Source organism: Somniosus microcephalus, chromosome 4, assembly GCF_052327205.1.
Source record: "Somniosus microcephalus isolate GS21.2 chromosome 4, FLI_Smic_1.0, whole genome shotgun sequence".
Taxonomy (NCBI): Eukaryota; Metazoa; Chordata; class Chondrichthyes; order Squaliformes; family Somniosidae; genus Somniosus; species Somniosus microcephalus.
Window position 1 is genome coordinate 29,359,832 of NC_140990.1, and position 211,430 is coordinate 29,571,261.

The 211,430-nt window shown below is 50.9% G+C and overlaps 4 protein-coding genes and 2 pseudogenes across 4 annotated transcripts; 2 read left to right on the forward strand and 4 right to left on the reverse strand.

The window, feature by feature from the left end:
• The first annotated feature begins 201 nt into the window (after positions 1 to 201).
• LOC147118502 (uncharacterized) lies at positions 202 to 70,688 on the forward strand (annotated as a pseudogene).
• LOC147118503 (uncharacterized) lies at positions 57,922 to 62,768 on the reverse strand. The gene is made up of 2 exons (XM_085984435.1): positions 62,666 to 62,768; positions 57,922 to 59,264 (listed from the first exon to the last, which is right to left on the reverse strand). The coding sequence occupies exon 2, from the start codon at positions 59,154 to 59,156 to the stop codon at positions 58,119 to 58,121; it is 1,038 nt and encodes a 345-aa protein (XP_085840561.1). The 5' UTR covers positions 59,157 to 59,264; positions 62,666 to 62,768; the 3' UTR covers positions 57,922 to 58,118.
• A 7,857-nt stretch (positions 70,689 to 78,545) lies between the features above and the next one.
• LOC147118504 (uncharacterized) lies at positions 78,546 to 123,029 on the reverse strand. Its single transcript, XM_085983924.1, has 3 exons — positions 122,996 to 123,029; positions 92,725 to 93,266; positions 78,546 to 78,611 (listed from the first exon to the last, which is right to left on the reverse strand). Exons 1-3 carry the CDS (start codon positions 123,027 to 123,029, stop codon positions 78,546 to 78,548), a joined length of 642 nt encoding a protein of 213 aa, XP_085840050.1.
• Positions 123,030 to 127,966: 4,937 nt separating this feature from the next.
• LOC147118505 (uncharacterized) lies at positions 127,967 to 128,589 on the reverse strand. Its single transcript, XM_085983925.1, has one exon. It carries the CDS (start codon positions 128,587 to 128,589, stop codon positions 127,969 to 127,971), a length of 621 nt encoding a protein of 206 aa, XP_085840051.1. The 3' UTR covers positions 127,967 to 127,968.
• A 17,408-nt stretch (positions 128,590 to 145,997) lies between these two features.
• LOC147118506 (uncharacterized) lies at positions 145,998 to 146,948 on the forward strand. The gene has a single exon (XM_085984437.1). It carries the CDS (start codon positions 146,028 to 146,030, stop codon positions 146,784 to 146,786), a length of 759 nt encoding a protein of 252 aa, XP_085840563.1. The 5' UTR covers positions 145,998 to 146,027; the 3' UTR covers positions 146,787 to 146,948.
• A 13,640-nt stretch (positions 146,949 to 160,588) lies between these two features.
• LOC147118507 (uncharacterized) lies at positions 160,589 to 163,507 on the reverse strand (annotated as a pseudogene).
• Positions 163,508 to 211,430: the final 47,923 nt, after the last annotated feature.

Genomic DNA, 211,430 nt, shown 5'->3' on the forward strand with positions numbered 1-211,430 from the left:
GGGGAAAGATTTCAAACATCAGTGTGACTGGAAAAGCACCGAGACACACACACCCGAGTGAGAGTGTTCCAGTGCACTGCCTGTGGAAAAAGCTTTAACCAGTTACACAGCCCGAAAAAACATCGCACCATTCACAGCGGGGAGAAACCGTACACGTGTTCTGTGTGTGGACAAGGCTTCAACCGATTTTCCAACCTGGAGAGACACAAGGACACCCGTACTATGGAGAAACCGTGGCAATGTGGAGATTGTGGGAAAGGATTCAGTTATCCATCACAGCTGGAAAATCATCGATGCCCTCACACCGGGGAGAGATTGTTCACCTACTCCGAGTGTGGGAAGGGATTCACTCGTTCATCCAATCTTCTGATGCACCAACACATTCACACCAGGGAGAGGCCGTTCACCTGCTCCGTGTGTGGAAAAGGATTCACTAAGTCATCCGAGCTTCTGACACACCAGCGAGTTCACACTGGGGAGAGGCCATTCTCCTGCTCTGTGTGTGGGAAGGGCTTCACTCGGACATCCATCCAGCTGAGACACCAGCGAGTTCACACTGGGGACAGGCCGTTCACTTGTTCCGTGTGTGGGAAGGGATTCACTCAGTTATCCACCCTGCTGAGACACCAGCGAGTTCACACTGGGGCGAGGCCATTCACCTGCTCCATGTATGGGAAGGGATTCACTCGGTCATCCCACCTGCTGAGACACCAGCGAGTTCACAAGTGACTGCAGCGGTTGGATTATGCTGTTATTGCGGCTATTAATCATATCTAGGACTGAACCGTGTTCATTCTGACAGTTGAGGTATGTTTCTGCTGATGTTAAACTCCAGCCCAGTTATATGGGTTATTAATATTCTTGATATATAGCTGATTGACTTGTTGGGACTGCAGTGTCCCTTTAAGAACCGCTATCTGATTTTGCCCCTTAATTCAGGGACTCGCATCAGAAATTTGTTTGCAATAAAATTATGAACTTTTACTTCAATGCTAAATTGATCTTTGGTACAATTCTTACTGACTTGCATGTTACACACAGTGGCACCTCCAGTATCCACCAGAAAGAAGGGGAATGGGAATTGGTGGAGAATCGAGAGTCCCCAAATGTTGCCGCTCCCGTCTGGTACAGCAATCCCCTCGACATGGGAATGGAAACATGTCCAATCATCAGCGAAGATTCACCAGGCTGATACCTGGGATGGCAGGAATGACGTATGAGGAGAGATTGGGTCGATTGGGCTTATATTCGCCAGAGTTTAGAAGAATGAGAGGGGATCTCACAGAAACTTATAAAATTCTAACAGGACTAGACAGACTAGATGCAGGAAGGATGTTCCCGATGGTCAGGGAGTCCAGAACCAGGGGTCACAGTATAAGGATAAGGGGTAAGCCATTTAGGGCAGAGATGAGGAGGAATTTCTTCACCCAGAGAGTGGTGACCCTGTGGAATTCTCTGCCACACAGGGCAGTTGAGGCCAATTCATTAAATATATTCAAGAAGGAGTTAGTTATATTTCTTAAGGCTAAAGGGATCAAGGGATATGGGGAGAAAGCAGGGACTGGGCACTGAATTTGGATGATCAGCCATGATCTCATTAAGTGGCAGAACAGGCTCAAGGGGCCGAATGGCCTACTCCTGCTCTGATCTTCTATTTTTCTAAGTAACAGCTGGGATTAATCTTTCTGGGCCAGTGGGATTGGTTTATATCAGACAGGAGGTGATTGGTGTCAGTGACTGTGGGGATGGTTTATATCAGACAGGAGGAGATTGGTGTCAGTGTCTGTGGGGTTGGTTTATATCAGACAGGCGGAGATTGGTGTCAGTGACTGTGGGGTTGGTTAATATCAGACAGGAGGAGATTGGTGTCAGTGACTGGGGTTGGTTTATATCAGACAGGAGGAGATTGGTGTCAGTGACTGTGGGGTTGGTTTATATCAGACAGGAGGTGATTGGTGTCAGTGACTGTGGGGTTGGTTTATATCAGACAGGAGGAGATTGGTGTCAGTGACTGGGGTTGGTTTATATCAGACAGGAGGAGATTGGTGTCAGTGACTGTGGGGTTGGTTAATATCAGACAGGAGGAGATTGGTGTCAGTGACTGTGGGGTTGGTTTATATCAGACAGGAGGAGATTGGTGTCAGTGACTGTGGGGTTGGTTTATATCAGACAGGCAAAAATTGGTGCCCTTGAGAAGGTGGTGGTGAGCCGCCTCCTTGAACCACTGCAGTCCGTGTGGTGATGGTCCTCCCACAGAGCTGTTAGGGAGGGAGTTCCAGGATTGTGACCCAGTGACGATGAAAGATGGGCGATATAATTCCATGTCGGTATGGTGTGTGACTTGGAGGGGTGCTTGGAGGTGGTGTTGATCCCCTGCACCTGCTGCCCTCGTCCCTCTAGATGGTGGAGGTGGCGGGTTTGGGAGGTGCTGCCGAAGAAGCCTTGGCGAGTTGCTGCAGCGCCTCTTGTCGATCAGAGGTTCTCACCCGGGGTCCGTGAGAAGGTTTCAAGGGGTGGGCCCAGAAACTCTCTCCCTCTTTCATTCTTTCTCCCACAAGCTCTTTCAAAGAGCCGGCACAGACATGATGGGCCGAATCACCTCCTTCTGTGCTGTTAGATTCTATGATCAGTGTGAAGTCGCTGGTGTCCCTTAAGGTTCTTAGAGCTTTTAAAGCTCTTCCCACAGTCAGAACATTTAAAGGGTCTCTCGTCAGTGTGAACTCGCTGATGTGCCAGCAGGTGGGATGACTCAGTGAATCCCTTCCCACACACAAAGCAGGAGAACGGCCTCTCATCAGTGAGAACTCGCTGGTGTCCCTTCAGATTCTGGGGGCTTTTAAAGCTCTTGCCACAGTCAGAACACTGAAATGGTCTCTCCCCAGTGTGAACTCGCTGGTGTGTTTGCAGGTGGGATGAACAAACAAATCCCTTTCCACACACGGAGCAGGTGAACGGACTGTCCCTGGTGTGACTGCGCCGTTGAGCTTCCAATGCAAATGGGGAACTGAATCCCTTCCCGCCGTCCGCACCTTTACCCGGTTTCTCCCTGGTGTGACGGTGCACGTGTCTCACCAGGTCAGGCAATCGGCTGAATCCGCGTCCACACACTGAACACGTGTGCGGTTTGTCATCGCTGCGATCGCTGCTTTCTCCTTCCATGTGCAAAGACCGATGATATTCAGGTCCTGATGAATCGAGCGACTCTGTCAGATCGTGATGTGATGTTTGGTCTGAGCTTCCCGCCTGTAACTGCTCTTCTATAACCCTGTAAATTGAGTTCAGAAAAGGATCAGAGGCAAACTGTTGTTTAATTTTCCCCTTTCCGAACCTAGGGGCAGTGAAGCTGATTTTCAGGCCCTAGCTGCTGCACAGGTTGGTTGAAAGGATCAATGGTAATGGCGGCTGTAATACCCACAAGCCCCAGCACTGCAGAAAGCGCTCTGTTGACGCTGAGTCCCGCGCATGTGCTCATGGCACCCGCGCTCTCCCTCCTGCTCCACAATCACCCATCCCGATCGGTCCACAACGCGCATGCTCAGCACACAAAACCCCGTGGTTGGAACATCGGGAGCGCATGTGGAGCCGCAACATCTGGTACATGTGCGCGGCTCTGGTGGGGGGCGAGTCGGTGTTTTGCCTCAGCCGCCAGGGAGGTGCGCATGCGCAGGACGACCCAACATTCTTTCGTGGATGATACAAAAATTGGTAGGGTGGTAAATAGCGAGGAGGGTAGCCTCAGTCTGCAGGACGATATAGATGGGTTGGTCAGATGGGCGGAACAGTGGCAAATGGAATTTAACCCGGAAAAGTGCGAGGTGATGCACTTTGGGGGGACTAACAAGGCAAAGGAATACACAATGAATGGAAAGACCCTAGGCAAGACGGAGGGTCAGAGGGATCTGGGTGTGCAAGTACACAGATCCCTGAAGGCGGCGGAACAGGTGGATAAGGTGGTAAAAAAGGCATATGGGATACTTGCCTTCATTAGCCGAGGCATTGAATATAAGAGCAAGGAGGTTATGATGGAGCTGTATAAAACACTGGTTAGGCCACAGCTGGAATATTGTGTGCAGTTCTGGTCGCCACACTACAGGAAGGATGTGATCGCGTTAGAGAGGGTGCAGAGGAGGTTCACCAGGATGTTACCAGGGCTGGAGCGCTTCAGCTATGAAGAGAGACTGGGCAGGTTGGGTTTGTTTTCCTTGGAGCTGAGGAGGCTGAGGGGGGACATGATTGAGGTGTACAAAATTATGAGGGGCATAGATAGGATGGATGCTGAGGAGCTTTTTCCCTTAGTAAAGGGGTCAATAACTAGGGGGCATAGATTCAAGGTAAAGGGCGGGAGGTTTAGAGGGGATTTGAGAAAGAACTTTTTCACCCAGAGGGTGGTTGGAGTCTGGAACTCACTGCCTGAAAGGGTTGTGGAGGCAGAAACCCTCACAACATTTAAGAAACATTTGGATGTGCACTTGAAATGCCATAGCATACAAGGCTACGGGCCAAATGCTGGAATATGGGATTAGATTAGACAGGGCTTGATGGCCGGCGCGGACACGATGGGCCGAAGGGCCTCTATCCGTGCTGTATTACTCTATGACTCTATGACTCTTCCTGTCAGCAATCACTCCCTTGTTTCTTTAATAAAAACAGAAACTGCTGGAAATACTCAGCAGGTCAGGCAGCATGTCTGGAGACAGAAACAGAGTTAACGTTTCAGGTCGATGACCTTTCGTCAGAACTGCTTGTTCTTTAGTGTCAGCCAGTGGTTCAGTGGGTAGCAGTCTCGCCTCTGAGTCAGAAAGTTGTGGGTTCAAGTTCCACTCCAGAGACTTGAGCACAAAAATCTAGGCTGGCACTCCAGTGCAGTGATGAGGGAGTGCGACACTGTCGGAGGTGCCGTCTTTCCCATGAGGCGTTAAACTGAGACCCCGTCTGCTCTCTCGGGTGGATATAAAAGATCCCATGGCATTATTTCAAGAAAGACTTGCATTTATATAGTGCTTTCGTGACCATCAGATTGTCTTGAAGTGCTTTACAGCCAATGAAGTACTACAATGAAGTAGTCACTGTTGTAATGTGGGAAAGAGCAGGGCAGTTATCCCCAGTCTCCGAGCCAATGTTTATCTCTCAATCAACATAAAAAGATAGATTATCTGGTCATCATCACATTGCTGTTTGTGGGAGCTTGCTGTGCACCAATTGACTGCCGCGTTTCTTACATTACAACAGTGACTACACTTCAAATGTAAAACACTTTGGGACGTCCGGTAGTGGTGAAAGGCGCTATATAAATGCAAGTCTTTCTTTCTTCACTGGTCTCACCAGTGACCTCTTCTAGCTGATGGTTGATTGACATTACAAGAGGATTTTGAGTACAGGAGTAAAGAAGTCTTATTCCAATTATACAGGGCCTTGGTGAGACCACACCTGGACTATTGTGTACAATTTTGGTCTCCTTACCTAAGGAAGGATATACTTGCCATAGAGGGAGTGCAACAAAGGTTCACGAGATTGATTCCTGGGATGGCGGGACTGTCGTATGAGAAGAGATCGAGTAAACTAGGCCTGTATTCTCTTGAATTCAGAAGAATGAGAGGGGATCTCATTGAAGCATACAGAATTATTACAGGGCTTGATAGGATGGATGCTGGGAGAATGTTTCCCTTGGCTGGGGAGTCTAGAACCAGGGGCCACAGCTTCAGGATAAAGGGTCGGCCATTCAGGACTGAGATGAGAAGAAATTTCTTCACACAGAGGGTGGTGAATCTTAGGAATTCTCTACCCCAGAGGGCTGTGGAGGCTCAGTCATTGGGTATATTCACAACAGAAGTTGATAGATTTCTGACCAGTAAGGGCATCAAGGGATATGGGGATAGGGCCGGTGAATGGAGTTGAGGTGATGATCAGCCATGATCTCATTGAATGGTGGAGCAGTCTCGAAGGGCTGAATGGCCACTCCTGCTCCTACTGGGGACAGCGAGAGTCCGTGCATGCGCACACGGGACTGCGATTTGGGCCGAGTCCGGCACAGCGACCCCTCCCGGTCACCAAGGGTAACAACCGCACATGCCCAGAGGAGACCAACCCCCTCCCCCACACAGAGCTGCGCCTGCGCACTCGGATCCTGTCGGACGGAGTCGGCGCGGGGCATTCCGGGAAAGGTCTTGGTGTCGGTTATAGAGTTGCGATCGGTGATGCAAAGTGAGTTTTCTCCGCTCCAATTGGGTGGAGAATCGCGCGGGGTGGGGGAAGGGGTGGATCGGGAGAGAATAAGGAGAAATAGAAAAATCTGAGAGTCCGTGAGGCCCCGAACGAGCGCACTCAGTTGGACGGCGCACGTGATCTCATCGGGGACACGTGATCCAGCCCCACGGCCTGATCGACGGGAGCTTCCGACCAATAGGGAGCGAGCGGGGCGGGGCTGGAGGAGCGAGGCGGCGGCGGGTCCTCCAATCAATCGGGGAGCCCGAGGGGCGGGACTAGCGCCGGCTGATTGTCTGATCTGCAGGGCAGCGAGTTTCTCCAGTCCCTTGTTCAGGGCCCGGGGCCAGGGGAGGCTGTGGGCCTTTATTCCCCTTGGACACAAGGCTCTTTGTCTCACAACACACTGGCTCAGGTTTTAATAGAGACTTTTTAAATTCATCAATATAAGCAGATAAAACCCGTGCTTCTGGAGAAAAAACTTTTAAATATTTTATAGAATCATAGAATGGTTACAGCACAGAAGGAGGCCATTTGGCCCGTCGAGCCCGTGCCGGCTCTCTGCAAGATCACTTCAGCGAGTCCCACTCCCCGCCCTTTCCCCGTAACCCTGCACATTTCTTTACTTCAGGTACTTATCCAATTCCCTTTTGAAAGCCGTGATTGAATCTGCCTCCACCACCCTTTCAGGCCGTGCATTCCAGATCCTAACCACTCGCTGCATAAAAAAGTTTTTCCTCATGTCGCCTTTGGTTCTTCTGCCAATCCCCTTAAATCTGTGTCCTCTGGTTCTCGACCCTTCCACCAATGGGAACAGTTTCTCTCTATCTACTCTGTCCAGAACCCTCATGATTTTGAACACCTCTATCAAATCTCCTCTCAACCTTCTCTGCTCTAAGGAGAACAACCCCAGCTTCTCGAGTCTATCCACATAACTGAAGTCCCTCATCCCTTATCCCTGGAACCATTCTTGTAAATCTTTTCTGCACCATCTCTAAGACCTTCACATCCTACGTAAAGTGCGGTGCCCAGAATTGGACACAATACTCCAGTTGAGGCCGAACCAGTGTTTTATAAAGGTTCATCATAACTTCCTTGCTTTTTGACTCTGTGCCTCTATTTATAAAGCCCAGGATCCCGGATGCTTTTTTAACCGCTTTCTTAACCTGCCCTGCCACCTTCAACGATTTGTGCACACATACCCCCAGGTCTCTCTGTTCATGCACATAGAAACATAGAAGATAGGAGCAGGAGTAGGCCATTCGGCCCCTCGAGCCTGCTCCACCATTTAATGAGATCATGGCTGATCATCCAAATTCAGTACCCTGTCCCTGCTTTCTCCCCATATCCCTTGATTCCTTTAGCTTTAAGAAATATATCTAACTCCTTCTTGAATATATTTAATTAATTGGCCTCCACTGCCTTCTGTGGTAGAGAATTCCATAGGTTCACCACTCTCTGGGTGAAGAAATTCCTCCTCATCTCAGTCCTACATGGCTTACCCCTTATTCTTAGACTGTGACCCCTGGTTCTGGACTCCCCCGCCATCGGGAACATCCTTCCTGCATCTAGTCTGGCTAGTCCTGTTAGAATTTTATACGTTTCAATGAGATCCCCTCTCATTCTTCTGAATGCCAGCGAATATAAGCCCAATCGACCCAATCTCTCCTCATATGTCATTCCTGCCATCCCAGGTATCAGTCTGGTGAATCGTTCCTGCACTCCCTCCATGGCAAGAACATCCTTCCTCAGATAAGGCGACCAAAACTGCACACAGTACTCAAGTTGTGGTCTCACCAAGACCCTGTACAACTGCAGCAAGACATCCTCTCGCTATGAAGGCCAACACACCATTTGCCTTCTTAACTGCCTGCTGCACCTGCATGCTTACCTTCAGCGACTGGTGCACAAGGACACCCAAGTCTCATTGCACTTCCCCTTCTCCCAATCTATTGCCAGTCAGATAATATGCTGCCTTCCTGTTTTTGCCACCAAAGTGGATAACCTCACTTTTATCCACATTATACCGCATCTGCCCAATCACCCAACCTGTCCAAATCATACTGGAGTTTATCTGCATCCTCCTCACAGCACAGACGCCCACCCAGCTTTGTGTTGTCTGCAAACTTAGAGATATTACATCTAGTTCCCTCGTCTAGATCATTAATATATATTGTGTATAGCTGTGGTCCTAGCACCGATCTCTGCGGTACCCCACTAGTCACTGCCTGCCACTCGGAAAAAGACCCGTTTGTTCCAACTCTTTGCTTCCTGTCTGCCAACTAGTTATCTATCCAAGTCAGTACCTTACCCCCAATCCCATGTGCTTTAACTTTGCACGCCAATCTCTTATGTGGGACCTTATCGAAAGCCTTCTGAAAGTCCAAATACACCACATCAAGTGGTTCTCTCTTATCTATTCTACCAGTTACATCCTGAAAAAATTCCAGTAAATTAGTCAAGCACCATTTACCTTTTGTAAATCCATGTTGACTTTGTCCGATCCTGTCACTGTTTTCCAAATGCCCTGCTGTTACATCTTTTACAATGGACTCTAGCATTTTCCCCACTACCGGTGTCAGTGATCTCCCATCAGATTAATGTGCTTCTGCTGTGTGTGTGTTTAACAAAGTGCACGAAGCAGTTCATAAGGTGGGGAACCAGTGAGTGTAGAACTGAACCCATTCGGAGTCAGCACCTTCAGGGGAGGAGAGGGAGGGGAACCAGTGAGTGTAGAACTGAACCCAGCCAGAGTCAGCACCTTCAGGGGCGGAGAGGGAGGGGAACCAGTGAGTGTAGAACTGAACCCAGCCAGAGTCAGCACCTTCAGAGGAGGAGAGGGAGGGGAACCAGTGAGTGTAGAACTGACCCCAGCCAGAGTCAGCACCTTCAGGGGAGGAGAGGGAGGGGAACCAGTGAGTGTAGAACTGACCCCAGCCAGAGTCAGCACCTTCAGGGGAGGAGAGGGAGGGGAACCAGTGAGTGTCAAACTGAACCCAGCCAGAGTCAGCACCTTCAGGGGCGGAGAGGGAGGGGAACCAGTGAGTGTAGAACTGACCCCAGCCAGAGTCAGCACCTTCAGGGGAGGAGAGGGAGGGGAACCAGTGAGTGTAGAACTGAACCCAGCCGGAATCAGCACCTTCAGGGGAGGAGAGGGAGGAGAACCAGTGAGTGTAGAACTGACCCCAGCCAGAGTCAGCACCTTCAGGGGAGGAGAGGGAGGGGAACCAGTGAGTGTAGAACTGACCCCAGCCAGAGTCAGCACCTTCAGGGGAGGAGAGGGCAATGGAACCAGTGAATGTAGAACTGAACCCAGCCAGAGTCAGCACCTTCAGAGGAGGAGAGGGAGGGGAACCAGTGAGTGTAGAACTGACCCCAGCCAGAGTCAGCACCTTCAGGGGAGGAGAGGGAGGGGAACCAGTGAGTGTAGAACTGACCCCAGCCAGAGTCAGCACCTTCAGGGGAGGAGAGGGCGGGGAACCAGTGAATGTAGAACTGAACCCAGCCAGAGTCAGCACCTTCAGGGGCGGAGAGGGAGGGGAACCAGTGAGTGTAGAACTGAACCCAGCCAGAGTCAGCACCTTCAGGGGAGGAGAGGGAGGGGAACCAGTGAGTGTAGAACTGACCCCAGCCAGAGTCAGCACCTTCAGGGGAGGAGAGGGCAGGGAACCAGTGAGTGTAGAACTGACCCCAGCCAGAGTCAGCACCTTCAGGGGAGGAGAGGGAGAGGAACCAGTGAGTGTCAAACTGAACCCAGCCAGAGTCAGCACCTTCAGGGGAGGAGAGGGAGGGGAACCAGTGAGTGTAGAACTGAACCCAGCCAGAGTCAGCACCTTCAGGGGAGGAGAGGGAGGGGAACCAGTGAGTGTGGAACTGAACCCAGCCAGAGACAGCGCCTTCAGGGGATGAGAGGGAGGGGAACCAGTGAGTGTAGAACTGAACCCAGCCAGAGTCAGCACCTTCAGGGGATGAGAGGGATGGGAACCAGTGAGTGTAGAACTGAACCCAGCCAGAGTCAGCACCTTCAGGGGAGGAGAGAGAGGGGAACCAGTGAGTGTAGAACTGAACCCAGCCAGAGTCAGTACCTTCAGGGGAGAAGAGGGCGGGGAACCAGTGAGTGTAGAACTGACCCCAGCCAGAGTCAGCACCTTCAGGGGAGGAGAGGGAGGGGAACCAGTGAGTGTAGAACTGAACCCAGTCAGAATCAGCACCTAGAATTGTCTGTTCTGAATTTCTATCCTGGACTCTCAGTCATGACTTTTGTAAACTCCTTTTACAGGATATTAGAAGGGGAGGATTTGCAGATGGGAAACTTAAACCAAACATCACATCAAGATCTGACCGAGGCTCTCGATACATTTGGACGTGAATAATATCGGCCTTTGAATGTGGACGGAGAAATGTTTTAACCAATTACAGAGCCTGTAAAATCATCGCACCGTTCACAGCGAGGAGAAACCGTACACGTGTTCTGTGTGTGGACGAGGCTTCAACTGATCATCCAACCTGGAGAGACACAAGGACACCCGCACCATGGAGAAACCGTGGAAATGTGGGGACTGTGGGAAGGGATTCACTTACCCGTCTGAGCTGAAAACTCATCGCTACCGGCCGTTCACCTGCTCCGTGTGTGGGAAGGGATTCACTAACTCATCCCACCTTCTGAGACACCAGCGAGTTCACACTGACGAGAGACCTTTTAAATGCTCCAACTGTGCGAACTGCTTTAAAAGCTCTGAGGAACTGATTCAACACCAGCGAGTTCACACCGACGATAAACCATTCAATTGCTCTCACTGTGGGAAGAGATTTAGGCAGTCATCCAATCTCATTGTACACCAACGCACTCACACTGGGGAAAGGCCGTTCACCTGCTCCATGTGTGGGAAGAGATTCAATCAGTCATCCAACCTACTGACACACCAGCGACTTCACAACGGGGAGAGGCCGTTCATCTGCTCTGTGTGTGGGAAGAGATTCACTTGTTCATCCACCCTGCTGACACACCAGTGAGTTCACACTGGGGAGAGGCAGTTCACCTGCTCCGTGTGTAGGAAGAGATTCAATCAGTCATCCAACCTACTGACACACCAGCGAGTTCACATGTGACTGCATGGGTTGGATTCTGCTGTTAATCACATCCAGGACTGAACCATGTTCATTCTCAGAGTTGGGGTTTGCATCTGCTGATGTTAATATCCCTATAACTGGGCTGGAGTTTAATATTCTGGATATATAGCTGATTGACTTCTCAGGGCTGCAGTGTCCCTCTGAACATAAGAATATAAGAACATAAGAAATAGGAGCAGGAGTAGGCCAATCGGCCCCTCGAGCCTGCTCCACCATTCAATAAGATCATGGCTGATCTGATCCTAACCTCAAATCTTCTATCACTCTCCATCCCACCCGAACCCATGTGATCTCCCGGGAGAGGCGAAAAACCAGATAAAAAACCAAATGGCCAATTTGGGAGAAAAAATCTGGGAAATTCCTCTCCGACCCATCTAGGCGATCGAAACTCTTCCAGGAGATCACTCTGTCCCTATATTTGAGAACCGCTGTCTGTGATCTTTTCCCCTTAATTCAGGGACTTTGATCAGAAATTCATTTACAAAAAAATTATGAATTTTACTTCAATCCTAAATTAATCTCTGGTACAACATTTACAATTCAGTGTCTGAAAGTTTCCACTGATTTACATCTCCAACTAGAAAGTGCTGATTAATCCTTGCTGACAATTCTTACTGACTTGCACATTACACACAGTGGCACCTCCATTATCCACCAGACAGAAGGGGAATGGGAATTGGTGGAGAATCGAGAGACCCAAATGTTGCCTCCACCATCTGGTACAGCAATCCCTTCGGCACGGGAATGGAGACAAGTCCAATCCAAGTAATGGGCTGAGTTTAATCTTTCTGGGCCTGTGGGGTTGGTTTATATCAGACAGGAGATTGGTGTCAGTGACTGTGGGGTTCGTTTATATTGACAGGATGTGATTGGTGCCAGTGACTGTGGGGCTGGTTTATATCAGACAGGAGGAGATTGGTGTCAGTGACTGTGGAGCTGGTTTATATTGACAGGAGGCGATTGGTGCCAGTGACTGTGGGGCTGGTTTATATCAGACAGGAGGAGGTTGGTGTCAGTGACTGTGGGGTTGGTTTTGAAGGGGTTAAAATGAATCCTCTCAGAATTCAGACAGCCGCCAGCAGAATTAAAATCAGAACAAAGGAGTGGGGTCATGTGAAGATGAACGAGAACTAAAAGAAACCAGGTGGCGATAAGGAATATCACAATAAAAATTGACTTACGTAAAAAGGCAAAACTAAACAAAGGACAGAGTGAAAAGTGCTACTTTCTTATGTGAAAAACAAAGATAAGACGCAGCTGTGGGACAAGACAGAATGTGTGTTAAGCGATAAGAAATGTGCTGCTTTAGCTAAAATTGTAGACACAGCAGAATATAGGGGTCATGGGAATTTGACCTGTGACCAAAGGCATAGTAAGATGTAACTAACTTTTAACCACAAGCATGACTAATACTGAAAAGAACAAGTAAGCCATATGTGATCAGGTGATTATTGTAATAAAATGTGATTGGATGAAAATAGAATAAAAAGCTGTACCAACCAAGAGAGAACGAGAATGGTATCACTAGACCACGGGGTCTATGACCTTCTCCCAGAACGTTCTGTTAATAAACTGTGTACTTTTACTTTAAGACAGACTCGAGTGAATTTATTTTTCACCAACAAATTGGCGCTGCGAGCAGGGTGCTATGGAACTGAAAGACTGTCCGCACCAGTGAAGCCGGACGAGAAGTCAAATTCTGACCGTCCAGAAATTGAGTCATCTGGGAAGGTGGAGGGACAGTGCCGTAGCATCACGAATCAAGTGAAAGTCTGTAAGAGGTGAGAGAACACAGTTGTGTGAGTGTGGATCGCATGAACTAAGGGAACACTGTGTAGCGATAGAGGTCGCGAAGGAATGAGTGATTGACTTGATCGACAAGGACAAGGAGGGTGCCTGTCTCATCGATCCTAGCCTGAGCCGGAAGTAAGAGGGCGATTGGGCCCCACGTGATGGCCAGGATCAAGTAGGCTGAGAGACTCCAAAGTACCCTAGGATCGTGAAGTCAATGAATGTATGTGTGCTTAATTATGATTAATTAACCACTTAAATAGTCTTTTACAACTACCGGGGGTGTTACTAGAGGTAAGACGGAGGGGAGAAATCCCAGGTCACGGACATACCACGAATAAAGACAGGATCACGGCAAACCCGCACAGAGAAACGCAGCAGAGTAGGTAAGACTGACGTAGGACTGGATATGGCGTCGGGGAAAGAGATGGAATGGGGACCCCCTGGGTCCCTTACCAGGCTCTATGCAGACGACCGGAAGGGTTTGATAGACAAGATGAAAAAGGATGGATGGGATCCGTCTAAGGTACCAGTGTACCAACGAGAATGGTGGGAGACACAAAAGGGAAGTAAGACAAAGAAAGCGGGAGTTATATTGGTACACCAATTAGTAACGGTCATTCAAAAGACCGAGGAAATTAAAACGAAAATCTACAGGAGCAGGTGACAAAATTAGAGGGAAAAAAAATTGGCAAAACTAAAGGATAAACAAGGAGAAAGAAGATAGGGACACCGATGGAAAAAGATGGAAAAAAAGAGAAACTTAAAGTTTTACTGACATGGAAGTTATTAACATTTGTGCTCAGACAAATAAAACACAAGATTTACTGAGTGAAAGGAACCTTAAAAAATGCTGGTATTTCAGTTTGTGTGTTAAAGTGTGAAAGTTTTCCTGACTATGAATGTTTAAGAAGTTACAGTATTTCTTTTGTCTGAAAGTCTGTCTTTAAAAGAAAGATTCTGTTATGTTTGTTTTAGCTCCACCCACTTCTCTATGTTAAAAGCGTTTAAAAACTTTTGTCTTGTCTTGGATTTTGGAAGTTTTAAGAATGTGCGAATAAGATTGCGCCCCAAGAATTGGAAAAAAAACCTTTGAATTAATTTAAGTTAAGCTGGTGTGTAAAAACTGAGAAGAGCAACAAAAAGTTTGTTTAACAAAAGACTCAGTTTCAGTCTAAGATTTAACCTTGGAGTCACGGTTGCTATGGTGAAATCTTCTAAAGCAGTTTGATTTGATTTGTTTAAATGTGAAAAACTAATTTTCCTCCAGTTAAAGTCAATGTTTTTACAGTATTTTGGAAAGACATCTGAAGAAAGGACAATAAGAAAATATGATGTAATTTACTGTTTTCTGCAAGAATGTGCTATTTTGTTTTGTTTGTCTGTTCATAGTTTTACAAAAGATAAGCTTCTGCCTTAAAGTTACAGTTGCCAATGTGCTTGGAAGGAAATTAATTTGAATGTTTACAAGGTCTGGATTAAATTGGAGTTATGAGGTTAATTAACCTATTAAAACCAGACTTTCATTGTGGCCACGGTGAAATTTTGGTTGGTGTAAATTTGTGTAGACTGCAGACTGCATTGAATAAGATAACTCCGCTCCGCAAGCACATCCGACAGTTGCAGAGTTCCTTACAAAGACTTACTTAGCTTGTGAACTTTGCTCAATCCCGTCTTTCTTCACTGTCCATATTACCTCCGTGTTTGTGTTTAGTTAAAGTGTGAAAACACAACTGTCTTTTGATCAGGAAATTTTTTTTTTTGATTTACGTGAATTGACGCAGTTGCGTGCATTTGATAATGTTTTGCTCCACCTTCTTAAAAACCTGCAAAGGAGTTAACCCTTTTCACTGACAGCTGTTTAAGTTCAGCAAGCAACAACTTTAGTATGAAATCTAAAGATATTGGACATTATTAAATTTAAGTTTCTTAATTTTAAGTTATTATTTCACCACAGTGACAGAGGGAAAATTAAGATTTGATAAATTAACCCCTTGGGCTCTAGGCAGAGTCACAGTGGATTCCCTTCTTTCTTTTGTTATATGAAAGTTACCTTGTAAACTAATTGCAGCACTTCTGTCTCTAATGTTAAAAGCACTGTGTAAGCTACCTAGCCTGAGAATCACTTGTTTCTGAAATTGGAAATGGAAGATAAATTGATAGAGATGAAATTGAACATTGACAAAACCAATGAAAAAATGGACTCAGGCACTATATATTTGGTTACTTTTGGGAAAATAAAAGATCCTCTAAAAATAATGATAATAAAATGTGTTAATAACTTGGATCAAGTGAGAACGTTTGATCTATGTTTTCTATCTTAAATATTGTACTGGACAGTAAAGTTTTTCCAGGACTCATGAATGAGATATGAATGGTAATTAAAGGAAAGTGATTGAGAGTGTAAGATTGAAACAGGAGAATTACACTACTGAATGGGAATTTTCAAAACTTTCTAGTGAAAGTCAGGAAAATGTAGTTAAGAATAGTAAATTGATAGCTTTCTCTTGGAGACATTTGTGTCCCTGCCTTTAATGAACTTTTAAGAAAACTGAATTTGATAGCCTGGCCACTACCCAAGACATCGGGACCATGCAGAGGAAGATGAGCAAAGATCTCCAGGCGACTACAATCTTTCGATAAGATACCTGAAAGCCCGAGAAAGGCTTGTATCGGATGGCACGTGTGGCATGATATTGAGATACCGGTATGAGTGTGCAAATGTGATTCAATACGTATGAGGTAATTACCATCCAGGAATGTATGTTGAGTTTGCACTGAAGAACGGGTCTCAGACATGCTCAGTTACTTGACAACAGCAAGACATGAAATGGTTAATGTGGCTCAGGAGAGCGAGACAACTTTTAAAGTATACTCCATCGAGAAACTAATTAATGAAACAATCAGAATAGAGTTAAATACACGGGTACCTGTTAGAGGGATTGAAGTTGAAGTGGAGAGTTGCATGGGATCTGGATTGGTACAATCGAGGGCTAAGGAGAAATCATGTTTAGTAAGAATTATCCACAAGATGGATACGAGCAAAAGAGAGATCTGGAGAATCTTTTAAATCCATGATTTGTTGATTAGATGTTAAACTATAATGTATTTGATATGATTGTAAGACTGAATTTAACTGTGACTGTAATAATTGTGTTTTGTAGGTAACAGAGCGTGGGAAAAACCAGTACGAATCCAGTATGAGGTGATTTTAGTGGTGCCTCCTGTGTCACTACTACTGCAATTACCATGCTTTACGGGTCTAACAGGACCTGTCCCATCAACCAACACGTTTTTAAGTATGAGCTACACAATTGTGTGGCACAATTCGGATACTCGGATATGATATTCCCCTGTAGTTTGTGGGTTTCAGTGAGCTCATGATGCGACTGAACTCCTCCCTAAAGCATTTTTATGTTTTGGAGTAAGACAACTCGAGAATAGATATTGAAATTGACAGCATAGGGGACAACTCACATTGGTGGGATATTGGGCTTAATACATCAGCACACCCTTAGGTTTGTATTATTTCACATGCTCTGGTAGTTAACCAACTTGTAATGATAGAGTATTTGATATATGTAATGTGTGTAGTAAGACTTTGATACATAAGCCAATTGGGTACTCATGCCCATGACTGACAAGCACTAACAAATTAATTGAGCACACCGAAAGAGAAGATCCGAAGCAATGTAGAGGAGACCCCAGGCGGGGTAACATCAGGAAAGATAGAAGAAACAGAGGAAAACCCAGGCGGGGCAGAATTGGAACACCGGAACAGTGAACTGAATTCGAGTAAGGGGTCAGAGGTTGCTCCGTCTCCTCAAAGGAATGGACTGTAAGGAAGGGAGAAATCTTCAAGACTCCCTACTAACTAATGCCCAAGTTGAGAGAGCAATAAGAGCTGGCTAGATTAGTCAAGAGCCGATTGTGAGAAGTCAATTAAGGTATTTCCTTCTCAAAAAAGGGAATTGTAAGAAATAGCTGTTAGATTCAAAGATGGGTTTTGTCAAGCATCAAAAGATGGTAAAATGCAAGGAAACAGGGAGGATAGCACCTGCTACATAACAAGGAGCCACGAAACCCCAGGGGAAGGTTGGTGGAGTTGGCTATTTGGAGGATCTTGGGGTTCATATCTGACGCATGGAGTTATAATTGTTATTATAGCTTTAGTATTATTTTGTGTTATGATGACGGTTTTGAATGCATGTTGTAGGGCAGCTATGTCCCGAATAGTGCCGGTTGCTACAGTTGATATAATTGATATTGAGCCAGAAACCAAACAGTTAATGCGGGATAATGAATTGACAGAAGTAGGTATATACATGTAAAGCTCTTCGGTCATTTGCACAGACTACCACGCCCAGCACAACAAGATAGACAGAGGGGAAAGACTAACTTAGGTACTAAGCTTAAGCCATCAGTATAGGAGTAATCCCGGGGATGGTAAAAGTGGAAAAGAAGTTGGTATCCCTAGCCAAAGTCTAAATTTGGTGCCGGACCAACAGGAGGGACTGAAGGGGTTAAAATGAATCCTCTCAGAATTCAGACAGCCGCCAGCAGAATTAAAATCAGAACAAAGGAGTGGGGTCATGTGAAGATGAACGAGAACTAAAAGAAACCAGGTGGCGATAAGAAATATCACAATAAAAATTGACTTACGTAAAAAGGCAAAACTAAACAAAGGACAGACTGAAAAGTACTACTTTCTTATGTGAAAAACAAAGATAAGACGCAGCTGTGGGACAGGACAGAATGTGTGTGTTAAGCGATAAGAAATCTGCTGCTTTAGCTAAAATTGTAGACACAGCAGAATGTAGGGGTCATGGGAATTTGACCTGTGACCAAAGGTATAGTAAGATGTAACTAACTTTTAACCACAAGCATGACTAATACTGAATAGAACAAGTAAGCCATATGTAATCAGGTGATTATTGTAATACAAATAGAATAAAAAGCTGTACCAACCAAGAGAGAACGAGAAGGGTATCACTAGACCGTGGGGGTCTATGATCTTCTCCCAGAATGTTCTGTTAATAAACTGTGTACTTTTACTTTAAGACAGACTCGAGTGAATTTGTTTTTCACCAACAGTTTATATCAGAGAGGAGGAGATTGGTGTTAGTGACTGTGGGGCTGGTTTATATCAGACAGGAGGAGATTGGTGTCTGTGACTGTGGGGTTGGTTTATATCAGACAGGAGGAGATTGGTGTCAGTGACTATGGGATTGGTTTATATCAGACAGGAGGAGATTGGTGTCAGTGACTGTGGGGTTGGTTTATATCAGACAGGAGGAGATTGGTGTCAGTGACTGTGGGGTTGGTTTATAACAGACAGGAGGAGATTGGTGTCAGTGACTGTGGGGCTGGTTTATATCAGACAGGAGGAGATTGGTGTCAGTGACTGTGGGGTTGGTTTATATCAGACAGGAGGAGATTGGTGTCAGTGACTGTGGGGTTGGTTTATATTAGATAGGAGGAGATTGGTGTCAGTGACTGTGGAGTTGGTTTATATCAGACAGGAGGAGAATGGCCTCAGGGTCTGGGGCTGGTTTATATTAGACAGGAGGAGATTGGTGTCAGTGACTGTGGGGTTGGTTTATAACAGACAGGAGGAGATTGGTGTCAGTGACTGTGGGGTTGGTTTATAACAGACAGGAGGAGATTGGTGTCAGTGACTGTGGGGCTGGTTTATATCAGACAGGAGGAGATTGGTGTCAGTGACTGTGGGGTTGGTTTATAACAGACAGGAGGAGATTGGTGTCAGTGACTGTGGGGCTGGTTTATATCAGGCAGGAGGAGATTGGTGTCAGTGACTGTGCGGTTGGTTTATATCAGACAGGAGGAGATTGGTGTCAGTGACTGTGGGGTTGGTTTATATCAGACAGGAGGAGAATGGCGTCAGGGTCTGGGGCTGGTTTATATCAGACAGGAGGAGATTGGTGTCAGTGACTGTGGGGCAGGTTTATAACAGCAGGAGGAGATTGGTGTCAGTGACTGTGGGGTTGGTTTATAACAGACAGGAGGAGATTGGTGTCAGTGACTGTGGGGTTGGTTTATAACAGACAGGAGGAGATTGGTGTCAGTGACTGTGGGGCTGGTTTATATCAGACAGGAGGAGATTGGTGTCAGTGACTGTGGGGTTGGTTTATAACAGACAGGAGGAGATTGGTGTCAGTGACTGTGGGGCTGGTTTATATCAGGCAGGAGGAGATTGGTGTCAGTGACTGTGCGGTTGGTTTATATCAGACAGGAGGAGATTGGTGTCAGTGACTGTGGGGTTGGTTTATATCAGACAGGAGGAGAATGGCGTCAGGGTCTGGGGCTGGTTTATATCAGACAGGAGGAGATTGGTGTCAGTGACTGTGGGGCAGGTTTATAACAGCAGGAGGAGATTGGTGTCAGTGACTGTGGGGTTGGTTTATATCAGATAGGAGGAGATTGGTGTTAGTGACTGTGAGGATGCTTTATATCAGACAGAATATACTAGTCAAAGTTGGAGATATATATTATATAATGTGTCAAAGAATTGATTAACAGAGTGGGGAATCATCTCCCTTTGATTTCTATTTCTGACAGCAGGCAACAGAAAAAGGACATTACAACACGACATAAACAGACTCTTCAGGTGTGAGACATCAGACTTCAGAACAACAGGTCTGCCAGCTCTGGCCACAAACCCCAGCACAGTCAACCTTTCAGCAGCTGCAGCCCTGATTAAATAACGAGTAGTTTAGCATGTCTCGTAGAGCTTTTGTATTTATATTCAAACTAGAAAATGAAACTGCTCATTGCTGCTCATCAATATCCAAACAATGGGAATGGACACGTTTAAATTATAAGATATTTCACTGTTTCTTAAGGGTAGGCTCCGCTCCAAGGAGGACATTCGCCCTCTTTACCTGCTTCCCCTCCAAGGAGGACACTCGCTCTCTTTACCTGGTTCCCCTCCAAGGAGGACACTCGCCCTCATTACCTGGTTCCCCTCCAATGAGGACACTCGCCCTCGTTACCTGGTTCCCCTCCAATGAGGACATTTGCCCTCTTTACCTGGTTCCCCTCCAAGGAGGACACACGCCCTCGTTACCTGGTTCCTCTCCAAGGAGGACACTCGCCCTCTTTACCTGGTTCCCCTCCAAGGAGGGCATTCGCCCTCTTTACCTGGTTCCCCTCCAAGGAGGACACTCGCCCTCTTTACCTGGTTCCCCTCCAAGGAGGACACTCACCCTCTTTGTCTGGTTCCCCTCCAAGGAGGACACTCACCCTCTTCACCTGGTTCCCCTCCAAGGAGGACACTCGTCCTCTTTACCTGGTTCCCCTCCAAGAAGGACACTCACCCTCTTTACCTGGTTCCCCTCCAAGGAGGACACTCGCCCTCTTTACCTGGTTCCCCTCCAAGAAGGACACTCGCCCTCTTTACCTGGTTCCCCTCCAAGGAGGACACTCGTCCTCTTTACCTGGTTCCGCTCCAAGGAGGACACTCGTCCTCTTTACCTGGTTCCCCTCCGAGGAGGAAACTTGCCCTCTTTACCTGGTTCCCCTGCAAGGAGGACACTCGCCCTCTTTACCTGGTTCCCCTCCAAGGAGGACACTCGCCCTCTTTACCTGGCTCCGCTCCAAGGAGGACACTCGCCCTCTTTACCTGGTTCCCCTCCAAGGAGGACACTCGCCCTCTTTACCTGGTTCCCCTGCAAGGAGGACACTCGTCCTCTTTACCTGGTTCCGCTCCAAGGAGGACACTCGTCCTCTTTACCTGGTTCCTCTCCAAGGAGGACACTCGCCCTCTTTACCTGGTTCCTCTCCAAGGGAGACACTCGCCCACTATGCCTGGTTCCTCTCCAAGGAGGACACTCAGCCTCTTTACCTGGTTCCCCTCCAAGGAGGACACTTGCCCTCTTTACCTGGTTCCCCTGCAAGGAGGACACTCGCCCTCTTTACCTGGTTCCCCTGCAAGGAGGACACTCGTCCTCTTTACCTGGTTCCGCTCCAAGGAGGACACTCGCCCTCTTTACCTGGTTCCCCTCCAAGGAGGACACTCGCCCTCTTTACCTGGTTCCCCTGCAAGGAGGACGCTCGCCCTCTTTACCTGGATCCCCTCCAAGGAGGACACTCACCCTCTTTACCTGGATCCCCTCCAAGGAGTACACTCGCCCTCTTCGCCTGGTTCCACTCCAAGGAGGACACTCGCCCTCTTTACCTGGTTCCCCTCCAAGGAGGACACACGCCCTCTTTACCTGGTTTCTCTCCAAGGAGGACACACATGCTCTTTACCTGGTTCCCCTCCAAGGAGGACACTCGCCCTCTTTACCTGGTTTCTCTCCAAGGAGGACACTCGCCCTCTTTACCTGGTTCCCCTCCAAGGAGGACACTCGCCCTCTTCACCTGGTTCCCCTCCAAGGAGGACACTCGCCCTCTTTACCTGGTTCCCCTCCAAGGAGGACACTCGCCCACTTTACCTGGTTCCCCTCCAAGGAGGACACTCGTCCTCTTTACCTGGTTTCTCTCCAAGGAGGACACTTGCCCTCTTTACTGGTTCCCCTCCAAGGAGGACACTCGCCCTCTTTACCTGGTTCCACTCCAAGGAGGACACTCGCCCTCTTTGCCTGGTTCCCCTCCAAGGAGGACACTCGTCCTCTTTACCTGGTTCCCCTCCAAGGAGGACACTCGCCCTCTTTACCTGGTTCCCCTCCAAGGAGGACACTCGCCCTCTTTGCCTGGTTCCCCTCCAAGGAGGACACTCGTCCTCTTTACCTGGTTCCCCTCCAAGGAGGACACTCGCCCTCTTTACCTGGTTCCCCTCCAAGGAGGACACTCGCCCTCTTTGCCTGGTTCCCCTCCAAGGAGGACACTCGTCCTCTTTACCTGGTTCCCCTCCAAGGAGGACACTCGCCCACTTTGCCTGGTTCCCCTCCAAGAAGGACACTCGCCCTCTTTACCTGGTTCCCCTCCAAGGAGGACACTCGCCCTCTTTACCTGGTTCCCCTGCAAGGAGGACACTCGCCCTCTTTACCTGGTTCCTCTCCAAGGCGGACACTCGCCCTCTTTACCTGGTTCCTCTCCAAGGGGGACACTCGCCCTCTTTACCTGGTTCCTCTCCAACGAGGACACTCAGCCTCTTTACCTGGTTCCCCTGCAAGGAGGACACTCGTCCTCTTTACCTGGTTCCCCGCCAAGGAGGACACTCGTCCTCTTTACCTGGTTCCCCTCCGAGGAGGACACTCGCCCTCTTTGCCTGGTTCCTCTCCAAGGGGGACACTCGCCCTCTTTACCTGGTTCCTCTCCAAGGAGGACACTCGCCCTCTTTACCTGGTTCCCCTCCAAGGAGGACACACGCCCTCTTTACCTGGTTCCCCTCCAAGGAGGACACTCGTCCTCTTTACCTGGTTCCTCTCCAAGGATGAAACTCGCCCTCTTTACCTGGTTCCTCTCCAAGGAGGACACTCGCCCTCTTCACCTGGTTCCCCTCCAAGGAGGACACTCGCCCTCTTTACCTGGTTCCTCTCCAAGGAGGACACTCGCCCTCTTTACCTGGTTCCCCTCCAAAGAGGACACTCGCCCTCTTTACCTGCTTCCTCTCCAAGGAGGACACTCGCCCTCTTTACCTGCTTGCCCTCCAAGGAGGACACTCACCCTCTTTACCTGCTTCCCCTCCAAGGAGGACACTCGCTCTCTTTACCTGGTTCCCCTCCAATGAGGACACTCACCCTCGTTACCTGGTTCCCCTCCAATGAGGACACTCGCCCTCTTTACCTGGTTCCCCTCCAAGGAGGACACTCGCCCTCGTTACCTGGTTCCCCTCCAAGGAGGACACTCGCCCTCTTTACCTGGTTCCCCTCCAAGGAGGACACTCGCCCTCTTTACCTGGTTCCCCTCCAAGGAGGACACACGCCCTCTGTACGTGGTTCCCCTCCAAGGAGGACACTCACTCTCTTTGTCTGGTTCCCCTCAATGGAGGACACTCGCCCGCTCTGCCTGGTTCCCCTCCAAGGAGGACATTCGCCCTCTTTACCTGGTTCCCCTCCAAGGAGGACACTCGCCCTCTTTACCTGGTTCCCCTCCAAGGAGGACACTCGCCCTCTTTACCTGGTTCCCCTCCAAGGAGGACACACGCCCTCTGTACGTGGTTCCCCTCCAAGGAGGACACTCACTCTCTTTGTCTGGTTCCCCTCCATGGAGGACACTCGCCCGCTCTGCCTGGTTCCCCTCCAAGGAGGACACTCGCCCTCTACCTGGTTCCCCTCCAAGGAGGACACTCGCCCTCTTTACCTGGTTCCCCTCCAATGAGCACACTCACCCTCTTCACCTGGTTCCCCTCCAAGGAGGACACTCATCCTCTTTACCTGGTTCCCCTCCAAGAAGGACACTTGCCCTCTTCACCTGGTTCCCCTCCAAGGAGGACACTCGTCCTCTTTACCTGGTTCCTCTCCAAGGAGGACACTCGCCCTCTTCACCTGGTTCCCCTGCAAGGAGGACACTCGTCCTCTTTACCTGGTTCCTCTCCAACGAGGACACTCAGCCTCTTTACCTGGTTCCCCTGCAAGGAGGACACTCGTCCTCTTTACCTGGTTCCCCGCCAAGGAGGACACTCGTCCTCTTTACCTGGTTCCCCTCCGAGGAGGACACTCACCCTTTTTACCCGATTCCTCTCCGAGGAGGACACTCGCCCTCTTTGCCTGCTTCCTCTCCAAGGAGGACACTTGCCCTCCTTAGCTGGTTCCCCTCCAAAGAGGACACTCGCCCTCTTCACCTGGTTCCCCTCTAAGGAGGACACTCACCCTCTTTACCTGGATCCCCTCCAAGGAGGGCACTCGCCCTCTTTACCTGGTTCCCCTCCAAGGAGCACACTCGCCCTCTTCGCCTGGTTCCCCTCCAAGGAGGACACTCGCCCTCTTCACCTGGTTCCCCTCCAAGGAGGACACTCGCCCTCTTTACCTGGTTCCCCTCCAAGGAGGACACACGCCCTCTTTACCTGGTTTCTCTCCAAGGAGGACACACACCCTCTTTACCTGGTTCCCCTCCAAGGAGGAGACTCGCCCTCTTTACCTGGTTTCTCTCCAAGGAGGACACTCGCCCTCTTTACCTGGTTCCCCTCCAAGAAGGACACTCGCCCTCTTTACCTGGTTCCCCTCCAAGGAGGACACTCGCCCTCTTTACCTGGTTCCCCTGCAAGGAGGACACTCGTCCTCTTTACCTGGTTCCCCTCCAATGAGGACACACGCCCTCTTTACCTGGTTCCGCTCCAAGGAGGACACTCGCCCTCTTTACCTGGTTCCTCTCCAAGGAGGACACTCGCCCTCTTTACCTGGTTCCGCTCCAAGGAGGACACTCGCCCTCTTTACCTGGTTCCTCTCCAAGGAGGACACTCAGCCTCTTTACCTGGTTCCCCTGCAAGGAGGACACTCGCCCTCTCTACCTGGTTCCCCGCCAAGGAGGACACTCGTCCTCTTTACCTGGTTCCCCTCCGAGGAGGACACTCACCCTTTTTACCTGGTTCCTCTCCAAGAAGGACACTCGCCCTCTTTACGTGGTTCCTCTCCAAGGGGGACACTCGCCCTCTTTGCCTGGTTCCTCTCCAAGGAGGACACTCGCCCTCTTTACCTGGTTCCCCTCCAAGGAGGACACATGCCCTCTTTACCTGGTTCCCCTCCAAGAAGGACACTCACCCTCTTTACCTGGTTCCTCTCCAAGGAGGACACTCGCCCTCTTTACCTGGTTCCTCTCCAAGGAGGACACTCGCCCTCTTCACCTGGTTCCCCTCCAAGGAGGACACTCGCCCTCTTTACCTGGTTCCCCTCCAAAGAGGACACTCGCCATCTTTGCCTGCTTCCTCTCCAAGGAGGACACTTGCCCTCCTTACCTGGTTCCCCTCCAAAGAGGACACTCGCCCTCTTCACCTGGTTCCCCTCTAAGGAGGACACTCACCCTCTTTACCTGGATCCCCTCCAAGGAGGACACTCGCCCTCTTTACCTGGTTCCCCTCCAAGGAGCACACTCGCCCTCTTCGCCTGGTTCCCCTCCAAGGAGGACACTCGACCTCTTCACCTGGTTCCCCTCCAAGGAGGACACTCGCCCTCTTTACCTGGTTCCCCTCCAAGGAGGACACACGCCCTCTTTACCTGGTTTCTATCCAAGGAGGACACACACCCTCTTTACCTGGTTCCCCTCCAAGGAGGACACTCGCCCTCTTTACCTGGTTCCCCGCCAAGGAGGACACTCGTCCTCTTTACCTGGTTCCCCTCCGAGGAGGACACTCACCCTTTTTACCTGGTTCCTCTCCAAGAAGGCCACTCGCCCTCTTTACGTTGTTCCTCTCCAAGGGGGACACTCGCCCTCTTTGCCTGGTTCCTCTCCAAGGAGGACACTTGCCCTCTTTACCTGGATCCCCTCCAAGGAGGACACATGCCCTCTTTACCTGGTTCCCCTCCAAGGAGGACACTCACCCTCCTTACCTGGTTCCTCTCCAAGGATGACACTCGCCCTCTTTACCTGGTTCGTCTCCAAGGAGGACACTCGCCCTCTTTACCTGGTTCCTCTCCAAGGAGGACACTCGCCCTCTTTACCTGGTTCCTCTCCAAGGAGGACACTCGCCCTCTTCACCTGGTTCCCCTCCAAGGAGGACACTCGCCCTCTTTACCTGGTTCCCCTCCAAAGAGGACACTCGCCATCTTTGCCTGCTTCCTCTCCAAGGAGGACACTTGCCCTCCTTACCTGGTTCCCCTCCAAAGAGGACACTCGCCCTCTTCACCTGGTTCCCCTCAAAGGAGGACACTCACCCTCTTTACCTGGATCCCCTCCAAGGAGGACACTCGCCCTCTTTACCTGGTACCCCTCCAAGGAGCACACTCGCCCTCTTCGCCTGGTTCCCCTCCAAGGAGGACACTCGCCCTCTTCACCTGGTTCCCCTCCAAGGAGGACACTCGCCCTTGTTACCTGGTTCCCCTCCAAGGAGGACACACGCCCTCTTTACCTGGTTTCTCTCCAAGGAGGACACACACCCTCTTTACCTGGTTCCCCTCCAAGGAGGACACTCGCCCTCTTTACCTGGTTCCCCGCCAAGGAGGACACTCGTCCTCTTTACCTGGTTCCCCTCCGAGGAGGACACTCACCCTTTTTACCTGGTTCCTCTCCAAGAAGGACACTCGCCCTCTTTACGTGGTTCCTCTCCAAGGGGGACACTCGCCCTCTTTGCCTGGTTCCTCTCCAAGGAGGACACTTGCCTTCTTTACCTGGTTCCCCTCCAAGGAGGACACATGCCCTCTTTACCTGGTTCCCCTCCAAGGAGGACACTCACCCTCCTTACCTGGTTCCTCTCCAAGGATGACACTCGCCCTCTTTACCTGGTTCCTCTCCAAGGAGGACACTCGCCCTCTTCACCTGGTTCCCCTCCAAGGAGGACACTCGCCCTCTTTACCTGGTTCCCCTCCAAAGAGGACACTCGCCATCTTTGCCTGGTTCCTCTCCAAGGAGGACACTCGCCCTCTTTACCTGCTTCCTCTCCAAGGAGGACACTTGCCCTCCTTACCTGGTTCCCCTCCAAAGAGGACACTCGCCCTCTTCACCTGGTTCCCCTCTAAGGAGGACACTCACCCTCTTTACCTGGATCCCCTCCAAGGAGGACACTCGCCCTCTTTACCTGGTTCCCCTCCAAGGAGCACACTCGCCCTCTTCGCCTGGTTCCCCTCCAAGGAGGACACTCGCCCTCTTCACCTGGTTCCCCTCCAAGGAGGACACTCGCCCTCTTTACCTGGTTTCTCTCCAAGGAGGACACACACCCTCTTTACCTGGTTCCCCTCCAAGGAGGACACTCGCCCTCTTTACCTGGTTTCTCTCCAAGGAGGACACTCGCCCTCTTTACCTGGTTCCCCTCCAAGGAGGACACTCGCCCACTTTACCTGGTTCCCCTCCAAGGAGGACACTCGTCCTCTTTACCTGGTTTCTCTCCAAGGAGGACACTTGCCCTCTTTACTGGTTCCCCTCCAAGGAGGACACTCGCCCTCTTTACCTGGTTCCCCTCCAAGGAGGACACTCGCCCTCTTTACCTGGTTCCCCTCCAAGGAGGACACTCGCCCTCTTTGCCTGGTGCCCCTCCAAGGAGGACACTCGTCCTCTTTACCTGGTTCCCCTCCAAGGAGGACACTCGCCCTCTTTACCTGGTTCCCCTCCAAGGAGGACACTCGCCCTCTTTGCCTGGTTCCCCTCCAAGGAGGACACTCGTCCTCTTTACCTGGTTCCCCTCCAAGGAGGACACTCGCCCACTTTGCCTGGTTCCCCTCCAAGAAGGACACTCGCCCTCTTTACCTGGTTCCCCTCCAAGGAGGACACTCGCCCTCTTTACCTGGTTCCCCTGCAAGGAGGACACTCGCCCTCTTTACCTGGTTCCTCTCCAAGGAGGACACTCGCCCTCTTTACCTGGTTCCTCTCCAAGGGGGACACTCGCCCTCTTTACCTGGTTCCTCTCCAACGAGGACACTCAGCCTCTTTACCTGGTTCCCCTGCAAGGAGGACACTCGTCCTCTTTACCTGGTTCCCCGCCAAGGAGGACACTCGTCCTCTTTACCTGGTTCCCCTCCGAGGAGGACACTCGCCCTCTTTGCCTGGTTCCTCTCCAAGGGGGACACTCGCCCTCTTTACCTGGTTCCTCTCCAAGGAGGACACTCGCCCTCTTTACCTGGTTCCCCTCCAAGGAGGACACACGCCCTCTTTACCTGGTTCCCCTCCAAGGAGGACACTCGTCCTCTTTACCTGGTTCCTCTCCAAGGATGAAACTCGCCCTCTTTACCTGGTTCCTCTCCAAGGAGGACACTCGCCCTCTTCACCTGGTTCCCCTCCAAGGAGGACACTCGCCCTCTTTACCTGGTTCCTCTCCAAGGAGGACACTCGCCCTCTTTACATGGTTCCCCTCCAAAGAGGACACTCGCCCTCTTTACCTGCTTCCTCTCCAAGGAGGACACTCGCCCTCTTTACCTGCTTGCCCTCCAAGGAGGACACTCACCCTCTTTACCTGCTTCCCCTCCAAGGAGGACACTCGCTCTCTTTACCTGGTTCCCCTCCAATGAGGACACTCACCCTCGTTACCTGGTTCCCTTCCAATGAGGACACTCGCCCTCTTTACCTGGTTCCCCTCCAAGGAGGACACTCGCCCTCGTTACCTGGTTCCCCTCCAAGGAGGACACTCGCCCTCTTTACCTGGTTCCCCTCCAAGGAGGACACTCGCCCTCTTTACCTGGTTCCCCTCCAAGGAGGACACACGCCCTCTGTACGTGGTTCCCCTCCAAGGAGGACACTCACTCTCTTTGTCTGGTTCCCCTCAATGGAGGACACTCGCCCGCTCTGCCTGGTTCCCCTCCAAGGAGGACATTCGCCCTCTTTACCTGGTTCCCCTCCAAGGAGGACACTCGCCCTCTTTACCTGGTTCCCCTCCAAGGAGGACACTCGCCCTCTTTACCTGGTTCCCCTCCAAGGAGGACACACGCCCTCTGTACGTGGTTCCCCTCCAAGGAGGACACTCACTCTCTTTGTCTGGTTCCCCTCCATGGAGGACACTCGCCCGCTCTGCCTGGTTCCCCTCCAAGGAGGACACTCGCCCTCTACCTGGTTCCCCTCCAAGGAGGACACTCGCCCTCTTTACCTGGTTCCCCTCCAATGAGCACACTCACCCTCTTCACCTGGTTCCCCTCCAAGGAGGACACTCATCCTCTTTACCTGGTTCCCCTCCAAGAAGGACACTTGCCCTCTTCACCTGGTTCCCCTCCAAGGAGGACACTCGTCCTCTTTACCTGGTTCCTCTCCAAGGAGGACACTCGCCCTCTTCACCTGGTTCCCCTGCAAGGAGGACACTCGTCCTCTTTACCTGGTTCCTCTCCAACGAGGACACTCAGCCTCTTTACCTGGTTCCCCTGCAAGGAGGACACTCGTCCTCTTTACCTGGTTCCCCGCCAAGGAGGACACTCGTCCTCTTTACCTGGTTCCCCTCCGAGGAGGACACTCACCCTTTTTACCCGATTCCTCTCCGAGGAGGACACTCGCCCTCTTTGCCTGCTTCCTCTCCAAGGAGGACACTTGCCCTCCTTAGCTGGTTCCCCTCCAAAGAGGACACTCGCCCTCTTCACCTGGTTCCCCTCTAAGGAGGACACTCACCCTCTTTACCTGGATCCCCTCCAAGGAGGGCACTCGCCCTCTTTACCTGGTTCCCCTCCAAGGAGCACACTCGCCCTCTTCGCCTGGTTCCCCTCCAAGGAGGACACTCGCCCTCTTCACCTGGTTCCCCTCCAAGGAGGACACTCGCCCTCTTTACCTGGTTCCCCTCCAAGGAGGACACACGCCCTCTTTACCTGGTTTCTCTCCAAGGAGGACACACACCCTCTTTACCTGGTTCCCCTCCAAGGAGGAGACTCGCCCTCTTTACCTGGTTTCTCTCCAAGGAGGACACTCGCCCTCTTTACCTGGTTCCCCTCCAAGAAGGACACTCGCCCTCTTTACCTGGTTCACCTCCAAGGAGGACACTCGCCCTCTTTACCTGGTTCCCCTGCAAGGAGGACACTCGTCCTCTTTACCTGGTTCCCCTCCAATGAGGACACACGCCCTCTTTACCTGGTTCCGCTCCAAGGAGGACACTCGCCCTCTTTACCTGGTTCCTCTCCAAGGAGGACACTCGCCCTCTTTACCTGGTTCCGCTCCAAGGAGGACACTCGCCCTCTTTACCTGGTTCCTCTCCAAGGAGGACACTCAGCCTCTTTACCTGGTTCCCCTGCAAGGAGGACACTCGCCCTCTCTACCTGGTTCCCCGCCAAGGAGGACACTCGTCCTCTTTACCTGGTTCCCCTCCGAGGAGGACACTCACCCTTTTTACCTGGTTCCTCTCCAAGAAGGACACTCGCCCTCTTTACGTGGTTCCTCTCCAAGGGGGACACTCGCCCTCTTTGCCTGGTTCCTCTCCAAGGAGGACACTCGCCCTCTTTACCTGGTTCCCCTCCAAGGAGGACACATGCCCTCTTTACCTGGTTCCCCTCCAAGAAGGACACTCACCCTCTTTACCTGGTTCCTCTCCAAGGAGGACACTCGCCCTCTTTACCTGGGTCCTCTCCAAGGAGGACACTCGCCCTCTTCACCTGGTTCCCCTCCAAGGAGGACACTCGCCCTCTTTACCTGGTTCCCCTCCAAAGAGGACACTCGCCATCTTTGCCTGCTTCCTCTCCAAGGAGGACACTTGCCCTCCTTACCTGGTTCCCCTCCAAAGAGGACACTCGCCCTCTTCACCTGGTTCCCCTCTAAGGAGGACACTCACCCTCTTTACCTGGATCCCCTCCAAGGAGGACACTCGCCCTCTTTACCTGGTTCCCCTCCAAGGAGCACACTCGCCCTCTTCGCCTGGTTCCCCTCCAAGGAGGACACTCGACCTCTTCACCTGGTTCCCCTCCAAGGAGGACACTCGCCCTCTTTACCTGGTTCCCCTCCAAGGAGGACACACGCCCTCTTTACCTGGTTTCTATCCAAGGAGGACACACACCCTCTTTACCTGGTTCCCCTCCAAGGAGGACACTCGCCCTCTTTACCTGGTTCCCCGCCAAGGAGGACACTCGTCCTCTTTACCTGGTTCCCCTCCGAGGAGGACACTCACCCTTTTTACCTGGTTCCTCTCCAAGAAGGCCACTCGCCCTCTTTACGTTGTTCCTCTCCAAGGGGGACACTCGCCCTCTTTGCCTGGTTCCTCTCCAAGGAGGACACTTGCCCTCTTTACCTGGATCCCCTCCAAGGAGGACACATGCCCTCTTTACCTGGTTCCCCTCCAAGGAGGACACTCACCCTCCTTACCTGGTTCCTCTCCAAGGATGACACTCGCCCTCTTTACCTGGTTCCTCTCCAAGGAGGACACTCGCCCTCTTTACCTGGTTCCTCTCCAAGGAGGACACTCGCCCTCTTTACCTGGTTCCTCTCCAAGGAGGACACTCGCCCTCTTCACCTGGTTCCCCTCCAAGGAGGACACTCGCCCTCTTTACCTGGTTCCCCTCCAAAGAGGACACTCGCCATCTTTGCCTGCTTCCTCTCCAAGGAGGACACTTGCCCTCCTTACCTGGTTCCCCTCCAAAGAGGACACTCGCCCTCTTCACCTGGTTCCCCTCAAAGGAGGACACTCACCCTCTTTACCTGGATCCCCTCCAAGGAGGACACTCGCCCTCTTTACCTGGTACCCCTCCAAGGAGCACACTCGCCCTCTTCGCCTGGTTCCCCTCCAAGGAGGACACTCGCCCTCTTCACCTGGTTCCCCTCCAAGGAGGACACTCGCCCTCTTTACCTGGTTCCCCTCCAAGGAGGACACACGCCCTCTTTACCTGGTTTCTCTCCAAGGAGGACACACACCCTCTTTACCTGGTTCCCCTCCAAGGAGGACACTCGCCCTCTTTACCTAGTTCCCCGCCAAGGAGGACACTCGTCCTCTTTACCTGGTTCCCCTCCGAGGAGGACACTCACCCTTTTTACCTGGTTCCTCTCCAAGAAGGACACTCGCCCTCTTTACGTGGTTCCTCTCCAAGGGGGACACTCGCCCTCTTTGCCTGGTTCCTCTCCAAGGAGGACACTTGCCCTCTTTACCTGGTTCCCCTCCAAGGAGGACACATGCCCTCTTTACCTGGTTCCCCTCCAAGGAGGACACTCACCCTCCTTACCTGGTTCCTCTCCAAGGATGACACTCGCCCTCTTTACCTGGTTCCTCTCCAAGGAGGACACTCGCCCTCTTCACCTGGTTCCCCTCCAAGGAGGACACTCGCCCTCTTTACCTGGTTCCCCTCCAAAGAGGACACTCGCCATCTTTGCCTGGTTCCTCTCCAAGGAGGACACTCGCCCTCTTTACCTGCTTCCTCTCCAAGGAGGACACTTGCCCTCCTTACCTGGTTCCCCTCCAAAGAGGACACTCGCCCTCTTCACCTGGTTCCCCTCTAAGGAGGACACTCACCCTCTTTACCTGGATCCCCTCCAAGGAGGACACTCGCCCTCTTTACCTGGTTCCCCTCCAAGGAGCACACTCGCCCTCTTCGCCTGGTTCCCCTCCAAGGAGGACACTCGCCCTCTTCACCTGGTTCCCCTCCAAGGAGGACACTCGCCCTCTTTACCTGGTTTCTCTCCAAGGAGGACACACACCCTCTTTACCTGGTTCCCCTCCAAGGAGGACACTCGCCCTCTTTACCTGGTTTCTCTCCAAGGAGGACACTCGCCCTCTTTACCTGGTTCCCCTCCAAGGAGGACACTCGCCCTCTTCACCTGGTTCCCCTCCAAGGAGGACACTCGCCCTCTTTACCTGGTTCCCCTCCAAGGAGGACACTCGCCCACTTTACCTGGTTCCCCTCCAAGGAGGACACTCGCCCTTTTTACCTCGTTCCCCTCCAAGGAGGACGCTTGCCCACTTTACCTGGTTCCCCTCCAAGGAGGACACTCGCCCTCTTTGCCTGGTTCCCCTCCAAGGAGGACACTCGTCCTCTTTACCTGGTTTCTCTCCAAGGAGGACACTTGCCCTCTTTGCTGGTTCCCCTCCAAGGAGGACACTTGCCCTCTTTACCTCGTTGCCCTCCAAGGAGGACACTCACCCTTTTTGCCTGGTTGCTCTCCAAGGAGGAGACTCGTCCTCTTTACCTGGTTCCCCTCTAAGGAGGACACTCACCCTCTTTACCTGGATCCCCTCCAAGGAGGACACTCGCCCTCTTTACCTGGTTCCCCTCCAAGGAGCACACTCGCCCTCTTCGCCTGGTTCCCCTCCAAGGAGGACACTCGCCCTCTTCACCTGGTTCCCCTCCAAGGAGGACACTCGCCCTCTTTACCTGGTTTCTCTCCAAGGAGGACACACACCCTCTTTACCTGGTTCCCCTCCAAGGAGGACACTCGCTATCTTTACCTGGTTTCTCTCCAAGGAGGACACTCGCCCTCTTTACCTGGTTCCCCTCCAAGGAGGACATTCGCCCTCTTCACCTGGTTCCCCTCCAAGGAGGACACTCGCCCTCTTTACCTGGTTCCCCTCCAAGGAGGACACTCGCCCACTTTACCTGGTTCCCCTCCAAGGAGGACATTCGCCCTCTTTACCTGGTTCCCCTCCAAGGAGGACGCTCGTCCAGTTTACCTGGTTCCCCTCCAAGGAGGACACTCGCCCTCTTTGCCTGGTTCCCCTCCAAGGAGGACACTCGTCCTCTTTACCTGGTTTCTCTCCAAGGAGGACACTTGCCCTCTTTGCTGGTTCCCCTCCAAGGAGGACACTTGCCCTCTTTACCTCGTTGCCCTCCAAGGAGGACACTCACCCTTTTTGCCTGGTTGCTCTCCAAGGAGGACACTCGTCCTCTTTACCTGGTTCCCCTCCAGGGAGGACATTCGCCCTCTTTGCCTGGTTCCCCTCCAAGGAGGACACTCGCCCTCTTTACCTGGGTCCCCTCCATGGAGGACACTCACCCTCTTTACCTCGTTCCCCTCCAAGGAGGACACTCGCCCTCTTTACCTGGTTCCCTCCAATGAGGGCACTCACCCTCTTTACCTGGTTCCCCTCCAAGGAGGACACTTGCCCTCTTTACTGGTTCCCCGCCAAGAAGGATACTCGCCCTCTTTACCTGGTTCCCCTCCAAGGAGGACACTTGCCCTCTTTACCTGGTTCCCCTCCAAGGAGGACATTCGCCCTCTTTACCTGGTTCCCCTCCAAGGAGGACGCTCGTCCAGTTTACCTGGTTCCCCTCCAAGGAGGACACTCGCCCTCTTTGCCTGGTTCCCCTCCAAGGAGGACACTCGTCCTCTTTACCTGGTTTCTCTCCAAGGAGGACACTTGCCCTCTTTGCTGGTTCCCCTCCAAGGAGGACACTTGCCCTCTTTACCTCGTTGCCCTCCAAGGAGGACACTCACCCTTTTTGCCTGGTTGCTCTCCAAGGAGGACACTCGTCCTCTTTACCTGGTTCCCCTCCAGGGAGGACATTCGCCCTCTTTGCCTGGTTCCCCTCCAAGGAGGACACTCGCACTCTTTACCTGGGTCCCCTCCATGGAGGACACTCACCCTCTTTACCTCGTTCCCCTCCAAGGAGGACACTCGCCCTCTTTACCTGGTTCCCTCCAATGAGGGCACTCACCCTCTTTACCTGGTTCCCCTCCAAGGAGGACACTTGCCCTCTTTACTGGTTCCCCGCCAAGAAGGACACTCGCCCTCTTTACCTGGTTCCCCTCCAAGGAGGACACTTGCCCTCTTTACCTGGTTCCCCTCCAAGGAGGACACTCGCCCGCTTTACCTGGTTCCCCTCCAAAAAGGACACTCGCCCTCTTTACCTGTTCCTCTCCAAGGAGGACACTCGCCCTCTTTACCTAGTTCCCCTCCAAGGAGGACGCTCACCCTCTTTGCCTAGTTTCTCTCCAAGGAGGACACTCGCCCTCTTTACCTGGTTCCCCTCCAAGGAGGACACTTGCCCTCTTTATGTGGTTCCCCTCCAAGGAGGACACTCGCCCTCTCTGCCTGGTTCCCCTCCAAGGAGGACACTCACCCTCTTTGCCTGGTTCCCCTCCAAGGAGGACACTCACCCTCTTTACCTGGTTCCTCTCCAAGGAGGACACTCGCCCTCTTTACCTGGTTCCCCTCCAAGGAGCACACTCGCCCTCTTCACCTGGTTCCCCTCCAAGGAGGACACTCACCCTCTTTACCTGGTTCCCCTCCAAGGATGACACTCGCCCTCTTTACCTGGTTCCCCTCCAAGGAGCACACTCGCCCTCTTCGCCTGGTTCTCCTCCAAGGAGGACACTCGCCCTCTTCACCTGGTTCCCCTCCAAGGAGGACACTCACCCTCTTTACCTGGTTCCCCTCCAAGGAGGACACACGCCCTCTTTACCTGGTTTCTCTCCAAGGAGGACACTCACCCTCTTTACCTGGTTCCCCTCCAAGGAGGACACTCGCCCTCTTTACCTGATTTCTCTCCAAGGAGGACACTCGCCCTCTTTACCTGGTTCCCCTCCAAGGAGGACACTCGCCCTCTTCACCTGGTTCCCCTCCAAGGAGGACACTCGCCCTCTTTACCTGGTTCCCCTCCAAGGAGGACACTCGCCCACTTTACCTGGTTCCCCTCCAAGGAGGACGCTCGCCCTGTTTACCTGGTTCCCCTCCAAGGAGGACACGCGCCCTCTTTGCCTGGTTCCCCTCCAAGGCGGACACTCGTCCTCTTTACCTGGTTTCTCTCCAAGGAGGACACTCTCCCTCTTTACTGGTTCCCCTCCAAGGAGGACACTCACCCTCTTTACCTGGTTCCCCTCCAAGGAGGACACTCACCCTCTTTGCCTGGTTCCTCTCCAAGGAGGACACTCGTCCTCTTTACCTGGTTCCCCTCCAGGGAGGACACTCGCCCTCTTTGCCTGGTTCCCCTCCAAGGAGGACACTCGCCCTCTTTACCTGGGTCCCCTCCATGGAGGACACTCGCCCTCTTTACCTGGTTTCCCTCCAAGGAGGACACTCGCCCTCTTTACCTCGTTCCCCTCCAAGGAGGACACTCGCCCTCTTTAGCTGGTTCCCCTCCAATGAAGGCACTCACCCTCTTTACCTGGTTCCCCTCCAAGGAGAACACTCGCCCTCTTTACTGGTTCCCCGCCAAGGAGGACACTCGCCCTCTTTACCTGGTTCCCCTCCAAGGAGGACACTCGCCCTCTTTACCTGGTTCCCCTCCAAGGAGGACACTCGCCCGCTTTACCTGGTTCCCCTGCAAGGAGGACACTCGCCCTCTCTACCTGGTTCCCCGCCAAGGAGGACACTCGTCCTCTTTACCTGGTTCCCCTCCGAGGAGGACACTCACCCTTTTTACCTGGTTCCTCTCCAAGAAGGACACTCGCCCTCTTTACGTGGTTCCTCTCCAAGGGGGACACTCGCCCTCTTTGCCTGGTTCCTCTCCAAGGAGGACACTCGCCCTCTTTACCTGGTTCCCCTCCAAGGAGGACACATGCCCTCTTTACCTGGTTCCCCTCCAAGAAGGACACTCGCCCTCTTTACCTGGTTCCTCTCCAAGGAGGACACTCGCCCTCTTTACCTGGTTCCTCTCCAAGGAGGACACTCGCCCTCTTCACCTGGTTCCCCTCCAAGGAGGACACTCGCCCTCTTTACCTGGTTCCCCTCCAAAGAGGACACTCGCCATCTTTGCCTGCTTCCTCTCCAAGGAGGACACTTGCCCTCCTTACCTGGTTCCCCTCCAAAGAGGACACTCGCCTTCTTCACCTGGTTCCCCTCTAAGGAGGACACTCACCCTCTTTACCTGGATCCCCTCCAAGGAGGACACTCGCCCTCTTTACCTGGTTCCCCTCCAAGGAGCACACTCGCCCTCTTCGCCTGGTTCCCCTCCAAGGAGGACACTCGCCCTCTTCACCTGGTTCCCCTCCAAGGAGGACACTCGCCCTCTTTACCTGGTTCCCCTCCAAGGACACACGCCCTCTTTACCTGGTTTCTATCCAAGGAGGACACACACCCTCTTTACCTGGTTCCCCTCCAAGGAGGACACTCGCCCTCTTTACCTGGTTCCCCGCCAAGGAGGACACTCGTCCTCTTTACCTGGTTCCCCTCCGAGGAGGACACTCACCCTTTTTACCTGGTTCCTCTCCAAGAAGGCCACTCGCCCTCTTTACGTTGTTCCTCTCCAAGGGGGACACTCGCCCTCTTTGCCTGGTTCCTCTCCAAGGAGGACACTTGCCCTCTTTACCTGGTTCCCCTCCAAGGAGGACACATGCCCTCTTTACCTGGTTCCCCTCCAAGGAGGACACTCACCCTCCTTACCTGGTTCCTCTCCAAGGATGACACTCGCCCTCTTTACCTGGTTCCTGTCCAAGGAGGACACTCGCCCTCTTTACCTGGTTCCTCTCCAAGGAGGACACTCGCCCTCTTTACCTGGTTCCTCTCCAAGGAGGACACTCGCCCTCTTCACCTGGTTCCCCTCCAAGGAGGACACTCGCCCTCTTTACCTGGTTCCCCTCCAAAGAGGACACTCGCCATCTTTGCCTGCTTCCTCTCCAAGGAGGACACTTGCCCTCCTTACCTGGTTCCCCTCCAAAGAGGACACTCGCCCTCTTCACCTGGTTCCCCTCTAAGGAGGACACTCACCCTCTTTACCTGGATCCCCTCCAAGGAGGATACTCGCCCTCTTTACCTGGTTCCCCTCCAAGGAGCACACTCGCCCTCTTCACCTGGTTCCCCTCCAAGGAGGACACTCGCCCTCTTCACCTGGTTCCCCTCCAAGGAGGACACTCGCCCTCTTTACCTGGTTCCCCTCCAAGGAGGACACACGCCCTCTTTACCTGGTTTCTCTCCAAGGAGGACACACACCCTCTTTACCTGGTTCCCCTCCAAGGAGGACACTCGCCCTCTTTACCTGGTTCCCCGCCAAGGAGGACACTCGTCCTCTTTACCTGGTTCCCCTCCGAGGAGGACACTCACCCTTTTTACCTGGTTCCTCTCCAAGAAGGACACTCGCCCTCTTTACGTGGTTCCTCTCCAAGGGGGACACTCGCCCTCTTTGCCTGGTTCCTCTCCAAGGAGGACACTTGCCCTTTTTACCTGGTTCCTCTCCAAGGAGGACACTCACCCTCCTTACCTGGTTCCTCTCCAAGGATGACACTCGCCCTCTTTACCTGGTTCCTCTCCAAGGAGGACACTCGTCCTCTTCACCTGGTTCCCCTCCAAGGAGGACACTCGCCCTCTTTACCTGGTTCCCCTCCAAAGAGGACACTCGCCATCTTTGCCTGGTTCCTCTCCAAGGAGGACACTCGCCCTCTTTACCTGCTTCCTCTCCAAGGAGGACACTTGCCCTCCTTACCTGGTTCCCCTCCAAAGAGGACACTCGCCCTCTTCACCTGGTTCCCCTCTAAGGAGGACACTCACCCTCTTTACCTGGATCCCCTCCAAGGAGGACACTCGCCCTCTTTACCTGGTTCCCCTCCAAGGAGCACACTCGCCCTCTTCGCCTGGTTCCCCTCCAAGGAGGACACTCGCCCTCTTCACCTGGTTCCCCTCCAAGGAGGACACTCGCCCTCTTTACCTGGTTTCTCTCCAAGGAGGACACACACCCTCTTTACCTGGTTCCCCTCCAAGGAGGACAGTCGCCCTCTTCACCTGGTTCCCCTCCAAGGAGGACACTCGCCCTCTTTACCTGGTTCCCCTCCAAGGAGGACACTCGCCCACTTTACCTGGTTCCCCTCCAAGGAGGACACTCGCCCTTTTTACCTGGTTCCCCTCCAAGGAGGACGCTCGCCCACTTTACCTGGTTCCCCTCCAAGGAGGACACTCGCCCTCTTTGCCTGGTTCCCCTCCAAGGAGGACACTCGTCCTCTTTACCTGGTTTCTCTCCAAGGAGGACACTTGCCCTCTTTGCTGGTTCCCCTCCAAGGAGGACACTTGCCCTCTTTACCTCGTTGCCCTCCAAGGAGGACACTCACCCTTTTTGCCTGGTTGCTCTCCAAGGAGGACACTCGTCCTCTTTACCTGGTTCCCCTCTAAGGAGGACACTCACCCTCTTTACCTGGATCCCCTCCAAGGAGGACACTCGCCCTCTTTACCTGGTTCCCCTCCAAGGAGCACACTCGCCCTCTTCGCCTGGTTCCCCTCCAAGGAGGACACTCGCCCTCTTCACCTGGTTCCCCTCCAAGGAGGACACTCGCCCTCTTTACCTGGTTTCTCTCCAAGGAGGACACACACCCTCTTTACCTGGTTCCCCTCCAAGGAGGACACTCGCCCTCTTTACCTGGTTTCTCTCCAAGGAGGACACTCGCCCTCTTTACCTGGTTCCCCTCCAAGGAGGACATTCGCCCTCTTCACCTGGTTCCCCTCCAAGGAGGACACTCGCCCTCTTTACCTGGTTCCCCTCCAAGGAGGACACTCGCCCACTTTACCTGGTTCCCCTCTAAGGAGGACATTCGCCCTCTTTACCTGGTTCCCCTCCAAGGAGGACGCTCGCCCACTTTACCTGGTTCCCCTCCAAGGAGGACACTCGCCCTCTTTGCCTGGTTCCCCTCCAAGGAGGACACTCGTCCTCTTTACCTGGTTTCTCTCCAAGGAGGACACTTGCCCTCTTTGCTGGTTCCCCTCCAAGGAGGACACTTGCCCTCTTTACCTCGTTGCCCTCCAAGGAGGACACTCACCCTTTTTGCCTGGTTGCTCTCCAAGGAGGACACTCGTCCTCTTTACCTGGTTCCCCTCCAGGGAGGACATTCGCCCTCTTTGCCTGGTTCCCCTCCAAGGAGGACACTCGCACTCTTTACCTGGGTCCCCTCCATGGAGGACACTCACCCTCTTTACCTCGTTCCCCTCCAAGGAGGACACTCGCCCTCTTTACCTGGTTCCCTCCAATGAGGGCACTCACCCTCTTTACCTGGTTCCCCTCCAAGGAGGACACTTGCCCTCTTTACTGGTTCCCCGCCAAGAAGGACACTCGCCCTCTTTACCTGGTTCCCCTCCAAGGAGGACACTTGCCCTCTTTACCTGGTTCCCCTCCAAGGAGGACACTCGCCCGCTTTACCTGGTTCCCCTCCAAAAAGGACACTCGCCCTCTTTACCTGTTCCTCTCCAAGGAGGACACTCGCCCTCTTTACCTAGTTCCCCTCCAAGGAGGACGCTCACCCTCTTTGCCTAGTTTCTCTCCAAGGAGGACACTCGCCCTCTTTACCTGGTTCCCCTCCAAGGAGGACACTTGCCCTCTTTATGTGGTTCCCCTCCAAGGAGGACACTCGCCCTCTCTGCCTGGTTCCCCTCCAAGGAGGACACTCACCCTCTTTGCCTGGTTCCCCTCCAAGGAGGACACTCACCCTCTTTACCTGCTTCCTCTCCAAGGAGGACACTCGCCCTCTTTACCTGGTTCCCCTCCAAGGAGCACACTCGCCCTCTTCACCTGGTTCCCCTCCAAGGAGGACACTCACCCTCTTTACCTGGTTCCCCTCCAAGGATGACACTCGCCCTCTTTACCTGGTTCCCCTCCAAGGAGCACACTCGCCCTCTTCGCCTGGTTCTCCTCCAAGGAGGACACTCGCCCTCTTCACCTGGTTCCCCTCCAAGGAGGACACTCACCCTCTTTACCTGGTTCCCCTCCAAGGAGGACACACGCCCTCTTTACCTGGTTTCTCTCCAAGGAGGACACTCACCCTCTTTACCTGGTTCCCCTCCAAGGAGGACACTCGCCCTCTTTACCTGATTTCTCTCCAAGGAGGACACTCGCCCTCTTTACCTGGTTCCCCTCCAAGGAGGACACTCGCCCTCTTCACCTGGTTCCCCTCCAAGGAGGACACTCGCCCTCTTTACCTGGTTCCCCTCCAAGGAGGACACTCGCCCACTTTACCTGGTTCCCCTCCAAGGAGGACGCTCGCCCTGTTTACCTGGTTCCCCTCCAAGGAGGACACGCGCCCTCTTTGCCTGGTTCCCCTCCAAGGCGGACACTCGTCCTCTTTACCTGGTTTCTCTCCAAGGAGGACACTCTCCCTCTTTACTGGTTCCCCTCCAAGGAGGACACTCACCCTCTTTACCTGGTTCCCCTCCAAGGAGGACACTCACCCTCTTTGCCTGGTTCCTCTCCAAGGAGGACACTCGTCCTCTTTACCTGGTTCCCCTCCAGGGAGGACACTCGCCCTCTTTGCCTGGTTCCCCTCCAAGGAGGACACTCGCCCTCTTTACCTGGGTCCCCTCCATGGAGGACACTCGCCCTCTTTACCTGGTTTCCCTCCAAGGAGGACACTCGCCCTCTTTACCTCGTTCCCCTCCAAGGAGGACACTCGCCCTCTTTACCTGGTTCCCCTCCAATGAAGGCACTCACCCTCTTTACCTGGTTCCCCTCCAAGGAGAACACTCGCCCTCTTTACTGGTTCCCCGCCAAGGAGGACACTCGCCCTCTTTACCTGGTTCCCCTCCAAGGAGGACACTCGCCCTCTTTACCTGGTTCCCCTCCAAGGAGGACACTCGCCCGCTTTACCTGGTTCCCCTCCAAGGAGGACACTCGCCCTCTTTACCTGTTCCTCTCCAAGGAGGACACTCGCCCTCTTTACCTAGTTCCCCTCCAAGGAGGACACTTGTTCTCTTTACGTGGTTCCCCTCCAAGGAGGACACTCGCCCTCTATGCCTGGTTCCCCTCCAAGGAGGACATTCACCCTCTTTGCCTGGTTCCCCTCCAAGGAGGACACTCACCCTCTTTACCTGGTTCCTCTCCAAGGAGGACACTCGCCCTCTTTACCTGGTTCCCCTCCAAGGAGGACACTCATCCTCTTTGGCTGGTTCCCCTCCAAGGAGGACACTCGCCCTCTTTACCTGGTTCCCCTCCAAGGAGGACACTCATCCTCTTTTCCTAGTTCGCCTCCAAGGAGGACAGTCGCTCCCTTTACCTGGTTCCCCTCCAAGGAGGTCACTCGTCCTCTTTACCTCGTTCGACTCCAAGGAGGTCACTCGCTCTCTTTACCTGGTTCCCCTCCAAGCAGGACACTCGCCCTCTTTACCTGGTTCCCCTCCAAGGAGGACACTCGCCCTTTTTGCCTGGTTCCCCTCCAAAGAGGACACTCGCCCTCTTTGCCTGGTTCCCCTCCAAGGAGGACACTCGCCCTCTTTACCTGGATCCCCTCCAAGGAGGACACTCGCCCTCTTTACCTGGTTCCCCTCCAAGGAGGACACTCGCCCTCTTTGCCTGGTTCCCCTCCAAGGAGGACACTCGCCCTCTTTACCTGGTTCCCCTCCAAGGAGCTCACTCGCCCTCTTTACCTGGTTCCCCTCCAAGGAGGACACTCGCCCTCTTTGCCTGGTTCCTCTCCAAGGAGGACAGTCACCTCAGTCCATCGCCACCACTCGCCCTGCACATGCTCAGAGCACAGTTCAGTGATGAGCCGGTGCACTAGGATCGGGTTGTCATTAATGGGGCCCATTCTGCCGCGTCACAAGTTCCGGGTAAAGAATTGAAACCCTGAATTGGTGAAGAGAAAATTCATTTTTTTGTCGTCCGATTGTGATTGGGCCATTTCTCACCACCAGTGACACCAGACGAGAGCAAAACCCATTAAGGCAAATGCCCCAGTGCCCCACAGATATTAAATGAACAATAACCGGTTACTTGGGTTTATAAACAGAGGAATAGAATATAAAAGCAAAGAGATGATGCTGGAACTTCATAAATCACAGGTTAGGCCTCAGCTGGAGTGTTGTGGACAATTCTGGGCCCCTCACTTGAGGAAAGGTGTAAAGGCCTTAGAAAGGGCCCAGAGGAGGTTTACCAGGATGTTACCCGGGATGAGGGACTTCAGTTCTGAGGAGAGGTTGGAAAAGTTCGGACTGTCCTCCTTGGAACAGAGAAGGTTCAGAGGTGACTTAATAGAGGTTTTAAGATGGTGAGAGATTTTGATGGAATAAATAGGGAAAGAAACATTCCCTCTGGTGAGTGGGTCAATAACTGGAGGTCAAAGATTCAAAAATACTGTCAAAGGATCTAGAGGAGAGATGAGGAGAAATGTTTCCACTCAGAGAGTTGTGGGGATCGGGAACGCTCGACCTGAAAAGATGGTGGAAGCTGATTCCGTTCATAATTGTAAAGCAGAGTTGGACGGGAACTGGAGCAACTGACAGGGTTACGGACAAAAAGTGAGGATGTGAGACTAAACACGACGACTCTTTCAAAGAGCCGGCACAGGCACGACGGGCCGAATGGCCTCCTTCTGTGGTGTAAGTTTCTATGAATCTATTCTATGAATAATAATAACTGTACAATACAGCGACACTCACAAATAATAATTCAATCACAATGTGATTGTGAGGATCGATTATCGCCCCTTTAACATGAGGTGCCCACCGGTCGAGGAAGGTATCAAGTGAACCGGTGGACACCGCCTGCTCCCTCTCCAGGGCCACCCGGGCAGGGACAAGACCACGGGAGAGAGGCAGGCAGCCAGAGTGACCCCCCCCCCATGGGCCCCACCCATCCTGGGCCTACAAATTGCTGTTTTCGCCAGGCCCAACAGCAGGTCCAGGAGAAGATCCTCCGACTTACCCACCCCCCTCCGCACCGGGCGGGCAGAGATTAGGAGCGTGGGGCTAAAGTGTAACCAAGAGTTGAGGAGCAGCCCCTTCAGGTAACTATACAGGGGCTACAACCTCTCACACTGAATATATACACAGCCCGTGGACTGTTAGGTCCCTTACAGTCAGAATCAGGGGAATTTATAATGGGAAACAAGGAAATGGCAGACCAATTAAATACATACTTTGGTTCCATCTTCACAAAGGAGGACACACATAACCTCCCAGAGATGCCGGGGAACATAGGGTCTGATGAAAGGGTGGAACTGAAAGAAATCAGTATTTGTAGGAAAATGGTGTTAGGAAAATTGATGGGACTGAAGGCCAATAAATCCCCAGGGCCTGATGGTCTACATCCCAGGGTGCTTAAGGAAGTGGCCCTAGAGATAGTAGATGCATTACTGGTCATCTTCCAGAACTCGATAGACTCTGGAACGGTACCCATTGATTGGAGGGTAGCTAATGTTACCCCACTATTCAAAAAAGGTGGTAGAGAAAAAGGGGAATTATAGACCAGTAAGCCTGACATCGGTAGTGGGGAAAATGCTAGAGTCCATTATAAAAGATGTAATAGCAGAGCACTTGGAAAGTGACAGGATCAGACAAAGTCAACATGGATTTGTAAAAGGTAAATCATGCTTGACTAATCTACTGGAATTTTTTGAGGATGTAACTGGTAAAATAGATAAGGGAGAACCACTGGATGTGGTGTATTTGGACTTTCAGAAGGCTTTCGATAAGGTCCCGCATAAGAGATTAGCGTGCAAAGTTAAGGCACATGGGATTGGGGGCAAGGTATTGACTTGGATAGAGAACTGGTTGGCGGACAGAAAGCAAAGAGTTGGAATAAACGGGTCATTTTCCGAGTGGCAGGCAGTGACAAGTGGGTTACCGCAAGGATCGGTCCTAGGACCCCAGCTGTTCACAATATATATTAATGATCTGGACGAGGGAATTGGATGTAATATCTCCAAATTTGCAGATGACACAAAGCTGGGTGGGAGGGTAAGCTGCGAGGAGGATGTCGGGAAACTCCAGTACGATTTGGACAGGTTGGGTGATTGGGCAAAAACATGGCAAATGCACTATAATGTGGATAAATGTGAGGTTATCCACTTTGGTGGCAAAAACAGGAAGGCAAATTATTATTTGAATGGCAATAGATTGGGAGAAGGGGAAGTGCAAAGAGAGCTGGGTGTCCTTGTGCACCAGTCGCTGAAGGTAAGCATGCAGGTGCAGCAGGCGGTTAAGAAGGCAAATGGTATGTTGGCCTTCGTAGCAAGAGGGTTTGAGTACAGGAACAAGGATGTCTTGCTACAGTTGTACAGGGCCTTGGTGAGACCACACCTTGAGTATTGTGTGCAGTTTTAGTCGTCTTATCTGAGGAAGGACGTTCTTGCCATGGAGGGAGTGCAGCGAAGATTCATCAGGCTGATAGCTGGGATGGCAGGAATGACGTATGAGGAGAGATTGTGTTGATTGGGTTCATACTCACTGGAGTTTAGAAGATTGAGAGGGGATCTCATCAAAACCTATAAAATTCTGTCAGGTCTGGACAGACTAGATGCAGGAAGGATGTTTCTGATGGCCGGGGAGTCCAGAACCAGGGGTCATAGTCTAAGGATAAGGGGTAAGCCATTTAGGACTGAAATGAGGAGGAATTTCTTCACCCAGAGAGTGGTGAACCTGTGGAATTCTCTGCCACAGAGGGTGGTGGAGGCCAGTTCATTAAATATATTCAAGAAAGAGTTGGATATATTCCTTGAGGCTAAAGGGATCAAGGGATATGGGGAAAAGGCAGGGACAGGGTACTGAATTTGGATGATCAGCCATGATCAGATTGAAAGGCGGAGCAGGCTCGAGGGGCCGAATGGCCTACTCCTGCTCCTATCTTCTATGTTTATATGTTTCCTCTAGGCCGCAGAAACCACATCTGGCCTTGGAGTCCGGAAAGGTCCTCCCACAGTGCTGTTAGGGAGGGTTCCGGGGATAGGGTGGGATATGTGTTGGTGTAGGGGTTACGGGGATCGGGTGGGATATGTGTCGGTGCAGGCTCGATGGGCCGAAATGGCCTCTATCTGCACTGTGTGGTTTCTGTGATTTCTGTTTCTGTGAAAACTGTTGCACACGTCTCCACTCCAGATCCCCAATGGTGCAGGGAAGGACCCCCGCGTAGAGAGCCCTCCATTGGGGAACCTCGCCTCCGCCGGACAGCAAGATGACCCGCCAGTCTGATTGAGATTTTCTTTTAGATTCGTTCCTGGGATGTGGGCATCACTGGCAAGGCCAGCATTTATTACCCATCCCTAATTGCCCTTGAGAAGGTGGTGGTGAGCCGCCTTCTTGAACCGCAGCAGTCCGTGTGGTGAAGGTCCTCCCACAGTGCTGTTAGGGAGGGAGTTCCAGGATTTTGACCCAGCGACGATGAAGGAGCAGCGATATATTTCGAAGGATTGTGTGTCACTTGGAGGGGAACCTGGAGGTGGTGGTGCTCCCATGCGCCTGCTGCCTTTGTCCTTCAGGTGGTAGAGGTCGCGGATTTTGGAGGTGCTGCCGAAGAAGCCTTGGCGAGTTGCCGCAGTGCATCTTGTAGAGGGTACACACTGCAGCCACGGTACACCGGTGGTGGAGGGAGTGAATGTTTAAGGTGGTGGACGGGGTGCCAATCAAGCGGGCTGCTTTGTCCTGGATGGTGTCAAGCTTCTTGAGTGTTGTTAGAGCTGCATTCATCCAGGCAAGTGGAGAGTATTTCCATCACACTCCTGACTTGTGCCTTGTAGATGGTGGAAAGGCTTTGGGGAGTCAAGAGGTGAGACACTCGTCACAGAATACCCAGCCTCTGATCTGCTCTTGTTGCCACAGTATTTATGTGGCTGGTCCAGTTAAGTTTCTGGTCAATGGTGACCCCCAGGATGTTGATGGTCGGGGATTCGGCGATGGTAATGCCATTGAATGACAAGGGGCGGTGGTTAGACTCTCACTTGTTGGAGATAGTCATTGCCTGGCACTTGTGTTGCATGAATGTTACCTGCTACTTATCAGCCCAAGCCTGAATGTCATCCAGGTCGTGTTGCATGCGGGCATGGACTGCTTCATTATCTGAGGAGTTGCAAATGGAACTGAACACTGTGCAGTCATCAGCAAACAACCTCACTTCTGACCTTATAGAGTCATAGAGTCATAGAGTAATACAGCACGGATAGAGGCCCTTCGGCCCATCGTGTCCATGCCGGCCATCAAGCCCTGTCTAATCTAATCCCATATTCCAGCATTTGGCCCGTAGCCTTGTATGCTATGGCATTTCAAATGCTCATCCAAATGCTTCTTAAATTTTGTGAGGGTTTCTGCCTCCACAACCCTTTCAGGCAGTGAGTTCCAGACTCCAACCACCCTCTGGGTGAAAAAGTTCTTTCTCAAATCCCCTCTAAACCTCCCGCCCTTTACCTTGAATCTATGCCCCCTAGTTATTGACCCCTCTACTAAGGGGAAAAGCTCCTCAGCATCCATCCTATCTATGCCCCTCACAATTTTGTACACCTCAATCATGTCCCCCCTCAGCCTCCTCTGCTCCAAGGAAAACAAACCCAATCTGCCCAGTCTCTCTTCATAGCTGAAGCGCTCCAGCCCTGGTAACATCCTGGTGAACCTCCTCTGCACCCTCTCTAACGCGATCACATCTTTCCTGTAGTGTGGCGACCAGAACTGCACACAGTATTCCAGCTGTGGCCTAACCAGTGTTTTATACAGCTCCATCATAACCTCCTTGCTCTTATATTCTATGCCTCGGCTAATGAAGGCAAGTATCCCATATGCCTTTTTTACCACCTTATCCACCTGTTCCGCCGCCTTCAGGGATCTGTGTACCTGCACACCCAGATCCCTCTGACTCTCCGTCTTGCCTAGGGTCTTTCCCTTCATTGTGTATTCCCTTGCCTTGTTAGACCCCCCAAAGTGCATCACCTCGCACTTTTCCGGGTTAAATTCCATTTGCCACTGTTCCGCCCATCTGACCAACCCATCTATATCGTTCTGCAGACTGAGGCTACCCTCCTCGCTATTTACCACCCTACCAATTTTAGTATCATCCGCGAATTTACTGATCATACCCTTTACATTCATATCCAAGTCATTAATGTAGACCACAAACAGCAAGGGACCCAGCACCGATCCCTGTGGTACCCCACTGGCCACAGGTTTCCAGTCACAAAAACAACCTTCGACCATCACCCTCTGCCTTCTGCCACTAAGCCAGTTTTGTATCCAATGTGCCAAGGCACCCTGGATTCCATGGGCTCTTACCTTCTTGACCAGTCTCCTGTGCGGGACTTTATCGAAGGCCTTACTGAAATCCATGTATACCACATCCACTGCGTTACCCTCATCCACACACCTAGTCACCCCCTCAAAAAATTCAATCAAATTAGTCAGACATGATCTTCCCTTGACAAAGCCATGTTGACTATCCCTGATTAATCCTTGCCTCTCCAAGTGGAGACAAATTTTGTCCCTCAGGATTTTTTCCAGTAATTTTCCTACCACTGATGTTAGGCTCACTGGCCTGTAGTTCCCCGGTTTTTCCCTACTACCCTTCTTGAATAATGGTACTACATTAGCGGTTCTCCAGTCCTCTGGCACATCCCCTGTGGCCAGAGAGGTCCTGAATATATGTGTTAGAGCCCCCGCAATCTCCTCCTTTGCCTCACACAGCAGCCTGGGGTACATTTCATCCGGGCCTGGGGATTTATCCATTTTTAGGCCAGCTAAAACCGCCAATACCTCCTCCCTCTCGATGTTAATATGTTCGAGCATATCACAGTCCCCCCGCCCTATTTCTATGTCTACATCGTCCTTCTCCATAGTGAAAACAGATGCAAAAAATTCATTGAGAACCCCTCCTACATCTTCCGGCTCCACACACAGATTGCCACTTTTGTCCCTAATGGGCCCTATTTTTTCCCTAGTTATCCTTTTACCCTTAATATACTTATAAAACATCTTCGGATTTTCCTTTATTTTGCTCGCCAGTGTTATTTCATGGCCCCTCCTTGATCTCCTAATTTCTTTTTTAAGTATCCCCCTGCACTTTTTGTACTCCTCTAGGGCTTCCTCCGTCTTTAGCCTTTTGTATCTACCAAAAGCCCTCCTTTTTTTCCTAATCCATTCCCGTATATCCCCTGACATCCACGGTTCCCTGTGGTTTTTGGAACCACTCTTGACATTTATGGGAACATGTTGCCCTTGTATGATCTCAATCTCCCTTCTGAAAGCCTCCCATTGCTCCGATGCGGATTTTCCTACAAGTAGCTGATCCCAGTCCATTTTGGCCAGATCCTGCCTTATCCTATTAAAATCGGCCTTCCCCCAATTTAGAACCTTTATTTCCGGCCCATCCCTGTCCTTTTCCATGACCACCTTAAATCTTACCATATTATGGTCACTATCACCAAAGTGCTCACCTACTAGCACTTTTTCCACTTGGCCGGCCACATTCCCTAGAATTAGGTCCAGTACCGCCCCCTCTCTTGTAGGACTTTCTACATGCTGGCTCAAAAAGCTCTCCTGGATGCACTTTAAGAATTCTACACCCTCTGAGCCTTTCACACTTTGACTATCCCAGTTAATATTGGGGAAGTTGAAATCCCCCATTATTATTACCCTATTATTTGCACATTTCTCTGAGATTTGCCTACATATCTGTTCCTCTATTTCCCCCTGACTGTTTGGAGGCCTATAGTACACTCCCAGCAAAGTGCTTGCCCCCTTTTTGTTTTTAAGCTCCACCCATATGGCCTCATTAGAGGACCCTGCTAATATATCATCCCTCCTTACTGCAGTAATTGACTCCTTAATTAATATTGCGACACCCCCTCCTCTTATACCTCCCCCTCTGTCTCGCCTGAAGATTCTGTACCCCGGAATATTGAGCTGCCAGTCTTGCCCCTCCCTCAACCATGTCTCCGGTGATAGCAACAATATCATACTCCCATGTGTTTATCAACACCTTCAGTTCATCCACCTTATTTGCAAGACTCCTTGCATTAAAATAGATGCCATCCAGCCTTGCCCTTATATATTTGCCCTGTCTACCAAGCTGACTTGTTTTTTCCTCCATAATTGGCAGCACATCCCCCCCTATTTCAGCTTCCCTCTGTATCCCATCCCCCTGCCAAGTTAGTTTAAACCCCCCCCGACAGTGCTAGCAAACCTCCCCGCAAGGATATTTGTCCCGCTCTGGTTCAGGTGCAACCCGTCCGACTTGTACAAGTCCCACCTTTCCCAGAAGCAGGCCCAGTGATCCAGGAAAGTAAAACCCTCCCCCCTACACCAACTCTTTAGCCACGCATTCATCTGCTCTATCCTCCCATTCCTATACTTACTAGCACGTGGCACTGGGAGTAATCCAGAGATTACACCCTTTGAGGTCCTGCCCTTTAATCTGTTACCTAGCTCCCTAAATTCTTGATGCAGGACCTCATCCCTCTTTTTACCTATGTCGTTGGTACCAATGTGGACCACGACCACTGGCTGTTCACCCTCCCCCTCCAGAATGCCCTGCAGCCGCTCAGTGACATCCTTGACCCTGGCACCAGGGAGGCAACAAACCATCCTGGAGTCACGTTTGCGGCTTATGATGGAGGGAAGATCATTGATGAAGTTGCTGAAGATGGTTGGGCCTAGGACACTGCCCTGCAATATTGGGCATTAAACAAAATTAATAAATAAATTATACAGAAACCTTAGTGCCCGGGTCCTCAGCCCTGGTGCAAAGGACGTTTGTGTTATGTCCGTGTATAATGAGACACAGACTGCGGAGAACGGTACAAACGATGTTTACACAACGTGGCTCAGACTGCAACTGAACTGTACAGATTACTACACAGCATTATATACAGGTGTGGTCACTGTCGGTACTACAGTATACATGAGCTGTAAAAAGTAGTTCCCCCCTTAAAGGTACATACATTACAATTCCTCCCCTTTTAGATTAACAGTACCATAACACTCATTTAACAATTAAATATCAAACTAATTACAATTAACACTTTTAACATGCAACATTAGCTGAAAATAGTCTATTTATAAATTCAGTCTTTGGGGAGGCTTCCTGATCCTTTCTGGATAGCGCCTTTCCCGAGTGTCTTGCTCTTGGTGCGGAGGCGATTCTGGCCCCCTGTCGTCGGTTGGTTCATCAGCTTCCGATGCTACTGTTTCTGGGGTAGATGCGACCTGTACATCGGGTTCATCACCAGGTACGTATGGGCGAGGCATGGGGTTGACTTGTTCCTGTGACTCTAGGATCTGGTCAGCATGGCGTCTCACGATGCTCTCCCCAACGTCCACTGTGTACATTAGTGGGCCCTGCCGTGTGCATATCGTTCCTGGCTGCCATTTTTCTGTTCGGTAGTCGCGGGCCAAGACTGGTTGCCCTACATTGAAGCTCCTTGTTGGCTTCTCATGGATGTGCTGGAATTGCTTACTCTCAACATCTCTTCGTACGTTTGGTCTGAGCAAATCCAGGCGAGATCTTAACCTTCGGTTAGAGAACATCATGGCTGGGGCCTGGTTGGTGACTGCATGTGTCGCATTCCGGTAGGCGAACAGGAAATTATCCACCTTGTGTAGCAGCGGAATGTTGTCATTGTACATAGCTTTTATTGCCTTCTTAAAGGTTTGTACGAACCTCTCAGCCAATCCATTTGTGGCTGGATGATACGGGGCGGATGTGTAATGCCTTACCCCATTCTTTTTCAAGAACCTCCAGAACTCTTCGGACACAAACTGTGGTCCGTTGTCGGAGCAAATCTGTTCTGGCAAGCCATTCCTGGCAAAAATGGTCCGTAGGACTGCAATAGTTTTCTCCGTGATGGTGGAGGACATTTTGATGACCTCAGGCCATTTCGAGTGCGCATCCACGGCTATTAAAAACATTGAGTCCATGAATGGACCAGCAAAATCAATATGCACCCGTTGCCATGGAGATGAGGGCTACTCCCATGGGTGTAGAGGGGCCTGTGGTGGTGCATTTTGGGCTCTCTGGCATCCTGAGCAGCTCTTGGTCAGGTCCTCGATTTGTGTATCGATTCCCGGCCACCACACATAAGCCCTGGCTAGGCTTTTCATTTTTACCCCTCCCAGATGACCCTCATGAAGCTCATTGAGCACTCTATCCCTTAACTTGGGTGGAATTACCACTCGGGATCCACACATCAAGGTCCTCCGGCACACTGACAGCTGTTCTCTCCTTGTCGAGAATGCTGGCAAAAGTGAGTCGCCATGTGCTGGCCATCCCTTCACCGTCAAATCATATACCCGAGACAGTGTCGGGTCATTTCGGGTTTCCTTTTCGATACAAGCGTTAGTTACTGGTAGGTATTCAGCTATAATCAAATGGAATATTTCGACAGGATCCACTGCTGGTGCTTCCTCCGCAGTAGGCAGTGGCAGGCGTGATAGCCCATCAGCATTTCCATGCTGTTTCGTGCCCTTATATTCAATCTCATAGTGGTGCACCCCTAGAAAAAGTGACCATCTTTGTAGTTGTTGCGCAGTCATCACCGGAACGCCCTTCTTTGGATTAAAAATGGAGACAAGAGGCTGGTGATCAGTCAGCAAGGTGAATTTCTGCCCGTGCAGATAGTGATTGAACTTTTTCACTCCCCACACTAGGCTGAGGGCCTCCCTGTCAATCTGGGCGTAGTTACGCTCAGCTGAGGTTAGTGATCATGACGCAAAGGCTATTGGCCTCTCTGAGCCGTCTGAGAATTTGTGCGACAGCACCGCTCCAATGCCGTAGGGTGACGCATCACATGCCAACCGAATTGGTAATGCTGGGTTGTAATGGGCCAATACCTCTTTCGATGCGATTAGTGTTTTGCTCTTCTGGAAAGCTCATCCACATTCGTCACTCCACTTCCATGGCACCCCAGTTTTCAGTAGGGTGTTCAGTGGGTGTAGTATTGTAGACAAATTTGGCAAGAACTTATGGTAGTAGTTTACCAGCCCGAGGAACGATCTCAGTTGTGACACATTTTCCGGTGCTGGAGCCTTGACTACTGCCTCAATCTTCTCTGGGGGCTTATGTAACCCCTCTTTATTGATAACGAGGCCACAATACGAGATTTGTTTTCTAAAAAACTCGCATTTGGGGCGGTTAGCTCGGAGCCCATATTCCTGCAATCTAGTGAGCATCTGCTCCAGGTTGGCAAGGTGATCACTGTCATTTTCGCCCGTGACCAGGATGTCGTCCAAATAACACTGGGTCCCTGGGATCCCTTGCAGGACTTGTTCCATTGCCCTCTGCCAAATAGCCGGAGCTGATGCTACCCCGAATACCAGCCGGTTGTATTGGTAGAGACCTTTATCGTTGTTGATTGTGAGGTATTTTTTTGATGCTTCTTCTACCTCCATTTGCAGATACGCCTGGGCCAGATCAACCTTAGTGAAGCGTTTCCCTCCAGATAGCGAGGCAAAAATATCTTCAATCTGCGGAAGTGGATATTGTACGGTGTGAAGGACCGGGTTCACTGTTACCTTAAAGTCCCCACAGATGCGAACCTTCTTTGGTTCCTCAGGCGTGCTGCTCAACGACTTTTTCATCACAGGGACGATGGGTGTAGCCCACTCGCTCCAGTCTACCTTGGACAGTACACCTGAACGTTCCAGACTCTCCAGCTCTGCTTCGATGGCTGGGCGGATCGCATAAGGTCTTGCCTTAAAAAATTTTGGGCTTGCGTTTTCTTCAATTTTAATCGTCGCTGTCATGCCTTTTAGTGTTCCGAGTCCTTGCTGGAACACTTCTTTCGCGTCAGTTAGGATCTTTGACAGTCGTCCAGGTGTGACGTCGTCATCCTTTTTGTCAGCCACAGTCAGTGCCTGTATGGAATGCCAATCCAGTTGTATTTTCCGGATCCATTCACGTCCCAGTAATGGTGGTCCTCCAACTTGCAATACATACAGGTCTAGTTTTGGTGTTTCCTTACCGTTATATATAACGGTCACCCTTATTTTTCCTTTGGGGTAGACCTTTTGCCCCGTGTACATCTTCAAAATAATTTTTGTGTCTCTCAAGGGCATGTGTGAGAATAGCCGCTCGTAGTCCCATCAGTTTATGACTGTTAGGGCTGATCCTGTGTCCAATTCCATCTTTACCTGGACTCCTGCTATCTCGAGAGTGACCCAAATGGTTCGGTGATCCTCCGTTGTGATCACATTATGTAGTTTCAGACAATTCAGTTCCCTGCTTTCGGAGTCGTTATCACTCTTTGGTCGTCTGAACTATTCTCCGTCATCTTATGTACCTTCTGGTACTTTCCTTTGGTAGGTTTCTTATTGCTGGTTTTCTTTCCCGACCTGCAGACTTGTGCTATGTGTCCTACTTTTCCACACTGTCTGCACACTTTGTCTTTGAACCAGCAATCATTCTGGTCGTGTGTTGTTCTGCCGCAGCGATAGCACTTCTCTGTTCCATATGACATGTAGTTTGTGCCATATTCTTGCGGTCTCTGTTGTATCTCTGCAGCGCCCCATGCTGCTGCTTCATATGATACCGCAATGCTGAATGCCTTTTCCAGCATAAGGTCCTTTTCAGCTAAAAGCCTTTTCTGGGTTCCTTCACTTTGGAGCCCACACACAAACTTATCCCTTAAGGTATCTGCCAGTCCCGCTCCAAACTGGCAGTGTTTCGATAGTTTGCGCAGTTCTGTTAAATAATCAGCATTGCTTTCATCCTTATGCTGGTTCCGTTTGTGAAACTTGAATCTTTCTGCTATGAGCAACGGTGTGGGGTTTAAATGTTCCTTTAGTATCATTACTATGTCTTCAAAACTCTTTTCCATTGGCTTCGTTGGGGTTACTAGATTTTGCAATAAACCATACGTCTTTGCGCCCATTAAATTCAACAATACCGACGCTTTCTTGTCATCTGACACCCCATTTGCCTTGCAGTACACCTCTATTCGTTCGACATATGCAGTCCAATCTTCGACTTCATTGTCAAATGCGGTGATACTGCCACTCTTCGGCATTTTGGGTGTGGTTTAAAATGGCGTCTCCCAACGGCTTAAAATGGCGTCTCCCACGCTTTCCTTCCTCCCCCGCTGCTGCCGACGCCGCTCCCGGCGATTCTCGTGGCAATGGCGGCGCCCTGTAGGTTTCGCGCGCTTCTCTCTCCGACGCTGCTCGGCCCCTGAACATCGGCTGCGCCCTGTGCGCTCTGCCCTCTCTCTCTCCCCCGTCGACACTGCTCGGCCCTTTGCTGTGCCACTCGGTCGGTCTCTAGCCCGCCGCTGTCCGGGAAGGGTCTGCGCACTACCTGTTGCCAGCCCGTTTCACTGGACCACCTCGACTGGAAAGCCAAGCCTGGCTCTCGACAGCCTCCCCCGCAATTCTCGAGTCTCTGCTGGATGACTGGGCGGTTGCCCGTGGTCGACGCCCGAGTCTCTGGCCTTGACCTCCAATCCACTGATCTCCAGGAATGAATCCCCGGGAGGAGATGCAGAGTTGCAGGTCGGTTCAAACCTGTCTCATCGCCAATGTTACGTCCATGTATAATGAGACACAGACTGCGGAGAACGGTTCAAACGATGTTTACTCAACGTGGCTCAGACTGCAACTGAACTGTACAGATTACTATTCAGCGTTATATACAGATGTGGTCACTGCCGGTACTACAGTATACATGAGCTGTACAAAGTAGTTCCCCCCTTAAAGGTACATACATTACAATTAGCCTCCACTTTTCCATTACTAACTCACACCTCAGGCCCCGCCCAGTCTGGTTTAATTGCTGAATGTTTTCTAACTGTGATTTCTAATTCGAGTTCAGGCCTGTCATTCTGATGGAAACATACAAGGCCTTATTTTTTTGTCTGACTTATCTGGGAAGTTTTTAATGGCTTTAATAAACTGGCAAAAATATTTTTTTAAGGTGAAAAATGCAACTAGCAATGCCTCAAAACACACGGGACGGAGAAATCCAATAGCCCCTGCCACAGGACTCGATATCCACCACTGGTGCACTGTGTCTGTAATATGTACGGTCTACAAGATGACCACGGTCAGGCCGTGTGGAGTCAAAGGTCAGGCTGTGTGGAGTCAAGGGCCAGGCAGTAGAATGGATGGAAAGATGGCAACAAACTTCGCTTAACTCCAACCATCTGATTTCTATTTTACATAAGAACATAAGAATCAGGAGCAGGAGTGGGCCATACGGCCCCTCGAGCCTGCTCCACCATTCAATAAGATTATGGCTGATCTTCTACCTCATCTCCACTTTCCTGCCCTATCCCCATATCCGTTGATTCTTCTGGAGCCCAAATATCGAACTATCTCAGCCTTGAATATACTCAATGACTGACCATCCACAACACTTTGGGGCAGAGAATTACAAAGATTTACAACCCTCTGAGTGAAGACATTTCTCCTGATCTCCATCTTAAAAGGCCGAACCTCTTATCCTGAGACTACGGCCCCAAGTTCTAGACTCTCCAGCCAGGGGAAACAGCCACTCAGCATCTACCCTGTCAATCCCCCTCAGAATCTTATATGTTTCAATGAGATCACCGCTCATTCTTCTAAACTCCAGAGAGTATAGGCCCATTCTACACAATCTCTCATCATAGGACAGCCCTCTCATCACAGGGATCAATCTAGTGAACCTTTGTTGCACCGCCTCTAAGGCAGGTATGTCCTTCCTTAAATAAGGAGACCAAAACTGTGCACAGTACACCAGGTGTGGTCTCACCAAGGCCCTGTACAATTGTAGCAAGACTTCCTTACTCTTGTACTCCAATCCTCTAGCAAGAAAGGCCAACATGCCATTTGCCTTCTTAATTGCTTGCTGTACCCGCATGCTAACTCTCTCTGTTTCTTGTATGAGGACACCTAAATCTCTCTGGACACCAACCATTTTAAAAATATTCTATTTTTCTGTTCGTCCTACCAAAGTGAATAACCTCACATTTCCCCACATTATACTCCATCTGCCACCTTACTGCCCACTCACTCAGTCTATCTATATCCCTTTGCAGACTCTTTGTGTTCTCCTCACAGCTTACTGTCCCACCTAGCTTTGTATCAGCAGCAAACTTGGATACATTACACTCGGTCCCTTCATCTAGGCCATTAATATAAATTGTAAATAGCTGAGGCACTGATCCTTACAGCGCCCCACTAGTTACAGCCTGCCAATCTGAAAATGACCCATTTATCCCAACTCTCTTTTCCATCTGTTAACCAATCCTTTATCCATGCCAATACATTACCTCCAACTCCATGAGCCCTAATCTTGCTTAACAACCTCTTATGTGGCACCTTATCGATGCCTTGCAGAAATCCAAATATACTACATCCACTGGTTCCCCTTTATCTACCCTGCTAGTTACATCCTCAAAAAACTCAAATAAATTCGTCAAACACAATTTACCTTTCATAAAACCATGTTGACTCTGCCTAAGCATATTATGATTTTCTAAGTGCCCTGATACCACTTCCTTAATATTGGATTCCAGCATTTTCCTGACGACTGATGTCAGGCTAACTGGCCTGTAGTTCCCTGTTTTCTCTCCCTCCTTTCTTGAATACATTTACTACCTTACAATCCGCTGGGACCATTCCTGAATCTAGGGAAGTTTGGAAGATCACAACTAATGCATCCACTATCTCTGCAGCCTCCTCTTTTAGAACCCTAGGATGTAGGCCGTCAGGTCCAGGGGATTTGTCAGCTTTTAGTCCTATTAATTTCTCAAGTATTTTTTTCTCTACTGATATTAATTACTTTAAGTTCCTCGCTCTCAGTAGCCCCTTGGTTCCCCACTATTTTTGGTTTACTTTTTGTGTCTTCTACTGTGAAGACAGATACAAAAAAGGTGTTTAAAGTCTCTGCCATTTCCTTGTTCCCCAATATAATTTCTCCTGTCTCAGCCTCTAATGGACCAACACTTGCTTTAGCTACTCTCGTTCCTTTTACATACTAGAAGCTCTTACAGTCTGTTTTTATATTTCTTGCTAATTTAAACTCATTCTATTTCCTCCCTTTTTGTCAATTGTTTGGTTTTGTAGCCATCTTTCGATCCATTCTGCTGCCTGGCCCTTCACTCCACACGGCCTGACCTGGGTCATCTTGTAGATCTTACAAACTGTTATAGATCGCAAGCTGGTCACAAAACAGAAAACAGAGTGTAGGGGTTGGGAGCGGCTACTCAGACTGGCAAAAGGTGGGAAGTGGTGTTCCACAGGGATTGGTGCTGGGACCACTGTTGTTCACCATTTACATAATCGATTTGGACTCGGGAATCAGAGGTACAATTTCAAAATTTGTCGATGACACCAAATTGGGCGGTAAAGTTAATACTGAGGAAGACTGCGACAAAATGCAAGAAGACATTAATAAATTTGCAGAACGGGCGTGTAATTGGCAAATAAATTTCAATATAGCTAAGTGTGAGGTGGTGTGTTTTGGTGGGAAGAATAAGGAGGCCACACATTACTTGGAAAATAAGAGTCTAAATGGGGTAGAGGAGCAAATGGATCTCAGGGTCCAGATACACAAATCACTAAAAGTAGCAACGCAGGTTAATGAGGTCGTAAAAGGAACAAACAATGGACTGGGGTTCATTTCTAGAGGAGCCTTCTGCTCCAAGTCTGGGAGCTCAGAACCACGGCTGAGAGCGGCTGGGACACATTTCATACACATCTCAGGAAAGGCCAAAGTGCCATTTACCCCTCTCAGTGTGGCCCTGAAGGACTGTTCACAGGCTGAAGTTCTGTCCCCCCCGTACGATCCGTCCCCCAGTTTGTAGACAAAAATCGACAACAATGTGTTTCACACAAAGCTGATTTATTTGACATCTATCCAGAATATTAAACTCCAGCCCAGTTATAGGGGTTATTAACATCAGCAGAAACAAACCCCAACTGTCAGAATGAACATGGTTCAGTCCTGGATGTGGTTAACAGCAGCAATAACAGCAGAATCCAACCCCTGCTGTCACTTGTGAATTCGCTGGTGTTTCAGCAGATGGGATGAACGAGTGAATCCCTTCCCACACACGGAGCAGGTGAACGGCCTCTCCCCAGTGTGAACTCGCTGGTGTCTCAGCAGGGTGGATGACTGAGTAAATCCGTTCCCACACACGGAGCAGGTGAACGGCCTCTCCCTAGTGTGAACTAGCTGGTGTGTCAGCAGGTTGGATGACTGAGTGAATCCCTTCCCACACACGGAGCAAGTGAACGGCCTCTCCCCAGTGTGAACTCGCTGATGATTCAGCAGGGTGGATGAATCAGTGAATCCCTTCCCACACTCAGGGCAGGTGAACGGCCTCACCCCAGTGTGAACTCGCTGGTGTCTCAGCAGGTGGGATGAACGAGTGAATCCCTTCCCACACTCAGGGCAGGTAAATGACCTCTCCCCGGTGTGAACTCGCTGGTGTGTTAGAAGGTCGGATAAATTAGTGAATCTCGTCCCACACTCAGAGCAGGTGAACAGCGTCTCCCCAGTGTGAACTCGCTGGTGTCTCAGCAGGTCGGATGACTGAGTGAATCCCTTCCCACACACGGAGCAGGTGAACGGCCTCTCCCCAGTGTGAGTGCGCTGGTGTACAGTGAGTTCAGATGATCGCCTGAACCCAGTCCCGCAGTGAGAGCACCTGAACGGTCTCTCGTCAGTGTGAACACGTTGATGACACGTCAGGTCCCCAGAACTTTTATAGCACTTCCCACAGTCTGAACATTTAAAAGGTCTCTCATCAGAGTGAACTCGCTGGTGATTCAGTAGGTTGGAAGACTGATTGAATCCCTTCCCACACATGGAGCAGGTGAATGGTCTCTCCCCAGTGTGAACTCGCTGGTGTCTCAGCAGGTTGGATGATTGAGTGAATCCCTTCCCACAATCAGAGCAGGTGAACGGCCTCTCCCCGGTGTGAATGCGCTTGTGTGTCGATAGGCCAGAGGATCGGCTGAAGCCTCGTCCACACACAGAACACGTGTACGGTTTCTCCCCACTGTGAACGGTGCTCTTTGCTTCCATGTTCAGAGGCCGGTGATACTCAGATCCGATGAATCGAGTGACTCTGTCAGATCTTGATGTGATGTTTGGTTTGAGCTTCCTGTCTGCAAATCCTCCCCTTCTAACATCCTGTAAAATGAATTTAAAACTGGGAGCGTGAGAGAGAACCCACTAAAGAGGCAGGTTGTGAAATTGAGTTTAATGAATCTGGTCATTTGTGGGGCTGGCACTAGGAAAAAGTGACCATGAAAGCTGCCGGATTGTCGTAAAAACCCAACTGGTTCACTGATGGCCCTCAGGGAAGGGAATCCGCCACCTGGTCTGGGCCTACTCTGGCCTCTATGGGAGGAGAGAGAGTTGGGAGTGGGGAGGGGGCGAAGGAAAGGAACTTTATACATCTGCAACTCGACCAGAACTTTGACGGAACCTCCAAAACCCGAGACCTCCACCACCTAGAAGGACAAAGGCAGCTGTTGCATGGGAGCACCATGAGGAGATGACATATGAGGAGAGGTTGAGTAGATTGGGACTCTACTCATTGGAGTTCAGAAGAATGAGAGGCGATCTTATTGAAACATATAAGATTGTGAAGGGGTTGGATCGGGTGGATGCGGGGAAGATGTTCCCGATGATGGGTGAAACTAGAACTAGGGGGCATAGTCTTAGAATAAGGGGCTGCTCTTTCAAAACTGAGATGAGGAGGAACTACTTCACTCAGAGGGTGGCAGGTCCATGGAATATGCTGCCCCAAAAGGCTGTAGAAGCTACATCATTACATAAATTTAAAACAGAAATAGACAGTTTCCTAGAAGTAAAGGGAATTAAGGGTTACGGGGAGCGGGCAGGAATTTGGACATGAGTCTAGGTTCGGATTGGTCATGGCCCTGTGGGTAGCGGAGCGGGCCCAGGGGCCGTGTAGCCTGATCCTGCTCCTATTTCGTGTGTCTAATTCTGTTAGATTCAGGGGATGGTTCTATGATAGTGGATTGGCGGTTAGGATCAGATCAGCCATGATCTTATTGAATGGCGGAGCAGGCTCGAGGGGCCGATTGGCCTACTCCTGCTCCTATTTCTTATGTTCTTATCACCTCCAAGTTACTCTCCAAGTCACACACCATCCTGGCGTAACAGCATTGTGGGGGTACCTTCACCACACGGATGGCAGCAGTTCAAGAAGGCGGCTCACCACCACCTTCTCAACGGGAAGCTTGCGAGCGACGCCCATATCCCAAGAATGAATTATAACAAATCTGAATGTAAACTGGATTAAAAGCCTCTACAGAAATACTTGTTCCTAAAACAATACTCTTTTATATTGTAGGGACAGTGTCTGTTTATCAACCTAATCTCCCCTAGAATCCACCTCCCTTGACAGTCTCACATTGGAAATTGTTGGGTCCTCCTGGGCTCAGAAGTACTGGGGGTTAAACCCAGCAGCTTCTCCTCCATCTCCACTCCAGCTCAAACTGAAGCAACAAAAAGACCTACACAGGCGGCCAGGGACCTACCTTCCGTCAGCCTGCAATAAAACTCTTCCCGACAGCCACTGACGAATGGCGGCCGCAGCACACACAATTCCCTGCGCCCCAAAAACCACTCTATCCAAAGCGCTGATTTCCCCGCTGAGAGTGCGCATGCTCCCCGGGGCCGCTGGCCATTTTGGGAGCCTGGCTCCTGTCCGTTTCCCGAGTCGGACTTGGTGGAATCGGCTGAAGAAACCGGGAAGCGGTGGCTCGGATGGGGGCGGCGCTGCACCCTGGGTTTCCTGGTGTCAGGCCCGGTGCTCTGATTCTGATTGAGTTTTTTGATGAGGTAACAGAGAGGGTTGATGAGGGCAATGCAGTTAACGTGGTGTACCTAGATATCCAAAAGGCATTCGACAAGTGCCACATAATAGGCTGGCCAGCAAAGTTGAAGCCCATGGAATAAAAGGGACAGTGGCAGCATGGATACGAAATTGGCTAAGTGACAGAAAACAGAGAGTAGTGGTGACCGGTTGTTTTTCCGGACTGGAGGAAGGTACACAGTGGTGTTCCCCAGGGGTCGGTACTGGGATCACTGCTTTACTTGGTATATATTAATGAGTTAGACTTGGGTGTACAGGGCACAATTTCAAAATATGCAGATGACACAAAACTTGGAAGTATAGTGAACAGTGGGGAGGATAGTGATAGACTTCAAGAGGACATAGACAGACTGGTGGAATGGGCGGACACGTGGCAGATGAAATTTAACGCAGAAAAGTGCGAAGTGATACATTTTGGTAGGAAGAACAAGGAGAGGCAACATAAACTAAACGGTACAATTCTAAAGTGGTTGCATGAACAGGGAGACCTGGGGGTATGTGTGCACAATTCGTTGAAGGTGGCAGGGCAGGTTGAGAAAGCGGTTAAAAAAGCATACGGGGTCCTGGGCTTCTTAAATAGAGGCACAGAGTATGATCAACCTTTATAAAACACTGGTTTGGTCTCATCTGGAGTATTGTGTCCAATTCTGGGCACTGTACTTTAAGAAGGATGTGAAGGCCTTAGAGAGGGTGCAGAAAAGATTTACAAGAATGGTTCCAGGGATAAGGGATGAGGGACTTCAGTTACGTGGATAGACTGGAGAAGCTGGGGTTGTTCTCCTTAGAGCAGAGAAGGTTGGGAGGAGATTTGATAGAGGTGTTCAAAATGATGAGGGTTCTGGACAGTGTAGATAGAGAGAAACTGTTCCCATTGGCGGAAGGGTCAAGAACCAGAGGACATAGATTTAAGGTGATTGACAGAAGAACCAAAGGCGGCATGAGGAAAAACTTTTTTACGCAGCGAGTGGTTAGGATCTGGAATGCACTGCCTGAAAGGGTGGTGGAGGCAGATTCAATCACGGCTTTCAAAAGGGAATTGGATAAGTACCTGAAATAAAGAAATGTACAGGGTTACGGGGAAAGGGCGGGGAGTGGGACTAGCTGAAGTGGTCTTGCAGAGAGCCGGCACGGACTCGACGGGCCGAATGGCCTCCTTCTGTGCTGTAACCATTCTATGATTCTATAAAATGTTAGAAAGTTTGTTCTACAGAAGCACGAGGTTTATCTGCTTTTATTGATGAATTTAAAAAGTCTGTATTAAAACCTGAGCCAGTGTGTTGTGAGACAAAGAGCCTTGTGTCCAATAAGGGGAATAAAGGCCCACAGCCTCCCCTGGCCCCGGGCCCTGAACAAGGGACTGGAGAAACTCGCTGCCCTGCGGATCAGACAATCAGCCGGCGCTAGTCCCGCCCCTCGGGCTCCCCGATTGGTTGGAGGACCCGCCGCCGGCTCGCACCTCCAGCCCCGCCCCGCTTGCTCCCTATTGGTCGGAAGCTCCCGTCAATCAGGCCGTGGGCCCGGGTCACGTGTCCCCGAGGAGATCACGTTACCGTCCAATTGACGCCGCTCGGTCCGGGACCTCGCGGACTCTCAGGTTTTTCTATTTCTCTTTATTCTCTCCCGATCCACCGCTCCCCCCCCCAACCCGCGCGATTCTCCACCCAATCGGAGGGAGAAAACTCACTTTGCGTCACCGATCGCGACTCCAACCGACACCAAGGCCTTTCCCAGAATGGCCCGCGCCGACTCCGTCCGACAGGATCCGAGTGCGCAGGCGCAGCTCCGAGTGGGGGAGGGGGTTGGTGTCCTCTGGGCATGCGCGGTTATTACCGTTGGTGACCGGGAGGGGTCGCTGTGCCGGACTCGGGCCAAACCGCCGTCCCGCGTGCGCATGCGCAGCCTCTTGGCTGTCACTCAGCCAACCGCCAGAAGAGGTCGCTGGTGAGACCAGTGAAGAAAGAAAGACTTGCATTTACATAGCGCCTTTCACCACCACCGGACATCCCAAAGTGTTTTACAGCTAATGAAGTACTTTTGAAGTGTAGTCACTGTTGTAATGTAGGAAACGCAGCAGTCACAAACAGCAATGTGATAATGACCAGATAATCTATCTTTTTGTGTTGATTGAGAGATAAACATTGGCTAGGAGACAACTGCCCTGCTCTTTCCCACATTACAACAGTGACTACTTCATTGTAGTACTTCATTGGCTGTAATGCACTTCAAGACGTCTGCTGGTCATGAAAGGCAGTATATAAATGCAAGTCTTTCTTTCTCAAAATAGTGCCATGGGATCTTTTATATCCACCTGAGAGAGCAGACGGGGCCTCAGTTTAACGTCTCATCTGAAAGACAGCACCTCCGACAGTGCCGCACTCCCTCAGCACTGCACTGGAGTGTCAGCCTAGATTTTTGTGTTTAAGTCTCTGGGCTGGGACTTAAACCCACAACTTTCTGACTCAGAGACGAAAGTGCTACCAACTGAGCCACTGGCTGACACTAAAGAACAAGCAGTTCTGACGACAGGCCATTGACCTTAAACGTAACTCTGTTTCTGTCTCCACAGATGCTGCCTGACCTGCTGAGTATTTCCAGCATTTTCTGTTTTTATCAAAGAAACAAGGGAGTGATTGCTGACAGGAAGAATGTTGGGTCGTCCTGCGCATGCGCACCTCCCTGGCGGCTGAGGCGAAACACCGACTCGCCCCCACCTGAGCCACGCACGCGTACCAGATGTTGTGGCTCCGCATGCGCGTCCGGTGTTCCAACCGCAGGGCTTTGTGAGCTGAGCATGCGCGTTGCGGACCGATCGGGACGGGCGATTGTGGGGCAGGGGGGAGAGAACGGGGGCCATGAGCACATGCGCGGGACTCAGAGTCAACAGAGCGCTTTCTGGAGCGCCGGGGCTTGTGGGTATTGCAGCCGCCATTACTGCTGATCCTTTCAACCAACCTGTGCAGCAGCTGGGGCCTGAAAATCAGCTTCACTGCCCCTAGGTTCGGAAAGGGGAAAATTAAACAACAGTTTGCCTCTGATCCTTTTCTGATCTTGATTTACAGGGTTATAGAAGTGGAGCAGTTACAGGCGGGAAGCTCAGACCAAACATCACGTCAAGATCTGACAGTCGCTGGATTCATCAGGACCTGAACATTATCGGTCTTTGCATATGGAAGGAGAAAGCAGTGATCGCAGCGATGACAAACCGCACAAGTGTTCGGTGTGTGGACGCGGATTCAGCCGATCGCCTGACCTGGTGAGACACGTGCACCGTCACACCGGGGAGAAACCGGGTAAAGGTGGGGATGGCAGGAAGGGATTCAGTTCCCCATCTGCAATAGAAGTTCAATGGCGCAGTCTTACCAGGGACAGTCCATTCACCTGCTCCGTGTGTGGAAAGGGATTTGTTTGTTCATCCCACCTGCAAACACACCAGCGTGTTCACACTGATGAGAGGCCGTTTCACTGTCTTGACTGTGGGAAGCGTTTTAAAAGCCCCGGGGATCTGGAGCGACACCAGCGAGCTCACACTGTGGAAAGGCTGTTCAACTGCTCCGTGTGTGGGAAGGGATTCCTGCAGTCATCCACCATGCTGAGACACCAACTTGTTCACACTGATGAGAGACCATTTAACTGTTCTGACTGTGGGAAGAGCTTTAAAAGCCCCGGGGAGCTGAAGGGACACCAGCGAGTTCACACTAACGAAAGACCCTTTAACTGTTCTGACTGTGGGAAGAGTTTTAAATTCCCCCGGGAGCTCAAGCAACACCAGCGAGTTCACACTGGGGAGAGGCCGTTCACCTGCTCCGTGTGTGGTAAGGGATTCACTGAGTCATCCATCCTACTGAGACACCAGCTTGTTCACACTGACGAGAGACCGTTTAAATGTTCTGACTGTGAGAAGAGCTTTAAAAGCTCCGGGGAGCTGAAGAGACACCAACACCTACACACTGGGGAGAGGCCGTTCACATGCTCCGTGTGTGGGAAGGGATTCGCTCGGCCCTCCAACCTGCTGGTACATCAGCGAGTTCACACTGGAGAGAACCCCTTTAAATGTTCTGACTGTGGAAAGAGCTTTAAACGCTCCGGGGATCTGAAGAGACACCAGTTCCTCCACACTGGGGAGAGACCATTCACCTGCTCCGTGTGTGGGAAGGGATTCACTGTGTCATCCACCCTCCTGTCACACCAGCTTGTTCACACTGACGAGAGACCCTTTAAATGTTCTGACTGTGGGAAGAACTTTAAAAGCTCGAAGAGCCTTAAGGGACACCAGCGTGTTCACATTGATCATAGAATCTAACAGCACAGAAGGAGGTGATTCGGCCCATCATATCTGTACCGGCTCTTTGAAAGAGCTGTCCAATTTAGTCCCAAACCCCAGCTTTATCCCCATAACTCTGAAAACTAGTCCTCTTCAAGGACATGTCCAATTACCATTGGAAAGTTCCTGTGGAACCTGATTCCAGCATCCTTTCAGATGGTGCGTTCCAGATCTTAACAACCCTCTGTGTGAAAACAATTCTCCTCATTCCCCTCTAGTTCTTTTAGCAACTATTTTAAATCTGTGACCCTTGGTTACCGACCCACTTGCCAGAGTGAACAGTTTCTCTCTACTTGCTCGATCAAAACCCCTCATCATTTTGAACACTCTATTAGGTCTCCTCTTAACCTTCTCTGCTCTAAGGGGAACAATCCCAGCTTCTCCAATCTCTCCACATAACTGAAGTCCCTCATCCCTGGTACCATCCTGGTCAACCTCCTCTGTACCCTCTGCAAGGCCTTGACATCCTTCCTAAAGTGTGGTGCCCAGAACTGTACACAAGACTCCAGCTGAGGCCAAAACCCTGCAGCTGTACAAAACCCTGGTTAGACCACACCTGGAGTACTGAGAGCAGTTCTGGGCACCACACCTTAGGAAGGATATATTGGCCTTGGAGGGAGTGCAGCGTAGGTTTACCAGAATGATACCCGGACTCCAAGGGTTAAGTTACGAGGAGAGATTACACAAATTAGGGTTGTATTCCCTGGAATTTAGAAGGTTAAGGTGTGATCTGATCGAAGTTTTCAGGATATTAAGGGGAACAGATAGGGTAGAGAGAGAGAAACTATTTCTGCTGGTTGGGGATTCTAGGACTGGGGGCACAGTCTAAAAATTATAGCCAGACCTTTCAGGAGTGAAATTAGGAAACACTTCTACACACAAAGGGTGGTAGAAGTTTGGAACTCTCTTCCGCAAACGGCAATTGATGCGAGATCAATTGTTAATTTTAAATCTGAGATTGATAGGTTTTTGTTACCCAAAGGTATTAAGGGATATGGGCCAAAGGCGGGTGTATGGAGTTAGGTCACAGATCAGCCATGATCTCATTGAATGGCGGAACAGGCTCGAGGGGCTGAATGGCCTCCTCCTGTCCTATGTTCCTAACTAGTGATTTGTAAAGGTTTAGTGTAACTTCCTTGTTTTTGTATTCAATGGCCCTATTTACAAAGCCAAGTATCCCATACGCTTTCTGAACCGCCTCACCAACTTGCTGTGGCACTTTCAAAGATTTGCGAATATGGACCCCCAGGTCCCTCTGCTCTTGCACCCCCTCAAAATAGTCCCATTTAGATTATACGGCCTCTCCCTGTTGTTTCTCCCAAAGTGCATCACTTCTCACTTATCCTCATTTAATTTCATCTGCCTTGTGTCTGCTCATTTCACAGTCTGTCTCTGTCCTTCTGAAGTCTGCTACTACTATGCTCACTATTTACTACGTTGCCAAGTTTTGTATCATCCGTAAACTTCAAAATTGTACACCTATACCCAAGTCCAGGTCAGTTATACATAACAAGAAAAGCAATGGTCCTAATCCCGACCCCTGGGGGAACCCACTGCATACTTCCCTCCAGTCAGAAAAACATCCCTCAGCACTGCTCACTGCCTCCTCTCCCTTAGCCAATTATATACCCAAATTACCATCAGCCCTTTAATTCCCTGTGCTTCTATTTTCCGAGTAAGTCTCTTGTGTGGTATTTTATCAAATGCCTTTTGAAAGTCCATATAAACAACATCTACTGCACTACCTTCATCAACCCTCTGTTACTTCATCAAAGAACTCAATCAGTTTAGTCAGACACGATTTACCTTTAACAAATCCATACTGGCTGCCCCTTATTAACCCATGCTTCTCCAAGTGAGAATTAATTTTGTCCTTGACAATGGTCTCTGGTCGTTCACCCACCACTGACATTAGACTGATTGGCCTGTAGTTACCAGGTTTATCTCTCTCCCCTTTTTTAAACAGAGGTGTAACATTTGCAATCCTCCAGTCCTCTGGCACCACTCCCATATATCTGAGGGAGATTGAAAGATTGTGGTCAGAGCTTCTGCTATCTCCACCCTAGCTTCCCTCAGCAATCTAGGATGCATCCCATCTGGACCGGGTGACTTGTTAACTTTGAGTGATGACAACCTATTGAGCACTTCCTTTCTATCTATTTTTATCCAATTTCTCTACTCCCCCCTCCTCTACTGCGACATTAACTTCATCCTCTTCTCTTGTGAAGACAGATGCTAAGTACTCATTCAGTACCTCAGCCACGCCCTCTGCCTCCGTATGATGAGCTCCTATTTGGTCCCTAATCGGCCCCACCATTCCTTTAACTATCCTTTTACTTTTCATATGTTTATAGAAGATTTTTGGGTTCTCTTTTATGTTACCTGCTAATCTTTTCTCATATTGTCTCTTTGCCCTTATATCCTGTTTCAATTTCCCCCGCACTCTCTGTATTCTGCCTGGTTTTTGACTGTATTCTGTACCTGACATTTGTCGTAAACCTCCTTTCTCTGTTTTATTCTAACTTCGATATCCTTTGTCATCGGGAGCTCTAGTTTTGGATGGCCCATCTTTCCTCCTTATGGGAATATGCTTGGTTTGTACCCGAACTATCTCAGCCTTGAAGGCCTGCCATTGGTCATTCACTGTTTTCCTGGACAATCTTTGTTTCCAGTCCACCTGTGCTCGATCCCTTCTCACATCACTGAAATTGGCTCTCTTCCAGCTGGGTATTTTCACCGTTGATTTTTCTCTGTCCCTTTCCATAACTACTTTAAACCTAATGATATTGTAATCACTGTTAACCAGATCCCTCCTGCCCCAGAACCAATGAGAGACCCTTTAAATGTTCTGACTGTGTAAAGAGGTTTCAGAGTTCATCCAACCTGCTGAGTCACCAGCGAGTTCACACAGATCCTCAAAGAAAGGAAGATGTTTTAGAAAGGCTGGCGGCACTAAAAGTTCACAGCCATCTCAGAGTAGTGTCCCTTTAATTACAATCTCGCAAAACAAGAAGAATTCACCAGACTGATACCTGGGATGGCAGGAATGACGTATGAGGAGAGATTGGGTCGACTGAGCTTATACTCGCTGGAGTTTAGAAGAATGAGAGGGGACCTCATTGAAACTTATAAAATTCTAACAGGACTGGCTGATTGGCTGTGATAAATTGACCCTTAGTGTTAGGGGGATTAAATACGTGGGGTTACGGGGATAGGGTGGGATATGTGTTGGTGTAGGGGTTACGGGGATCGGGTGGGATATGTGTCGGTGCAGGCTCGATGGGCCGAAATGGCCTCTATCTGCACTGTGGGGTTTCTGTGATTCTGTGAGGACTAGACAGACTAGATGCAGGAAGGATGTTCCCGATGGTGGGGGAGTCCAGAACCAGGGGTCACAGTCTAAGGATAAGGGGTAAGCCATTTAGGACAGAGATGAGGAGGAATTTCTTCACCCAGAGAGTGGTGAACCTGTGGAATTCTCTACCACAGAAGGCAGTTGAGGCCAATTCATTAAATATAGTCAAGAAGGAGTTAGATATATTTCTTAAGGCTAAAGGGATCAAGGGATATGGGGAGAAGGCACGGACAGGGTACTGAGTTTGGATGATCAGCCATGACCTCATTGAATGGCGGAGCAGGCTTGAGGGGCCAAATGGCCTACTCCTGCTCCTATCTTCTATGTTTCTATGTAATCACTGTCCCTTTAACTGCCACAAATCCCTGTGTGGAGGAGAGGGGGAGATACAGTCTGTCCCAGTAACTGTCACAGAACAGAATTAGCAACCCTGTCCCATAAGGGCTTGACCCTCCCCCACTCCTTGCTTTTCCTCAAGTGTCTCATTCTTAAATTTCTCATCCTTGTTTTCAAATCCCTCCGTGGCCTCGGCCCTCCCTATCTCTGTAATCTCTTCCAACCCCTACAACCCCCCGAGATATCTGCGCTCCTCTAATTCTGGCCTCTTGTGCATCCCCGATTTTAATCGCTCCACCATTGGTGGCCGTGCCTTCAGTTGCCTGGGCCCTAAGCTCTGGAATTCCTTCCCTAAACCTCTCCATCTCTCTCCCTCTCTCTCCTTCTTTAAGATGCTCCTTAAAACCTACTTCTTTGACCAAGCTTTTGGTCATCTGCCCGAACATCTCCCTATGTGGCTCAGTGTCAAATTTTGTTTTATAACGATCCTGTGAAGAGCCTTGGGAGGTTTTACTACATTAAAGGCGCTTTATAAATACAAGTGGTTGTTGCTGTTTCCTGAAACTAATAATAAATTCCCCAGAGGGAAAGAAACTTGTACTTTTACTCCCAAATATTAAAAAGTTTGTTTTACAGAAGCACGAGGTCTTTCTGCATTTATTAATCAATTTAAAAAGTCTCTATTAAAATCTGAGCCAGTGTGTTGTGAGACAAAGAGCCTTGTGTCCAATAAGGTGAATAAAGGCCCACAGCCTCCCCTGGCCCCGGGCCCTGAACAAGGGACTGGAGAAACTCGCTGCCCTGCGGATCAGACAATCACCCGGCACTAGTCCCGCCCCTCGGGCTCCCCGATTGGTTGGAGGACCCCCGCTGGCTCGCTCCTCCAGTCCCGCCCCGCTCGCTCCCTATTGGTCGGAAGCTCCCATCAATCAGGCCGTGGGGCCGGGTGACGTGTCCCTCACCGATTTTACAAAGAAACGTCGACTCTAATTTCTGTCCACGGATGTTGCCTGGCCTGCTGAGTTTTTCCAGCATTTTCTGTTGTTATTGCAAAGAAAGCCTCGTTATACCATCTCCAGATACACCAGCGAGTTCACACTGGGGAGAGGCCGTTCACCTGCTCTGTGTGTGGGAAGGGATTCACTCAGTCATCCCATCTTCTGACTCACCAACTTGTTCACACTGTTAAAAGACCATTTAGATGTTCTGACTGTGAGAAAAGCTTTAAAAGCACAAGCGACCTGTTCACCCACCAATGCACGCACACTGGGGAGAGGCCGTTCACCTGCTCCGTGTATGGGAAGGGATTCACTCAGTCATGCACTCTGCTGAGACACCAGCGAGTTCACACTGAGGAGAGATCTTTCACATGCTCTTATTGTGGGAAGGCTTTCACTTGGAAGTCTAACCTGCTTAATCACCAGCGAGTTCACACTGGGGAGAGGTCGTTCACCTGCTCCATGTGTGGGAAGGGATTCACCCGTTCATCCCATCTGCTGAGACACCAGCTAGTTCACCAGTGACTGCAGGGGTTTGATTCTGTTGTTATTGCTGCTGTTAATCAAATCCAGGATTGAATCATGTTTCTCTGGCAATTGGGCTTTGTTTCTGCTGATGTTAATAACCAGATTAACTGGGGTTGATATTAATATTCTGGACCAATATTAAATAAATCAGCTTTGTTTCAAACACAGTGTGTCTAATATTTGATTTCTCCATGATAAGAGGAGACTAATTGGTGTTCTGTTACCGACTGTTTCTTACTCTGGATTATTTCAGTTCTCATCTAACCACATCAAATCCCAAGCTTGTTCCATTTGTGTACACGGTCTGTGGGTGTCATAGACTGAATTGTAGTGTCTCGCTTTACTCTCAACTGAAATTCCTTTGAACCACCCCTTTACAGAACTAACTTGTATAAGATTTGAAATCTGTTATTTTCTGTATCATTTAACCTCTTTTGGATCCGATTTTAAAAAAAACTCCACACACACTGCATGTGACAGCCTTAGAAATGTTCTGATCTTTGTAATTGTCATTGTTGATTTTGATGGTCCCGTCAATTAATCTCATTACTAACATACCTTGCACTATTTCTTTAATCGAGATAATTGTTTCAAATACTTCTTTATCAGGACTTCAGCTCCTCCATTGATCCCTGTCAATAATCCTTGGTCAGGGGCTGGGGTTAGGGTGTAGGCTTAGGGGTTAGTGGTTAGCGAGGCCCGACCAGATTGGACCAGGAGAGCACCGAGGCGGAGTATAAAAGGAGGAGCGAGGCGAGGCCCGACCAGATCGGACCAGGAGAGCACCGAGGCGGAGTATAAAAGGAGGAGCGAGGCGAGGCCCGACCAGATCGGACCAGGAGAGCACCGAGGCGGAGTATAAAGGGAGGAGCGAGGCGAGGCCCGACTAGATCGGACCAGGAGAGCACCGAGGCGGAGTTTAAAAGGCGGAGCGAGGCGAGGCCCGACCAGATTGGACCAGGAGAGCACCGAGGCGGAGTATAAAAGGAGGAGCGAGGCGAGGCCCGACCAGATCGGACCAGGAGAGCACCGAGGCGGAGTATAAAAGGAGGAGCGAGGCGAGGCCCGACCAGATCGGACCAGGAGAGCACCGAGGCGGAGTATAAAGGGAGGAGCGAGGCGAGGCCCGACTAGATCGGACCAGGAGAGCACCGAGGCGGAGTTTAAAAGGCGGAGCGAGGCGAGGCCCGACCAGATCGGACCAGGAGAGCACCGAGGCAGAGTTTAAAAGGCGGAGCGAGGCGAGGCCCGACCAGATCGGGCCAGGAGAGCACCGAGGCGGAGTATAAAGGGAGGAGCGAGGCGAGGCCCGACTAGATCGGACCAGGAGAGCACCGAGGCGGAGTATAAAGGGAGGAGCGAGGCGAGGCCCGACCAGATCGGACCAGGAGAGCACCGAGGCGGAGTATAAAAGGCGGAGCGAGGCGAGGCCCGACCAGATCGGAGCAGGAGAGCACCGAGGCGGAGTATAAAAGGCGGAGCGAGGCGAGGCCCGACCAGATCGGAGCAGGAGAGCACCGAGGCGGAGTATAAAAGGAGGAGCGAGGCGAGGCCCGACCAGATCGGACCAGGAGAGCACCGAGGCGGAGTATAAAAGGCAGAGCGAGGCGAGGCCCGACCAGATCGGACCAGGAGAGCACCGAGGCGGAGTATAAAAGGAGGAGCGAGGCGAGGCCCGACCAGATCGGACCAGGAGAGCACCGAGGCCGGGTATAAAAGGAGGAGCGAGGCGAGGCCCGACCAGATCGGACCAGGAGAGCACCGAGGCGGAGTATAAAAGGAGGAGCGAGGCGAGGCCCGACTAGATCGGACCAGGAGAGCACCGAGGCGGAGTATAAAAGGCAGAGCGAGGCGAGGCCCGACCAGATCGGACCAGGAGAGCACCGAGGCGGAGTATAAAAGGCAGAGCGAGGCGAGGCCCGACCAGATCGGACCAGGAGAGCACCGAGGCGGAGTATAAAAGGAGGAGCGAGGCGAGGCCCGACCAGATCGGACCAGGAGAGCACCGAGGCCGGGTATAAAAGGAGGAGCGAGGCGAGGCCCGACCAGATCGGAGCAGGAGAGCACCGAGGCGGAGTATAAAAGGAGGAGCGAGGCGAGGCCCGACCAGATCGGACCAGGAGAGCACCGAGGCGGAGTATAAAGGGAGGAGCGAGGCGAGGCCCGACCAGATCGGACCAGGAGAGCACCGAGGCGGAGTATAAAAGGAGGAGCGAGGCGAGGCCCGACCAGATCGGACCAGGAGAGCACCGAGGCCGGGTATAAAAGGAGGAGCGAGGCGAGGCCCGACCAGATCGGACCAGGAGAGCACCGAGGCCGGGTATAAGAGGAGCGAGGCGAGGCCCGACCAGATCGGACCAGGAGAGCACCGTGGCCGAGTATAAATGGAGGAGCGAGGCGAGGCCCGACCAGATCGGACCAGGAGAGCACCGTGGCCGAGTATAAAAGGAGGAGCGAGGCGAGGCCCGACCAGATCGGACCAGGAGAGCACCGAGGCGGAGTATAAAGGGAGGAGCGAGGCGAGGCCCGACCAGATCGGACCAGGAGAGCACCGAGGCGGAGTATAAAAGGAGGAGCGAGGGGAGGCCCGACCAGATCGGACCAGGAGATCACCGAGGCGGAGTATAAAAGGAGGAGCGAGGGGAGGCCCGACCAGCTCAGCAGCGGGGAGAGAGGTAAAAAGTAATCAGAGTGTGACGTCACCAGGGAGCAGGTAAGTGATTGGTTGGTGAGTATTTCTCTATTTTTTAAACTTTAACTCTGTGGTTTATTGTTGCTAAGGTCTTTCTGGTGTAGCGGGGACTGTTGGTAAACCATACAAGCGCCCTAGAGTATATCTTTAACTGGTGGCATTGAATTAATTTAAATTAATTAAAGGGGTAAGTCATGCCAGGAGAGCCCAGCCCCGTGTTATGCTCCTCTTGCTCTATGTGGGAATTCAGGGACGCTGCCAGTGTCCCTGATGACCACGTGTGCCAGAAATGCATCCAGCTGCAGCTACTAGCAGACCGCACGGAGGCGCTGGAGCTGCGGATGGATGGGCTTTGGAGCATTCACGATGCTGAGAGGGTCGTGGATTACACGTTTGATGAGTTGGTCACGCCGCAGGGTAGGGCTGCACAGGCAGAAGGGAAATGGGTGACCATCAGGCAGAGCAGTAGAGGCAGGCAGGTAGTGCAGGGGACCCCTGTGGCCATCCCCCTTTCAAACAGGTATACCAATTTGGATACTGTTGAGGGGGATGGCTTACCAGAGGAAGGCAGCAGCAGCCAACTTCCTGGCACTAGGGGTGCTTCTGCTGCTCAGGAAGGGAGGAAAAAGAGTGGGAGAGCAATGGTGGTAGGGGATTCTATCGTAAGGGGAACAGATAGGCGTTTCTGTGGCCGTAGATGTGACTCCAGGATGGTTTGTTGCCTCCCTGGTGCCAGGATCAAGGATATCATTGAACGGCTGCAGGGCATTCTGAAGGGGGAGGGTGAACAGGCAGAGGTCGTGGTTCACATTGGGACCAACGACCTAAGTAGGAAGAGGGATGACGTCCTGCAGCAAGAATTTAGGGAGCTAGGTAGCAGATTAAAGAGTCGGACCTCAAAGGTTGTAATCTCTGGATTACTCCCGGTGCCATGTGCTAGTGAGTATAGGAATTGGAGGATAGAGCAGATGAATGCGTGGCTAAAGAGTTGGTGCAGGAGGGAGGGCTTTAGTTTCCTGGATCACTGGCCCTGCTTCTGGGGAAGGTGGGACTTGTACAAGTCGGACGGGTTGCACCTGAACCAGAGCGGGACAAATATCCTTGCGGGGAGGTTTGCTAGCACTGTTCGGGGGGGTTTAAACTAAAATGGCAGGGGGTTGGGAACCTGAGCAAGGAGACAGAGGAAAGGAAAACAGGGATAAAAGCAAAAGATAGGAAGCAGAAAAACAAAAGTGGCAGTCAGAGAAATCAACGGTTTAAATCAAACGTGGCCACAGTAAATAATAATTCTAATAGGTCTAAGAGCATTAAAAAAACAAGCCTGAAGGCTTTGTGTCTTAATGCGAGGAGCATTTTTAATAAGGTGGATGAATTGGTTGCGCAAATAGACGTAAACGAATATGATTTGGTTGGGATTACGGAAACGTGGCTCAAGGGTGGCCAACACTGGGAACTCAACATCCAGGGGTATTCGATATTCAGGAAAGATAGGCAAAAAGGAAAGGGAGGTGGGGTAGCATTACTGGTTAAAGAAGGGATTAATACAATTGTAATGAAGGATATTCGCTCTGATGATGTGGAATCTGTATGGGTAGAATTGAGAAATACTAAGGGGAAAAAAACATTAGTGGGAGTGGTATATAGACCTCCAAACAGTAAGGCGGAGGTTGGGGATGGCATTAAAAGGGAAATTAAAGAAGCATGCAATAAGGGCACAGCAGTCATCATGGGTGACTTTAATCGACATATAGATTGGGCCAACCAAATTAGTAACAATACTGTGGAGGAGGAATTCCTGGAGTGTTTACGGGATGGTTTCCTGGACCAATATGTCGAGGAACCAACCAGAGATCAGGCCATCTTAGACTGGGTATTATGTAACGAGAAAGGATTAATTAGCAATCTTGTTGTACGAGGCCCCTTGGGTCGGAGCGATCATAATATGATCGAATTCTTCATTAAGATGGAGAATGAAGTAGTTGACTCAGAGACAAGGGTCCTCAATTTAAATAAAGGAAACTACGATGGTCTGAGGAGCGAGTTGGGTAGAATTGATTGGGGAATGGCACTCAAAGGGTTGACGGTGGATAGGCAATGGCAAACATTCAAAGACCGAATGGATGAGCTACAAAATTTGTTCAACCCAGTTTGGCATAAAAATAAAACAAAAAAGGTGACTCAACCGTGGCTAACAAGGGAAATTAGGGATAGCATAAGATCCAAGGAGAGAACATATAAATTGGCTAGAAAAAGCAATAATCCTGAGGATTGGGAGCAGTTTAGGAGTCAACATGGGAGGACAAAGGGATTAATTAAGAAAGGGAAAATAGAATATGAGAGTAAGCTAGCAGGGAACATAAAAACTGACTGTAAAAGCTTTTATAGATATGTGAAGAGAAAAAGATTGGTGAAGTCAAGCATAGGTCCCTTACAGTCAGAATCAGGGGAATTTATAATGGGAAACAAGGAAATGGCTGACCAACTAAATACATACTTTGGTTCTGTCTTCACAAAGGAGGACACAAATAACCTCCCAGAGATGCCGGGAAACATAGGGTCTGATGAAAGGGAGGAACTGAAAGAAATCAGTATTTGTAGGGGGATGGTGTTAGGAAAATTGATGGGACTGAAGACCGATAAATCCCCAGGGCCTGATGGTCTACATCCCAGGGTACTTAAGGAAGTGGCCCTAGAGATAGTAGATGCATTACTGGTCATCTTCCAGAACTCGATAGACTCTGGAACGGTACCCATGGATTGGAGGGTAGCTAATGTTACCCCACTATTCAAAAAAGGTGGGAGAGAAAAAGGGGAATTATAGACCGGTAAGCCTGACATCGGTAGTGGGGAAAATGCTAGAGTCTATTATAAAAGATGTAATAGCAGAGCACTTGGAAAGCAGTGACAGGATCGGACAAAGTCAACATGGATTTACAAAAGGTAAATCATGCTTGACTACTGGAATTTTTTGAGGATGTAACTGGTAAAATAGATAAGGGAGAACCAGTGGATTTGGTGTATTTGGACTTTCAGAAGGCTTTCGATAATGTCCCACATAAGAGATTAGCGTGCAAAATTAAGGCACATGGGATTGGGGGCAAGGTATTGACTTGGATAGAGAACTGGTTGGCGGACAGAAAGCAAAGAGTTGGAATAAACGGGTCGTTTTCCGAGTGGCAGGCAGTGACTAGTGGGGTACCGCAAGGATCGGTCCTAGGACCTCAGCTATTCACAATACATATTAATGATCTGGACGAGGGAATTGGATGTAATATCTCCAAATTTGCAGACGACACAAAGCTGGGTGGGAGGGTAAGCTGTGAGGAGGATGTCGTGAAACTCCAGTACGATTTGGACAGGTTGGGTGATTGGGCAGAAACATGGCAAATGCACTATAATGTGGATAAATGTGAGGTTATCCACTTTGGTGGCAAAAACAGGAAGGCAGATTATTATTTGAATGGCAATAGCTTGAGAGAAGGGGAAGTGCAAAGAGACCTGGGTGTTATTGTGCACCAGTCGCTGAAGGTAAGCATGCAGGTGCAGCAGGCGGTTAAGAAGGCAAATGGTATGTTGGCCTTCGTAGCAAGAGGGTTCGAGTACAGGAACAAGGATGTCTTGCTACAGTTGTACAGGGCCTTGGTGAGACCGCACCTTGAGTATTGTGTGCAGTTTTGGTCACCTTACCTGAGGAAGGACGTTCTTGCCATGGAGGGAGTGCAGCGAAGATTCACCAGGCTGATAGCTGGGATGGCAGGAATGACGTATGAGGAGAGATTGTGTCGATTGGGCTTATACTCACTGGAGTTTAGAAGATTGAGAGGGGATCTCATCGAAACCTATAAAATTCTGTCAGGTCTGGACAGACTAGATGCAGGAAGGATGTTTCTGATGGCCGGGGAGTCCAGAACCAGGGGTCATAGTCTAAGGATAAGGGGTAAGCCATTTAGGACTGAAATGAGGAGAAATTTCTTCACCCAGAGAGTGGTGAACCTGTGGAATTCTCTGCCACAGAGGGCGGTGGAGGCCAGTTCATTAAATATATTCAAGAAAGAGTTGGATATATTTCTTGAGGCTAAAGGGATCAAGGGATATGGGGAGAAGGCAGGGACAGGGTACTGAAGTTGGATGATCAGCTATGATCTCATTGAATGGCGGAGCAGACTCGAAGGGCCGAATGGCCTACTCCTGCTCCTATCTTCTATGTTTCTATGTTTGGGGTTCGTGGTTATTGGTTAGGATTGGGGTTAGTGGTTGGGGCTAGTGGTTATTGGTTAGGATTGGGGTTAGTGGTTGGGGCTAGTGGTTATTGGTTAGGATTGGGGTTAGTGGTTGGGGTTAGTGGTTATTGGTTAGGATTGGGGTTAGTGGTTGGGGCTAGTGGTTATTGGTTAGGATTGGGGTTAGTGGTTGGGGCCCGTGGTTATTGGTTTGGATTGGTGTTAGTGGTTATTGGTTAGGATTGGAGTTAGTGGTTATTGGTCAGGATTGGGGTTAGTGGTTGGGGTTTGTGATTATTGGTTAGGATTGGGGTTAGTGGTTGGGGCTTGTGATTATTGATTAGGACTGGGGTTAGTGGTTGGGGCCCGTGGTTATTGGTTAGGATTGGGGTTAGTGGTTGGGGCTAGTGGTTATTGGTTAGGATTGGGGTTAGTGGTTGGGGCTTGTGATTATTGATTAGGATTGGGGTTAGTGGTTGGGGCTCATGGTTATTGGTTTGGATTGGTGTTAGTGGTTGGGGCTAGTGGTTATTGGTTAGGATTGGAGTTAGTGGTTATTGGTCAGGATTGGGGTTAGTGGTTGGGGCTAGTGGTTATTGGTCAGGATTGGGGTTAGTGGTTGGGGCTAGTGGTTATTGGTCAGGATTGGGGTTAGTGGTTGGGGCTTGTGATTATTGGTTAGGATTGGGGTTAGTGGTTATTGGTCAGGATTGGGGTTAGTGGTTATTGGTCAGGATTGGGGTTAGTGGTTATTGGTCAGGATTGGGGTTAGTGGTTATTGGTCAGGATTGGGGTTAGTGGTTGGGGCTAGTGGTTATTGGTCAGGATTGGGGTTAGTGGTTGGGGCTTGTGATTATTGGTTAGGATTGGGGTTAGTGGTTATTGGTCAGGATTGGGGTTCGTGGTTATTGGTCAGGATTGGGGTTCGTGGTTATTGGTCAGGATTGGGGTTAGTGGTTATTGGTCAGGATTGGGGTTCGTGGTTATTGGTCAGGATTGGGGTTAGTGGTTGGGGTTCGTGGTTATTGGTTAGGATTGGGGTTAGTGATCAGGATTGGGGTTAGTGGTTGGGGGTAGCCGATAGGATATTAGGCTTAGGAGTTGGTGATTAAGTTTACAAACCACTATTGACAACGCCAGTGTCACTAGACGCGTCCTTTTTCATTTCATGTTTTTGAACCTCACACAGACGAGTCACAAAAGAGCCTCATGAATTGTTCATTCATGGAACCTTCTTTCTGGCCCGAGCCTGATTTCCTCCCTTCTTTCACATCTCGACATTTCTCACAGAAACAGACATCAGGGACATTAGACTTTGGGATATGGGGACAAGAACAGGCGGATCCAGGTATTGTGCAGATTACATCCAATCATCGGCCTGCCTGAAAAGGGCTCCTGACAATAACCTGTCACCAGGCCCCACCAATCACCATCTGATTCCACCATCATATCTTTATCCATTACCCACCTTTCATCCTCAATGGAGCTGGTTTCACCACCATGACCATTCCCCATACCGAGGCTCTCTGATTCCCATTTATAATCACCTGGATTTGGTGTCTCAGTGTAAGTGGTCCCTGGATTTGGTCTCAAAGTGTAAATGGTCACAGGATTTGGTGTCACAGGCAACAACAATAACTTGCATTTATATAGTGCCTTTAACTAATAAAACATCCCATGTTGCTTCACAGGAACGTTTTCAAACAAAATTTGACAGTGAGTCATATAAGGAGATACAGGAAACTCTTGTTTAAACGGCACCTAAATATCCAGAATTCGCTATTAACCAACAAAATTCACACTCCGAAAACAACACCTCAATAACCGGAAATGTTGCCGAGTCCGAGTCTCCCGCGGTGGCCGAGTTAGTCAGTGGGGGTAGTTCTCCAAACTCTTGACGCTATCGGAAGTCGGAACACCTCAATAACAGGAGTCTGACTCTCCCACGCTGCCGGTAGTCTCTTCCGATCCGCCATTTTTCTGTTTACTGTATAAGTTTTGTTTTACTGTTAAGTAATTAAAGAGTTATGGATTACCCTCAACTGGCAGTACTGTACTAAATCAAGCATCTTCTACCATCCATTTAACACAACATTCTGTAGGTGAGTACCCAATTACTGTATACTGCACATTTCTTGATTTTTTTAAATTTTTGTTTGCTAAAAATAGCCTTGGTAGATAACCCTCTCCGTCATCTGGAATTTTTAATCAACCGGCACCATCCCGGTCCCGTCGGTGCCGGATACCAAAGAGTTTCCTGTATTAGGGCAGGTAACCAAAATCCTGGTCAAAGAGGTAGATTTTAAGGGGCATCTTAAAGTAGGAAAGAGAGATGAAGAGGTTTATGGAGGGAATTCCAGAGCTTGGCAATATAGGAACAGGATGTTAATAACACCGTTCAGCCCCTCGAGCCTGCCCACCATTCAATGAGATCTTACTCCATATACCCGCCATTACCCCATAGTCCTTAATACCTTTGGTTAACACAAATCTATCAGTCCCAGATTTAAAATTAACAATTGACCGAGCATCAGCTGCTGTTTGTGGAAGAGTGTTCCAAACTTCTAACACCTTTTGTGTGTAGAAGTATTTCCTAACGTCACTCCTGAAAGGGCTGGCTCTAATTTTTACACTCTGTCCCCCAGTCCTAGACTCCCCAACCAGCAGAAAAAGTTTCTCTCTATCTACCCTATCAGTTCCCCTTAATATCTTGAAATCAATCAAATCAACCCTTAACCTTCTAAATTCCAGGAAATACAACCCTAATTTGTTTAATCTTTCCTTGTAATTTAACCCCTGGAATCCAGGTATCATTCTGGTAAACCGACGCTGCACTCCTCCCAAGGCCAACACATCCTTCCCAAGGTGTGGTGCCCAGAACTGCTCTCAGTACTCCAGGTGTGGTCTAACCCGGGCTTTGTATAGCTGTAGTGTAACTTCTACCCACTTGTATTCTAGTCCTCGAGATATAAAGGCCAGCATCCCATTAGCCTTTTTGATTATTTTCTGCACCTGTTCATGACATTTTAATGATCTATGTACCTGGATCCCCAAGTCTCGTTGGACCTCCACTGTTTTAGCTTTTCACCATTTAGAAAGTACTCTGTTCTGTCCTTTTTAGGTCCAAAGTGGATGACCTCACATTTGCCTATATTGAAATCCATTTGCCACAGTTTTGCCCATTCACTTAATCAATTAATATCTCTCTAATTTTATGCTTCCATCTACATTGCCTACAATGCTACCTATCTTTGTGTCATCGGCAACTTGCATATGTGGCTTTCTATCCCATCATCTAAGTCATTAATAAATATGGTGAATAGTTGAGGCCCCAACACAGATCCTTGCTGGACAGCGTTAGTCACATCCTGCCAATTAGAGTCCCTGCCCATTATCCCCACTCTCTGTCTCCCGCTACTCAGCCAATTCCATGGGCTTCAACTTTAGCAAACAGACTCTTATAAGGGACTTTATTAAATGCCTCCTGGAAGTCCATATAAATAACATCCATAGACATTCCCCTGTCTACTTCAATCACCTCTTCAAAATATTCAATCAGGTTCAGCAGGCATGACCGACCTTTCACAAATCCATGCTGGCTCTCTCTAATCAGCTGAAAATTTTCAAGGTGTTCAGTCACCCTGTCCTTAATTATAGACTCTAGTAATTTCCCAACAACAGATGTTAGGCTAACTGATCTCTAATTCCCTGGTTTCCCTCTCTCACCATTATGAAATAGCGGAGTGACATGCGCAATTTCCAAATCTGATGAAATGGTTACCAAATCAAGAGAACGTTGGAAGATTATAGTTTGGGCATCTGCAATGTTCTCACCTACTTCCTTTAAAACCCTGGCTTGGAAACCATCTGGTCCTGGGGATTTGTTACTCTTTAGTGCCATTATTTTCTTCATTACTGTTATTTTGGTGAGTCCCCGTCCCTGATTCAATATTAGTTTCCTTGGGATATCCAGCATGCTATCCTCTTCCACTCTGTAAATACTGACACAAAATAATTATTCAACATGTCCACCTTTTTATTATCATTTATAATGTCACCATTATCAGTTTTCAAGGGGCCCACATTGCTCCTGACCACCCTCTTTTTCCTAATGTAATTGTAATAAAAATTGTGTTGAGTTTGATAATCCTTACAAGTTTCTTTTCATACTCCCTTTTTGTAGCTCTTGCTCTCTGTTTTGTCACCCTTTGTTGTTCTTTGTGTTTCTCCCAATCACCATGATTTGTGCTATTTATTGTATTTCTGTGTACTTGTTCTTTTAGTTTGATGTTGTCCCTTCTCTCTTTAGTCGTCCATGGCTGGGGTTTTTTGGTAAGTAGAGCTCTTGCCCCTCGGGGGTAGAAGCTGGTTCTGTATCACCGTAAATTATTTTTTGAACATCTCCCTCTGATCATCTGTTGTTTTACCCATTAACAGATTTCCCCAGTTTACTGTGGACAGTCTCTGTCTCATCCTGTTGAAGTTGCCCTGAACTAACACTAGAATCTTAGTAGCTGTTTCGCATTTCTCCCTTTCAAACATTATGTGGAACTCGATCACGTTATGATCGCTGTTAGATAAATGTTCACTCATAGTGAGGCTGTTCACTAAATCTGGTACATTCCTAAATCTAACATGGACTGTCCCCTTGTTGGTTCTAGGACATATTGTTGCAGAAAATCATCCTGAACACACATGAGAAATTCACCTGAGAAGACGATAGAGACCAAAGTGCCGTTTTCCCCTCTCAGTGTGGCCCTGAAGGACTGTGTCCAGGCTGGAGTTCTGTTCCCGCCGTACGATCCTCCCCCAGATTGTCCTTTCTGAGCTCCAGTCAGGTGATGCTAAACACTCAGGTGGGAAAGAGAAAAATCTACAACAATGTGTTTGAAACAAAGCTGATTTATTTGACATCTATCCAGAATATTAAACTCCAGCCCAGTTATTGGGGTTATTAAGATCAGCAGAAACAAACTCCAACTGTCAGAAATGAATATGGTCCAGGCCTGGATGTAGAATTTCACATTCAGTTTGAGGGTGAGAAACTTGGGTCTGAAACTAGTGTCCTAAACTTAAATAAAGGCAATTACAAGGGTATGAGGACAGAGTTGGCTAAAATGGGCTGGGGAAATAGATTAAAGGGTAATACGGTAGATCAGCAGTGGCAGACATTTAAGGAGATATTTCATAAATCTCAGCAAAGGTATATTCCAGTGAGAAAGAAAGGCTCTACAAGAAGGATGCACCACTAAGGAAGTTAAGGAAGGTATCAAATTGAAAGAAAAGGCAAACAATGTTGGGAAGATTAGTGGGGGGCCAGAGGATTGGGACATTTTTAGAAACCAGCTAAGGATGACTAAACAAATTATAAAGAAGGAGAAGATAGAGTCTGAGAGTAAAGTAGCAAATAATATAAGAACAGACAGTAAGAGCTTCTACAGGTATATAAAGGAGAAGATAGAGTCTGAGAGTAAAGTAGCAAATAATATAAAAAGAGACAGTAAGAGCTTCTACAGGTATATAAAGGAGATAGAGTATGAGAGTAAAGTGGCAAATAATATAAAAAGAGACAGTAAGAGCTTCTACAGGTATACAAAGGAGAAGATAGAGTCTGAGAGTAAAGCAGCAAATAATATAAGAACAGACAGTAAGAGCTTCTACAGGTATATAAAGGAGAAGATAGAGTATGAGAGTAAAGTAGCAAATAATATAAAAAGAGACAGTAAGAGCTTCTACAGGTATATAAAGGAGAAGATAGAGTCTGAGAGTAAAGTAGTAAATAATATAAAAACAGACAGTAAGAGCTTCTACAGGTATATAAAGGAGAAGATAGAGTCTGAGAGTAAAGCAGCAAATAATATAAAAACAGACAGTAAGAGCTTCTACAGGTATATAAAGGAGAAGATAGAGTATGAGAGTAAAGTAGCAAATAATATAAAAAGAGACAGTAAGAGCTTCTACAGGTATATAAAGGAGATAGAGTATGAGAGTAAAGTAGCAAATAATATAAAAACAGACAGTAAGAGCTACAGGTATATAAAAAGGAAGAGAGTAGCTAAAGTAAACGTTGGTCCCTGGGAGGATGAGACTGTGGAATTAATAATGGGAAATAGAGAAAAGACAGAGGCCTAGAAATTCATTGATGCCACTTTTGGGGCGCTAAAGTGGGGCGTCCGCTAAAGTTTGCGTCCGCCGCCAAATCTAGGCCACTTCTCCGATATTCATTAGCTTCGCCCTACTAGTTCGGGCGAGCGCTAAAACTGCTGTTGGACGCCTCTCTTTGGGCGCTAAGCCAGAGGTGGTGATCGATAGCGCCGAGGCCGGGCGCAGTGCAGGTGCGGCCATCTCGTGACTGACAGCAGACACCCTGGCTCCGACCAGCTCTTAAGGGGGAAGGGTCGACTGTGTCTGCTGCCACGCCCTGGATAGTGGAGCCCTCCAGCTAGGCCTGAACACTGCTGCTGGACCCAAATAGCACCTGAAGACATGGAGAAGGCCCGTGTACGTGCGCAGCGCTTCTCAGAGCGTGATCTGAGTGTGCTGCTTGCTGCTGTGGAGAAGAGGCGCCATGTTTTGTACCCGGACAATGGCAAGAAGGCGACGGTCCGCGTCTACGGGAGAGCCTGGAGGCATGTCGCCAGCAAGCTGTCAGCCAACAGCGACGTCCCCAGGACCGGTGCCCAATGCCGCAAAAAGTTAAATGACCTCACACGCATTGTCAGGGTGAGTACCCTTTCCAATGACCTCCTCATCCTTGCATGTGCACCTCACATTATGGGCAAAGGGACCTGAAAGCTCTAATGGCCAGCCTTCATCCAGCAGCTATGGCACAGGCATGAGCATCAATTGCACATTCTGCACTGAACACACTGGCCAAGCTATTCCACCATGGGAGGCAGTGCACACCAGATCATGGCGACACACTGGCCAGGCTATTCCACCATGGGAGGCAGTGCACACCAGATCATGGCGACACACTGGCCAGGCTATTCCACCATGGGAGGCAGTGCACAGCAGATCATGGCGACACACTGGCCAGGCTATTCCACCATGGGAGGCAGTGCACAGCAGATCATGGTGACACACTGGCCAGGCTATTCCACCATGGGAGGCAGTGCACACCAGATCACGGCGACACATGGCCAGGCTATTCCACCATGGGAGGCAGTGCACACAAGATCACGGCGACACACTGGCCAGGCTATTCCACCATGGGAGGCAGTGCACACAAGATCACGGCGACACACTGGCCAGGCTATTCCACCATGGGAGGCAGTGCACACAAGATCACGGCGACACACTGGCCAGGCTATTCCACCATGGGAGGCAGTGCACACAAGATCACGGCGACACACTGTACTTAGAGGCCGTCCTTTCTCTTGCAGGCCAAGCTGGCGAATAATCGTAAGAGCCGGACTGCGACCGGGGGAGGACGACCCCATATCCAGCCACTCACCGACCTGCAACATCGCGTGGAGCGCCTCATGGGTGGCCGGGTGATTGGGCCCGTTGCATGCGGAGATGCCGACCCTGTACTGGGAAGCAATGGTAAGGACATCACCTTTTGCACCTCTCTCGTCCCACTTGCGCATCAGATCTACATCCTTTGCCACTGCCCGACCAATGCGCTGAATGCCACCACTCATGCATCCCGCACTGACGCCCTCTCCTCACTCTAAAGCTACTCTTGTGCCTTCCTGCTTTCAGATGGTCAAGAGGAGGACCTGAACTTGCCAGTGACAGACCCTCCGAAGAGGAGCAGGAGGAGGAGCAAGAGGAAGGCGGCCCATCAGGGGAACGTTCAGCCGCGGCCACCCAGGCCAATGTAGGGGACACGTCTTCCCTGGAGGGCAGCGTGGCGGAAGTGTCGAAGGGGAGGGAAGCTCCTGGGACCTGCGGGCTGCAGAAAGGCGGGAGGGGGGTGGAAGCTCGGTGGCCTTCGCCCCAGAGGGGGGAAGAGTCAGAGGGGAGTCCAATTGCTGGGCCCAGCGGCCTCCAGCAATGCAGGAAGGGTCGGCCAGCTCGGCGGCCTTCTCCCCAGAGGAAGAGTCCGGCCTCCAGTCAGGAGATGCTCTTCACTGAGGAGATGGAATGCCTCGAAGACTTGTCCGCGGACTCGGAGCGCCGGCACACGGAGCTCATGGCGGCAGTGGCACGGTTGCCTGAGTCCATCGATTCCCTCTCTCGGAGTGTGGCTGAGTTCAGGCCTTTAGAGGCCACCAGTCAGGCGGAATACCGGGCAGATCTTTCAGCGACTGGCCAGGTGATCAGTGGTGCCGTCCAGTCACTGGCTGCTCTGCTGCGGTCAGTGAACAGGTCAACACGGGCACTCACTGCTGCCACACTCGCTGTGTCACCCAGGCATCGCCAGGGCACCCGGCGCGCTGCAGCAGCACATCGGTCTGTCCCTCGGCAGATTGGTGCGCATGCTGCAGTGCTGGCCCGGGCGAGTGCCAGTGTCTCAGGCGACCAGCGAGCGCCTGCCATCCGCCAGCTTGCCGCCATTCCTCCAGCCGCCACTGCCACTCCCCCAGTGGAGCTGCCAGGAGCTGCTGCAGCGACTGATGCTGGCCAGCCACAGCTGCAGCAATCAACAGCCGGCCGCTCGACGGCCAGACCTCGACTAGGCCGACCCCCAAGGGCATCTGCCGTCACGACATGTGCCCCTCAGGAGCCTGCCCCCAGCCTTGCAGCAGCCAATGGCCTTACTTTGAGGCGGAGCAGCAGGGCGGGCAGGGGCCACCCAAAGATGGCCAAGGCATCGCCCTAGCGGGCCAAATAGTCGAATGTGTGGCCATTTGTGTTTGTTTCTTGAGGCCGAGAATTGGATGTTTGTTTTTTGAAGGCCGATGATGTGATGTTTGTTTTGGACGAAGGCCGAGAATGACGGCCATTTTAGTTGCCCTATTTTGTTAATCCTCCCCAGGTTGTGGGAGCGAGTAATGTGTTTGAGTATTTTTTGGGGGTTTCCTCTGTTTTTGGTTTTCATGTGGGAAGGGCCCAGAGTTTGTACAATAAAGCATTTTATTTATTCACATTGTCCATGTTTGATCTTTGAAGTGTTTGTTGCCTTAACCGGCTGAGGGCTTGCGGAGCGGCTGCAATCATGTTCTATCATTGGCACAAGCCATTCCCTGACAGGGGGCCTAGAAGTGACGTTCAATAAGCCGACGACGGGCGGCCCTTGAACCTTGTGCGTCCCTCCTGGGCTGGTACTCCTCGTCCTCGTCGTCCTCATGCTCCTCCTGCTCCTCCTCCTGAGGTGGTGGTCCAACGTGAGGTGGCAGTGCCTGAGTCCTGTGGATAGCCAGGTTGTGCAGCATGCAGCAAACGACGACGAATTGGGAGACTCGATCCTGCGAATACTAGAGGGCTCCCCCGGAGCGGTCGAGACAGCGGAACCGTTGCTTGAGCACGCAGATTGTTTGTTCTATGAGGCTCCTCGTCGCTTGATGGCTCTCGTTGTATGCCTCTTCAGCAGGGGTCGTGGGCGCGCGGAGCGGGGTCATGAGCCAGGTACACAAAGGATAGCCTTTGTCCCCGATAAGCCATCCTCTTGGGGGAGGCTGTGCCTGGAACATGTCAGCCACAGTTGTCTGTCGCAGGATAAAGGCATCGTGGCTGCTGCCTGGAAAGCGGGCATTGACAGCTAGGATGCGCTGCCTGTGGTCACACACCAGCTGTACATTGAGGGAATGGTAGCCCTTCCGGTTGCGGTAATCCTCGGCATGCTCAAGAGGTGCCCGCAAAGCCACATGCGTGCAGTCAATGGCGCCCTGCACCATGGGGAAGCCCGCTATTCTTGCAAACCCCACGTCACGCTGCTGCTGCTCGTCCAGGGTCATGGGGAAGGAGATGAATTGATGTCTCCTTCTGAAAAGGGCTTCGGTCACCTGGCGGATGCAGCAATGCACGGCGAACTGGGAGATGTTAGCGATGTCCCCAGTAGCGGATTGGAAGGAGCCGGAGGCATAGAAGTTGAGAGCCACCGTCACCTTCACTGCCACCGACAGAGACGTCCTGCGCATCAGCTGTGGCTGCAGATCTCTCTGAAGCAGCCGGCAGATGTCTGTAACCACCTCCCTTCGGAATCGCAGCCTCCTAACACACATCGCGGCAGACATGGTCAGATAGGAGGTCTGCTGGCGGTATACCCTGCGTGGGTAAGGCCTCAGTTGGCGACGCCTGTTGCCCCCTCTGCGTCTAGCCAGGGCTGCCACTCTCTCACGGCGTCTGTAAGCCCTTCTGGCATAAGGCTGAAATTCAGCGTTGCCACCCAATGCAGCCCCCATTATATGCTGGCAAACACTGAGCTCTGAATGAAGGCTAAGATAATTGGTAAGCTCTGGCCTGAGCCAAAAATACCTGTCCAAGTGTTGGTCCAAACCAGTAAACTCTCCTCCTTGGTCTCTGTCCAAAAAACCGTTGCACAAGAGTGAATGCTGCAAAATGGCTGGCCTTTATACTGCTGGGTAAGTGCCCTTTAATTAGCGCTCCCCCCGGTCCGGCTGGCCTGTGTACCGTTCCACTTCACAGTCGCTCGGGACACCCAGCGCACAATGGGCTGGCGCGAGTGAAGTTCCGGTTTGGGGCGCACAAAGGGCGTTGCACTATTAAATGACGTCATGATCTGCGCGCGCAGCAAGGCGTGCGCTAAGACTTTGCGCCGGCGCTAAATGTGTCCTGAAGTTGGGGAGAGGCGCAGATCGCTCTGCGCCCGGGCGATAAGCGCGTAGCGCTCGAGATCTACTCCCCCTAAGGTGCTAACGGCTGGCGCGCCCAACTGAATTTCTAGGCCAGAGACTCTAAACAATTATTTTGGATCGGTCTGCACGGTAGAAGACACCAAAAACATCCCAATAATAATAGATAATCGAGGGGCTATAGGGAGGGAGGAACTTAAAACTGTTGTGTCCGTGTGTTAATAGAGACACTGAAGGCAGGAGTTGGTTTCACAGGTGTTTACTGAACAAAGTCTGGAGGTGAACTAACTGATACAACACAATATACAGGCTTATATAGCCCAAGTGGCCATTACCAGCATTACAGTACACAGGGGGCTCTTAAAGGCACATACACTACAATTCCTCCCCTTTTAGCCAACCAGTACATAATATTTTAAGTAATCATTAATTACATGTTACAAGAACAATAATCTACACATTGCTGCAGTTAATCAATTATAAGTCAGTCTCTCTGGAGGCTTCCTGACTCGGTCCGGATAACGCCTCGGTGGTGTAGTAGTTTCTGGTGGTGTAGTAGGTTCTTTTGGCAAGGCTGATTCGGCTTGAATGCCAGTGTCAGGTTCATCTGGTTCCAGTATCACAGGATCGGAGGTAGATACTATGGGTATCTCTACTTCATCATTAGGCGTATAGAGTTGTGGTGTAGGTTGTCCCTTTTCGGATGACTCTATGATTTGGTCAGCATGGCGCCTTATTATGCTTTCTCCAATGTCCACGGTATACATCAGCGGTCCTAGTCGTGTGCAAATAGTTCCAGGCTGCCATTTCTCGGTACGGTAGTCCCGGGCCAAAACTTGTTGACCTATCTGTTCAGGCAGCCCATTCCTGGCAAATATGGTCCTTAATACTGTGATGGTTTTTTCCGTGGTGGTGGAGGACATCTTTATTACCTCCGGCCACTTGGAGTGTGCATCAACCGCGATTAAGAACATTGAGTCCATAAATGGACCAGCAAAGTCGATGTGTACCCTTTGCCATGGAGATGAGGGCCACTCCCATGGATGTAGAGGGGCTTGTGGTGGAGTGTTTTGGACCTTCTGGCATCCTAGGCAGCTCTTGGTCATTTCTTCGATGTCTCCATCGATACCTGGCCACCATACAAACGCCCTGGCTAGGTTCTTCATTTTTACTCCACCCAGATGCCCCTCGTGAAGCTCCTTTAGAACTTTATCCCGGAGTTTGGGTGGAATCACCACTCTGGATCCACACATCAAGGTTCCTCGGCACACTGACAGCTGTTCTCTTCTTTGCGAGAATGCTGGCAACAGTGGTTCGCCATGTGCTGACCATCCCTTCACTGTTAAATCGTAGACTCGTGAGAGAGTCGGGTCATTTCTCGTTTCCCTTTCAATGGCAGAATTTGTTACTGGTAGACATTCGACTATGGTAGAGTGGAACATCTCCACTGGGTCTACTGTAGGTGCCTCTTCTACCGTTGGCAACGGTAGGCGCGATAAACCATCAGCATTCCCATGCTGTTTTGATCCTTTGTATTCTATGTCATATTGGTGTGCCCCTAGAAAAAGGGACCACCTCTGTAGCCTTTGCGCTGTCATAATGGGAACACCCTTTTTAGGGTTGAATATGGAGATGAGGGGTTGATGGTCAGTCAACAAGGTAAATTTTTGTCCGTGTGTTAATAGAGACACTGAAGGCAGGAGTTGGTTTCACAGGTGTTTACTGAACAAAGTCTGGAGGTGAACTAACTGATACAACACAATATACAGGCTTATATAGCCCGAGTGGCCATTACCGGCATTACAGTACACAGGGGGCTCTTAAAGGCACATACACTACAAAAACAATCTCGATCACTAGAGAAAAAGTACTGGGCAAACTAATGGTGCTAAAGGCCGACAAGTCCCCTGGACCTGATGGCCTGCATCCTAGGGTCTTAAAAGTGGCTGCAGAGATAGTGGATGCGTTGGTTGTAGTCTAACAAAATTCCCTAGAATCTGGAGAGATCCCAGCGGATTGAAAAACTGCAAATGTAACGCCACTATTGAAGAAAGGAGGGAGACAGAAAGCAGGAAATGATAGGCCAGTTAACCTAACATCTGTCATTGGGAAAATGCTGGAATCCATTATTAAGGAGGTAATAGCAGGACATTTAGAAAATCATAATACAATTAAACAGAGTCAACATGGTTTTATTAAAGGGAAATCATGTTTGACAAATTTGCTGGAGTTCTTTAAGAACATAAGAACATAAGAAATAGGAGCAGGAGTAGGCCAATCGGCCCCTCGAGCCTGCTCCGCCATTCAATAAGATCATGGCTGATCTGATCCTAACCGCCAATCTACTATCACAGAACCATCTCCTGAATCTAACAGAATTAGACACACGAAATAGGAGCAGGATCAGGCTACACGGCCCCTGGGCCCGCACCGCTACCCACAGGGCCATGACCGATCCGAACCAAGACTCATGTCCAAATTCCTGCCCGCTCCCCGTAACCCTTAATTCCCTTTACTTCTAGGAAACTGTCTATTTCTGTTTTAAATTTATGTAATGATGTAGCTTCTACAGCTTTTTGGGGCAGCATATTCCATGGACCTACCACCCTCTGAGTGAAGTAGTTCTTCCTCATCTCAGTTTTGAAAGAGCAGCCCCTTATTCTAAGACTATGCCCCCTAGTTCTAGTTTCACCCATCATCAGGAACATCCTCCCCGCATCCACCTGATCCAAACCCTTCACAATCTTATATGTTTCAATAAGATCGCCTCTCATTCTTCTGAACTCCAATGAGTAGAGTCCCAATCTACTCAACCTCTCCTCATATGTCCATCCCCTCATCCCCGGGATTAACCGAGTGAACCTTCTTTGTACTGACTCGAGAGCAAGTATGTCCTTTCTTAAGTATGGACACCAAAACTGTACACAGTATTCCAGGTGCGGTCTCACCAATACCTTGTACAACTGAAGCAATACCTCCCTATTTTTAATTTCTATCCCCCTAGCAATGAAAGCCAACATTCCATTGGCCTTCTTAATCACTTGCTGCACCTGCATACTAACCTTTTGAGTTTCGTGCACCAGGACCCCCAGATCCCTTTGTACTTCAGTACTTTCCAGTTTCTTGCCATTAAGATAATAACTTGCTCTACGATTTTTCCTGCCAAAGTGCATAACCTCACACTTTCCAGTATTGTATTCCATCTGCCAAATCTCTGCCCACTTACTTAGCCTGTCGATGTCCCCTTGCAGGTTTTTTATGTCCTCACTCACTACTTTCCCTCCCATCTTAGTATCATCTGCAAACTTTGATATGTTACACTCGGTCCCCTCCTCCAAATCGTTAATATAGATTGTAAAGAGTTGGGGACCCAGCACTTTGAGGATGCAACAAACAGGGTGGATAAAGGGGAATCAGTAGATGTGGTATATTTGGATTTCCAGAAGGCAATCGATAAGGTGCCGCATAAAAGGTTACTGCACAAGATAAGAGTGCATGGGGTTGGGGGTAATATATTGGCATGGATAGAGGATTGGCTAACTAACCAAAAACAGAGAGTCGGGATAAATGGGTCATTTTCCGGTTGGCAATCAGTAACTATGGGGTGCCACAGGGATCAGTGCTGGGGCCTCAACTATTTACAATTTATATTAATGACATGGATGAAGGGACTGAGTGTAATGTAGCCAGATTTGCTGATGATACAAAGATAGGCGGGTTAGCAAGTTGTGAGGAGGACACCGAGTCTGCAAAGGGGTATAGATCGGTTAAGTGAGTGGGCAAACATTTGGCAGATGGAGTGTAATGTGGGAAAATGTGAGATTATCCACTTTGGAAGGAAGAATGAAAAAGCAAATTATTATTTAAATGGAGTGAGACTACAAAATGCTGCGGTACAAAGGGATCTGGGGGTCCTAGTACATGAGACACAAAAAGTTAGCATGCAGGTACAGCAAGTAATTAGGAAGGCTAATGGAATGTGGGCCTTTATTGCAAAGGGTATGGAGTATAGAAGTAGAGAAGTTTTGATGCAACTTTACAGGGCGCTGGTGAGACCGCACCTGGAGGCAGTGCAGAGAAGGTTCACTAGGGTGATTCCTGGGATGAAGGGGTTGACGTATGAAGAAAGGTTGAGCAGGCTGGGCCTATACTCATTGGAGTTTAGAAGAATGAGAGGTGATCTTATTGAAACATATAAGATTCTGAGGGGGATTGACAGGGTGGATGCTGAGAGGATGTTTCCCCTGGTGGGGGTATCAAGAACTAGGGGGCATAGTTTCAGACTAAGCGGTCACCCATTTAAGACAGAGATGAGGAGGAATTTCTTCTCTCAAAGGGTCGTGAATCTTTGGAATTCTCTGCCCCAGAGAGCTGTGGAGGCGGAGTCATTGAATATATTCAAGGCGGAGATTGACAGATATTTGAACTACAAGGGAATGAAGGGGTGTGGGGAGAGAGCTGGAAAGTGGTGTTGAGGCCTAGAGTGGATCAGCCATGATCTTATTGAATGGCGAAGCAGGCTCGAGGAGCCGATTGGCCTACTCCCTTCCCACACACGCAGCAGATGAGCGGCCTCTCCCCAGTGTGTACTCGCTGGTGTGTCCGCAGGCTGGAGTGCTGAATGGCCGCTCCCCAGTGTGAACTCGCTGGTGTGCCAGCAGGTTGGATGACAGTGAATCCCTTCCCGCACACGGAGCAGGTGAACAGCCTCTCCCCAGTGTGAACTCGCTGGTGTGTCCGCAGGCTAGATTGCTGAGTGAATCCCTTCCCACACATGGAGCAGGTGAACAGCCTCTCCCCAGTGTGAACTCGCTGGTGTGTCCGCAGGCTAGATTGCTGAGTGAATCCCTTCCCACACATGGAGCAGGTGAACAGCCTCTCCCCAGTGTGAACTCGCTGGTGTGTCCGCAGGCTAGATTGCTGAGTGAATCCCTTCCCACACACGGAGCAGGTGAACAGCTTCTCCCCGGTGTGAACTCGCTGGTGTGCCAGCAGGTGGGATGACTGAGTGAATCCCTTCCCACACGTGGAGTAGGTGAATGGCTTCTCCCCGGTGTGACTGCGTCGATCAATTTCCAGCTGTGATGGGTAATTGAATCCCTTCTCACAGTCCCCACATTTCCAGGGTTTCTCTGTGGTGCGGGTGTCCTTGTGTCTCTCCAGGTTGGACGATCAGTTGAAGCCTCGGCCACACACAGAACATGTGCACAGTTTCTCCCCGCTGTGAACGGTGCGATGTTTTTTCAGGCTGTGTAACTGGTTAAAGCTCTTTCCACAGTCAGTGCACTGGAGCACTCTCACTCGGGTGTGTGTGTCTTGGTGCTTTTCCAGTCACACTGATGTTTGAAATCTTTTCCCACAGACAGAACAGACAAACATTTCTCCTTCCACATTCAAAGGCCGATGATATTCACTGACTGCGCACCCTGTCCTTGATGAGTACCTCTCCATTCTTGGCCCGCAGTGGGGTAGGACATTGGGTGCTTGGGCTGTAGGTGGTCTTGACTGCTAAAGAATCCACGCATGTCGTGGTTGTCGGCTAGCTGCTGGATCTCCTGCGCTTTCTCCACCCACCACCTGTTCTTTAGGTCGCGAGTTTTTTGTTGGACCTCAGCCTTCAGGCATCTGTAGAGCTGCTTTCTTAATCTCGAGTTGTGTTGCTGTTTCCAGATCAGGAATGCCTTGCGCTTGCGGCTTATTAGCTCCTGGATCTCCTGCTCGTTCTTGTCAAACCAGTTTTGGTGTTTCCTGGTTGAGTGACCGAGCGTCTCTTCACAGGTTTTGATTATGGAGGCCTTGAGTGCAGACCAGATGCTGTGGGCACTCTGTGTCTCTGAATCACTGGGAGTCATCAGGTTGGGTGTGAGGCGCAGGCTGAATAGGGATTTCTTAGCAGGGTCTTTGAGTGCTCCAGCATTGATTTTCCTGCGGCATTGTTTCTGTTGCCGCCGCTGTTTTGGGGCTACATTGATGGAGATGACAGAACGGATTAGGCGGTGGTCTGTCCAGCAGTCGTCAGCTCCTGTCATGGTGCGAGTGATGCGGACGTCCTTGCGGTCCCTCACTCGGACGATGACGTAGTCCAGCAGATGCCACTGCTTGGAGCGAGGGTGCTGCCATGAAGCCTTGTACTTGTGTCTCTGCCGGAACAAGGTGTTGGTTATGACAAGGCCATGTTCTAAGCATTTCGTCAGGAGGAGGGTACCGTTGGAGTTGGCTTTCCCTACCCCCTCTCTGCCGATCACACCTCCCAGAGGCCTGTGTACTTTGCAACTCTGACGTTAAAGTCGCCAAGGAGGATCAGCTTGTCGTCCATTGGGACTCGGGACAGGGATTGTTCGAGGCTGGAGTAGAATTCCTCTTTGGTCTCATCTGTGGCTTCCAGTGTTGGGGTGTACGCACTGATGACCGAAGCACACTGGTTCTGGGCGAGGGTGTCAGTGTTGGGGCGTACGCACTGATGACCGTAGCACACTGGTTCCGGGCTAGGGTGTCAGTGTTGGGGTGTACGCACTGATGACCGTAGCACACTGGTTCTGGGCTAGGGTGTCAGTGTTGGGGTGTACGCACTGATGACCGTAGCAAACTGGTTCCGGGCTAGGGTGTCAGTGTTGGGGCGTACGCACTGATGACCGAAGCACACTGGTTCCGGGCTAGGGTGTCAGTGTTGGGGTGTACGCACTGATGACCGTAGCACACTGGTTCTGGGCTAGGGTGTCAGTGTTGGGGCGTACGCACTGATGACCGTAGCACACTGGTTCCTGGCTAGGGTGTCAGTGTTGGGGTGTACGCACTGATGACCGTAGCACACTGGTTCCGGGCTAGGGTGTCAGTGTTGGGGTGTACGCACTGATGACCGAAGCACACTGGTTCCGGGCTAGGGTGTCAGTGTTGGGGTGTACACACTGATGACCGAAGCACACTTGTTCTGGGCTAGGGTGTCAGTGTTGGGGTGTACGCACTGATGACCGAAGCACACTTGTTCTGGGCTAGGGTGTCAGTGTTGGGGTGTACGCACTGATGACCGTAGCACAGTGGTTCCGGGCTAGGGTGTCAGTGTTGGGGCGTACGCACTGATGACCGTAGCACACTTGTTCTGGGCTAGGGTGTCGGTGTTGGGGTGTACGCACTGATGACTGTAGCACACTGGTTCCGGGCTAGGGTGTTAGTGTTGGGGTGTACACACTGATGACCGAAGCACACTGGTTCCGGGCTAGGGTGTCAGTGTTGGGGTGTACACACTGATGACCGTAGCACACTGGTTCTGGGCTAGGGTGTCAGTGTTGGGGCGTACGCACTGATGACCGAAGCACACTGGTTCCGGGCTAGGGTGTCAGTGTTGGGGTGTACACACTGATGACCGAAGCACACTGGTTCCGGGCTAGGGTGTCAGTGTTGGGGTGTACGCACTGATGACCATAGCACACTGGTTCTGGGCTAGGGTGTCAGTGTTGGGGTGTACACACTGATGACCGAAGCACACTGGTTCTGGGCTAGGGTGTCAGTGTTGGGGTGTACGCACTGATGACCGTAGCACACTGGTTCTGGGCTAGGGTGTCAGTGTTGGGGTGTACGCACTGATGACCGTAGCACACTGGTTCCGGGCTAGGGTGTCAGTGTTGGGGTGTACGCACTGATGACCGTAGCACACTGGTTCTGGGCTAGGGTGTCAGTGTTGGGGCGTACGCACTGATGACCGAAGCACACTGCTTCCGGGCTAGGGTGTCAGTGTTGGGGTGTACACACTGATGACCGAAGCACACTGGTTCCGGGCTAGGGTGTCAGTGTTGGGGTGTACGCACTGATGACCGTAGCACACTGGTTCTGGGCTAGGGTGTCAGTGTTGGGGTGTACGCACTGATGACCGTAGCACACTGGTTCTGGGCTAGGGTGTCCGTGTTAGGGTGTACGCACTGATGACCGAAGCACACTGGTTCTGGGCTAGGGTGTCAGTGTTGGGGTGTACGCACTGATGACCGTAGCACACTGGTTCTGGGCTAGGGTGTCAGTGTTGGGGTGTACACACTGATGACCGTAGCACACTGGTTCCGGGCTAGGGTGTCAGTGTTGGGGTGTACACACTGATGACCGAAGCACACTGGTTCCGGGCTAGGGTGTCAGTGTTGGGGTGTACGCACTGATGACCGTAGCACAGTGGTTCCGGGCTAGGGTGTCAGTGTTGGGGTGTACACACTGATGACCGAAGCACACTGGTTCTGGGCTAGGGTGTCAGTGTTGGGGTGTGCGCACTGATGACCGTAGCACAGTGGTTCCGGGCTAGGGTGTCAGTGTTGGGGTGTACGCACTGATGACCGTAGCACACTGGTTCCGGGCTAGGGTGTCAGTGTTGGGGTGTACGCACTGATGACCGTAGCACACTGGTTCTGGGCTAGGGTGTCAGTGTTGGGGTGTACACACTGATGACCGAAGCACACTGGTTCCGGGCTAGGGTGTCAGTGTTGGGGTGTGCGCACTGATGACCGTAGCACAGTGGTTCCGGGCTAGGGTGTCAGTGTTGGGGTGTACGCACTGATGACCGTAGCACACTGGTTCCGGGCTAGGGTGTCAGTGTTGGGGTGTACACACTGATGACCGTAGCACACTGGTTCCGGGCTAGGGTGTCAGTGTTGGGGTGTACGCACTGATGACCGAAGCACACTGGTTCTGGGCTAGGGTGCCAGTGTTGGGGTGTACACATTGATGACCGTAGCACACTGGTTCTGGGCTAGGGTGTCAGTGTTGGGGTGTACGCACTGATGACCGTAGCACACTGGTTCCAGGCTAGGGTGTCAGTGTTGGGGTGTACGCACTGATGACCGTAGCACACTGGTTCCAGGCTAGGGTGTCAGTGTTGGGGTGTACACACTGATGACCGTAGCACACTGGTTCTGGGCTAGGGTGCCAGTGTTGGGGTGTACACATTGATGACCGAAGCACACTGGTTCTGGGCTAGGGTGTCAGTGTTGGGGTGTACACACTGATGACCGAAGCACACTGGTTCTGGGCTAGGGTGTCAGTGTTGGGGTATACGCACTGATGACCGTAGCACACTGGTTCTGGGCTAGGGTATTAGTGTTGGGGTGTACGCACTGATGACTGTAGCACACTGGTTCCGGGCTAGGGTGTCAGTGTTGGGGTGTACGCACTGATGACCGTAGCACACTGGTTCCGGGCTAGGGTGTCAGTGTTGGGGTGTACACACTGATGACCGAAGCACACTGGTTCCGGGCTAGGGTGTCAGTGTTGGGGTGTACGCACTGATGACCGTAGCACACTGGTTCCGGGCTAGGGTGTCAGTGTTGGGGTGTACACACTGATGACCGTAGCACAGTGGTTCTGGGCTAGGGTGTCAGTGTTGGGGTGTACACACTGATGACCGTAGCACATTGGTTCTGGGCTAGGGTGTCAGTGTTGGGGTGTACGCACTGATGACCGAAGCACACTGGTTCTGGGCTAGGGTGTCAGTGTTGGGGTGTACGCACTGATGACCGTAGCACACTGGTTCCGGGCTAGGGTGTCAGTGTTGGGGTGTACGCACTGATGACCGTAGCACACTGGTTCTGGGCTAGGGTGTCAGTGTTGGGGTGTACACACTGATGACCGAAGCACACTTGTTCTGGGCTAGGGTGTCAGTGTTGGGGTGTACGCACTGATGACCGTAGCACACTGGTTCCGGGCTAGGGTGTCAGTGTTGGAGTGTACGCACTGATGACCGTAGCACACTGGTTCTGGGCTAGGGTGTCAGTGTTGGGGTGTACGCACTGATGACCGAAGCACACTTGTTCTGGGCTAGGGTGTCAGTGTTGGGGTGTACGCACTGATGACCGTAGCACACTTGTTCTGGGCTAGGGTGTCAGTGTTGGGGTGTACGCACTGATGACCGTAGCACACTTGTTCTGGGCTAGGGTGTCAGTGTAGGGGTGTATGCACTGATGACCGTAGCACACTGGTTCTGGGCTAGGGTGTCAGTGTTGGGGTGTACGCACTGATGACCGTAGCACACTGGTTCTGGGCTAGGGTGTCAGTGTTGGGGTGTACGCACTGATGACCGTAGCACACTGGTTCTGGGCTAGGGTGTCAGTGATGGGGTGTACGCAATGATGACCGTAGCACACTGGTTCCGGGCTAGGGTGTCAGTGTTGGGGTGTACGCACTGATGACCGTAGCACACTGGTTCCGGGCTAGGGTGTCAGTGTTGGGGTGTACGCAATGATGACCGTAGCACACTGGTTCTGGGCTAGGGTGTCAGTGTTGGGGTGTATGCACTGATGACTGTAGCACACTGGTTCCGGGCTAGGGTGTCAGTGTTGGGGTGTACGCACTGATGACCGTAGCACACTGGTTCCGGGCTAGGGTGTCAGTGTTGGGGTGTACGCACTGATGACCGAAGCACACTGGTTCTGGGCTAGGGTGTCAGTGTTGGGGTGTATGCACTGATGACCGTAGCACACTGGTTCTGGGCTAGGGTGTCAGTGTTGGGGTGTATGCACTGATGACTGTAGCACACTGGTTCTGGGCTAGGGTGTCAGTGTTGGGGTGTACGCACTGATGACCGTAGCACACTGGTTCCGGGCTAGGGTGTCAGTGTTGGGGTGTACGCACTGATGACCGTAGCACACTGGTTCTGGGCTAGGGTGTCAGTGTTGGGGTGTACGCACTGATGACCGAAGCACACTGGTTCTGGGCTAGGGTGTCAGTGTTGGGGTGTACGCACTGATGATCGTAGCACACTGGTTCCTGGCTAGGGTGTCAGTGTTGGGGTGTACGCACTGATGACCGTAGCACACTGGTTCTGGGCTAGGGTGTCAGTGTTGGGGTGTACGCACTGATGACCGTAGCACACTGGTTCTGGGCTAGGGTGTCAGTGTTGGGGTGTACACACTGATGACCGTAGCACACTGGTTCCGGGCTAGGGTGTCAGTGTTGGGGTGTACACACTGATGACCGTAGCACACTGGTTCTGGGCTAGGGTGTCAGTGTTGGGGCGTACGCACTGATGACCGTAGCACACTGGTTCCGGGCTAGGGTATTAGTGTTGGGGTGTACGCACTGATGACCGAAGCACACTGGTTCCTGGCTAGGGTGTCAGTGTTGGGGTGTACGCACTGATGACCGTAGCACACTGGTTCCGGGCTAGGGTGTCAGTGTTGGGGTGTACGCACTGATGACCGAAGCACACTGGTTCTGGGCTAGGGTGTCAGTGTTGGGGTGTACGCAATGATGACCGAAGCACACTGGTTCCGGGCTAGGGTGTCAGTGTTGGGGTATACGCACTGATGACCGTAGCACACTGGTTCTGGGCTAGGGTGTCAGTGTTGGGGTGTACGCAATGATGACCGAAGCACACTGGTTCCGGGCTAGGGTGTCAGTGTTGGGGTATACGCACTGATGACCGAAGCACACTGGTTCTGGGCTAGGGTGTCAGTGTTGGGGTGTACGCAATGATGACCGAAGCACACTGGTTCCGGGCTAGGGTGTCAGTGTTGGGGTATACGCACTGATGACCGTAGCACACTGGTTCCGGGCTAGGGTGTCAGTGTTGGGGTGTACGCACTGATGACCGTAGCACACTGGTTCTGGGCTAGGGTGTCAGTGTTGGGGTGTACACATTGATGACCGTAGCACACTGGTTCTGGGCTAGGGTGTCAGTGTTGGGGTGTACACATTGATGACCGTAGCACACTGGTTCTGGGCTAGGGTGTCAGTGTTGGGGTGTACACACTGATGACCGAAGCACACTGGTTCTGGGCTAGGGTGCCAGTGTTGGGGTGTACACATTGATGACCGTAGCACACTGGTTCTGGGCTAGGGTGTCAGTGTTGGGGTGTACACACTGATGACCGTAGCACACTGGTTCTGGGCTAGGGTGTCAGTGTTGGGGTGTACGCACTGATGACCGTAGCACACTGGTTCTGGGCTAGGGTGTCAGTGTTGGGGTGTACGCACTGATGACCGTAGCACACTGGTTCTGGGCTAGGGTGTCAGTGTTGGGGTGTACGCACTGATGACCGAAGCACACTGGTTCTGGGCTAGGGTGTCAGTGTTGGGGTGTACGCACTGATGACCGTAGCACACTGGTTCCGGGCTAGGGTGTCAGTGTTGGGGTGTACGCACTGATGACCGTAGCACACTGGTTCCGGGCTAGGGTGTCAGTGTTGGGGTGTACGCAATGATGACCGTAGCACACTGGTTCTGGGCTAGGGTGTCAGTGTTGGGGTGTACGCACTGATGACCGTAGCACACTGGTTCCGGGCTAGGGTGTCAGTGTTGGGGTGTACGCAATGATGACCGTAGCACACTGGTTCCGGGCTAGGGTGTCAGTGTTGGGGTGTACGCACTGATGACCGAAGCACACTGGTTCCGGGCTAGGGTGTCAGTGTTGGGGTGTACGCAATGATGACCGTAGCACACTGGTTCCGGGCTAGGGTGTCAGTGTTGGGGTGTACGCACTGATGACCGAAGCACACTGGTTCTGGGCTAGGGTGCCAGTGTTGGGGTGTACACACTGATGACTGTAGCACACTGGTTCCGGGCTAGGGTGTCAGTGTTGGGGTGTACGCACTGATGGCCGTAGCACACTGGTTCTGGGCTAGGGTGTCAGTGTTGGGGTGTACGCACTGATGACCGTAGCACACTGGTTCCGGGCTAGGGTGTCAGTGTTGGGGTGTACACACTCATGACCGTAGCACAGTGGTTCTGGGCTAGGGTGTCAGTGTTGGGGTGTACACACTGATGACCGTAGCACACTGGTTCCGGGCTAGGGTGTCAGTGTTGGGGTGTACGCACTGATGACCGTAGCACAGTGGTTCTGGGCTAGGGTGTCAGTGTTGGGGTGTACGCACTGATGACCGTAGCACACTGGTTCCGGGCTAGGGTGTCAGTGTTGGGGTGTACGCACTGATGACCGTAGCACACTGGTTCCTGGCTAGGGTGTCAGTGTTGGGGTGTACACACTGATGACCGTAGCACACTGGTTCTGGGCTAGGGTGTCAGTGTTGGGGTGTACACACTGATGACCGTAGCACACTGGTTCTGGGCTCGGGTGTCAGTGTTGGGGTGTACGCACTGATGACTGTAGCACACTGGTTCTGGGCTAGGGTGTCAGTGTTGGGGTGTACGCACTGATGACCGTAGCACACTGGTTCCGGGCTAGGGTGTCAGTGTTGGGGTGTACGCACTGATGACCGTAGCACACTGGTTCCGGGCTAGGGTGTCAGTGTTGGGGTGTACGCACTGATGACCGTAGCACACTGGTTCCGGGCTAGGGTGTCAGTGTTGGGGTGTACGCACTGATGACCGTAGCACACTGGTTCCGGGCTAGGGTGTCAGTGTTGGGGTGTACGCACTGATGACCGTAGCACACTGGTTCTGGGCTAGGGTGTCAGTGTTGGGGTGTACACACTGATGACCGTAGCACACTGGTTCCGGGCTAGGGTGCCAGTGTTGGGGTGTACGCACTGATGACCGTAGCACACTGGTTCTGGGCTAGGGTGTCAGTGTTGGGGTGTGCACACTGATGACCGTAGCACACTGGTTCTGGGCTAGGGTGTCAGTGTTGGGGTGTACGCACTGATGACCGTAGCACACTGGTTCTGGGCTAGGGTGTCAGTGTTGGGGTGTACGCACTGATGACCGTAGCACACTGGTTCTGGGCTAGGGTGTCAGTGTTGGGGTGTACGCACTGATGACCGTAGCACACTGGTTCCGGGCTAGGGTGTCAGTGTTGGGGTGTACGCACTGATGACCGTAGCACACTGGTTCCGGGCTAGGGTGTCAGTGTTGGGGCGTACGCACTGATGACCGTAGCACACTGGTTCTGGGCTAGGGTGTCAGTGTTGGGGCGTACGCACTGATGACCGTAGCACACTGGTTCCGGGCTAGGGTGTCAGTGTTGGGGTGTACGCACTGATGACCGTAGCACACTGGTTCCGGGCTAGGGTGTCAGTGTTGGGGTGTACGCACTGATGACCGTAGCACACTGGTTCCGGGCTAGGGTGTCAGTGTTGGGGTGTACGCACTGATGACCGTAGCACACTGGTTCCGGGCTAGGGTGTCAGTGTTGGGGTGTACGCACTGATGACCGTAGCACACTGGTTCCGGGCTAGGGTGTCAGTGTTGGGGTGTACGCACTGATGACCGTAGCACACTGGTTCCGGGCTAGGGTGTCAGTGATGGGGTGTACGCACTGATGACCGCAGCACACTGGTTCTGGGCTAGGGTGTCAGTGTTGGGGTGTACACACTGATGACCGTAGCACACTGGTTCCGGGCTAGGGTGTCAGTGTTGGGGTGTACACACTGATGACCGTAGCACACTGGTTCTGGGCTAGGGTGTCAGTGTTGGGGTGTACGCACTGATGACCGAAGCACACTGGTTCCGGGCTAGGGTGTCAGTGTTGGGGTGTACACACTGATGACCGTAGCACACTGGTTCCGGGCTAGGGTGTCAGTGTTGGGGTGTACACACTGATGACCGTAGCACACTGGTTCTGGGCTAGGGTGTCAGTGTTGGGGCGTACGCACTGATGACCGTAGCACACTGGTTCTGGGCTAGGGTGTCAGTGTTCGGGTGTACGCACTGATGACCGTAGCACACTGGTTCTGGGCTAGGGTGTCAGTGTTGGGGTGTACGCACTGATGACCGAAGCACACTGGTTCCTGGCTAGGGTGTCAGTGTTGGGGTGTACGCACTGATGACCGAAGCACACTGGTTCTGGGCTAGGGTGTCAGTGTTGGGGTGTACGCAATGATGACCGTAGCACACTGGTTCCGGGCTAGGGTGTCAGTGTTGGGGTGTACGCACTGATGACCGAAGCACACTGGTTCCGGGCTAGGGTGTCAGTGTTGGGGTGTACGCACTGATGACCGAAGCACACTGGTTCTGGGCTAGGGTGTCAGTGTTGGGGTGTACGCAATGATGACCGTAGCACACTGGTTCCGGGCTAGGGTGTCAGTGTTGGGGTGTACGCACTGATGACCGAAGCACACTGGTCCGGGCTAGGGTGTCAGTGTTGGGGTGTACACACTGATGACCGTAGCACACTGGTTCCGGGCTAGGGTGTCAGTGTTGGGGTGTACACACTGATGACCGTAGCACACTGGTTCTGGGCTAGGGTGTCAGTGTTGGGGTGTACGCACTGATGACCGTAGCACACTGGTTCTGGGCTAGGGTGTCAGTGTTGGGGTGTAGCACTGATGACCGTAGCACACTGGTTCCGGGCTAGGGTGTCAGTGTTGGGGTGTACGCACTGATGACCGAAGCACACTGGTTCCTGGCTAGGGTGTCAGTGTTGGGGTGTACGCACTGATGACCGAAGCACACTGGTTCTGGGCTAGGGTGTCAGTGTTGGGGTGTACGCAATGATGACCGTAGCACACTGGTTCCGGGCTAGGGTGTCAGTGTTGGGGTGTACGCACTGATGACCGAAGCACACTGGTTCCGGGCTAGGGTGTCAGTGTTGGGGTGTACACACTGATGACCGTAGCACACTGGTTCCGGGCTAGGGTGTCAGTGTTGGGGTGTACACACTGATGACCGTAGCACACTGGTTCTGGGCTAGGGTGTCAGTGTTGGGGCGTACGCACTGATGACCGTAGCACACTGGTTCTGGGCTAGGGTGTCAGTGTTGGGGTGTACGCACTGATGACCGAAGCACACTGGTTCCTGGCTAGGGTGTCAGTGTTGGGGTGTACGCACTGATGACCGAAGCACACTGGTTCTGGGCTAGGGTGTCAGTGTTGGGGTGTACGCAATGATGACCGTAGCACACTGGTTCCGGGCTAGGGTGTCAGTGTTGGGGTGTACGCACTGATGACCGAAGCACACTGGTTCTGGGCTAGGGTGTCAGTGTTGGGGTGTACGCAATGATGACCGAAGCACACTGGTTCTGGGCTAGGGTGTCAGTGTTGGGGTGTACGCACTGATGACCGAAGCACACTGGTTCCGGGCTAGGGTGTCAGTGTTGGGGCGTACGCACTGATGACCGTAGCACACTGGTTCCGGGCTAGGGTGTCAGTGTTGGGGTGTACGCACTGATGACCGAAGCACACTGGTTCCGGGCTAGGGTGTCAGTGTTGGGGTGTACGCACTGATGACCAAAGCACACTGGTTCCGGGCTAGGGTGTCAGTGTTGGGGTGTACACATTGATGACCGTAGCACACTGGTTCCGGGCTAGGGTGTCAGTGTTGGGGTGTACGCACTGATGACCAAAGCACACTGGTTCCGGGCTAGGGTTTCAGTGTTGGGGTGTACACACTGATGACCGTAGCACACTGGTTCTGGGCTAGGGTGTCAGTGTTGGGGCGTACGCACTGATGACCGTAGCACACTGGTTCTGGGCTAGGGTGTCAGTGTTGGGGTGTACGCACTGATGACCGTAGCACACTGGTTCTGGGCTAGGGTGTCAGTGTTGGGGTGTACGCATTGATGACCATAGCACACTGGTTCTGGGCTAGGGTGTCAGTGTTGGGGTGTACACACTGATGACCGAAGCACACTGGTTCTGGGCTAGGGTGTCAGTGTTGGGGTGTACGCACTGATGACCGTAGCACACTGGTTCCGGGCTAGGGTGTCAGTGTTGGGGTGTACGCACTGATGACCGTAGCACACTGGTTCCGGGCTAGGGTGCCAGTGTTGGGGTGTACGCAATGATGACCGAAGCACACTGGTTCCGGGCTAGGGTGTCAGTGTTGGGGTGTACGCAATGATGACCGAAGCACACTGGTTCTGGGCTAGGGTGTCAGTGTTGGGGTGTACGCAATGATGACCGAAGCACACTGGTTCTGGGCTACGGTGTCAGTGTTGGGGTGTACGCACTGATGACCGTAGCACACTGGTTCCGGGCTAGGGTGTCAGTGTTGGGGTGTACGCACTGATGACCGTAGCACACTGGTTCCGGGCTAGGGTGTCAGTGTTGGGGTGTACACACTGATGACCGTAGCACAGTGGTTCTGGGCTAGGGTGTCAGTGTTGGGGTGTACACACTGATGACCGTAGCACAGTGGTTCCGGGCTAGGGTGTCAGTGTTGGGGTGTACGCACTGATGACCGTAGCACAGTGGTTCCGGGCTAGGGTGTCAGTGTTGGGGTGTACGCACTGATGACCGTAGCACACTGGTTCCGGGCTAGGGTGTCAGTGTTGGGGTGTACACACTGATGACCGAAGCACACTGGTTCGGGGCTAGGGTGTCAGTGTTGGGGTGTACACACTGATGACCATAGCACACTGGTTCTGGGCTAGGGTGTCAGTGTTGGGGTGTACACACTGATGACCGTAGCACACTGGTTCCGGGCTAGGGTGTCAGTGTTGGGGTGTACGCACTGATGACCGTAGCACACTGGTTCCGGGCTAGGGTGTCAGTGTTGGGGTGTACACACTGATGACCGAAGCACACTGGTTCTGGGCTAGGGTGTCAGTGTTGGGGTGTACACACTGATGACCATAGCACACTGGTTCTGGGCTAGGGTGTCAGTGTTGGGGTGTACACACTGATGACCGAAGCACACTGGTTCTGGGCTAGGGTGTCAGTGTTGGGGTGTACACACTGATGACCATAGCACACTGGTTCTGGGCTAGGGTGTCAGTGTTGGGGTGTACGCACTGATGACCGTAGCACACTGGTTCCGGGCTAGGGTGTCAGTGTTGGGGTGTACGCACTGATGACCGTAGCACAGTGGTTCTGGGCTAGGGTGTCAGTGTTGGGGTGTACACACTGATGACCGTAGCACACTAGTTCCGGGCTAGGGTGTCAGTGTTGGGGTGTACGCACTGATGACCGTAGCACACTGGTTCTGGGCTAGGGTGTCAGTGTTGGGGTGTACACACTGATGACCGTAGCACACTAGTTCCGGGCTAGGGTGTCAGTGTTGGGGTGTACGCACTGATGACCGAAGCACACTGGTTCCGGGCTAGGGTTTCAGTGTTGGGGTGTACGCACTGATGACCGTAGCACACTGGTTCTGGGCTAGGGTGTCAGTGTTGGGGTGTACGCACTGATGACCGTAGCACACTGGTTCTGGGCTAGGGTGTCAGTGTTGGGGTGTACGCACTGATGACCGAAGCACAGTGGTTCCGGGCTACGGTGTCAGTGTTGGGGTGTACGCAATGATGACCGAAGCACACTGGTTCTGGGCTAGGGTGTCAGTGTTGGGGTGTACGCACTGATGACCGTAGTACACTGGTTCCGGGCTAGGGTGCCAGTGTTGGGGTGTACGCACTGATGACCGAAGCACACTGGATCCGGGCTAGGGTGTCAGTGTTGGGGTGTACGCACTGATGACCAAAACACAGTGGTTCTGGGCAAGGGTGTCAGTGTTGGGGCGTACGCACTGATGACCGTAGCACACTGGTTCCGAGCTAGGGTGTCAGTGTTGGGGTGTACGCACTGATGACCGTAGCACAGTGGTTCTGGGCTAGGGTGTCAGTGTTGGGGTGTACGCACTGATGACCGTAGCACACTGGTTCCGGGCTAGGGTGTCAGTGTTGGGGTGTACGCACTGATGACCGTAGCACACTGGTTCCGGGCTAGGGTGTCAGTGTTGGGGTGTACGCACTGATGACCGTAGCACACTAGTTCCGGGCTAGGGTGTCAGTGTTGGGGTGTACGCACTGATGACCGTAGCACACTGGTTCCGGGCTAGGGTTTCAGTGTTGGGGCGTATGCGCTGATGACCGTAGCACACTGGTTCCGGGCTAGGGTGTCAGTGTTGGGGCGTACGCACTGATGACCGAAGCACACTGGTTCCGGGCTAGGGTGTCAGTGTTGGGGTGTACACACTGATGACCGAAGCACACTGGTTCCGGGCTAGGGTTTCAGTGTTGGGGCGTATGCGCTGATGACCGTAGCACACTGGTTCCGGGCTAGGGTGTCAGTGTTGGGGCGTACGCACTGATGACCGTAGCACACTGGTTCCGGGCTAGGGTGTCAGTGTTGGGGTGTACCCACTGATGACCGTAGCACACTGGTTCCGGGCTAGGGTGTCAGTGTTGGGGTGTACGCACTGATGAACGTAGCACACTGGTTCTGGGCTAGGGTGTCAGTGTTGGGGTGTACGCACTGATGACCGTAGCACACTGGTTCTGTGCTAGGGTGTCAGTGTTGGGGTGTACGCACTGATGACCGTAGCACACTGGTTCTGGGCTAGGGTGTCAGTGTTGGGGTGTACGCACTGATGAACGTAGCACACTGGTTCTGGGCTAGGGTGTCAGTGTTGGGGTGTACGCACTGATGAACGAAGCACACTGGTTCTGGGCTAGGGTGTCAGTGTTGGGGTGTACGCACTGATGACCGAAGCACACTGGTTCTGGGCTAGGGTGTCAGTGTTGGGGCGTACGCACTGATGACCGTAGCACACTGGTTCTGGGCTAGGGTGAGCCGAAGAGTCATGAGGCGCTCATATGTTTCACTTTCAGTCAGGAACTGATCGCAGTTTGACCCCAATCTCTGATTTGACAGCACAGTTCCAGCATTCGCCGTTCTTCCTGACTCTAAACACAGTTTTAAAGGAGCCTTCTGCTCCATGTCTAGGAGCTCTGAACCATGGATGGGAGCGGCTGGGACACATTTCTTACAGGCCTCAAGATTAACTCTCACGGGGACTTTGCTGTCAGTGAAGAGAGACGAGAAAGGCCAAAGTGCCGTTTGCCCCTCTCAGTTTGGCCCTGAAGGACTGTGTCCAGGCTGAAGTTCTGCTCCCGCCGTACAATCCTCCCCCCAGATTGTCCTTTCTGAGCTCCAGCCAGGTGATGCTAAACACTCAGGTGGGAAGACAAAAATGCATTGAAAACAAAGCTGATTTATTTGACACATATCCAGAATATTAAGCTCCAGCCCAGGTATAGGGGTTATTAACCTCATCTATCTATTATATATATAAAAGGATACTTCTGTCTGTCTGTCATTCCGTCTGTCTGTATTGAATAAACTCAAAAGTTATGGAGCGTACCTGCACGTGTGTTACATCGAAAGAAAGCTTACGATTCCAGAACCGTCATAAGCATATTTACTTTTCGGTCGGACTAAAATTGTTCGCGCGTTATGCAAAAAACCTTCAAAATTAAACTCATTATCTGCTAATTAGCATTGATTGACTGACGTCAAGGTCGACCAATCCTGTGCCGTCACGATTGACCAATCCTACAGTTCAGTCACCTGATGGCTGGCCAATCACTGCGTCTGTGGGCGGGACTAATCGTTTTCATCTCAGGGATCTGGCAGCCATTACCTCAAGCTAACAACCCCATTTACTTCCAGCTCAAAATCTGCTAATCCAGCTTCGAAAAAGTTAGTATCTCTTTTAAAAATAACATCACATTTACCAAAAACCTTTTATAAGTACTTTCACTTTCATCTTTGAAGCTATTAAAAGGTAGAAATGTTGCCTGGCAGCAGATTCACAGAGGGACACAGACAGGCCCCAAAGCCTGGGACTCGATTTAAAATGTTGCCCGGCAGCAGATTCACACAGGGACAGACAGACAGGCCCCAAAGCCTGGGACTCGATTTAAACCGCCCGGCCCAAAACAGCCCGGGACCCCCCCAGCTAGTCTATATATATAAAACAGTATGTGTCAGGGTTAGGGAGCCACGAGGCCGTGATCTCCGGGTAAGGTAGGTTCTGGACCCAAGTGCAGAAAACCAGGCTAAAGGCAGGTATACAATCTTAAGGAACAATACTTTATTCATTACTTAACTAGATTCATACTAGGAACACAACAGCATACGTAAGAACTCAAGACAGGAACCCCACATCATACATAGAACTCGAGACAAGAACAATATACATAAAACTCAAGACAAGTTACAAAATGGCTAGTCAAGAATAGGAACTCAGGACAGCTTCCATGAGGCAACATACTTGTCCATACTGAGCTGGGATAAGCTTACCACAAGCGCAACCAGCTTGCCGAGACGAGACTCCAGACAAGCTATCACGAGGGGCTGCCGCAGGGGTAACAGGCTTCTCAAAACAAAGCTCAAGACAAGCGCCAGCATGGCAACACGCTAGTCCAGCCAGCACCTTATCAAGACTAAGAACAACAAAAACAGAGTTAGTTACATCTTAAATACAGAGCTCGAGAATACATCTTAAATACAAAGCTCGAGATACATCTTAAATACAAAACTCGAGATACATCTTAAATACAGAGCTCGAGAGAACCATGGCTCCCAGCTAATCAAAGCCAGGAGCCACAGAGCAAAGGCTAGTTCCTGGTTAGGACTGAGCAAGGAATGAAGCAACCACAGAACTTATAGACCAAGAAAACCAGGTGCAACCCATGAACAGCCAACAGGCCGTTAAGAATTAACACAGGAAGCTAGGAACAATTAACAAAGGGCTAGAGCCAAACAAGTGAAGGTGCCATCTAGAGGCTAGAAAAAGAACTGACTGGCACCGTCACAGGATGTCTCTCTGTCTCTCTGTCCGGCTATACAATCAAAAGCTATAGAGCGTACCTACACATATGTTATATCAAAAGAAAGCTTATCATTAGGGGACTCTCATAGGCATATTTACTTTTTGGTCGGACAAAAATTGTGCCGACGGTATCCAAAAAACGTTCAAAATACCGCTCATTATCCGCTCATTCGCATCGAGTGGGGGCGGGTTCATTGCGTGTGCAGGCGGGCCATCCTAGAGTTGAGTGACGTGACGATTGACCAATCCTACAGTTCAGTGACCTGACGGTTGACCAATCAGTGCGTGTGTGGGCGGGCCTTATCATTCTGAACTGAGGTGAGTGTCAGCCATCTTGATTCGTAAGTTTATTTTTTTTCCCCACTTTCTGCATCTTTCTTTTCAAATCTAGATTTCCAGCAAAAAAAAAATTGTTTTTTAAAAAAGTTAATTAATTTGTAAATATTTTCTCTAACCTCTATAATTTTCCTACCTTTTACCGTTTTTGCAGGCCTGGAAGCCTGGGTCTCTGTTGCCCAGCCACGCCCGAGCTAGGCACCGCCCCTCCTGCTGGGCCCGCCCCACGATCGCTGCCATCTTTGTAAAGGCTGGCGGTGCAGGACTGGGCCAAGCGTAGCCATCGCCGCCATTTTGGTAAAGGCTGGCGGGGCGGGAGGGAGCCTAGCGGGAAGTAAGTTGCGGTCACTGCGGGGCTCGGGCTCAGCTGATCGGGCGCTCATCAGGGGTCGGCCCGCAACACATCGACCGGAGGAGCAGCGGCTCTCTCTCTCCTTCCCCCCTGTGGCTCGGGCGGGGGGGCCGGTGCTCAGGAGGGCAGGGGCTCGGGAGGCCGGTGCTCGGGAGAGCAGGAAGGGGGGGAAGGGTTACCCCGGCAACCGCGCCCGGCATCTCGCACAGCCTCAAGCCTGGTCATGCCCGTTCCCGCGGCTTGGCTCCAGCGCAGGCCTAGCCGCAATCGGCGGTCTTGAAGCAGGGGCTCGGGAGGGCGTGGGGCGGGGCTCGGGAGGGCGGGGCTCGGGCTGACCGGGGCGCTGCGCTCGGCTGGGCCATGTCAGTGCATGGGGTGGCACGGAGCTCTGCTGAGCCATCGCCGGCAGAGGGGAGAGGGTCTGCTGGCTCCCCCCCTCCTTTTCTCACCCCTCCCTTTCTCCCTCCCTCCCTTTCTCCCTTCCCCCACCCCCTTCCCACCCACCCTTTCTGTAGTGTCCGTGTGTAGATAAAGACACTGAAGACAGGAGTTGGTTCATAGGTATTTACTAAGCAAGTCTGGGGGGGGTTTCTAAAGGATATACACAATACACAGGCTTATATAGCCCAACTGGCAATTACCGGCATTACGCACACCTGGGGCTCTTAAAGGCACATACACCATAATTGCTCTTAAAGGCACATACACCACACTTTCCCCCCCCACACACTACCCCCCTCCCCGCCCCTCCGCCTCCACCCCCCTTCCCCCTCCCCCCCTCCACCTGTAAAAGGAGTTTACAAAAGTCATCACTGTAAGTACAGGATAGAAATTCAGAGCAGACAATTCTGGTTTCTATGGAACATTCTTTCCTCTCTTGTTCCCCCAAAGCTGTAAATCCCCGTCCCACACGCTCTCGCTCCTCCCTGTGCTGAAATCCAAACCCATCACACAATCTCCAACATTTCTTTCCTCCACTCCCAGTTTTCCCCCTTCCTCTTCTCTGGTTGGGTTCAGTTCTCCACCCGCTGTGTGCAGAGTGAGAATAAAATCAATGAGTCAGTGATGGTCTCTCCTGGTCACTGGGACCCTGAAGCCCTGCCCACTCACTATTCCTTTACCAAGATGGCCACGCATGCGCCGTGCTGCAGGGGGAACAGGTGTGTCTTTCCTCCACCAAGATGGTGGCGCCTAACCTGGGCCTGTCACCGAGTAAAAGCCTCACCGCTGCCATCCGGCGGAACACAGACCGGGCCCTAGGAACTCATTCGGGCCTAAGGCCATTCTCCAACTTTATAAACCCTGCGGTGTGGCCTACCCACAGTTTATTAATCTCCCGACCCCGCTCCCGCTGACCTGCAGCTCCACCCGGCGACCGCGCAAGGCTTTCTTTGTAAAGTCGGTGAGGGACACGTGACCCGGGCCCGTGGCCTGATTGACGGGAGCTTCCGACCAATAGGGAGCGAGCGGGACGGGGCTGGAGGAGCGAGCCGGCGGCAGGTTATCCAACCAATCGGGGAGCCCGAGGGGTGGGACTAGCGCCGGCTGATTGATCCACAGGGCAGCGAGTTTCTCCAGTCCCTTGTTCAGGGCCCGGGGCCAGGGGAGGCTGTGGGCCTTTATTCCCCTTATTGGACACAAGGCTCTTTGTCTCACAACACACTGTGCTCAGGTTTTAATACAGACTTTTTAAACTCATCAATAAAAGCAGATAAACCTGGATGCTTCTGAAGAATAAACTTTCTAATATTTGGGAGTAAAAGGACAAGTTTCTTTCCCTCTGGGGAATTTATTATTAGTTTCAGGAAATAACAACAACAACTTGTATTTATAAAGCGCCTTTAATGTAGTAAAACGTCCCAAGGCTCTTCACAGGAGCGTTAGAAAACAAAATTTGACACCGAGCCACATAAGGAGATAGTCGGGCAGATGACCAAAAGCTTGGTCAAAGAGGTCGGTTTTAAGGAGCATCTTAAAGAAGGAGAGAGAGGGAGAGAGATGGAGAGGTTTAGGGAAGGAATTCCAGAGCTTAGGGCCCAGGCAACTGAAGGCACGGCCGCCAATGGTGGAGCGATTAAAATCGGGGATGCTCAAGAGGCCGGAATTAGAGAAGCGCAAACATCTCAGGAGGTTGTAGGGGCTGGAAGAGATTACAGAGATAGGGAGGGGCGAGGCCACGGAGGGATTTGAAAACAAGGATGAGAATTTTAAGGATGAGACACTTGAGGAAAATCAGGGAGTGGGGGAGGGTCAAGCCCTTATGGTACAGGGTTGCTAATTCTGTTCTGCGACAGTTACTGGGACAGACTGTATCTCCCCCTCTCCTCCACACAGGGATTTGTGGTAGTTAAAGGGACAGCGATTCTTCTTGTTCTGTGAGATTGTAATTAAAGGGACACTACTCTGAGATGGCTGCAAACTTTTAGTGCTGCCAGCCTTTCTAAAACCTCTACCTGTCTTTGAGAATCTGTGTGAACTCGCTGGTGACTCAGCAGGTTGGATGAACTCTGAAACCTCTTTGCACAGTCAGAACATTTAAAGGGTCTCTCATCGGTTCTGGGGCAGGAGGGATCTGGTTAACAGTGATCACAATATCATTAGGTTTAAAGCAGTTAAGGAAAGGGAGAAAGAAAAATCAACGGTGAAAATACCCAGCTGGAAGAGAGCCAATTTCAGTGATTTAATAAGAACATAAGAAGTAGGAGCAGGAGTAGGCCATACGGCCTCTCGGGCCTGCTCCGCCATTCAATAGGATCATGGCTGATCCGAACTTAGACTCACGTCCACTTCCCTGCCCTCTCCCCGTAACCCCTTATTCCCTTATCAGCTGGGAAAATGTCTATCTCCGATTTAAATTTATTTAATGTCGCAGCTTCCACAGCTCTCTGAGGTAGCAAATTCCATAGATTTACTACCATCTGAGTGAAGAAGTTTCTCCTCATCTCAGTTTTGAAAGGGCAGCCCCTTATTCTAAGATTATGCCCCCTAGTTCTAGTCTCACCCATCAGTGGAAACATCCTCCCCGCATCCACCCGATCAAGCCCCCTCACAATCTTATATGTTTCGATAAGATCACCTCTCATTCTTCTGAATTCCAATGAGTAGAGGCCCAACCTACTCAACCTTTCCTCATACATCATCCCCCTCATCTCCAGAATCAACCAAGTGAACCTTCTCTGAACTGCCTCGAGAGCAAGTATATCTTTTCTTAAATATGGAAACCAAAACTGTACGCAGTATTCCAGGTGTGGAATTCCCTGTTTTTATACTCCAACCCCCTTGCAATAAAAGCCAAGATTCCATTGGCCTTCCTGATCACCTGCTGTACCTGCATACTAACCTTCTGTGTTTCATGCACCAGGACCCCCAGATCCCTTTGTACCGTAGCACTTTGCAGTTTCTCTCCATTTAGATAATAACTCGCTCTTTGATTTTTTCTGCCAAAGTGCATAATCTCACACTTTCCAAAATTATATTCCATTTGCCAAATTTTTGCCCACTCACTTAGCCTGTCTATGTCCTTTTGCAGGTTTTTTATGTCCTCCTCACTCACTGCTTTCCCTCCCATCTTTGTATCATCGACAAACTTGGATACGTTGCACTCGGTCCCTTCCTCCAAATCGTTAATATGGATTGTAAAGAGTTGGGGTCCCAGCACTGACCCTTGCGGAACACCACTAGTTACTGATTGCCAACCCGAGAATGAACCATTTATCCCAACTCTCTGTTTTCTGTTAGATAGCCAATCTTCCACCCATGCCAGTATATTGCCCCCAATCCCATGATTTTTTATCTTGTGCAGTAATCTTTTGTGTGGCACCTTGTCAAATGCCTTTTGGAAGTCCAAATACACCACATCCACTGGGTCCCCTTTATCCACCCTGTTTGTTACGTCCTCAAAGAATTCGAGCAAATTTGTCAAATATGACTTCCCCTTCATAAAACCATGCTGACTCTGTCCGATTAAATTATGCTCATCCAAATGTCCTGTTACTGCTTCCTTAATAATGGACTCCAACATTTTACCAACCACAGATGTTAGGCTAACTGGTCTATAGTTTCCAGCCTTTTGTCTACCCCCCTTTTTAAATAAGGGTGTTACATTAGCAGTTTTCCAATCTGCTGGGACCTTTCCTGAATCCAGGGAGTTTTGGAAAATTACCACCAATGCATCCACAATCCCTACCGTTACTTCTCTCAAGACCCAAGGATGTAAGCCATCAGGTCCGGGGGATTTATCCACCTTTAGTCCCATTATCTTACTGAGTACCATCTCCTTAGTGATTTTAATCGTGTTTAGCTCCTCCCCCACATAGCCCCCTGTTTGTCAAGTGTTGGGATATTTTTAGTGTCCTCTACTGTAAAGACTGATGCAAAATATTTGTTCAGCGTCTTTGCCATCTCCATGTTCCCCACCACGAATTTCCTGGTCTCGTCCTCTAAGGGACCAACATTGACTTTAGCCACCCTTTTTCTTTTTATATAACTGTAGAAACTCTTGCCATCTGTTTTTATATTTTTTGCTAGTTTACTTTCATAATCTATCTTCCCTTTCTTAATTATTCTTTTAGTTATTCTTTGCTGGCTTTTAAATGCTTCCCAATCTTCTATCCTCCCACTAGATTTGGCTACTTTATATGCCCTTGTTTTCAGTCGGATACTATCCATTATTACTTTACTTAGCCACGGATGGCTGTCTTTTCTTTTACGCCCCTTTTTCCTCACTGGAATATATTTTTCTTGAAAGTTGTGAAATATCTCCTTGAATGTACACCACTGCTCATGTACCATCTTACACTTTAATCTATTTTCCCAGTCCACTTTAGTCAACTCTGCTCTCATAACTTCATAGTCTCCTTTATTTAAGCTTAGTACACTGGTTTGAGATCCAACTCTCTCACCCTCCAACTGAATTCAGAATTCAACCATGTTATGATCACTCATTCCAAGGGGATCCTTTACTAGGACATTTTTTATTAATCCTGTCTCATTACACAGGACCAGATCTAAGATTGCCTGCCCCCTGGTTGGTTCAGTTACATACTGCTCAAGGAACCCATCCCTAATGCACTCTATGAACTCTTCCTCAAGGCTGCCCTGCCCAATGTGATTTGTCCAGTCAATATGAAAGTTAAAATCCCCCATGATAATAGCTGTTCCCTTATTACAAGCCCCAACTATTTCCTGATTTATACTCCGACCAACAGAGTTGCAACTGTTAGGAGGCCTATAGATTATGCCCACTAGTGACTTTTTCCCCTTATTATTCCTTATCTCCATCCAAACTGTTTCACTATCCTGATCCTTTGACCCAATATCATTTCTCACTATTGCAGTGATTCCATCCTTTAACCTAGCCACCCCACCTCCCTTTCCTTCATAAGAACATAAGAAGTAGGAGCAGGAGTAGGCCATACGGCCCCTCGGGCCTGCTCCGCCATTCAATATGATCATGGCTGATCCGAATATAGACTCATGTCCACTTCCCTGCCCTCTCCTCGTAACCCCTAATTCCTTTATCTGCTAGGAAACTGTCTATCTCCATTTTAAATTTATTTAATGTTGCAGCTTCCGCAGCACTCTGGGGTAGCAAATTCCATAGATTTACTACCCTCTGAGTGAAGAAGTTTCTCCTCATCTCAGTTTTGAAAGGGCAGCCCCTTATTCTTAGATTATGCCCCCTAGTTCTAGTCTCACCCATCAGTGGAAACATCCTCACCGCATCCACCCGATCAAGCCCCCTCACAATCTTATATGTTTCGATAAGATCGCCTCTCATTCTTCTGAACTCCAATGAGTAGAGTCCCAACCTACTCAACATTTCCTCATACGTCAACCCCCTCATCTCCGGAATCAACCAAGTGAACCTTCTCTGAACCGCTTCGAGAGCAAGTATATCTTTTCTTAAATATGGAAACCAAAACTGCACGCAGTATTCCAGGTGTGGCCTCACCAATACCCTGTATAACTGCAGCAAGACTTCCCTGTTTTTATACTCCATCCCCCTCGCAATAAAAGCCAAGATTCCATTGGCCTTCCTGATCACCTGCTGCACCTGCATACTAACTTTTTGTGTTTCATGCACCAGGACCCCCAGATCCCTTTGTACTGTAGCACTTTGCAGTTTCTCTCCATTTAGATAATAACTTGCTCTTTGATTTTTTCTGCCAAAGTGCATGACCTCACACTTTCCAACATTATATTGCATCTGCCAAATCTCTGCCCACTCACAGCCTGTCTATGTCCTTTTGCAGGTTTTTTATGTCCTCCTCACTCACTGCTTTCCCTCCCATCTTTGTATCGTCGGCAAACTTGGATATGTTGCACTCGGTCCCTTCCTCCAAATCGTTAATTTAGATTGTAAAGAGTTGGGGTCCCAGCACTGACCCCTGCGGAACACCACTAGTTACTGATTGCCAGCCCGAAAATGAACCATTTATCCCAACTCTTTGTTTTCTGTTAGATAGCCAATCTTCCACCCATGCCAGTATATTACCCTCAATCCTGTGATTTCTTATCTTGATCAGTAATCTTTTGTGTGGAACCTTGTCAAATGCCCTTTGGAAGTCCAAATACACTACATCTACTGGTTCCCCTTTATCCACCCTGTATGTTACATCCTCAAAGAATTCGAGCAAATTTGTCAAACATGACTTCCCCTTCATAAAACCATGCTGACTCTGTCCTATTAAATTATGTTTATCCAAATGCTCTGTTACTGTTTCCTTAATAATGGACTCCAACATTTTGCCAACCACAGATGTTAGGCTAACTGGTCTATAGTTTCCAGCTTTTTGTCTACTTCCCTTCTTAAATAAGGGTGTTACATTAGCAGTTTTCCAATCTGCCGGGACCTTTCCTGAGTCCAGGGAGTTCTGGAAAATAATCACCAATGCATCCACAATCCCTACCGCCACTTCTCTCAAGACCCCAGGATGTTGGCCATCAGGTCCGGGGGATTTATCCGCCTTAAGTCCCATTATTTTACTGAGTACCATCTCCTTAGTGATTTTAATCATGTTTAGCTCCTCCCCCCTGATGCGCCATCAATTACTCAAAAGACTGAGGTTGAGCGAGTAACAACCAGGCTTTTATTTACTAAAGAATGAAGGTCTTGTCTCGAGTGGTCGACCCGTCCAGAATACTAAGGGACTGGGAGGTAGTCACTTATATACCTGGAATAGTGGGAGGAGTCAGCCGAGGCATGTCCAGACCTGTACCTAGTGGAATACACATACAGACACAGACAGGTATGACAGTGGTTTACCACATTCACCCCTTGTTTAAAAATGAGTCCGGCGGGGTGAAGTGTATTTAAAAGTTCGTGTATTGGAGTCTCTCCGGAGGTCTTGTCTGCCGCTGTGATTGACGTGGCGATGGCAGGGGTGGTGGAGCTTCCGGCGTCGCGTCCCGTGTAGGCTGGGGCCCTGGAGTGTAGTCCTCATGGGTGACGGGCTCAGGCGTGCCGGCTGCTGGGGTTGGATATCGGGTCGTGGGGTGGGGTGGTAATGGGTAGTGGGTTACAGCGGTCCCCGAGGGTGCGAGGTCTCATATGGAGACTGTGTCCTCCTGCCCGTCCGGGTACGCAATGTAAGCGTACTGGGGGTTGGCGTGGAGGAGGTCGACCCTCTCGACCAGGGGGTCCATTTTATTGGCCCTCACGTGTCTTCTCAGTAGTACCGGCCCTGGGGACATCAGCCATGGCGGTAGCGATGCCCCCGATGTGGACTTCCTTGGGAAGACAAACATTTTCTCGTGAGGGGTGGCATTGGTGGCAGTGCAGAGAAGTGACCGAATCGAGTGGAGCGCATCGGGGAGCACCTCCTGCCAGCGGGAGGTCGGAAGGCCCCTCGACTTTAAGGCTAGTAGGGCGGCCTTCCAAACAGTTGCATTCTCTCTTTCCACCTGTCCGTTCCCCCGGGGGTTGTAACTGGTGGTCCTGCTTGTGGCTATACCCCTAGCGAGCAGGCACTGGCGGAGTTCGTCGCTCATAAACGATGAGCCCCGGTCGCTATGGATATAGCTGGGGAAACCGAACAGGGTGAAGAGGCTGTTCAGAGATTTAATGACCGTGGCACTGGTCATGTCCGGGCAGGGGATAGCGAACGGGAACCGGGAGTACTCGTCAATGATGTTGAGGAAGTACACATTGCGGTCGGAGGAGGCGAGAGGCCCTTTGAAATTGACGCTCAGGCGTTCGAAAGGGCGAGTGGCTTTTATCAGGTGGGCTCTGTCTGGTCTATAAAAGTGTGGTTTGCACTCAGCGCAGACTTGGCAGTTCTTGGTCATGGTCCTGACCTCCTCGATGGAGTAAGGCAGGTTGCGGGCCTTGATGAAGTGGAAGAACCTGGTGACCCCCGGGTGGCAGAGGTCATTGTGGAGGGCCCTCAGCCTATCGATCTGCGCGCTGGCGCAGGTGCCACGCGATAGGGCATCTGGGGGTTCATTGAGCTTCCCAGGCCGGTACAAGATCTCGTAATTGTAGGTGGAAAGTTCGATTCTCCACCTCAAGATCTTGTCATTTTTGATTTTGCCCCTCTGCTTGTTGTTGAACATAAAAGCAACTGAACGCTGGTCAGTGAGCAGGGTAAATCGTTTTCCGGCCAGGTAGTGCCTCCAATGACGCACAGCCTCCACGATAGCCTGGGCCTCCTTCTCGACCGCGGAGTGTCTGGTCTCCGGGCCCTGGAGGGTTCGTGAGAAGAATGCCACAGGTCTCCCCGCCTGATTAAGGGTGGTGGCCAGAGCGAAGTCGGACGCATCGCTTTCCACCTGGAAGGGGATGGATTCTTCCACTGCGTGCATGGTGGCTTTGGCAATGTCTTCCTTGATACGGTGGAAGGCTAAGCGGGCCTCTGCCGTCACGGGAAAAGAGGTGGACTTGATCAGCGGACGGGCTTTGTCTGCATAGTAGGGGACCCACTGAGCGTAGTAGGAAAAAAACCCTAGGCACCTCTTCAGAGCTTTTAGGCAGTGGGGCAGTGGGAGTTCCATAAGGGGACGCATCCGGTCCGGGTCGGGACCAATGACCCCGTGTTCTACAACACAGCCAAGGATGGCGAGGCGGTCTGTGCGGAATTTGCACTTCTGCTTGTTATATGTCAGGTTCAGGAGTTGGGCGGTGCGGAGGAATTTCTCGAGGTTTGCGTCATGGTCCTGCAAGTCATGGCCGCAGATGGTCACATTATCTAGGTAAGGGAAAGTGGCCTGCAGCTCGTTTTGATCGACCATCCAGTCCATCTCCCTTTGGAAGACGGAGACCCCGTTGGTAACGCCGAAGGGAACCCTAAGGAAGTGATAGAGGCGGCCGTTTGCCTCAAAAGCAGTATACTGGCGGTCTTCAGGGCTGATGGGGAGCTGGTGGTACGCTGATTTCAGGTCAATGGTCGAAAAGACGCGGTACTGCGCGATCTGGTTGACCATGTCAGCTATGCGGGGGAGTGGGTAGGCGTCCAGCAGGGTGTAGCGGTTTATTGTTTGGCTGTAGTCGATGACCAGGCGTTGTTTCTTGCCGGTCTTAATGACCACAACCTGGGCTCGCCAGGGGCTGGAGCTGCCCTCAATAATCCCCTCCTTCAGGAGCCGTTCCACTTTGGTTTTGATGAAAACCCTGTCCCCGGCACTGTATCGCCTGCTCTTTGTGGCGATGGGCTTACAGTCGGGGGTGAGGTTAGCAAACAGTGGGGGGGGTGGGACTCTGAGTGTGGCGAGGTTGCATCTGGTGCGCGGTGGGCAATTTGGAGGCTGCTGGCTGCGGACTGTGAGTGGGGGGAGGGGGCCACCGTACGCCATCGTAACGCTTTTGAGGTGGCACTGGAAATCCAACCCCAGTAGAACGGCAGCGCAGAGGTCGGGCAGGACCAGGAGTTTAAAATTATTGAACACAGTCCCGTCTACTACTAGTGTCACCACGCAGTAGCCGCCAATGTCCGCTGACTGGGACTCGGAGGCCATAGAAATCCGCTGGTGCGCAGGCAGGACTGGGAGAGAGCAACGCCGCACCGTGTCGGGGTGGATGAAGCTCTCTGTGCTCCCGGAGTTAGAAAGGCAGTTTATTGCATGGCCGTTTACCTTAACGTCCATTTTGGACCGAGCTAGCTGGTGCGGTCTCGTTTGGTCCAGCGTCACAGAGGCCAGCGTAGGGGTCGGTGTGTTGCTGCGAGTATCAGATGGGGGGGGGTTGGCGGTCTGCTGCGTCCCGGCTGGTGTCCAAGATGGCGGTGTCCATGATTCCCATGTGGCTGGAGTCGTCCAAAATGGCTGCTGCTGCGGTGGTTCGCACATGGCTGGGGTGGCCCAAGATGGCGGCTCGCACGGCCCACACGCTGCGCTGCTGGCGTTCGGGGTGGCTTTGGCCTTGCAGATGCTGGCGTAGTGTCCCTTTTTCCCGCAGCCCGAGCAGGTCGCATTCTTCGCCGGGCAGCGCGCTCTGGGGTGTTTGGCCTGGCCACAGAAGTAGCATTTCTGGCCTTGGGATACTGCTGTCTGGCTTTGGGACACTGCTGCGGTAGTTGGGCCATTGTTGGGCTGTGGCTGGGGTGGCACGGTGCTATGGGGCTGTCCTACCGTGTCCCAGGTTGTCGTTCCCCGCGGCGTCCACGGTGCAGAGGAGTAGGCATCCATGCCCTGGAAGGCTGCGTCCAGCGTTAGTGCGATGTCGGAGGCTTTGTCGAGGGTGCGGTCACTCTGCTCCAGCAGTCACTGTCGGGTGTAGTTGGACCTGTGGCCCGCTACGAAGGCATCCCGGATCAGTTCCTCCGTGTACTTAGTGGGCGTTACCGCCTTACACCCACAGGCCCGGCCAAGCACGGACAGTGCTTGGAGGTATTCCTCAGTCGATTCCCCAGGTTGTTGCTTGCGACTCCCCAGAAGGTGCCTAGCGTATACTTCGTTCACAGGGCGCGTGTACTGGGTCTTGAGGAGCTGGAGGGCGGCTGTGTACGAGGTCACGTCCCGGATGACTGAGTACACTCGGTGGTTCACCTTGGAGAACAGGACAGACAGTTTGTCCGCATCCGTTTCGACCGCAGTGGAGGCAGTCAGGAATGTCTCGAAGCACGTGAGCCAGTGAGCAAACTTGGTGGAAGCGTTCGCTTCCTGACTGTCCAGGTCCAGGCATGCTGGTGTGAGGATCTTCTCCATTATAAAAAATTTAGTTAATAAAATTGATGCGCCATCAATTACTCAAAAGACTGAGGTTGAGCGAGTAACAATCAGGCTTTTATTAACTAAAGAATGAAGGTCTTGTCTCGAGTGGTCGACCCGTCCAGAATACTAAGGGACTGGGAGGTAGTCACTTATATACCTGGAATAGTGGGAGGAGTCAGCCGAGGCATGTCCAGACCTGTACCTAGTGGAATACACATACAGACACAGACAGGTATGACAGTGGTTTACCACACCCCCTCCATTGCCCCCTGTTTGTCCAGTGTTGGGATATTTTTAGTGTCCTCTACTGTAAAGACTGATACAAAATATTTGTTCAGCATCTTTGCCATCTCCATGTTCCCCACCACTAGTTTCCTGGTCCCATCCTCTAAGGGACCAACGTTCACTTTAGCCACCCTTTTTCTTTTTATATAGCTGTAGAAACTCTTGCTATCTGTTTTTATATTTTTTGCTAGTTTACTTTCATAATCTATCTTCCCTTTCTTAATTAATCTTTTAGTTATTGTTTGCTGGCTTTTAAATGCTTCCCAATCTTCCATCCTCCCACTAGATTTGGCTACTTTATATGCCCTTGTTTTCAGTCGAATACTATCCTACTTAGCCACGATGGCTGTCTTTTCTTTTACTCCCCTTTTTCCTCAATGGAATATATTTATCTTGAAAGATGTGAAATATCTCCTTGAATTTAGACCACTGCTCTTGTACCGTCTTACACTTTAATCTGTTTTCCCAGTCCACTTTAGTCAATTCTACACTCATACCTTCATAGTCTCCTTTATTTAAGCTCAGTACGCTGGTTTGAGATCCAACTCTCTCACCCTCAAACTGAATTTGGAATTCAACCATATTATGGTCACTCATTCCAAGGGGATCCTTTACTCAGACATTTTTTTATTAATCCTGTCTCATTACACAAGACCAGATCTAAGATTGCCTGCCCCCTGGTTGGTTCAGTTACATACTGCTCAAGGAACCCATCCCTAATACACTCTATGAACTCTTCCTCAATGCTGCCATGCCCAATTTGATTAGTCCAGTCAATATGAAAGTTAAAATCCCCCATGATTATAGCTGTTCCCTTATTACAAGCCCCAACTATTTCCTGATTTATACTCCGACCAACAGAGTTGCAACTGTTAGGAGGCCTATAGACTACACCCACTAATGACTTTTTCCCCTTATTATTCCTTATCTCCACCCAAACTATTTCACTATCCTAATCCTTTGACCCAATATCATTTCTGACTATTGCAGTGATTCCATCCTTGATTAACATAGCAATCCCACCTCCCTTTCCTACCTGTCTGTCCTTCCTAATTGTCAAATACCCCTGGATGTTTAGTTCCCAGTCATGGTCACCTTGCAGCCATGTTTCTGTAATGGTCACCAGATCATACCCATGTGTAGTTATTTGTACCGTCAACTCATCTATTTTGTTACGAATGCTGCATGCATTCAGATAAAGAACTTTTAAATATGTTTTGTGACAATTTATTCCTGCTTTTACCCCCTTTACTACTCTGCCTTTATCTTTATACATTCTGTCCCTTCCTGACACTCTCTGGTTTTTAATTCCCCCACTGCTACCTTGCTCTAATGCCTTCTCCGCTGATATTTTCATTTTTCGCTCTCTTGAAACCTTTGCGAAGGGATCGAGCACAGGTGGACTGGAAACAAAGATTGTCCAGGAAAACAATAAATGACCAAAGGCAGGCCTTCAAGGCTGAGATAGTTCAGGTACAAACCAAACATATTCCCATAAGGAGGAAAGATGGGCCATCCAAAGCTAGAGCTCCCGATGACAAAGGATATTGAGGTTAGAATAAAACAGAGAAAGGAGGTTTATCACAGAATCACAGAAGCCCCACAGTGCAGATAGAGGCCATTTCGGCCCATCGAGCCTGCACCGACACGTATTCCACCCGATCCCCGTAACCCCTACACCAACACATATCCCACCCTATCCCTGTAACCCCACGTATTTAATCCCCCTAACACTAAGGGTCAATTTATCATAGCCAATCAACCTAACCCGCACATCTTTGGACTGTGGGAGGAAACCGGAGCACCCGGAGAAAACCCACGCAAACACGGGGAGAATGTGCAAACTCCACACAGACAGTCGCCCGAGGCCGGATTCGAACCCAGGTCTCTGGCGCTGTGAGGCAACAGTGCTAACCACTATGCCACCGTTTACGACAAATGTCAGGTACAGAATACCGACAAAAACCAGGCAGAATACAGAGAGTGCGGAGGAAATTGAAACAGCATATAAGAAGGGCAAAGAGACAATGAGAGAAAAGATTAGTGGGTAACGTAAAAGGGAACCCAAAAATCTTCCATAAACACATGAAAAGTAAAAGGATAGTTAAAGGAATGGTGGGGCCGATGAGGGACCAAATAGGAGCTCATCATACGGAGGCAGAAGGCGTGGCTGAGGTACTGAATCAGTACTTAGCATCTGTCTTCACAAAAGAAGAGGATGAAGTTAATGTCGCAGTAGAGGAGGGGGGAGTAGAGAAATTGGATAAAAATAGATAGAAAGGAGGTGCTAAATAGGTTGTCATCACTCAAAGTTAACAAGTCACCCAGTCCAGATGCGATGCATCCTAGATTGCTGAGGGAAGCTAGGGTGGAGACAGCAGAAGCTCTGACCACAATCTTTCAATCTCCCTCAGATATATGGGAGGGGTGCCAGAGGACTGGAGGATTGCAAATGTTACACCCCTGTTTAAAAAAGGGGAGGGGGATAAACCTGGTAACTACAGGCCAATCAGTCTAATGTCAGTGGTGGGTGAACGACTAGAGACCATTGTCAAGGACAAAATTAATTCTCACTTGGAGAAGCATGGGTTAATAAGAGGCAGCCAGTATGGATTTGTTAAAGGTAAATCATGTCTGACTAACCTGATTGAGTTCTTTGATGAAGTAACAGAGGGTTGATGAAGGTAGTGCAGTAGATGTTGTATACATGGACTTTCGAAAGGCATTTGATAAAGTACCACACAAGAGACTTACTCAGAAAATAGAAGCACAGGGAATTAAAGGGCTGATGGTAATTTGGGTATAATTGGCTAAGGGAGAGGAGGCAGTGAGCAGTGCTGAGGGATGTTTTTCTGACTGGAGGGAAGTATGCAGTGGGGTCCCCCAGGGGTCGGGATTAGGACCATTGCTTTTCTTGTTATATATAACTGACCTGGACTTGGGTATAGGTGTACAATTTCAAAGTTTACGGATGATACAAAACTTGGCAATGTAGTAAATAGTGAGCATAGTAGTAGCAGACTTCAGGAGGACAGAGACAGACTGTGAAATGAGCAGACACAAGGCAGATGAAATTAAATGAGGATAAGTGTGAAGTGATGCACTTTGGGAGAAACAACGGAGAGGCCATATAATCTAAATGGGACTATTTTGAGGGGGTGCAAGAGCAGAGGGACCTGGGGGTCCATATTCACAAATCTTTGAAAGTGCCATGGCAAGTTGGTGAGGCGGTTCAGAAAGCATATGGGATACTTGGCTTTGTAAATAGGGCCTGTAGGGGGTTTTGCGCAGGCGTGTTTGGTCAGTCAGCTTTGCCTCTGACTACCTTCTTTGAGCGGTTCGAATCGCTCGCCCCCTGGGTTCTGGACACCGGACTTAGATACAGGCAGCGGTACAGAGAAGACTCGAGTAGACAGGTGGTTGGATGCAAACAAAACCAAGATTTTATTGAAGAGGAAAACTTGATACAATCTTATGGAAAAATTACTAGTGTACACTTCTACAGGCAAAAATTACAAGAGAGTCATAATAATACTATATTTATACTTATACAGGGAAATGGGGAACACACGGCACATCGAGGGAAAACAACTATCTTAACAATCCCCTTATCCTTATCCCACCCCCTATACCTAACTAGGTTAGGTTATGAAGGGTCAGAATTCATGCTCACCAATCAAAAGGGTTTGTTAGACTCAAAACAGTGGCTGGGTTCGGGGTTCGCTCTTGGTGCTCTCTGGAGCCTGCCGTCATCACATGGGCTCCGGGCGCTGCAAGGGCGTTGTCCAGGTTCGAGTACCCCAAAGTTAAAGTCCCTGCTTGGGTACTTTACCTTGCAGGGATGGTCCTTTGTCGACAGCTTGAGTTTGCATGAAGATAGTCGCAGGTCAGCTGAGGCTGAAGGCCCGATGATTCGAAGCCTACCCTCAGTTGGTCTTCCTCAGTTGGTCTTCTTCAGGTGGCCTTCCCTTTGGTTGTCTTCCCTCCTCCCCTCATCGCGTCCCGCTTCGCCTGGCATGAATTGCCCGTGTTCGCCCGACCCGGTGCCGGGGCGAGTCCTGATAGAGTAGGAAAGGGCACGGGCAAAGGCCAGGGGGTAAGCGCGGGATGGGGGAAGAGCGGCAGCCACGAGGGCGAGGGGCCGAAGAGCTGGGAGAGTGGCAGCACCAGCACCAGCAGAGCAGAGCAGAGCAGGAGTTCACCAATTGCTCCCCGGGGGCCTTCAATTATACCTTCGTCGAAAACCCTTATCTGCGCGCCAAATCAGGTTAGTTCCTTGTTTTAATTTTGGCGGGCTAGTTAAAATAATGGTAGCAATCTATACTGACGGTTTTTAGATGGCCAGTAACTGCATCTACCGGCCCGATAATTGACTTGTATTGTCCTGAAAGTCCTTGATGGGCTGGTCCAGCCTCGATGGATGTGCTTAATCTGTTTCCGATTATGTATGCAGACTGTTTGATGGCCTCATTGAATTTAGATCTGTCTCCAATTCGGTCTAATACATAAATCACAGTTCTATCTGGGTCCCAAAACACAAAGTTCTCTTCACAGAAAGCCTGCAGCCTTAGTTTCGATTTCTCCCTGGCTGTCTGCGCTGCAGGATCCATTTTGGAATCCCGCAGGCTTTCTGCCACGAGGCACCGACGCCATCTTGGGTACCTTTTTTAATTTAAAATGTCCACGCAGGGTCCCTTTTATGAATAATAACCTTCAGGGAGATGCACAAATTTTGCAAATCTTACAGGCCATTGAATACAAAAACATGGAAGTTACACTAAACCTTTACAAATCACTAGTTAGAAACATAGGACAGGAGGCCATTCAGCCCCTCGAGCCTGTTCCGCCATTCAATGAGATCATGGCTGATCTGTGACCTAACTCCATACACCCGCCTTTGGCCCATATCCCTTAATACCTTTGGGTAACAAAAACCTATCAATCTCAGATTTAAAATTAACGATTGATCTCGCATCAATTGCCATTTGCGGAAGAGAGTTCCAAACTTCTACCACCCTTTATGTGTAGAAGTGTTTCCTAATTTCACTCCTGAAAGGTCTGGCTCTAATTATTAGACTATGCCCCCAGTCCTAGACTCCCCAACCAGCGGAAATAGTTTCTCTCTATCTACCCTATCTGTTCCCCTTAATATCCTGAAAACTTCGATCAGATCACACCTTAACCTTCTAAATTCCAGGGAATACAACCCTAATTTGTGTAATCTCTCCTCGTAACTTAACCCTTGAAGTCCGGGTATCATTCTGATAAACCTACACTGCACTCCCTCCAAGGCCAATATATCCTTCCTAAGGTGTGGTGCCTAGAACTGCTCACAGTACTCCAGGTGTGGTCTAACCAGGGTTTTGTACAGCTGCAGGGTTTTGGCCTCAGCTGGAGTCTTGTGTACAGTTCTGGGCACCACACTTTAGGAAGGATTTCAAGGCCTTGGAGAGGGTGCAGAGGAGGTTGACCAGGATGGTACCAGGGATGAGGGACTTCAGTTATGTGGAGAGATTGGAGAAGCTGGGATTGTTCCCCTTTGAGCAGAGAAGGTTAAGGGGAGACCTAATAGAGGTGTTCAAAATGATGAGGGGTTTTGATCGAGCAAGTAGGGAGAAACTGTTCACCCTGTCAAGTGGGTCGGTAACCAAAGGTCACAGATTTGAAATAGTTGCTAAAAGAACTAGAGGGAAATGAGGAGAATTGTTTTCACACAGAGGGTTGTTCAGATCTGGAACGCACCATCTGAAAGGATGCTGGAATCAGGTTCCACAGGAACTTTCAAATGGTAATTGGACATGCCCTTGAAGAGGACTAGTTTGCAGAGTTCTGGGGATAAAGCTGGGGTTTGGGACTAAATTGGACAGCTCTTTCAAAGAGCCGGCACAGACACGATGGGTCAAATCACCTCCCTTTGTGCTGTTAGATTCTATGATCAGTGTGAAGACGCTGGTGTCTCTTAAGGTTCTTCGAGCTTTTAAAGCTCTTCCCACAGTCAGAACATTTAAAGGGTCTCTCGTCAGTGTGAACAAGCTGGTGTGACAGGAGGGTGGATGACACAGTGAATCCCTTCCCACACACGAAGCAGGTGAATGGCCTCTCCCCAGTGTGGAGGAGCCGGTGTCTCTTCAGCTCCTCGGACCTTTTAAAGCTCTTCCCACAGTCAGAACATTTAAAGGGGTTCTCTCCAGTGTGAACTCGCTGATGTGCCAGCAGGTTGGAGGACCGAGCAAATCCTTTCCCACACTCGGAGCAGACGAATGGCCTCTCCCCAGTGTGTAGGTGTTGGTTTTGCTTCAGCTCTCTGGAGCTTTTAAAGATGTTTCCACGGTCAGAACATTTAAAGGGTCTCTCGTCAATGTGAACTCGCTGGTGTTTCTGCAGGGTGGATGATTCAGTGAATCCCTTCCCACATTCGGAGCAGGTGAATGGTCTCCAGTGTGGAGGCGCTGGTGTTTCTGCAGGTTGGATGACTGAGCGAATCCCTTCCCACATTCGGAGCAGGTGAATGGCCTCTCCCCAGTGTGAACTCGCTGGTGTGTCTGCAGGGTGGATGATTCAGTGAATCCCTTCCCACATTCGGAGCAGGTGAATGGCCTCTCTGCAGTGTGGAGGCGCTGGTGTTTCTGCAGGTTGGATGACTGAATGAATCCCTTCCCACAGTCAGAACAGTTAAACGGCCTCTCATCAGTGTGAACAAGCCAGTGTTGCTTCAGATCCTTGGTGCTTTTAAAGCTCTTCCCACACTCAGAACACTGAAATGGTCTCTCATCAATGTGAACTTGCTGGTGTCCCTTCAGATCCTGAGGGCTTTTAAAGCTCTTCCCACAGTTAGAACACTGAAATGGTCTCTCCCCAGTGTGAACTCGCTGGTGTGTTTGCAGGTGGGATGAACAAACAAATCCCTTTCCACACATTTATAATGGGAAACAAGGAAATGGCTGACCAACTAAATACATACTTTGGTTCTGTCTTCACAAAGGAGGACACAAATAACCTCCCAGAGATGCCAGGGAACATAGGGTCTGATGAAAGGGTGGAACTGAAAGAAATCAGTATTTGTAGGGAAATGGTGTTAGGAAAATTGATGGGACTGAAGGCCAATAAATCCCCAGGGCCTGATAATCTACATCCCTGGGTACTTAAGGAAGTGACCCTAGAAATAGTAGATGCATTGCTGGTCATCTTCCAGAACTCGATAGACTCTGGAACAGTACCCATGGATTGGAGGGTAGCTAATGTAACCCCCTGTTCAAAAAAGGTGGTAGAGAAAAAGCGGGAATTATAGACCGGTAAGCCTGACATCGGTAGTGGGGAAAATGCTAGAGTCTATTATAAAAGATGTAATAGCAGAGCACTTGGAAAGCAATGACAGGATCGGACAAAGTCAACATGGATTTACAAAAGGTAAATCATGCTTGACTAATCTACTGGAATTTTTTGAGGATGTAACTGGTAAAATAGATAAGGGAGAACCAGTGGATGTGGTGTATTTGGACTTTCAGAAGGCTTTCGATAAGGTCCCACATAAGAGATTAGCGTGCAAAATTAAGGCAGACAGAAAGCAAAGAGTTGGAATAAATGGGTCATTTTCCGAGTGGCAGGCAGTGACTAGTGGGGTACCGCAAGGATCAGTCCTAGGACCCCAGCTGTTCACAATATATATTAATGATCCGGACGAGGGAATTGGATGTAATATCTCCAAATTTGCAGACGACACAACGCTGGGTGGGAGGGTAAGCTGTGAGGAGGATGTCGTGAAACTCCAGTATGATTTGGACAGGTTGGGTGATTGGGCAGAAACATGGCAAATGCACTATAATGTGGATAAATGTGAGGTTATCCACTTTGGTGGCAAAAACAGGAAGGCAGATTATTATTTGAATGGCAATTGATTGGGAGAAGGGGAAGTGCAAAGAGACCTGGGTGTCCTTGTGCACCAGTCGCTGAAGGTAAGCATGCAGGTGCAGCAGGCGGTTAAGAAGGCAAATGGTATGTTGGCCTTTGTAGCAAGAGGGTTCGAGTACAGGAACAAGGATGTCTTGCTACAGTTGTACAGGGCCTTGGTGAGACCACACCTTGAGTACTGTGTGCAGTTTTGGTTGCCTTATCTGAGGAAGAACGTTCTTGCCATGGAAGGAGTGCAGCGAAGATTCACCAGGCTGATACCTGGGATGGCAGGAATGACGTATGAGGAGAGATTGTGTCGATTGGGCTTATACTCACTGGAGTTTAGAAAATTGAGGGGGGATCTCATCGAAACCTATAAAATTCTGTCAGGCCTTGACAGACTAGATGCAGGAAGGACGTTTCTGATGTCTGGGGAGTCCAGAACCAGGGGTCATAGTCTAAGGATAAGGGGTAAGCCATTTAGGACTGAAATGAGGAGGAATTTCTTCACCCAGAGAGTGGTGAACCTGTGGAATTCTCTGCCACAGAGGGCGGTGGAGGCCAGTTCATTAAATATATTCAAGAAAGAGTTGGGTATATTTCTTAAGGCTAAAGGGATATGGGGAGAAGGCAGGGAGAGGGTACTGAATTTGGATGATCAGCCATGGTCTCATTGAATGGTGGAGCAGGCTCAAAGGGCCGAATGGCCTACTCCTGCTCCTATCTTCTATGTTTCTATGTTTAAAGCAGCGGCAGTGGAGAGAGGATAAAGAGCGGTCCGAGAGCGGACCTGAATTAAAGCAGCGGCAGCGGAGAGAGGATAAAGAGCGACCCGAGAGCGAACCTGAATTAAAGCAGCGGCAGTGGAGAGAGGATAAAGAGCGGCCCGAGAGCGGACCTGAATTAAAGCAGCGGCAGCGGAGAGAGGATAAAGAGCGGCCCGAGAGTGGACCTGAATTAAAGCAGCGGTAGCGCGAGGTTCCGATTCAAAAACAACAACAAAGAGTGATGTCACAGGAGAGCAGGTAGGTGATTGGTTGGTGAGTTTACAGCTCTTTTTTGCTCTCTAAGTTAGGGAAGGGGATTAAATTAAAAACTGAGAAACTGTAACTTGCTATTACTTATTAAATTAAAACTTAAACTAAATAAAATAGTCAAACAATCAACCTAAAATATCGATTGAATAAAATCTTGAACTAATTAATTAATGAATAAAACAATGTTAGAGCTGGCAGGGCAGGTGGTGTGTCGTAACTGCAGCATGTGGGAGTCTGTGGAGAGCATCACGATCCCGAGCAACCACATCTGCAGTAAGTGTCTGCAACTCGAGGAACTTCGGCTCAGAATTGTTGAGCTGGAGGACGAGCTGCAGACATTGCGATGCATCAGGGAGGGGGAGAGTTACCTGGACACTTTGTTCCAGGAGGCTGTCACACCCTTTAGGTTAATTAGTACTTTCGAGTTCGTCAGTGGTCAGGGACAGGCGGGTGTGACTGCGAGTCAGGAAGGTATGGGGACCCAGGAGGTAGTGATGGAGGAGCCTCAGCCCTGGACCTTGTCCAACAGGTACTAGGTACTTTCTACCTGTATTGATGAGGAAAAGGACTGCAGGGAGGATGGGCAAACTGACCATGGCACTGTGGTACAGGGGGCCATCCAAGTGGGGGGAGAAAGAAGGAATGTGGTAGTAGTAGGGGGACAGTATAGTCAGGGGGATAGATACTGTTCTCTGCAGCCGTGAAAGAGAGCCCTGTGTTGCCTGCCCGGTGCCGGGGTTAAGGATATCTCCTCGCGGCTGGAGAACTAATAATAATAATTCAACTTTATTGTCATTGTACAATGCACAACGAAATGTGATCTTGCAAGCTCCCATGAGTCCAGTACAAATAACATTAACATTAAACGTAAATAGCACCGTCCTGGGAGAAGCAAAGCCGCTGCGTCTGTGCGCGCCGCCATTCCATTTCCACCATTCCTCCTGTCTGACAATCTTCAGCCCAACGCCCGGGCCTGCTCACCAGCCACCCCTCCCGGGGCTCCTTCCGTGACCTTCTCACCAACCGCCCCTCCTCAGGGTTCCATTCTAGTGACCTTCTGCACCTGGTCTTCCACTAATGGTCACCCCTCCAAGTACTAACCAGGTCTGGCTCTGCTTAGCTTCCAAGCCTTGCCAGTGACCCTGTCCCGAGTCCCAGGAGTGGGTGGGGGGAGGATCCAGTTGTCGTGGTCCATGTAGGAACCAATGACATAGGTAGAACTAAGAATGAGGTTCTGCTGAGGGAGTTTGAGGAGCTAGGGTCTAAACTAATAAGCAGAACCACAAGGGTAATAATCTCTGGATTACTACCTGAGCCACGTGCAAATTGGCATAGGGTCAAGCAGATCAGAGAGTTAAATGCGTGGCTCAAGGAGTGGTGTGGGAAAATGGGGTTTCAATTCATGGGGCACTGGCACCAGTACTGGGGAAAGAGGGAGCTGTTCCATCGGGACGGGCTCCACCTAAACGGGGCTGGGACCAGCGTCCTGGCTAATCGAATAACTAGGGCTGGAGATAGGGCTGTAAACTAAAAAAAAGGGGGGAGGGGTCAGCTGAGGGGAAATGTAGAAATCTAAAGAGAAAGGTCAAGGCAATAGAGCAGTGTAGTGATTTGAGTAAAAATAACCTGAGTGTGACAGGAGTTTAATGGAGGCAGTGCAGCAGAGAATAAGGTCAAAGCAGGGAATAATGGTAAAAAAATTAAATTTAAGGCCCTTTATCTGAATGCACGAAGCATTCGTAACAAGATAAACGAACTGGTGGCACAAATAGAGATCTAATAACCATTACAGAGACATGGTTGCAAGCTGGCCAAGGTTGGGAACCATGGGCTAGATTTTCAGTATAGACAGTTTTGGGGCGCTAACCTTAGCGCCCGCCTGAAGTTAGCGCCCGCCCCAAAGTAGCGCCCCGTTGCCGGAAATTCAGTGGCTTCGCCCTAAGAGGTTGGTGGAGCGCTAAAAGAGGCGTTCCACTACTATCTTTAGGCGCTAAGCCGGCGGTGCAGAGCGCAGCGCCCGAGCTCGGGCGCAGCGCACGGCAGACACTCTGGTGCCAGTGAGCTCTTAAAGGGGAAGGGTGCATGTGTTTTTGGAGGAGGAGGAGGAGGAGGAGGAGGTGGTGGCCGGAAACATAAATACACCGTTCACAACAACACATTGGATCCTTCCACACAACACATGCAGACTGCCGTTTATAGGGCAGGAGGAGTGCCCTTTAATTTGCGCTCCCCAGGGTGTGTTGCGTTCCATTTTACAAACGCTCTGGACGCCAGCCGCACAATGGGGCGGTCCGACTGAAGTTTGGAATCGGGGCGGCCAAAGGGCGTTGCACGAGGATGTGACATCATTTTCTGCGCGCGCATCCGGGCGGCCGCTAAACTTTGCGCCGGCGCTAACGGCCAACTTAATTTGGGGCGGGGCGCAAACTGCGCTGCGCCCGGGCACTACACGAATAGCGCCCAAAAATCACTTCTCTTAAGGCGCTAACTGCTGGCGCAAGCAACTGAAAATCTAGCCCTAAATGTTCCAGGGTACTTGACATTTTGGAAAGACATGGTTGCAAGCTGGCCAAGGTTGGGAACTAAATGTTCCAGGGTACTTGACATTTTGGAAAGACAAGCAGAATGGAAAAGGAGGGGGGAGTAGCCCTGATAATAAAGGATGACATAAGGACAGTAGCGAGAAAGGATCTCGGCTCGGAAGATCAGGAAGTAGAGTCAGTATGGGTGGCGATAAGGAATAACAAGGGGCAGAAAACACTGGTAGGAGTAGTATATAGGCCCCCTAACAGTAGCTATACCGTTGGACAGAATATTAATAAAGAAATAGTAGGCGCTTGCAAAAAAGGTAATGCAATAATCTTGGGGGGACTTTAACCTTCATATAGACTGGACAAATCAAATTGGCAAAGGTAGTCTGGAGGACAAGTTCATGGAATGCATTCGGGACAGTTTCCTAGAACAATATGTCATGGAACCAACAAGGGAACAGGCTATATTAGATATTGTATTGTGTAATGAGACAGAGTTAATTAACAATCTCAAAGTAAAGGATCCTCTGGGGCAGAGTGATCATAATATGGTAGAATTTCACGTTAATTTTGAGAGAGACTTGCCTAAGTCTGAAACTAGAGTCTTAGGCCTAGAAATTCACTGGGCCTTGCGCCCACTTAGCGCCTAAAGAGGTCTTTTGCGCCGGTGGGGTGGTAGCGCGGAAATTGAGTGCAGCGGTATTGGCGGCGGTAGCCGTTAGCGCTGCGCCGGGACCGATGACGTCATCGGTGTGCGCGGTGGCCCGTAACGCCCCGAAACCGCGCCGATCCCCATATTTATTTGCGCCCGCCTCCTCCGAAGCGGGCGCAAACAGTGAACAGAAAACGGGGCCATCCTGCTGCCATAGTGGGGCGCTTTAAAGCTGAAGGTGCGGCCGGCCGCTTTTTCGGCGGCCGCCTGCCCGCACCTCCTTCCCCGGCCTCCTCCACCCCCCCCCCCGCGGCATTGCCGGCTGGTTTCCGTGGAGCCCGGCACTTCTCCGTTGTGCCGGGCTCTTTTGCCGGCACTCGCGATCGGGGCTCCGGCCGTTGCAGGCACCTCCCCCTTAAGAGGAGGAGGCCTGCAGTACCGCAGCCTGCCGCACCGCATTGGGTGGCGCTGCGGCAACTAGCACGCCGATATTCAGTTGCAGCGCCCCAAACGGAGGCGGGCACACCCTGGTATAGCGCCCGCTTCCGAATTGGGGCGCAGAAGACGAATATACAGCGTGCGCTAATGCCTCCCCGCCCAGCGCTAACTTTTGGGCGCGAGCGAGCTGCCCGCGCCCAAGTGAATTTCTAGGCCTTAAACTTAATGAAGCCAATTACATAGGTATGAGAGGCGAGTTGGCTAAGGTAGATTGGAAAAATAGATTAAAAGGTATGGTGGTAGATAAGCAGTGGCTAGCATTTAAAGAAATATTTCATAATTCTCAACAAAAATACATTCCATTGAGAAACAAAAGCTCCACAGGAAAAGTGATCCAACCGTGGCTAACTAAAGAAATTAAGGATAGCATTAGATTGAAAGAAGAAGCTTATAATGTTGCAAAGAATAATAATAAGCCTGAGGATTGGGAGAGTTTCAGAAACCAGCAAAGGTTGAACAAAAAATTGATAAAAAAGGGGAAAAATAGAATATGAGAGAAAACTAGCAAGAAATATAAAAGCAGATTGTAAGAGTTTCTACAGGTATGTAAAAAGGAAAAGAGTAGCAAAAGTAAATGTCAGTCCCTTAGAGGCTGAGACAGGAGAAATTTTTATGGGGAATAAGGAAATGGCAGAAATTTTAAACAAATATTTTGTATCTGTCTTCACAATAGAAGACACAAAATGTATACCAAAAATAATGGGGATAAAAGGGTCTAATGAGGGTGAGGAACTTAACGTAATTAATATAAGTAGGGAAAAAGTACTAGAGAAACTAATGGGACTAAAAGCCGACAAATCCCCTGGACCTGATGTCCTACATCCCAGGTTTCTAAAAGAGGTCAAGGGTAAATCATGTCTGACAAATCTGATTGAATTTTTCGAGGGGGTGACAAGGTGTGTGGATGAGGGAAATGCTGTGGATGTGGTTTACATGCACTTCAGTAAAGCTTTTGACAAAGTCCCGCATGGGAGACTGGTCAAGAAGGTAAGAGCCCATGGGATCCAGGGTGCCTTGGCGCGTTGGATCCTAAACTGGCTGAGTGGCAGGAGGCAGAGGGTGATGGTCGAAGGTTGCTTTTGTGACTGGAAGCCTGTGTCCAGTGGGGTACCTCAGGGATCGGTGCTGGGTCCCTTGCTGTTTGTGATCTACATTAATGATTTGGATGAGAATGTAAAGGGTATGATCAGTAAGTTCGCAGATGACACGAAAATTGGTGGGGTGGTCAATTGCGAGGAGGAAAGCCTCAGGCTACAGGACGATATTAACGGGTTGGTCAGATGGGTGGAAAAGTGGCAAATGGAATTTAACCCGGAAAAGTGCGAGGTGATGCATTTTGGACGGACAAATAAGCCAAGGGAATACACAATGAGTGGTAGGACCCTAGGAAGTACAGAGGGTCAGAGGGACCTTGGTGTACATGTACATAGATCCCTGAAGGCAGCGGAACAGGTAGATAAGGTGGTTAAAAAGGCATATGGGATACTTGCCTTCATTAGCAGAGGCATAGAATATAAGAGCAGGGAGGTTATGATGGAGCTGTACAAAACGCTGGTGAGGCCACAGCTGGAGTACTGTGTGCAGTTCTGGTCGCCTCACTATAGGAAGGATGTGATTGCTTTGGAGAGGGTGCAGAGAAGATTCACCAGGATGTTACCTGGGATGGAGCGCCTCAGCTATGAAGAAAGACTCAACAGGCTAGGGTTGTTTTCCTTGGAGCAAAGGAGGCTGAGGGGGGACCTGATTGAGGTGTACAAAATGATGAGGGGCATAGATAGGGTAGATAAAGAGGAACTTTTCCCCTTAGTAGGGGGGTCAATAACAAGGGGGCATAGATTCAGGGTAAGGGGCAGGAGATTTAGGGGGGATTTGAGGAGGAACTTTTTCACCCAGAGGGTGGTTGGAAGCTGGAACTCACTGCCTGAAAGGGTGGTAGAGGCAGGAACCCTCACAACATTCAAGAAGCATTTGGATGGGCACTTGAAATGCCATTGCATACAAGGCTATGGACCAAATGCTGGAAAATGGGATTAGACTGGACAGGGATTGATGGACGGCGCAGACACGATGGGCCGAAGGGCCTCTTTCTGCGCTCCACCAACCTCTTAGGGCGAAGCCACTGAATTTCCGGCAACGGGGCGCTACTTTGGGGCGGGCGATAACTTCGGGCGGGCGCTAAGCTTAGCGCCCCAAAACTGTCTATACTGAAAATCTAGCCCTATGTCTCTAAAACTCTATGAAGTGGCTGAAGAGATAGTGGATGCATTGGTTTTGATCTTCCAAAATTCCCTAGATTCTGGAATGGTCCCAGCAGGTTGGAAGGTCGCAAATGTAACACCGCTATTCAAGAAAGGAAGGAGAGAAAAAACAGGGAACTACAGGCCAGTTAGCCTGACATCAGTCATCTGGAAAATGCTGGAATCCATTGTTAAGGAAGTGGTATCAAGTCACTTAGAAAATCATAACATGGTTAGGTAGCGTCAACGTGATTTTATGAAAGGGAAATCATGTTTGACAAATTTATTAGAGATTTTTGAGGGCGTAACTAGCAGGGTAGATAAAGGGGAACCAGTGGATGTAGTATATTTGGATTTCCAAAAGGCATTCGATAAGGTGCCACATAAAAGATTATTACACAAGATTAGGGCTCATGGGATTGGGGGTAATATAGTGGCATGGATAGAGGATTGGTTAACAGACAGAAAACAGAGAGTAGGGATAAACAGATCTTTTTCCGGTTGGCAGGCTGTAACTAGTGGGGTGCCGCAAAGATCAGTGTTGGGGCCTCAGCTATTTACAATCTATATTAATGACCTAGATGAAGGGACCGAGTGTAATGTATCCAAGTTTGCTGCTGATACAAAGCTAGGTGGGACAGTAAGCTGTGAGGAGAACATAAAGAGTCTGCAAAGGGATATCGATAGACTGAGTGAGTGGGCAGTAAGGTGGCAGATGGAGTATAATGTGGGGAAATGTGAGGTTATTCACTTTGGTAGGAAGAATAGAAAAACAGCATATTTTTTAAATGGTGAGAAACTTTCAAATGTTGCTGTTCATAGAGATTTGGGTGTCCTCATGCAAGAAACACAGAAAGTTAGCATGCAGGTACAGCAGTTAGGAAGGCAAATGGCATGTTGGCCTTTATTGCAAGGGGGTTGGAGTATAAGAGTAAGGAAGTCTTGCTCCAATTGTACAGGGCCTTGGTGAGACCACACCTGGAGTACTGTGCACAGTTTTGGTCTCCTTATCTAAGGAAGGATATACTTGCCTTGGAGGCGGTGCAACGAAGGTTCACTAGATTGATTCCTGGGATGAGAGGGCTGTCCTATGATGAGAGATTGAGCAGAATGGGCCGATACTCTCTGGAGTTTAGAAGAATGAGAGGTGATCTCATTCAAACATACAAGATTCTGAAGGGGATTGACAGGGTAGATGCTGAGAGGTTGTTTCCCCTGACTGGAGTCTAGAACCAGGGGTCATAGTCTGAGGATAAGGGGTCGGCCATTTAAGGCTGAGCTGAGGAGGAATTTCTTCACTCAGAGGGTTGTGAATCTTTGGAATTCTCTGCCCCAAAGGGCTGTGGATGCTGAGTCTTTGAGTATATTCAAGGCTGAGATAGATAGATTTTTGGACTCTAGGGGAATCAAGGGATATGGAGATGCCCACTCACTTAACCTATCTATATCCCTTTGTAGACTCCTTGGCCTAGAAATTCAGTATAGCCATGTTCGGGGCGCTACAGTCGGGCGGCCGCTAAAGTTTGCGCCCGGCGCAAGTTCGCGCCACCTTCGCCGATATTCAGTCACATCGCCCCAAGAGGTTGCTGCTGCGCTAAAACAGGCGATGCACGACTATCATTAGGTGCTAAGCCGGCGGTCCGGGGCGATACCCCCGAGGGCGGGCGCAGCACAGGTGCGGCGAGTTGCTGATTGACGGCAGACACTCTGGCGCCGGTCAGCTCTTAAAGGGGGAGGTTGGATTTGTTTGCCTGCCACGCCCTGCACACTGCAGCCCTGAAGCTAGGCCTGACCACTTCTGCTTCATCTGTGCAATGCCCAGGGCTATGGAGAAGGCCAGGGAGAGAGCGCAGCGCTTCAGCGAGGGCGACCTGAGGGTGCTGGTTGGCGGAGTGGAGCACAGGCGCCATGTTCTGTTCCCTGAAGGTGGCAGGAGGCCGCTGCCCAGCGCCTACCGGAAAGCCTGGAGGGAGGTCTCAAACAGGGTGACCTCCAACAGCGTGGTTGCCAGGACTCCTGTGCAATGCTGGAAAAAGTTCAACGACCTCACTCGGGTTGTCAGGGTGAGTACCCTTTCCAGTGTCCTCCTCATCCCTGCATGTGCACCTCACTTTATGGGCAAAGGGACCTGAAAGCCCTAATGGCCAGCCCTCATCCAGCAGCTATGGGACTGTCATGAAAATCACTTGCACATTCAGCACTTTACACACTGTACAAGCTATTCGACCATGGGAGGCAGTGCAGACAAGATCAGGGCTTCACACTGTCAGGGCTACTCCACCATGGGAGGCAGTGCAGACAAGATCAGGGCTTCACACTGTACTTAGAGGCCGTCCTTTCTCTTGCAGGCCAAGGTGGCGCACAACCGGAGGTCGCAGCGTGAGACCGGGGGAGGCCGTCCTGACCTCAAAGAGCTCTCCGACCTCGACCAGCGTGTGGAGCGCATTATGGCTGGCCGGCTGATTGGCCCCATCGCCAGTGGAGATGCCGACCCTGTTCTGGGCCCCAATGGTAAGGGCATCACCTTTTTGACCTCTCTCCACTTGCGCCTCAGAACAGCACCCTTTGCCACTGTCCGACCAATGCAGTGCATGGCAGCACTCATGCCTCCCTCGCTGCTGCCCTGTCCTCACTCTAAAGCAACTCTTGTGCCTCCCTGCTTTCAGATGGTGAATCGCCAGGTGAGGAGGCGGGCCCTCAAGCTGCCACTGTCAGTGATTCCGAATTCGAGGAGGAGGAAGAGGAAGCCGGCCCATCAGTGCCACCCTCAGCCGCGCCAGCCCATGGCGATGAAGGGGACACGTCTTCCCTGGAGGGGAGCCGGGGGGAAGGGTCGGAGGAGAGTGAAGCTCCGGGGCCCAGCGGCCTGCAGCAACGCGGGAGGGGTGGGCAAGCTCGGCGGACTTCTCCCCAGAGGGTGAGTGCAGCCTCCAGTCCTGCGACGGTGAGCGCAGAGGAGGTGCGGCTCCTGGAGGAAATGGCCGTCCAGGCGGGGCGCAGGCACACTGAGCTCATGGCTGCAGTGGCAAGGATGCCTGACTCCATAGAGTCTCTGTCAAGGAGTGTGCAGGAATTCGGAGCAGCACAGGCCAGGAGTCTGCAACAATTCAGTGCAGCACAGGCCAGGAGGCTGCAACAATTCAGTGCAGCACAGGCCAGGAGTCTGCAGGACTTCGCGGCAGCACAGGCGGCTTCTAGCCAAGTGCTCAGTCGTGCCGTCCATTCACTGGCTGGTGTCATGTGGACACAGACCAGGGCCACACGGGCACTAACTGCTGCCACCCTCGCTGGATCGGCCAGGCATCGCCAGGGAACTCGCCGCGCAGCAGCAGCCCAGCAGTCTGTTCTTCAGCAGTTTGCTGCGCATGCTGCAGTGCTGGCCCGTGTGAGTGCCAATGTCTCAGGCGACCAGGGAGTACCTGTGATCTGTCAGGTTGGCACCATTCCTGCAGCCGACACTGCCACTCCTCCATTGCAGCTGCCACCAGCCGCTGGACAGACTGCTGCCGCCCAAGCAGAGTTGGAGCAGTCAGCAGCCGGCCCCTCCAGGGCCAGAGCTGGTCCAGGCCGACCCCTAAGGGCATCTGCTGTCTCGCCATGTGACCCTCAGCAGCCTTCCCCCAGCCTTGCTGCAGCCACTGGGGTCCCATTGAGGAGGAGCTGCAGGGCGGGCAGGGGCCAGTCACGGATGCGAAAGGCATCACCCTCGCAGGGAAAAAAGTAGAAGGTCTGGCCAAATGCTTTGTGTTTGTTGAAAGGCCGAGAATGGTGTAGTTGTCTTTTTTTTGAAAGGCCGATACTGTTCGCTTTGTGTTTTTGGAGGGGGCGTCTCTCCATTAGTTTGTAATGTGGGAAGGGCAGAGGTTTCCAAGTAATAAATGTTCTTAAATCGCACTGCCCATGCTTTATTTTGCAAGTCCTGGTTGCCCTGCTCGGCTGGGGGCTTGTGGAGCGGCGACATTCATCTGGTGACATTGGCACAAGCCATTCCCTGAGAGGGGGCCTAGAACCGACGTTCAATAAGCCGCCGACGGGCGGCCCGTGCACTTTCTGCCTCCCTCCTGTGCTGGTCCTCCTGCTCCTCCTCCTCCTCCTCCTCCTCAGGTGGTCCTCCAATCTCTGGTGGCAGTGGCTGAGTCCTGCGGATAGCCAGGTTGTGCAGCATGCAGCACACGACCACGAAATGGGAGACTCGCTCCGGCGAATATTGTAGGGCTCCTCCGGAACGATCCAGACAGCGGAACCGTTGCTTCAGGACGCCGATTGTTTCCTCAATGATGTTCCTGGTTGCTTGATGGCTGTCATTGTATCCCTCTTCAGCAGGGGTGCTGGGCGCACGGAGCGGGGTCATCAGCCAGGTACACAAAGGATAGCCTTTGTCCCCGAGAAGCCATCCTCGTGGGTGAGGCTGGGCCTGGAACATGTCTGCCACAGAAGTCTGGCGCAGGATGAAGGCATCGTGGCTGCTGCCTGGAAAGCGGGCATTGACAGCTAGGATGAGCTGCCTGTGGTCACACACCAGCTGAACGTTGAGCGAATGGTAGCCCTTCCAGTTGCGGTAATCCTCGGCATTCTCCAGAGGTGCCCGCAAAGCCACATGCATGCAGTCAATGGCGCCCTGCACCATGGGGAAGCCCGCTAATGCTGCAAAGCCCATTGCACGCTGTTGCTGCTTGACAAGGGCCATGGAGAAGGAGATGAACTGACGTCTCCTTCTGAAAAGGGCATCGGTCACCTGGCGGATGCAGCAATGCACGGCGAACTGGGAGATGTTGGAAATGTCCCCAGTAGCGGATTGGAAGGAGCCGGTGGCATAGAAGTTGAGAGCCACTGCCACCGACAGAGACGTCCTGCTCCTCAGATGTGGCTGCAGATCACCGCCAAGCAGGTGGCAGATCTCAGTGACCACCGCCCTTCGGAATCGCAGCCTCCGAACACACTGCTCATCAGACATGTTCAGATAGGAGAACTGCTGGCGGTATACCCTGGGTGGGTAAGGCCTCCTTTGCCGACGCCTGTTGCCCCCTCTCCATCTGGCCATGTCTGCCACTCTCTCATGGCGTCTGTGAGCCCTTTGAATGCAATGGAGAAGGCCAACGTTTGCACCCATTGCAGCCCCCATTATATGTTTGCAAACAATGATATGACACTGAAGGTAAAGACAAGTGGAAAGCTGTGGCCTGAAGCCACAAGTACCTGTCCGAGTGTTGAGCCAAAGCAGAAAGCTCTCTACCTTTGCCTGTCTGCAAAGATCCGTCTCTCAAAAAGGAGTGCTGCAAAATGGCTGCCTTTTCTACTGCAGGAGGAGTGCCCTTTAATTTGCGCCCCCCGCGCCCCGCATCGACTGAGAACCGTTCCCCTCGACCAGTCGCTAGGGGCGCCAGGTGCACAATAGGGCGTAGCCACTGAATTTCCAGTTTGGGGCGCACAAAGGGCGTTGCACGAGGAAATGACGTCAGGATCTGCGCGCGCAGATGAGCGCGCGCAAAGACTTTGCGCCGCCGCTAAATCTTTAGTGAAGTTGGGGAGAGGCGCAGATCGCGCTGCGCCCGGCCACTAGCCGCCTAGTGCCCAACATCTCCTCCTCCTAAGGCGCTACCGGCTGGCGCAAACAACTGAATTTCTAGGCCCTTGTGTCTTCTTCACAATTTACTTTCCTACCTATCTTTGTGTCATCAGCAAATTTAGCAACCATACCTTCGTCCCTTCATCCAAGTCATTTATATAAATTGTAAAAAGTTGAGGCCCCAGCACTGATCCTTGTGGCACACCACTCGTTACATCTTGCCAATCAGAAAATGACCCATTAATGCCTACTCTCTGTTTCCTGTTAGCTCGCCAATCTTCTATTCATGCCAATTCAGGTTACCATTGCATACAATTGATGATTACAGACTTTTATATTTAATTCCTACACATGATTATAAATCCATTACTGATGATTATAAGATAGTAAAGCAAGTATTCTAAAAACCAACTGGTCCATGATAATCTTACACTATTGACAACGCGGCAGACTTGCATCACCAGTGACATCACAATGACTATTGACAACGCGGCCAAGCTGCATCACCGGTGACATCACAATGACTATTGACAACGCGGCCAAGCTGCATCACCGGTGACATCACAATGACTATTGACAACACGGCCGACCTGCATCACCGGTGACATCACAATGACTATTGACAACGCGGCCGACCTGCATCACCGGTGACATCACAATGACTATTGACAACATGACCAACCTGCATCACCGGTGACATCACAATGACCATTGACACTGAACAATTTAGGGTTAGTGGTTGGGCTCTTGGGGTTCGGGGCAGGTGTTACACTTAGGGGTTACTGGTAGTGGTTATGGGTTAGTGGTTAGGGTCAGGAATGGGGTTAGTGGTTAGGATTAGAGGTGAGTGGTTAAGCTTACGGGTTAGGATTAGGGATAAAAATAATTATTGATGATGCCAATGTCACTGGATGTGTCCTTTTTCATTTGGTGTCTCAGTGTAAGTGGTCCCTGGATTTGGTGTCTCAGTGTAAGCGGTCCCTGGATTTGGTGTCTCTGTGTAAGTGGTCCCTGGATTTGGTGTCTCTGTGTAAGTGGTCCCTGGATTTGGTGTCTCTGTGTAAGTGGCCCCTGGATTTGGTGTCACAGTGTAAGTGGTCCCTGGATTTGGTGTCACAGTGTAAGTGGTCCCTGGATTTGGTGTCTCAGTGTAAGTGGTCCCTGGATTTGGTGTCTCAGTGTAAGTGGTCCCTGGATTTGGTGTCTCAGTGTAAATGGTCCCTGGATTTGGTGTCTCAATGTAAGTGGTCCCTGGATTTGGTGTCTCAATGTAAGTGGTCCCTGGATTTGGTGTCTCAGTGTAAGTGGTCCCTGGATTTGGTGTCTCAATGTAAGTGGTCCCTGGATTTGGTGTCTCAGTGTAAGTGGTCCCTGGATTTGGTGTCTCAGTGTAAGTGGTCCCTGGATTTGGTGTCTCAATGTAAGTGGTCCCTGGATTTGGTGTCTAAGTGTAAGTGGTCCCTGGATTTGGTGTCTCAATGTAAGTGGTCCCTGGATTTGGTGTCTCAATGTAAGTGGTCCCTGGATTTGGTGTCTCAATGTAAGTGGTCCCTGGATTTGGTGTCTCTGTGTAAGTGGTCCCTGGATTTGGTGTCTCAGTGTAAGTGATCCCTGGATTTGGTGTCTAAGTGTAAGTGGTCCCTGGATTTGGTGTCTCTGTGTAAGTGGTCCCTGGATTTGGTGTCTCAATGTAAGTGGTCCCTGGATTTGGTGTCTCTGTGTAAGTGGTCCCTGGATTTGGTGTCTCAGTGTAAGTGGTCCCTGGATTTGGTGTCTCAGTGTAAGTGGTCCCTGGATTTGGTGTCTCAGTGTAAGTGGTCCCTGGATTTGGTGTCTCAATGTAAGTGATCCCTGGATTTGGTGTCTCAGTGTAAGTGGTCCCTGGATTTGGTGTCTCAGTGTAAGTGGTCCCTGGATTTGGTGTCTCAGTGTAAGTGGTCCCTGGATTTGGTGTCTCTGTGTAGGTGATCCCCCCATAGAGCTGGTTCCCAAGGCCCCGCCCCTACCTAGAGTGGGTTTCCTCACGTGGCCTGCTGGGTCAGGTTATAAAGAGACCGCGCGCTGTTCCTCCTCCCACTGGCTGGGGGAATGGGGCAGATATTTAAAAGGACCGTGACCCCTTTACTTTGCATATTTATAGTTAAAGGGACAGTCTGGTTTATCTTGGAGTGTCGGAGCACTTCACTGACGGAGCTCCTGTTAACAGTCGCTCCCTTCTGTACTCGTGCAGTGATTGTAAACCTGTCTATTTTAGTGACTTGAGCCTTTCTAAAATTTCTGTCTACTTTTTGCTTGTTCAATTTTGAAAGACTTCAGAATTTTGCAGTTTAATGAAGGTTTCCTTTAAAGGTGGAATAACATTCCTTTCAAAATATCCTGTTCTAACCCTCCCCCAAATTTCAAAACACTCTGCACAACTGACTGGGAAGGTCCCAAGTTCAATCCTTGATCTGTGCTGTTTGTTGATCTCAGCCAAGACAGCTCAGGGTCTATAATTGGCCTCAGTACCACTGGGCTAAATAAGAGTGAAAATCCCCCGCGCGGCAGAATGACCACAGGAGCCCAGTGCGCAGGCGCGGGACCGGGCTGTGCTCTGAGCATGCGCAGTGCGAATGTTGGTGCTGGTCTGAAGTGGAAGAGACGGTTCTGGGAGGCGGTAGGAGATTGTGGGCTCGGGCAGGAATTGGAGTCGCGGGTGGGCTGGGAAGCTTCATAAACACCCGGTGTAGGCCTCAGACCCCGAATAAGAGCCCACAGGCCCCGTGTTTGCCCCACGGTGACAGGCCTGGCCGCCCGGGTCAGCGGGGTTACTGGCCACCATCTTGGACAGGGCGGGGTCACTGCGCATGCGTGGCCATCTTGGTACAGGAACAGAGAGTGGGCGGGGCTTCAGGTCTCTGTTCCCAACCGGGTCCGAGCTCGGGAGATGGAGCATCCTAGGCAACAGGTTTTTAATCACCTTCACCCACTCCCAGGCCGCATGTGATGCTTGCGGCCTAGAGGAGTCCACGGGCCGTGTATATATTCAGTGTGAGAGGTTACAGCCCCTGTATAGTTACCTGAATGGGCTGCTCCTCAACTCTTGGTTACACTTTAGCCCCACGCTCCTAATCTCTGCCCGCCCGGTGCGGAGGCGGGTGGGTAAGTCGGAGGATCTTCTCCTGAACCTGCTCTTGGGCCTGGCGATAACAGCAATTTGTAGGCCCAGGATGGGCGGGACCCATGGGGGGGTCACTCTGGCTGCCTGCCTCTCTCCCATGATCTTGTCCCTGCCTGGGTGGCCCTGGAGAGGGAGCAGGCGGTGTCCATCGGTTCACTTGGTACCTTCCTCAACCGGTGGGTACCTCAGGGTACAGAGTGTCTCTCAGACACTGGGAACAACATTCTGCTTTAGTTGGGAAGGTTCCCTTTGCTGTTGGAGTGAATTCTGCTGCTTATTTTGGCTTCTTTTAGTTTGATTGGACCACATGTTTGGGGGAACAAGAGAGGAAAGAATGTTCCATAGAAACTAGAATTGTCTGTTCTGAATTTCTATCCTGTACTTCCAGTGATGACTTTTGTAAAGTCCTTTTACAGGGTATTAGAAGGGGAGGATTTACAGACGGGAAACTCAAACCAAACAACACATCAAGATCTGACAGAGTCACTCCATTCATCAGGACCTGAATATCATCGGCCTTTGAATGTGGAAGGAGAAATGTTTGTCTGCTCTGTCTGTGGGAAAAGATTTCAAACATCAGTGTGACTGGAAAAGCACTGAGACACACACACACACCCGAGTGAGTGTGTTCCAGTGCACTGACTGTGGAAAGAGCTTTAACCAGTTACACAGCCTGAAGAAACATCGCACCGTTCACAGCGGGGAGAAACCGTACACGTGTTCTGTGCGTGGACGAGGCTTCAACTGATCGTCCAACCTGGAGAGACACAAGGACACCCGCACCATGGAGAAACCGTGGAAATGTGGGGACTGTGGGAAGGGATTCAATTACCCATCAGATCTGGAAACCCATCGACGCAGTCACACTGGGGAGAAACCTTTCACCTGCTCCGTGTGTGGGAAGGGATTCACTAAATCATCCAACCTTCTGACATACTGGCATATTCACACTGGGGAGAGGCCGTTCACCTGCTCCGTGTGTGGGAAGGGATTTAGTCTGTTATATAACATGCTCAGACACCAAGATGTTCACACTGTTGCCACACAGTTTAATAGCTCCACGTGTGTGAATAAATTCACTCAATCGCCTAACCTGCCGAAACACCAGCGAGTTCACACTGACGAGAGTCTGTTTAAATGTTCTGGCTGTGGGAACTGCTTTAAAAGCTCTGAGGAACTGATTAAACACCAGGTCGCTTACACTGGGGAAAGACCATTTACCTGCTCCTTGTGTGGGAAGGGATTCACTAACTCCTCCAGCCTCACTGAACACCAACTTGTTCACTCTAATAAGAGACCATTTAAATGTTCTGACTGTGAAAAGAGCTTTAAAAGCAAAAAGTATCTGTTCAGACACCAACGCACTCACACTGGGGAGAGGCCGTTCACCTGCTCCGTGTGTGGGAAGGGATTCACTCAGTCATCCACCCTGCTGAGACACCAGTCTGTTCACACCGGGGAGAGGCCGTTCACCTGCTTCGTGTGTGGGAAGGGATTTAATCGTTCAGCCAGCCTGCTGAGACACCAGCGAGTTCACAAGTGACTGCAGGGGTTGGATTCTGCTGTTAATGCTGCAGTTAATCACATCAAGAACGGAACCATGTTCATTCTGACAGTTGGGGTTTGTTTCTGCTGATGTTAATAACCCCAATAACTGGGCTGGAGTTTAATATTCTGATTATCTGTCAAATAAATCAGCTTCGCTTCAAATACACAGTGTGTCGAGTATTTGATTTCTCCAAGATAAGAGGAGACAAATTGATGTCCTGTTACCAACAGCTCCATTTTTGGGCCTTTTCACCTTTCTAACTCTAGATTATTTCAGTTCTCATACCTTCGGTTACTCTCATGGACAAGTCCCAGCTCGCCATACATTCCAGAGTGCCTCTCCTAGCCTTCGTATTCAGGGAAGGTATCAGTAACACGCCCAGGATTACTAAACACAAACCCAGTCTGTTAATCACTTTCAGCTGCTGGGCTTAATGTGTGACCCACAGCATCTCTCTCACCTTCGATGTGTGAATTGAGAATCACGCCTGCAAACTGTGTTTTGAATTTGCCCTTGCCCTGGGTTTTCCAATGAGCTTGTCCTGGGGCTCAGTGGGCTTTCACTGCTCTGGGGTATTTCCTGGGATGTCCTCACTACCCCTGGAATTCCCACACATTGCCCCCTGGGTGTGAGGCCAGCGCTCTGTGCCTTTAAACACTGGAGTGAAGCTGAGTCCTGCAGACACACAGTCACCAGGAGGAGTTTCTAACTGTCCGCACCGACCTTTTAGGGATATTATCCCACTTTTGGGCTGGTTATGGTTTCTTCCCATTGTCCCGTTGCTTGTTCCCTTGGATTGGATCTTTATTTGTTCCCTTTGGTTTGGTTTCAGTTTCACTGCTGGACCCACCACTCAAAGCACTTTGTCTGATCTGCCCCCGGGAATGAGCAGACTCCTCCCTCACCTCCCACACTGCACCATCTATGTTTAAATGAGGGGAGAGTGTAAACCCGGGGAGTCCGCCGTATTCACCGGGCGAAATGTACCATTGGCAGTGATGGACCAGGAGTGGAGTTTCAGCCCCGATATCTCACTCCCTCCACACAAGTCCAGATCAGCATCAGCCCCCCGCCCCGGGTTCACCTCCTCCACCCCTTGAAGCCCAATCGGGTGAAAGAAGGGCACCCTCCGTATAAAGAGACTCCTTGTGTTCTCTCCCACCACTCGAATCCCTCAGGTATCTGGGGAAGTGCACAGACTCACAGCTAAAGGTTCGACAGTCAATGGAAACACCAGGGGGGCAATGGACCCCCTGCCCAGAACCCTGAATGGTTCAAAAGGGACAGACCCAATCCCATTGGTGATCATTAAAGGTGGAGGGTGAGAGCACAGTGAGGAGACCCACTGAGTGAATGTTTCAAACCCCATCGACTCCAGCACCATCTCCAGAGAGACTCTCAGCTCGGGACAAAGTCTTCTGAGAACGAATGGAGAGGGCAAGGGCTGGGATCAGCCACAGAACCTGCAGCCTGGGGAGCATTTAATAGTCATCGGATCAAACCTTCCTCGCAAACAGTGGACAACCATCAACCACCTCAGAAACGGTCATGGTAGATGCTGCCACCTTCTCCATCGATGGAAGATTAAAGCATCCCCATCATGTGACTGTGGAGCTCCTGATCAGACCCTGGAGCCCATCATTGAGCACTGCCCTCAGAGGAAATTCACAGGCAGCTGACACTGTTACACAGGAAGCTTTGGCCTGGATATCTGACTTAGATATTGACATTGGGTTTGCTTTGCTACGAAAAAAGATCGGACTTTATCTGAGAGTCTCCTTCAGACAGAGTCTGTCTGATCGGGTGGGGATCGGTGAACCAGACCCATTCAGGTGAAGGTTTACACAATATCTTTGAATCCCCATTGAGAGGGGGGCTGGGTCTGTCCCCAGGAACCCTGATCCATTACAGGATAAGGGAGATGGGTCTGTGGGGCCTGTCCCCAGGAACCCTGGTCTGTTACAGGATAAGGGAGATGGGTCTGTGGGGCCTTTCCCCAGGAACCCTGGTCTGTTACAGGATAAGGGAGATGGGTCTGTGGGGTCTGTCCTCAGGCACCCTGATCCATTACAGGATAAGGGAGATGGGTCTGTGGGGTCTGTCCTCAGGCACCCTGATCTATTACAGGATAAGGGAGATGGGCCTGCAGGGTCTGTCCCCAGGAACCCTGGTCTGTTACAGGATAAGGGAGATGGGTCTGTGGGATCTGTCCTCAGGCACCCTGATCCATTACAGGATAAGGGAGATGGGTCTGTGGGGTCTGTCCTCAGGCACCCTGATCTATTACAGGATAAGGGAGATGGGCCTGCAGGGTCTGTCCCCAGGAACCCTGGTCTGTTACAGGATAAGGGAGATGGGTCTGTGGGGTCTGTCCTCAGGCACCCTGATCCATTACAGGATAAGGGAGATGGGTCTGTGGGGTCTGTCCTCAGGCACCCTGATCTATTACAGGATAAGGGAGATGGGCCTGCAGGGTCTGTCCCCAGGAACCCTGGTCTGTTACAGGATAAGGGAGATGGGCCTGCAGGGTCTGTCCCCAGGAACCCTGGTCTGTTACAGGATAAGGGAGATGGGCCTGCAGGGTCTGTCCCCAGGAACCCTGGTCTGTTACAGGATAAGGGAGATGGGTCTGTGGGATCTGTCCCCAGGAATCCTGATCTATTACAGGATAAGGGAGATGGGTCTGTGGGGTCTGTCCCCAGGAACCCTGGTCTGTTACAGGATAAGGGAGATGGGTCTGTGGGATCTGTCCCCAGGAATCCTGGTCTGTTACAGGATAAGGGAGATGGGTCTGTGGGGTCTGTCCTCAGGCACCCTGATCTATTACAGGATAAGGGAGATGGGTCTGTGGGGTCTGTCCTCAGGCACCCTGATCTATTACAGGATAAGGGAGATGGGTCTGTGGGGTCTGTCCCCAGGAACCCTGGTCTGTTACAGGATAAGGGAGATGGGTCTGTGGGGTCTATTCCCAGGAACCCTGGTCTGTTACAAGATAAGGGAGATGGGTCTGTATGGTCTGTCCCCAGGAAGCCTGGTCTGTTACAGGATAAGGGAGATGGGTCTGTGGGATCTGTCCCCAGGAACCCTGGTCTGTTACAGGATAAGGGAGATGGGTCTGTGGGGTCTGTCCCCAGGAACCCTGGTCTGTTACAGGATAAGGGAGATGGGTCTGTGGGGTCTGTCCCCAGAAACCCTGGTCTGTTACAGGATAAGGGAGATGGGTCTGTGGGGTCTGTCTCCAGGAACCCTGGTCTGTTACAAGATAAGGGAGATGGGTCTGTGGGGTCTGTCCCCAGGAACCCTGGTCTGTTACAGGATAATACATTTTTCAACATGATTTCCCTTTCATGAAACCATGTTGATTCTGCCTAATCATATTGGCCCAGAAATCCGGGTCTCCACAGGTGAGTACGCACGGGGTACTCACCCGTAAGCCCAATGGAAGTGCCGGTTTCCTGCATGCACTGCGCATGCGCGGGAAACCGGCACTTCCGTTCCCCTGAACGAAGGGGTTCAGAGATCGAACGCGTGAGCGGGAGAGACAGCGCGTGCGCATCGAACTTTGGTTTTTTTTGCAGGTTTTCCCGGGAGGGTAAGTCTCCAGAAGTTACACATTTAAAAAGCAGGCATAAGGTCTGCTTTTTACAAGGTAAGTGGTGAATTAATTAAAATTAAACATTTTTTCCACAGGTTTATTATTTTTAAATACTTTAAAGCAAGGTAAGTTTATTTCTAGCCCCGTTAGAAAATAAAATTATTTTTTTCAAAAATTTAAATTGTTTAAAATAGTTACTTCATGTAATTTATAGTTTATTTAAAAAATGTGATTTAAAAATTTTTTATTTGATGATTTAGTGATGTTTTGGGGCTGTTGTATTTATAAGTGTTGACAGCTCTTCATGTCAAACTTATGAATGGAGCATTCCCTGCTCTGATTGGTTCCCCATGACCCAAGTGATCCCAGGGGACGCATTGAACTAACTGCGCCCCTGGGATATGCAAGCACTGTGCGCCGGCAGCTGGCTAAGGCCCAGGATTGTGTTAGATCCGTGTGTTAATGAAGACACGGAATGCAGGAGTTGATTTAACAAGTGTTTACTGAACAAAGTCTGGAGGTGAACTAAACTACACAAGACACTACACAGGCTTATATACCCGAGTGGTCACTACTGGTACTACAGTATACAGGGGCTTCAAAAACATAGTTCCTCTTAAAGGTACATACACTACAATTCCTCCCCTTTTAGATAAATAGTACATAACATTTTAAGTAATCATTAAATAACATTTTTACAAGAACAATAACCTACACATTTGCTGAAGTTAATCAATTACAAATTCAGTCTCTCTGGAGGCTTCCTGACTCGGTCCGGATAACGCCTCGGTGGTGTAGTAGGTTTCGGTGGTGTAGTAGGTTCTTTTGGCAAGGTCGATTCGGCTTCAATGCCAGTGTCGGGTTCATCTGGTTCCAGTATCACCGGATCAGAGGTAGATACTGTGGGTATCTCTGCTTCATCACTAGGCACATAGAGTTGTGGTGTAGGTTGTCCTTTTTCGGATGACTCTATGATCTGGTCAGCATGGTGCCTTATTATGCTTTCTCCAATGTCCACGGTATACATCAGCGGTCCTAGTTGTGTGCAAATAGTTCCAGGCTGCCATTTCTCGGTACGGTAGTCCCGGGCCAAAACTGGTTGACCTATCTGGAAGGTTCTAGTTGGCCTTTCATTCATGCTTTGAAATTGCTGGTTCTCTACGTCCCTTCTGACGTTTGGCTTGACCAAATCCAGCCGGCATCTTAGTCTTCTATTGAAAAACATCATGGCGGGGGTTCGGTTTGTAACCACATGTGTTGCATTCCTGTATGCAAACAAGAAGTTACCTACCTTATGTTGTAGATTTATGTCTTCATTACCCATGGCCTTTATGGCCTTCTTGAAGGTCTGGACAAACCTTTCAGCTAATCCATTGGTGGCGGGATGGTATGGGGCGGACATGTAGTGCTTAACCCCATTGTTTATTAAGAACTTCCTGAATTCTTCGGATACAAATTGCGGTCCATTATCAGAACAGATCTGTTCAGGCAGCCCATTCCTGGCAAATATGGTCCTTAATACTGTGATGGTTTTTTCCGTGGTGGTGGAGGACATCTTTATTACCTCCGGCCACTTGGAGTGTGCATCCACCGCGATAAAGAACATTGAGTCCATAAATGGACCAGCAAAGTCGATATGTACCCTTTGCCATGGAGATGAGGGCCACTCCCATGGATGTAGAGGGGCTTGTGGTGGGGCGTTTTGGACCTTCTGGCATCCTAGACAGCTCTTCGTCATTTCATCGATGTCTCCATCGATACCTGGCCACCACACAAATGCTCTGGCTAAGTTCTTCATTTTCACTCCACCCAGATGCCCCTTGTGAAGCTCCTTTAGCATTTTATCCTTGAGTTTGGGTGGAATCACCACTCTGGATCCACACATCAAGGTTCCTCAGCACACTGACAGCTGTTCTCTTCTTTGCGAGAATGCTGGCAACAGTGGTTCGCCATGTGCTGGCCATCCCTTCACCGTTAAATCGTAGATTCGTGAGAGAGTCGGGTCATTTCTCGTTTCCTTTTCAATGGTAGAATTTGTCACTGGTAGACATTCCACTATGGTCGAGTGGAACATCTCCACTGGATCCACTGTAGGCGCCTCTTCTACCGTTGGCAACGGTAGGCGCAATAACCCGTCAGCATTCCCATGTTGCTTTGTTCCTTTGTATTCTATGTCATACTGGTGTGCCCCTAGGAAAAGGGACCACCTCTGTAGCCTTTGCGCTGTCATAATGGGAATGCCCTTTTTAGGGTTGAATATGGAGGCGAGGGGTTGATGGTCAGTCAACAAGGTAAATTTTTGTCCGTGTAGGTAATGGTTGAATTTCTTCACCCCCCACACCAGGCTGAGTGTCTCCCTGTCGACCTGGGCATAGTTACGCTCAGCTGAGTTCAATGAGCGTGACGCAAAAGCTATCGGCCGCTCCGAGCCATCAGGGAATCTATGCGATAATACCGCTCCCACGCCGTAAGGGGATGCATCGCACGCCAGTCTGATTGGCAGTGATGGGTTGTAATGAGCCAACACTTCCTTGGACGTGATGAAGCCTTTGCATTTATGGAAGGCACGTTTACAGTCTTCGCTCCATTTCCAAATTACTGCCGTTTGTAGCAGTGCGTTAAGATGGTGCAGAACCATTGACAAGTTCGGTAAAAATTTATGATAGTAATTTATTAATCCCAGGAATGACCTTAATTGTGAGACATTTTCAGGCGCTGGGGCTTTTACGACCGCTTCAATTTTTTCAGGTGACTTATGCAACCCTTCTTCGTGAATGACATGGCCACAATATGATATTTGTTTCTGGAAAAATTCACACTTGGGGCGATTTGCTCATAGGCCCCGTTCTCTCAGCCTCGTGAGCACCTGCTCCAAGTTGGCAAGGTGCTCGTTGTCGTTTTCTCCTGTTACAAGGATGTCGTCTGGGTAGCATTAAGTCCCCGGAATCCCTTGCAGGACTTGCTCCATAGCTCTTTGCCAGATAGCCGGAGGTGATGCTACTCCGAAAACAAGTCGATTGTACTGGTACAGGCCTTTGTGTGTGTTTATCGTGAGATACTTTTTAGAGGCCTTCTCAACCTCCATCTGTAGATATGCCTGTGCTAAGTCAATTTTGGTGAAACATTTCCCTCCGGATAGTGAGGCGAAAATATCTTCTATCCTCGGAAAAGGATACTGTACCGTGTGAAGAACCGGGTTTACAGTCACCTTGAAGTCCCCACAGATGCGAAATTTTCTCTGTTCTTCAGATTTATCATTGTTCAACGTTTTCTTCATGACCGGGACAATGGGTGTTGCCCACTCGCTCCAATCTACCTTGGATAACACGCCTGCTTTTTCCAAATTCTCCAGCTCTGCCTCGACTGCTGGACGAATTGCGTATGGCACCGGCCTTGCCTTAAAAAACTTGGGAATTGCCGCATCTTCCACTTTTATTGAGGCGGTGGTGCCTTTCAGGGTTCCTAGTTCCTGTTGAAACACTTCTTTGGCGTTAGCCAAGATTTTTTTAATCGTCCAGGTATGACGTCATCATCATTTTTTTTCTTACTGGTCACCGTCAGTGCCTGAATGGAGTGCCAGTCTAAACGTATCTTTCTGATCCATTCACATCCCAACAACGGTGGACCACCATCTTGCAGAACGTATAAATACAACTTCTGCATTTCCTTGCCGTTGTATACAACAGGCACCCTTATTTTCCCTCTGGGGTATACTTTCTGCCCCGTATATGTCTTCAAGATAATGGATGTGTCTTTCAAAGGTATATGCGGAAATAGCCGCTCGTAATCCCATCGACTCATGGCGGTCAGAGCTGATCCTGTATCTAGCTTCATTTTGACAGGGGACCCCGCTATCGTGAGGGTAACCCAAATGGTCTGGTAATCTTCTTTGGCAATTACATTATGTAATTTGAGACAGCTTAGTCTCTTGTTTCCGGAGTCGCTATCGCTCTTCTGGTCTTCGGAGCTACTGTCCGTCATCATTTGTACCTTTCTGTACTTTTCCTTATTGACCTTTTTACTGTCAGCGGATTTTTTTCCAGATCTGCATACACGTGCAATGTGTCCCATCTTTCCGCATTGCCTGCATGCTTTGTCCTTGAACCAGCAGTCCTTCTGGTCATGGGTGGATCTGCCGCAGCGATAACATCTCTCGAAACCCCATGTCATTTCATGGGTGCCGAAGTCCTGTGGCTTTTGCTGTATCTCTGCAGCTCCTCTTGCTGCTGCTTCGTATGATACAGCCACACTGAAAGCCTTGTCCAGTGTCAAATCTTTCTCAGAAAGTAGTCTTTTCTGTGTTCCTTCGCTTAGGAGACCGCAGACGGATTTGTCTCGTAGAGAATCTGCCAGTCCTGCCCCGAATTGGCAGTGCTTTGACAGCTTTTGTAATTCGGTGAGGTAATCAGCGTTACTTTCATTCTTGTGCTGATTCCTCCTGAAGAATTTGAATCATTCCGCTATCAGCAGCGGTGTTGGGTTGAAGTGCTCCTGTAAGGTATCAACAATCTCCTTAAAATTCTTGCCCATCGGTTTGGCTGGAGTGATCAAGTTTCGTAACAGCCCGTATGTCCTTGCGCCCATCAGATTTAGAAGTACCGATGCCTTTTTATCATCCGCTACTTCATTCGCCTTGCAATATACCTCCACTCTTTCCACATATGAGGTCCAATCTTCTATATCACTATCGAAAGCAGTAATATTGCCAGTCTTCGGCATCTTGAAAATCTAAAATGGTGCTTCCCACGCATTTCCTCCGTCCCCGATGGATCAAAATGGCGCTTCCGTGCTTTTCTTTCTTCCCCCGAGTTAAGATGGTGCCTCCCATGCTTTCCCGCCGCTGCCGCTGCTGCCAACGCTGTTCTCCGCGGTTCCCGTTGCAACCTGCAGCTTTTCACGGTATTTCTATTTTTTTTATTTTTTTTATATATATCTCTTCAATAGTTTCTCTGTTACTTGGAGAACCGTTCCCGTCGTGGAGCGGACCCTCTGGGACTTTCCCCTCCCTCTGCCCGGTCCGAACGCTGACCTGCTTTGCAGCACCGGCCGCTCCCTGAGTGCTCCACCCACTCTCTCTCTTTGCTTTTGCTTCCCAACTCGCTGTCCGGCCCCGTTGCAGAGCCACCCGATCGAGCTCTAGCCCGCCGCAGCCCAGGAAGGATCAGTGCACTACCTGCCACCAGCCCGTTTAGCTGGTGAAACCACAGTTTTTTTTTCTTGCTTCTGGCTTCGACCTTCGTCTGAGGAATCGATCCCCTTGAGGTGCTGCCGAATTGCAGGTAAGTTCATTTCTAACTCGTCGCCACTGTTAGATCCATGTGCTAATGAAGACACGGAATGCAGGAGTTGATTTAACAAGTGTTTACTGAACAAAGTCTGGAGGTGAACTAAACTACACAAGACGCTACACAGGCTTATATGCCCGAGTGGTCACTACTGGTACTACAGTATACAGGGGCTTCAAAAACATAGGCCTAGAAATTCACTAGCCTTAGCGCCGCTTTTGAGGCGCTAGAGGGACTAGCGCCAGAGTTATGGCCAGTTTAAAAATTCCCTGGGGCCCTAAATCGGCGTTGCACCGGTAGCGCTGCGCCGGCACCGGTGACGTCATCGGTGTGCGCAGCGTCCCGGTTGCCGTGGTAACCCGCCCGAACTCCGAAATTGAGTTGCGGCCGCCTCGCCCGTGGCAGCCGCAAGCAACGTTCTGGCAGAGGTGCCTTACTCCAGTTTGCGCCGGCGCATTAAAGGCCCCGCGGTGGCCGGCCACTTTCCCGCCGGCCGCCTGCCCGCAGCTCCCTCCCCGGACTTCTCCCCCCCCCCCCCGGAACAGATGCAAGCCCGGCACTTGTCCGAGGTGCCGGGCTCATTTTTAAGCTGATTTGCGCGGGCCGCGGCCGGGTGCAGGCAGCTCCTCCTTAACGGGAGGAGGAGGCCTGCACGTCCCCAGCCTGCCGCACCGCATCGGGTGCCGCAGCGCCGGAATTGCGGCGCGAAACGGCAGTTAGCGCCGATGTACCGCCGCAAAGACCCTTCAGTAGCGCCGGCAGCCGTTTGGGCGCGGCGCCACTGAATTTTTGGTGCGCGCAGGGGACTTAGCGCCGGCACTAACTTCCGGCGCTAAAGCCCTGGCTAAGCCAAAACCCAATTTCTAGGCCATAGTTCCTCTTAAAGGTACATACACTACAGATTGGAATTCCACAGGGGCCCACAGCTCAACGGCCGGCACGCAAGGTAAGTGCAGGTCAGGGACTTGCACCTGCGGGAAGCCCCCGACCCAAATTTCTGGGGCATTATGATTTTCTAAGTGCCCTTTTCCACTTCCTTGATAATGGATTCCAGCATTCTCCCAAGGACTGTTTTCTCTCTCCCTCCTTTCTTGAATAGTGGTGTTACATTTGCTACCTTCCAATCCACGAGGACCTTTCCAGAATCTAGAGAATTTTGGAAGATCATGATCAATGCATCAACTATCTCCGCAGCCACCTCTATTAGAACCCTAGGATGTAGGCCATCAGGTCCAGGGGATTTGTCGGCTTTTAGTCCCATTAGTTTCTCAAGTACTTTTTCTTGACTGATATGAATTTCTTTAAGTTCCTCACTTGCATTAGCCCCTTGGTTCCCCACTATTTCTGGAATCTCAACCTTCTCCAGTGTAGCTCACGAGGCTCCAGCTCGCGCAGCCTAAGCCCAGGCTGTCCGCAGTGCAGCCGCAACATGCCCGTATACTTGTACGAGTGGTCGGGACCTCTCGCCCTGACCAAGGTGGATAAGAAGCCTGCGCAGTCCCTCCATGTCAAGTATGACAACATGGACAGAGATGTGCTGGGTAAAGTGCTGAGCCCAGCCCAGCTACTGACTGCAGCTGAGAGCTGAACACACAGGAACTGCTCCAGTGCCTGGAGCCAGCAACAAGAGGCAACAAAAGCAAGGAAGGCACAGAGTACAAAAGCAAGGAAGTTATGATGAACCTTCATAAAACATTGGCTCGGCCTCAACTGGAGTATTGTGTCCAATTCTGGGCACCGCACTTTAGGAAGGATGTGAAGGCCTTAGAGAGGGTGCAGAAAAGATTTACAAGAATGGTTCCAGGGATGAGGGGCTTCAGTTATGTGGATAGACTGGAGAAGCTGGGGTTGTTCTCCTTAGAGCAGAGAAGGTTGGGAGGAGATTTGATGGAGGTGTTCAAAATCATGAGGGGTCTTGACAGAGTAGATAGAGAGAAACTGTTCCCATTGGTGGAAGGGTCGAGAACCAGAGGACACAGATTTAAGGTGATTGGCAGAAGAACCAAAGGTGACATAAGGAAAAACTTTTATGCAGCGAGTGGTTAGGATGTCGAATGCACTGCCTGAAAGGGTGGTGGCGGCAGATTCAATCACAGCTTTCAAAAGGGAATTGGATAAGTATCTGAAGTAAAGAAATTTGCAGGGCTACGGGGAAAGGGCGGTGGAGTGGGACTAGCTGAAGTGGTCTTGCAGAGAGCCGGCACGGGCTCGACGGGCCGAATGGCCTCCTTCTGTGCTGGAACCATTCTATGATTCTAAGCTTATATTGTGGTTATCAGACAAAACCTGTTCTTTCCCCTGATCTGTTTACAGTTTCCAACCAGTCGATTCAGTGAATGGAATGTCTTATCAGTGTTGCCATGGCGACCTGTCTGCAGTGAAATGCCTGTTTGAGTTTCTAACTCAGACTAAACTTCTCTTTCCCATAATACACATTATATCAGACATTTGATGTCAATGTATTTTAACCATGTTATGTTAATATCTCTAAAATCTACAGGGAGATCAGTTACACAAATCTTTAAAAGTGGGAGGACAAGTTTATAAAGTGGTTTAAAAATGTTACCTGAGGTTTTTTATAAATGGGGCGTAGAAAACAAAACCATTGGTTCGGCTGCAGTTAGAATAAGTTTTGGGCATCTTACACTAGGAAGGAAGTCGGGGCCACAGAGAGGCTGCAGAATAAATTCACTGAGGTTATACCACGGATGAGAGGCTTTAGTTATCAGAGAATCAGAGAATGATACAGCACAAAAGGCGGCCATTCGGCCCATCATGCTTGTGCCAGCTCTTTGGGAGAGCTATCCAATTAATCCCACTCCCTTGCTCTTTCCCCATATCCCGGAAAATGTTTTCCCTTCAAATATTTATCCAATTCCCTTTTGAAAGTTACTCTTGAATCTGCTTCCTCCACCCTTTCAGGCAGTGCATTTCAGATCATAATAACTCGCTGGGTAAAGAAATGTTTCCTCATGATGACCAGTCTGCAGTGAAGCACCTGTTTAAGTTTCTAACTGAGGTGAACTTCTCTTTCCCAGGAGGAGAGACGAGAGAAACTGGGGCACTTCTCATTAGAACAAAGCAGGGTGAGAGGAGATGTGAGCGAGGTGTTTAAATTTGATCAACGACACCGACCAAAATATCAGAGACACTCCCTGTCCTTCTAGACTTGTGTCCAGGGGAGAAACTGATGGGTTTATCAGATCATCTTTGGGTTAAATGTTGTGCTCGTGGAGCTGAGCCCCTAGTGTCAGCATCAAACACTCTCCAGTCAGGTACAGCACGGGTTAGATACAGAGTGGCAGCACGGCGGCACAGTGGTTAGCACTGTTGCCTCACAGCGCCAGGGACCCGGGTTCAAATCCGGCCTCAGGTGACTGTGCAAACTTCACAGACATTCTCCCTGTGTTTGCGTGGGTTTCCTCCAGGTGCTCCGGTTTCCTCCCACATTCCAAAGATGTGCGGGTTAGGTTGATTGGCCATGATAAAAATTGGCCCTTAGTGTTTGGGGTGGAATAAATACGTGGGGTTACGAGGATAGGGCTTGGGTGGGATGGCTGTCGGTGTAGGGACTGGGTGCTAGGGTTTGGATGATCAGCCATGATCTCATTGAATGGCAGAGCAGGCTCGAAGGGCCGAATGGCCTACTCCTGCTCCTAGTTTCTATGTTTCTAAACCCATCAGCCACTCCCCGACACAGATACCGAGGGACAGGGAGTGTCCGGGACAATGACATTTCTCACTCAATAAGGTATAAATTGATCCTGTACCTCTCCCCATTAATCCTGGGCTCCACATGCGGTGAATCCTGCTCCTGTTTCCCTTCCTGTAACAGCACTGAGCTAAACCCAGCCCATAATGAGCAGGGCTCAGGGAGGCTGGTTGCTAGGTGCTGCAGTGATGTCATAAAGCAGGGCCATCCAGCCCAGCTGGTTGTCTCCTTGTCCCTTTAAAGGTGGAGAGCCGGGACACCCTGTCTCCAAACACATCCCACCTGTTCATACTGAGAATCCCCGGGGAAGGCCCAAGGCCCAGAGTGTGGAACACAACCAAGGGGGAAAGAGAAGGGGAGGAAAATCAAGGAGTCGGGATTGAGGGACACCAAGCTTCAGTTTTAGAGCCTGTAGACTTCAGGAGGGGAAGAGTGAGTTCAGTAGTTTTAGGATCCAGGGAGAGAACAAGGAGCAGATGGGGAGACTGGTGTGGATTCCAGCACAGTGAGGATGTAGGAGGAGGGAGATTGTGTCGGGCCGTGTATTAGGGGTGTAGGAGGGACAAGAGAGGAAAGGTCAGAGGAGCAATTACTGCAGCAGTGCCCATAAATAGTCAGAGAGAGAGAAGGTGGGGGTTTGAGTGGACCAGGGACAGTCTGTTAAACTCTCTGTTTGCTGTGACCAGTTTTCCTTCGGTTAAAAATGGCCTCCTGTAGCCCAGTGACACAAACAGCCCATTAAACTCCACCAATGGCCTTTGGTCTGGTGAGGTCTCCCTTTGTGAAACACGGCTGTTGTTAAAGCTTTTCATTCTGACACGCTCACACTGAGAAATGAACTGCAGAACTGCCGACACTGTCAGCTTTAAGGAGATGTTTCCCTTTAGAGATTGGATTGTCCATTGAGTTTGATTAAACTGACGTTAAAGTAACAAGGCTGCTTTGCCCCGTGACAATAACAGATTATCAGAATATTTCCCATAGGTTAAAATCCAATATTACAGGGGCTCACTGCCCTGGAGGGTTGAAGTGGACCCTGTGGTATAATAGAATTTTCTGTCCTGTCAGACTTGGACATCTTGTAGATCCATTTTTAACAAGTTGTGGGATCTCAGTTCTCAGATGGATTCCACTCAGTTTGTAACAAGTCCTCAATCAGCTCGTCTTATTGTCGAGATATCAAGGACCCGATACACTGCGCGTGTGAGAAACAAAGCTCATTTATTTGATATTGATACAGGTTAAATTCCAGCCCAGTTACAGGGGTTACTAACATCAGCAGAAACAAACCCAACTGTCAGAATGAACATGGTTCAGTCCTGGATGTGATTAACAGCAGAATCCAATCCCTGCAGTCACTTGTGAACTCGCTGGTGTCTCAGCAGGTTGGACGACTGAGTGAATCTCTTCCCACACACGGAGCAGGTGAACGCCCTCTCCCCAGTGTGAACTCGCTGGTGTCTCAGCAGGTTGGATGATAGACTGAATCCCTTCCCACACACGGAGCAGGTGAACGGCCTCTCCCCAGTTTGAGTGTGTTAGTCTGTCCGCAGATACTTTGCACTCTCAAGAAGTCAAACAGGCGTTTCACTGCAGACAGGTCGCCATGGCAACACTGATAGGACATTCCACTGAATCAACTGGTTGGAAACTGCAATCAGATCAGGAGAAACAACAGAGTTTGCTGTTATTAACCACAATATAAGCTTAAACCAGAGTGAGTAATACATTAGATTATAATGTGTGATGAAAGGTTCTGACGGAAGGTCTGTGACCTGAACCGTTAACTCTGTTTCTCTCTCCACAGACGCTGCCTGACCTGCTGAGGATTTCCAGAATTTTCTCTCTTTATTTCAGATTTCCAGCATCCACAGTATTTTGCTTTTGTAATTGGATGGATCTTTCAGAGAGCCGCACAGGCACGATGGGCCGAATGGCCTCCTTCTGTGCTGTATCATTCTAGGATTCTATGAAGTGTTGGTTAATGCAATTTAAGAAGCATCAAAGGGTTTGTGTCAGAATTTAACTGAGTATCGAGCCAACATGTCCAGGTTATGTAAACTGGGCCTGTTCACACTGGAAAGATAAGGTCGAGAGGTGATAGGATTGCTGTTTTTAGGATTCTAAAGGGACTGGATAATGTAGAGCACGACAAGTTATTTCACCCTGTCCAGAACAGTAGAACCAGAGGACACGGCCTGCGCTTGAAGGGGGTACATTCAAATCCAATCTGTGGAAACAATATTTCAGTGAGTGAGTGGTCAATTTATGGGGCAGGCTCCCTAAGGAGATGGTAGAAGCAGTTAGTGTTGATTCATTCAAATGCAAATTGGACAGATTTCATTCATAGCGTAAGATTTTGGGACACAGTGTGTGAGTAATTTGAGACATGACATGTGGTCAGTGTAGAATGCTCGGGAGGAAGAGGTGACTTTGGTCCGATGGCTCCTAAAGATCTCCACCACTGGGGTTTTCCTCACCTCATGTCTGGGTCTGTTGTAGACTCATTGATAGAGATTGATTGCTGTGATTAGTCAACAACTCCATTATCATTGTATCATGGGACTCCCAGGATGGTAGAAGGCCAATTAGATCAGAACCGAAATAATCCAGAGTAAGAAAGGAGAAACAGCCCAAAAATGGAGCAGTCTGCAACAGGACATCAATTAGTCTCCTCTTATCATGGAGTCAGCACAGACTCAACACAAAGTGTGTTTGAAACAAAGCTGATTTATTTGACATTTATCCAGCATATTAAACTCCAGCCCAGTTATAGGGTTATTAACATCAGCAGAAACAAACCTCAACTGTCAGAATCAACATGGTTCAGTCCTGGATGTGATTAACAGCAGCAATGACAGCCGAATCCAACCTCTGCAGTCGGTCGTGAACTCGCTGGTGTCTCAGTAAGGAGGATGATTGGGTGAATCACTTCCCACACACGGAGCAGGTGTATGGCCTCTCCCCGGTGTGAACTCGCTGGTGTGTCAGCAGGTTGGATGAATTAGTGAATCCCTTCCCACACATGGAGCAGGTGAATGGCCACTCCCCAGTGTGAACAGGTTGGTGTGCCAGCAGGTTGTAGGAATCCGTGAATCCCTTCCCACATGTGGAGCAGGTGAACTATCTCTCTCCAGTGTGAACTCGCCGGTGTGTCAGCAGGTAGGATGAATCAGTAAATCTTTTCCCACATACGGAGCAGGTGAACGGCCTCTCCCCAGTGTGAATGCGTTGGTGTTTCAGCAGACCACTTGTGCTTGAAAAGCTCTTCTCTCAGTCAGAACATTCAACAGGTCTCTCATCAGTGTGAACATGTCAGTGTTCGGTGAAGTGGGATGACTGAGTGAATCCCTTCCCACACACAGAGCAGGTGAACGGTCTCTCCTCGGTGTGAACTCACTGGTGTGTCAGGTCGAATAAATCAGTGAATCGCTTCCCGCACTCAGTGCACATGAACGGCCTCTCCCCAGTGTGAACTCGCTGGTGTCTCAACAGGTGGGATGATCAGGTGAATCCCTTCCCACACACGGAGCAGATGAACGGCCTCTCCCCAGTGTGGGTGTGTTGGTGTTTCAGCAGGTGCTGTTTGCTTTTAAAGCTCTTCTCACAGTCAGAACATTGAAACGGTCTCTTATCAGAGTGAACAAGTTGATGTGTCAGAAGGTGGGATGACTGAGTGAATCCCTTCCCACACACTGAGCAGGTGAACGGCCTCGCCCCAGTGTGAACTCGTTGGTGTGTCAACAGATCCTTTGTGCTTTTAAAGCTCTTCTCACAGTCAGTACATTTAAAAGGTCTCTTATCAGTGTGAACTCGCTGGTGTGTCACGAGGGTTGATAAAGCAGTAAATCCCTTCCCACATTCAATGCAGGTGAACGGTCGCTCTCCAGTATGAACTCGCTGGTGTGTATAGAGGCTGGATGACTGAGTGAATCCCTTCCCCCACACGGTGCAGGTAAATGGCCTCTCCCCAGTGTGACTGCGTCGATGTGTTTCCAGTTCAGATGGGTAATTGAATCCCTTCCCATAGTCCCCACATTTCCAGGGTTTCTCCATGGTGCAGGTGTCCTTGTGTCTCTCCAGGTTGGACGATCAGTTGAAGCCTCGTCCACACACACGTGTACGGTTTCTCCTCACTGTGAATGGGGTGATATTTTTCAGGGTGTGTAACTGGTTAAAGCTCTTTCCACAGTCAGTGCACTGGAACACTCTCACTCGGGTGTGAGAGTCTTGGTGCCTTTCCAATCACGCTGATGTTTGAAATCTTTTCCCACAAACAGAACAAACATTTCTCCTTCCACATTCAAAGGCCGATGATATTTCGGTCCTGATGAATGGAGTGACTCTGTCAGATCTTGATGTGGTTTGGTTTGAGTTTGCGGTGTGTAAATGCTGCCCTTCTCACAGCCTGTAAAAGGAGCTTGCAAAAGCCATCACTGTGAGTCCAGGATAGAAATTGACAAGATTCTCTCCTCCTGGTTCCTGGCCAAGGGGGCCGCGCATTCGCCCTGCTGCCCCCTGAGCCTCTCAAGATGGCGGCCGTTACCCCAGGCCTGTCACCGGGAGAAAGCCCCGCAGCTGCCGCCCCGCTCGGGGCAAACGCCCGGCCCGGAGGCTCTTGTTCGGGGCCTGAGGCCCACCCCGGGTGTTTATAAAGTCTCCCCGCCGGTTCTATTGCTCCCCTGCGCTCCGCCAACTCCTCCCCGCCCTGGAATCTTCTCTCCGCCACCATCACCCGACTGGCGGCACTGCGCACGTGCAGGACCCACCCCACACTGAGCCCTCCCCGCGCCTGCGCACACCGGGCCCGGCAGCATTGATAGGGCCTATTCTCGCGCGGAGTGTTCTGGGTAACAACCGCCGCCATTTTAGTCAAAGAATGTGGAGGAAAAGTGAGTGGAATAGCTGAGGTCAGAGATACCTTTGGAGGAGGGACTAGAGGAGGATGAGTGGTGTGGCACAGAGCTGGAGAATCTACTAAACGGAGTGGCTTGCTAAACAGAGTGGTAAGGGGAATTTGGTGAGGATGGGAATTGGATGCTGAGGGGGAAGGAGGTGCTCAGTAATTTAAACCAAGGAGCAACAGTAAATAATAAATAATCGCACCGGAGGACACAGAAAAAGTGACATCATAATCAACACACAGCAGAGCAAATTAACATAAGTATATCGGTAAGAATATCGATATCCCTTTGTGTCTTTAGTCTCTTTAGTAGTTAGTGTTAAGCTTGACTTAGTAAGAATTTATTAGTGCAAGTAAATGTAAGTCAAAGGAAAACGAGGTAAGTGTTTAAATTCTAACTGCTTTTAAAGATGCTCATAACTGATAAATAGCGAATTAATTAATCACAGTTCAAGAAGTAAACTACAGATAACAAAAAATAAATTCATTCATTAATAAAGACCAGGCAGTGTGTGGGGATTGTAGTATGTGGGAGTTTGTGAACAACGAGACTGTCCCAGACGGCCACATCTGCAACAAATGTCTCTGCCTCATGACATTCCAGCTCAGAGTCAGTGAGCTGGAGTCCGAGCTAGAGACACTCCGACATATAAGGGAGGAGCAGGAATTACTGGATAATTCACTCGAGTACAGTCACACACCAGAAGAAAGCACAGGTACAGGAAGGGGAGAGTGTGACTGTCAGTCAGCCGGGTAAGGGGAATGTAGGAGAAGTAGTGAAGGAAGTCCAGCAGACACTGCTCCTGTCCAACAGGTACAAAGTACTCAATACCTGTGAGGATCAGGAGAAAGACTGGGAAGGACAGCTAGAATGCTGCACAAGGCATCATGGAACAGGAGGCTGTCCAAGGGGTGAAGGAGCAGAGTGGAAACATTGTAGTATAGGGGATTCTATAATTAGAAGGATAGATAGTTGTCTTTACAGTCAGGATTGAGAGTCCCGGAGGGTGTATTGCCTTTCTGGTGTCAGGGTAAGGGACATCTCAAAATGGCTGGAAATGAATCTGGACACCAAATCCAGGGACTACTTACATTGTGACACGAAATCCAGGGACCCACGTTAAAAGAATTCACGCACAGGCATCTCCCACCCTTTAAAATGAAGTTCGGGACCTGGAACGTCAGGATCCTCATGGACCCCAACAGTGACAAACCGGAACATTGCCCAGGAGCTCAGACGTTTCAACATTGACATTGCCGCCCTAAGTGAGACCCGGCGGGCAGGGGAAGGCCAGCTCAAGGAGCAAGGCGGTGGCTACACCTTCTTCTGGAAAGGCAAAACTGAAGAAGAACGCCGCCTCCATGGGGTAGGCTTCGCCATAAAAAATGAACTAGTTGGGTGTCTCAGAGACTCTCCTAGCAGTATAAACATGTGCCTCATGACTCTTCAGCTCACCCTAGCCCGGAAACAGTGCGCTACAGTCATCAGTGCGTATGCCCCGACATTGGAAGCCCCAGACGAGACCAAAGAGGAATTCTACTCCAGCCTCGAACAATCTCTGACCCGAGTCCCAACGGACGACAAGCTGATCCTCCTTGGCGACTTTTAACGCCAGAGTTGGAAAGGACACAGGCCTCTGGGGAGGTGTGATCGGCAGAGAGGGGGTAGGGAAAGCCAACTCCAATGGTACCCTCCTCCTGTCGAAATGCTTAGAACATGGCCTTGTCATAACCAACACCATGTTCCATCAGAGAGACAAGTACAAGGCTTCATGGCAGCACCCTCGCTCCAAGCACTGGCATCTGCTGGATGATGTCATCGTCCGAGCGAGGGACCGCAAGTACGTCCTCATTACCCGTGCCATGACAGGAGCTGACGACTGCTGGACAGACCACCGCCTAATCCGCTCTGTCATCTGCATCAATGTAGCCCCAAAACAGCGGCAGCAACAGAAACAACGCCGCAGGAAAATCAACGCTGGAGCACTCAAAGACCTCGCTAAGAAAGCCCTATTCAGCCTGTGCCTCACAAACAACCTGACGACTCCCAGTGATGCAGAAACACGGAGTGTCCACAGCGCCTTGTCTGCACTCAAGGCCTCCATAATCAGCACCTGTGAAGAGACGCTCGGTCACTCGACCAGGAAACACCAAGACTGGTTCGACGAGAATGACCAGGAGATCCAGGAGCTAATAAGCCGCAAGCGCAAGGCATTCCTGATCTGGAAACAGCAACAGAACTCGAGAGCAAGAAAGCAGCTCTACAGATGCCTGAAGGCCGAGGTCCAACAAAAAACTCACGACCTAAAGAACAGATGGTGGGTGGAGAAAGCGCAGGAGATCCAGCAGCTAGCCGACAAACATGACGTGCGTGGATTCTTTAGCGCAGTCAAGACCATCTACGGCCCAAGCACCCAAGGCCCTACCCCTCTGCGGGCCAAGAACGGAGAGGTACTCATCAAGGACAGAGAGGCAGTCAATGCCCGCTGGAAGGAGCACTTCGAAGATCTCCTTAACCGCGACTCTGTCTTCGACGCGAGTGTCCTCAACTCCATCCCGCAGCATGCTACCCACCACCATCTCAGCACAACCCCAACCCGGCATGAGGTTGAAAAGGCCATCCGACAACTGAAGAACGACAAGGCCTCAGGAGCAGATGGAATCCCAGCCGAGGCACTAAAGCATGGTGGAGAAGCACTACTGGCGCGAATTCATGAACTCATTTCTCTTATCTGGAAGGAGGAGAGCATGACAGGGGATCTCAGAGACGCCGTAATTGAGACCATTTTCAAGAAAGGTGACGAGTCCAATTTAGGTAATGTAATGAAATCTGTTTGTCTTGATCCTGTATTCCTTTTGCACTCATGTATATTACCCTCCCCCACTGTGTATAGTTTCACTTCCTCTTTCCCGACTAACCTGGGAGGTTCCAGGTCTTGGCTCTTGGCTCCGCCCCTGACTTCTCTTACATAAAGATCCCAGGATCTGTATGACTCATTCCTGTGAACCAGTCGGCGTGTTGAGATGTTAGCTCTGATCTTAGTGATTAAAAGCCAACTTGTTTAAGTTTATAACTTCTAGTTTTGTGGTTATTGAAGGCCCATCAAGTAATTACAGTGGAGTTTCCCTGCTGTCTGCCACAGGGAAAGTCATTGCAAGAACCCTCCTCAATCGCCTTCTCCCAGTGGCCAATGAGCTCCTCCCAGAGTCACAATGCGGATTCCGTCCACTAAGGGGCACAATGGACATGATCTTCACCACACGTCAATTACAAGAGAAATGCAGGGAACAGCACCAACCACTGTACATGGCCTTCTTTGATCTCACAAAGGCCTTCGACACTGTCAACTGTGAGGGATTATGGAGTGTCCTCCTCAAATTCGGCTGCCCTCAAAAGTTTGTCACTATCCTCCGCCTGCTTCACGATGACATGCAAGCCGTGATCCTGACCAATGGTTCCAACACAGACCCAATTCACGTACGAACTGGGGTCAAGCAAGGCTGTGTCATCGCACCAACGCTCTTCTCGATCTTCCTTGCTGCAAGACTCCATCTCACCCTCAGTAAGCTCCCCACTGGAGTGCAGCTAATTTACAGAACAAACGGAAAACTGTTCAACCTCCGTTGCCTCCAGTCCAGATCCAAGGTCGTCCCATCCTCTGTCGTTGAATTACAGTATGCAGATGACGCTTGCGTCTGCGCTCACTCAGAGGTCAAACTCCAAACCATCGTCAACTCCTTCACCGAAGCGTACGAGAGCATGGGTCTTACACTAAACATCTGTAAGACAAAGGTCCTCTACCAACCTGCCCCCACCACACAGTGCTGCCCCCTGATTATCAAAATCCACGACAAGGCCTTGGACAACGTGGACCACTTTGCATACCTCGGGAGCCTACTGTCAACAAGGACAGACATCGACAACGAAGTCCAACACCGCCTTCAGTGTGCCAGTGCAGCCTTCGGTCACCTGAGGAAGTGAGTGTTTGAAGACCAGGACCTCAAACCTGGCTCTAAGCTCATGGTCTACAGAGCAACAGTGATACTCGCCCTACTGTATGCCTCAGAGACATGGACCATGTACAGCAGGCACCTCAAAGTACTGGAGAGATACCACCAACGCTGCCTCCGCAAGATCCTGCAAATCCATTGGCAGGATAGGCGCACCAACGTCAGTGTTCTTGCTCAGGCCAACATCCCCAGCATCGAAGCTTTGACCACGCTCGATCAGCTCTGATGGACGGGTCACATTGTCCGCATGCCTGATACAAGACTCCCAAAACAAGCGCTCCACTTGGAGCTCCAGTTCGGCAAGAGAGCCCCAGGTGGGCAGAGGAAACGCTTCAAGGACACCCTCAAAGCCTCCTTGAAAAAGTGTAAGATCCCCACCGACACCTGGGAATCCCTGGCCCAAGACCGCACAAAGTGGAGGAGAATCATCCGGGAAGGTGCTGAACACCTTGCGTCTCTTTGCCGGGAGCAAGTGGAAGCCAAGCGCAGGCAGCGCAAGGAGCGCACATCAACCCAAGCACCCCACCCACCCGCCCCTTCAACCACCGTCTGCCCCACCTGTGACAGAGACTGTAGGTCCCACATTGGACTCATCAGTCACCTGAGAACTCATTTTTAATGTGGAAGCGTCATCCTCGGTTCCGAGGGACTGCCTAAGAAGAAGGAGGAGAAGCAGAGTGGAAACATTGTCGTATAGGGGATTCTATAATTAGAAGAATAGATAGTTGTCTTTACAGTCGGGATCGAGAGTCCCAAAGGGTGTGTTGCCTTTCTGTTGTCAGGATAAGGGACATCTCAAAATGGCTGGAAATGAATCTGGACACCAAATCCAGGGACCACTTACATTGTGACACCAAATCCAGGGGCCACTTTCACTGAGACTATAAATGGAAATCAGAGCCTCAGTATGGAGAATGGTCATGGTGGTGAAAAGTGCTCTAGTGAGGGCGAAAGGCAGGTAATGGATGAAGATATGACGGTGGAATCAGATGGTGACAGGTTATTTTCAGAAGCACTTTTCAGGCAGGCTGATGATTGGATGTAACCAGCCCAACACCTGGATCCGCCTGTTCTTGTCCCCAAATCACAAAGTCTAATGTCCCTGATGTCTTTTTCTGTGAGAAATGTCGAGATGTGAAAGAAGGGAAACATTTAGGCTCCAGCCAGAAAGAAGGTTCCTTGAATGAACAATTCATGAGGCTGTTCCGTGACTCGTCTGTGTGAGGTTCAAAAACATGAAATGAAAAAGGACGCGTCCAGTGACACCTGTGTTGTTAATAGTGGTTTCTAACCCTAATCACTATCTCCTAAGGCTAACCTCCAATTGACTACCCCCAACCACTAGCCCCAATCACTAGCCCCAATCCTAACCAATAACCACGAGCCCCAACCACTAGCCCCAATCCTAACCAATAACCACTAGCCCCAACCACTAACCCCAATCCTAACCAATAACCACTAACCCCAACCACTAACCCCAATCCTAACCAATAACCACTAGCCCCAACCACTAACCCCAATCCTAACCAATAACCACTAACCCCAACCACTAACCCCAATCCTAACCAATAACCACGAGCCCCAACCACTAACACCCAATCCTAACCAATAACCACTGGCCCCAACCACTAACCCCAATCCTAACCAATAACCACTAGCCCCAACAACTGACCCCAATCCTAACCAATAACCACTGGCCCCAACCACTAACCCCAATCCTAACCAATAACCACTAGCCCCAACCACTAACCCAATCCTAACCAATAACCACTAGCCCCAACCACTAACCCCAATCCTAACCAATAACCACGAGCCCCAACCACTAACACCCAATCCTAACCAATAACCACTGGCCCCAACCACTAACCCCAATCCTAACCAATAACCACTAGCCCCAACAACTGACCCCAATCCTAACCAATAACCACTAGCCCCAACCACTAACCCCAATCCTAACCAATAACCACGAGCCCCAATCACTAACCCCAATCCTAACCAATAACCACGAGCCCCAACCACTGACCCCAATCCTAACCAATAACCACAACCACTAACCCCAATCCTAACCAATAACCACTAGCCCCAACCACTAACCCCAATCCTAACCAATAACCACTAGCCCCAACCACTAACCCCAATCCTAACCAATAACCACGAGCCCCAACCACTGACCCCAATCCTAACCAATAACCACAAGCCCCAACCACTAACCCCAATCCTAACCAATAACCACTAGCCCCAACCACTAACCCCTAAGCCTACACCCTAACCCCAGCCCCTAACAAAGGATCATTGATAGGGATCAATGGAGGAGCTAAAGACCTGATAATGGAAGTATTTGAAACAATTATCTCGATGAAAGAAACAGTGCAAGGTATGTTAGTAACAAGAAATTAAATCAACTAGACCATCAAGCTCAGATATTACTATTGCAAAGATCAGAACCTTTCAAAGGTTATCACGTGCAGTATGTGTGGAGTTTTCCTAACTCAAATCCACAAAGGGTAATACAGATAATAACAGATTTCAGAACTTATGCAAGATATTTCTATAAAGCTATGGTTCAAAGGAATTGCAGCTGAGTGTACTCTTTTGTGCTAACAAATAAACTGTAGCTTAACTTAAAACATTAAAGGAAACTTAATAATTAAATTAACATTTCATTACCTGTGGTGATAAGCACTCCAGCCCTGCGGTGTGCAGATGAGTTTACTCTTTTGTAGGGACCATAAACAAATAAACTGTAACTTAAAAAACCATTAAATGAAACTTAACAAATTAAATTAAAATTGTGTTGGCTGGGGTGATGATGCACTCCAGTCCCCGCAACGTCCACCGGTCACGGAAGGCCTCGAGCCTGCCGGCGGACTCCGCGTGCTCCATCTCCAGGGCCACCAGAAGAGAGGCAGGCAGTCGGGCCGAACGACCCCCTCGACCGCCCGCTGCCTGGACCAGTTGATGGCAGATGAGTGTAATTGAGACACTACAGTTCATTCTATGACACCCACAAGTTGTGTACTCAAACGGAGCAAGCTTGGGGTTTGATGTGGTGGAAGGCAAATGAGATGAGAACGGAAATAATCTAGAATAAGAAAAGGCCCAAAAATTAAAGAGTCTGGAACAGAACATCAATTCGTCTTCTCTTATCATGGAGAAATCAAATATTTGACACACTGTGTGTTTGAAACAAAGCTTATTTATTCACTGAAATAACAAGAGAAAATGCTGGAAATACTCAGCAGGCCAGGCAGCATCCATGGAGAGAGAAACAGAGTTAACATTTCAGGTCTGGGACCCTTCATCAGAACTGGAAAGAGCTGGAGATGTAACAGATATTACTAAGGTAAGAGGCAGGAAAGATATCCTGGGTGGATCTGAAACATGAAGGGTGAATAAGTTGGAACCGGAGACAGTTGCTGTGAAACCGAGTCTTGGAAGATGTTGCAAATGGGGATGGCAAAATCATACAGCATGAAAAATGGGAGCAGAGGTTAAAGTTTGAAATTGTTGAACTTACTGTTGAGTCCAGAAGGCTGTAAAGTGCCTAATCGAAAGATGAGGTGCTGTTCCTCGAGCTTTATTTATTCACTATTTATACAGAATATTAATCTCCAGCACAGGTACAGGGATTATTAAGATCAGCAGAAACAAACCATAACTACTAGAAAGAACATGGTTCAGTCCTCAATCCGATCACAGTAAATCATGTTCCATTCACTAATCTGGTCTTTCAATGGGGGGCTTTTACCCAGCATTCCCCGCGGTGGACCACGTGCCACACCCAGCCTACAGGAGCCCAGTGCGCAGGCGCGAGAGGGGCCGGTATAGTGAGCATGCGCAGTGCGTTACTGGAGATGGAGAGGAGCTGAAGCCGGGAGCGCGATGGTGCAGCGGGTAAGAATCGCGACAGCGGGAAGTAATGGACCGATAATAAACAACTCCTTCAGGAGGCAAGCCCCGAATAATAACCTGAAGATCCCGTGTTTGCAGTTGCGGGGATTTCTTCCCCTTACAGGCCCAGGTTTACGGCAGCCATCTTTGTAAAGGAGGGCGGAAAGTTTCAGTGCGAAGCCACCCTATGCCTGAGACACCTTGTGTCCAATAAGGGGAATAAAGGTCCACAGCCTCCCCTGGCCCCGAACAAGGGGCTGGAGAAACTCGCTGCCCTGCGGATCAGACAATCAGCCGGCGCTAGTCCCGCCCCTCCGGCTCCCCGATTGGTTGGAGGACCCGCCGCCGGCTCGCTCATCCAGACCCGCCCCACTCCCTCCCTATTGGTCGTAAGCTCCCATCAATCAGGCCGCGGGCCCGGGTCATGTGTCCCCGAGGTGATCACGTGAACCGTCCAACTGACGCCGCTCGGTCCGGGGCCTCGCGGACTCTCAGGTTTTTCTATTTCTCTTTATTCTCTCCCGATCCACCCCTCCCCCCACCGCGCGATTCTCCACCCAATCGGTGCGGAGAAAACTCACTTTGCGTCACCGATCGCGACTCTGTAACCGACACCAAGGCCTTTCCCGGAATACCCCGCGCCGACTCTGTCCGACAGGATCCGAGTGCGCAGGCGCAGCTACGAGTGCGGGAGGGGGGTTGGTCTCCTCTGGGCATGCGCGGTTATTACCCTTGGTGACCGGGCGGGGTCCGCTTGCGCATGCGCATGCGCATACCCAGGGCTGTCAATCATCCAACAGCCAGAAGAGGTCGCTGGTGAGACCAGTGAAGAAAGAAAGACTTGCATTTCTATAGCGCCTTTCACCACCACCGGACGTCCCAAAGTGTTTTACAGTCAATGAAGCACTTTTGAAATGTAGTCACTGTTGTACTGTAGGAAACGCAGCAGTCAATTAGCGCACAGGAAGCTCCCACAAACAGCAATGTGATAATGACCAGATAATCTATCTTTTTGTGTTGATTGAGGGATAAACATTGGCTCAGAGACTGGGGATAACTGCCCTGCTCTTTCCCACATTACAACAGTGACTACTTCATTGTAGTACTTCATTGGCTGTAAAGCACTTCAAGACATCTGGTGGTCATTGGATCCAAAACTGGCTTAGTGGCAGAGGGCGATGGTGGAAGGTTGTTTTTGTGACTGGAAGCCTGTGTCCAGTGGGGTACCGCAGGGATCGGTGCTGGGTCCCTTGCTGTTTGTGGTCTACATTAATGATTTGGATGTGAATGTAAAAGGTATGATCAGTAAGTTCGCAGATGACACGAAAATTGGTGGGGTGGTAAATAGCGAGGAGGGAAGCCTCAGGCTACAGGACGATATAGACGGGTTGGTTAGATGGGCAGAACAGTGGCAAATGGAATTTAACCCTGAAAAGTGAGAGGTGATGCATTTTGGACGGACTAACAAGGCAAGGGAATACACAATGAATGGTAGGACCCTAGGAAGGACAGAGGATCAGAGGGACCTTGGTGTGCATGTACATAGATCCCTGAAGGGAGCAGAACAGGTAGATAAGGTGGTTAAAAAGGCATATGGGATACTTGCCTTCATTAGCCGAGGCATAGAATATAAGAGCAGGGAGGTTATGATGGAGCTGTACAAAACGCTGGTAAGGCCACAGCTGGAGTACTGTGTGCAGTTCTGGTCCCCACACTATAGGAAGGATGTGATTGCTTTGGAGAGGATGCAGAGGAGATTTACTAGGATGTTACCTGGGCTGGAGCGCTTCAGCTATGAAGAAAGACTGGACAGGCTGGGGTTGTTTTCCTTGGAGCAGAGAAGGCTGAGGGGGGACCTGATTGAGGTGTACAAAATTATGAGGGGCATAGATAGGGTAGATAGAAAGGAACTTTTCCCCTTAGTAGATGGGTCAATAACAAGGGGGCATAGTTTCAAGGTAAGGGGCAGGAGGTTTAGAGGTGATTTGAGGAAAAACTTTTTCACCCAGAGGGTGGTTGGAATCTGGAACTCACTGCCTGAAAGGGTGGTAGAGGCAGGAACCCTCACAACATTCAAGAAGCATTTGGAGGAGCACTTGAAATGCCATAGCCTACAAGGCTATGGACCAAATGCTGGAAAATGGGATTAGATTAGACAGGGCTTGATGGCCGGCGTGGACGTGATGGGCAGAAGGGCCTCTTTCTGTGCTGTATAACTCTATGACTCTATGATAAATGCAAGACTTTCTTTCTCGAAATAGTGCCATGGGATCTTTTATATCCACCTGAGAGAGCAGACGGGGCCTCAGTTTAACATCTCATCCGAAAAACAGCACCTCCGACAGTGCCGCACTCCCTCAGCACTGCAGTGGAGTGTCAGCCTAGATTTTTGTGTTCAAGTCTCTGGATTGGGACTTGAACCCACAACTTTCTGACTCAGAGGCGAGAGTGCTACCAACTGAGTCACTGGCTGACACTAAAGAACAAGCAGTTCTGACGGAAGGCCATCGACCTGAAACGTTAACTCTGTTTCTGTCTCCACAGATGCTGCCTGACCTGCTGAGTATTTCCAGCATTTTCTGTTTTTATTAAAGAAACGAGGGAGTGATTGCTGACAGGAAGAATGTTGGGTCGTCCTGTGCAGGCGCACCTCCCTGGCGGCTGAGGCGAAACACCGACTCGCCCCCACCTGAGCTACGCACGCGTACCAGATGTTGCGGCTGCGCATGCGCGCCCGGTGTTCCAACCGTGGGGTTTTGTGTGCTGAGCATGCGCGTTGCGGACCGATCGGGACGGGCGTTTGTGGAGCAGGAGGGAGAGCGCGGGGGCCATGAGCACATGCGCGGGACTCAGAGTCAACAGAGCGCTTTCTGGAGTGCCGGGGCTTGTGGGTATTACAGCCGCCATTACTGCTGATCCTTTCAACCAACCTGTGCAGCAGCTGGGGCCTGAAAATCAGCTTCACTGCCTCTAGGGTCAGAAAGGGGAAAATTGGACAACAGTTTGCCTCTGATCCTTTTCTGATCTCGATTTACAGGGTTATAGAAGTGGAGCAGTTACAGGCAGGAAGCTCCGACCAAACATCACGTCAGGATCTGACAGAGTTGCTGGATTCATCAGGACCTGAATATCATCAGTCTTTACTCATGGAAGGAGAAAGCAGTGATCGCAGCGATGACAAACCGCACACGTGTTCGGTGTGTGGACGCGGATTCAGCCGATCGCCTGACCTGGTGAGACACGTGCACCGTCACACCGGGGTGAAACCGGGTAAAGGTGGGGACGGCGGGAAGGGATTCAGTTCCCCATCTGCAATAGAAGTTCAACGGCGCAGTCACACCAGGGACAGTCCATTCACCTGCTCCGTGTGTGGAAAGGGATTTGTTTGTTCATCCCACCTGCAAACACACCAGCGAGTTCATACTGATGAGAGACCATTTCAGTGTTCTGACTGTGAGAAGAGCTTTAAAAGTCCCGGGGATCTGAAGCGACACCAGCGAGCTCACACTGTGGAAAGGCTGTTCATCTGCTCCGTGTGTGGGAAGGGATTCCTGCAGTCATCCACCATGCTGAGACACCAACTTGTTCACACTGATGAGAGACCATTTCAGTGTTCTGACTGTGGGAAGAGCTTTAAAAGCCCCGGGGAGCTGAAGGGACACCAGCAAGTTCACACTAACGAGAGACCCTTTAAATGTTCTGAGTGTGGGAAGAGTTTTAAAATCCCCCGGGAGCTCAAGCGACACCAACACCTCCAAACTGGTGAGAGGCCGTACACCTGCTCCGTGTGTGGGAAGGGATTCACTGAGTCATCCACCCTACTGAGACACCAGCTTGTTCACACTGTCGAGAGACCCTTTAAATGTTCTGACTGTGGGAAGAGCTTTAAAAGCTCCGGGGAGCTGAAGAGACACCGGCTCCTCCACACTGGGGAGAGGCCGTTCACCTGTTCCATGTGTGGGAAGGGATTCGCTCGGCCCTCCAACCTGCTGGTACATCAGCGAGTTCACACCGGAGAGAACCCCTTTAAATGTTCTGACTGTGGAAAGAGCTTTAAACGCTCCGGGGATCTGAAGAGACACCGGCTCCTCCACACTGGGGAGAGACCATTCACCTGCTCCGTGTGTGGGAAGGGATTCACTGTGTCATCCACCCTCCTGTCACACCAGCTTGTTCACACTGACGAGAGACCCTTTAAATGTTCTGACTGTGGGAAGAGCTTTAAAAGCTCTAAGATCCTTAAGGGACACCAGCGTCTTCACACTGATCATCGAATCTAACAGCACAGGAGGTGATTTGGCCCATCGTGTCTGTGCCGGCTCTTTGAAAGAGCTGTCCAATTTAGTCCCAAACCCCAGCTTTATCCCCAGAACTCTGCAAACTAGTCCTCTTCAAGTACATGTCCAATTACTGTTTGAAAGTTCCTGTGGAACCTGATTCCAGCATCCTTTCAGATGGTGCGTTCCAGATCTTAACAACCCTCTGTGTGAAAACAATTCTCCTCATTTCCCCTCTCGTTCTTTTAGCAAGTATTTTAAATCTGTGACCTTTGGTTACCGACCCACTTGCCAGAGTGAACAGTTTCTCCCTACTTGCTCGATCAAAATCCCTCATCATTTTCAACACCTCTATTAGGTCTCTTAAACTTCTCTGCTCTAAGGGGAACAATCCCAGCTTCTCCAATCTCTCCACATAACTAAAGTCCCTCATCCCTGGTACCATCCTGGTCAACCTCCTCTGTACCCTCTCCAAGGCCTTGACATCTTTCCTAAAGTGTGGTGCCCAGAACTGTACACAAGACTCCAGCTGAGGCCAAAACCCTGCAGCTGTACAAAACCCTGGTTAGACCACACCTGGAGCACTGTGAGCAGTTCTGGGCACCACACCTTAGGAAGGATATATTGGCCTTGGAGGGAGTGCAGCGTAGGTTTACCAGAATGATACCCGGACTTCAAGGGTTAAGTTACGGGGAGAGATTACACAAAGTAGGGTTGTATTCCTGGAATTTAGAAGGTTAAGGTGTGATCTGATTGAAGATTTCAGGATATTAAGGGGAACAGATAGGGTAGATAGAGAGAAACTATTTCCGCTGGTTGGGGATTCTAGGACTGGGGGCATAGTCTAAAAATTAGGGCCAGACATAGAAACATAGAAGATAGGAGCAGGAGTAGGCCATTCGGCCCTTCAAGCCTGCTCCGCCATTCAATGCGATCATGGCTGATCATCCAAATTCAGTACCCTGTCCCTGCTTTCTCCCCCTATCCCTTGATCCCTTTAGCCTCAAGAAATATATCCAACTCTTTCTTGAATATATTTAATGAACTGGCCTCCACCGCCCTCTGTGGCAGAGAATTCCACAGGTTCACCACTCTCTGGGTGAAGAAATTCCTCCTCATTTCAGTCCTAAATGGCTTACCCCTTACCCTTAGGCTATGTCCCCTGGTTCTGGACTCCCCGGCCATCAGAAACATCCTTCCTGCATCTAGTCTGTCCAGACCTGACAGAATTTTAAAGGTTTCGATGAGATCCCCTCTCAATCTTCTAAACTCCAGTGAGTATAAGCCCAATCGACACAATCTCTCCTCATACGTCATTCCTGCCATCCCAGGTATCAGCCTGGTTAATCTTCGCTGCACTCCCTCCATGGCAAGAACCTCCTTCCTCAGGTAAGGTGACCAAAACTGCACACAATACTCAAGGTGTGGTCTCACCAAGGCCCTGTACAACTGCAGCAAGACATCCATGTTCTTGTACTCGAACCCTCTTGCTATGAAGGCCAACATACCATTTGCCTTCTTAACCGCCTGCTGCACCTGCATGCTTACCTTCAGCGACTGGTGCACAAGGACACCCAGGTCTCTTTGCACTTCCCCTTCTCCCAATTTATTGCCATTCAAATAATAATCTGCCTTCCTGTTTTTGCCACCAAAGTGGATAACCTCACATTTATCCACATTATAGTGCATTTGCCATGTTTCTGCCCAATCACCCAACCTGTCCAAATCGTACTGGAGTTTCACAACATCCTCCTCACAGCTTACCCTCCCACCCAGCTTTGTGTCATCTGCAAATTTGGAGATCTTACATCCAATTCCCTCGTCCAGATCATTAATATATATTGTGAACAGCTGGGGTCCTAGGACCGATCCTTGCGGTACCCCACTAGTCACTGCCTGCCACTCGAAAAACGATCCGTTTATTCCAACTCTTTGCTTTCTGTCTGCCAACCAGTTCTCTATCCAAGTCAATACCTTGCCCCCAATCCCATGTGCCTTAATTTTGCACGCTAATCTCTTACGTGGGACCTTATCGAAATCCTTCTGAAAGTCCAAATACAGCACATCCACTGGTTCTCCCTTATCTATTTTACCAGTTACATCCTCAAAAAATTCCAGTAGATTAGTCAAGCATGATTGATCTTTCAGGAGTGAAATTAGGAAACACTTCTACACACAAAGGGTGGTTGAAGTTTGGAACTCTCTTCCGCAAACGGCAATTGATGCGAGATCAGTTGTTAATTTTAAATCTGAGATTGATAGGTTTTTGTTACCCAAAGATATTAAGGGATATGGGCCAAAGGCGGGTGTATGGAGTTAGGTCACAGATCAGCCATGATCTCATTGAATGGCGGAACAGGCTCGAGGGGCTGAATGGCCTCCTCCTGTCCTATGTTCCTAACTAGTGATTTGTAAAGGTTTAGTGTAACTTCCTTGTTTTTGTATTCAATGGCCCTATTTACAAAGCCAAGTATCCCATATGCTTTCTGAACCACCTCACCAACTTGCTGTGGCACTTTCAAAGATTTGAGAATATGGACCCCCAGGTCCCTCTGCTCTTGCACCCCCTCAAAATAGTCCCATTTAGATTATACGGCCTCTCCCTGTTGTTTCTCCCAAAGTGCATCACTTCTCACTTATCCTCATTTAATTTCATCTGCCTTGTGTCTGCTCATTTCACAGTCTGTCTCTGTCCTTCTGAAGTCTGCTACTACTATGCTCACTATTTACTACATTGCCAAGTTTTGTATCATCCGTAAACTTCAAACTTGTACACCTATACCCAAGTCCAGGTCAGTTATATATAACAAGAAAAACAGTGGTCCTAATCCCGACCCCTGGGGAACCCACTGCATACTTCCCTCCAGTCAGAAAAACATCCCTCAGCACTGCTCACTGCCTCCTCTCCCTTAGCCAATTATATACCCAAATTACCATCAGCCCTTTAATTCCCTGTGCTTCTATTTTCCGAGTAAGTCTCTTGTGTGGTACTTTATCAAATGCCTTTTAAAAGTCCATATATACAACATCTACTGCACTACCTTCATCAACCCTCTGTTACTTCATCAAAGAACTCAATCAGGTTAGTCAGACACGATTTACCTTTAACAAATCCATACTGGCTGCCCCTTATTAACCCATGCTTCTCCAAGTCAGAATTAATTTTGTCCTTGACAATGGTCTCTAGTCGTTCACCCACCACTGACATTAGACCTATTGACCTGTAGTTACCCGGTTTATCCCTCTCCCCTTTTTTAAACAGGGTGTAACACTTGCAATCCTCCAGTCTTCTGGCACCTCTCCCATATATCTGAGGGAGATTGAAAGATTGTGGTCAGAGCTTTTGCTATTTCCACCCTAGCTTCCCTCAGCAATCTAGGATGCATCGCATCAGGACCAGGTGACTTGTTAACTTTGAGTGATGACAACCTATTTAGCACCTCCTTTCTATCTATTTTTATCCAATTTCTCTACTCCCCCCTCCTCTACTGCGACATTAACTTCATCCTCTTCTTTTGTGAAGACAGATGCTAAATACTCATTCAGTACCTCAGCCACGCCCTCTGCCTCCGTATGATGAGCTCCTATTTGGTCGCTAATCGGCCCCACCATTCCTTTAACTATCCTTTTACTTTTCACATGTTTATAAAAGATTTTTGGGTTCCCTTTTACATTACCCACTAATCTTTTGTTGTATTCTCTCCCTTGTGTCTCAGTGAGTAGCACACTCGCCTCTGAGTCAGAAGGTTGTGGGTTCTAGTCCCACTCCAGGGACTTGAGCACATAAATCTAGGCTGACATGCCAGTGCAGTGCTGAGGGAATGCTGCACTGTTGGAGGTGCTGTCTTTCTGATGAGACTTTAAACTGAGGTCCCGTCTGCTCTCTCAGGTGGATGTAAAAGATCCCATGGCACTATTTTGAAGAAGAGCAGGGGAGTTATCCGCGGTGTCCTGGCCAATATTTATCCCTCAACCAACATAACAAAAACATTGCTGTTTGTGGGAGCTTGCTGAGCACAAATCGGCTGCCGCGTTTCACACATTACAACAGTGACTTGGAGATATCCGGTGATCGTGAAAGGCGCTATATAAATGCAAGTCTTTCTTTCATATATCCTTTTTCAATTTCCCCCGCACTCTCTCTATTCTCCTGGTTTTTGACTGTATTCTGTACCTGAAATTTGTCGTAAACCTCCTTCTTCTGTTTTATTCTAACCTCTACATCCTTTGCCATCCAGGGAGCTCGAGCTTTGGACGCCCCATCTTTCCTCCTTATGGGAATATGCTTGGTTTGTACCCGGTTTCAAATTTTGTTTTATAACGTGAAGTGCGTTGGGAGTTTTTTCAACATTATATAAATACAAGTTGTTGTTATTGTCTGAAACTAACAAATTCTCCAGAGGAAAAATAACAGTATATTTACTCCCAAATATTAAATATTTTGTTCCACCAAGTTTATCTGCTTTTATTCATGAATTTAAAAAGTCAGTATTAAAACCTGAGCCAGTGTGTTGTGAGACAAAGAGCCTTGTGTCCAATAAGGGGAATAAAGGCCCACAGCCTCCCCTGGACCCGGGCCCTGAACAAGGGACTGGAGAAACTCGCTGTCCTGCGGATCAGACAATCAGCCGGCGCTAGTCCCGCCCCTCGGGCTCCCCGATTGCTGGAGGACCTGCCGATTGCTGGAGGACCTGCCGCCCGCTCGCTCCTCGAGCCCCGCCCCACTCTCCCTATTGGTCGGAAAATCCCGTCAATCACCCGGACAGTGTGAGCTGAGCATGCGCGGACCTTGGCAGCAGCCTCTGACACATCAGGTGAGAGAGCTCAGGGAGCGGGTTCATGAACCCCGGGGGACGCGGGCCGCTCACACCCCGAGCTCAGGGAGCGGGTTCATGAACCCCGGGGGGACGCGGGACGCTCACACCCCGAGCTCAGGGAGTGGGTTCATGAACCCCGGGGGGACGCGGGACGCTCACACCCCGAGCTCAGGGAGCGGGTTCATGAACCCCGGGGGGACGCGGGACGCTCACACCCCGGGCTCAGGGAGCGGGTTCATGAACCCCGGGGGGACGCGGGACGCTCACACCCCGAGCTCAGGGAGCGGGTTCATGAACCCCGGGGGGACGCGGGCCGCTCACACCCCGAGCTCAGGGAGCGGGTTCATGAACCCCGGGGGGACGCGGGCCGCTCACACCCCGAGCTCAGGGAGCGGGTTCATGAACCCCGGGGGGACGCGGGCCGCTCACACCCCGAGCACAGGGAGAGGGTTCATGAACCCCGGGGGGACGCGGGCCGCTCACACCCCGAGCTCAGGGAGCGGGTTCATGAACCCCGGGGGGACGCGGGCCGCTCACACCCCGAGCTCAGGGAGCGGGTTCATGAACCCCGGGGGGACGCGGGACGCTCACACCCCGAGCTCAGGGAGCGGGTCCATGAACCCCGGGGGGACGCGGGCCGCTCACACCCCGAGCTCAGGGAGCGGGTTCATGAACCCCGGGGGGAGGCGGGCTGCTCACACCCCGAGCTCAGGGAGCGGGTTCATGAACCCCGGGGGGACGCGGGCCGGTCGCACCCCAAGCTCAGGGAGTGGGTTCATGAACCCCGGGGGGACGCGGGACGCTCACACCCCAAGCTCAGGGAGTGGGTTCATGAACCCCGGGGGGACGCGGGCCGGTCGCACCCCAAGCTCAGGGAGTGGGTTCATGAACCCCGGGGGGACGCGGGCTGCTCACCCTGAGCTCAGGGAGCGGGTTCATGAACCCCGGGGGGACGCGGGCTGCTCACCCTGAGCTCAGGGAGCGGGTTCATGAACCCCAGGGGGAGGCGGGCTGCTCACACCCCGAGCTCGGGGAGCGGGTTCATGAACCCCGGGGGGACGCGGGCCGCTCACACCCCGAGCTCAGGGAGCGGGTTCATTAACCCTGGGGGAGGCTGCGAGATTCTCAGCAGCTCAGCTCTGCTCGGTGCTGTGTGATTGGGCTGCTCCACACCCCGGCTGCTCACGGGGAATGCCAGTGCGGAGGGCCCAGTGCAGAAGGCCCAGGGTGAAAGACCCAGAGGAGAGTGTCCTAGGCGGGGGGCCCAGCACAGAGGACCCCAGGCTGGGGGCCTAGGGCGGAGCGGCTGGTCGACAGTAGCGGAGTCGGGAGATGCTGTGGGTGAGCATGTTGCACGGTTTCTAAAGTTGAAGAACGGTCTCCGGCCCGAATGAGTTCCAGCGGCCCCGTCTGTGCTCCGTTTGGTGGCAGCTGTGAGGCTTTTTCTCGGTGATGGGATCGGGTTTGTGCGCCGCCATTTGGTGGAGGAACGACCGACTGTTCCTATCTATAGTATGGTGCTTGAGCGGCCATAAGATGGGAAAAGAGAACGGAATAAAAGTGAAAAAGGAAAAAAGGAAAATAAAAGGCAAAACAAAGTAATATCGGTGAGGAATAATTAATGTCTTGATGGCTGGGTCCTGTGAGTGATAACAGCAAGAAGAAGGAAATTTGAGTTGTCGTTTTCTTCTTTTGCGCAATTTGAGAATGTGGTCGCCTTCTTTTCTGTGTAAAGGTTGAAGACTGTGGACAAGGATTATGACATTATATGGTTAGATAACATCAAGTGAAGACGAGGAGTTATTAGAGTGGTCTGGCGTAGAACTGGTATTTACTTGTTTTGTTGAAGAAGTTTCGGGTTCTGGTTAAAAGTAGTTTACTTGAAGTTTTAATTGATTTCTAATATGGTTATGGGACTTTGTATATTGTGGTGTTATTTAGTGTTAAAGCCTTCCTCAATGTACGGACGAACGAACGCTCAAGTGAACGCACGCATGCGGACACAAATAATACGCACGCACACACGCATACACAATGGAACTTACGTTCGACCAAATGAACGGCCCTTGCTCCCCAGGATGAAGGCCAGCTTGGTGAGCATGAGGCCTGCCAGGACGGATGAACGAACACACGTATGCACACAGGTAGACAAATGACACGCAGACATGCACAATGGAAGTTATGCTTGAGCGAACGAACGAACGGACGGAGGAATGAATGACTGAATGATTGAGCGATGCCAGTAGGACTGGTGTATACGGGTTCTTTCTTTTCTTGTTTTATTAAATAGTGGCAGTTTGTACTGTAAACATTATTCATTTACCTGTAAAAATTTATTATTGTATTTATATTGTTGACCATAAAGCTGTTTTTGAGGTTTTTTTGTGGTCAATGAATGTAATGGATTTACTGTGTAATTGATCAGTTGTATAAGTACTGTTGTACTTGAATGTTAAAGTGAAAAAAAAGGACAACGGGTAATACCAAGCAAAAACCAAGAGTTACTAGATTGCCAATAGGACTGGTGTAAAATTGTTTTTCACTATGGGTACCTGTACTGTTAATATTGTTGATTTGTCTGTAAAATTTACCATTGCATTTATACTGTTAACCCTAAAGCTGTTTTTAAGGCTTTGATTTATTGCAGCTAATGAATGTAATGGATTTATTATGTAATTGATGAGTTGTAACAAGTACTACCATATTTAAATATAAATATGTTTGACTCAACAAAAAAATAAAATAAATAAAGCCGGTGCTGTTGCAGAGAGAAGGAGTGAGAGTGAGCAGTGAGTCTCTCTCGGAGAGGAGGAGGCGCCTGCGCCTGCAAGTGCCACAGAGGTACCTGGAGAGAGGATGGGGAGAGGGAGAGAGAGAGAGAGAAGGAGTGAGAGTGAGCAGTGAGTCTCTCAGAGAGGAGGAGGCGCCTGCGCCTGCAAGTGCCACAGAGGTACCTGGAGAGAGGACAGAGAGCGAGAGAAGGAGAGAACACCTGAGGGGAGTTTCATCAACTACCTCCCCTGCCAGTTATTATTCTCCATCCTGGGGGAGGGACGGAGGAGAGGAGGAAAACAACAGCAAATCCATCTGCTTGGAAGGAGTGGGAGCCATTGGAAAATGTACAGGTGGGTGGTTCGGGTGCTCTCTCCATAAGAGACTTTCGTGTTTTTGGAGTTGGGGGGAGAAAAGAAGAAAAGGCCGGAACACCGTGCGGGGTTCGTGTGAGTGCGTGCGGGCTTGCCAATAACTGGGCTGCACACACCACTCCTGGGAGCCCCCTCCCTCATTGCCTGGCCCAGGATAGCTGGAGCTGCACTCACCACTCCTGGGAGCCCCCTCCCTCATTGCCTGGCCCAGGATAGCTGGAGCTGCACACACCACTCCTGGGAGCCCCGTCATTGCCTGGCCCGGGATAGCTGGAGCTGCACACACCACTCCTGGGAGCCCCGTCATTGCCTGGCCCGGGATAGCTGGAGCTGCACACACCACTCCTGGGAGCCCCGTCATTGCCTGGCCCGGGATAGCTGGAGCTGCACACACCACTCCTGGGAGCCTCTCCCCTCATTGCCTGGCCCGGGATAGCTGGAGCTGCACACACCACTCCTGGAAGCCCCCCCCCCCCACTCATTGCCTGGCCCGGGATAGCTGGAGCTGCACACACCACTCCTGGGAGACCCGCCCCTCAGTGCCTGGCCCGGGATAGCCGGAGCTGCACACACCACTCCTGAGAGCCCCCTCATTGCCTGGCCCGGGATAGCTGGAGCTGCACACACCACTCCTGGGCGCCCCCTCCCTCATTGCCTGACCCGGGATAGCTGGAGCAGCACACACCACTCCTGGGAGCCCCGCCTCTCAGTGCCTGGCCCGGGATAGCCGGAGCTGCACACACCACTCCTGGGAGCCCCGCCCCTCAGTGCCTGGCCCAGGATAGCCGGAGCTGCACACACCACTCCTGGGAGCCCCGCCCCTCAGTGCCTGGCCCGGGATAGCCGGAGCTGCACACACCACTCCTGGGAGCCCCCTCATTGCCTGGCCCGGGATAGCTGGAGCTGCACACACCACTCCTGGGAGCCCCTCATTGCCTGGCCTGGGATAGCTGGAGCTGCACACACCACTCCTGGGAGCCCCCCCACCCACTCATTGCCTGGCCCAGGATAGCTGGAGCTGCACACACCACTCCTGGGAGCCTCTCCCGTCATTGCCTGGCCCGGGATAGCTGGAGCTGCACACACCACTCCTGGGAGCCCCCTCAAAGCCTGGCCTGGGATAGCTGGAGCTGCACACACCATTCCTGGCAGCGCCCCCCACCCCATTGCCTGGCCCGGGATAGCCGGAGCTGCACACACCACTCCTGGGAGCCCCTCCCCTCATTGCCTGGCCCGGGATAGCTGGAGCTGCACACACCACTCCTGGGAGCCCCCTCAGTGCCTGGCCTGGGATAGCTGGAGCTGCACACACCACTCCTGGGAGCCCCCCCCCCTCATTGCCTGGCCCGGGATAGCTGGAGCTGCACACAGCACTCCTGGGAGCCCCCTCAAAGCCTGGCCCGGGATAGCTGGGGCTGCACACACCACTCTTGGGAGCCCCCTCATTGCCTGGCCCGGGATAGTTGGAGCTGCCTGGGTGAAGTCCTCAAGTAAGCACATCCTTAAGACCTGGTGGGGGACTGTGCCTGGGCGTCTCCAACTATCCCCAGGTGAAAACATCTCCACCCCTCCCCCTAACCTCCCTACCCCCCTCCCTCTCCCCCCCTCCCCCTCTCCTCTCCCCCCGCTCTCCTCTCCCTCTCCTCTCCCCCCCTCTCCTCTCCCCCCCTCCTCTCTCCCCCCCCACCTGAAGAGGAGACCATCTTCAGAGACTTTGTATTTTTTCCACCAGGAGATTGCACCCCCTGCCATCACACCCACCCACCCACCATCGGAGGGTAGCGACCTCGCTGCTGTGGCCTCCCCCCCCTGTTTCTCTCCCTGCCTCTTGAAAAGCCACCTCACCTCTCAAATTATCTATTGCTCATTTGAGCAGAGGGGAGAAGGCCCCTCTCCAATCAAGACAACTAGGAGAGGGGTGTGCTGCATAAAACTGCACCCTCTGCTCATAGAGCACACATACCTAGGCCATTAACACCACTAGGACTGGGGGTGGGCTTCGCCCTTCAAAAATTAACCCTGGAATGACGACCCCATCTTCGCCAGCGACGGGGCCAGCAAGGTCATATGTGGGCATGGCGGCCACGGTCATGGCTAATCCCATTGCTTCTGCTGCCCCGTCACTGCTCTGTCTCCTGACAAGAAAGCTCAGGGTGAGGGCCTACACTCCCCCAATATGTCTGTCGAGGCCTGCGTGAAAGCCATGGCCGGGGTTGTTGGCCCCTCGGCCATTGTAGCGGCCTCAAAGATGTACGGCATGGCTGTGTTCTTCCTGCAATCAGAGCGGGCGGTGGCCCTGGCGGTATCAAGGGGGCTCACCGTGGACAGGACTTTCCTGCTGGTGGACCCTCTTGCGGCCACCGCGCAGAGGATCGTCCTCTCCAACATCCCGCCATTTGTTTTGGGTGAGCTCCTCCTCCCCCACCTGCGTCAACTGTGGGAGGTGAGGTCGGGGATCATGCCGATCCCGCTCGGCTGCAGGGAGGCCAGCCTCCGGCAAGTCTTCTCCTTCCAGCGCCAGCTCTTCCTTCAGCTGGTGTGGGAGGAGAAAACCGAAGGCATGTTTATCGTCTGCCACGAGGGGACCACCTACTGCGTCTATTGGACGTTGGACGAGGTGCGGTGCCACGCCTGTAAGGAGGTGCGCACATAAGGAGGAACTGCCTCGCCTCCAAGGCTGCCGGAACATCTGAGGCAGCCGAGGTTGGCACCGCCGCCACTCCTCCCTCTGATACTGGCCGCGCGTCCACGGCTCCCGATGTGCGGGCGGCGCCATGGGCTAACACCATCACGGCCTCCGGTGGGGGGGAGGGAGAGCGTCCGGCCGGGAGAAAGTCAAAGAAAAAGACGAAACACCTTGGGGCGGGTCCCCTCGTGGAGCGAGACAGTGACGAGCTTCGGGAGCTCACCTCCACATACCTGGCAGAAATCGTCACGGAATTCGAAAGGGGGGTGCCTCGTGCCCGGGGCCATGATCACAACTGCTGAGGTGGAACAACCAGGACCTGCGGCCCGTCTCGGGCCCGAGGAACCCAAAGAAAACCCTGTTCAGCACGGGGGGGCGGAGGGGGAGGCCTCAGAAGACATGGGGGTCTCCCAGCCTCCAGTTCCCTTCAGGGGGAAAAGGAGGCGTGTGTCTGAGGGGGAGGAGGAAGAGGAGAAGAACCATAAGAAGCGAGGTCCCTCCTCGCAAGTGAAGTCATCGCTTGCCGCGGATGTTGCGTCCCCTCCCACCATCACCGCCAGTAACATTCGGCAGGAGCCACCTGTCCCCCCGGGAGGGCACGACAGTAGAGCCTTTCCTGGCTGTGCCTCCCGGGGTCGGGGACGAGACCCTGCTCATGGGGGGGGGCTACGGAACTCCCCGCGGAACTCATAAATCCAGAATCAACAACTCCTGCCATGTTGAGCACCCTGGAGACTGGGGTGGGCGAGGTCATCGAGGCTGAGCCCGCCGGGGACATTCAGGCCATCCCCCAGGATCAGCTCAACTTGGTCCAGGACCTGGAAAAATGTCCCAGCCCGCTGGGTCGGTGGTTGATGGCGTTGAGGGGGAGGACCCCCTGACCCTGTCTCAGATGCTGGTGCCGGGGGCCTGGGGGAGCTGGGAATAATGTACTCCCCAGTTTCCCCGTACACCCCGGTGCCTGGGGCGGAGGGGGGGACCCCCTGAACCCGTCTCTGACGCTGGCACCGGGGCCGCTGGGGGAGCTGGGAATAATGTACTCCCCGGTTTCCCCATACACCCCGGTGCCTGGGGCGGAGGGGGGGACCCTGGGCCACTGCCTTCTCCCGACCCAGCACCACCGGAGGAGCCCGGTGGGGACACCTCTGCCGCCGATCTTGGGGGTGAGGTCTGGGCAGAGGCGGGAGTGGCCGATGGCAACCCCCCAGAGGAGGGTAGGGACCCGGCGGGGGATACTGAGGATGAGTTAGAGTCCATCGCCAGAGAGGCGGCAGATAGCCTTGCGCCCCTCGCCGGGTCCCCCCTCATCACCGTTGAGGAACTCTGGGACTTTGTGGCCATGTGCCAGGGTCGCCGTAGCCAGGTTCGGCAGGCCCTCGAAAGATGGTCGGATCGGGCACTGCTCGTCGGCTCCACCCGTGCCGCACTTAAAACCTTGGGCACGGACAGGAACGTGAGCCTGGCCGAGCAGCGTCGGATCAACAAGTTCCTCAATGGGCTGAAAAGGGAGTGGCGGTCGACTAGCGGCCGCGCTCTCTCTTCCCATTAGGTTTAGGTAGAGGTTGCACTATGCTCTTGTCATGAAGATAACCATAGCCAGCCTCAACATCAATGGCAGCAGAGATGCTCGCAGTAGCTTTGATAACTTCTTGGTCCGCCGGGACGGAAGGTATGCAGTGTGCTTCCTGCAAGAAACCCACACCATTCCGGAGGATGAGGCCACGTGGCTCCTGGAGTGGCAAGGAGGGGTCAGTATGAGTCATCTCTCCAACTATTCCAGCGGGGTGCCTATCTTGCTGGCCCCGCATTTTCAGGCGGAGATCTTGGGGGTCAAGGAGCACGTGCCGGGCCGCTTGCTCCAGATCACTGTTCGCCTGGGGGGCTTGCCGCTCCATCTAGTGAACATGTATGCCCCTGCGGCCGATGCGCAGCAAGTGCGCTTCTTTGAAGAAGTGGCCGCTCGTCTGGGCTCCATCGACGTCGGCGAGTGCGTCCTCCTCGGGGGGGATTTTAATTGCACCCTCGAGGCGAGGGACCGTTCGGGTCCCCCGTACAGCCTGGCGTTGGTGGAGAGGTTGAGGGATCTGGTCGGGTCCTTCGACTTGTTGGACGTCTGGCGAAATCTCCATCCCGACTCCAGCGCCTTCACTTACGTGAGGTCTGGAGGAGGAATGTCCAGAATCGACCGCCTTTACATTTCCCGGGCGTACGTCTCCTGCATTCCGGTGGCTTCCATGCGGCCGGTGCCATGCACGGACCACCACCTGGTGTGGGCAGAGCTCGATCCATGCGCGTGCTGGGGGTGTCCGTGTACTGGCATTTTAACAACCTGCTGCTGGAGGATGAGCTGTTCCGGAATTCATTTCGTCGGTTCTGGGCCGACTGGAGAAGGAAGCGGGGGGGCTTCCCCTCCTTGAGGCTATGGTGGGATATGGGCAAGGCTCACGTCCGTCTCTCCTGTCAGGAGTACGCGAGGGGGTCGACCAAGAGGCGGGAGGCCCGGGTCGGGCGGTTGGAGAGGGAGGTGCTTGACCTGGAGTCCCGTCTCGGTCAAGTTGTCGATGACCCGGCCCTGTGGAAGGTGTACGAAGAGAAGAAGGGTGCACTGAAGGACCTGCAGCTCGTCAGTGTTATGTTCATTAATAAATAGACATTCTTATTATGAACACAGCTAGCTTTTGCTAGTTACTTTATTGAGCACATGTGGACTGGTACAGTATCTGTAGAGGCTTCCATCTTGACTGTTGCCTTGTGGGTAGCCAAGTGCCTCATGGGTAATGTAGTCTTAATATATATACAGCTGGGTAGTGTAGTCTTATACATACAGCTATATACAGCTCTACACAGCTCTACGGCTCCACCTAGTGTCCACTATAGAATGACATGTTATTGATCACTACATCCCCCTTTCTTTGAGGTTTAACAAAATCAATATCAATCAACTTTCAAGAAAACAATAAAGATAATATCAGTAACACTTTTGTTAGTGCTCTATAAACATAAACATTTTCAAAACAGTCAACACATTTTCAAAGCTTTACATTGTACTCAAAGATTAAGTCTGTCAGGCTTTTTTACTTCACGTGTGGATCTTCTCAACATGGGTAAGTCTGATGTGTCTTCATGAGATTGTTCTGGCGGTGAATGTCAAGATGCAGTTGCGGCATTGTCATCAATCTGCTCTTGTATAGATCGAGGTCTCCTTGCGATCTTTGCTTGGAGAGGGTTTCAGTGTTTCCTTCACTCTTCATGCCATAACTCTCAATGTAGTCAATGCACTCTCGAAAATCTGCTGGCAGCTGGATCCCATCATACAGCATAGTCCTTTCAGCAGCCTCGGCTAATGGAACACCAAAGATTGGCCTGAGGGAAGAAGGAGTATCCACCGGAACAGCTTCCTGCTCTGGTGCAGGCTTCTTCTTTGTCTTTTTCTCTTTCCACTGCTTAACAACATCTGCTGTGGTTATATCTTTGGACTTTTTCTCCTTGTGTTTTTCCTCTTTGTGCTTTTCTTTCTTTGGCTTCTCTTTGACCTTAAAGTCTTTTTCTTTCTTCTTGGAGAAACTAGGCTTTTTGAAGACATGGATACCCTTTGGCCTTTTCATCCTTGATGGGCTCTCTGCTTCATCACCTGAGTCATCTGGTCTGCTTATGGCACAGTTTATACGGTAGACTCTCTTGACCAGTTCTAAGTCTTCACAAGCTTTGTCACCTAGTATCGAATCAAGTCTTTCAGCCACAACAGAAAACATGAGATGATGCACTTTGTCTTTGACTGTCACTTTAAGTCTGCATACACCTAAGCTATCTATTTTCTGTCCATTATAGCTCTTCAGTAGTACTGACTTTTTCTGTATTTTGGGCTTTTCTTTCATATTTTTTATGTCACTCATACTGATTAAGTTTGCTTTTGCCCCAGTGTCCATTTTCAATGTAACTAATGCTCCATTTATCTGCAGTGGGATCATCCATTTGTCCACTTTTACTGCATTGACTTTATGTTCAGCATTGTCCATTTCTGAGGGCTGCACATTTTCTGTATCTTTTTTGATATCGTCACATGACACCATTCCTACAAAAAATGTCTCACTTAAATCAGTGTCCTCAATCACATTAACTTGTTGCCCTTTCGTTGTTTTTACTTTTGAAAAGCATTGTTCGGCAAAGTGATTCTTTCCATTACACTTTGTGCACATTTTTCCAAACGCTGGGCATTATCTTAACTGGTGTTTGTAACCACAGCGTTTACAATTAAAAATGTCATCCTCCGATTGCTTTTCATTTCTGTTCTGCCCACGTTTCTTCCCCTCGTAGGACACAGCACCGACAGCAGAATTATCACTCATTACAATCGCATCATTATTGATTTCACTGAAAGTCTTCACGTGCTTTCGAGCTAGCTCGCTGGCTTGGCATATTTTCACCGCATTTTCCAAATTTAGTTCGGTTTCTCTCAACAGACGTTCCCTGACTTTTTTATCATGAATACCAAACACAATCTGGTCACGAATCATGGATGCTTTGAGCTCAGAGAAATTACATGTCTGTGCTTTCAGTTTCAGATCAGTTATAAAGCTATCAAAAGTCTCATTTTGTTGCTGTGTCCGAGAACGGAAGATGTATCTTTCATACGTCTCATTCTTTTTGGGAGAGCAAGAGCAATGTGCATCAAATTTTTTTAGCACATCTTCTAATTTTCCTCTGTTCTCCTCTGAATTAAATACAAATGTATTAAATACCTCTATCACCTGTGGGCCTGCAACTGTAAGCAGCAACGCTATCTTCCTTGCGTCTGGCTTCGTACCGAATCCGATGGCTGCAATGTAGAGTTCGAATTGTTGTTTAAAAATCCACCAATTGTAGTCGACATTTCCCTCGAGATTCAAACGCTCTGGTGGCTTCAAATTCTCCATGTCACTTTTCACAATTTTCAGCAGATCTTCACCACCCTGGTACCATGTTATGTTCATTAATAAATAGATATTCTTAATATGAACACAGCTAGCTTTTGCTAGTTACTTTATTGAGCACATGTGGACTGGTACAGTGTCTGTAGAGGCTTCCATCTTGACTGTTGCCTTGTGGGTAGCCAAGTGCCTCATGGGTAATGTAGTCTAAATATATATGCAGCTGGGTAGTGTAGTCTTATACATACAGCTATATACAGCTCTACGCAGCTCTACGGCTCCACCTAGTGTCCACTATAGAATGACATGTTATTGATCACTACAGTTGGGTCCCGAGGCGCGTACGTGAGGTTGCTGATCCAGATCCTCCGGGACCTGGACCAAGGCTCCCCCTTCTCCAACTCGCTGGATAAAAGATGGGGGATCCATAAGCAGCTCTTGGGGCTGCTGGCCGATGACGGATCTCTGGTCTTGGATCCGGAGGGGATCAGCACGGAGATCCGGGCCTATTACAGGGCTCTGTTCTCTCCGGATCCGTCCAGCGAGGATGCGTGCAGAGTTTAGTGGGAGGACCTGCCGAAGGTCGGCCCGGAGGGCACCGAAAAATTGGACGCTCCACTAAGATTGGCGGAGCTGACCGGCGCCCTCGGCCAGTTCTTGAGGGGAAAGTCCCCCGGGCTGGACGGGCAGACCGTGGAATTCCACAGGGCATTCTGGGACATCCTGGGGGGCGACTACGCGCGGGTCCTGGGGGAAAGTCTGGCGACCGGGGAGATGCCCCTCTCGTGGCACAGGGCAGTCATTGTCCTGCTGCCTAAGAGGGGCGATCTCCACCTTTTAAAAAACTGGTGCCCGGTCTCGCTCCTTAGCACGGATTATAAAATTTTTGCCAGGGCCATGTCTGCCTGCCTTGGCACCATGCTGGCCCACATGGTCCACCCCGACCAGTCCTACACGGTCCCGGGCCGGACTATCCATGATAACATCCATCTGGTCCGGGACCTGGTCCACCACTCCCAGAGGGCTGGTCTGTCGGTCGCCTTCCTTTCCCTGGGTCAGCAGAAGGCGTTCGACAGGGTGGATCACCAGTATCTCTTCGTAACTCTGTGCGCATTCGGGTTCGGGACATATTTCGTTGCCCGGATCCGAGTTCTGTACGCCGCCGCGGAGTGTCTGATAAAAGTTAACGGGTCTTTGATGGCGCCCCTTCACTTCGGGAGGGGGGTGCGTCAGGGATGCCCCGTGTCCGGTCAGTTATATGCCATCTGCGTGGAGCCTTTCCTGCGCCTCTTGCAGAAGAGGTTGACGGGACTGGCTCTGCAAGGGCCGGGCGTGGAAGTCGTCCTCTCGGCTTACGCCGATGATGTGCTCCTCATGGTCACGGATCCCGCTGACTTGCGGAGGATGCGAGAATGCCAGCAGATTTACTCGGACGCATCCTCTGCCAGGATCAACTGGGAGAAATGTTCTGGACTCCTGGTGGGCCAGTGGCGGGTGGACTCCCTGCCTGAGGAGTTCAAGCCCTTCGCCTGGAGCACCACGCACCTCCTCTACTTGGGAGTCTACCTCAGCCCCGCCGAGCACGCCTGGCCGGCGAACTGGACAGAGCTGGAGGCCAAAGTCACCGCTCGCCTAGGACGCTGGACAGGACTGCTCCGAGTGTTGTCCTACAGGGGTCGAGCACTGGTCATAAACCAGCTGGTGGTCGCCATGTTTTGGTACCGGTTGGTCACTTTGATCCCGCCCCCTGCTTTTGTCGCCAAGATGCAGAAGAAGCTCATCGACTTCTTCTGGGTCAAAGGGAAGCACTGGGTCTCTGCCGCGATTCTGAGTCTCCCGCTTAGGGAGGGCGGTCAGGCGCTGGTGTGCCTTCACACCCGGGTGGCAACTTTCTGTCTTCGGACCCTGCAGAGATACCTGTACGTCGAGAATCCTCCTCGATGGTGTGCGCTGGCGACGTATTTTTTCCGCCAGCTGCACGGCCTCAACTACGACACGCAGCTCCTGTTTGTGGAATTGGTCTGTACGCGTGCCAGCCTGCGGGAGCTGCCTGTCTTCTACCAGGAACTGCTATGGGTCTGGAACAGCGTTGCCTCCAGGCAGAGTTCTCCCCCATCAGGAGTGGCGGCTCTCCTCCAGGAGCCGCTGCTCAGGAATCCAAGCCTCTGGGACCGCTGGATCGGGTGGCTGGCGGAGGGTAGGGCTGTGCCTGGTAAGGTGACCAGGGTTGGGGACCTGCTCGATGGCGGAGGAGCGGGCTGGATGGTGCCGGAGGAGCTGGCGCAGCGCCTGTCCTGGGCCAAAGTCTGGCTCGCGGCCAAAGCCATCGAGACGCTGAAAGCGGCACTGGGCCCCGACTCCACTAGGTGTATCGAGGAGGCTCAGGCACGTGGGGCGATCCCGTCTGAACTGACCCCAGTTCTGACAGAATTCCTCATCGGCGCGCAGCCCCGAAACCCCTCTCGGGAACCGGCGCCTCACAACTTGAGCAGTCTCGAGGAAATGACCTCTGTGCCTTTTAGTTCTGCACGGAGGGGTTTCCTGTACGGGCTGCTCCTGCACACTCTCCACTTTGTCATCTTCGCCTGCCGTCCGGACTCGCCTTGGCGTGCCATCTTGCCGTCCGGTGGAGGCGGAGGTCCCCAATGGGGGGCTCTCTACGCGGGAGTCCTCCTTTTATCTATTGGGGACTTGGCCTGGAGGGTGTTGCATGGAGCAGACCCGTGCAATAAGATTTTAAATAAGTTCACGGACTCCCAGCCCGCTTGCTCTTTTTGCGGCCTAGAGGAGTCCGTGTTCCATGTTTATGTGGAATGTGAGACGTTTCATTATTTGAAGGGGCTGCTCCTCGATTTTTGGCTGCACTTCAGTCCCACGCTCCTGATCTACGGCCACCCGATGCGGAGAAGAGAGTGCAGGTCAGAGGACCTCCTTGTAGGATTGCTCCTGGGCCTGGCCAAAGTGGCCATTAATAGGTCCAGGCAGCGGGCGGTCGAGGGGGTCGTTGGGCCCGATTGCCTGCCTCTCTTCCGCGGCTATGTTCGAGCCCGGGTGGCCCTGGAGATGGAGCACGCGGTGTCTGCCGGCACACTTGAGGCCTTCCGAGACCGGTGGGCACCGCGGGGACTGGAATGCATCGTCACCCCTGCCGGTGTGATTTTAATTTAATTTGATATGTTTTAAAATTAATTTCAATATTTTAAGTTTCTTTACAGTCCATTTGTTCGGCTGGGAGAGCGGGAGGCTCCGCTCGGCGATGCAGAGAGCCCTGCAGATGGAGAAGAATGTCGGCCAGAGTCTGCTGGATCTGCACAAACTCTCCACTGGGAGTGCCGACCCTCAACTGTGTGAATTCCTGGAGACCCGCTATCTGGATGAACAAGTGAAGATGATCAAGAAGCTTGGAGATCACATCATTAACTTGAAGAGACTGGGACCCCTGCCTTGTAGGCAATGATGGCTTGTGACTTTGTACAAAGAACTGAGCCTGACCTCTGTAATGTTATTAACTGTGAATAAAATGTTCAAATTAAAAAAATTTTAAAAAACCCAGGGGGACGCGGGCTGCACACACCCCGAGTGCGGGCCCAGGCCCCATTATTAAAACACTCAACATTATCTGCTTCACAAACACTCCCATAGAAACATAGAAGATAGGAGCAGGAGTAGGCCATTCAGCCCCTCGAGCCTGCTCCGCCATTTAATGAGATCATGGCTGATCATCCAAATTCAGTACCCTGTCCCTGCTTTCTCCCCATATCCCTTGATCACTTTAGCCTTAAGAAATATATCTAACTCCTTCTTGAATACATTTAATAAGTTGGCCTCAACTGCCTTCTGTGGTAGAGAATTCCACAGGTTCACCACTCTCTGGGTGAATAAATTCCTCCTCATCTCTGTCCTAAATGGCTTACCCCTTATCCTTAGACTGTGACCCCTGGTTCTGGACTCCCCCGCCATCGGGAACATCCTCCCTGCATCTAGTCTGTCCAGTCTTGCCAGAATTTTATAAGTTTCAATGAGATCCCCTCTCATTCTTCTAAACTCCAGTGAGTATAAGCCCAATCGTCCCAATCTCTCCTCATACGTCATTCCTGCCATCCCAGGTATCAGCCTGGTGAATCTTCGCTGAACTTCTTCCATGGCAAGAATATCCTTCCTCAGATAAGGCGACCGAAACTGCACATAATACTCAAGATGCGGTCTCACCAAGGCCCTGTACAACTGCAGCAAGACATCCTTGTTCCTGTATTCGAATCCTCTCGCTATGAAGACCAACTTACCATTTGCCTTCTTAACTGCCTGCTGCACCTGCATGCTTACCTTCAGTTTCTAACTGAAACTAAACTTCTCTTTCCCATAATACATATTATATCAGACATTTGATGTCAATGTATTTTAACCATGTTATGTTAATATCTCTAAAATCTACAGGGAGATCAGATACACAAATCTTTAAAAGTTGGAGGACAAGTTTATAAAGCGGTTTAAAAATGTTACTCGAGGTTTTTTATAAATGGGGCGTAGAAAACAAAACCATCGGTTCGGCTGCAGTTAGAATAAGTTTTGGGCATCTTACACTAGGAAGGATGTCGGGGCCACAGAGAGGCTGCAGGATAAATTCAATGAGGTTATACCACGGATGAGAGGCTTTAGTTATCAGAGAATCAGAGAATGATACAGCACAAAAGGCGGCCATTCGGCCCATCATGCTTGTGCCAGCTCTTTGGGAGAGCTATCCAATTAATCCCACTCCCTTGCTCTTTCCCCATATGCCGATAAATGTTTTCCCTTCAAATATTTATCCAATTCTCTTTTGAAAGTTACTCTTGAATCTGCTTCCTCCACCCTTTCCGGCAGTGCATTTCAGATCATAATAACTCGCTGGGTAAAGAAATGTTTCCTCATGATGACCTGTCTGCAGTGAAGCACCTGTTTGAGTTTCTAACTGAGGCGAACTTCTCTTTCCCAGGAGGAGAGACGAGAGAAACTGGGGCACTTCTCATTGGAACAAAGCAGGGTGAGAGGAGATGTGAGCGAGGTGTTTAAACTTGATCAACGACACCGACCAAAATATCAGAGACACTCCCTGTCCCTCAGGACCTGTGTCCAGGGGAGAAGCTGATGGGTTTATCAGATCATCTTTGGATTAAATGTTGTGCTCGTGGAGCTGAGCCTCTAGTGTCAGCATCAAACACTCTCCAGTCGGGTACAGCACGGGTTAGATACAGAGTAAACCCATCAGCTGCTCCCCGACACAGATACCGAGGGACAGGGAGTGTCCGGGATTATGACATTTCTCACTCAATAAGGTATAAATTGATCCTGTACCTCTCCCCATTAATCCTGGGCTCCACACGGGGTGAATCCTGCTCCTGTTTCCCTTCCTGTAACAGCACTGAGCTAAACCCAGCCCATAATGAGCAGGGCTCGGGGAGGCTGGTTGCTAGGTGCTGCAGTGATGTCATAAAGCAGGGCCATTCAGCCCAGCTGGTCGTCTCCTTGTCCCTTTAAAGGTGGAGAGCCGGGACACCCTGTCTCCAAACACATCCCACCTGTTCATACTGAGAATCCCCGGGGAAGGCCCAAGGCCCAGAGTGTGGAACACAACCAAGGGGGAAAGAGGAGGGGAGAAGGGGAGGTGAATCAAGGAGTCAGGACTGAGGGACACCAAGCTTCAGTTTTAGAGCCTGTAGACTTCAGGAGGGGAAGACTGAGTTCAGTAGTTTTAGGATCCAGGGAGAGAACAAGGAGCAGATGGGGAGACTGGTGTGGATTCCAGCACAGTGAGGATGTAGGGGGAGGGAGATTGTGTCGGGCAGTGTATTAGGGGTGTAGGAGGGACAAGAGAGGAAAGGTCAGAGGAGCAATCACTGCAGCAGTGCCCATAAATAGTGAGAGAGAGATAAGGTGGGGGTTCGAGTGGACCAGGGACAGTCTGTTAAACTCTCTGTTTGCTGTGACCAGTTTTCCTTCAGTTAAAAATGGCCTCCTGTAGCCCAGTGACACAAACAGCCCATTAAACTCCACCAATGGCCTTTGGTCTGGTGAGGTCTCCCTTTGTGAAACATCGGCTGTTGTTAAAGCTTTTCATTCTGACACGCTCACACTGAGAAATGAGCTGCAGAACTGCCGACACCGTCAGCTTTAAGGATCGGATTGTCCATTGAGTTTGATTAAACTGATGTTAAAGTAACAAGGCTGCTTTGCCCCGTGACAATAACAGATTATCAGAATATTTCCAATAGGTTAAAATCCAATGTTACAGGGGTTCACTGCCCTGGAAGGTTGAAGTGGACTCTGTGATATAATAGAATTTTCTGTCCTGTCAGACTTGGACATCTTGTAGATCCATCTTTTAACAAGTTGTGGGAACTCAGTTCTCAGATGGATTCCACTCAGTTTGTAACAAGTCCCCAATCAGCTCGTCTTATTGTCAAGATATCCAGGACCCGTCACACTGCGTGTGTGTAAAACAAAGCTGATTTATTTGACATTTATACAGCTTAAACTCCAGCCCAGTTATAGGGGTTACTAACATCAGCTGAAACAAACCCCAACTGTCAGAATGAACAAGGTTCAGTCCTGGATGTGATTAACAGCTGCAATAACAGCAGAATCCAACCAATGCAGTCATTTGTGAACTCGCTGGTGTATCAGCAGGTTGGATGATAGACTGAATCCCTCCCCATACATGGAGCAGGTGAATGGCCTCTCCCCAGTGTGAACTCGCTGGTGTCTCAGCAGGCTGGACGATAGACGGAATCCCTTCCCACACACGGAGCAGGTGAACGCCCTCTCCCCAGTGTGAACTCGTTGGTGTCTCAGCAAGTTGGATGATAGACTGAATCCCTTCCCACACACGGAGCAGGTGAACGGCCTCTCCCCAGTGTGAGTGTGTTGGTGTGTCCGCAGGTTGGATGATAGACTGAATCCCTTCCCACACACAGAACAGGTGACCTGCCTCTCCCCAGTGTGAACTCGCTGGTGTCTCAGCAGGCTGGACGATAGACTGAATCCCCTCCCACACACGGAGCAGGTGAACGGCCTCTCCCCAGTGTGAACTCGCTGGTGTCTCAGCAGGCTGGACGATAGACTGAATCCCTTCCCACACACGGAGCAGGTGAACGGCCTCTCCCCAGTGTGAGTGTGTTGGTGTGTCCGCAGGTTGGATGATAGACTGAATCCCTTCCCACACACAGAACAGGTGACCAGCCTCTCCCCAGTGTGAACTCGCTGGTGTCTCAGCAGGCTGGACGATAGACTGAATCCCCTCCCACACACGGAGCAGGTGAACGGCCTCTCCCCAGTGTGAACTCGTTGGTGTCTCAGCAGGTTGGATGATAGACTGAATCCCTTCCCACACACGGAGCAGGTGAACGGTGTGGTAAACCGCTGTTTGTATTCCACTGTGTACATGCCTGGACATGCCTCGGCTGACTCCTCCCACAAGTCCTAGTATAAAGGTGACTGCTCCCCAGCCCTTTGTATTCTGGACCGGTCGACCACTCGAGGCAGACCTTCATTCTTTTGTTAATAAAAGCCTTTAGTTACTCTCTTAACTCTCAGTCTTTTATGAGTAATTGATAATGGAGAAGATCCTCACACCAGCATGCCTGGACTTAGATCATCGGGAGGTGGACTCATCCACCAAGTTTACTCACTGGCTTAAGTGTTTCGAAAAATTCCTGACCGCCTCCGCAGCAATCAAATCAGACGAGGACAAACTGGATGTCCCGACCTCCAAAGTGAACCACCGAGTGTACTCGGTCATCCAAGGCGCGACCTCATACGCGGACGCTATCAAGCTCCTCAAGGACCAGTACACGTGCCCAGTGAACGAAGTGTACGCCAGGCACCTTCTGGGGAGTTGTAAACAACAACCTGGGGAATCGACCGTGGAATACCTTCAGGCACTGTCTGTGCTTGGCCGGGCCTGTGGTTGTAAGGATGTAAAGGCCGCCGTGTACACAGAGGAACTTATCCGGGATGCTTTTGTAGCGGGCCACAGATCCAATTACACCCAACAGCGACTGTTGGAGCAGAGTGACCTCGACCTCAACAAGGCCTCTGAACTTGCACTATCATTGGATGCAGCCTACCGGGGCATGGATGCCTACTCCTCTGCACCGTGGACGCCGCGGGGAATGACAGCCTGGGACACGGTAGGACCGCCTCATAGTGCCGTGCCACCCCAGCCACACCCCAGCAATGGCCCAACTACCGCAGCAGTGTCCCAAGGCCAGACAGCAGTGCCCCAACGCCAGAAATGCTACTTCTGTGGCCAGGCAAAACACCCCAGAGCGCGCTGCCCGGCGAAAAACGCGATCTGCTCGGGCTGCGGGAAGAAGGGACACTACGTTAGCATCTGCAGGGCCAAAGCCACCCCGAACCCCAGCAGCGCCGCGTGTGGGCCATGCAGGCCGCCATCTTGGGCCTCCCCAGCCATGTGCGAACCATCGGTACAGCAGCCATTTTGGACGCCTCCAGCCACATGGGGATCATGGACGCCGCCATCTTGGACGACAGCCGGAACGCAGCAGGCCCCCAACACTGCCTCATTCGATACCCGCAGCGACACACCGACCCCTACGCTGGCATCCGTTACACTGGACCAAGCGAGACCGCACCAGCTGGCCAGTTCCACAATGGACATTAAGGTAAATGGTCACGATACAATCTGCCTTTTTGACTCTGGGAGCACGGAGAGCTTCATCCACCCCGACACGGTGCGGCGTTGCTCTCTCCCAGTCCTGCCTGCGCACCAGCGGATTTCTATGGCCTCCGAGTCCCAGTCGGCGGACATCGGCGGCTACTGCGTGGTGACACTCGTAGTAGGCGGGACTGTGTACGATCATTTTAAACTTCTGGTCCGGCCCGACCTCTGCGCTGCCGTCCTGCTGGGGTTAGATTTTCAGTGCCACCTTAAAAGTGTTACGATGGCGTACGGTGGACCCCTACCCCCACTCACAGCCCGCAGCCAGCAGCTTCCAAATTGCCCGCCGCGCACCAGGTGCAACCTCTCCACACTAAGAGTCACCCCCCCCCCACTGTTTGCTAACCTCACCCCTGACTGTAAGCCCATCGCCACAAAGAGCAGGCGATACAGTGCCGGGGACAGGGTTTTCATTAAAACCGAAGTGGAGCGGCTCCTGAAGGAAGGGATTATTGAGGGCAGCACCAGCCCCTGGCGAGCCCAGGTTGTGGTCATTAAGACCGGCGAGAAGCAGCGCCTGGTCATCGACTACAGCCAGACAATAAATCGCTACACCCTGCTGGACGCCTACCCACTCCCCCGCATAGCTGATATGGTCAACCAGATCGCGCAGTACCGCGTCTTCTCGACCATTGACCTGAAATCAGCATACCACCAGCTCCCTATCCACCCTGAGGACCGCCAGTATACTGCCTTTGAGGCAAACGGCCGCCTCTATCACTTCTTTAGGGTTCAATTTGGCCTCACAAATGGGGTCTCCGTCTTCCAAAGGGAGATGGACCGGATGGTAGATCAAAATGCGTTGCAGGCCACTTTCCCATATCTGGACAATGTGACCATCTGCGGCCGTGACTTGCAGGACCATGACGCAAACCTCAAAAAATTCCTCCGCACCGCCCAACTCCTGAACCTGACATATAACAAGGAGAAGTGCATATTCCGCACAAACCGCCTCGCCATCCTTGGCTGTGTTGTGGAACACGGAGTCATCGGCCCCGACCGGATGCGTCCCCTTATGGAACTCCCACTGCCCCATTGCCTCAAGGCCCTGAAGAGGTGCCTAGGGTTTTTCTCCTATTACGCCGAGTGGGTCCCCTACTATGCGGACAAGGCCCGTCCACTGATCAAGTCCACCTCTTTTCCCTTGACGGCAGAGGCCCGCTTAGCCTTCCACCGTATCAAGGAGGGCATTGCCAAAGCCACCATGCACGCAGTGGACGAATCCATCCCCTTCCAGGTGGAAAGCGACGCGTCCGACTTTGCCCTGGCCGCTACCCTCAATCAGGCGGGGAGACCCGTGGCCTTCTTTTCACGAACCCTCCAAGGCCCGGAGACCAGACACTCCACTGTTGAGAAGGAGGCCCAGGCGATTGTGGAGGCTGTGCGTCATTGGAGGCACTACCTGGCCGGAAAACGATTTACCCTGCTCACTGACCAGCGTTCAGTTGCTTTCATGTTTAACAACAAGCAGAGGGGCAAAATCAAAAATGACAGGATCTTGAGGTGGAGAATCGAACTTTCCACCTACAATTACGAGATCTTGTACCGGCCCGGGAAGCTCAATGAACCCCCGGATGCGCTATCGTGTGGCACCTGCGCCAGCGCGCAGATCGATAGACTGCGGGCCCTCCACAATGACCTCTGCCACCCGGGGGTCACCAGGTTCTTCCACTTCATCAAGGCCCGCAACCTGCCTTACTCTATTGAGGAGGTCAGGACCATGACCAGGAACTGCCAAGTCTGCGCTGAGTGCAAACCGCACTTTTATAGACCAGACAGGGCCCACCTGATAAAAGCCACTCGCCCCTTCGAGCGCCTGAGCGTTGATTTTAAAGGGCCTCTCCCCTCCTCCGACCGCAATGTGTACTTCCTCAATATTATTGATGAGTACTCCCGTTTCCCATTCGCCATCCCCTGCCCGGACATGACCAGTGCCACGGTCATTAAATGTCTGAACGACCTCTTCACCCTGTTCGGTTTCCCCAGCTATATCCATAGCGACCAGGGCTCATCGTTTATGAGCGACGAACTCCGTCAGTACCTGCTAACTAGGGGTATTGCCACAAGCAGGACCACCAGTTACAACCCCCGGGGGAACGGACAGGTGGAAAGAGAAAATGCGACAGTTTGGAAGGCCGCCCTGCTAGCCTTAAAGTCTAGGGGCCTTCCAACCTCCCGCTGGCAGGATGTGCTCCCCGATGCGCTCCACTCTATTCGGTCACTGCTCTGCACTGCCACTAACGCCACCCCTCATGAGAAAATGTTTGTCTTCCCAAGGAAGTCCACATCGGGGACATCGCTACCACCATGGCTGATGTCCCCAGGGCCGGTCCTACTGAGAAGACACATGAGGACCCATAAAATGGACCCCCTGGTCGAGAGGTTCGACCTCCTCCACGCCAACCCCCAGTATGCTTACATTGCATACCCGGACGGGCGGGAGGACACAGTCTCCATAAGAGACCTTGCACCCTCGGGGGCCGCAGTAACCCACTACTCACTACCACCACCCCCCACGACCCGATATCCAGCCCCAGCAGACGGCAGGCCTGGGCCCCGCGACCCGCTCAACATCTACGAGGACGACACGCCTGTGCCACAGCCTACGCAGGACTCGACGCCGGAAGCTCCACTACCCCTGCCGTCGCCACGCCGATCACAGCGGCAGACAAGACCTCCGGAGAGACTCCAATACACTAACTTTTAATACACTTCACCCCGCCGGACTCAAATTTAAACAAGGGGTGAATGTGGTAAACCACTGTTTGTATTCCACTGTGTACATGCCTGGACATGCCTCGGCTGACTCCTCCCACAAGTCCTAGTATAAAGGTGACTGTTCCCCAGCCCTTTGTATTCTGGACCGGTCGACCACTCGAGGCAGACCTTCATTCTTTTGTTAATAAAAGCCTTTAGTTACTCTCTTAACTCTCAGTCTTTTATGAGTAATTGATAGCGCATCAAATGGCCTCTCCCCAGTGTGAGTGTGTTGGTGTGTCCGCAGATACTTTGCACTTTCAAAAAGTCAAACAGGCTTCACTGCAGACAGGTCACCATGTCAACACTGACAGGACATTCCACTGAATCGACTGGTTGGAAACTGTAACCAGATCAGGAGAAACAACAGAGTTTGCCGTTATTAGCCACAATATAATCTTTAACCAGAGTGAGTAATACATTAGATTATAATGTGTGATGAAAGGTTCTGACGGAAGGTCAGTGACCTGAACCATTAGCTCTGTTTCTCTCTCCACAGACACTGCCTGACCTGCTGAGGATTTCCAGCATTTTCTCTCTTTATTTCAGATTTCCAGCATCCGCAGTATTTTGCTTTTGTAATTGGATGGATCTTTCAGAGAGCTGCACAGGCACGATGGGCCGAATGGCCTCCTTCTGTGCTGTATCATTCTAGGATTCTGTGAAGTGTTGGTTAATGCAATTTTCACAGAATCCCAGAATCCTCACAGAATCCTCACAGTGCAGATAGAGGCCATTTCGGCCCATCGAGCCTGCACTGACACATATCCCACCCTATCCCCGTAACCCCACGTATTTAATCCCCTAACACTAAGGGTCAATTTATCATAGCCAAATCAACCCAAATCAACCTAACCTGCACATCTTTGGACTGTGGGAGGAAACCAGAGCACCCGGAGGAAACCCACGCAGACACAGGGAGAATGTGCAAACTCCACACAGAGAGTTGCCCGAGGCCAGATTTGAACCCGGGTCCCTGGCGCTGTGAGACAATAGTGCTAACCACTATGCCACCATGCCCCGCTTTTAGAAGCATCAACGGGTTTCTGTCAGAATTTAACTGAGTATCGAGCCAACATGTCCAGGTTATGTAAACTGGGCCTGTTCACACTGGAAAGAAAAGGTGGAGAGGTGATAGGATTGCTGTTTTTAGGATTCCAAAGGGACTGGATAATGTAGAGCACGACAAGTTATTTCACCCTGTCCAGAACAGTAGAACCAGAGGACACGGCCTGCGCTTGAAGGGGGTAAATTCAAATCCAATCTGTGGAAACAATATTTCAGTGAGTGAGTGATCAATCTATGGGGCAGACTCCCTAGGGAGATGGTGGAAGCAGTTAGTGTTGATTCATTCGAATGCAAATTGGACCGATTTCATTCATAGAGTAAGATTTTGGGACACAGTGCGTGAGTAATTTGAGACATGACGTGTGGTAAGTGTAGAATGCTCGGGAGGAAGAGGTGGCTTTGGTCCGATGGCTCCTAAAGCTCTCCACCACTGGGCCTCTCCCCAATGTGAACTCGTTGGTGTGTCAACAGATCCTTTGTGCTTTTAAAGCTCTTCTCACAGTCAGAACATTTAAAAGGTCTCTTATCAGTGTGAACTCGCTGGTGTGTCAGGAGGGTTGATAAAGCATTAAATCCCGTCCCACATTCAATGCAGGTGAACAATCTCTCTCCAGTATGAACTCGCTGGTGTGTATAGAGGCTGGATGACTGAGTGAATCCCTTCCCACACACGGAGCAGGTAAATGGCCTCTCCCCAGTGTGACTGCGTCGATGTGTTTCCAGCTCAGATGGGTAATTGAATCCCTTCCCACAGTCCCCACAATTCCATGGATTTTCCATTGTGCGGGTGTCTTTGTGTCTCTCCAGGTTAGATGATCGGTTGACTTCTCGTCCACACACAGAACACGTGTCCGGTTTCTCCCCGCTGTGAATGGTGCAATGTTTTTTTCAGGCTGTGTAACTGGTTAAAGCTCTTTCCACAGTCAGTGCACTGGAACACTCTCACTCGGGTGTGTGTGTCTCGGTGCTTTTCCAGTCACACTGATGTTTGAAATCTTCCCCCACAGACAGAACAGACCAACATTTCTCCTTCCACATTCAAAGGCCGATGATATTCAGGTCCTGATGAATGGAGTGACTCTGTCAGATCTTGATGTGATGTTTGGTGTGAGTTTGCGATGTGTAAATGCTGCCCTTCACACAGCTTGTAAAAGGAGTTTACAAAAACCATCACTATGAGTCCAGGATAGAAATTGACAAGATTCTCTCCTCCTGGTTCCTGGCCAAGGGGGCCGCGCATGCGCCCTGCTGCCCCCTGAGCCTCTCAAGATGGCGGCCGTTAACCCGGGCCTGTCACCGGGATAAAGCCCCGCAGCTGCCGCCCCACTCGGGGCAAACGCCCGGTCCGGAGGCTCTTCTTTGGGGCCTGAGGCCCACCCCGGGTGTTTATAAAGCCTCCCCGCCGGTTCTATTGCTCCCCTGCGCTCCGGCAACTCCTCCCCGCTCTGGAATCTTCTCTCCGCCTTCCGCCACCATCACCTGACTGGCGGCACTGTGCACGAGAATCTACTAAATGGAGTGGCTTGCTAAACAGAGTGGTAAGGGGAATTTGGTGAGAATGGGAATTGGATGCTGAGGGGGAAGGAGGTGCTCAGTAATTTAAACCAAGGAGCAACAGTAAATCAATATATATAATAGGATACATCTGTCTGTCCGTCTGTCTGTCTGTCTGTCTGTCCGTCCGTCCTTCGGTGTGTCTGTCCAGCTATGCACTCTAAAGTTATAGAGCATACCTACACGTGCGTTACATCAAAAGAAAGCTTATGATTCCGGAAAGGTCATAAGCATATTTACGTTTCGGCGAGACAAAAATTACGCCCGCGGTATCCAAAAAACGTTCAAAATTCCGCTCATTATCCGCTCATTAGCATAGAGTGACATTAAGGTCGACCAATCATACGGTCGAGCGACCCGACGGTCGACCAATCGCTGCGTGGCGGGGGCGGGTTCATTGCACGTGTGGGCGGGCCCTCCTGGAGTCGAGCGACAGGACGATTGACCAATCCTACACTTCGGTGACATGACGGTCGACCAATGCGTGTGTGGGCGGGCCTTATCGTTCTGAACCGAGGTGAGCAGCCGCCATCTTGATTCCAAATTGTTCATTTCTTTTTCCCGCTTTCTGCGTGTTTCTTTTCAAATCTACATTTCCAGCAAAAAAAAATTGCTTTTATTAAATTGTTTTTAAAAAAAGTTAATTCATTTGTAATTATTTTCTCTAACCTGATGATTCTTTTTCCTACCTTTCCCCGTTTTTCTAAGGCCTCAAAGCCTAGGCCTCAAAGCCTGGGCCTCTCCTGCCCAGCCACACCCGAGCTAGGTAATTGTCCCACGGCTTGTGGTAAGCTCCTCCCCCCCCCGGTCACGTTACCCGGGGCAACGGCGTCGGCTGCGAGGGACACGGGACAGGCACAGGGTGTGCGCACAGCAGGCGACGCACAGAGCGCGGGAAGCCAGCAGGTCAGATGCGGCGTCTCTCTCTCTTCCCCACTCGACGGTCTTGAAGCCGGCTCGGGCGGGGGGAGCGGGGCTCGGAGAGCGGGAAGGGTTACCCCGGCAACCGGGCCCAACAGCCGTCTCTCACAGCTGCAATCGGCGGTCTTGAAGCCAGGTCGGGAGGGTGGGGCCATGTCAGTGCGTGGGGCAGCACGGAGCTCCGCGGAGCCATCGCCGGCGCTGGGCTCGGGTGCTTTGTGGCCTGTGGCCGAACAGCAGCTGCGGAGCTTGAGCTGACCGGGGCGCTGGACTCGGCTGGTCCATGTCAGTGCGGGTGTTCGCCTCGGCCAACGGCATCAGGGTGACGGCCGAGGCCGCCAAAAGCGTCCAAGGGAACGCGTTCATCCAGGTGCCGAGGCCCGGGCCCCGGGGCGGAAAGAGGGATTGGAGCGGGGGATGAGGGCTTGGGCAGGGGAGAGGGAGGAGGGAGAGGGGAGAGGGGGGAGGGGGTGGGGAGAGGGAGGAAGGGGAGGGAGGAGGGGAGAGGGAGAGGGGAAGAAGAGGGGGAGGGGGGGAAGAGGTAGGAGGGGGAGGAGGGGAAGAGGGAGGAGGGGGGATGGAGTCGGGGTTTCATCAATTAGGGGCATTTCCTAATTAAGAAAAAGTCACAGAAACTGATACAGATTTATTGGCATCATTCGAACAACCAGCAAAGATTCAGCATCAAACTATGTCTGAGTTTCTGCTTCACACAGGCGGTCAGAAGCTGCAACGTAAGACTTCAAGCATTACTAACTACACCCTGGATCCCAAATATTAACCAGAATTATATTCAATGTTAGAAGTATTTTAAACTACATAAAATTTAAATGTGGAACAAGTAACAGTATTTTGAAATTATTAAATCACAGGTTAAAAGCCTTAAGAAAGTGGCTCCTGATTCCTCCAGTCAGAGGGTAGCTGGCTTCATTGTCCTTTAACACAGTCATCGCAATAGAACCCATGGTCATCGCGGCTGGGCTCTAAGTCCAAGCCCTTCCCCGCGGTCTCAACCGTCCCGCCAACCTCACAAAATGGCGGCCGCCCTTCACCCACCGGGCTCTGAGTCCAGCCCCTTCCCTCACTCTCACCTTCCCCCTCTCTCTGTCTCTCTCTCCTTCCCTCACTCTCTTTCTCTCCTTCCCCCCTCTCTCTCCTTCCCCCCAGTCTCTCTCTCTCTCTCTCCTTCCCCCCAGTCTCCCTCTCTCTCCTTCCCCCCTCTCTCTCGCCTTCCCCCCAGTCTCTCTCTCTCTCTCCTTCCCCCCAGTCTCTCTCTCTCTCCTTCCCCCCAGTCTCTCTCTTGCTCTCTCCTTCCCCGTCTCTCTCTCACTCTCTCCTTCCCCCACTCTCTCTCTCACTCTCTCCTTCCCCCCAGTCTTTCTCTTGCTCTCTCCTTCCCCCAAGTCTCTCTCTCTCTCTCTTCCCCCCAGTCGCTCTCTCTCTTCCCCCGAGTCAATCTCTCTCTCTTCCAACAACAACATGCCCTCGAAAAAGCCTCGGCACCGCCGGGCACTCCAGCTAGTCTATATATATATAAAAGGATCGATCTGTCTGTCTTACTGTCTGTCTGTCTGTCCTTCAGTGTGTCTGTCCGGCTATACACTCTAAAGTTATAGAGCGTGCCTACACGTGCATTACATCAAAAGAAAGCTTACGATTCCGGAACGGTCATAAGCATATTTACATTTCGGCGAGACAAAAATTGCGCCCACGGTATCCAAAAAAATTCAAAATTCCACTCATTATCCACTCATTAGCATAGGGTGACATTAAGGTCGACCAATCATATGGTCGAGCGACCCGACGGTCGACCAATCGCTGCGTGGCGGGGGCGGGTTCATCGCGCATGCGGGCGGGCCCTCCTAGAGTCAAGCGACAAGACGATTGACCAATCCTACGCTTCGATAACATGACGGTCGACCAATCGGTGCATGTGTGGGCGGGCCTTATCGTTCGGAACCAAGGTGAGCAGCCGCCATCTTGATTCCAAACTGTTCATTTCTTTGTCCTGCTTTCTGCGTGTTTCTTTTCAAATCTACATTTCCAGTAAAAAAAAAAATTCTTTTATTAAATTGTTTTTTAAAAAAGTTAATTCATTTGTAAATATTTTCTCTAACCTGATGATTCTTTTTCCTACCTTTCCCCGTTATTCTAAGGCCTCAAAGCCTGGGCCTCTCCTGCCCAGCCATGCCCGAGCTAGGTAATTGTCCCACGGCTTGTGGTAAGCTCCTCCCCCCGTCACGTTACCCAGGGCAACGGCATCAGCCACGAGGGATATGGGACAGGCACAGGGTGCGCGCGCAGCAGGCGACGCACAGAGCGCGGGAAGCCAGCAGGTCAGATGCGGCGTCTCTCTCTCTTCCCCGCTCGGCGGTCTTGAAGCCGGCTCGGGCGGGGGTTGGCGGGGCTCTGAGAGCGGGAAGGGTTACCCCGGCAACCGGGCCCGCCGGCCATCTCTCACAGCTGCAATCGGCGGTCTTGAAGCCAGCTCGGGAGGGCGGGGCCATGTCAGTGCGTGGGGCGGCACGGAGCTCCGCAGAGCCATCGCCGGCGCTGGGCTCGGGTGCTTTGTGGCCTGTGGCTGAACGGCAGCTGCGGAGCTCGAGCTGACCGGGGCGCTGGACTCGGCTGGTCCATGTCAGCGCGGGTGTTCGCCTCGGCCAACAGCATCAGGTTGATGGCCGAGGCCGCCAAAAGCGTCCAAGGGAATGCGTTCATCCAGGTGCCGAGGCCGGGGCCCCGGGGCGGAAAGAGGGATTGGAGCGGGGGATGAGGGCTCGGGCAGGGGAGAGAGAGGAGGGAGAGGGGAGCGGGGGAGGGGAGGGGGCAAGGGAGGAAGGGGAGAGGGAGGAGGGGAGAGGGAGGAGGGGAAGAAGAGGGGGGAGGGGGAAGAGGTAGGAGGGGGAGGGGGGAAGAGGTAGGAGGGGAAGAGGAAGGAGGGGGGAGGGAGTCGGGGTTTCATCAATTAGGGGCATTTCCTAATTAAGAAAAAGTCACTGAAACGGATACAGATTTATTGGCATCATTCGAATAACCAGCAAAGATTCAGCATCAAACTATGTCTGAGTTTCTGCTGCACACAGGCGTTCAGAAGCTGCAACGTAAGACTTCAAGCATTACTAACTACACCCTGGATCCCAAATATTAACCAGAATTATATTCAATGTTAGAAGTATTTTAAACTACATAAAATTTAAATGTGGAACAAGTAACAGTATTTTGAAATTATTAAATCGCAGATTAAAAGCCTTAAGAAAGTGGCTCCTGATTCCTCCGGTCAGAGGGTAGCTGGCTTCATTGTCCTATAACACAGTCATCGCAATATAACCCACGGTCACCGTGGCTGGGCTCTAAGTCCAAGCCCTTCCCCGCGGTCTCAACCGTCCCGCCGACCTCACAAAATGGCTTCCGCCCTTCACCCACCGGGCTCTGAGTCCAGCCCCTTCCCTCACTCTCACCTTCCCTCTCTCTCTGTCTCTCTCTCCTTCCCTCTCTCTCTTTCACTCCTTCCCCCCTCTCTCTCTCCTTCCCCCCAGTCTCTCTCTCTCTCCTTCCCCCCAGTCTCTCTCTCTCTCTCTCCTTCCCCCCCAGTCTCTCTCACTCTCTCCTTCCCCCCAGTCTCTCTCTCGCTCTCTCCTTACCCCCAGTCTCTCTCTCACTCTCTCCTTCCCCCAAGTCTCTCTCTCTCTCTCTCCTTCCCCAAGTCTCTCTCTCTCTCTCTTCCCCCCAGTCGCTCTCTCTCTTCCCCCCCAGTCACTCTCTCTCTTCCCCCCAGTCGCTCTCTCTTTCTCTGCCAACAACAACATGCCCTCAAAAAAGCCTCGGCACCACCGGGCACTCCAGCTAGTCTATCTATATATATAAAAGGATCGATCTGTCTGTCTGTCTGTCTGTCTGTCTGTCCTTCGGTGTGTCTGTCCGGCTATACGCTCTAAAATTATAGAGCGTACCTACACGTGCGTTACATCAAAAGAAAGCTTACGATTCTGGAACGGTCATAAGCATATTTACGTTTCGGCGAGACAAAAATTGCACCCGCGGTATCCAAAAAATGTTCAAAATTCCGCTCATTATCTGCTCATTAGCATAGAGCGACATTAAGGTCAACCAATCGTACGGTCGAGCGACCCGACGGTCGACCAGTCGCTGCGTGGCGGGGGCGGGTTCGTCGCGAGTGCGGGCAGGCCCTCCTAGAGTCGAGTGACAGGATGATTGACCAATCCTATGCTTCGGTGACATGACGGTCGACCAATCGGTCCGTGTGTGGGCGGGCCTAATCGTTTTCAACTGAGGTGAGTGTCAGCCATCTTGATTCATAAGTTTTTTTTTTCCCACTTTCTGTCCGTGTAGAGGGGATTTTATGCAGCACAAATTCAGTACTTAGGAGCCCAA

Coding starts and splice junctions, on each gene's coding strand:
- LOC147118503 (XM_085984435.1), bottom strand. CDS start 59,156: ATGGAAGCAAAGAGCACCGTTCACAGTGGGGAGAAACCGTACACGTGT.
- LOC147118504 (XM_085983924.1), bottom strand. CDS start 123,029: ATGAAAATATCAGCGGAGAAGGCATTAGAGCAAG. Junction 93,267..122,995: donor GGAGAAGGCATTAGAGCAAG/GTAGCAGTGGGG, acceptor CCCGCACCACAG/AGAAACCCTGGAAATGTGGG. Junction 78,612..92,724: donor GCCTGCGGACACACCAGCGA/GTACACACTGGG, acceptor CGTCTGTGTGAG/GTTCAAAAACATGAAATGAA.
- LOC147118505 (XM_085983925.1), bottom strand. CDS start 128,589: ATGTGTGGAAAGGGATTTGTTTGTTCATCCCACCTGCAAACACACCAG.
- LOC147118506 (XM_085984437.1), top strand. CDS start 146,028: ATGGAGAAACCGTGGAAATGTGGGGACTGTGGGAAGGGATTCAATTAC.